At 44.9% G+C, this 260,867-nt stretch overlaps 3 protein-coding genes and 4 long non-coding RNA genes across 17 annotated transcripts; 4 read left to right on the forward strand and 3 right to left on the reverse strand.

The window, feature by feature from the left end:
* Window positions 1-12,916: 12,916 nt before the first annotated feature.
* Window positions 12,917-85,825, reverse strand: TFAP2E (transcription factor AP-2 epsilon). Of its 5 annotated transcripts, none has more exons than XM_083511844.1 (8): window positions 84,632-85,825; window positions 74,534-74,989; window positions 71,146-71,197; window positions 51,452-51,541; window positions 24,239-24,467; window positions 22,069-22,187; window positions 15,477-15,618; window positions 12,917-13,532 (listed from the first exon to the last, which is right to left on the reverse strand). In XM_083511844.1, the coding sequence occupies exons 1-8, from the start codon at window positions 84,677-84,679 to the stop codon at window positions 13,244-13,246; spliced, it is 1,425 nt and encodes a 474-aa protein (XP_083367970.1). In that variant the 5' UTR covers window positions 84,680-85,825; the 3' UTR covers window positions 12,917-13,243. The 5 variants fall into 5 exon arrangements, with proteins under 5 accessions (XP_083367970.1, XP_083367971.1, XP_083367972.1 ...); XM_083511845.1 differs by lacking the exon at window positions 84,632-85,825 and adding an exon at window positions 76,061-76,389; XM_083511846.1 differs by lacking the exon at window positions 51,452-51,541 and having other exon boundaries at window positions 84,632-85,608.
* LOC310710790 lies at window positions 63,151-63,854 on the forward strand. Its single transcript, XR_014528250.1, has 2 exons — window positions 63,151-63,272; window positions 63,780-63,854. It is a non-coding gene; the product is annotated as an uncharacterized lncRNA (long non-coding RNA).
* LOC310710778 lies at window positions 80,665-92,776 on the forward strand. The gene is made up of 2 exons (XR_014528235.1): window positions 80,665-81,873; window positions 92,581-92,776. It is a non-coding gene; the product is annotated as an uncharacterized lncRNA (long non-coding RNA).
* LOC310710785 lies at window positions 82,481-89,559 on the forward strand. Its single transcript, XR_014528244.1, has 2 exons — window positions 82,481-83,001; window positions 89,308-89,559. It is a non-coding gene; the product is annotated as an uncharacterized lncRNA (long non-coding RNA).
* Window positions 92,777-95,460: 2,684 nt separating the features above from the next.
* On the reverse strand, window positions 95,461-111,604 carry NCDN (neurochondrin). 5 transcript variants are annotated; one of them, XM_083511793.1, is made up of 8 exons: window positions 111,497-111,604; window positions 105,487-105,578; window positions 104,801-104,936; window positions 103,424-104,401; window positions 102,590-102,831; window positions 99,506-99,730; window positions 98,887-99,029; window positions 95,461-97,162 (listed from the first exon to the last, which is right to left on the reverse strand). In XM_083511793.1, the coding sequence occupies exons 3-8, from the start codon at window positions 104,924-104,926 to the stop codon at window positions 96,726-96,728; spliced, it is 2,151 nt and encodes a 716-aa protein (XP_083367919.1). In that variant the 5' UTR covers window positions 104,927-104,936; window positions 105,487-105,578; window positions 111,497-111,604; the 3' UTR covers window positions 95,461-96,725. The 5 variants fall into 5 exon arrangements, with proteins under 5 accessions (XP_083367919.1, XP_083367918.1, XP_083367921.1 ...); XM_083511792.1 differs by having other exon boundaries at window positions 111,220-111,501; XM_083511795.1 differs by lacking the exon at window positions 111,497-111,604 and adding an exon at window positions 111,289-111,490.
* Window positions 111,605-111,621: 17 nt separating this feature from the next.
* KIAA0319L (KIAA0319 like) lies at window positions 111,622-168,556 on the forward strand. The gene is made up of 21 exons (XM_083511758.1): window positions 111,622-112,089; window positions 118,153-118,321; window positions 129,128-129,822; window positions 136,111-136,384; window positions 139,169-139,270; window positions 140,885-140,982; window positions 141,509-141,596; window positions 144,398-144,490; window positions 145,443-145,575; window positions 148,869-149,097; window positions 150,782-150,905; window positions 153,231-153,363; window positions 154,326-154,474; window positions 156,220-156,371; window positions 157,289-157,427; window positions 158,955-159,114; window positions 160,878-161,023; window positions 163,092-163,214; window positions 164,848-164,938; window positions 165,095-165,186; window positions 166,558-168,556. The coding sequence occupies exons 2-21, from the start codon at window positions 118,180-118,182 to the stop codon at window positions 166,743-166,745; spliced, it is 3,351 nt and encodes a 1,116-aa protein (XP_083367884.1). The 5' UTR covers window positions 111,622-112,089; window positions 118,153-118,179; the 3' UTR covers window positions 166,746-168,556.
* On the reverse strand, window positions 120,407-183,376 carry LOC310710782. Of its 3 annotated transcripts, none has more exons than XR_014528239.1 (3): window positions 182,584-183,376; window positions 172,867-173,066; window positions 120,407-121,156 (listed from the first exon to the last, which is right to left on the reverse strand). It is a non-coding gene; the product is annotated as an uncharacterized lncRNA (long non-coding RNA). The 3 variants fall into 3 exon arrangements; XR_014528240.1 differs by having other exon boundaries at window positions 172,867-173,052; window positions 182,573-183,376; XR_014528241.1 differs by lacking the exon at window positions 120,407-121,156 and adding an exon at window positions 149,247-149,948 and having other exon boundaries at window positions 172,867-173,052; window positions 182,573-183,376.
* Window positions 183,377-260,867: the final 77,491 nt, after the last annotated feature.

A 260,867-nucleotide genomic window follows, 5' to 3' on the forward strand; every position in this document is an offset into this window, starting at 1 on the left:
GGGGGGGGCAATCTCAAGATGCCAAAGAAAGGAATATTGGGACTTTTTATTAATGCTCAACTAGTTTTGGCCAACACAGGCATTCCTTTTAGGTTTCCTAAAACATCATTTTTGAAAACACTGTAGGCAAAAATGCTCCTCAGTTGCTCCCTTCCAGCAGCCTTCCCCAACCTAGTGCCCTCCATAGGTTTTTGACTACAACTCCCACCAGCCGCAGTCAGCATGCTGAGGTCCCAAACCTCTGGAGGATGCCAGGTTGGGGAAGGCTGGCTTGCAGTGTTTTCAAAATGGATCTTATTGAGAGCTTGGTTCTCCCTTTTTTATCTTCTTTTCCTGTCTTCTAGATGCATATTCAGAGAACAGGAAGAAGAAGAATCTGCCTTGCGCCACATCAGACCATTGATCCATCTAAGTCAGTATTGGACTCAAGTGGTCATGAACTGGCAGGACAATGGGGAGGGGGAAGAGGATCATGGTAGCCAGCACTAGGACACATGGCGGCTAGCTGGGGATGGGGAAGGAGAGGTTGGTGTAGGAAGTTCTCACGGGGGTGGGGTGGAGAATGAAGAGAAAATGGTCAGTGCACAGGACCCAGAGCCAGAGAGGCACCTGTCTCCATGAACACGGTGGGCTTTGAGGTATAGAAAGCAGTTCTCCAGGAGGCTGAGGCAGGCAAGGGCCCACAGCCCAACTCCCTAGCTGGCCAGGTGGGGCTCGCTAGCTCTGGGAGATGGCTGTGATTTCTCAGCTGGAGTAGGAACAAGTGAGGGTCAGCTGCCTCATCAAGCCCAGATGTTACAATCAGCAGGCAAAGTACAAAAGGGAAGCAGAGCTGAGGTGCTATTTCTGCTCAACTGCCCATGTTGATGGATCTTGATTTGGGTGTTCCTGGACCTCTGTGGGACAGTGCTTCAGGTTTGACTGCATCCTGACTGCGGGACTTTGGCCTACTTGGATTGACCCTAAACCTCGTTTCCAGACCTTTGGGCTTGGTGTACTGACTTGCTGCCAGGTAGGCCAGGGTTTCAGGAAACAAACTCCCCTTATCCCTGATGAACTGGCCTGGCTGGGGCTGATAGGAGTTGCAATCCAGAAGTACCTGGAGGGCCACATGTTTCCCACCCCTCCTATATGTAGTATGTACCATCTGGCTTTGTTCTAGATTTTCTGCATGCAGGGATGACTTCATTAGTTTTCTTAGAGGGAGCATTCAAATGTACAGCTCCCCAACCTGAGGTGGTGCTCCTGGAAGACTTTATCACAATGAAGTGTAAAATCTAGGAAGGTGGATGGCAAAGGTGTTGTTTAACCCTTAGCATGCTGGATAACAGCCTAAAAATAATAGAAGCTGCTACACTGGGCTGATCGTGTGTTGTAAGATTTCAGCAGTTACTGGTTTGTTTTATAGATCCACCCCAGTGCTGGTTCAAATTAATGTTGGAAAACCAGGGAAATGTGAAATCTCGAGGTAGGGCGGGTAAGAGCTACATCCAGTCGTTGGAAGCAATACTGGACTGGGTGGGCTGAGATGTCTTAACTCACTAAAAGGCAGCTTCCTAAGATCCCGCTTAGGCTCAAGTTGTTTTACAAAACTTTTCTTCCCATTTTAAAGAATTATTTTATTACAGTTTGTTGGGTTTTTTATTTGTTTGCTTAAATCAGTATAACAAATACAACCTTAGCAATACATAAAATCAGGATGGAGAGGGAAGGGAGAGTGGATTGGGTTAGTTGGGTGTCTTGCCAATTTCATGGAGTGCTGCCCCCTGGAGGCTGACCAAAGCATATTAACAGATCAGCTGCTGGGAGTATTTTAAGTGTTTATTGGGGCAAGCAGGTAGGTAGAATAGACTTTGGTCTGAAAGTGTGGGAAGCTGCTTCCAATCTGAGTGTACAAATACAGGGCTGGATGGACCAGTGGCCTAGTTCCTTATGAATCTGGGGCATATGTTCAATTCGTTTCTTAGGAGTAGCTGCGATGGGTTTTTATGTGGTGCTTGGGTTACATTGAGTTCAGCCAAGTCATCCCACCTCTTGATTGAGAGATGTACCTGTGGCTTCAGTGTTGAGAACTCTCTGCCCATACAGCAGAGGACCAGCATGGCTGATAGAAAGTGACAGGAGCCTTATTAGACACTTGGCCAAAGACAGGGTGGAGCCAACCTGAGAGCTAAGAGCCACATAGGAATTTGAGATGTGTAAACAGAACCCTTTCATTGGAGAAGGGCAAGCAGAAAGTCACAGGCATCTCCAGGTAAGAACTAGTGATGTCTGATATCCTGGTGAGCTGCTGTCAGTCACTACTGACAATCATGGGCTAGATGGATCAATGATCTGACTTGGTATAAGGCTTGATGTGCTTATGAGTAGACAGCAGGCTGCCTGTCTGATCAGAACTGCCTTTCCTTTGTGAAATTCCCTGTAGGATATCTATAGATGAGACCCTGGACTGTGAAGGCGCTGGCTGACGTTGGAACTCTAAGGTATCCTTAACTTCCTTGGGCCACCTACTCACCTGTAAATCTCCCCCATGTTGGGTACCAAGTGAGGGAGATTCTTTAGTACTGCATATGCATTTTGTATTCTTAGTGTCTTGCATAAGAAGGAGCAAACCTGAACAAACCAAAGTCCAACCTGGTCCAGTTTCTCAGAACTTGAGAGTCTCTCTCCATGAATTTGTCTAGTTCTGTTTTAAAGACATCTGAGCTAGTGGTAGCCATCTTTACATCCGCAGGTTAGCTATGAACTGTGTGAAGAGAGATGTCTTTCGCCTGTCTTGAATTTACTGCCTGTCTACCATTGTAAAGTGATGTGTCCTGCCTGAAGACAGGATCAGGCAAGGAAACAGGCAGTGCAAACAGGACAGGGCAGAAAGTGGACACTGGTGGTCCATAACACATGGGACAGGCCTGGCCCTGATCTGCCAACTGCCCATCTCTGCCCTAAAGTCTCAGTTGGTTTCTGGTCAGGACTCCATTCCCAGAGGAGCCCATGTGCTCAAATGGAGCCCTCGTCTTAGGGGAGGACCCAAAGTGTGCTGAAGGTCCCTGGCTCTGTTCCTGCTACGTGCAGCTTGGGGGAGCTGGGCCTTGACCCCAAATTTGATTCCATTTGCATTTAGAAGTGAACCTCCCTAATTCGCACTTTCTGAGACAACACGTGCATCGAAGCACAGTCATCCTTTGAAATTCATACTTCTCTGAATGTTGTGATGCAGTTCTCTAGCCTAGAAATGTGAACAAAATTGTATATACCGGGGTTAAGTGTGCATAAAAATGCATGTTCTGTGAAAACAGAATTCAAAAATGTATTATGTAAGGGGAAATTGCATTGCAAAAATGTGCATAGCATAAGCAAAATTGCATACTAAGAAATCTGCACTAAAATGCTGCTTGATTATTATGAGGACATGTGTTGTTTTTTAAATTGCAAATGTGGAGAACTTAGGAGTTGAAAAAGGAGAAACTGAAATTGACGGTCCCAGTCATCCCTAACACATACATATAAATGAAAACCCTAGGATGGTTTTTACACTGCAAACTATCACCAGCAGAATGGATGTGCGTGGAATACATATATGTTTTTTGATGCTCAGTCCTCCTCCACAGGCAGGTGATAGTTGTATGTTTATTAATGATTCCGCCCCCAAACAGACTGGTTGGAGTTGGGTTAGAAGGGAGCATATGTTCTGCCTCGGGGCACAGGAACAAGCACTGAATCCCCCACTGACAGGGGAGATAGGAGAGGCTGTGTTGGAAGAGGGCAGAGTGGCAGCCTCTGGAATAAAATGAAAAGGGGTCCCACTTTAAGCCACAGAACAAAAGAGTTTGTTGAGGGGGTGGGGTTTTCAAAACAGAGTCATTAGTAGGACACTTTTTCTAGGAGCTTCATCATTTGTTATTTTATATTTATATTTTTAGGAAGAATTCAAATGAAGTACCTGGGTTTTCTCATCTCCCCCCCCCCCCCGACTGATTAGCTTTCAGTGGTGGTGGTGTTTTTATAAACAATAAGTTTATAAACCTAAGGGGGAAGAAAATGAAAAATAAAAAGACCATGCATGGGTTGATTTTAAAGATAAAATAAATGACATGTAAAACAGTCCTGAGGAACCTGCCCCCCCCCCCCACATAATGTTGGACTCCCAACTCCCATCAGCCCCAGCCAGCAGGGCCTTGAGGCCTTTCTAGTGGCCCTCGGCACCATTTTACATCCCTCCCAGCCCTTATCAAAGCCTGGGGTAAATGAGGTGCTCGGCTTTGGGAAGGAGGCGTGAGGGCTCTGACAGGGTCCCAGAGGCTTCCCACCTGTTTCTCAGAGCTTAGTTAGCACTTTCCCCGCTTTGGGAAGGAGGTGGAAGGGCTCCAGGACCCTGCCAGAGCCCTCACGCCTCCTTCCCATAGCCTGATGTGTGTCTCAGCTGGATTTGGGAAGGCAGCACGGAGGGGCATCAAACTTTGGCCTCGCTCCGGGACAAGGCAGTGTGCGGCCTGCAGGTTCCATGTCCAAGTACTCTAGCACAGTGTTTCCCAACCTTTTTTGGGCAAAGGCACACTTGTTTCATGAAAAAAATCTCGAGGCACACCACTATTACAGCCCCGTGACGTCAGCGCGCAGCGTCACGCCGGGAGGGACATGAATTGCTAGCAAATTACATAATCACCTCCTTGAGGGCTGGCTCATCTTCTCCGAAGGCAGAACCCCATTAATTAACAGCACAGACTCACACCATAGCCAAGACGAGGGGGGAAAACCTCAGTCATGCACAGTCATGCACATGTGGGGGCTAAATGAGGACGAAGACCGGGCAGAGAGCAGGGTTCAAATCACCCCACCTGGCCAGGACAATCCCTGGGTGCTCCCTTGGGCCACTCGCCTGACCCACCTCGCAGGGCTGTTGTTGCGAGGATAACATGGGGAGAACCACGTGCGCCCCCGGGAGCTCCTTGGAGGAGAAAGCGGGCGATGAATGCAATGCATGAAATATATGAGAGGCGACCAGGTTTTGCAGGTGAGGGGCCCCCGCCAGCCTCCGCTTCCAACACCCGGCGCAACGATGCCGAAGTTTCCCCCCGGGTTCGGCTCGGGGAGCAGCGCTGCTCCCCCCGGCTCCCCTTCGCCCTCCCGGCTCTCTCTGCCGCCCACTGGGGACCCCCCTCACCTGCCAAGTCCGGAGCGCCGGTGGAAGTTGCATGCATGCAGGGCGCCGCGTTGCCATTGCATTGCACTGCACTCCATGCAACGCCTGCACGCATGCATTGCCTTGCACCCCCCCAAGGGGTCTCCCCGCGGTCCGATGCGTCCCCTCCGGCACGGATGCAGCATTGCAAAAATAACACACACACCCCGACGCAGCCCTACCTGGGGGGCAGCCTCCGCCTCCGCTGCTCCGCCTCCGCGGGGATCCCCGGGCTCCATCCTGCCGCCCGATCTCCGCGGGGGCGCAGGCAGGCTGCGCGGGGTCTGTGCGGAAGAGCCCCTGCCCGCCCGGCCGCCGCCGCTGCGCTCATTCCATGGCCGGGAGAAGAGCGCTTCGAACAAAACGCCCGGCCCGCCAGGCCACGCTGGGAAACGTAGTTCGTGCACCCCGCGCGGGCGCGGAGCCCAAGGGCGAGGGGACTACGGATCCCGGCAGCCCCCGCGCCGGGGGCGGAGGGGGAGAGGCCGGGTGCAGGGATGGAGGGACGGGTGGGCGAGCGAGTGAGTGAGTGGCAGCCGCCAAGCCTTGGCCGAGAGCCAGGAAGGGCCTCCCCGGAGGAGGAGGAGGAGGGAGGCGCAGAGCGGGAGGGAGGGAGGGAACCCCAGGGGTCATCTAGTGACGGCGCCACAATCGAAAATTTGACTTTTAAAAAAAAAATCTTTCGAATTTTTTAATTTTTCCCGCGGCACACCAGGCAACATCTCGCGGCACACTAGTGTGCCGCGGAACAGTGGTTGGGAAACACTGCTCTAGCAACCCACTTTGGATGAAGAGTTGGGCCACCCTGATCTAGACGACCACAGCTTCCCCACTCCTGGTGTATAATTTCAGTATGTAGCATGGCAGCAGTGGAGTCCTGGGACTGAGCCCCAAAGCTATAGCTCAATTCCCTCCTGTCCCCCATGCCCAGATCCTTCCTCTTGTTGAGAAGCTTGAGCATGAGATTTAGTGTTGTGTGCAGCATTCGGCATCTGAAAATCAGCTGTTTTTGTTTTCTAAAAATAGTTTCTAGTCCTTATGCCCATAGGCATGAGCTTGAAAGTGTGTGATGAAAGCTCGGAAGTCAGAGGGGCTGTATATCCCCTCCACTGGCAAGGGGGCTGGGCTTTGTGCCCCAAACATAATTCAAGCAACCACAATATATGGGGCTAGATGATGGGAGCTGCATACCTTAGTGCAAATGGTGGCTCCGTGGCCTACAGCTGTGCTGGCTGAAGCTTATGGGAGTTGTAGTTCAAACCATCTGGAGGTCACTGGACCAGTGGAGGCTGGAGTAGAGCATTTGCATGCTTTCCCTTAAGTTTCCACAAGTAAAAGTCTTAGAAGGATCTTCATCAATGAAACCAGATCTTTCCAGGAGGGGGTCTGATTTCCCCTTGGGGCTTCAAGCCCCCATTAGCCCCCTGTGGCTGCAGCCTTCCTGCCTGGATTTCCATGGGTCAAAAAGGTTTTTGATTTGCATCCTGAACAACGGCCCTGTCTTGTCCAGAGCTCTGTTAAGAAAAGCGGTTTCTTGGGAAGTAGCAAATACCCGCAATTTCAGTATAGGTTTCTGCTTTGTTTTTGTGTTGTTTTTACTCTTTAAAACGAGCAAGGGAAAAAATAAATAAATAAAGCTAGCGCATTCGAGAGTTTCCTCTGCGCCACAGACAGCTGGCTCGAGTTAAGCGACATGAATGCACTTATTGGATAACTACCTAATGGCACATTAGCACCAAACCAAATGCCTTAAAATGTCAGTTCCCATTTTGGAAGACGGCTACATTTGTTTTAATGGTTAACAGTGGTCCAATTGTGTGGGCAGCACTCAGAACCAGGAGCTAGATCTCAATAAATTAAAATAATGGACTGTTCCACTTCATGTTTCAAGCAGAGCATGGGGATGTGAATGAAGCTTGTGTCTTTCAAAGTTGCTTACGAAATACCACATCATTTGCTATTTTGTGCCCTCGTTGAGGTGGGTGCACATGGATTGAGCTTCCATGAGTGCTCTCAGGATTATGATGCTCTGGGCCCAGTGGCGGAGAGCAGGTGGGGGCAGGGCTGGCGTGCGCCCCGGGGGCGTGGAGCCCAGTGCAGTGGGGGGGGTCCACCCACAATGGAACCCCACCGGGATCGCGCTGCTGGGGGCAGTGTGCTCCCCCTGCACTCCTCTTCCTCCACCAGTGTCTGGGCTGTATTAATTATGAAATAATAATTTTGGGGGGAAATAGTAATAAATCCTATGTTAGCTTCAGCTTTGCAAGTAATCTGCTTTACACATACACAAACATTTTTGCAGTAAAATTCCGTAAACCAAAATGTGTCATCACTGACATGGCTGGAACTCAAGTTGCAAATTTTGGCATTGCACGGTGTGCTGCCAAATTTTAGACCCTAAAGTCCGCCACTGAGAAGGCTTAGGCCCCAGGTCCAGTCCTTGGCTTCTTCAAGCAGAGCTGGGCGATTCATCTTGCCTGAAGTCCTGGAGAGCCACTTCTGGTCAGTGCAGGCAATATTGAGCTAGATGGAACAAAGTTACGACTCCGTATACGGCAGCTTCTGATGACTCTGTGTCCTGCCCATTGATTTCAGTAGGTGTACTCTTAGTAAGTTGCAAGAGTCTTGGATGGATGCACCCATCCTTCCCAGAGATACTGAAATGGAACCAGGATTAATTTGCTCTCTTTATTCAGAGGGTGCAGCAAGGATCTTTCTTGTAATACAGTGGTACCTCGCAAGACGAATGCCTCGCAAGACAAAAAACTCGCTAGACGAAAGGTTTTTTCGTTTTCGATTTGCCTCGCAAGACGAATTCCCCTATGGGCTTGCTTCGCAAGACGAAAACATCTCGCGACTTTGTTAAACCGGTAAAACCGTGCTTCACAAGACGAAAAATTCGCTAGATGACAAAACTCGCGGAACGAATTAATTTCGTCTTGCGAGGCACCACTGTAATCTGATAAACCAGATTCCTGTGGCAGCAGCGAAAGACCCGGGCAGATACACTATCTGCAAATGGAATGATATGGTGTGGTACTTGGCTTTGACTAACAAGACTTACAAAAATATACTTTCAGCACTGATTCGTTTGTATTTATTTCCTTTATTAACACTTGCTTGAAGAAACTTGGACCTCCTGTAACTCAGACATATTTTTGGCTTGGTTATTTAATTTAAGATGTTTCTGTGGAGAGGGGGAGTGGCCTGGGGGAGAGGGAGAGAGTTTTGAGGGCTAGATACTGAGGACTTGGGAGCTGCTATCTTTTACGCTGCAGAGGAGTGAATCTCAGCCCTGTGACATCTCCCATTGCGGCTGGGAAAACAAACCCCTCTTCTGCATCAGTCATAAAAACTTTGTAGCAGGGGTGAGAAGTTGGGGCCTGGCCCAGTCTGTGCAACTGAGGCTGCCTGGATTCCTCTCCCTCCTGTTGTGTAAAAGATCCCTTAATAAGGCTCAGTCTGTTTTCCAGACAGGTGCCTCGTACCAGGGGAGAAGCAGGTAAATAAGCCAAGCTAATTGCTAAATAGCTACTTGCCGGCTCTGACAGGAGAGCAACAGCAGGAGCAGCTGAGGTTAAGAACTTACAGGAAGGGGAGGGAAGCCCTCCGATTCTGGCAAACTTAACATAGGCAGACATCTGTAGGTCTTCCCTCCCCATCCATTCACTCGCACACATTTAAATCGTCTCTTCTCCCACACTGGGGCAACGCTCAGGATGCCCAATTGTGAACGTAAACACACAAAAGCAAACACGATGGTGCTGCACACGTAGCTCCCAAAAGCACAAGACTGCTGCTTTTAGGCCCCATATGCTCTACACATTTAAAGCAGTATCACACCACTTTAAACAGTCATGGTTTCTCCCAAAGAATCCTGGAACTGCAGATTGACAGAATCCAACAACAGGCCAGTCACCACAGCTTTAAAGGGCATAACCTGCATTGTGAAGCAATGGTAGAGAAAGCAAATTGGTAGTCGGTGCAAATGTTTCAAAGCAGCGCTGGATGGGAAAATCCACTTGAGCTGCTGAGATAATGTCTAGCTCAGCCCTTAATCATTCTTTATATGCCTCTGAAATAATCCCCCCAAAAAAGTATGACATTTCTGTTTTGACTAAAATGTCTATACCCTTTTCTTACATGATTTTAGACACACTTTTGCCACCACCACTATTTGAGAGGAGGTGGTACAACTGTCTGAAAGGGAAATGGGCAAACCAATTTAGGTTTGGGGTAGCTATTACCCAGTTAAAGAGGGGGACATACATGGTGGAAACAAAAATATTCCTAGTTTATATGGCCATGCATTTGAATTTTTTTGTGGTTACAAATGCCGCAAATTTCTAACAAGGTGTTTAATGTTGCTTTCTAATTAATGAGAGGATTCAGGGGTATTATTGGGGGGGGGAGGATTCTGCTCCCTTAAAGGCCAATTAGACCTGTTTTCTTTATAAAGTACAAAACCTGTTTTTACAGGTGAAAGAAAAATGTATGCCCCCACCTACCCCAGCTTAGATTTTTTGTATTTGAGTATATCTGATATTCCTGCATTTGAGCATTCATATTTACCTCAGTGTTTCTTTTCCAAGCTTTGAGGGAACAGCAGGCAAATTGACCGTGAAAATGTGACTGGGATGAATCACTGAATGGATAAATCCCCCAAATATTTGCTTCAGCTGGCTAAAGATTTGAGGTTAACCACTGCCAATGGTTTTAGTAAGGCAGCTGCCCCCCTAGTCCCCTTCCATATCTCATTTGCTTCCAAAAAATATTAAGGCAATTAAACCAAGAGGTCTTTTATGTGTGGTTTTTTAATAACAAAACAAAACAAAAGGCTGCCAACTTTATGCTCATGATGACCTGGGAAGACAATGATAAGTTGTTCTTTCAAATGTGTTCAACTGATGTCTTCAAGTTCAATCTTGCGGAAACCATAATGAACGAGTCTTGCAAAGCGTGATTACCTAAACACAAGAGCTGTGGTGGTTGTACACATAGATGTAGTGCATGAGAAGATAGCACTCAATGACAGCTTCTGATACAGTTCCCCTTCCCTTAAGTGGTTCCCTCCAGACATATCTGAACTATGGTGAGATCACTTGAGAGCCCACAATAATGGCAGACAAAGGCCCCTCTGGGAGAGAGCCTGCTGTACCCCTGGTGGAGTTTTGGGATGTTAACAATTGAGTCTCCGAAGCAAACCACTGGTTCACCTTTTGGAGCAGGGGGATGTTCTGTACTTGATTATTCCGTTTTTGAAGTGGTATCTTACCTCCTGTTTAGTCTCAGTTACCTAATTACGTATGTTGGCCTATTTATATTGCTTTATACAGTGTTTAGTTTGAGCTGTTAAATTAGGTTAGCTTATTTGTATTGGGAGGGATTCCACACTGCTTTCTTCCAATTGTTTCATCTGTGCAAGCATTTCCGTTTGCCTGGTGGAACAATTTCCCCTCTTGCCCACCCCACATGCTCTGTTGTGGGGGATTATCCAACCCTCATAAGGAACTGGGGGACAGGGGGCACAGGGAAAAGAGAAGGGAGAAAGTCCCATTGCACTAGCAGAACTGGTTGCACTGGTTCATGCTGGTATGGCAACTTGGTTGAATCTGGCCCATTGTTTTCAACTATGTTGTGTGGATTCATATTTTTTTTAGGACTTACTGATATTAGAAACAGTTATAAATAATCATAATATGTTTTGAATTGTTACGCTTACTGTTCATTTCATATGTTGTGAGCCACTTTGGGCATAATTTTCTGGGGGAATGACATACAATTAGATAGATGATGAAGATAGTATCTGTGAAAATGGAAAGGAATAGATTATTTCACAATAAAGGGCTGAAGTTGTTAACGTACCCTTCCACGTTGCTTCTCTATGGTTTTGTAACCATAGCAGTATTTATGCCCATGTTGGTCTATTGGGTGTATTGCTAGTGGGAGATCAACTAAATGGTAGAAATTTTGAATTCAGAAGCAAGATATAGCTCAGAGTTCTAGACCATGCAAACCAGGCAAGGACAGAGTGATAGGATCCCTGATGTCAATTGTGGCTTCTCTGTATCCTATTATTCTAGTCTTAGTCATTTCTTCACATTTCCACAGCAATTTGTAACTATATATATATATATATATATATATATATAATCCTTATGAAAATTTACCAGCATTTTAGTGCGAATTTATCCTAATAAAAACCTTTGTTTTCAGTTCTAATTCACACAATTCCCCCCAAATAATGCATTTTTATGTTTTGCCCAAAATTTTATGCACAAGTTCCCTATTATATGCATCTTTGAACATGCAAGTTGATTAGAGAACTGCATCACAAAATTTGGAGAAATATGAATTTTGAAGGATAGCTATGTTTTTGGTTTGCGAAGTGTGAATTATGTAGTTTCTCATTTAATTGCAGACAAAAATCACATTTCTTGCCCATAGCTGCTGATGTGACAACAGCCCCTTAACACTGCATTGAGAAAGCCTTTTCTTTACTGCTGTTTGTAACAGGATTGGGCTATCCCTCTTTTCCTCCCTTTCCGGTGGGCTCCAATGGAACTGTTCAGCAGAAGGAGGAGGTGGATGGATAACTCAGGTATCGCCATAGAGATTTGGGCCCCGAGAATATAGATATCACCTTTTTCAATAATGATGAAATCAATACAGTAAACATTTTCCCCCAAATATGTCAACTCATCCCAGAGTGCTTGCTTTTGGGCTTTTCATTTTTGTTCTCATAGATCCAACTCTGACTATTCCATCGTCAACTTTACAAACACAGGGATGGAGGGGCTTGTTTCCAAATAAAAAGAGGTTTTATTAAGATAATGACTGACATTTTTTTGTTTGTTGTGGTGGTGGCATTGTACATCTATTGCAGCTTTTTAAGAGAGACAACAGCAAGTACAAAAGAAAAAGAAAAAACCAAACCGGGCTAAATGTCTCTAATCATTAGCGTCACAGGCTATTGTCCATGCTACCAGGTTCTGTATCCAAAACTTCATTCCAGAAAATTCCAAAGACTGACTTAGTTTTCAAAAAAGTTTTTTTTTTTTAAAGAAGTCCCAACTTAATTGGATATAAATAACGCGCACTGGACATTTTAAAACTTTGATTTAATTACACATAAATAAATATATACATATTTCAAAACAGTTCGGTTTGGCCTCCTTCAAGTTCTTCTTGTGCTTTAATTGTTTATTAATTTATTATTATAAGTATAATCATTTATTCATTATTTAATATTACTAAAAATTTTGAAAACTCAAGGAGTGGAGGCTGGTGGTGTAATCTCACTCATCCTGGGTCCAGGTCAGCTGAATGACAACTCGACAGAACAGAGTGTTTGCAGGGAACTCTGTTCCTTTTAGCGGAAAAACTGCTGAAACGTGTGTATTGGTGCGTCTGGTCTAAATCAGACAAAACCCACTGTGATTTCCAATTGGTCAAAATGTGCAAATGAAGTCGCAGAGCTGCTCAGTGGCAGTGGAACAGGTGAGGTTCCTTCTTCCTTGACCCATAAGTCTGCAACGGAGGTGAACATCAGCAGACGCCTTGCTTGCTCTTTCTGCCTCATCTTTCTGGGCCTGTCCCATGAGGCAAATTAAAAACATCCCCCTGCCCTTCTTGAATCCCACTAAGACCTCTTCATTTTACATTGCTCACTTCTCTCTTGGAACAGCTCAACATTGCATGATTACGGGCTTTTCAAAGAAAATGTATTTTTTAAAAAAAGAAAAAGTAATTGCACATGTAACCTGGCTTTTGGTATCCACTACTGAATACCCAAAGTGTCAACGGCAACCACCAACTGCTCTTGATTTTACTTCCATCTCTGTGAGGCCCATGTGGATGTTCCTCCTTCTCCAGTCACATTTTGTTGAGTTGGTTTCAGAGATGCATCTGTCACAGTTCAGAAAACATGGCAAGAGAAAAGGGGGGGGGGTCTTCGCTGTTGCTGCTTTTCTTTTCCCAACATTGATAAGACCCAAGCCTCCTATCTCATGAACTGGGAAAGGGGAAAAACCCTCTGACTGGGCAGGCTGGGGAACTGTGGCGTCATTTCCGATGCTTCACTTCCTTTTCTGATGTTTTGGAGTCGCCCACCGGGTGGCCGTTGCCTGTGCTGTTCATGAACATTTTATCGAGCCCTTTGAGCGACTCCACCAAGTAGTTTTGGAACGCTGTAAGTGCCGCGCAGATTGCCGGCCCCCCAAAACCATGAGTTATTAAGCTGAAGTGGGTCAAGCAACTCTGAACTCCGGGTTCCAGAATGAGGGAAGGGCGGCTGTTTCCAAGTGGAGAGCGATCTTGGGCCATCAAATCAGCAAACTCTTTGCAGATTTGCCTGGAATGAGAGAAGGGGAGACATAACCTTAAACAAAAGAAGACAAAAAATGACACAAGCAGGCGTAGCTTGGCAGCTCCATTGCCATGGGCTGGGGATTGCTTCCCCTCTGTGGCAGGAGGAGGAGCCACCATGTCCCAGGCTCACACGGCAGCAGCACATCTGGCATCGCATCTACACATTGCAACATATTTACATTTTAGCTAACTTGTGCCTTAGAACAGAGATGAGTAGATGGCTCTAGAGATATAAACCGCAAGAGCAGAATATTGCTCTTGTGCTCTGGTCCTGTTTACTGGTTTCCCACAGGTATCTGGTCGGCCACTGTAAAAACAGGAAACTGGACCAGATGGGCCATTGGCCTGACCCAGCCAGACTCTTTCTATGTTCTTAAGGATTGCAGTAAATTAACAAGTGTTTCTGATTCCCAGTGGTTCAAAAAATCCAAAAAGCCCCACTGGAATGAGGCTGCTGAAATCAAGAAACCTTAGGGCAGGGGTGGGGTACCAAAGGCCAAATGTGGCCCTCCAAACATCTCTGTTTGGTCCCTCAAAAGTCTCTCCAATAACTTTTGCCTAGCTGGAATTTGTCCAGCTCTAATAACTCCTTTCCCTTCAGTTGGTGGATGTTGGGGGTACCAGTGAAAAACAAATTAGATCCCACAAGGCTAAAGTCTGCTCTCTCCTGCCTTTGAGAACTAACAGCTTGGACTCTTCACAGAGTATTTTTGTGTGTGTACTTGTAACCAGTATAATTCATAGCTGGTGAATCTGACTTCTTCAATAGGAGAGTCTGCAAATTTATAATTTGCAGCCTACAATTCATTTGGTGATTTTATGAAACAACAATTTTCTGATTGCTTTTGAGAGTTTGGTGGGCAGAGAAATTGCATGGAAACTGTCTTGTGATGGGATCTGTCTTACAGAATTTGGAACACCAAGCTAAACACTGAAATACAGGCCTGCCCAGAAAATTGTTCAGCATATTTGGGGATCGTTCCACCTGGGAATCTGTATACAATGAAGGCAGATAAAGAGGTATGTTTGGTATGTCTGTGTGAGAACTACAAAGCTTCTTCCCCAGGAGACCACCAGATTCTGTCTCAAATTCTTTTTAAGCATTGTAAAATTTTCTTTGAACCAGGCTTGAGCAGTGATCCAACATTTTATTTTATACTTTTACTGGATGTTGGCTTTAGCAGATTGTTAACTTGGAACATCAGGATAATACAAATTACATCAACAACTGCTGGGCTGGGGAATCTTAGGAGCTGTAGGACTCCGGTCCCATCAACCCCAGCCAGCGTAAGCAATGGTGAGGGAAGATGGGAGAGTTGCAGATGAGCAACATCTGGAGAGTCAAAGGTTCCCCAGCCTTCAACTACTAACTAGTTTAACAGTACAATCCTATATATAAATGTCTACTCAGAAGTATGTCCCACTAAGTTCAATAGGGCCTACTCTCAGATGACCGTTTGTAGCTTTGCAGCCTAAATAGTTCACAACCATCATAACAGAACTGCAAGCAAAAATAGAAAGCAGGGAATTGTAAATAATTTTTAAATAAGTAAACATAAGAGCTGCAAAAGATTCCAGGGAGAATTTGGAAGCTGTTTCAAGTATAAAAGTATCAAATGTTCAAAGCTGATGTTTAAAATTATTACCTTAAAATCTCTCTGCATGGCCTAAGATTAACATTATCCTTCACAGAGTTGAATTCCACATTTAAAAATTCTATTTCCAAAAGAAAGTCACGTTTGAATTCTGACATTGTGCCAGGGAAATGTTTGTTTAAGGCAGACTTCACCAACCTTCCAGGTGTCCTAAACTAGAGTTCCCAACAGCCAAAATTAATTCAAAATTAATTTTCACAACTGTGGCTCTCCCTTTTTTGGAGACTCTCCCTTTTAAGGCAAAAGGGGGAAGGGTAATTGTATGGACTCACTTGGTTGCTAATAGCATGTTCTTCCGAGCATGAAGCTCACCAGGGTCGGAGTGCTGGCGGCAGAGGTACTCCGCTGCAGCCTTAGCCGGAAACTCTGTTTCGCACACATAACCGAAATCTCGGGCGAGGTGAACAGCCTCACCTGCAAAAGAAATATATTCATGAGCATGTATGATCTTGTCTGCTACTGATACTCAGCATAATCAACTCTGCATGGGGTGGAGCTCATAGGGATGTCAATTTCAGTTTCTCTCAGTTTCTGAATTTTCTAAGCCAAACTCCCAACTTATCACTATCTCATGGTGAGAAAGTCAAAGTTGCTTGGCAATATCTATCTTTGTGCATTTTGCTTGTGATCAGGAGAGTTCTATATAAAGCAGAGTAGCCTTTGGAGAGGCAGACTCTTAAAAGCATGGGTGAAATATGTTAATTTCAGTTTCTCAGTTTCTTGTTTTTCCACTCTGAAGCTCAGTCCTCCAAATTTTCACATCACTTGGTGGTTGTTTGAAAGAAAGTCCTCATGAAAACACATCAGCAGTTTAGTGCATTTTTATCCTAATATACACGTCTGGATACAATTTTGCCCATTGTACACATCTTTCGCAAAGCAATTCTTCCCTTCATAAATTCGTTTTTTACGTTATGTTCACTAAAACATGCATTTTTATGCACACTTAACAAGAAGATGCATTTTTGCACATATTACTTGGATGGAGAACTGCATTGCAAAATCTGGAGAAGCATGAATTTTGAAGGATGGCTGTGTTTCAGTTCACATCTTGTTTTGGAAAGTGCAAATTGGGTAAATTTGCCTTAAAATGTGAAGTGAATTCAATTTCTGCCCATCCCTATGTGTGGGTCTCTGGACTTTTCAACAGCATGAATAAGCAGGGCTATCAGCTAAGTATAAATCTCCTGCTCTTTGATTGACCTGACTGAGCAAAGCAATTGATGTATTACGAAAGCCTCAACATAGGTGCCAAAATTTAGTAAATAAGGTCACAATTTAGAAAACAAAAGCTGCTGCTTATTGTTAGAAGAAAAGTTATTTGTAATGTTTTAAAAGCAGATATACTAATAGTATATATATTGCTGGTTCTTACATAGTCCAAACAGCAGTATACTGTATACACACAAACACACACACAAAGGATAGGTCAAAGTGCTGGTTTTGACTTATAAAGCCTTAAACGGCCCTTTGTGTGCCTCATCCATTAAAAGTCTGAAAGGTGGCAACACAAAAATGGTCCTTTTCTGCAGTGGCTCCCTGTTTTGGGAATGCTCTCCTCAGGGAGGCTTGCCTGATGCCTTCATTACATATCTTTACATGCCAGGCAAAAACATTTCTCTTTAACCAGATCTTTGGCCGATTAACATTCTATGTCCTTTTAAATGTGCTTGTGGGAAGGGGGTTATTGGTTTGGTTTTTTGTTCTTGTTCATGTTATGTATTTTGTGTTTCTCATTTTGTATTTTTATGTTGTGAACCGCCCTGTGAACTTCAGATGAAGGGCAGTGTACAAATTTATTATATACAAATTAATAATAATAATAATAATGGCGCGCACACATGGGAAGCATCAGCACAGGGGGAGAATCGTAGAATTGGAAGGGACTCCGAGGGTCATCTAGTCCAACCCATAGCTGTCAACCTTCCCTTTTTTTGCGGGAAATTCCCTTATTCCAGCACCGTTTCCCGCTGCTATCCCGGATTGTTAGATATCCCATAGACTGTCCCCAGGACAGGTGAGGCTGCTGATCCCTTATTTTCAAATCTGAAAGTTGACCGCTATGGTCCAACCCCCTGCAACGCAGGAATGTCAACTAGATCATAGTAACAGATGGCCAACCAACTTCTTAAGAACCTCTGAGGAAGGAGAATCCACCACCTTTTGTGGGAGCATGGGGGAATTGTTTTGCTTCTTATTATATTATGTATTTTGTGGTTTTATGCTGTAGAAACACCCTGTGAAATTTTAATAATAATAATAATAATAATAATAATAATAATAATAATAATAATGGAGCTCCAAGGTTTGCAGAAGTACAGAAAATCTACAGGGGCGTGACTGTAAGAAGGCCCAGTGACAACTGAGTATTCTCAGCAGGCATAGGGGAAACCAGGGGGTGTAGAATCGAAAGGAGTGGCTGGAAGCCTGGATACAGCCCCATGGCCACTGCCCCACTGCAGAGAAGGAGCACAGGTCCCAGAACTGATACAGATGGTTCCCTATTTTGTTGCTTGGACACGTCTCCCTATCCCAAGTACAGTGGAGTACATTTTATTTTTTTGAACGTTTATAACCCACTTCTAATCCATAAGAATATCAGAGCAGGGTACAAGGCATAAAATAACTTAACTGAATGATGAAATGATGCAAAATTCCTAAAGCATAGGACAGAACTGCCAAGCGTCCTCTTTTGGTTCAAATGTGTGCACATCCCATGAGAACTAGAAACTTGAGAAAGTTTTTAAGCAACTTAAAAAAGCTGGTTCTGCTTGGGTATCCAAGAGCAGATTCTGCTTAGAACGGCTAAAGAGTAGCCTGGCTTCCCACCACAAGCAGGGTGGAAGCAATGCTCTGGCAACTAGGTTAATGCACTTGGGATGGATGGCATAATCCAGCAATCAGCAGGGGAGCGGAGATGAATTAACTCTGTCTGTCTAACCAGGGTTTCAGAAGCTGAGCATGATCAATTGCCATCAGCTCTGATTACTTCCACAGGGATGCCTGAAGATGGATCAATTTCACCGATGAGAGGGCATTTCCATGGAATGATGGAATACCCCAGCCTGAGCGCCATGCCCTAAGGAAGCCTCAGTGCTCATCGCAGACAATGCAGACAAGGCCATCTCTTTCTCTTACTCCTCTTGCCTTCCATGTGAAAAGCCATCAGATGTGGACCCTCCTACCCAACCCCAGCAAAAAGAAAAACGCACTACTCTATGGTTGATCTGGGGTTGCTACACAGCTGGAAAAGGGGGTGGAGTAGAGCTTTACATGCCACCCAAACAGAGAGAGGATTTGAGGAACCTCTGCATATTATTATTTACAGTGGTGCCCCGCAAGACGAATGCCTCGCAAGACAAAAAACTCGCTAGACGAAAGGTTTTTCCGTTCGCGATTTGCCTCGCAAGACGAATTTCCCCTATGGGCTTGCTTCGCAAGACGAAAACGTCTCGCGACTTTTTTTTCTTTGACTAAAAACAAAGACATGTTTTGTTTATAAAGTTAATTTATTTTCCCTTAAATTTTTGAACTGCTCTTTACAGTATGTGTGACTTTAAAGAGCAGTTAATAAACTGTTGTTGTACCAAATTTGGCTTTGTTTGGACTTTTTTTGACCATAGGAACGCATTAATTGATTTTCAATGCATTCCTATGGGATTTCGTGCTTCGCAAGACGAAAAATTCGCTAAACAACAAAAATTGCGGAACGAATTAATTTCGTCTTGCGGGGCACCACTGTATTGAATTTGTTAGTTGCTTTATCTTCCCAAGGGCAACCCAAAGCAACTTATAACCAACCAACCAAACAGACAGACAAAATCTCCACACAGATACATTAAAACCAAGAGAAAGAAGGAAATGGATTACAAACATACATGCAGGGCTTTTTTAAAAGCCAGAACTCAGTTCCAGCACCTCTCAGGTGGGCACCATTGTCATTATAAAGGAACAAGAGGGGTGTTCACAGTGAGTTCCAGCACCTCTTTTTCTAGAAAAATAGCACTGCATATATATGAGCATGCTAATTTGCATGTATAGCTGCAAACAGAGGTTTATCTGTTCCCCAACCCTGTCCTGCAGGCTCACAGGTCATCATCAGGATGTTTTGTGGGGGGTTTACAAATTTATTTATCATTTAATATAGAAATTCCTAAATTCTGCCTAAGGATCCCCCCTTTAATATGTAGAAAGCTCTTCGTTATTGTTGAGTGGCCCAGCTTGGCTCCCAAACAGCTTTGCTAATTACAGTGGTACCTTGGGTTACAGATGCTTCAGGTTACAGACTCCGCTAACCCAGAAATAGTACCTTGGGTTAAGAACTTTGCTGCAGGATGAGAACAGAAATCGCGCGGCGGCTGCAGGAGGCCCCATTAGCTAAAGTGGTACCTCAGGTTAAGAACGGACCTCCCAAACGAATTAAGTTCTTAACCTGAGGTACCACTGTATCTATAATAATGGTTGGGGAACAGCAACTTTTTTGGCTAAGGATGAGATTCCTATATGAGGGCGACCATTGGGGTCTGGTGTGCATGCCAGCAGTGGGAGAGGCCAAAGCCAGGTGGTTGGAATCAAACAAATATACACATGCTACTCTTATTTAAATCTCACCTCCTCTTCACTTGCCCCCACTGCTTTCTCTCCCTCTTTGGCCAGTCGCAAGTAAGTTTAAAGAAAGGACCCATTTGTGTGAAAGTGGCCTTTTTAGAATGTCAAATTGCCACACAGTGACTGCAATGGAGAGGACGGCAGCATGTGAGCGGTTTGTGCCTTCCTTCCCCAGCTGCCCCCTTTGAAAATCTATCCGCTCTACATGTCAGACATGTCTAGGAGAAATGTCTTACAGTGGTACCTCGGGTTAAGTACTTAATTTGTTCCAGAGGTCCGTTTTTAGCATGAAACTGTTCTTAACCTGAAGCACCACTTTAGCTAATGGGGCTTCCTGCTGCTGCCGCGCCACCGCCATGCGATTTCTGTTCTCATCTTGAAGCAAAGTTCTTAACCCGGGGTACTATTTCTGGGTTAGCGGAGTCTGTAACCTGAAGTGTATGTAACCCGAGGTACCACTGTATATGCATGAATGGGACCTTTTCCTGCTAAGCATGAATGTTGGGTGGGATAGGGGGCAAGGAGGGGAGACCCTGGACTCTGGACCCAAAGGCTCTGTAGGATGCAACTGGCCTGTGAGTCCCACGGTCACCCATACACTGATGTATATTGCTGTTTTAAATAATACTAATCTATCAAAGGAGAAAGTGAGGTATAGTTAGATTTTTTAAATTTTTATTCTACTTGTTTTCTCTCATTTAAAGCTGGGGGGTATCCTTGGCTTTCACAGCCAAAACAGGATTTATTGTTAGTGTGCCATAGTAAGAATGATGCACCCTTAGTGGAGCCCACCTCAACTGGAAGGAGAGGCACCAAAACCAGAAAGATTCATGCAAAAAATCAAAGGACAGACTCTGCACTTTGTAAGTCGCTTTGGGTAAGTTTTTGTGGGGAGGAAAGTGAGTAACAAATGTGAAGTAGTAGTACAGCCAGGACCCTGGGGCTGTCAGGGCTTGGTTGAAATGTAAGGCTAGCCCTTTCGATATGTAGGGCTAGCCTTGTTCCTTGGTCAAACATGCCATCATCTGTAATTTACTCTGACCCCCCTGAACAGCAGCCAGTGACAGCTCCCAGCTGTCTGGGCTGAGTCAAAAATGTGTCTTTCCCTGTCCTCCTTTTCTTCTGATGGTAATCAACCATTCAAAGGAGCCAGGCCCAACTGCCTGGGGAACAACCGCTGCCTCACAGACCTGTTCGTTTCATTTGCTGCCAACAAAAGAGATGGGCTATTCCTCCTTGGCAGCTGCCTTTTGGGCCACAATGGATTTCAGAGCAAAGCAAATGCACAGTCCAAAAGCTCCTGTCACCGTGTGTGTGTGTGTGTGTGTGCGCGCGTGCGCGCGCGCACACACACACACACACACACACAACTTCTCACATCGAGGTTGCTGGGATGACAACCTCTCTCGTTTACCATGAAGGCCAGAGAATAACCCCATCCTGCCTCCTTAGTTCCCTTCAGGTGCCTGTTAGTTAATCTTTTGCCCATATTAATCACAGATTAATCAGGGCCCATTTCTGTGCAGGGTGATGATGCGAAAGGCTTCTCCCCACGCCACCTCTACTTATACAGTGGTACCTCAGGTTACAGACGCTTCAGGTTACGGACTCCACTAACCCAGAAATAGTACCTCGGGTTAAGAACTTTGCTTCAGGATGAGAACAAAAATTGTGTGTTAAATTTTTATTTTGCCAGGTCTTTGACCTTAACTGAGTTTCTCTCCTGCTGTTTGAAGCTTTATCCTCTGTATTTGTTACTTTTGTGGTTTCATTTTTAGAGTTGTCTCCAATGCTATTCTTACTCAGGACAGACCCATTGATCAGCTTAGGTCCATTCATTTCAGTGATCCCACTCTGAGTAGAACTTAGGGAAGCTTTTAATGTTTAAAAGACTATTGTATTTTAATATTCTGCTGGAAGCTGCCCAGAGTGGCTGGGGAAACCCAGCCAGATGGGCGGGATATAAATAGTAAATTATTTATTATTATTATTATTAGGTAGCTACAGCCAATAATATTTACTGCTGGTTTTATATTCGATTTTAAATCTTGTTATAAGCCACCTTGGGGGAGTTTTAATGGCTAAGGCACAACATGTGTTTTAAAGAAGAATATAAATGAAGCACCCCGCAAATCCCACAGACAGGGTATCGAAGACAGATAATATGAAGCCCTCTCGTGTCTAACAGGAGAGGATATTTTGAGCGCTTGCATCCTCCAAGAAATCCACTGAGCTCCCGAACTGAAGGAGCCTTACCTTCCACCAGTGACGTTAGCAAGGTGACATTAGCTGCTTTACGCCTCCCAGCAGGTAGATTTAATCCTATCTTCTCCAACCTTTCCCTTAAACACCTTCCACCATTTTTAGATTTTGCCCTAGAAGAGGAAAGCAGAGAGATAAGACAACTTGAGCGGATGGGTAAGAAAAATAGTGGTGTGGGCATATGGGGAGAAACCATACATTATTATTATTCATTGTTCTTCTACAACCACAGGGCAATTCAGAAGTCTATTTCGAGATGCAAAGACACTAAAAAGCTACACCATACATTTAAAGCACACGCCCTCTCCCAAAGAATTCTGGGAACTATAGTTTTTAAGGGTGCTGGGAACTGTAGCTCTGTGAGAAATACATGACAGCTCCCATGATTCTTTGGTGGAAGCCATGGCTTTAGACATGCCTTAAATGTTCAGTGTAGATGTAAGCTCTGCAGCTGTTCTCACATGCCAAAACCACCACTCATCCTATCCCTACCTTCCCCGGCTTGGTGCCCTCCAGATGTTTTGGATTGCAACTCCTGCTGTGAGAGGGAAGGGGAGAACAAACAATTCCTTGAATTGCCACCCTCCACCTCCCACAGTGGTCCTTCCCTCCTCCAGTTGCCACCACAGGGGAGCCTGAAGACCCACTTGCCCTGAGGGGAGTGAGAAGAAGCAAGCCGTAATAGCTTTTTAAAGCCAACATTTCCATTGTATCTTTAAAAAAGAAATAAAATTGATGCTGATCCTTGTAATAATATTATGTAAACCGCTGTTATAAGCCTTGTGGAGATGCTGTGGAGGGGATGTTCAGATCCTGAGGACTGGGAAGAGATCAGGCCATTGGAGCTTAGATGACTCCTAGCAGTATTGGAGCCCCAATAAATGTCTGAACCAGAGGAGGGGGCCATGATCAAGGGAGTCAGAAGCTGGATCCTGTGGAGAGTCCAAACCCCACTTGGGACTGACAAGTGATATGGGTTGTTTTCCTTCTTACTTCATTAAAATATTTCTCCCCAGGCTTTCCTCACATAGTTCAAGGGGCAGAGACTTACGAAAAGTATTCAAATGCCATCAGAGAGCTGGTTTTCCCACTAAAGGCATTGGGAAGCTTATGGGATATAAGATTTTTCTTAAAATGCCCATAAAAAGGTGATCTAAAAAAAAATCCATGCCAGTAGGTCGGGAAACATTGATGTTAACAGTCAGCAAGATATGGGTGGGGTCTGCTATGGGAATCAACAATACAGTGGTGCCCCGCAAGACGAATGCCTCGCAAGACGAAAAACTCGCTAGACGAAAGGGTTTTCTGTTTTTGAGCTGCTTTGCAAGACAAATTTCCCTATGGGCTTGCTTCGCAAGATGAAAACGTCTTGCAAGTTTGTTTCCTTTTTCTTAACACCGTTAATACAGTTGCGACTTGACTTCGAGGAGCAACTCATAGAATGCAGTGTACATAGTAGCCTTTTTTGAGGTTTTTAAAGACTTTGGTGATTTTTGAAGCTTTTCTAAAACTTCCTTTGCAGCCATTTGGTAAGTTAAGCTTTTAAAACTTTTTTGGGGGGTTTTGGATTTTGGGTTGGGGTGTTTCGAATTCAAGGACTTGGTGTTGGGAAGGGGTTTGCAAGAATCTGGAAGCTTGTGTGGTTTTTTTCTGCATTTTTATGATTTTCTGTGACCATTGCGCCACTCTGCTTTTTTAAAAAAAAATTCTGGATTTGAATTTCTGTGTGCTGGGTGGCTGGGGGAACAGTTGGGGAGGGGTTTGCAAGAATCTGGAAGCTTGTGGTTTTTTTTCTGCATTTTTATGATTTTCTGTGACCATAGGGCCACTCTGCTGTTTTTTTAAAAAAAATTCTGGGTTTGAATTTTGAAATGCTCTTTACAGTATGTGTGACTTTAAAGAGCACTTAATAAACTCTTGTTGTACCAAATTTGGCTTTGTTTGGACTTTTTTTGACCATAGGAACGCATTAATTGATTTTCAATGCATTCCTATGGGAAACCGTGCTTCGCAAGATGAAAAATTCGCTAGACGAAAAAATTCGCAGAACGAATTAATTTCGACTTGCGAGGCACCACTGTAAACAAAAATGAATGGAGTTACAGAAATGAATAAACACGTTCCAGAGCCGTAATGAACTGGATCAGTTTTCTTGGTTTCTCACCTCCGGAGGACTCCGCCAAGAAGAGAAGCGTTCAGACATTCAGGGGGCGAGAGCCGCCTCTGGACCTCACCAACGGTCACTTTGTACTTTGAGGTGGAGCTGAGGAGAGACAGGCGGCCAGGCACAGAGCAGAAGACTTCATTGGGGTTTGTCACCCCTCCAATCAGGGTGTCTTTGTTCATAGAAAGGGCGGAGATGGTGGTGCCATTGGCTTTTGATGGGATTGGCACTAGAAGGAAGGAAGAAAAGCACACTCATGAGAGAGTAAAGAGGCGTGGAGCCACAAAACAGGAATTGTATCTCAAGTATCTGTGAATTTCTGTTTTCTCCAGTTTCCCAATTTCCCAATCTTCACATTGTTCCTCCAAATTTATGAAGCATTTTTATAAAAAAAAATAAGAAAAATCATTTTTGATTAATGTACACATTTTTGAAAACAGCTTCCCCAAATAATGTATTCTATATGCTATTTTCACTAATAATAATAATAAATTATTTATACCCCGCCCACTCTGGGTGGCTTCCAACAAAATATTAAAAATACAGTAAAACATCAGACATCAAAAACTTCCCTAAACAGGGCTGCCTTCAGATGTCTTCTAAAAGTCAGATCTAAAAGTCAGATCATTGTTTATTTCCTTGATGGGAGGGTGTTCCACAGGGAGGGTGTCACTACTGAGAAGGCCCTCCTCTGCCTGGTAATCATTTTATTCTCTCTCTCTCTCTCTCTCTCTCTCTCTCACACACACACACACACACACACACACACACTATAATGTTTGGTTCGAGAACCGCATCACAAAATTTGGATAAGTGCAAACTTCAAAGAACAACTGTGTTTTGGATCTCATATTGTTTTGGAAAGTATGACTCTGATAGATTCACCTTTCAATGCTGACTGAATCAAATTTCTTCCGCATCCCTACTCAAGAATGTCTATTATAAGCTGTGACCAGCTCCAGAGGAGCAGCCATTGGGACCAGTATTAACACCCAGCATCAAGCCTTCCATTTTAATTATCCACAATGCACTGGAGCCACCCTAAGCTGAGGGCATTGTGGGAAGGGAAAATGGTGGGCAACTCACAGCTGCTCACCACATATCACAATGCTGTTGTTTGCTGCTGGTAGCAGCAGTTAAGTCCACCCGGGGGAATTGTGGGAAGAACATTTTGCCAGGGTGGGAGGGTTGCTAAAACCCAGAGTCAACCCTGGTAGCTAAATGAGTGTGCTGCAGCAAAAACAAGAAGTATCAAAGACTAACAAATTTATTGTGAAGGAAACTTTTGTGGGCTAGAGTCTACTTGGTCAGATGCATGATGAAGCCTTGTTTTTGGTTAGCAGATGGGCATAAAGAATTCTAAACCATGGGACCAAAACACCATGAAATGCAAAGGTTTATCTGCCAACTGTGAATGAGACTTCATGCATCTGACACAGTGGGCTCTAGTCCAAAGAAAAGGTTCTGCCAGAAAAATGGTTAGTCTTTAAGATGCCACAAGAAATCTGGTTCTTACAGATGTGGTGACGCTGAAAAATAATCAAGGAGTGTTGGGGAAAGGTGTTTACGATTATCCAAACAAGACATAACATTGACTGAACTTCTAATTAAGCCCACTGAAAGAGAGGTGATGGTGGGGGAAGGGAGACTCAAGAGAGGTTTTATAGAGAAATGTGAGGAGAAACTGTTGGTGGATAAATAGCCTCTAGCATAGCGTCATTTCTAATAGCAAACTCAGGTGGTGTATTCCAGCCAATGGGACTGGAGACAACACTTGGCTAGACAAACATGAGGGAGGTATATCAGCCTGCTTGAGGGAAACTCCAAAAGTTTACTGAAGCACTCGTTTATTAATTTTAAAAACAACAACAACAACAACCCAAACACAGACACAGACACACAAACAGCCTGATGATGACCAAGCATGATCAGTAACCACATAATGCTTGTACTGAATGGCTGAACGCAGTAGAGGTTGATCCATTAGGATGAATGGGGCACTGCCCCACCAACCTCAGTCTGTCCTTAGCCAACCCATATGCCTGTCTTCTTTCTTATGACCCCTTAGCAGGTGGACCTGCCTGTCTTTGGCTTAGCCTCCTCTCCTGTTGGTCTTCTTCCCTCCCAGTTTCACTGGGCACCAGTCACCACTGTCTGGATGCGACATGGGACTGCAACATTTTATTGTGGCATGGCACACTAATACAGTGGTACCTCGGGTTACAGACGCTTCAGGTTACAGACTCTGCTAACCCAGAAATAGTACCTCGGGTTAAGAACTTTGCTTCAGTATGAGAACAGAAATCGGGCGGCGGCAGGGCGGCAGCGGGAGGCCCCATTAGTTAAAGTGGTACCTCAGGTTAAGAACAGTTTCAGGTTAAGAACGGACCTCCAGAACAAATTAAGTTCTTAACCCAAGGTACCACTGTATGCAAAATCACAATGCCTAAACAATTGCAGACGGGCAGAATAATAATTGCTACTATACAATTCAAAACACAGCAACTATGTCCATATCACAATCAAACAGGCACTGACAGTCATGACTTTTCGTCATCGGTTAAAGATTTCTGCAGCTTTCCCGGAGAGAGAAGTCTATTCACTAACAGTATTTGTTGATACTGTTTTATGAGAACTGTATTTTATGCATTTTGTTGTATTTTATTTTAATTTTGTACTGGCTATGGCACTGTATATGCTCAGCAGTCTATAAACGTAAATTAATACTAGAATAGAACCAAGTTGAATTAAATGATACAAACAAAAGTATTCTCAAGTATTCTAACAACAGCAAGAGCAGGTGGGTTTCATCGCTTTCCTAGGCGTTCAAAGAGCACGTGAAGGGGGTTACCATGATGCTTTGTGCAGCAACCATTTGGTCATTATGTGGAGGGATTCAACATACTTATATCAGTACTCTTCTTTTTATCTTATTACACTTACATCCCCTCTTCCCTCCAAGACACTTGATTTTTAGCACTAACAACAATTACACAACTCTTTTCATTTTAGCTTTATCATCTTATCTCGCATTCATCCTAACAAGAACCTTATAAGGTAGGTTGGTTTAATTCCCAATTTACAAATGGAGAAAGGGAGAATGAAATGAAAATCCAGCCCTCCCAGGTGGGCCAAACAGGGTCACGCTGGATCGCTTTTCTTCAACCGCCATTTTAACTTTCTCACACTTCTGTCTTTGACCCTTGTGGTTTTCACTTTTGAGAAACTCCTAAAATCACAAGACTTGCAATTAAATCGAAAGATTTGGCAGCTGAATGTTGCATGTGTGATGACACCAGCTCATTTCTTTCTCCCCTTTTGTGTTTTGTTTTGTTTTTTTAAGCCTTTTCAGGCACTACCAAGAAATGTTAAAGCCAGAATGGAAGATTGATGCCAAGATCTGTTTGGAAATCAGGCCTAATTTCAGTGCAGGTTTTCCAAAGCATCCTTGCTGGCTGTAAACGTACTGTAGCTGCCAGCGGCACAGCAACCGGGTCAGGCCTAACCTGGCAGCCGAGCTGCTGCAGCCGGGCACACTTTGCCACGGCCGAGGAGGGCTGTTCTCTGCCGCCAGTTCAGATGTGCAAAGCTGCACCAGGGACAAGCACCAGCAGTCAAGGTGCAGCTCCTTCTCTGATGAGGGAGCCTGCTGTGGGGGTGCCTGTTTGCACCCCCTCTGCAAGTTGCGCCCACGGCCATGGCCCTCACAGCACCCCAAATGCTATGCCTCTGGTAGCCGCTCCTGGTCATCGAAGCCTTGGCATTCATTCCAGTTTGCTACGTAGCAACTGCTCCAGAACATTGCCAAGCTTAATGGGCAGATCAACCACAATCACCACATTTAATAAGGGAAATGCAAATGCTCAAATTGGAAAGAGTAGCCTCAAAACTCAACTGGAAAAGGCAAAGCAGCGGGAACCCATTAAGGGGGCCATGACAATCGGTACATTGTGAACCAGCAGCTCCCCAACTTGTTAGCAGAACTATAAAAAGCAAGCACATGTTACATAAAAACGGGCAAATGCTTTCGGGGCTAAGAGATGAATGCAAGTCAGCTGAGGGGCAGGGAGCAGTGATGTAACTGGTGATGTCGTCCCACTTCGTTCGTTTTTTGTGCATTGTTGAGCCCACCCCATTTTGCAGCTTGTTCTCTCTTGGCATTTTGAGGCTGTTTCTTAAGATTTCGTGATCGTTTTCAAAAACTTTGCTGTGTGTTTGCAGCATGGATTCCAGCCACATAACCAAGAACAGGTTTTGGTTCGTGTAATTTTTCCACAGACCTGCAATAGATGTGTACGTGGAAGGGAGATGACTTGTGTAAAGTGAAGCTAATGTTAGCAGGGTTTGTTATTATGAAAAAAAGTTTATCAATTTATTTTTTTAATACAGTCTAGGGCATTGTAATCCCACAAACTGTCACAGAATTGTGCTCAACGTCCACTCTTCGATGAGGGCACAACATGGCCAATTATGTGTCATTTCGTACTAAATTTTTAAAAATGCTAACTTTGTTCAGATCCCTAAGTATGGAGTTCTTACTCAGCTTGAGATCTCACCAAAGAGTAGAGCTGGCAGAGTCGTTCAAAAGCAGCTGGTGACCACAGGTCTCGCTTCCAGATTCAAGGACTATGAGGCATACTTTTCTACTGCATCTGGCCAATGGGTGAGAAGAGGGGGAGGGGCCCATAGCTCTGCCCAAAGAATTGGTGTAGCAGGCATTAAACTTGAAAAATGCAGTATGCCCAAAGGTTATGAACATCTAGAAGCCCATGGGGAAATTACATTTCCCAGGTCTACTTTCTAAAGGGGAGAGCAAATGAAGTCCCCTTCCTTCTTTCCTCTCTCACACTTACTTTCTATGGAGCAGCAGAAGGTAACTGGGTGGGAAGGGAGGGAGGTTTTGGGGGCTGGCTGTTTGCCCACTGGAAAGGCTGTATGAATCACACCAGATTGCATGGATCAGAGGAGCAATGGGGTTTGAATTGATTCAGATCAGCTCTGGTTAAGCACCCAAACTGTTTTCTGATGCTAATGATAACTTGAATTAATCCAAGATAATCTGATTTGAGCCACCAAATTGTTATAACAGGTATGTGATCCAATCCAGAAATCACATCCACAGATAGTTGACCCGGAAAGGTCAGGCATTGCTGTAAAGAAGAGTCCAGGGTTGCTGTTATGACTCATTCACTACTACTAATGTAATCAATCTTAATACTGTAGAAAAGAAATGGAAAATGGCATTGTGCAGGCGGGGTCCTCCCTGAATTCTTAATTCATAAATCACTATTCATTAGGTGCTCATGAATTCACAATTGACTACTTTGGTAGCTGCAAATGGGCAATTCCGGTTAGTCACAAACTCATCAGTTGCTGGTTGCTGCCTATGAACTCCTGCGTTATGTAAGTTGTTTTCGTAATGGGTGGTTGGATGCCTGCGCATCACGTGTTGCCAGAGAGCATTGGGAACTACTCTTGTTTCTGCCTTAAGTTGTCTAAGCAAATTAAACGAAGTCCAGGATCAGGAATCACCCTCCTTTTCTATATCAAAAGAAAGAAGGTGCTAAGTTGGATAGGCCCTCTTTCATAATGGCATAGAAGTGAGATGCAAAAAAATGAATGGGCATATGGGGTCTCAAACCACTGAAACGGAAAATATTCTTAATGCAAAGAAGTTACCTGGTGCAAAAGATTGGGCGAAAGATTTCTGCATTGCAGGAGGTTGGACTTGATGAGCCTTGTGGGTGCCTTCCAACTCTATGCTGGGAACTGAACCTGAGAGCATCTGCATGCAAATCAGTGGTACGCCACCACTGAGCTGTCGTCCCTCCCTGTACTTTTTATTGGAAAAGGGAAGAGACTAAAATCTTACTAATGTTCAGTAGATGAGGGCTGCCATTCTAAGGCTGGACTGAACTGAAACAGCTTTTTAAATGGTTGCATATGCCTCTGGACAGCAACTGTTAGCAATGCATAAACTTGAATGTTCACAATTAATATCCCACCCTTCGTTAAAAATCACAGAACACAAAACATACAACTGCATTGACAACATGCAATATACTGAAATACATTTAAAACATAAAACAAAAGAGACCATAACAGCAAAACCATTGTGAGATAACTTCTTTATATTGAACTATTAAAACTTCAAGGGAAACATGGCTGTCTCTTTCATTAAGTAACAGCAGAAGTAAGTTTTAGACTATGCTTAGGCAGAGAGCATTTGGGAACAATAGCTGATAATCAATTATCCATGTGTCCTGTTTGGCTCTGCAGTGCTGTTTATTCCTGTACAGTGACGATTTTGTCTTGTCATGATTTTAATTATATCATTTTGTGCTACTGTTAAGCCACTTTGTAGATGGTAACAAATGGAATGAAAGAGTATGCATGCATGTATGTATGTATGTATGTATAAATATTTATTATAATATACTATTATTATCATATAAATAGATAATGGAGGGGCTGCTGAATAGAGTAGTAACTTGCCTAAGGCCACCTAGTAAACTCATGACAGACATAAGTTTCCCCTATTTGTAACTCATTCTCTTAGCCCTTAGGGTTAGCCCAAAGATGGCTGTTACCAAAGGTACATGGGATGGCTATCTTTTTCTGCTTGCAGAGCCCCCCCCCCCAAAAGGCACAGCACGTTAAGATGTCCAGTCACTTCCTGGAATCAGTTTTGAAAGGGTAGCATTTGGGGAAACATCACAGAACAATAAAGCCAAATGATGCATGGATGGTCCACTTTAAATCCACCACCAATGGCACTTGTATCGCATCAATGACATGTTGCAGAACACACCCACAAAAAAACACCAGTTTGGAGGACCCCAAGGTCCCAGGCAGTTGGGGTGGGAGTCAAAAGGAGTTGCTGTTTTTTTACTGACTATTTTAGATGCAGGAAAGAGAGGCTTGAGAAAGGCAGTCTAGAGTGTTCTGAGGTTGTGGGACTTCAGAATCTGCACCGATTCAGTCCTGACACTAGGAAGCACTGCCTGCATTGGCTTGCATTTTCCTATACTGTACTTAGTGTTATTAAAAATGAACTTTACTAATCTAATCAGCATGTGGGAACACGTTTCATGCCCTTACCCAGCTTACTTAACATGCATATGAAACAGGTCATCCCAATGTCCTAGCCATTTCCTGCATGATCTAAAGCAGTCCAGAGCATGAAACACATTTCACTCAGTGGGTTTCTGAAGCTGTTTATTCCTGAGTCAGACCACTGGCAAGGTATAGTCCAAGGTCTGAAGGAGGGGTCTTTTGCAGTACAGCTAGCTGGAAAGGTGGGGAATTAACATGGAGCCTCTGACATGCAAAGCTATGCTTACTTCTCTGTCGTTGGGGCCCCAGGCTGCAATGGTCATAGTGGTGGCTTCATTTGAAGGATGCAATAGGGGGCTCACCCGCCTCTCTGGTTTTACCATTGTCAGCTTTAAACTCTACCACATCGGTTCTTTATATAACAATGATAGGGAAACTTTGGCTTTCTAGATCCTTGACCCTAACCATTGGTGATGCTGCCTAGATTTGATGCTGCCTAGACTTGGAGGGGCACAGTCTTTCCACCACCGTTATTTATTTTATTTATTACCAGCAGCCTCATACTTGGCATTGCTTGGGAAGTCCAAGGAACCCCCAAATCGCTGCGGTTTCAAAACTGGTGGTTTCAAAAGGTTCAGTCCACCAACATGATTCAAAATGGCATCCATTTGTATACAGACAGAGTAAAAAAAATCTGCTCCTTGGTGTCACGAACCAACATGCTGTAGTTGCTTATGCTGTCTTAAGAGGTGAACAGACAGCTTTCTGAAACATAGAGTAGATTTAACTCGATCCAATTGTACCCTAATCCTATATTTTATGGAATGGAGCTCAAATACAATGCAGAAATGAACAGTTAGGCAAATGTCACGGAAACAGAACAAACTGCTGTGTGAATGCAGTCTTGGTCTGTCTTCCTCTTTCCCAATCTTTCTCCAACTTAATTTTTAAGACCAATGGAAAATAATGATTAAATAATGGCGGCGAGTGGGATTGCTAATGGTGCAATTCTTCTGATGTCAGGACCTACCCTATTTGTGGGCCTTGACTCTCCAATGGAAGACCAACAGGGCTGTTCCATCCAGCCATAGGAGAGCGAATAAGATGGGACTGCAGGGTCTTTCCATCAGCTCTGCTAAAAGACCAGCAATTTTTTGGCTCCATCTCTCCTTGAAATATTTCCATTCCTGCTGACCATGACAAGAAAATGCATAACTAAGAAATAGTGTCTGGGGTTTTCTTTTTTCCTCCTCCCTCCCAGTTACTTTTCCTTTTGTATTGTGACTTTTAGATTGTAAGCCTGAGGGCAGGGACTGTCTTCCCATTGCCATTGGCAAGCTGCTCTGGGGAATAAAAATTTGTTTATTTATTTAGCAATTTTTTAAAGCTACTTGATTGTAAAAACAAAACAACAACCTCTAAGATTACAAGAAATATTAACATTAACAATAAACAACAATTTAGCTCAACAGCTTTCTGTATTGAAAATCCCATTAGTTAACCCCAATTATTTGCAAAATTACTGGTTTTGGATTGAATTTTCTTTCAAAAAACAAACAAACATCTAACGAAACAAACAAACAAACAAACAAACAAACAAACGCCTTACACTCTTCATTTTCAGTCATAGAAAACTTCAGTTTCTTGGAATGTCGGTGCAATCCCCAGAAACCCCTATTTAAAAGTAAATATATATTGTTTCTTTTCTGTCTGCCTTCCTTAAGGTAAAGGTAAAGGGACCCCTGACCATTAGGTCCAATCGCGGACGACTCTGGGGTTGTGGCGCTCATCTCACTTTACTGGCCGAGGGAGCTGGCGTTTGTCCGTGGACAGCTTCCGGGTCATGTGGCCAGCAAGACTAAGCTGCTTCTGGCGAACCAGAGTAGCACACAGAAATGCCGTTTACCTTCCCGCCAGAGCGGTACCTATTTATCTACTTGCACTTTGACGTGCTTTTGAACCGCTAGGTTGGGAGGAGCAGGGACCACCGTAGCAACGGGAGCTCACCCCATCGCGGGGATTCGATTCAATCCACCGTCCTTCTGATTGGCAAGTCCTAAGCTCTGTGGTTTAGACCACAGTGCCACCCGTATCCCATGTCTGCCTTCCTTACCAGTACATAACTGACAGAATTTTGCCACTATGACATCAGTCCTTCACTCGCACAACTGTTCTTGGTGCTAGACATCTTTGTTCACATCCAATTTGCAAATAAGCCCTTGTTTCTTTTAACAAAGACATCCTAAGGGGACTAGTGACATGTCACATGCCAAAACGCCAGAGAGCCTCAGTGCCATTTTACAAAATGAGAAAGTGCTTTGGAAGAGGAGAATCTGGAACACAGAGATTCTGCATGGATGGCAGTAAGTCACCTTTCTCACACCACTTCTCCACTCCAAATCTCCCTCTGGAGCGGCTGTGGCTGTAGCTCAGAAGGCCCCATGTTCAATCCCTGACATCTCCTGGAGGGACCCCTGCCTGAAACCCAGAGAGCCGCAGCCAGTAATTGTAGGCAACACTGAACTAGGTGAACCAGTAGCCTGACTCAATCTAAGGCACATTCCTGTGTTCCTGTATAATAATAGTCCCTTGGTGGGCAACATGGAGTAGGCCAGTGGGCGAGTGTCTCTTTCACTAAGTTGGGGTGGCTGGAGCTTGGAACTGGGATAAGAACTGCTAACTCAGCTGGTCAGACTGGGTACCAACATAGGCTCTGGAGGGTCTAACCCTACCTGGCTGTCAGCCATACATTCTCCCCTCCTTCCCATCTAGCATCATGTGTCACCAGCCAGATACTGTACTTTTACCAGCTATGGCTGGTATGCTGATTACATTCTTGGACAGCGGCAGTCTGGCCCCAATGATTCATGCATCGGTAACCTCAAGGCTCCATAGTTGCAACATTCTCTCTGTGGGGCTAGCTCTGGACCTGGTCCGAAGGCTCCAGCTGGTCCCGCTCCTCTGAGGGAGAGCTCAGTTTTAAGGTCCAGGCAGGGCCAGCACCAGCATATAGTGGTGGTTCCAAGTTTGAGGTGGTCCTTGGCAAAAAGGGAGGCCCCCTCCTACCTTGGGTGAGTCCCGCTGGGTTTATCTGACGTTAGCAAAGAACCACAATGCTCCAGGCAATGTCAGGCAGCTGGGCCTAACTGTGGTTTTTAATTTCCCACAATGCTTCAGGTGGGTATTGTGTAGGGGCCTTGTGGGAAATAAAAAAATGCTGTTAGATCCAGCTGCTTGTCGCCACTCAGAGCTCTAAGTTGGGACAAAATATGTAAAAAGTGGCCCTGTCAGGAAGTTGGCACTCTGGCAGCTGCCCCAAGCTGCCATGTGCCGATTCTGGCCACAAGTGACAGGAAAGTTTTAAGTATTACCTCTCTCACACACAGCCTGGTGCTGCTTCTCAACTCAAAATTTCCTTCTCCCAAAAGAGTTTCTCATTTAAAACCAAAATCCACAGAGTGACTTCCTTTTATGCCATATGTATGTACAGTGGTACCTCAGGTTACATACGCTTCAGGTTACATACGCTTCAGGTTACAGACTCTACTAACCCAGAAATAGTGCTTCAGGTTAAGAGCTTTGCTTCAGGATGAGAACAGAAATCATGCTCCAGCGGTGCGGCGGCAGCAGGAGGCCCCATTAGCTAAAGTGGTACCTCAGGTTAAGAACGGACCTCCGGAACGAATTAAGTACTTAACCCGAGGTACCACTATATAGTTAGCCTCTCAGTCACTAATATTCTGTTCCTGAAAGAAAACGGGCGGGTTGGGAGATTAGCCAGGACCATTACAGAAGTGTTGTAGGAAGGTGCCACGGGTTCCCCACGGGGCATATACTCCTCTCAATAGCTCCAGTAGCTTCTTTTTTCAATCCAAAGGTGCTTCAGAGTTCAAATTGTGATCCACGATAGAAGGTATTTATGGCAGCACCCGCAGAGGAGGTCAGAGCCCTCAGCTATATTTCAAAGGTGTCCTCTGTCATTAGCTTTGTTCCCTGAGGGGATTTCTCAGGTATTCTGTCTTATCTTGAATGCGCAACCTGAGCAAGGCCTTTGTGTCAAAGAGATCTCTCAGGTACCACAAGCCTTTGAAATGGAAGGGGCTGCTTAGATTTTTCCAGAATCTTTAAAATCACCCCACATTCTGCTCTGTCATTCAGGTGTACAGAGGAGGGAAAACAAAATATAAATGTCACCAGGTGAAGGAGGAAGTGTGTGACGCAGCTTGCTTCATGACACGTTACAAAATTCCTCCATAACAATTGCTCCTGAGTAACGAATTAAGTTGTAGCACGCATGCAGGTAATGAAAAGCGGTGACTCCACAGGTGCGCAAATTGTGAGTGTACAAAATGCAGAGAAACTGCAGTTGGTACCCCTGGACTGTTTTCAAAATTCTGTTCCTAAATATCGTGGCTGGCCCAAAGAGAAGGGCAAGATGAGACACCCCCATTCCCTGCCTTCAGATTCCACGTATAGAGGCTGACTGGACCAGCCGTTAAATCTTATTTCAATATGGGTGACTAGAGATTTGCAAATCTGTCATTTCTGGTTCCTCTCAGCTTCTCATTTTTCCAGCTTAAGTACAGTCCTCCACATTAACTTTCAGATTTATTCATTTTACTTCATGAAAATTCATCAACATTTTAGTGGGATTTTTGCCTAGTGTGTTATTTTCACTAATACATGCATATGCACCGAATCCTAGTACAGTATGTCCATTTTTGTATGCCTTGCCTGACTGGAGAACTGTACTGCAAAATTTGAAGAAGTGTGAATTTCAAAGGATGGCTGCGTTTCACTTCACATAATATTTCGGAAAGTGCAAATTACAGAGGTTCCATCCATGTTGGTGAAAGCCACCACACTTGGTATTGTTTTATGTAAAACCACTTTGTTGATTAAGTGGTATATAAATATTGACAAATAAAAATAAAATAAATTTAAAAATCCTGCTAGCTTGGGCAGTTCAGGACAGGCCATGTGACGCACACAAGGCTCCGTCCAACATTTCACTGCTGCTTCCTGCCCCACAGCATCTGCCACCTGAGGCGGCTGCCTCATTCTGCCTATTAGCAGGGCCAGCCCAGGAAATACTGTATATATTATAGGCAGATAGATTTCACACCCTCACCAGTACAAACATCCTCAGAGCAGCTCCCAAATCAACAACATGAGAGTTAAAACAAATAATAAATTAGGATTGCAATCCTATACACATTTGCCTGGTAGTCCCATTGAAATCAGGGGGACTTACTTTTAAGTAGACAGGTATAGGAGTTTGGGTCTTTTCTTTGACACCAGGAATAATCACAACTGGTCTGGACACAAGGTTATCAGATGAAGAAGACTTGGGTAAAAGATCAGGGGGAATTTTCCCTTGCAGAGGGGAGAACCTAGTCAAACAAGTTTTGCTACAATGTTTAGGGCTAGCTGATCACTCTGTTTGGGGTCAAGCTGGAATTTTCCCTGAGGTCAAGCTGGCCATTTATTTACTGAACTATGTTTCCATTCTTGTCTTTCTCCAATGACCTGAGCTCAAGATGAGCTAGCAGTGGTGCTAGGAAGCTGTTTTTTCCTGCCTCTGTAGCACATTTGCTCTGCTGGAGTGTTTAATCTATCTGCTTTTTACTATATAAAAATCCAGGTAAATACTATATATAAAAATCATTTCCTGCTGGATTCTCGTGAAAGGGTGACCCTTTTAGCCGTTGCAGGATTTGCCTTTGCAGCAATTTAAAATTTGGCCCAATTTACCACCTTCTCAGTCATATGATAAATAAAGTTAGACTATATTGCTATTGTGAATATTTCCTTTTGTTGCAATTATGACTACTTTTGTTCTGTGGCTGAAACAAAAATGCTAAATTGACTGACTGACAATTTGGTTGTAATGTTTTTGTAACTCTTTGCTGACTGGGGCTGACAGGAGTTGTCATCCAAACTATCTGGAGGGCACTGGGTTGGGGAAGGTTGACATAGACCTTAGCTGCTGAAGTGATGCACTAGGATCTTTTGAAGGGCCCCACTGCCACACAAGACCCCTCCTCCCTTGTGCCAAATGTAATGCAGGGGAAAATACAGCTTTTTCTTCCATTTCCCCCTAATATTATACAGTGGTACCTTGATTTACGAACTTAATCCGTTCCAGAAGTCCATTTTTAAACCAAAGTGTTCTTAAACCAAGGTGTGCTTTCCCATAGCAGCGGGGGACTCAACAAAACACACTCAACAGAAAGCGGAACATGTTCCTTATTCCAAGGCAAAGTTCACAAACCAAAACTCCTACTTCCGGGTTTGCAGTGTTCTTAATCCAAGTTGTTCCTAAACTAAGCTGTTCTTAAACCAAGGTACCACTGTACATTGATTTTTCTAAAAGTTACATTCATAAACAGTACCAAATGAAAACAAGCCCAAATATATACCGAGAAGATGAGCATAAACCACCCAGACCATAACATTGTATGTACTGTATAAAGGAAACGTCAACCCCCCACTAATCCCATTTCCCAAATGTGTAATATCAAACACAAGTTATAAGAGCTACTTTACAATTTTTTCCACATTATTCACCTCCCCTGCCTCTCTTTGTCCTTCCGTTTTGTGAGTATGTGTAGAAAGCATGCCTATAGATACGGTACTTTTCTTAATTAAGTAGTTATTTAAGCAAAATGTTTTTTGCCACTGTTTATTCGTTTATTTAATTATTAATCATTTAAACATTTATTTACTGTCCTACTTAATTATTCCCTTTACAAATTTACATATCTTTTTGTTTCATTTTTAGATTAGGGCTAAATGTGTGTTTTCATTTTGTATAACAATTTTTTTTTATAAAAACCTACAACCGCAAAGAAAAGGAATATCTATTTCCCATGATCCCCCTTCGCTATACACTCCTGAGGTGACAGGAAAGTGCTACGCAGCCTCGAGGGGGGCTGCTCCATAGCTGTTTTGGAGCCAGTCAGGGCACTTCCAGCCAACCTGTGAACTGAGCATTCACCACAGCTATGGGGAGATGATATGACTGCATCAAAGCAAGGCTGCGCACACACACACCATACATTTAAAGCACATTTACAGCATGTGGCTTCCTCCAAACAATCATGGAAACTGTAGTTGACTCCTCACAAGGCTACAGTTACCAGCCATCGTAACAAATGGTACTTCACAAGATTCCTGTTACTTCCCTTCTTGCTAAAGGTCTGCTCTTAAGGGAAAGTGGGTTTACTACGCAAGACCTCCCAATCAACTATAACAGCAGCATCCGAATTTGCCAGTATGTGGTAGAATGAATCCCACCCGAAAACAGACTGGAAGCCCCCTCAGCCACTCAATCTTCGTTGTTTCAACCCTGAGTCACCCAACACAGAACAAAGCATACAACTCTCAAGCAAAGCTTGTTTCAATTGTGGTTCTTTGCTTTCAAAACAAAGACCTAGCGCTATTCATCGAAAGGCAGGCTAGTGGCACAAGTAATCGATAAAGCCTACAGATTATCAGTTTCAGAGTGGCCCTGTGTCCTACTTTAGACTGGGCAGAATTATAATGATTCAGGTGGTCCTTGAGGTATCCTGCACCCAAATTATTAAGTGCCTTGTAGATTAATGCAAGTACCTTGAACTTGGCTCCGTAGGCTATGGGAGGGCTGTGCAAGCTTTCAAGTGCCAGGGCTATATGCTAGCAACCCCATCAGTGGTTTAGCTGCAGCATTTTGTAATAGCTCGAGACCCAATGGTAGCCCCACACAGAGCATTAAACCTGGCTATAATTTTTACCCTAGTATCAGAGGCAGTGGGACGCGGGTGGTGATGTGAGTTAAACCACAGATCCTAGGGCTTGCCGATCAGAAGGTTGGTGGTTCGAATCCCCGCAACGGGGTGAGCTCCCATTGCTTGGTCCCTGCTCCTGCCAACCTAGCAGTTTGAAAGCACGTCAAAGTGCAAGTAGATAAATAGGTACCGCTCCAGCGGGAAGGTAAACGGCGTTTCCATGCGCTGCTCTGGTTTGCCAGAAGCGGCTTAGTCATGCTGGCCACATGACCCGGAAGCTGTACGCCGGCTCCCTCAGCCGATAAAGCGAGATGAGCGCTGCAACCCCAGAGTCGGTCATGACGGGACCTAATGGTCAGGGCCCCCTTTACCTTTATCAGAGGCAGTATGCCCCTGAATGCTAATTGCTGGGGAATGGGAGCAGAGACTGCTTGTGGGTTTTACAAAGGCACCCATGTTTGGCCACTGGGGGAACAAGGTGCAGGACTAAATGGGCTTCTGGTCTGATCCAGCAGCCAAGCTCTTCCTACATTTCTCTCTGAGAGCTTCCAGTTTGCCTAGCTGAGTCATTCAGTCTTGCAAAAGCGCCAGGTGCCTCTTGGCAAGGTATATAGGAGGACTCTTTATGTGGCTGTTCAACAGTATAATCCATTTTACAAATAGTGTGCTCGAGACATTCTGTTTTCTTTGCAGAAAGGCCTAGATTTGTTCGGCTTTGGGTGTACACGAACCTCGACAGCAGGAAACAAAGTCCCGCTGTTCTTTGGGGGAGGCTGTTTTCTGCACAAGCCATGGTAGTGTCACTCTCCATTTGTTCAAACATATTTTGATTTCTCGGGGCCAAGAGGCCCTACAGCAGAGATTATGCTTGGCAAATAATAACGGCAGCAACCATAACAATACTTTTCTGTGGGCAGAATGCAAAATGCGAATTTCCACCTGCCATTTTGGAAATTCTTGGCTGAAATTAACTCCAGGCTAAAGACCTTGGACAGAAGTTGCAAAACCATCTGAACTGCAATCCATAACTTTCTTTTTGCAGGACTGAACCTTAGTTATCCTAATGCCTTCAGTGCGATTATTCTGGAGGAAGCAGTTTGGGAGGCGTGTAATCCAGAGCCTTGTTTACATCAAAGTTTGTTTTCAAACCACGGATCAAGTTCTGATTAGTAGATCATATGCTGGAGTAAATGTAAATTGAGGCTGCATTTTAAATTGCATTTTAACCTGTATTTTAAATTGGTTCTCCCCCCCCCCCCCGCTATTAAGCTAGGAAAGTTTCAGAAAAGGGCAACCAAAACAATCATGGAACTGGAACAACTCCCGTATGTAAAGCATGAACAAACATGCACAAAGCTAGAAAATGCCAGAAATTGCTTTAACAACAATTTTTCAGAGTCCTGATATTTAAGTCAAAACACCAGCAAAATTTGCTAACTCTGTTAAATAACAAGCAATAAATACTATAAATAGATGGGGTTTTACAACTCTCAGCCTAGCCTACCTCAAAGGGTTGTTGTGAAGATAAAGTGGGGGGAGGGAAAGGCAATGTACACAGCCTTGGAAGGAAAAGCAAGATACAAATGTACAACAGGAAATGTGTACAAGAGATGTAATACCACAAAATGTAATGGTGGTCATCAGCCTGGATGCTTCTCAAAGAGGATTAGATAAATTCACAGAGGATAGCACCATCAATGAATCCTAGTATGGTGGCTGTTACTATCTCCAGTGTCAGTATGTTTCTAAATACAAGTTGCTGGGGAACCTGAGAGGGGAGAATTTCCTTTGCATTCAGGTCCTGCATTTAGTTGGCCACTCTGAGAAAAGGATGCTGGACTAGATGGGCCCCTTTTGGCCTGATCCTGCCCTCCTATAGATGCACGAACAGCACTCAGATTTGCTACTAGGCAGGACTCACAGTCTGGCCCTAGACAAGAGTCTTGCAGCTTCAGGTCTGTGCCTGTGAAATGGGAGCCACCGAGGTGAGGCAGATGCACGGAGACTTGCAAACGCTTGGCAAATTAAAAATGGTAAGCAGTGATATAAACAGTGGCAGGGAGGACTAGTTCAGACAGTCTGACACCAAAGGCAAACAGGTATGTCAAAGGGTATGCAAGGTGGCTTCCAGTAGCTGAAGGGAGTTTCCTGGGATGAAGTGTCTTTCTGGACGAACCTCATTCCTCAGAGCAACGCCAGAGGCCGGGAGCCAGCCATGCCTCCTGCGGCTACGATGAGGGTGCAGATACTTTGTGGGATAGCTGAATTCAATAGGGGATTCGCCCAGTCTGTGAAAAGATGGGTCTGTTACATGGCTAGTAGGCATGATAGATAAACGGAGCCTCCATTTTCAGAAGCCAAATGCCAGATGCTGGGCAGCAACAGTGGGAGAAGGCTTTTGCCATCATACCTCTTGCCTTTTCTTGGTGGAAACAAGATGCAGAGACAGATGGGACTTATATCCTTATGGCTGGTGCTCCTTGGCCCCAAGGTTGCCATGATGACAACAACAACAACAAAAACAGCGAAGTTTTGGAATTCTGCTATTCAAAAGAAGTTGATGTGCTGTGCTCAATGTCGGAAGATAATGGTTCGACAATTTTGTGTTCAGATTTTCACTTTTTGAAATATGGCAACCCTAGGTGAATTATTAACATTCGTTAAATATCAATTAATTGAATTCCTACTCCTCCCTTCCTTCCAGAGGAGCCCATGGTGATAAACACATCAAAGAACAAATTAAAACTTATTTTAAAAACCCAAACATAGCTGATAATGCATTCTCAGAGTCCTGCATTCTCAGTGTCCTGTCTAAACCAGGTTTCTGGCTGCTGCCTGAGCAGGCTTAGCATGCCACAGGTTTGTGTTGTGAGCAGATATAAGCGATGAGGTGAAAATTCAATTCAGTTCACATTTAAAGGCAAACCTACCTAATTTGCAGTTTCCAAAACACACAGCCATCTTTTGAAATTCACACTCCTCCCAATTTTGCAATCTGTTCTCCACCCAAGTAACGTGTAAAAGATGCACATTATTAAGACAGAGTGTGCATAAAAAGATACACATTACTAGGATAATGTGCATAAAAATGGGTTATATTAGGTGAAATCGCTTTGCAAAAATGTGTATGTTAGATGGAATTGTATACGGACTTGTAAAAGAAATTTGCACTGAAATGCTGATGAATTTACTTGAAGACTTAAAAATATAAATCACAAAGTGACGTGGAAATGTGGAGAATTAAGGTTAAGATTGGAAGAATGAGAAACTGAAACCAAGAGATTTGCCCATCCCTAGGCAGGTGTTCTACTAGTATGCCAACTTTGTACACGATTGCAGCAGCCAGCAACTTGGTTTAGATGCGATGCCAGGCACATGTTGCTCTGCACGGATACCTTCTTTTACTGATGCCGCAGGGTCACATTTAAATCAGGGCTCGCATTTAAACCAAGTCCTCCGGCTGTTCTTATCTGCAAAATGGCAACAACAGTCACCTAAATCGTAGGGTTGTTTGGAGGGCAAACGCAATAAAGATTATAACACAGTATGCAAAAGAAAAGCATTGCATTAATGGCAAATGAATACAGTAGAATCAGAAGTGAAACCAGAGGGGGATCTGGATTAGGCCCCTAATAATCCTAAACTGCTATTTTTCTAGAAAAATGGGTGCTGGGGGCAGGGGAGCAGATGAGCAGGATTGGGACAGCACTAGCAGGAGGAAGTTAACTCATACTTTCTGGCAAAAGTATCTGCTCCCCAGCATTGCTGTTAGTCATTAGAACAGCTAAAGGCCCATCTAGTCCGATATTCTATTTTCACAGTGTCCAACCAGATTCCCAATGAGAAGCCCACAAGCAAGATGTGGCTGCCACACCACAACTCCCATAACAGCTGCAATTCCCACCATCCAAGAAGAACAACTTCCAAAGGCTTGACCCTAACTTTTGAGTTCTAAGTAAAATCACGTAGGTTAGAAATTCCTTTAAGTCTGACTTTCAAGTAGGGATGGAGGAGAAATCCAATTCAGTTCACATCCGAAGCCAAATCTATCAAATTTGTACTTTCCCAAACAGTATGCATAACGCAGATGTTTTTCGAAATATGCGTTTATCCGCATTCTGCAATGCCGTTCTCCAACCAACGCTTACAAAAATGCACAGTAGAAGAACGTGTGCATAAAAATGAAGGTATTAGTGAAGCTAACACTCAGAAAATGCATTATGTTAAGGGGAATTGGTTATAAAAATGTGTTTATTAGGAGAAATTCTCACTAAAATGCTGGCGGATTTTCATGGGGATTTAAAACACTTTTTTTCTTTTTTTGCAAATTGTTGCAGAATGTGGAGAACTGTATTTAAGATTGCAAAAACGAGAAACAGAGAACCAAAACATATCCTTCCATTAGGGTACAATGCACACACACACTTGGAGGGGTGTGGGGGTGTTGCAGTGTCCTTTCCCCCCAACCTTTGCACTGGACAATTTGTAGGGAGCTCCTCTGTGACCGCTTAATGGCCTCCCCACAACCACTAACACTCACAGGAACGAACCTGACAAGGGATTCTGACACTGTAACGAATTTGGCCCAAAGTTGTCACGCAAACACACAAGTTCACGGGAGAAATGCAGACGCACACAAGAGGCGAGAACCGAACTGTCGGGATTTTTGCCCCTCACAAAGAAAACATGTTCTGCTCCCCCTGAAGCACCGCAACGCCAGAGACCCCATTTTGCCAAACAGATGAGAATCGCCTGCGTTGCACAAAGGAAAGCAAATGAGAGTCTGCGCCCCAAAAGCAAAACCGTTTTAAAAAATCTGCTGTACCTGCAGCAAAAAAACCCCCCAACCACCCAGATTCATTGACACACACACACCTCTAATTAGGCAAGTCGTAACAAAGAATGTGGAACTTTGCGATAACTAGTGCCTTGCAGGCGTGGCGAGGGCAGAGGAAAAGCTCACAGCCTTCCACATGGCCCAGAGTGCTTTAACACACACACACACACACACACACACACACACACACACACACACACACACCTTGATTCTACACTCTCCTTAATTAAGCATTATAAATATCATTTTAAAGAAAGGGACTGCTGTTGGGGCTTAGCCCTGGGGCAGTAAACTCTCTTTTAAGTTTTTCCTTTGTTTTGCTGATTAGGTAATTTTATACAGAGTTACTGCAGCAAAATATGCATGAGAGGGAGATGAAGAGAGTTGCATTACATATGGAACAGTGCTCAGTTTTGAATGGAAACAGGACAACTCGCAATTAAGCCCTTTAACACCCCTCACCCACATCCCTTCAAGTTGTAGGTGGCTAAATCTTGAGACAGAGGCCCCATCTGCACCATGCATTTAAAGCAGTATCATACCACTTTAAAGAGCCACGGCTTCCACCAAAGAATCATGGGGACTGTGGTTTGTTTGTTAAGGCACTGAAAGTAGGTAGGAGGCCCCGTTCCTCTCACAGAGCTACAATTCTCAGAGTGGTGTAACAATCTTCCCAGGGAACTCTGAGAATTGTAGCTCCGTGGAGGACAAATAATTTGGTGGCAAGTTTGTGTGGTGGTGTGGTGTGGTGCAGTGGTTTGCACATGGTCTGGGTAAGAAAACATAGCTTCAGTTTTCTACTTACTGCCTTGATCATTGTTCTTACATTTCAGTCTCCTTAACTGCAAAATGAGGAAAGAACTGTAACAAATTCATTTGTTGTTTTGAATAAGTAGGGTGGCCATATATATCAGAAAATCCCGGTAATGTCGGGGGGCAGGGAGGCTAAATTGGTGCTCGGTGGGAATTTTCAATTTAATAGAAAATCTCCAGGATTTCGTCTGTTCCCCGGCAGAAGCAGAAGCGCTGTACAGTGGTCGCTCCCTTGTTGCATCCGTAAAGTGCAATATGCAAATGTGACACTAGACGGCGATGGTGAGCTATGACAAATTCAATCTATTTTTTTCGAAACTTTTTTAAAAAGCATTTTCACAGTGTTGTTTTATACATGTGTAGATTCCCCCTTGGTGTCAGATCCTGCAAAAGACTATAGCTCAAGTACAATGGTTTATTATACTATAACTACAAGCATTTTGGATCTCTAAGAAGCCACTTTTTCTCATGTTTCAGCAGTAAATAACCACCACTATATTTTGTGGTGCGGGGAGTTTTAAAGGAACCCAGTATAAGGCACCAGATGGTCATAGTCTCCATTCTGTCTTGGGAAACTCTCAGAGAATTAAACAACCGAGGAATGCGACCTCCAATACCTGACAAATTTAAAGAAGTAGCATTTTCTTTTAGACAAAGGCTGGATTTTAAGCACAAAGAGGGCAAAGGGCTTCCCATTCTATAGCTTACTTCCTGACAGTCTGATGCTCAAATTCCTTAACTCTGAACCAAGGATGGGTGGATCTGATGATTTTGGTGTCTCATTTTTCAGTCTTAAATTCAAGGGAAAATACAGACGGCAAGAAGGAAGTTGTGGGGTGTGATAGTTCCAGCCTTGCAATGAGACCCCCAGCTTCCCTCCACTACCAAGAAGTCCTTGCTTTACCCACAACTATGCCTTGTCTTGTAGTAGCAAGCAAGCTGCACATAGGAACCAGCCTTATAGAGAGTCAGAGCATTGATCCATCTACCTTGGTGTTGCTGACTGGTAGCAGCTGTCCAGGGCTTCAGGCTGGGTTCCCTCCCAACCCTAACTGGAGATGCAGGGATTGAACCTGGGATGTTCTGCATGTTAAGCAGATGCTTTGCCACTGAGCTACGCCTCTTCCGCTCTATTGCTTCACCAAACTCCTGCCAAGGGCGTCTTGTTACAAAGCACAAAACCCATGAAAAAAACCTTCAAAAGGCACCATTTCCCTACCTCCCATAAAACTCAGGGTTTTTGGGAGCAAAGATCTGTGATTTTTTTTCCAAAAGGTGAGGAGTTTTGTCATGGCCACGGGCTAAACGATAAAAGCTAACTGAACAAAAACATGGAAGATTATGAAATCCCATGTCTGAGGTGGGGATGGGATTACAAAATTACAGGTTGCTATGAAAGTGCATTTCAGTTTGGAAAGTCTAGCAGGGTCCAAGTAGGTATTGCTGTAGATTAGAAGATGCTCCAGTATTAGGCACAAGGTCAAGAATGCGCAGGCCAGCAGCCTGTATGAAGAGCTGAGAGAACAGGCACCATAACTAGGAACTGGGGGAAGTTTTGACAGTGATCTACAATAGACTCCGCTGGGCTCACTGCAAGGCCTGGAACTGACTTTTCTGTTACAAGGCCTTTAAGCAAGTCGCTGGCAGCTCCACCTCTCCAGCCTTCCACGGCTGCCTCGCAGTTCAATTACTCCATTGCTAAACAGATTGTGTTAAATACTCACTGACTCAGTGTAAGTATCAATTTGTGCAATGGGAATATGGATCCGCTCCAACCAGATCTATAATTACAGCGCTGTACTAAAGAGATGGGGAATAATATACCCCGGGGACTCGCAGCCAGGCAGGTCTTCTTGTTTACAAGCTTGCTCAGAGGTCAGTAACGGAGAGTTCCCATTCTTCCTAGCTTTGGTCTGCTGTTGCTGCAATAAATGTCTCTCTGGCTTGAAAGGCAGCCATCTTTCAGGCACCTCAGTTACTAGGGAGGCGACAGTTGTAACCTTTTCTTTAAAAAAAAAAAATGCCTCTGGAGTCCGGAGTCAGCAATTCTAATTTGCAAGGCTGGCTTTTTAAAAGAGTACAGGATTGTGACTAAACCAATACAGACCCCCTTTTTCCTTGGTTCCTCTCTCATTTTGGAGACCTGCTCAGGGTGCAGTGCTCTCATGACATCGCCTGCCTCCTCCTGCTTATGCAGAAACAGAATTAATTAATTATACATCATTCATCCCTGGCAGATATTTATCCACCCTTTAAAATAAAAGTCCTCGGCTAGGCTTGCTTGACAAAGGGAGGAAGAGGGATGGGCAGGAAGGGAGATTTCAACCATCAGCAATCGGCAACAGAGAAGATGGAGCTGTAGTGAGGGAGGAAAGATGAACACTTTTCAAAAGTGAATCCAACTGGTTTTGTACATTCTCCACATCTGTACTCGGAATGTCGGGGCTATAAATTGGCTGGGACAGCAAGTTTCAAGCCTCTCTCCTTGCGCACGCACACACTGCAACCTCTTCTGCAGTCATTTATGTATTTATTTTATTGGATTTGTATAGTGTTCTTTGTCAAAAGACCACAGGGCATAGATCTTAAATGCCAATACATAACATAATATCTATACAACATAAAAATCAAAAGTTATAAAAATCCAATTGTAATAATTCACCTGCTGAAATGCTCCTGTGTGGGGACTGCAGAACCCACCTACTTTGCAAATCCTTCATTTTTTAAAACTAGGAAGAGGATTGCACCATGTCTCAATTCCCATCATTGTCAAGGATCAGCTGCTTGCCCTGATGTGGCTGTTAAAATTGGAGAAGATTAAGGATGAGCGGGACGCGGATGGTGCTGTGGGTAAAACCTCAGCGCCTAGGACTTGCCGATCGCATGGTCGGCGGTTCGAATCCCCGCGGCGGGGTGCGCTCCTGTCGTTTGGTCCCAGCGCCTGCCAACCTAGCAGTTCGAAAGCACCCCCGGGTGCAAGTAGATAAATAGGGACCGCTTACTGGCGGGAAGGTAAACGGCGTTTCCGTGTGCTGCGCTGGCTCGCCAGATGCAGCTTGTCATGCTGGCCACGTGACCTGGAAGTGTCTGCGGACAGCACTGGCTCCCGGCCTATAGAGTGAGATGAGCGCACAACCCTAGAGTCTGGCAAGACTGGCCCGTACGGGCAGGGGTACCTTTACCTTTACCTTAAGGATGAGCAAGGTGGAGAATCTCCAGGTGTCGCTGAACTCCCAATGGTCAAGGAGTAAATTTGCAAACTCTTCAGTTTTGCTATCTGTCTTCGAATGTGAGCCAGCCAAGCACAAAAGTCAGTCCACCATCAAGCTTTTCCTCACCTGCGGACACGATCAGCTGCTTGACCCACCAGCACAAAGTGACTGGTTCACTGGAGTCCGATGGGCTGTAGTCATCCTCAGTTAATTTCCCATGTGCCTGCTTCTGACCCCGTTCCCACCCCCAAATCCCTTCAAGAATTGGCTTCCATCTCCTTAGGGAAAGTGTAGCAGCAGCTCTTTTGGACAACGCTTCTAACGTGTAGGTGGAGATGAGCAAGGAAGGGAAGAATGATGCAATCCTACACCAAAATAAACGTGACTGCAAGGGAATTAATTCTGCACACTGCCAATTAAGGCTCCGTCTCTCTGTTCACATTTTCTGGGAGCCTTGGCTGGAAGTACAGCATAAATAGGAATCTCAGCCCTTTTACAGCAGCCTAGGCAAAAGGCATCCCAGATTTGGTCAGAAGTGAGAACCGTGTTTTCTCTTGATATAAATGCTGTGAAACTCAATTGGGACAGATCTCTTTCTACTGCCATGGAATGTGGGAGGGGGGAAAGAGACTTAACAAAAACATAGGAGGATTCCACCATTTTCCATCCACCAAAGTCTCATAGAGGGGTCATGGGAGTGTAATTATATAATACATTTGTTAATCAATACAATATATAAAGCAATATGTATTATATCAGTATAAATTTAATATCCTCTTTGCAGGTTTTCTTTTTACAACTAAGCAGCATATAAATTCTCTGAAATAAATAAAAGATTTATAAACTGCTTGACCAAACTGCTCTCTAAACAGCATACAACAGAAAGTGTAGAAAAAACGCAACTAAAATCCCATTGGGGAAAATTGTACATAAAACTGTTCATGAAAAGAATATATAAAATACATTATATTCATAAAAATCACTTGCAGCACTGTGCACTAAAATTAGGACACATTTCATGAGAATTAAAAAAATAATAATCCCAAAACTGGTGCTGAAAGTTGAAGAACTGAACTTAAGGCTGGAAAAATGAGAAACAAAGAGAAAAAAGAAATTGACAGAATCCCTCCTGTCGAGAACTTACTTAGTCTAAAAATAGTGAATGTTTAAAAACACACAGAAATGGCAGAGAAGCCAAACAGGCACTTATCCCTGTGCTCGCTAAACATACAGTTCTTTAAACAAAGACCGTGCCAAAAAATAAATAAATCCTTGAAACATGTGATAATGGATCATAGCCTCATCTGATGGAATAATAGGCGGGTTGATTTTCTACAAAATTGCAAATTTTGACAAGGATTTGAACCAAAAGACAAACCCCAACATTGTGATTACAGCCAAATTTTCCAGCCTTGTAATAAAAAATAAATATATTGCTGGAGCACATTTTCTACATATTATCTCTTGCTCGCTTGGCACACATGCAGAAACAAGCAAACAGTGGCATGTAATGAATGCACAAAACCCACATTGTGTACCCGGCTGGTAAAGCATTTCTTATTCAGCGGTATTTAATAAAAAGCCTGTTATGTTCTAATTAAAGCAAAAATCATTATGGTTGTTAGCACTCAGCTTGCTCCCCCCCCCCCCTTTCTGGTCTTTTTTTTAATGTAACATAATGATTTCTTTTTAATCTGCAAGAAAAACAATTTCCCTGTGTAACCAGAAAAGGCTGAGCAAAATGACAACAGCAATTTCATCTTATTTCTCTGTGCCTCCAACATCCACCATCATATTTCTACTTCGTTTTTTAAGTGTATAGGGATGGGGTTTTCCCTTCCTGGTGTGAAAATGTCTAAGGTTGGGGGGTGAAGGTGCTGGCTTAAGCAGACTAGAGATCACAGAATCATAGCCTTATCCTCCATGAATTTGTCTGACACGCTTTTGAAGCCATCCAGGCTGTTGACTACCAACAGTGTACTGGAGACAAACAAGGAGGGCATCATCTTCATGTCTTACTAGTGAGCCTCTGGAAAGTGTTTTCTGGACTAAATTGATTTCAGCCTGATCTTTCACAGCAGTTCTCTGGAGTTATGGAAGGCTTGCCTCACGCTAGCTCCTTATGGAGAAGTAGGGAATACCCACTTTTCCTGCAAACATCTGAAGCAGTACAGGGGCAGATCAAGATCAACTGGGTGATCTGCAGCAGAACAGCAGAAGTTTCTGACACACACACAAATACACAACATCTAAGACTGCTTCCAGATGAGCATTCCTCCTGATGTGTTTGCACAAAAATTGCACTGAGGTTATTACACATTGCTGTTTCTTGAGCATCCATTCTGATTTGTTCATAAGAAGGACATATGATGTTGTCATTATCCCACACTTTCCAGGACATTTTCCCATCAATTTTCTTACCACAAAAATGTTGTTTGTTTGTTTGTTTTGGAAGTGGGCTTGTTGTATCAGAACACTAAAATCAACATTAAATTTACTGGCATATGAATTAATCATGCTGTCATACTTGACTGTTGTCAAGTAGTGGCAGTCTTAAAGTGGCGAAAGAAAGATGGTCAGCTCAGCTCTGGGACTAGGAATGGGCAGAGGTCAATTTCGATTTTCATTTTTCCAGTCTTACTTTCTCTTCCACATTTCCACATCAGTTAGCAAATTTCTTCTAATATTTTTGCAAAGCAATTTCCATCTCATATGTTATTTTCACCGATACCCGGAGATACCCTTGTCTCTAAATTCTGAGCTTTCATCAGTTGCCTTTCACTCAAGTCACTGTCCTTGTTTTCAGATGGGATTTAATCACATATCAGGCCAATTCAGGTTGCACAAATAAAATGGGGATTTGGCAGTCTTGCACACCAAAACCACTTCTTTTTCAAAAACTGAAATTTTTGCAATAAGGAAAGTGACAGGGAAATGCACTGGCAAGGTAACACTAGATTGATGCAATGTCGTATAACCTCCCTCCAAATAATAAATAGCAGACATCATCTAACTTCTCCAAAAACTTTTTGTGCAAACAAATCAGGACGATAATGTACAATAAACAGGTCACAGCAACCTCAGTCTTTGTGCAGCTCTACTGGCTAGTTTTAGAGGGTCTCATTTGAATCCCTGACCTCTAGAAACTCACACATTGATGTACATATGCAGGTCACCCCAAGTGCACACCACTTGTGCGGTGCAGAATCTAACTGGCTCTTTCCCATTGAGTCACCATTTTTGTCTGCCTCCCATCAGTGGGTTCTAATAAATACAACAATGGTGAGTTAGAACCTGCTAGCTTGAAGCCAGCCAGGTCCTCATCTAATTATCTGAAGGATTGTTACACAAAAATGACGGAGCAGATTTCTTTTCTGTTGCTCCAGAGGGCAGGAGGACCAGGAAGCAATGGGTTCCTATTACAAGAAAGGGGATTTTGACTAAATGTTAGGAGGAAGAACTTCCTGGTGGCATGACCTGTTTGAGAGTGGAGTAGGCAGCCAGGGAAGGTGGTGGGCTCTCCTACCTTCCTTGGAGGTTTTTAAGCAGAGGCTGGAAGGCCACCTAGCAGGGATGCAACAGCAGCAAGTTTCCTGCATCATCAGCGGGTGTTGGTCTGGAATGATGTTGACACATGAAAAACGATTATAGCATTAAAGAAACAGAGTGAGAGTATGAATTGGCAAGTCTGTGGGGTTTTTTTTCTTTAATAAGGCCAAAGGGAAAGAGGTTAAGAGTCGCTGTGCTGCCAGTGAAGAAACCAATGACATCAGCTAGAATGCGAGGATAATGGACACTGCAGACAAACGGTCCATAGGAGCCAATGGTGATCACAGGGAAACAACTGCGTGTTAAGGTGCAGCCATCTGTGTGATAAACTAACTGTGTGATAAACTGTGTGAGACTAACTCAGTGGATGGGAAGATATTTCCCAACCCAGAAACCTGACCCACAGAAAATCCCAGAATAAAGATTGCTAATAACTTTGGGTCTAGAGAACAACATGACCCATTTGAAGCTGTGAAGAATATCAAAAAAATTCCACTCATCCCAACTAAAGACTAAGAAACTACACTTGGGGCTGCTCCCCACTGCCCAAAAAGCATGCTTGTTAAGTATGAATGCACTACACTTAGAAATATGAACAAAATTAGCCCTGTAAACTTGCCACCCTTTTCTCAATAAACTTGGGACTTTCTGGAACACTCCCTTTACTGCATGGTTCCTCCTCGCAGGTCAATGGATTGATCAGCATTGCTAACAAAGTTTGAGGTGAAATCCCCAGGTGAGACAGCCCTGCTCCACATAACCCCTAGAGGGCTCATGAATTTACTCCAGGTGAGGAACAAGTTTGCACATTGCAGTGCAAGCTAGGAAAAAGGAGTCGGCATGAAGCAGGAAGGGCGCCTTCTTGTGCCACAAAACCCAGACATCAAACCCCTGCACTAAAGTCATGTGGATTCTGCATCAGGAAAGGCTGATGTCTGCATCCTGTCTAAATTATGCAAATTAATCTTATTTGAATGTTGTTATACTGTGATTTTCAAGCTGTGCTCCATGGAATATGCAGCTCTTTGGAAACTTATACATATGGGGGTTCCTCAGGGAGGGACATCAGTTATGGTAAGCCAGCCTGCCCACTATCAGACCAATACTACTTTTTCTTCTCATTCTGAACACTTTTATTTCTAGATACAACATGCAAAACTCTACTAGTCACATCAGATTTATGGTAGATTCTAATCCATGTTCAGTCCAGTACTTTGATTACTGTCTTGTATCCAGAGAGGTTTACTGCCTCCAACAACGAGGTGCAACATGGCCATCCAAGCTAGTAGCCATGGATAGCCTTTTCCTCCACGAAATCCAGTGCATTGCTTGATGCTGCACAGACAGGAGGAGCTGTCGACACCCTGCTCCCAAGGGCCTTGTTCTAGCATCCCCCACCACATTGTTTTGAGGTACTTCAGAGGGCAACTCCAGGCATTGGTGGGGCTGAAAAGGGAATCGGGGAGGAGGAGAATCCCCTCCTCTCCAAGTCCCCCCAGCATACAGAGTGTTGCACTGCTGCCAATCTCTCCTCAGGTTCCTGAAAAAAACCCTCCCAAGTTGTCACTCTTGCACATGCACTTGTGACGTATGACCCGCTCCAGTTCTATTGCCTGGAGGAACATCCAAAGTATTAAACTCATCTTTCTCTCCCTCTGCAAGGATCACAGAACCTGAGCAGCCTCCGCAATGACTCCCCGTCATTCACCACTCTTAGCTTGAGGTCCTTCTGCTATAAAATTCCCCAACCTTCTCTAGGGCGCCTTCCCCACCCCACCTGCCCTGTGGAGAAGGCTGAAGACCTGGGACTCTGGAATCTGAATCAGGATGCAGAATATGCTTGGGATATGCAACTGGTATTCCGAAGCATACATACTGCCTCCAACAGCAGAGGTACAACATAGCCACCATGCTTAGTAGTCATCGATAGCCTCCATGATTTTGTCTAATCTCCATATAAAGACATCTATGGTTGAAAGGGCAATACTTCTGCAGATTAGCATAAACCTAATCATCATAACCAACCATTGGGCATTTTCATTGTGAGTTGGCATAAGAGTAACGAAAACAGAAATTCTTCCTAGAACTATTTCAGACCATAATGCATTAATAATGGAATTGAAAGGGAAAGAAGAGACTATATTTAGGTGGAGGATGAATGATGGATTACTGGACATTCAGCTAATACTGGAAAAGGCACAAAAGACATTGAAGGACTATTTTGAGCTTAATTTGAATAATGAAATGCTTTGTAATGAGAAAATATGGAACCGATTTACATATAAGGAGGTGATTTTAAAATAAGAAGATGATATAAGGTAAAAAAGTGTCTATAGAAATACGAAGAATTTGTTAAAAGATGTTGGGAAGTCAGAAAGAGGGAGGGGGGAGTCAATGCTGTTGTTGGAGCAATGCTTTATGATATAGATCTGTGTAATGAAATGTAATTAAATATGGAAAGCTCAATAAAATTTATTATTAAAAGGGGGGAACCACCTGTTTGATCAGCCTTCCCCTGACCATTATCTCTAACACAATTGCCCTGTATAGGGCTCCTTTAAGAAGAAGAATACAGAACAGTATAAGTTTAATAAATGCAATAATATGAGGGTTCCCCCCCTTTCCCCCTATGAATCAGTTTTGCCATTTTTAATCTTGTAAACCTCTATGAGATGATTCACTAATGCTAAGCAGTATATGAATATTATTACATGAAAATTTTAAAATAAAGCCAACCTCTGGCTATGATAAACAGCCATTTCACTCAGCTTCGGCAAGACTCCCTGTGAGAGATCTTGTGTGTCCACTCTGAGATTGCTAAGTCTTAAGACAAATTGGAAAACGCTCAAAGGAGAATGATTAAAAGGGCTGGAAGATATTGTCCTAGGAGGAAACGTGGAAGAAATCAGTCTGTTCAGCCCGGGGAGAGGGTGGAATTTGGGAAGGGGGCATGTTGATAGCTATGAAATATTTAAAAGAATGTCAGAAAGAAGGAGGAGGGCTATCTTTTACGGTATCCACTGGGGATCGCAGGACACAGAGCCTGGGGTTTAAATGACAAGATGATGTGTTGGGGAGGTTAAGTGTTGGGGAGGTGGAAGCTTCCAAGCTCAAAGCAGTTCAAGAATGGAGCTGGTTGTTGTGGTAAGTCACAGAATTGCTTCTATCATAGACAGGGCCTTGTAGAAGGCCTGTCACTACCTTGCAGGAGGAGGGCGGGAAAAGATGCCCAGGTTTCACCCTTCTGAGAACCTCAGCAATTTTCTTTCTTTCAAAAAGCACAAGTTTCTAGGCTTTAGGGCTGCAAAGGTATCCCTGAAACCTCCAAGGTCAAAGGGGGCATCTGACCATGATATCCAGTAGTCTAAAGAGTGACCTGCATAGCTCCTTGCTCACCTGCTCCCACCCAACTAGCCAAACTGGAACAAATTGTTCAAAATATGATAAACTGTGCAAATAAAATCGATTTTCAAAATCCTGATGGGATTCAGGATTTCTTGGCATGGCATTGTAATTACGGGGTGGGGTTAAGGAGTAGGCACCACCCTGATAGCAGACATTTGCTTGAGACAGCAGACAATTTAGGGGGCAAATATTTTTGCTGCATATGCACTAGTGTTTCAACACAATAAACAGCAGGGGGAAAAGATGCATATCTGTAAGAATACCATGCCAGGCAGCCGTGACTAAGGGTGGCTCCCCTGAGCACACTCTGTACCTGTTCTCTTGAGTTACCACTGTACACACTTCTGCCCCTCACACTTATGCCTTTTACTGGGAGACATGTCACTTACACGCAACAGACACATCTAATGTACAAAGTGTGAACTGGTTAGCCTGTGGGGGCACAAAGTGATCTGTAGGACATTGTTCCCAGTTCTGTGATTTATGCCAGCCTGTGGCTACATATATATATTACCCACATGTATTTATTACAGTAACTAACATAAGAGAGATATAGCAAGTAAAGACATAGAGCAAAACATTTTGTTTTGCTTTAAGACTTTAATATTTCTGTTATGTTAGTCATCGGCATAAATATATGGTTATTATGGTGATTAATGGCATCCTTCTGGGATCTAGCACAAACTTGTCTGAAGTGTTGTTTGAAGCTTTAAGAGTCTAGTGTGTGGGTGTATATCTCACATTTATATCCCATCTTTCCCTCGATGAACTCACAAGTGGCAGACATGGTTCTCCCTCTCTCCATTTCGTCCTCACAGGAACAGTACAAGATTGGGTTAGAAACAGTGACTGGCCCAAGGTTACCCAGGGGGCTTCGTGGTCGAGGGCGGATTTGAACCCTGGTCTCCCAGGCTGGAGTCCAGCCCTCTAACCACTACACCACACTGGCTCCCTGCACATATTTGTGTACAGTGGTACCCCGCAAGACGAATGCCTCGCAAGATGGAAAACCCGCAAGACGAAAGGGTTTTCTGTTTTGGAGGCGCTTCGCAAGACGAATTTCCCTATGGGCTTGCATCGCAAGACGAAAGCCCATAGGGAAATGCTGGCGGTCGGGAGCAAAGACTTTCGCCCACAGCCGGCCTTCAGAAGAGGACCTCTTCTGAAGGCCGGCGGGGGGCAAAAGTCTTGGCCCCCCCCGCCTGCCTTCCCCCCACCTGCCCCGGGTGATCTTAAAATGCTGGGGGTCGGGAGCGAAGCGTTCGCTGCCGACCCCCAGCATTTTAAAATCTCCCCCTGTCCCGGGGAGATTTTAAAATGCTGGGGGTCGGCAGCGAACGCTTCGCTCCCGACCCCCAGCATTTTAAAACGCTGTTCCGAAGCGGGGGGGGGGCGGGGACACCTGCCCCAGCCGCCCCACTTCGGAACGCTGTTCCGAAGCGGGGTGGGGGGGCGGGAACACCTGCCCCAGCCGCCCCACTTCGGAACGCTGCTCCGAAGCGGGGTGGGGGGGGCAGGAACACCTGCCCCAGCCGCCGGGCTTCGTAGCGCTGCTGCGAAGCCGGGCGGGGGGCGGGAACACCTGCCCCAGCCACCCCGCTTCGGAACGCTGCTCCGAAGCGGGGGGGGGGACGGGAACACCTGCCCCAGCCGCCCCACTTCGGAACGCTGTTCCGAAGCGGGGTGGGGGGGCGGGAACACCTGCCCCAGCCGCCCCACTTCGGAACGCTGCTCCGAAGCGGGGTGGGGGGGGCAGGAACACCTGCCCCAGCCGCCGGGCTTCGTAGCGCTGCTGCGAAGCCGGGCGGGGGGCGGGAACACCTGCCCCAGCCACCCCGCTTCGGAACACTGCTCCGAAGCGGGTGGGGGGGCGGGAACACCTTCTGAAGGCGGGCGGGGGGCGAAAGTCTTTGTCCCCCCTGCCTGCCTTCCCAGGGGCTTTTAAATCGCCCCGGACAGCGGAGAAGTCCTCCGCTGTCCCGGGGCGATTTTAAAATGCCGCCCGCCAGCATTTTAAGATTTTCAATGCATTCCTATGGGAAACCGTGCATCGCAAGACGAAAAAACCGCAAGACGAAGAGACTTGCGGAACGAATTAATTTCGTCTTGCGAGGCACCACTGTATTTGCCATCTTCAAAACCATTGATGGGAAACCCAAAGCAGGGCTCAAATATTTCATGCCTGCTATTCTCCTCGTGCTGCAGCATAAACCAATCCTCCCCAACGATGGTTCAATAAAAGTATTTTTTAAGAAATAGGGTAAATATTTTACAGAGAGGTGAGCCACTCCAATGATGGGGCTTGGCAGCGCTTTAAGCAGATTGCTGCAAAACAAGAAGCCGCAGAGAGCAGAGGGTGAATAGGAGCATGCAGCCGTGCCCCAGATGTTCGTCCTGCTTGCTCTGCCTATATAGCCTGTCATCCCTCAGAATTCTTGCACAGCAGCAAATATTTATAACCTGCCCTTAACTAGAAAACGGATATCGCTGTCAGTTTTCCTAAGCTTCTCAGAAAGCAAAATGAGAAAAGCAATGCATGCTGGGTGTACTTGAGATTGTACAGCTACATGCTCATCATTCCCAGTTTTCATTTCATATCAAATATAACTCCTTAAAGGCACTACTGGTGCTCCCCAAATATTTGGGGTTACAGTTCCTGTTGGGCCCTGGCAGCCTGGCCAATGTCTGGAGGCTGATGAGTGTTGCAGCACAAAATCTCTGAAGGGCACCAGGTTGGGGAAGGCTGTACCAGAAAAGCAAGGCAAGACATGGGAAAATACAAGAGACAGATTCCAAAATCTATAAAATCATAGCTAAAGTTATACAACTAAAGTGACACCACTAACAGGGGGCAGCTCCCTACGTCTTCCCCAGCCCTCCTTGGAGATGCTGGCAGGGACCGTCTGCATGTGGAGTACGTGAGATATACACCTGACCTTTCCTAAAAGAAAACCCTTTTCTCAAGCCAAGGATGAATAAGCTGGGTGCCCCCCCCCCCAAGTGATCAGGCTCTGTGCTTTCATCTCCTTGCTCTCTGTGTTTCAATTAGTGGGCTTTATTGATGCCTGGTTTTTGTTTGTTGCCTTTTTTCTTGTGTTTTCACTGCAATGGGATGCTGCCCAGAGGACCTTGGTGCTGGACTGCATCTAAATAACGAAACACACTATCTTTCCATTTCATTTAAGTGAACATTAAGCAGAACTTTTTACGCCGTTAGATACACTCTATTTTAATGTTGCTTGGTCTGCGTCCACACCATACATTTAAAGCACCCACCCACCCAAAATCCTGGTTTACCCCTCGTAGAGCTTTAATTCCCAGCACCCTTAACTAACTATAATTTCCACGATTTGGCGGAGGGGTGCTTTGTGTTTTAAAATCTCTGGTGTGCATGCAGCCTTGGAAATCCACCTCAGTTAGATGCTGAAGCATGACTTCTCTCTCCCCCCCCCGCCCCCCGTTTCCTAATGCTGGTCCAAATGGCCAGAAATATGGAGGGCAGAATCCAACAATGCATGAGCAGAACTTCCAGTCATGCAACTGAACTGTAGCTTCCTCTCCTCTTGGCGCAATTTGTGTGCACCCCCAAAATATGCTCTGGAGGGTTCCCCAGCCTCCTAGAGCAGAGTTTGAGGGTGTGCAGGTGACTGGAGGGGGCAAGAAAGGAAGGCGAATTCTCACTGCATGAGTGGAAATCTCTTCTGCTCATGCAAGAGACACCATGGGATGCATGCAACCCTGTATATGCGATGGTTTATGTGCCTTTGCATTCTGTCTTCTGACACACACATTTGATGTGCACATCTGTATGAGAGGGATGCTTTATTCTTATGGTCCTCCCACACTTTTGGCGTGGGGGGGGGGAGGGAGCTGGGATGACTGTGGGAATCTGGCATGCACAGGTACGGATATTGCACATACACCCAACATGCCAGTTTCATTGTTCTATACAATGGAGATGTTTCACTAGCAGCCTTTGTACATCTTCCAATTGTGTGATGTGAAACAGCTGTTGTTTAATCTGCCTGAAGTAGTAAAAAGGATTGTGCAAACGATTGCAGCCAGGGAGGAGGTGGCCCTGCATAATCAAATGCTATCAACTGCAAATGCACCTGGATTCTCTGGTCTGAAGCACTGGCCACCTGACTGATTACCTTAACTGGGAGAGAAGAGGAGTGCTACCCTACTAATTCTGCTCAACCTCTCAGTAGTGCTCAGTGCTGCTGCCCCAGCGTCACTCTCTGTGGGTTTGAAGGTGCAAGCACTGTGCCCTTTGCATTTGGAGCACGGAGTCTTCAATTTATGCAGGTGGCTCCCACCTCACTCGCTCTCCACTCCACCTGAATCAGGAGAGGATATGTGTATGTGGACCAGTGCCTAGAAGCAGGAATTGTCCAGATGAGAGCCCACATACTGATAACATGAAGGTGCTGTCTAGAGGCAGTTCCCAGGTCTGGGATTTGGGAAGACAAGATAAAGGCTTACAAGTTCAAAGGTGCAATTGAGATAGTGAAGTCACACATTGCCTCTTTTTGATGTGCAGATGAAATGGACAGGTAGCAGGTTTAACTTCAATACAGACAGAAGGCATAGATTAATGAGCTGTGCAATTAAGTCTCTGGAACTTCCTGCCACAAGGCATTGGGATGGCTGCTAGGATAAAGTGCTCTTTTGAAAGGATTAGGGGACTAATAGAGTAGATTGGCATTTTGTTGACAGTTTACCATCTACGTCCCCACACATAAATGTTTCCATATAAAGAATACTGATGTTTTACCTGTCAATAACTCTGTTTTAAAGGCCCAGTTAATGCTGAGTTTTGCTTGTGATGTTTGTGCTTCTGTAGTTAAATCCACTAATATTATGTCCTTGTTAGTTCTCCACCTATTTCAATATTCTGTGTTTGAGCACCTCCACCCACCCAATATTAATAATTCTGAACATTTGTGCTCTTTCAAGTGTTCAAAGATGACATATGCTTTGTCCTGTTTCTCCTGTCATCTTTTAAGACAAGAAAGGTTTAAAGACTTTCTTCATCATGAACACACAGACACACAGACACTGAAAAGCCTATTTTCATTGACCTATTCTGCCCCCTTTCTTTTGCTACAATTTCTAGTTTCATTTATCCCATGGCTAAGATCTGGCGCCCTATTATGTGCACAAGTGCTGTATAGCATGCCTAGGGCTGGATGCCTGACCTTTACACACTTACCTGAGAGTAAGTCTTGTTGAAATCAGGCTATTTACCTCTGGGTAGACATGTATTGCCCAGGGTTCTGGGGCTACATATACATCATACATTTAAAGCACCTGGCTTCCCCCCCCCAAAGAATCCTGGAAACTGTAGTTTACCCCTCACTGATCTAAATTCCCAGCACTCTAAGCAAACTGCAGTTCCCAGGATTCTGTGTGAGAATGGTATATATGCAAAGCCTATATCTGCTAAATTATGCCCCTTAGGCAAGCCTCACCCAGACCAGATTTTTGAAAAGGATATCTGCTAATGAACTGTCGGTGAATAGGGGTATATAAATATTTTTAATGAATAAAAAAACAGTCATTTTCACGTGTCCCACTTGTGTATATTAATGTGGTTAAGGTGGGACTGAAAGTTCATGTTTTTACAGAAATTACTATGCAATGATTCTTGACAACCCAAATTGCAATTCATTTTGCAAACAGGAGAAAACCAAATTCTTCCTGTGTTGCAGGACGTAGGACCCAAACCAATGGATTCAAATTACAAGAAAGGAGATTGTTCTGACTAAACAGAGGGGAGAACTGTCAGATGGTAAGAGCTGTTCAACATGGAACAGACGATGTCAGAACATGGTAGACTCTCCTTCACTGGAGGGTTTTAAACAAAGGTTGGATGGTCATCTGTCAGGGATTTGTTAGCTGTGATTCCTGCGTTGAAAGGGGTTGGGCTAGATGACCCCTGGGAAGCCTTCCCATTCTACAATTCTGATTCTATGTAGTGCCCCCAGTATACAAGGCGCTTTGCAGAATCTCATGAGCAAGAAGAGGGAGCAGCCCGGGCTCTGATGTGCAACAGATGAAATAGCATGAACTTTCTCTCTCTCTCTCCCCCTCCCCCCGCTTTTTGCAAGTTTTATAATCTGGCCGTCCTACAGCATGACTAATTTTTACTGCCCACGTGCAAGTTATTTTTAAAACACAGCACAAATAGACAAATATTGCTTGTGTCCATTAAAAAAAATAATAGTACCACTTAGGCCTGTCGTATGGCAAATGTAGGCACCCTCCGCCTTGGAGATACACCCCTGAATTGCTTCTTTCCAAGAGTCAAGCAACCAGCTGCTTGGAAAAAGCTATTAAACATGAACCTCTTGTGGTTAACCACTGGAGGGTTGCATCCCTTTTAGTCGTCCAGGCCATTTTCAATTAATATTTCCCCAAGATGGGTTTCTTGGTTGCAGGAAGACAGCATCAAACAAGTTAAGAAGAAAAACTTTCTCTCTTTCTCACACACACCTAAATATATATATTTTTAAAATATATTTATGTTACATCTCTCAGCCAAAATTTTGGAGGCAACTCACACGACATAAATTTAAAACAATATTAAGAATCGTAAACTTTTCTGGAAGCTTTTCATCTTCCCACGCATTCCGTCCCATCTCACCCAGTTTATTCACTACCATTTACGGGGGGGCAGGAAGACAGATATTTTATGCCGCACCCAATCTGGGTAGGGCTGTTTTAGGGTGTGTGGCATCTTCTTCTCTTTTTTTGAAAAAGCAAGGATATCGATCCGTATATGATTTGAGACTTCTTTCAACCACCCTGTAGATGAGAGGCCAGGGTAAGAAATGATGAAAGGAAGATTGCAACACAGTTGTCTCTCAATACATCCAGGGATGACATCTGCAATATAATGCTTATTCAAGAAGGGAGGTGGGGCTTGGCTTTGACTGGAGGGTTAGGAAACTAAAGCACAGCTCCCAATCCATGAACAGTTACCTGAGCTATATTCAAAGCATGTTTACTCACAAGCAAGCCTCACTTTCTTCAGTTGAGTTTACCCCCAAACTAATGCAAACTAAGTACTGGAGTCTGAGCTTAACCGCATTTACAGTAAAATCCTATCCACAGATGAGGGCTAGTTGAAGACTCAGATATATGTGTGTATAGAACTGTGAACTTGCTTGGTTTCACTGGGACTTAAATTCCAAGTTAATGTGTCTAGACTTGTAGGCAGTGCAATCATAAAATGGGAATGATCCCTCACTTAAGTCAATGGGACAACTTGCTTTAGAGTAGAGCTGCAGAGAATCAGGATCCATATAATCAATGGGGTTGGTTCCAAGGAGAGTTAATCCTGAGTCCCCCACCCCCACCCCAAATTGGGTATGCAGATTGGAAAAGTGAGAGACTTTGAAAGCATTTGATGCAAAGAAAGAAATACTTCTAAGGCTGGGATTCTGTATCCAATGAAAAAAATAATGAGGCTTATTTCTGAGTACACATGGATAGGGGTTACACACTGTAAGGGTTGCAGCCAATGCAAGACCTACTCAGAGTAGATCCATTGCAATTAACAGTCACGTTTGACTTTGTTCCATTAATTTCGGTGGGCTTACTCTGAGTAAAACTTAGATAAAACCCATTGAAATGAATGGACCTAAGATATCCATTTATCTCAGGGGGCTACTCCGAGTATGACAATGCTGGAAACAACCCCTAGAGGCACGCTTAGAGCCCAATCCTCCTAGTCACGGCTATGAAGAAGTCCCACTGCCTTCCATGGGGCTTCATCCCAGATAAACGGGGCTAAAATAGCAGACTTCCTTGGGAGTAAACCCCGTGGAACTTCGCTCTGAATAAGTAAAAGTGGCTGTTGAGGTGGGGAAATGGCCCTGATCCGACAGAGCAACGGTCTCCCTTGAAAGGTCGGGGACTCTCCTTCCGTGGAGGCTTTTAAAAATAAGTTTGATGACCATCTGCCAGGAATTCTTCGGCTGTGATACCTGTATTGTAAGGGGTTGCAATAGATGACCTTTGGGGGTCCCTTCATGGGCGTAGCTAGGATTTATTACAGCGGGGCAGGCTTTATGTTTGGGGGGAGACAGAACCGAGTTATCTGTGATGCAGTTGGTCAGTTAGTTAAGTATTTGTATTTATTTATTTGATTTAGGGGGGCAGTTGCTGCCACCGCACCCCGCTGGCTACGCACATTGAGTCCCTTCCAGCTCTGCAATTCTATTGCATCTCCGATCAGGCTTCTCCTGGCAGAGAAGAGGCGGAAAAGAGACTCAGCAGCCGCCGCGCGCTCAAAGACGCAGAGCAGCTTCGCTCCGGATACAAGGAGAAGAAACCCGAGGTCGCCCGCTCTGCGCCTCTCGCCGCTACGATTATGAACACTGCTGGTAAATTTCACCCTGTGTTTAAATCCGTTCCACTTCTACCATTTTCTCTGGTTTGTTTGATTCACTTCTAACAGATCCAACAACTCACAGCAGAGAGAGACAGGGAGATTCAGAAGCTGCCTGCCACCCCCTCGACATTCCCCATGGCGAATTCTCCACTGAAATCACTTGTAAGTCGCTGGGCAAGTTGCCCTAGGCGAGATAAAGCGACTGACAAATTTAATAAATAAACCAATACTAATACTTCAAGACCAAATGGGTTGTCAGTCTAGGGGGCAATCGAAAGGTTCAGTTTCTCTATGGAAAATATGTGTGCGTTTTCTCCTTTTTCTTTCGAGATAATTTAATAGTTACCTCGGAACTTTTTATGAATTTTCTATTTTGGTGATCGCATTTCTCAATTTCTGCCTTTCCTTCCTTGTCTTAAGGGTGTCAGCCACCATTAAAGCCCTACTCCGAGTAGACTCGTTGAGATGAGTAAACTAAAAGACACTCATTTGATTGCAGGGCGTCTCCTACTAACCGGTGACTCTTCACTAAGTTTTCTACCGGGGACTCCGAATACTTCTCTAAAGATGTAAATGCTCTATGACACCTTTAACTGTCATCGTTTCAACCATCCTGTGTAAAAAGAAAAGAAGAGAAAACACCCCCTCCAACTATTTCCCTCAGCAAAAAAAAAGAAAAAAAGAAAGAAAGAAAAACAACACCCCAAGCGCGGTGCGAGTTTTCAGCTTAATTCCGTAACATTTTCGAAAGTCGAATCGTTTTGGGCTTCCTGAAAATGCAAGCAAACAGATACAATATAGTATTGAGCTTTTCGCTTCAGATTCTCGCGACTCACACGTGTCAAATTCAATAGAATCTCAGCCTCAGCGCGCAATTCCTACGCATATCTACTCTAAAGCAAGTCCTGACAAGTGCAACAGGTCTTACTCTCAGGTAAGCGTGCCCACGGTTGAAACTTTAAAACTCTCATCCATTAAAATCTTTTAATACAAACATTTTTTTAAAAAAGCAAAAACAAAACCTCACCCATTCAAAACGAATGGCTACGATCCTGGGCACATTTACTCGTGAGTAAGCTTGGGCAGAAGCGAAGGAAAAGAGACCGTTTTGGAGTGTAACTTTTATTTATAGAAGCGAGGGGATCTCCCCCCGCCTTTCCCGGCGCGGTGAAGACGTTTAAAAGGCATTGCCTGTCATCTTTGATTATTATTTTTGAAACCCATCTCCCCTTCGGCTATAAATGCTTGGCGAACACCTGGACGTGCCAAGGAAATTGCTCCACAGATTTTGGGGAGGGGGGAGATGCATTTTTTTCTGGGGCATTTTAGGACTTTGAAAAGCGTGGGGGAGGAGAGCCACAGCAAAAATCTGGGCGGGGGGGGGCGAGGGAGGGAGTCCCACGAGTCGATCCCATCCAAGGAGGCCCTCGCCTGCGATCGAGCAGTTTGCCTGCCTGCCTGCCTGCCTGCCTAGCACAACGAAATGTGAAAAGATGTCCTAGGAGGACAAAGTCTCCTCGTTCCTCTTCTCCCTCGCTGACAAGATGCGGCGCGATCCAGCCAAACGGAGGCAGCAGCATTTGAACCCCGCGCTCTGTTTTAGCTTGTCAAATCTTTGGGAATAGGGACCTGAGGCAGGCTTGTGCTAGAAAGCGCGGCGCTGTAAGGCACCGTGTTCCAGAGATGGTAATCAATATAATCTCAGCTTGATCAGTTCCATCACTCATCGTACCCATTTTACAGAAAGGGAGCTGAACCAAGGGAAAGCCAGGGCAGAGCAAGAAACCTGAAGGCAGATGTCCCAACTCCAAGCTGGGTTTCCTGCTGGAGCCAAGTCACTTCAGGAACCTTTCAGTATGAGGATTCTGCCTGAAGTAATGTCATGATGAGAAGGTGCTTAGCATGTCCCAACTAAATATTCAGCTGTGCTGGCTGGGACTGATGGGAGTTGTAGTGGAAGCCATCTCAAGGGCGCCAGGTTGGAGGAGGCTGGCACAGGCAAAGAGCGCATTTGTCTCTCACCAGCACAATTGGCAGAAGGCAACGGAGGGGAAGAGCTTCACGGTTTCGAATCCCCACTCAGAGATGAAAGTCACTGGGCGGCCTGGGTCTCAGCCTAACCAGGGTTACTGTGAGGATGGGGAGGGAGAGAGCCATGTACGCCACCTTGAAGTCATGAAAGAAAGGTGGGTTATGAATGTGATGGATAAATACTACAGGATTTGGGTGGGCTGCATCACTCGGTGCACCCAGGTTGTATTTGAATTACGTGGCAAAAACACAGTTTAGGCCAAGGTTTTTTTTATCAGTGACAAATTTCTTTGCCTTGGCTCGCTCCAGATCCTCTCCCTCAAGAACCTGCCTGGCTTATGATGGCCCATAGACCCAGATGAGAAAATTTGTTTCATCCCAAGGGCCACACTCCTTTCTGGATAACCTTTTGAGGGCCATGTGTCAGTGATGGGAGGGGCCAGAGGCAGGAGCGGACAGAGCAGGAAATGCCCATTTTAACCTTTCTACAAGAGGCTAGTAGTATCTACACACACACACACAGAGGCCTCACCTACCCATGCTTCTACCAGGCAAGCAAGCAGCATTATTGGAGCGCAAGGACACCTTCCACTAGATCAAAACACCCCAGGGGGTTGCAAAGCAGGGCTGGTCAGGGGTGTGGCTCATCTGTGTAGTGTCTTGAGGGCCAGAGAAGTCTGCATTTGGCCCCCAAACCTGAGATTCCCCCTTCTCTGCCACAGGTTCTCCTTATTCAGGCCTGAAACATATTTTCTCTCCAAAGGGGCGGGAAAACAGTTTCTCCCATGGTTGGAAAAAGGGCGTTGGTTTAGAGCCTGCCTGCCAAAAGCCAAGCTAACTGGAGTTTTCCCAAAGAACCGTTTTAAAGCCAAAATCATTCCATTTCTTGGACTTCAGATCTCTGGTGGGCAATATTCTTCTGAGAACACTTCGTCTGCCTCCCCCTCCCCAAAATATAATTTGCTTCTTGACAATGGATTGCATTTCCCCTTCATTCGGACTGGACTGCGTGTCATTCTTTTGGGAGATGCCTGGCTTCTACTCTTGAATAGCAGAATCGGATTTGGCAGGAAATGGGTTTAATTAGGGCTGCAGCATTGAATCAATTAGATGAACCGATGCAGGGGAAACACTTTCAACCCACTAAAAAAGTACCCTGGTTAATTGAGCTGCAGTTTAATTGTTATTTTAAAATACAACTGCTTCTAAAAGCTGTACATGGCCATCGCAGCCTTCACCTTCCCCCGAGAGGAAATACCTTGTGCATTATCCAAAACAGAAGTAGTATTATTTTATTCTCCAGACTTATTGTATTGACTAGTGTGCAACTTTAGCAAATTGATTAATCAATCAGCAAATATTGGCTTATTTGGGAAACAGACCTAGTTCCAGTTCCCTGCTATTTAATTGGGGGTAGCAGGATGAATGTCTGTGTTTTGCCATCATTCTGGCTTAGGCTGAAAGTTCAGTTTAGGAGTTTAGAAACTAGGTACATTTGGGAGAAAGAAAGACATTGGACTGAAGTATCGATACTTGTACATTCTCATGTATAGGACTAGTTTTCTGCATGGCTTGTATACATTTCTCTCGTATCTCAAGATCTGTTAGATCAGCCTAGGGCCTTTTGGGGGGCAGTGGGGAACATTTCACCACTTAGAACATTTTTAGTTGCTTGGTCATCTACCTTTAAACCCATTGATTAAATGTAAATGAATTTCCCTATCACTAAATACTAAATGTGTGAGAAAGTTAACAAAAACCGCTACACATTGTTGGACAGAAATTCCATTTCTTTTCTTCCCCTCACCCCCATTTCCTTGTACTATGCTACAGTAACGCAAAAACAAATATCTTCAAAGGATGCCTCTCAGCCCCACTTATTCAAATAGGTTCTGACCAATCAATCAACTAACTTTACCAGTTGATTAACGCCCTGCCTTAAATTGTTAAATCTTGCACCATTACTAAAAGTAATGCAATTCACGGGTTGCTGCAATTCGCAACAATAGCTGGACTGGGGAATTCAGCTTTTAAAATGTCTCCCTTCTGCTATCTACACATGCACACACAAGAGCCTTGTGCTGTTTTGTACTTGAACAAAGATAAGAATACATCTATGTAGCATAAACCACATTATGAATGTCATACCTTTCCGCTTTGAAATGCACAGACCTGATTCACAGAGAAAGCTATTAAACTATGGTTTACATTATGTACGAACCCAGCACCCCTCCTTAACCATGGTTTGCCTGACCACTCCACCTGACATACTCACAATACCACAAAGGCACAAGGCTAGAGGAACTGGAAAACGAACAGTCCATGGTTTCTTTGATTATCTGTGGGACAACTTGTGGTTTGTTCAACAAACCATGGCTTAGCCTTAAACAAACCACTGTTTAGTGTTACGTGTGAACCAAACCCTATACAGAATAGGAAATGTATAAGTCCACTTCTTCCATGTATTTTAAAAGAGAAAGCTGGTCTGGAAACACCTCTGCCCTTCATGATTTATGTCACGTGCAGGAATCTTATCCTAGGGTCTTCCTATCAAAATGTGATAATAATTTTAGATAATCATAGAGTGTTCTCCCCCCCCCCATCTCCATGTACATTGAACAAACTGTCTCATCTTTTCCCTGTCCTTCTGCCAATGTATTCAGTGCATCATATGTTGACTTATCCTCATGTTGTCCTCACAACAACCCTATGAGGTAGGTTAGTATGGACGAATGCATACGCTGAGAATTTCACAGGTGAGTGGGGATTTGTATCCAAATGCAGTCCTCTGTACACACCACACCACACTGGTGTCTGTTGGCTGGTATTATTACAGTATTCCAATATTACCAAAGGACAGTTGCCTGTGATTCGTGGCAGACATACAGTATGAACAAGGGATTTCCAGTTAGCTCTCTTAGCCATGATACTGCACCATCAACTGTGCCATCATTTAGATTCTAGAATATTTCCCCCAACCTGGTATTTCCAAATGTTTTCGACTACAGCTCCCAGCTGCCTGGGACTGGTGAGAGTTACAGTCCAACACATCTGGAAAGCACCAACCTAGCAAACCCTGACCTAGGAAGTTTAGAGTGACACCTGCCAAAAGCAAAACTTTTTTTGGGGGGGGGGTTGGCTTATTGACTGTTTGGATCCTTTCAGAGCGTTCAGAAGATGGCAATGACTTTCTCCCTTTGGCTGTAAAGTCAGCTTTAACACCATGTCTCCTTTTGTGATTTGCAACACCACTGTAGTCTGCCAGTTTAATCTTATTTGTTTTACTGCAAAGCTGTGCATTGCTGGCCTTCTTAGCAGCTTGAATTCATAGTGGGGTCAAATGATAAATAAAAAAGCAAGCTAAGGATCAGTGTTATTAAAAGAAGTAACACACAAAAACACACACACTGTTTGGGAGAAGTTTGCAAATAACATTACAACTGTTCACTAATAAAGACAAATATCTGGGTGAGTATGGACCCAGATTCTACCTCCTGAAGGCTCTATTCTGATCTTACAGGTGTTGTTTCTCATACCCACTCACTTTTACTGAAGAGCTGGGCAGAGTTTTTATCGACTCCAGGTCTGCTTTGATGAGATTTCAATTGGAGAATTAACTGATCACTCTGCTGTTGCTCCCACCACACCACTCAAACCACACCATTCCAGGAGGTTGATTACCTTAAGGAACAGCATAGATCACTATGCTTACTAATCATGCTTTCCTAGAACATAAAACGTTCCAGCCTATATAACACACAATGCCTTCTGCCCCTGACATGTGCTAGGAATTCATAGGTAGGAAACAGCAGATCCTTATCTCAGGCCTTCAGAGAAGCACCAGAGCATATTAAACAATGGCTTGATTTAATATTGAGCTTTCTAGTCAACAGAAGCAAGCATTCAAATTCCCCTCACCACCCCAGGGAAAAAACAAACAAACAACACTCAAATTTACTGATGAAAATGTTGAGCCTATCACTCTCTTTCCTCATTCGTTTTGTTGTTTGTGCAGCCTGACGTCAGACATGTTTACTCAAAAGGTCCCACTATTGTCCAATGGGCTTCATCCCGAGGCCGGTGTCACTATGACTGAAATAAATACAAAAGGTTCCATCCTGGGCTCTGTACACACCATAAATTTAAAACACATCCCGCACTCCAAGAATCCTGGAAACTGTAGTTTGTTAAGGGTAGACTATAATTCCCAGAATTCTGGAGGTAGGTGTATGCTTTAAATGTGCTTTAAACACATGGTGTGGACTTAGCCCTGTCACCAAATTTTATCCTCTTGATATTTGGTTTTCACTAGTGCATTACTGAATTTAAGGTGGGTTGTGACAGCAGCATTAACACCATACAAATGTGTGGTAGGAGAAATAAAAATAAATAAATTTAGGAAGTGGGTCTCCAAACGCATGTTTGGGCTAATGGGGGTCCCCCGGTCTGAAAAACATTTAAGACTATTGCATGAGATAGTAAGTGGCATCTGTTCCGACAATCATTTTGACAGTGTACAGGGTGTGCTGTACAAAATGCAATAGCTTTACTTACTTACTTACTTACTTACACACACACACACACACACACACACACACACAATTTCCCACTGGTCTTACAAGTCCTTTCCTCACTTCTCCAAAACCATTTCAGGTCTACAGCTATTTCTGCAATTTGGAGATGAGCAAGCCTTTGCATAAATAAACAAAATCAACAATCTGCTCAGGGAATAATATATTAAATATATCTGAGAGGAGCATTCAGGAAGAGCCAAGGAAACAATCACAGACTAGACTGGAAAGCTCTGCCTCCTTGCATGTTTTCTACTCCAAAATCCAAATGTCTTTGCCTCAGTAACTGTGGCGCATTTAGCTCTGGTGGTGGTGAGTACATTCAGAGAGAGGCCAGCCAAAAATGCCTTGAGGGGGGTAAAGAAACAGAGAGACCCAAGCCTTAAAAGCCACCACCATCACCACAAAGCCCTTATCTCCCACACAGCAGCAGAGATAAGGGTAAATCAATAGCTCTCAGGGTCTGTTCTCTTCTGGAGTGCCCCCAAATCTGAAAACTGGCATTCCCATTAGGAGTGCCTAAACTGGCATTGATATGGCACAGTTGGAAACCTGGGCAGAGGGAAGAGAAAGGGGGGAAAAGATTTTATACACTTTCTCTCACACCCCTATTCTCTCCCCCACTACAAGTCCACACGTTAGTGTTATTTTATATACATCTAGCAGCATTAGAGAATGTATTGGGCCACAGGTCAAGGCTCCCTGAACAAAGTACATATGTTCAGGGGGCGGGGAAGTTGGGGTCCCCCAGGGCCAGGCTGCCCATGAGGCAAGGTGAGACAACTGCCTCAGGTGATAGGATCCACCAGGGCAGCAGATCCCAATGCCAATCTTTCATTCTCCCCCACCCACAACCTTTGCTCCTGGTGTCAATCTTCCTTGACCCTTTTCTTCCTTGGGCGCCATTGTGAAGTTTGCCTCAGGTGCCAAAAAGTATTGAGCTGTCCTAGGGTCCCCCTGTATCCCTCAACAAAAGCAGAGCTTCAGTCAAATCCCAGATCTGAAGAACGGCGGTAAGCCGATGGGCTTACATCTAAGAGCAAAGATGGGGAATGTGAAGAGAAGCTAAAGTCTTAGGGATGGTCTCAGTAGCCTGGATTCTACTACACCCAAACACAAACAAACACAAATTGGCTATGCCAAAGCACCCCCGTCCCGTTCTGAATGTCGATTCCCATTTTCAAGCTTTCCATGCCCACCCCCTTCAAAAATTAAAAACAACAAAACCATGAAACCATCCCCGAATGAGACAAGTTTCCTTACCTTTCTTGATCACAGACTGGTCCAAGAGATTCATGCCAGTTTCATCCACAGCCTGAAAGAACAACGGGCAAAGATTATTTACGTGGCCTCAGCATGCAGAGTTGTTGCGCAAGGATTACTGCAAGTATCCACATGAAGCGTTTTTAACATTCGAGACACTAGATGGGAATGTAAAGTTTAAGCTGTGTGGGGCTCGGTGGGTGGGATAGGGGGAGATTAAGAAGCCAACCCACATCTCCATCAAATATAGGGGTTTCCTAGAGAAATTAAACATGGGTTTAAAAAAAAAATCTGTAAGAGGAAACAAAACTATCTCCTTACAACATCTCTCTCAAACAGGAGTTTTAAAGAGGCATTGGAATCGTTAAAGAACTTTTTCATATTTTGAGAAACTTTATTCCATAATTCAGAGGGAGGGAGAGAGAAGGAAAGAAAAAAAAAAACAAAACCCTGGCAGGCCCTTCCCCTTTTATTACTCAAAAGCAAGCAAAACAAACAAACACACACCAAGAAGGCCATGTTTCTAGAGGGAAAGAAACCTCAAGAGAATCCAGGACTGCTCTTTCAAGATACATGGCATAATTCAGCTAAAGGCAAACACTTCTAAACCCCATTGAGCCCCCATTAAGCCCCTATTGGGAGAGATTTATGCAACTGTTTAGCTCCCGTGGAAACATCTGGGACCCAAGCCTGCGATTCAAGCTTTGGAGCAAGCCCTTATTTGAATAAACTTGAATTCAGGAGTAACTATGAGCATTTGAATTGTATTTGTTTATTTATTTTTTTGCTGGAACCAGGAGCCAAATTACTGTTGTGTTCAGGAGGAAAACAAAAACCCGATTAGGGGCTCCCTCCCCGCATCTTACTTCTAGCTAACTATTACTGAGAGTTCCCTTCCTTGCACTTTCTGAGTATGTTTCAAAACTCAGAAAGTGATTGCTTTGAGACATCAGTACGGCAATTATGGCTTTTGTTTGTTTGGTTTTTAAACCTAAAAGGTTTTTTGTTTGGGTTTACTAAGAAGCCACCCCACAATGTCATTTTCCTATTTTTGGTTCTGGACAAGTTGTTCAAACTGGTTCCTAGCAGAGAAAGTCCTCGACTAAGCCAGCAACTCCACCCCCGCCTGTAGATATGTACCCAAAATGGCCCGGGTCCTCGACTGTCATCTCTCCTTGCAAATAGTTTTGAGAGACTCAGTCGGTAGCCAACAAAAAGATGGCAAAATGCCCCGGGGAGGAAAGATTGTTGAAAGTAAGAATGACAAAAACGACCAAATGATCGGGGAAAGTCCATCATTATTTTTAAGCGTTTCACTTATTTTAAAAAAGTATAAATAAATCAGGGAGCTACGGGTTGTGTACCGCTTTAGAGCCATTGAAATGAATGGGCATGACTAACTTCGCTCCATTGATTTAAATGCGTCTACTCTAGGTATAAGTTAGTCGGAGACAACCAAATTTACCGGCAGCAGCAGCAAAAGACCTCAGGTCCACACACACGAATACGCAGGAATAGCGCGATCCTGCACAGGATTACTCAGAAGCAGGTGCCACCGAGTTCAATAAGATTCCTTCCTTAGTAACTTCTCAGCCTTAAACGTATTTTAAAAATGCAGGGGGCAGATTCTTATTGTTGGGGGTGAGCCATTCGGAATTAAGCGTTTTAAAATCCAGTTGAATTCAACGGGAGAGAGTGAAAAACAAAAGCAAGTTTTTACTTAAACCTCCTATGGAAATCCACGGGATGCAAAACAGCTCCGGCTAGAGATCGAGCCCTTTGTTAGGTCTGAAGGAGCAGCAATGCAAAGTAAGGAAAAACCCTGAGCCTGCAATCCTAACCCCACTTACCTACGAGTAAACCCCACTGAATTCAGCATGACTTCGGAGCAGACATGGTTAGGATCGCAGCCAAAGTCCCTTACTTGGGAGCACACATGGCCAGGCTGGTTGGGGATGGGCAAATATGGGTGGAAAGGACTAAAATAATTCAAGGCACTTCTTGAAGCAGGGATCGTGCGTGATCCAAAACGGGATTCCCCTTTTCTACGCTTCCCTCAGGTCTAATGTGTCCCGTCCAGCCTAATCCGAAACGGTATTTTTTGTTTTGTTTTGTTTTGTTTTGTGTTGTTTTTGCAGCGGTGTGTTCTGCTTGAAACCGGATCAAGACCTTTTGTTTGTTAGCCGTTTCAACGATTCTGGGCCGTTTTAGATCCGAAGGTAGGACGGGCGGAAAGAAAGAAAGAAAATCAGATAAAGCGAGCGAAGGATTCGCGATGGCCAACAAGAGGCTTCTGGGTTTGACTCTAGAAGAGCGAAACCATTTTTCCCAGGGAAGGAGGAGGGTCGAATATTCTGAAAAACTGCCCAGTCGCGCAAAGCTAACAAATCCTGACCATTATCTCATTGGAAGTAAGTCCCACCGATTTCAGTAGAACTTACTCCCCGGTAGAGCTTCAGCATTGGGGAGGCATTTTTTTCCCCTCTGTGTCCCCCCCCCCCCGCCCCCGTGTTTAGTTTTCATCTTCGTCAACTACAGTTACTAGCGCCGTTTTCTTACTGGAAAGTGTTGGAAATATACGTCCCATCACTTCATTTTAAAATAAATGAAACGCATCTGATCAGGTTGTGGGTAAAGACAGGACTGAAGCTTGCATCTTTTAAAAACAGTAACGATTTGGGGTATTTAGTAAAATGGCTTTCAAAGAAAGGAATTGTGAAAGACGCGCAGCCTCTCTTGAAGCAGGCAGTGATTTGGGGAGGAAAAAATGGGCAATGTATTACGATTATTATTTTTAGAGGGGGTGGAGAGAAGAAGGGGATCACCTAGGAGGCAAGTAAAGTTTAAAGCTGACATCAAACCCTCGTTTGATATATTCGCCACCGTTTTACAATTCCCGGCGGTTGGAGAGGGTCGTCTCGGGAAAGTCTCAGCAGAAGAGAGGCGTTTGTTTCTTTTCACTCGAAATAGGTTTCATCGAAATTCGACGTCGATAGGCGCGGGGACGGGACGGCGGGCCTGAACAGTACGAAGAGTGGGAGGCTCCGCTGCTTGTACCCCATCCCTTTCTTCTGCCTTTCTCTCAGGGGGCTTCCCAAATCAGTGACAGGCCAACCACCGACGGAAACAGACACACACGCTAGATTCCCATGGGGCACACACGCTAGATTCCCATTGAACTCGGTGGGACTTTTTTCTGCGTCAACCGACAGGCTCCGAGCAGCCCGCAATATTTGCTGGAGAAGGGGCTTGAAAGCCCCCCCCCCAGGTGGTTGCCACTTTCTCTTTTACTGCGCGCCCCTAGACGAGAGCGCCCGCCACCAGGACCCGAATTTTCCTTCCCTTCCCGGATATTCCCCCTTTGAGGGGGGGCCAGCCGCGTGCCTACCTGGATGTCCTCAATGCTGTGGTGGCCCAGGGCGTGCAGTCCCAGCGGCCCGTCGCTCAGGGCGTGCGCCCCGTCGGCCAGGCCGTGGAGCAAGCGCGGCACGCCGGGGTAGTCCCTGCGCGGGTCCAGGCCGAGCGCGCGGTGCGTCTGCGAGAGGAGGCCGGCGGCCGCTTCCTCTTGGCGCGCCCGCTGGGAGTGCCAGCTGCTCTGCTGGTGCTGGTGGATGGGGTTGATGGCGGTGTAGGGGTCGCCCAGGTGCGGGTAGCCGGTCTCCTGGCTCTGTGAGTAGGGCAGCGGCGGCTGCGGGTAAGGCGGCGGGAAGTAAGGCGGCTGGAAGTCCGAGGCCGGCGTGTGGCACAGAGGGGGAGCCGACGAGTACGCCGCCGCCTGGTTGAGCGACGACAGCTGGGAGAGGCGGCCTCCGGTGGAGCTCCCGTTCAGCCCATCCGAGCGGTCCTAGACACGCGAGCAGAGGAAGGAAGAAGGGAAGAAAGAAAGAAAAAATGGTCACTGGAGAGAGCCAGGCTGCCGGGGACTCTGTTCCTCCTGCCCTCCCTCTTTGCCGGGAGCGCACGGCTCCTCCGGGGACGCAGCGTCGCCAGGGAAGAAGGGCGCGTTACCGGGCCTAAGATCGCAGTTCCCCGAGGGCCCCCTGCCTCAGAAACACCTGAGCCGCAGGCAAGGCGCATCTCCGGCCAGCCGAGCCCTCCTCCTCGCCTTCTCTCCGCAACCCCAGGGCAAGCCGAGCAGCCTCTGCGCCAAAACGACAAAAAGCGCACCGCTTTGGGCATTCGACGGCGATGGGGGGGGGGGGGGAACCACCACTTAACAATCTCCTCTTTGCAGCTGGCCTGACTTTTCCGCTTAGAAACAAACTTAACTTTTTAAACTGTGAGGGGGAAAGCACCCAAGACACAGCAAAAGCACGAGAGTTTGTTGAGGGTGCCCGACTGGGGAGATCGACCTTGCTTTGTTTACTGTAATCTCCCCCCCCCCCAATAGCAACTGAACCCCTTTCCTCCCGCATCTCGTTTTGCTTTCAGCAAGGAGAAAAATACTGAAATCCGAACGGGGAGGGGGAAGAGAACCAACAATGCGCAGCCGTTGCATAAACAATACTAATTTTTAAAAAGCCTTCTCTCCATAGACAGCGGGTCTTTTATTTGCTAGCTGCAAACTACCAGAAGCAGCACGTCGGAAAGGTCTCCTCGGCTTCTCCTCCTCTCTCCCCCTGCTTTTGTAATCGACTCCGCCGCCTCGGTGTGTCCCCCTCCTCCCAATCCTCCAAAGGAAAGAATTAAACCATCAACTGGGGACGCTGCGGAGCCCTGACATCTGGCCAACATTAAAGGGTGAAATCTCTCTTAATTTGGAGGTATAGGGTTCCTTCAATTAACTTTCTCTTCGAATGAGCTTGATAGAGAAAGCGGAAAGCGTATTTTCTTCTCTTTTCCCTCCTTCCCACCGTCCCCCGTCCGGCTCCCCCCCCCCCCGCAAATGCGCGCACACACACAAAGTCCAACTCACCATGGCGGAATATGTGTGAACCAACATCTGGACAGCAGCCAAAAAAGCAACAACGAAAATCTTCTAGGAAAATGCCCCCAAACGGGGGGGGGGGGTGTTTGTTGTTGGAGGTGGATGAGAATAACAACGACGAAAGCAGCCCCCAACCCTGGCGAAAGAATCCGTCAAAATCAAGTGGTGATCTGCGCTGCCATGGATGGCCTTCGCCGCCGGTAGCCCAGCGAGCGGCGCGGTGGGATGGTGGCTGCTTCTTTCCCCGCGAGCCTTTCCCTTTAACAGCCTATGCTCCCGAGTTCTTGCTCCCTCTGAGCCCAATGCAACTCCATGGACTCCAGTTATAGAGGCGGGAGCGCGCCCAGAGCGCCGGGAGCGCGCGTTAAAGAGACAGAGCGCACGGCCGTCGCCTTGGGTGTTTCGAGGATAGATTCGGCTTCCGCAGCGACTTCAAAACGGCGTCTGAACGCGCGGGGTCGCGGAGGAAGAGAGACCCAGCGCATGGCAGCCCAAATGTGGTGACTAGGAAATAAGTAGCAGGGAGCTTGCGGAGGAATAAGCCCCTCTGAACAGAGTGTAGATTTATCTCCGAGGAATCATTTCAGGATCGGGCTGCGATCCTACCCGCACATAGATCCATACTGAATATAGTGGGATTTAATTCAGAGTGTAACAGACATAGGATCGAGGGGCAGGGCTGTATTCCTAGGCATAATTACTCACTAAATCTCACTAAACAGACTTTGATTCAGGACGCATCTTCCGGGCGAGTAGTTTTAGGGTTGCAGCGTATCCCTTAGCAGTAAAGCTAAGTTAATTATCACTTAAGGCAGCAATCCTATGCACAGTCTTCCTTGAGAGCATGTCCCATGGAGCTCAGTGGTGCTTGCTTCCGAGTAGACTTGTATAGGCTTGCCCTGCTAGTAGATCTCTGGGGCACAACTGTTTGCCAGAAATTCAAACTCTGCTTTGATTGTTGTTCTTAACTTTTATTCCCACCTCCGGGGGGGGGGGAGATTTATATTTAATAAAAGGTGAAACTTCAATACCGGTCTGTTCTCGCTACACATCCCTTCCAACCTCACTTCATGCAACCTAAAACATCTGGATGTGTAAAAGTGCCGCTTTCACAAATGGCCAATGTTTCATCCTCGAGGAGAAGGGGCATTTTATATTATTATTGACTTTTTAATGACAATACTGCGGGTTGTATCCTATCCAGAGTGGTCCCATTGAAATCAATGAGCATCACTAAGTTAGGTCCATTAATTTCGGTGGCTGTCCTCTGAGTATATTTGGTTGGCTACAACTTCAAATCCTCTTCTGCGTTTGTAAGGGGGGGGTAGATTTGGTTTTGGCGATTTCTCCTTAAACTTCAAAAGAGCGACTTAAATTTGTGAAAGAGCGGGGTGGATGGGAGAGAAGGACCCGAGCCCCACTAGTGCCTGCTGTGTCCCGGGTGGACCTGGGGAACGCGCAGGACAGAAGAGCGACGTCCCCAAGACTCTCTTTCCTGGCTGTTGGTGGACGGGTGGGGAGAGCGGCGGCTTTATCCGCGCCGCTCTTAGCTTTAATTTTATTAGGCCCAACAAGGTGATAATTCTGCCCCCACCTCCCCGCTCCCTTCCTGCTGCTTCTTCCGTATCAAAGACAGCAAGGAAAGCGAAGGCCCCGCAGCGATGGAAAAACATCGATCCGCCCAGCTAGCTCGCAGAGACTCTCAAGCGAAGCGCGACTTCCGCGGCTGCTGAAATGGACAAGGGCTTTGCTGCGCTTGGAAAAGCGCTCCAGTTTAGGACGCGTAGTAGGAGGGGGGGGGGAGTTGGGGCTTTTATTTATTTATTTATTTAAGGAAGGTTGGCTCCTTCTTAAAAAACGAAGGGCGATGGATAAACGGCATCCCGAGGAGAGAGAAGGGAGCTAGCCTCCACTTTTGATTCATCCTGAAGTTGCTGCTCTTGGGTGGGTGGGTGTGTTTTAATCAGGCCATATTCCCTTTCACAGTAGTCCCCCCGCAGTCAAAAGTTTGAAAAATTAACTCTCGTCGCCGTTTTAATCGCATTGCACGTGGGAGCCAAGGCCACAGTTTTTCACGTGGCGCGTTTTCAGTCCTGGGATTCAGTCCCGCAGACTCAAGCGCGCTATCCGCTGAGTTCAGTGTGATTATTAAGCAAGGGCTGGCGCTGCTGGGGGTATTTAGCATCGGAGCCTTGCAGCAAGTTTCCTCGGAAGTAAATCCCACGGGGTCAGCCCCCGGGGAAACGACCCATACACACGCAACTCAAGGCCCCACTTTGGATATTGAGACGCGCCTGCTATAGGATTGTGATGGGTTTAATCCTAAGGGCGCGCCTCGTCCCCCCGTCCTCTCACTTTCGGAAATGAATTTTAACATAGTTTTTTTATTCAGGTGGGTGCGAAGGAAAGGGGTGAGGGGGAGGATTGGGGTGGGGGGTGGGGGTTGTGGTTTGAAGTGCAGCAATTCGCCCAAAGGCAGATCAGTTATCTAGGTCCTAGCAAGGACTGAGTTAAGGGAACGTCTTTAGGGCTCAGGTCAAATGTGTGCAGGCCTTGTAGTCTCATCGACTTCCAGGGGGCAGTTAAGGGGGGGGGGGGACTGAAGTCTTTGCACATTAATACAAAAAGCGACTGTGACACTTTAAGCGCTGTAGGGTTTGCCTCTGGAATCTGTGCCCGCAGGACGGCACCCTTACAGTGCAACGTCTTCACTCAGAAGGAAGTCCCATTGAATTCAGTGGCACTTGCTCCCCAGTGAGTGTGCGCTGGATTGCAGCCTTAAGAATTCTCTTCATTGAGTCCGGATCTTGTCCCTGTGTTTGTCATATATACAAAGGCAGGTTGTTTTGAAAAGCTGCCCATCCAGAGAGTTAAGAAACGGTGCTTACATTTCTGACCGCAAGAACAAAATCGATGCTAGAATAACATTGGAAGCGCAGTTCCCTGGACGACCTTCGCCAGCCGGGCGCCCTCCAGATGTTGGCTGGGGCTGATGGGCATGGGCGTAGCCAAGGGGGAAAGAGGGGCAGCTACCCCCTCCCCAAATCAAGTAAATCAATAAAAAAATACTTAACTAACTGAGGTTCTGCTCCCCTTAATATGAAGCCTGCCCCACCACACATAAACCCTGCTGGTGTGAATTGTAGTCCAAAATACCTGGAGGCCGCCACGCTGGCGAAGGTCGTCCTTAGTTCCCGAGGCCAAATCTGGGGGAAGGCCACGATTATTATTTCTTAAGGACCAAAAGAAAACAGGAAGGAGTCCCAGTAGATCCCCGCCTTCTGTTGCAGGTGGCATGATTGGCCAGCTCATTTTTCAATCTTGCAAATACCTGGGAAAGGCCAACTAGCAAACAGAGCATTTCCCCGCGCGCTGGTTAAGAGTGTCTGCCTGAAATATCACAAGTACCAAAGAGGTATCGCAGCATGCAGAAATTATCTCCGCACAGAGCAGCTGGGGCCCGAATCCCAGAACCCTTGGGGACATCCCACCCGCTGTAGAATCTATGACGCTTCAGCTAGATACAAACGTGTTTTTGTACGCACACACCCGCACGAGGGACGCTCACGATTAACGTTTTAGGACTGCGCAATCTGTGTACCGGTGCGTTCAAGAAGTGTCATGAACAGTCTGTGTGCCTTATAGCTAAGTGTGCAAATGTACAATTTCACACAAGCGACTGCACACGGGTAGAGACAGCTTGTACCTGTGTTCTGTGTAACGTGCGAACACGCTGCGTATGGAACTGAACGCATGCGTAATTCGCTGGTTAACAGCCGGCCTAATACAGCGTGGCCAAGAGGCGAGCGCCCCAGCTCACACTCGCTCTTGAGTAAAACACCACCGAAGATAGAGGAGCTTACCAATGAGTAAAGGTGAATGGGATCCCTCTTCACATGTACTTCAAAGAGATACAAACGTGTCTCCTCTGTCCGGAAAAACTATGTATGTCTATGTAGGAATGAGCGTGTTATAGGCATTATAGAGGGGCGCGAGGGGGAGAGAGCCAACATTAAGCTATATTCAGCAGGAAACTGAAATATACGAGCAAATATCCAACCCGGCGACCTGGCCCTTCAGAGGCCCCCCTCGCTACGATCTGTCTCCTTTTCCGTGCAACAAGATCCCGTTCTGATGTGCGCAAAATTTGTTTACCTACACATCTATAAGCTGATAGATGTGTCCATCCACCTCGCCCTCCGTTTAGTCTCCCCATCAACACACGCCCTGCTGCCTGGCCGCCCAGGCACCCATAGGTGCCTCCAAGAGGCGCAGAAAGTTAGTCTCCTTCGGCACCAAGTCTTTACATACCTCAACACACGCATTGAAAAGTACGAGCACCCGTGAAAGGCGAACGAGCCTTTCTCCACAAAAGCCACCTTCGCAGGATGAGACCAAAGACCCACTGAGTGGAAAAGCAAGGACGTTACAAGAGCGGCTCGTTCCTGGCACACGCGCACCATACATGTGAAGCACCTCCCTGTCCCCTCACAAAGAATCATGGGAACTATAGTTTGCTCCCCACAGAGCACCCTTAAACTACATTTCCCAGGATAATTTTGAGATGTATGCTTTTAATGTGCGATATGGTGAGTGCACAAAGGAGGTGATGGGAAGTCGTGGCCTTCCTTGTCGTTTTGCCCCAGCAGCCTCCGACATTCAGAGGTATACTGGTCCTGTACCTGCAGGTTCCATTGAGCTATCATAGCTGAACAGTCCTTGGAAGACGTCTGTATAAGTCAGAGCTTCTCAGGTTAAGTATGTGCAGACTACCCTGGGACTAAGCCTCATTGAACATAGCAGGACTTGCTTCTTGGTAAGCACGCTGAAAAGTTGGCGCTGTTGACTCATCCGTTTCTTTCCACTAAACGAAAAAGCTGCAAACGTGACGGTCTGAAACGCAAGTCTTTCCTCGGTGTTCCAGCCCTTTGGACTTTTCTTCCCCACCCCTTTTCTGAAATTTCCCCCAAGATTTACAATATCCTCTCTCTCTCTCTCTCTCTCTCTCTCTCTCTCTCTCTCTCTCTCTCTCTCTCTTGCTTTCTTTCAAAAACGAAGTGAAGAGGACCCCGGGATTTGTGGACAGTTGGAAGCAATCCCAAAAGACCTGAAGTCGACTCCACCCGCCTCCCTTTCAGCTGGAACGGAGAAAGAAGAACCGGGGCATCTAGGGATGGGTTTGCCAAAAGCTCTAAAAAGTCATAATGGACACAATACCTGAAGGCAAGGACTGCCACTGTTTATTTGGAAGTTCAAAAAGGAAAAGAGGAGAGCATAACCAGGCCGTGTGTCGCCCCTTTGGAGGAGGAAGACTGGACTGATACTCGCTTTTTATTCAGGTCTGCGAAGACAAGCTGGGTTGGAAGGATAGCATTTTAGCATCTGTTTTCCGCCACCAGCGTGGACAGAGCAATGACTAGCTCGCCCTAAAGCCGGACAGGGAACAGCAACTTTTCAAAAGGGAAAAGGGAAATGGGGCGCGCAGTTCTCTTTATGTCCCTGCGAAGACTCGCTCGCTCCAAAACTTCTCTGGACACGATCCATCCCAAGGAGACCGCTTTGAAATCTCAACCATTTCGTGGTGGGAGAAGCGGTGGCTGGCGAGACAGGTTTCCTTGGGAGTAAGCCTCCGGTTGAACCCATGCGAAGATTTGCTTCTGACTAGGTAGGGAGAGCCCTGGCCCTGCTCAGGACAGCGCGGGGAAGATTCTGCTGTCCAGGCGAGCGAGTCTTTGCACGTCGAAGGAACTGCAGCAGAGCGAAAGGGGGTCGCCTTGCAGCGCCTGCGCGCTTTCTTGGAAGTAAGTCCTGTGCAAAGGGAAGGAAACTTCCTCCTTGGTTGCTGTTATTTATTTATTTGCAAAGGTGATTAATATATTTATTTGATAAGATTTACTTATATACCGCTTATTTGTGGGGGGAGACCCAAGCGGTTTGCAAAAAATCATCTCTCTCTCTCTCTCTCTCTCTCTCTCTCTCTCTCTCTGTGTGTGTGTGTGTGTGTGAGAGAGAGAGAGAGAGAGAGAGAGAGAGAGAGAATGAATGAATATCCCTGGGGCCGCAGGCGCATAATCTAATATCGACTTCCTGGCAATCATGTACAGGATCGGGCTGAACCCGTGCTTCACTATGGATTGAATTGCGCCCACGCATACTCAGTGGAGAGACCTATTTGTATCTTTAAAAGGGGGGAGGCGGGAAAAAGAAACAGAAAAACACAGCAAGCGGCTCCCGCAGCAGGAACATAATACACACCCTCCCCGCTTCTTCCTCTGCCAGTGCCACTCCCGCCACTTAAAGTGGGCTTCATTCATTTGATGTGGCTTCTGAATCTCTTAGAGACCGTTTCAATAAATCACTGCGAAGCCTTAGGACATGGTCGCGTGGCATTTCTTACAGCTGGTTCCTTTTATTTGGGCTAGGGGGGTAGGCGGGGGAGAGAAAGGGGCAGGTGCAGGGGAAGGGAGGGGGAGACAGGGGGAGAGCCTTCAAGGGGGGAGGGGAGAAGAAATAACCACCACCACCACCGGCTCCAGTCAAATTTAGAGACACTCCTAGCTAAGGTGCAATGCTCAGCAAACTTGCTTAGAAAAGGTGGAAGCCCCCAGGGATTTTCGCTTTGGTGCACGAGGCTAGGATCAGGCACCAGGCCCCATGAATTTCGCCCGGAGAATTTTAAGCACGTGCCTGCAAACCAACGGGGTTCAAAGGCTGCAATTTTAGGCATACTTACCTGGGACTGGGACGCACTCAGCACGGGAGGGAATTATTTCCAAGTAAGCAAAGATAGGATCAGGATGGGGGAAAGGAAGCCGGACTTTGGCTGGATCGTGGCCAATAATGATAAGAAACGGCAATAAACAAACAAAACCATATTTGTTCCAGGAGCCGATGCTGCCTTCGGAGCCTTAAGGAAGCTAAATGCAGAGGTACAACTTTAAATAAACACTAAACTAAAAATAATAAATAAAAATACAATGCATTCTTTTAGGATTTCGATCAGGGTTTTTCAGTATGGGGAATATTTTTCGATTTTTATTTTTTTAAAATTTTATGTGCCGTTTGGCTATTGCTTTAATGGTGATGACTGCCACGACAGAGAATCTATAGTCTTTTTATTATTATTAATGGTTCGCTCTGCCGGCAAATCAGCGTCACGAGGCCACTAAATATCGAGAAGAACAACGACACCCCTCTAGACAACCAGCGGGGGGGGGGAACGTTTTTTGCATAGGAACTCACAATTCGGATGACCAGGGCGTGGGGCGGGGGGTGGGGGGTGGGGAACCGATCTGGATGGTTGTTGGCCGTCAGGAGGCAACGGATCCTGCCCTGATTGAAGTCGGTTGCTTTTAGGTGAAATATCGAAAAGGAAGAGACTTAAGAGGTCTTAAAAGAACCGCCGGAGGCAAAGTAAAGTTCAGGGGTCCTCATCCGGTTCGCTTTCACATCCTTGAACTTGCTCCTAGTTGACGTGCAAGGGATTCCTCTAGAGTAAAAGGCAGGATCCAGACAAGGCACTGGACTTCTGAAGGAGCTCCACTGATCTCACTGGGAGACGTGGGCTCTTCCCTAGATGCCTTCCATTGAGTTCCCTCCGGGGAGCTGGTGCCTAACTTGTGCTGGATTGAGGCCTTGAAAGGGACGCCGTTTTGCGTCTGATAGCTGCAGCATTTCCATGGTTCAGCTCCAGCGTCCCGAATACTTCCTGCGCACCATCTCACCACCTTAGCCCTGCAAATATTATGATGCCCATGTTACAGATGCGGGGCTGAAGCGGAGAGAGTTTGGCCCGGCACCCCTGGGCAACTTACAGCGCCACGCACACCAGCTGCCTTATTAGTTTAATGGAAATACTTTAATTAGGCAAATAAAAATAAAACACTGTTTTAGCAACTTGCATTAATTCCGAATAAATACAATACATTTTTTGTAACTCTATTCAATATCTCCCTCGATGCTTTAGGCTCACTTAAATTTAAGCGCCAGTGACTCTCGAGTAAGTCCATGGCAGGTTACCGGGCCTCCATCCTTCATCTTATGCCCACTTACTTGTGAGAAAGTCCCCTTGAGCTCAGTGGACTTATTTCCGAGGAATCGTGTACAGGATCTGGAGCAGCAACCCGAGCCTGTTTCCTCGGAAGTAAGTCCGTTTGACCTCAAGGGAATTTACTCCCGAGGGATCGTGCCTGCGCGTTGGCATCCTTACGTGGAAATAACCCCCGCAAACATACGCGGAGCTGACTCCCAAGCGAAAACCCAGGGAGGAAAGCGAGCGTTAAATGAGAGCTCCGCTCCAAAAAGAACGAAAACCGCCAGTCTTAACAGCCCCGATCGTCTGCTGCAGGTTTGCACGGATACAAAGCCGACTTGCGTGCAGCGGCGCTTTACTTCCGAGGAAGCACGCGCACCGGATTCTTTGCGCCCCTTATTTTCGAGGAAGTCGCTCACCTCTCGCACCGGCCGCAGGCGCGCTTGCCTGGCGCGTCCAGCTAGCGTGGCTGCTGAGCTAGGCAAGGGGGGCTTTGCACCCAGCCAGGATGCGTCCTGCTTGCTTACCTGCAGGTAGTAGCGCTCCTCTTTGATGTTGCCCGACTTCCAATGCATCCCTGCGGTGCAAAGGTGCGAAGCGGAAAGCGTTGGAGACGGGACACCCCCAAGCCCAGCTCTCCTCTGCCTCCTTCCTTCCGTCTTGCCACTCCTGTGAGATTCAGGCGAGCCTCTCTCTCTCTCTCTCCCTCTCCCCCTCTCTCTCTCTCTGCGTGTGTGTCTGAGTGGCCAGGAAAGTTGCACCTTGGAGGCGATTCGGAGCAGCCCCCCACGAAAGACGCTCAGAGTCCAAGAGGCTGCGCGGAACCCCGAGGGGGCGGCAGCTGCTCTGGCACCTCGGAGGCCTCTTCTTCTTAAGCCCTTCTTCCTGGGTGCTGCGGGGGGATATTTGCTCTTCCAGCCCAGCCAGCCGCCCCCTCCCCAAATTCGGAGCAACACTTGCGAGAGAGATTTCTGGCTGCAAGGAGCAGAGAGACGGGTCGGCCTTGGTGGCGATCGTGCAATGCAGACTTCTCGATCTACTTACACCACCCTTTCTCTTGGGCTGCTGCTGCTGCTGCTGTGGAAGTTGAAAACAAACCCCAACAAAGCCAAGAGGAAGCCAAGAGGCCGGGAGTAGATGTCTGGGGGTGGGGGTGGGCTTAGGTGGGTTTAGGTGCCTTCCAGGGTCCTTGTGCAAAAACGAGCAGAGCAAGACATGCGAGTTCCCTAAGAGTATAAGAAGAGCTGCTGGATCAGGCCTATGGCCCGTCCAATCCAGCGTCCTGTTCTCACAGTGGCTGAACAGTCGCCTGTGGGAACCACTCAAGCAGGATTCGAACACAAGAGCCTCTCTTCCCTTCTGTGGTTTCCAGCAACTGGTATTCTGAACCATTGCTGTGGAGGTAGAGCAGAGTCCCTATGCATGGCTGGTAGCCGTTGAAAGCCCCATGGGCGTAGCCAAGGGGGGCAGCTGTCCTTCCTAAATCAAGTAAATAAATAAAAATAACTAACTGAGGTTTTGTTCCTCCCCACCCACCGAACATAAAGCCTCCCCCTCTGCTCCTTTCATGTTTGTATAGAAGGCTGGTTATGTTCACACTCCAGGGGTAAATGCGCAAGAAGTATCACACGCTCCAAGGACACATTGCAGCAAGGAATCAAGGAGCGTGCAAGGCAGGACTGGGGAGGGATGTAGTTCTGTAGCTGGTGTGGCCTCCGCAGAGTCCTGAAAGTTAGAGAGGCTTGGCTCTCCGCTCCCTGCCTGTGGCTTCCCCATCTCTGCTATAGTGGTTGCTTAGAGAACAGCCCTCAATAGGGAATGGACCGGAAGACACACCCACTAACTTCTTAGCCCCGCCTACAAATTCCAGACACAGAATCATAAATGGTAGAGTTGGAAGGGACCACGCAAGGATCATCTAGTCCAACCCCCTGCAATGTAAGGAATCTTTTGCCCAGTGTTGCATCCCTAAAAATGTAGGGCTCAAACCCACGACCTCATGATTAAGAGTCTCACACTCTACAAACTGAGCTACCTGTGGATGACTCAGGCTATGTGCACACCACCAGCAGTTCAACTTGCATTTTCAATTGACTGTAAACACCAGAGAGGGAGCAGAGACTGTCTTCATCTGATGTGCACCACCAGGGCTGGCCCCCTCAAGTATTTTATGGTGAGGGGGCTGAAGTGACCTCAGACCCTAGGAGTTGGCTCCTATACACACTACAATGGTACATCGGGTTACAGACGCTTCAGGTTACAGACTCCGCTAACCCAGAAATAGTACCTTGGGTTAAGAACTTTGCTTCAGGATGAGAACAGAAATCGCACGGCGGCAGCGGGAGGCCCCATTAGCTAAAGTGGTACCTCAGGTTAAGAACAGTTTCAGGTTAAGAACGGACCTCTGAAATGAATTAAGTTCTTAACCAGAGGTACCACTGTACTGTACTTGCTTTGTTTTCCTGCACCAAATTTCTGTTCAGTGAAGCTGTGATCTGCGCATGTGCAACAGCTGCCAGAAATGTACACACCTCATCTTAACTGTGCCAGAAGCTGGTCTGAGGGGCTATTGTATATGATCCATCAGCAGCAATCGTCAAGAAACTACAAGAATACTTAGGGATGGTAGCTGGCAATCAAACAGAGCACTGGCAGTGGAATAAATGGTAAATGTGTGCAGAGCCTCAGTGGCAGGTACTGTGAGTATGCTCAGAAGCACTCTTGTCTCTTCCAGAGATGTAGGCAATGCTAGTCTGTTGCAGCACTGTTCTGACACTCTAATAACTGCGCCACACCGTTTCTCTCTCTCTCTATGACCTAAATTAGATAAGATGGGTTGCTAAACTTCAATATCATTGATTGGAAGAAGCTGGGAGTGGGGCTAGATCAAACATTTGCTCCCCCTTATGACCAGCTAAATGCTGGCTGTTACAGTGCCCAGGCAGCTCAATGGACCAGACTAGGAATAGCAAATGCAGGCAGCTACTAGGATTGTATGCTACCCCCCCCCACAAGCTATATTGGCACAATAATATAAATATAATACTAGTAATAATAAGTATTTGTTAGATTCCCAGCTCCATCACAATGTTTGCATGCCATCTTTACCAGGTGTTTCCCATTGGTCATCATTCTCACCTGTTCCCTTTCCTCCCACCTTATCATCTTGCGCCTGTGCTTCGGTGGTAGTGGTACAGTAGTAGTGGTATCCATGGGATACAGACTCCAATGGAAGTGGCAAAATTCCCTGCGCTTGTGGATGAAAACTGTGTTATTGGAGGAGATTAAGCAAACCACAAACCTCACTCCCCATCCTAATTTTCAGACCAAAAGGCTCTGGCGTGCCAAAGTGTTTGGGGAGCAACGGGAAGATGTTGGAAGCCTATTAAGGAAAGTATAACCAAAAGGATTTTCTAAGGATTTTCAAGAGGAGTCCACTTTAAGATTTGCATGGCTCTTATAAGATTACCTCTACAAGTCTACATGTACTCTGATTGGGATTAAAAATAATAATAATCTGCAGCAAGAAAAACTGAATTCTGCAACCTTATGCAAATTAGATAAATCTGTATAACCATAGTTCGCATTATTTATTCTGTTTCTGCTCGTTACAGGAAGGGAGATGGAACTACAGAGGCCACTTGCTGACCACCGGAAAATTAATCAACTCTGTGGTTTTTGAGATTTAGCCAGGCATTGTCCATACACTCTCAAGCATATTATTGCAACCATGAGAACTAGATGGTTTTAAAAAGAAAAGAGCAAAAGCAGAGATTCTCAGGAATTTCATACTGAATATGGAACCTGGTTGTTTTCTATGCTTGTGTGGAATGGGAACATACACACATTCTACCCAAAAGCACCCTTCCCCTGAAATTCTGATAAGTTCAGCTTTCAATAGATGTTTTGGTTCTCGTATTGTTTTGGAAAGTGCAGATTTGATACATTCCACTTAGAATATGAATAAAAATTTTCCACCATCCCTAGTGGCGGGAGTTGGAATCCAGCAGCATCAGAATCCACCATGTTTTGTGGACTTCTCTTTACACTACAGCAGATGTGGGGAGAATCTTTGGCCCTCCAGTTGTTGCTGGACTCCAACTCCCATCAGCCAGCGTGGCTGGTGGCCATGGATGATGGGAGTTGTAGTCTAAGTCTAATAGCATCTGGAGGACCAAAGGTTCTCCAGCTCTGGTTTGTAACAACGGTATGTCAAACTGAGCTGATCAGAAATACTGATGCTTTTGAGGAATAATTGCAAGTGGTCTGAAACACTAGGAGTAGGGAGCCTTCCTCAAACAGTGCCTCTTGCTACACAACCAAGGTCCATTAAAAATTACTCAGGTGTGGTCAAGAGATCAGCCCTCTCTTTCTGGGCCTCTCTGACTTCTGTTTTTGGGCAGGAGCTGCTGTTATAGTAGCCTGTCCACTTCATTCCAGAAATCTGCTTGCTTGAAAAATGGGAGGGGGGATCATTTGCGTGTGAAGAGGGTTAGGAGCAGGGAAACACTTTAGCTTAAACTGTAATACACTATGATGTGTGATAGACATTAACAAACAGAATCCCACATTAAATTTAATTTCATTCCACTCTTCCTGCCCGGAGCGATTGTTCCCTTCATTTTCATTTTTCCCCTGAATTCCCACAACTCAGGCCTCTTTGAATTCCAGGTTTAATTAACAATGCTCATTAAATGAATTTTTATTCCTTTCTTTTAATATTACTCTGCCACCTGTCTTTAGACATTGAGGGCTGACTGTTTATTCTAATTTATTTCTATTAAATATGGCATTAAAAGGAGCAATGAAAGCAGGGCGGGGGAGAGGCAGGGAAGGGGGGGGCGAAGGTAGAAGTGAAACCAGAGGAGCTATTCCTCCCTCCCTCCCTCCCTCCCCAGTTCCTGCTCTGTCTCTAACAAAGACAACCCAAAATGAATTTCAAGGACACAGTGCCGAAAGTTCTGTGGGATTGCATTTGTTTTCCACCAGATCTGTTTCATTTGCTAAAATTGGATCAGACATGCTATATTTTGTAGGGATTTTCCACCTAATTCTTAAAGCCCATTGCTCATCTAGTAGTCTGTGTATGATTCCAATTCTCTTTTTACAGGGAAAGAGTCAGAACAATGCGGGGGGGGGGGCAACTCTGTGGGGAAAGAAAGGCTGCAGAGATGCAGCGATGTGGTTTGTTTTGTTTAAAAAGGCAGAGGTGGACCATGAGAAGGAACAAAAGCTAATACCGTTCTCTGCTCATCCTGATTTGTCACAACTGCCCCCACTTGCAATGGATCTTCCATATACAGGGGGAGGATATCGCTGAACTGGGATGAACAACAGGAGGAAGTCGTCGTCGTCATCATCATCATCATCATTTATTATTTATACTCTGCCCATCTGGCTGGGTTTCCTCAGCCACTCTGGGAGGCTTCCAATAAAATGTTAAAAATACAATAAATCATCAAACATAAAAAACTTCCCTAAACAGGGCTGCCTTCAAATGTCTTCCAAAAGTCAGAAAGTTGCTTATTTCCTTGACATCTGATGGGAGGGCGTTCCACAGAGTGGGTGCCACTACCGAGAAGGCCCTCTGCCTGGTTCCCTGTAACTTTGCTTCTCGCAGTGAGGGAACCGCCAGAAGGCCCTCAAAGCTGGACCTCAGTGTCTGGGCAGAATGATGGGGGTGGAGACGCTCGACTTCATGTCCTACTTGTAAGTTGACAGAGACTGCTTGCTGACAGGAACTCAGTATTGGACTAGAAGGATCTTTGGTCTGCACCAGCAAAGCAATTGTTGTGTTCCATCTGAATACAGTATTACAAAACATATTAGCAGGTTAGCAAGCTTAAGCAGTGGAAAAGATGAGAAGCAGGATGATCCCAACCTGAAACTGTTCTTAACCTGAAGCACCACTTTATTTAGCTAATGCTGCTGCGCCACCGGAGCATGATTTCTGTTCTCATCCTGAAGCAAAGTTCTTAACCTGAGGTAATATTTCTGGGTTAGCGGAGTCTGTAACCTGAAGCATATGTAACCTGAAGCGTATGTAACCCGAGGTACCACTGTAATTGCATGCAAGCCATTCTTGGAGCCTTTTGGCCTAAGGAGTAAGAGTAAATATACTCTTAACAAACATTCTTGGGGATGGCCCAGTCATATATTTCTAATAGGAGACAGGACTGGGTATTTGTTGTGTATGCTTATACAGTGGTACCTTGGGTTAAGTACTTAATTTGTTCTGGAGGTCCGTTCTTACCCTGAAACTGTTCTTAACCTAAAGCACCACTTTAGCTAATGGGGCCTTCCACTGCTGCCGTGCTGCCGCCACACGATTTCTGTTCTCACCCTGAAGTAAAGTTCTTAACCCAAGGTACTATTTCTGGGTTAGCGGAGTCTGTAACCTGAAGCGTATGTAACCTGAAGCATATGTAACCTGAGGTACCACTGTATAGCACATCTTCCAAATGCCCAACACTGAGCAAATCCTTCCCATGTAGTCTGTGCAGAGGCGGAGCTAGCTGCTGCGGCACCTGAAGCGGCACACATGCTGTGCACCCGGAGGCGGGGCTAGCCACTTGTGGGGGCTGGGCTAGCATCCCAGGGGGCCAGGGGGCCGATGTCAACCCCCCCCCCCGATGACACCTGGGGCAGACCGCACCAACCGCACCCGCTTCCTCTGCCAATGAGTCTGTGACAACCCACAGTGCATCTGCCATAGCAACTGTGTCCATGGCAGTCTTGTGTTAAAAGGGGTTAATGCTTTGCCACCTCAGCCATGATGTCCACCCCCCTTCTCCTGGCTGTGTTCATAAATGTAGCTGGGTGGCTGGGAAGGCTTGTGCAGTTTCCCATGTGAAAACCATACCAGTTTTTATTATGGCATGTGTCCATGTAAACATGTAAGCTGCTTTACAGAGAATCAGACAGCAGCCTCAGGTGGACCGTTGCTTTGAATCACTGAATCATAGAGTTGGGAAGGAGCAGCCCGAGTCCAACTGCCTGCAGTGCAGGAATCTTTTACCCAACGTGGGGCTCAAACCCACAACCCTGAGATTAAGAGCATCAGGCTCCACCGACTGAGCTATAAGAAGCTTCAGGCAGAAGCTCTGCACAGCCTGTCCGGAATGGAATTGGAGGTACTGATTTTGGTGAAACGTGTCAGCTTTCTATAACATCATCATCATCATCATCATCATCATTATTATTATTATTATTATTATTATTATTATTATTATTATTATTATTATTCAGCTCTCTATATTAGACAAACAGGCCAAATCCTATGCCGAAGGATAAATGGACATAAATCTGACCTCAGGAATCATAAGACAGAGAAGCCAGCAGGAGAACACTTCGGTCTCCCAGGACATTCAGTACAGGATCTCAAAGCAGCTGTCTTATTTCAAAAGAATTTCAGAAATAGACTTGAAAGAGAAGTTGCTGAATTACAACTTATTACTAAACTGAAAACTATGGAGAGACTTGGTCTGAATAGAGATATTGGATTCTTGTCTCATTACACATGCTAAAGCTATTTTTGGTCATCTGCATAATATACCTTGCTTTTTCCTGTAGGACTAATTGCAGTCGTTAACAGTCGTCTACAGGTTTACCATACTCATTGAGTCAACCACCCATCTCCTACTACCCTTCTGGGGGGAAAACCCACCCCACCCTCCCACTATATATAAGGGTCTGGTTACTTCTGTTTCAGTGTATCTGAAGAAGCCAAGGTGCTACTGGACATTTTAAATTTTTTTTTAATGTAATTCAATTTATTATTAGTAGTAGTATACCAACCTTTATCCATAGATCCCAGCTTGAGTATATGAGCAGCCAGGTTGCCCATTTACATCATGTACAGCTGGGTAAGAAAAATCTCAGGAGTGACTCTAGGGACTCAAGCAGAACTTGAGAGGAAAAATTCCTGTTTCCTCAGGGAGGGCAAGCCCTTTTTTAACATAAGAGTGACCCCTAGTGGCACACCCTAAGAAGTACCCTGTGTTTTCTTTCTCTATTTACTGCCCATCAGCACAATGCAACAACTATTCAGAGTAAAGCTTTTCTCTCTCTCTCTCTCTCTCTCTCTCTCTTTTCCCCCCCCCCCTCTCTCTCTTTCTCTCCCCCTCCCCCTTACCTGGGACTAAGCACCACAGAATTCAACAAGACTTACTTCCAAATAGGGGGTATGGGGGAAATTCGATTCAGTTCACAGTTAAAGGCAAACATATCAAATTTGCACTTTCCAAAAACAATTTCCTTTGAAATTGGCACTTTGCTTGACTGGAGAGCTGTGTTTCCAAATTTTGCAATGTGTGCAAAAATGCATACATTAGGGTAAAGTGTGGATATAAATGCATTACGGTATATTAGCAGGCATGGCTTACAAAAATGTGTGTATTTGTCAAAATACAAAAATGTGCTTATTAGAAGAAATGCACACAAATTGTAAAAAGGTTTTTTCCCCTTCTTAATGCAGATTGCTGCAGAAATGTGGAAAAATGAATTTAAGACTGGAGAAATGAGAGAACCACAGACTGACAGATTCATCTATCCCTGCTTCTGAGCAGACCTGGTTTGGATTTCACTGTTAAGTTTCCTTAATCTACTTGCTCTCACTCTGCTCTTTCTATTCCTCCTCATTATTAAAGTACTGTCCTACTCATGTGAAAATACTTCATGTGAAATACTCATCTCTGATAATAGCACCAGGGTGACTTGCCCAAGAGAACAAGAAAATAAGATGCAGAAGAATTATACTGTCAATGAGAAATGCCTTTAGTCCCAGAAATGTCTATAGCCACAAAGTTGACTGATATTGTGGCGGTGAGATGGACACATAGTGGGGGGCAAAAGAAGACAGTCCGAGACAGGAAAAATGTAAAGCAGGGATGTGGAACTTGTGCGCCCACTGGGATCCCCAGGCTTCTCACCCCTGTTCTGGACAGTAAAGGGTTACCAAGTAGTGGAATGACTCCATCACCCAAGCTTGCCATAGTTGTCCTTTAAAGGATGGCCAAGGCTTCCTGTAGGGCTGGGAATTTGCCTGGGCAATAGCAGCCTTTGTTGCCTCTTGAATTGTTTTCCAGTTCTGCCCCCAGGGCGATACACCGCCTTACACATTAAACTGATTCAGAGGTTGTTCCTTCCCATAAATGAAATTACATTGCATGCCTAGAAAAGAAGGCAGCCTAAAAAGGTTATTATAGGCATGACTGTGTGCAGCACTGTTCTCATGAGCAGGAAGTGATATGGGAACAGGTATGTAGTAAAGATACACCTTGAGCTGGTTATTCATGTATAATCTTCTTTAGGAACAAAATAAAAGCTGCTTTATAAAGCCATTCCGCTGGTCCGCCCAGCTGCATTGTCTATTCTGACAGGCAGAAGCTCTCCTAGCGAAGGTGATCCCATCCTTTAAAGCCGGATCTCAAACCTGGGATGTTCCAAATGCAAAGCAGGTGCTTAATCCCTGAGCTATGGCTCTTCTCCTCCAGGCAAAGATTATGGAACAAGGATGCTCTTTGCCAGGTTGTACCAGTGCACCTGGCACTGTGATACTGCATCCACCAGCTTGAGGAAGAGCTTAAAGGCAGAGAAGTCAACTGAACCATTTGTTGGAATCCATCTGTCTCAAGAGACAATAGAGTGCGCCTCCAGGGGTAGTCAAACCGCTGTCCTAGCAGCACTGAAGTGACCAAGCCTGGGAAGTGTGTATGGAGGTCCTGGGCTGCCCAGATAACAAGACCACCACCCCTCAGCCTCACTGATGTGGTCTAAAGCAGCCTTTCTCAACCTGTGGGTCCCCAGATGTTGTTGGACTACAACTCCCATCACCCCTAGCAAAGCCAGAGCTCAGGGAACTATCTTCCCAGGCTGAGTCTAATCTGCCCCTTAGTTCCCTCTACAGCACATGAAGAAACTGCCTCCTTGACCATTGACTCACTTGACTATTGGTCTTGTCCACTCTATCTGCTGGTGTCTGTCTTTGTTTGCAGGGGAAGTCCCTAACTTACAATGGGTTTGAGACCCACTGGCTACCCTTACCTGCTTTAGCCGACCAGTCAAATCCGTTCCCAGGCTGTGGATGCTGTTACATTTGACACCTGCTAGGAGCTACAGGTGAGAGCTGAGAGCACGGTGAGGACCAATGGTGGCCAAACTACCCCTGGAGTATGACGTGTCCCCCACCAGAGCTACTACCCCTCACCTAACATCCCATGAACCCGTCAGCTGAACCACAACTCCCACATCACAATGCCTACCCAGGGCTCTGAACACATTGCATCCCCATAGGTGCTTCTTGGTACTGAGGCGGAATATTTTAACTGAGAAATAAAGGACCTTGCTTGAACTTCCCTCAATCGGGGGGGGGGGCAGAAAAGAGGCAGCACAGTGCTTCCTGCACTCACAAGTACACACAGGTCTGTGATTAGGAGCAAGAGCAGCGCTATTTAAAAGGTTTTATAGGCTTGGATGGGAGATGGCTGCCTTCATCTGCCGCTGAGAACCTGCACGTCATCTCGGTGAGTCCAAGAGTGTCAATGGCCCTTTTGTCCCACTTCATACCACCAGTGCATAAATGAGAAAGAAATAGTCTGTGACCAGAACGCTGAGAAGACTGTACCTGCTTTGTAAAAGGACTTTTCTTCCCATAAAGTTGAATTTTGCTTGAAGAACCAACCGGCACCAGCCTCATAAAGCTGCCCAACTGGCGTAAAGACAACGGCCAGATAGGCCATACTTTTCTCCATTAATTGCTGAGTGAATGCCAACCACTCTGCCCTCACTTTGTAGGTTCGCAGTAGGGAGCTGCTACCCAACAGATCAGATGGATCTGGATCAGGGCTTGTGGCCATCCATGGACTGGCTGGACTCTAACTCCCATCAACAAGCATGGCCAAGGGGTTAGGGATGATGGGAATTGTAATCCAAGCCAACCCTGGAGGCTCTCCAGCCACCCGACCCAGAGACACACCACAGAAAATTCCTTATCAAAGCAAATTTCAAGGCAGACTAAAGATCAGTAACTAATATGTATTGCTTTGGGAGAGGCCCATCAATGGCTACTAGCCATGTCCAGAATCACTGGGACGTCGAATATTTGCTGCTATGGATGAACTGCAAAGGGTTGAGACCTCCATGCCCTGCTTGTGAACTCTTCGTAGGACATCTGGTTGGCCACTGCTGGAGACAAATACTGAACTAGAGGAACCTTTGATTTGACACAGTAGGGCTCTCCCTCCCTCTCCCTTCTGCTTCACAGGGATTACAGGAGGGAATGAGAGGAAAGGCGATGCTTGCTTCCAGCAGACACCCATTTGGTGAACAAGACCCACATGTCAGTAAGAACCAGGCATTTATTACAAGACAAAGCACTTTTATTTACTGAACTGTAAACACCAAGATATTAAGCCAAGGCCACAGCTTCAGGGGCTAATCCAGCCTCCAACTCATGAACATAATATTTACTGGCTGCATGCAAGAGCCTACATGCGGAGTAATACAGAGAAGCGAAAAACAAGCAAACATTTAACACTCCGGAGAGTACAGATCCCAATACTATATATTTGGCCCCGGAAATCCCTCTTCCTTGAAATGCAGTTGATTCAAAAGGGAGTCAATTCTTTTTAACAGCAAAATAGCTTGCACCCTCCCCCTCCTTGCCTGCCCCATCTCCCCGCACAGGGCCATCTAATGCCAGCAGCCACGTGGGAGCAGGCAGGCAAGCAAAGGAGACCTTGGTCATGCTCCAACTGGGGGTGTCATCACTCCAGTTAACAGAGTAAACTTCCTCCCCAGTTGTTTTAATCACATTTAAACTGTCCCTGCTTTTTTTAAAAAAATTGTAAGCCACCTTGGTGTTTTGTTTTGTTTTGTTTTGTCCAGAAAGGCAGGTACAAATTTATTAAATAAAGACATCAGCTACCATGTGGGAAGGATCCCAAAGGCTTGTATGTTGTTCAATACTGTTTCACTGTGATTTTATCAATGTACTTCAATGTTACGTGTAAGCTGCCTAGGAAGAATTTGTATCCTTAAAAATTGAATATTCAAATAAATAAATAAATAGGTAAATAAATAGTATCCTCAAGAAAAGAGCTCCAACAATGGCACAGTCCTGAGGTAATCAATAATTAGATGGCCAGAAGTCTATCCAGTATGCCCTTCATAAGTGCATTACTTAAGTCTACCCTGAAGCCTGATTAAGGTAGCAAAAGGACACCTTGGAAACAATCACTATACATAGTTAAAAACATTCCTTCCCTTCCACGCTAGAATGCCGCCAAAGTTCCTTTAGCATTTGTTTACTCTCCCCTCTAGAGGAAAACTAGCTTTTTCCACAGTGCATTAGAGTCAACTGAACAGCACTAACGTGCACTGGCATACATTTGTGCAATTGTTTCATGTTACTCTACGATATCACAGAGAGCTAGGACACATGCTTTATGAGACATCATATTTTGTTTTAAAACTTTGTGCAGCCATCTGGGAAGAGGTGCCCGACACATCCCATGCCCTACTGATTAAGAAGATCATCCATCTGCATGAAACAGGATGATAAAAAACTGCTTCAGGGAAAACATTTCCCCCCACCCGACCACAACGTGTTCTGAGCACTGCTCACTGCTCAGAGAGACATTGTTCCAAGGCAGCCATGCCATACAGGCTGGCCATTTCCAAACCCCGGTGCTGTTGGATCATCTCCAAACACGGCTGGCTAGCTCGGGCCAGCTCCACCAGGATGCCTTGGAAAGCACGGACAACTTCCAAGTCTACGGACGACGGCGCCACGCGGCCCAGCAAGGCCAGCAGCTCCTGAAGCCAGCCGGAGCGCAGGACGTCCTGCGGCAGCCACAGGAAGAGGGGCACGCAGCTAGCGAAAGCCTGCATGCCCAGAAACCACAACTCACGGATGGCTGGCCAGGCCGCCTTATAGGTTGGAGAAACGCTCATGGTCACCTTCTCCCCGTCGAGGTCAGTCTGGGCCACGTGGGCTTCTGCCAGGAAGCGGATGGCAGCATCAAAGAAGCCCTCAGATTCTGGAGTCCCCTGCAGACCTGAGTGAAAAAGAAAGGAGGAGAAAGGGAGGAAAAAAGAGAGATAGAGAGAGGTAATGTGGGCATTCACCAACAACATATGCTTCCTTGCAAGGTCTGGGAAGGTACAGGAAGCAGTGATGGTCACTGACTTGGATGGCTTCCGAAGAGGATTAGGCAAATTCATGGAGGAGAGTGCTATCAATGGATACCAGCCAGGATGGCTATACTCTGCTTCTACAGCTGGAGGCAGAAAATGGTTCTGAATACCAGCTGATGGAAGCTGCAGGAAGGGAGAGGGCTCTTGTGCTCGAATTCTGCTTGCTGGTTTCCCACAGGTGCCTGGTCGGCCTCTGTGTGGCTTGGATGCTGGACTACTGGCCAGATCCATCAGTCTCTTCTTAGGTTCTTATGGCATTGCCTTCCTACTACTTCCTCAGGTTGAAACCCCTCTAGGAATATTTTAACTTGAGCCAGGCCAGTACAAAGAAGAGACCTGAGTTTCCCCCCATGACCCCTTCCTTGGTCAGTTTTCAAAACTGTTTCCTGAATAGGCCCAGAAGTGGTACGCCACCCCCTCCCTTTTCAGGTGACACTAATCAGAACTGATTGCAGGAGTACATTCAGTGTCATAACAGGGTTCACCATTGTAAGATGCAGTCCCAGCCTTTTGCCTGGGAGGCCTGGGGCCAGACTCAGCCATGACTCTCACTGGCTGACCTCAGGACTAGCCAGTGACGCCGGGTATAGGAGGAGGAGGCTTCAGCTCCCCCAATATTGAGGGGGCCATCACCCCCTGACACTGCTGCGCACTCTCTGCACACCTCAGCCTCTGCCTAGCAGCCAGGCCAGGGGGGGGGATGAGCAAGCGCAGAGATAGCCCTCCGCACGTCCCGCCCCCACCCAGTACCCGCCGGGCAGCATCACCCCTGGGACAAGCTGCTCTTTTCCATCTTAATTTACCTCACAGTGCTGCTGCAAGGACAGAATGGGCTAGCACCTCCATGTGCATTATGCCTAGTTTTTCGGAGGAGGGAAAGATACAAACTTAATACTTAAAATAAGTACATTTTAATTAGCCCAACTGGGATGGCTGTGTGGGCTTTGGGCCACTTGCTGTGCTGAGTGATCAGCAGCTTATTCTGAGGGAACTGCCTCTGTGAGGCTTCTCTTGCTTGCACCCTCTCATCCCAGCTCTTTTCCTTCTCATTTGACTCCCCATATAATTAGAGCGCACTGTTTGTCAATTCCCAACTCGGGAGGGTAGTGGAGGAGGAAAAAGAGTGTCTCATGTTGGGCAACTCAAGAAAGAAAACGATACTATACGGAGTTGCCATGGAGATGGATGGTAATGAACCACTTGTCTGCCCACACAGGCCTAGCTTTCACTGAGCTAATAAGCCTGTGCCTGGGCTATACCACTTCAGGCTACTGCGGGGGTGCTCGCATGCTGTTCTATGCAAAAACAAAAAACCCAAAATAATCCCCACACAGTGAAAAACTAGTGCATCAGGGAGGAGGTTTGGCTAGAACCCTTCTCTTATGATGTGCTGGTTTTCTACATGAAAGGGTTTTGGCCTTTTGTTTTGTAAGGACAGCATTCAGGTCATGTGGGCACACACCTGCACTCTGAAGAGGTACAGCCTAGCAACAGATTTGCCGCTGAAGAAAAACTAGGGCATGGTTACATTTTGTTGACTTCCTACTCAGTTTTGGCAGTGGAAGCTGACAGCGCTATTTCTTGCCTGGGTAAGCAAACAGCCTCTTGGACATCATGAGTCCCAGTGTTGCCACATTGGCTGTCAGGCCGAGATGTTCTCTCTGTGGCAGCAGAGAAGGAAGGGACTTCAGCAATGTGTCCATCAAGGTCGCAAAGCAATCTTCTCGGCTGCAGGTGAGAGAGAAAGCAAAACACAAGATGCTTTTGGAGTTAATCATATCTGCAGTCCACCCTTCACCCATAGTACTCAAGGTTATGTGCATAAACTTATCTATTTTTGGTCCCACACCAGCTTGAGGGGTTTGGCTAGGACCCTATGAGCTTCATAACTTAGTGGGGATTTAAACCCTGGGTGAAGAATTAAACCATGATTTCCTCAGTCATGTGTGAATTCATTTGTTACATTTTTAGGTGTACATCTCTTACTAAAGAAATTCATTGAGCAAGAACTTGATGAATATTTAAAGTATTATATTCCATGCTCTTCATTTTGTATTGTATTACAAACATTATTATACATATTAAAATAATAACATATTTTTTAAAAATATGTGAATAAGAAGTCTGCATTTGGAAACAGAGGTTTGCCTCTGTAACATGTTAAGGTGTCGTTAACTCACTTGCATTCCTCCTCTACCCATTACCTGATTAAATCTGGAGCAGTCACAACCAAATTAAGGAAAATTTCACAACACGTCTGAAGGCTGGTTTCCACAGTAGTCGATGTAGTCAGGGCATCTGTATTTGAAACAAATATCTCCCACCGGTACAAGAAATATTGGCACAGGAGTACCGGCGCCCCCTCTGAAATGAGGATTCCACGGGGTCGATCCTCTGCAGTCAAGTGGCTTAAGCCAGGTAAGAGGAATCTGAAAGGGGACATGGAAGTGTTGGAACTAAGTTAAAGGCAGAGGGGTTTTTTTCCATTTATTTAACGCATTTATATACCCAAGCTCTTAAGACAAAAAAAGTCCCTCGAGCAGCTTACAAAAACCACTAACTAGATAGTCCATGGCCTCAAGCTTCTGACAGCAAAGTTTAACAAGGAAGTTGTTACGACCATGGTGAAATTAAAATGCATTTCAACCTGGAATATGGATTTTCTATAGTAAAAAACCCAAGCCAGTTACAAAAGATTTGCTACTGAAGAGCTGCCACCTTAGGTCAGCTCAACAGCAAGCCCAATGCCATACCCTAGCACTGGCTACTGCTGAATATATTCAAAAAAAGGCCCAACAATTTTTGCACAAAGTAATGAGACCCTGCTGCACCTTCTGCCAATCTGACCAATAACGGAGCCTCTCCCATTATATTTGCAAAACATGACTAGGGGTGGGAAATTAAATATCAAAGTAAGATCTGAAATGTTCAGACTGCTTATTATAATGGGGTCTGGGCATTTTGTCTTGTTTATCCCATAAAGTTTGTTTCTTGAAAGCATTTGTACCCAATCTTTCCTAAGTCTTTCTTTTCTTTTCCGGGCAGCCCACAATGATTAACACATAATAACAGACCGCAGGAGGACAGGTTTATAAAGTTAGCCTTAGATACCCCTGGCTCCTTTCTTACACTAGTCAAAGTCCTGATTATTTTTTTAAGGAGGAAATTATGTAAGTCCTAACACAATGAAGGGAGAAGTAGTTGCATAGAACTGGGACAACTACCAGAGGCACCGCTCCATACCCCTGCCTTGCCACCTAAGCAGATGGCAGGTAGGTGTACTGTAGCTCGTGACACTGCAGCAGCTAGGCAGTATTACACTACACATTATATCCTTATTGTAAAATGCAGGAGAGCGAACCGGCTCCAAACAATTCAAACATTCTTAGAAGAGTACAGCCATACAAGGGAGCTCAGGAACCTGGTTAAAGGTTGTAGGTCACCCAGGATGGAGGCCAATTTTGGAGGAGGGGACTGGGTATGCAGTGACTGTTGGGAATCACATACACTCCAGCAAGACCTGTTTTAACAGTCTGGGAACATGACAAGGCTGCACATGGTTGGGTCTTCTCTCCCCTCCTTTGATGCTAATTGGTAGGGACTCCGTGCCCAATCCTTAACAGAGCCAGGACAACATCCTACCTTTGGTTCTCAAGTGACACAGCTGACCGCAGCTGAAGGGCTGGTTTCAACTCAAGAAGCTTATTGGTGGTCTGGCCTTCCCACAGCTTTTATTACTGGTCCCACTAGAGTGGGAGTTGGTGATCATTGGGACTGATAGGATAGAAGGGAGGATAATCAACAGCAGGTGAGGCCAGAGCCAACTAATTCCAGGTTTGCCCCCTGCTGAAGTATATATGGCGTGACAGCACTGAGGCTAAGAAGGAGGAAGCCGACAACCAGTGCTGTTAAGTAAGAAGGCAGGCAGGCAGGACTGGCTATGGGGCAGGCTGAAGTTGGTGGGGCAGTGCCCCATTTGCCTTAATGAACCAGCCTTTGTTGCTTAAAAGATGGGAACAAAGGAACTTGATGGAACTTTGCATATTTAAAATCAAGGTGGATTTGCATCCTGGAAGCTGTTCCTACATGGCTCCTGATCCTACATATCCAACAAAACCAACCTCAGAGCTGAGAGACTGGTGAAAAGAGGAAGAAAGAAAAGGAAAGGAAAGGAAAGAAAAGAAAAGAAGAAAAGCAAGCAGAGAGAGTGAACTCAAAGTAAACTGAATCACAGGAGTCAATATTGATGGGTTGATTTTTCCAGACCCAAGCTTGTAATGCCATTCCACATCAGGAAGGTTGCAAAGAGTTCTCCAGGGAACACAGATGACTCACTTGGGAACCTTTGTGCTATAGTCAGGCGCCCACGAACAAATGCTGCTCCCACATGGTCTCAGGATTAGAAACCATCAGTAAGAGCTGTTGCATAAGCCTTTCTAGTGTTCATCATGCCATTGCTGATGGGTGGCCAGAAGCTGCCTTAGATAGACAAGAATGCTTGGCAAGTAAGCAGCTTACCCTCAACAGCATCCTGGTCCAGGGTAGAGGGGAAGGGGGCAGCACTACTGAAGGAGTCCTGCTAACTGCTAAGTTTTATACACGCTAATTGCAACAACAATAAATCTACTGCTATCAAATACTTGGGCTTCCAATTACCATCACTTCTGTCTTGCCTGGAATTCAGCCTCAGTTTCCCTGCTTGTATCCAACTGATCACAGCCACTGCTGTTGCTCTTGGTTGCCTAGCTAAAATATGCAGCACTGGGAGTCACCAACACTCTCCCCCACAGTTTCATGTAAATGTTTAAAAAAGAGCCCTGGTGGCAATATAAGACCCCTGTAAAAACTCTACACCTCTTATCTCCGGAGGAGAGTAAGCTGCCACCCCAAGATGGAATCTAGCCCAAGTCATTTCCACACTGATAACTAAGATGACAAAAGAAAAGCTTCATATTATGCTTTAGTTGAGATTCTTGCATTGCAGGCGGTTGGACCAGATGACTCTTATGGTCCCTTCCAAGTCTACAATTCTATTCTGTGAAGAACGTTTCCAAAAATGTAGCAGCGCAGAATTTTATCAGTGTATCAGCGAGGCAGAGGTTTGCCTAAGGCCCCTCAAGGACTTTAATGTCCAAGCTGAAACTCCAGCCAGAATGTTCCTGATCCTCAGCTCATCATTAGAAGTGTTTAAGCAGAATAAACCTAAAGTGGTTCTGATTCCCAAACTGGAATCTAGAAGGCATAAAGCAGCAAAACAACATATTTCAACACTCAACGCTGTAATTTACCTTATAGCATCTCCTTGCCAAACAGGAGGCTGGATGCTGCTTTGCCCAGCCTGCTCTGCCTCCTGCTGCAAACTACTTCTGACTCTCTTCTCCTCCTCAAACCGCATCTTGGCATAGTAGATGAGGAAAGGCAGAAGGTCACAGATCTCTTGCTTGAGGGAAGATGTCTCTTCAGCCAGCCAGGCCCCAAGGATTCGAACAGAGGCAAAGATGAAAGGGTCGTCCAGCTTCTTTCGCCCTACCTGTGGGACAGAGAAAGCAGTCACAAACATGTTGTAAATCAGTGAGGCTGGGATGAGTGACATTGTGAGCCAGACAAAGGAAAGTGAGCATGTACCATCTGTTAAATCCAAGCTGATAAGCCGCAGAGCCTGCAGGACCACAAGCACTTCAGCTACTTGGCCAAAACAGCAATCTGGGGAAACAGTAGATTCTTTCCACCTTTTCTACCATCCTTGATGGATTTCAAAGGCCTTGATTGGCTCCCAGTTCAGTCTTCCCTACATAAACAAAAGTTAAGGCAGCCCCCATTTCAGAGCTCTATGCCCTGCTGTGTTATTCAGAACTTCCACATTTTCATTTAGTCCAGGGATGCCATTTCTATCTCCCCCTTTCCTCCTCTGCTCCTTGTCCTGTACTATGGTTCATTTCCCTCAATACTAGTTTGGGCTTCCTACCCACAAGAATTGCCTCACTTGGACACCAGATGACTCCTACCAACCTGGCACAGTTGACAGCCTCGGACCCTCATAAAGGTAAGACTGTTAACTGCTTCCCGAACTCCTGAGAGAGGCAGCCTTATAAGATTGGAAGATTTTGGGAGTCTTACTATACCTGTCTCAAGTAGTGTATGACAGCCCCGAAGGCTTCCTCCAGGATCCCCACCAACTGCACTTTCTGCGCCTCCAGCAGCAAAGAACCTTTCTCTTTTGTGCACTCCACAATTGCCGTCTCCATCAGAACGTAGCAAGCAGCCATCAGCTCCTGCTTCTTGTCCACCTCTGCCAGATCCAGCTCCTCCAGAGTCAGGCGGACTTCGACACATGCCAGGTTGGACAGCAAGGCAAAGAACTTGCTGCCAGCACCCCCTCCTTGGATCCACTCTGAGCCACAGGCTTGTGACAGGCAGGCTGCCAGCTTCAAGGCAGGGTCCCGCTGGGAAGTGCTCAGCTTGCTGGTCAGGATGCTAGCCAGGCCTCGGTAGAGGGGCAGGAGGCATTCGGTGTTGGGCGAGAGAAGGGGAGGGATGAAGCGGGGCAGCACTTCACACAGCTGGAATTTGGTCATGTCTTCAGCCTTCTGGAATTCTAGACTAAGTACGTTCAGCACCCCCATGAGGTCAACAGTGGCTCTCTGCCAGCACTTTGCTTCAGCTGCGATCAGAAGCCCCACAAGCAGCTTAAAGGCCTGATCAAAGCCATAGCCATGCTTCACATAAGCCCTGCACAGTGCTGGGACAGTGCCCCTGTTCACCAACTCTCTGGGACCCTTTGGAGTGGCCATGATAGCCCTGAGGCACTGATAAGCATCATCAATCATGGCATTGCAAGAAGCATCTCCTGGCTTGCAAGTTGAAATCACATCATTGAAAACCGGGATTTTGTTAAGGACCTGGGGATGCCGAGCCAAATCTGGATCGGTGCAGAAGCAGGCCAACAGGGTGAGGCCCAGGGCTTGGAATGTGTGCTGTGTGCAGCCCTCAGGGGCATCCTTAGACGTCAGAAGCCTGTTTGGGAATGTGAAACCAACCGCGTCAAAGATCCTCCGGCGGGTTTTGGAATTGATTTCTCCAGCTTTTGCTGCTTTGGTCACCTGAAGGATAAAATCAGGAGGCATCAGAAGCGTGCAGTTTTGTGACATGGCTTGACTGAGCTAGCCATTTCCCTTCCTCAGCTATAATTGCTTACTAGGCCTCCCCCTCCCTAAGTTCCTCTTGCATGCCACAGACATGGAAGGCTTTGCTCTTTCCTTGTTACAAGGATCTGTGTCCACCTTTAGTCTACAGGACAAGAGTGGATGCTATTATCTAACCCAAGTCCTTATCTTAAGCAATTACTAGTAATTATGACTCCCATTTTACAGGTAGAAAACTACTGATCACCCAGCCAGCCAGCCAGCTACCATGAATAGCTGGATTCAAAAAGCTTATCTTCATTCCCAAATTTGCTTCCAAAGCAGTCTATTCCTGCCAGTGCAAGGCCATATTCTTACCAGAAGCAGAGCAGCAAACTGTTCACTATCGTTGCTTGCATCTCTAAGCACATTGAGGCATCTCTCCAGTGTAGGATTCTTGCTGCTCTCACCATCATCAGGGACAATTCCCGAATTTGAAGCCATGATATCAGCTCTGTACGTAAAGACCACCATTGTTTTCATACAACAGGATAGACAAAAGATCACCTATCACAGTGACACTGGATAGACCAAGTTCCCCTACAGCAGTGGCTGCTGGCAAAGACACATTGCTCATGCCTAGAACTAATTGGCTAACAACAGGGAAGAACCCAAAACTACTGAGCTTTCAGGATTACCAAGTTTTAAGGCAGCTAACGGTAGTACAGTGTAGTAGTTAAGAAAGACTGAGCTATGAAGCTTGATGCTTACTGGGATACTGCAGTAAGATCAGTAAAAGTGATGGGCAAGCTTCCTGAAAAAGCGTCTTGCCTTGATGCTTTTGCAGCAATAGGCAGCTGTGGTAACGTGCACATTCTTAGCAGGCAATGATATCTAATAGGCCTAACTAGCACTCCAAATGAAGTCACTTTAGATCTGGGGTTGCCAGCATGCATGCAATGGAACCCTTGAGGCCATCGCTTTCACATCGCATTCACAAAAAATCCAAGACCCCACCCTCTCGCACTGCAACCTTTGTCCCAAGACAGAGTATGGGCAATTACCTTTTCCTCTTAGAAAGGTAGAGTTGAATGAAGAATCGAGACAAAGTGATGCTCTTTCACCTCTATATGATTCTTAAGGTTCAGAACAGCACCTGGCCAGGTGAACAGAAAGCAGAGTGATGAAAATGGGGGGGGGGCAGAGTCAAGGGAAGAAGGGGGAGTGCTGCAGGAGTCAGGTAGGGTGGGGATATAGAGCAGGCACCTGTTTTTGTGGTGCTTGCAAGCACCAGATCTGTGGTTTCTACTGTGCCAATGCAAACTTTAACTTGATGGTGGTTGGGGGGACTCTGAGCAAAGCAATGCAAATTCAAGATATGTTGCAGTTTTGCCTGATTTGACTTTACCCACACCCTATGTAAAAACAAATAACCTGTGTGCACGCTTGCTCTCTTTTATGTAGGGACCTCCAGGGGAGGGGAGAAAGAATGCAACTAGAAGAGGTGGTATCCATTCAAAATTGCAAATGTGCCGGTGGGCTCAAAAAGGTAGGCAATGTCAGCTTTAGACCATGCCCAAAATAGCGACGAGGAACCTATGGTCTGTCACATGTTGCTGGGACTCCAACGCTCACCATCTTCAAGTGCCAGTAAAGGCAAACAGGGAGGACACCCATCTTTGGGTTAGGACAGTCAGCTTTCCATAGTTATCTACTCTTGCCAAGTGCCAGGGTAGATTCTCTCAGAGGGTTTTTTAAAATGGCAATTGCTCTGAAATATTCATCTTCTCTCTCATGTGCGTGTAGGTTTAAGAAGGCAGTTTAAAAACCCTAAAGTACTCAAAAAGCAAGGCTGTGGTATTTGGAAAGAGACACCAGAAACTCTAACTGTAAACAGATGAGTAACTGATTGACCTAAGAGGTGAATTTAAATGCCTAGAAATTCAGAATTCAGTTTAATGATACATTTTCTTGGGAAATCTGTAGAGAGGTTTCAGCTTCTACAACTTTGGACACCATATTAAACTGTTGTATAGAAAGGGGTGTTCTAATAGACCCTGCTTTAAAGTGGTTTCAAAACAAGGTAATGACTCAGAATTTTTTATAGGGCTGATTTTGTATAGGGCTGAAGTATCTATTGTCGACTGAAGAGTGGCTCCCTGCAAGGATTAATGAAAGGCAATTTCTGTGTTGCTAGGAAATGTGTGCACTTTAATTTTTAACCTCTATAAAAAATGTTATGCTCTTTATTTGTTAGTACTGCTATGGAAAGGGTGCTGGTTATATCATTGCTAATAATTGATTGCATTGGAAATGTTTATCCAAGCTGGTTCTGGCTGATATAGTTCAGCTCACTGATGTTAACTGATACATGTGTTTGATCATTTATTTTATAATTAGTTTAGAATGTTATAATATCCACATCATCAGAAGTGATCTATTTATTTGGATTGGCATATTCTGTTTTGAAATGAGTTAGCAGTTAGACTGTTATAGTAATGATGCATTGTTCTGTGTTTTTTGCTGTCACATTGGGAGCTGCTTTGGGCAAATGTGTGCAGAAGCAACATACACAATGGAATAATAAATAAAGTACGGGACTGGGATGTTTCCCAAATGTTGAAGCTGGAATCTTTACAGAACAGTTTCTTGAAGAAATTGTTGGCTCTGCCCTACTACTCCTAATTCATTCAGAAACACAACTTTCTTCAATCTCATCCAGTAACCATAACGCTATAATTTATTGTTATAATTATGGACAATTCTTCAGATAGATTTAACAGGCTTTTAGTGTCGGCAGCTTCAGCTCTCTGGAACCGATGACCAGCTGAAATCACACAGATGAAGTCATACAGATGCCTAGCATGGGGCTGTGTAGGTGCCTTCTGAAGACATTTTTGTTTAGGAAGGCTTTCCCCAAGGTGTAACCCAGTCATTTATGAAAGATAAATTTTATACCTGGTAAAAGGTTTCTGCTGTTTTTAAGTTTATGTTTCTGTGTTTCGTTCTGTTTTTACGCTTTATGTCATGACACAGTCTATAAATTTGTTTACTAAAAATAAAATCTGTCTAAATTGATACTGAATTGCAAGGACTGGGTTTCCAGATATCAGAAGATACTCAGATTTTAATGTTTCTGCATACACTTTAGTCACCTCAACAGAGATGTCAATCTCATCTGATAAAATTAATGCTCTAAGGTAATGAATGACCATGGTAGAGTAAAAAAATGACCATGGTAGAGTTGCCAGTTTAGTTAAGTCTTACGTCTGCTAAACTCAGGCAAAGCTTTTCTGGCTCAGTGTAGATGCTTTCATGCAATCACTACTTTTAATTCTGTTCTTTATGCCTGGAATCCTGTTTTAAGGTTTCTAGATACTATTTTATTGGGATTACACACAAACAAAACCATCCTAGAAAACATTGTCTATTGCCAGATATCATCATCATTAATTACTTGCTTTCACTAGAAAGTCCAAGGCAGGGTTCCACTAATGTAAAGTGCAACATTAAAAGAGTTTATAACAATTTACTATCATAACTAGAGCAGGCCCTAGAAATATAGGGATGTGGTCAACTAAGTCCTGCTCAAAGTAGATCCAGTGAAATTAAATTAGCCATTTCTATTAACTTCAATAGGTCTGTTCTGAGTAGTAAAAGACTGAATACGACACATTTTGTTGTTGTAGTTTTTGGACAACAACAACAACAATAGTTTATTCTAGAGAATATTTGGAGAATATTCTCAAGAATATTCTCAATTAATGAGGTTTGCACATTTAAAGCAGCTGTGTAGACACAGAATTTACAGTTTTTGGAGAATATTCTCCGGAGAATATTCTCATCTCACATCACTATGGACAAGGATAACTTACATTTGTTGATTTCAATGGGTCTACTCTGAGTAGGACTCTGCCAACTAGAATGTCAAAGGCCAGGGTAAAGAGCTATATCGTCAGCATTCCAAGATTTATATTGTGTCTTTTTTATGTTTGGATCTTTGCAGCAGTGAGTGCAAATAGTGCTTTCAGAGATAGCTATAAATTGTCATGATAATGCCACGATTTGATGATAGTTTTATTATTTTACTGCATTTTCATCCCTTGTTTTTACTGTTTGTTTTTCTTGCTTTTTAAATAATTGATTCTGGCTCTCATTAAATATTTTTAGTACCTGCATTGGCAAACATGATTTACTGTTCACTCTTCAGCCTGTCTGAATTTCTGCAAAGGCCTTTGGTGATAAGCAATAAAAGTTTAATTTGGCTGACTCTCATCAGCCCTGGTCAGTCATAAAGAATGATGGAAATTTTACTCCAGCAACATCTGCAGAGCCAAAGGTACCACATCTCTACCCTGATACACACACACACACACACACACACACACACATAAAGATTCTGCAGTAGATTATATGGCAAACAAGTCAATTTTTGTAAACACCTTTGAGTTTATTTGGTTGGTCCCCCCACCAAGTGGTTTATTTATTTTTGTTTAATAAAATTCATATATGTGGCAATAAGGCACTATATAAACCACAAAGTTACATAAAATAGACAAAGATTAGGTATTTAGACCATGAATGTTTCAAAACTACACACCACCAAAACCCCACCCAAATTTAAAACAAATTTCACGTGGGGGCAGTTTTTTGCTTGCAATCCAGATTTCCTGGTTATTTTTGAAGACTTGGCTGTACCTCGGTGAAGAAAAGAGAACAAAAAGTCTTGTGACACTTTAACATACCAACAGATTGTTTAAGTGGTAATAGTGACATCTGCTCATCAGTAACAATGTAGCACAAGACTTGGCGGTCACATTATGTCTGCCCCCAGTCCTGCTCCCTAAAAGACAGAAATGAATGCATGCGTCTTCTTGTGTGAAAAATAAATGAATTTTTCATTAGCTGCCCTGCAGACATTAACTGCAGTGGGCTACAAATGATAAAATTTACAATATTATTTTTCCCATCCCACAGATGGGGTGTGTATACATATCCTGTAAGCCAAAATACTCATTCAGGGCTGGAAGTGGGGGGTGTAAGAAGGAAAACCAATGACAAATCTGTAACATTGTCCACTGTTAGTATACCCAAATTGCAGATTGGGATGGGTGGGGAGGCAGGAAAATGGCTTACAACGATCCATTACTGTGATCTATGATTAGACCAATATACCAAGGATTCTGAGGCAGGGACCCCTGTCCTAATAACACCGCACTCCTACTATTCTAACATCTGTGGAGATTCATTACATTTATATCCCTTCTTTTCTCCAGGGTGACATGGTTTTTCCCACCCTCCCATTTCATCCTCACAACAATCTTGTAATTAACATATTTCTATTCGCCCTTGCAGAACAAGTCCTCAGAAAGCCTAAAAATAAAAAATGTTTTTAAAAAAACAACTTGTCAAACACAGGCAGCAATAAGATTTATAAAAAGCTTGGAAAAATAAGGGGACTACTTAAAAGCCACAATAGATTGGGGAAGGGGGGGGAGGCAATTTCACAAATACAGTGCCACCACTGAAAAGGCATTCTCCCTGATACAGACATCAGGCTACTGGCCTGTTTGACCATAGTGATTGACCAGAATGCAGGACAGCTCTTAGCATCTGAGCAGGTTCATATAGGAGTACTTGGTCTGTCAAATGCAATCCTTATCTGGATTTATGCCCCGGAGAAATCAACAGGGCATACTTCTAGGAAGGTGTACATACATACAACTATGTGCAAGTTGAACCTTGAACAAGTAACCATCTGTCTGCATTATCTGCAATTGTTTTGTGAATTACCATTGCCAATTATGTAATTATCAGCATATCTGTACTTTCTGCATTTCATTTCTCTCCGATCACACTGTGCACAATTCCTTCCTTAAACCATGTGGATATATACCTGAATTTCAGATATGCATCTAATAAAGTAGTCTTGCATCTAATAAAGTAGACTGCAGTCCACAAACACTTACGCCATAAGTGTTAGTCTTTGCCACAAGGTGTCACAAGACTCTGCTATTTTTACTGCAACAGACTAACATGGCTAACCGTCTGGAAACGGGTAACCAACGCAACCGGTGAAAAATCGGCGAGATAAGATAAAACTACCTAGCCCCTACAAGCATTCTGCTTCAGCTGAACTTTCTGGACAAAAAGCCCTCAGGAATTAACATGAAATAGCCTAGTCTCAGAGGAGCTAGCTAAAAAGCTTTCACTAGGCCAGTCGCTGAGTGGGGATTTGCACCTGGGTCCAAAAATATTTCACCACTTACCCTGGGTGCAGGTCCAAAAATATTTCACCACTTACCCTTCCAAGGTTGCTCACAACATATTAAAGCAATAAAATGTTTGCAAGCATAAAACATTTTCTGCAAACGCATCTAAAAAAATACTAAGAGCAGCCGCTGCAGAAGCAGCACCACCAGAATAAAACAGATGGATGCTGCATTCCTAACCCCGCTTACTTTAGCGACAGCCGCACAGAATTCAGTGGGACTTACCGCCAAGCAAATCCCGCTAGGATCGCAGCTCTAGGCTCGTGCAAAAGCTGACCGGAAGTCTTCCCCAGGACACCAAACGGGAGATGCGAAATGCCACTAAAGGAAGAGCCTGCGCGCGTGGCGCATGCTAGAACGCGCAGGCTCTGCCAGAGGTGCATTTGCTCCCTCCTTAATAGCGCACCCACAGACACCCACCCAAGCCCTCAGCCTCCGCATACGTGACGCACTTCGCTTTTGCTCTCGTTAGAGAGCACCCCCCTCATCTCCACCCCCCTCATCTCCGCAAACACCGACACTCACCTTTTCCTCCAAGCAGGATCCGTCACTGGCGCAAGAAAAACACTATATTACATCCCCTTCCCTTCTTACCTCCGTCTCACCTCCTCTCAGCCCCCGCACTCACTAGCCTCACCAGCCCACGCACGCGCTCCTTAACCAATCAACCTCCCCCTTACTACCCCTTTCGCCAATAGCGCTTCGAGTTCATAAGACGTGCCCTAAGAAGCCACCGCCTCCATGTCAGATATGGGCATTTTCCACCTCCTCCACAAACCCCCTCTCTTTAAAAAAAACAAACCGTGGTGGTTGGGGGGCCGAAACACATTGTCCCTCGCGAAAACCTCGCAATCGTAGCAACGGCGCGCGGTCTTTTTCCGTTTCCGGCCAACCCAGCCCTGATTGGCTGGCCGGCCTGGCCTGCAAGGCGTACCTTTTTGTATTTCCGGGAGAGAGAGAGAGAGAGAGAGAGAGAGAGAGAGAGAGAGAGATGGGGGCGGGGCTAGGCAGAGTCGAGTGAGGTGCTGCTGCTGCTCTAGGAATGTCGCGCTGACGTGTAAGCGTCTGTAGGCGCGTGCTGAATAGCCTCCGACACTGAGGTGTGTTGTGGTGTGTTTTTTTTGGCGGGGGGGGCTGCTGCTGGTGAGGGAGCCTGAGGCCTACGTGGTTACCATGGTGAACGCGAGGCCTGCCGCCCAGACCTCCACCCTGAGGGGGGATGCTGACAGGGTGACGCCCCCTCCCCTTACCTGAGCCTGTCAAGACTACGACGCCCCCGCTCCGCTGCCCCTCACAACCTCCCCTCCATTCCCAGTCGCGCGGCCTGCGGACCCTTCGCCACCCTCAGCGGGCAACTGAAGAGGACTCTCTCTCCGCGTCCGCCATGCACCTCTGGTAAGTGCCGCTCTTAACTGCGTTTCCTGAAAGTAGGGCGGGTGGAGAACGGCGGAGACCGAGGTGGGGCCTCCCGCCTTGTCCGTCCTTTCCTGTGACAGGCATGGTCAGCGCGGAGGGAAGGGGTCCTGGCTGCCTGGACGGCGCCGAGTGCGCTGCAGTGGGGGGTGGAAGCGACGCAAGGGAGATCCTGTAACTAGATGACGCTGGAGGCTTTTGGAGCAGCTGGGCTCCACTCAAGAGTGGCGGTTTCCGTCCTGAACAGCGAAATCAAACTTTTGTTGGGGCTGTAGGAAGTGCAGCTTCGGTTTAAATCCTTTAAGCAGAGAGAGAGGGGGGGACCTGCAACCTTACCAGTGCAAAGCAGGTACTCTTGAATTAAAGCCTCTTCCTGCAAATAGAAATAAAAGTGGCACGGGGAGGGATTTGTGGCCTGAAGATGGACAAAATAGTGCCAATAAGTGGACGAAACAATGCTCAGGCGTTGGCAAACCGTAGCTTATTTTTGTAGCAAGCCTTTGTAGGTGTGCCAGTGAGTGTGGCAATCTAGTTTTAAGGACCCTCTCCTAGCCCAAACCCTCAGATAACCCCAGGATGAGCAGCTTGAAGTGAAAAGGACTTGATTCTAGGCTTGGGCAAAGATTTGGTTTGTTGGTCCTCTCCGTACAAAAGTATCAAATTGTCTTCCTGCAAGTTGTTTGCATTAGGTATTATCTTCCTGCTGAGTTCTCTGGCAGGGTGTGTGTTTTAAATAAATTCTGTAATCTTTTGTTCTTGTATTTTAAAAACTTCCATGATTCTCCAGAGGAGGAGGAAATCAACCTGATTTATTCTTATTTGTGAGCCTGCTCATGCCCCATAAAATTTTTGGGGGTAGAGATTAGTAACCCTATGGGTATCAGTGGGATGCATTTTATTTATGTATGTCTTGAGGATGCATACTCTTCATGCTAGTTTGGAAGCTTTTGTGTATATAAATGCTAAGGAATCCTCCAGTGCTAATTTTGTACCAGTTAATTCTACTTTGAATCTCTTTTCTCTTAGCCCAGTAGTTCCTATACTGTTTACTGGGATTGGTGTGAACCTAAAGTAGCCACCCAGAAAGGAGATTGTCCATTATATCTCTGCATTTTACTGGTGCTTTGATTTTGCCTCCTTCCAATCAGCTTCAGTTGGAGACAGGTATTTCTTCATGTTGAGAAAGGATGGGATCATTTCTCATGTAAACACATATCAAAATGACCCACCAAAGCTGTCTGTTGTGTGACTATATGGGTTATTACTCTGGTCTTGCCATTTTCCCATCTGGAGGCTCATGCAGAACTCTGACTTGCAGACACATAGGAGATGGACATCTAAAGGATGGTAATTTTCATTCTAACTGTGAAAGTAGAAATTTTGAGATAAAAATGTGGCTCCAGTTTTAATTCTGAGGAAAAAGTCAACCTCAGGTGGCAAAAATTTGGAAAATACTATCTTAGCCTATAAATAAATAAATAAAGTTAGGAAGAATTGAGGAACCTGGTTAGCCACAGAAATCTTGTTTTTGTTTTGAAAACACCTCGTGAATTCAAATGTTTCTTCTAATGCTGTTAAGTACTGTATCTTATCTTTTGCAGCTCTAGTTAATCTGCTTGATCAAGAACATTGTTGCAAAATAGAATATTTAGCTATACAAAGTAGCAAATATATCCAGATTGAGTCAAGTGATCTACAGTGTGTCTAGTAGACTTTTAGACATTGAGTGAAAGTTTTAAAAGCATGCATATAGTGGGAAGAACAGCTTTTAATACATGCACTTAAGTTGAATGGTTGAAATCTTATTTGTGTTGGAGAATGGAGAATGAAAGTACCTTAAAAAGTATAAAGAAAGTATTACCGGTATATTCTACTGAATATGAATAAGTTGTAAATTCTGTAGGAATGCATTAGATTTTGAAAGCTCACTGAGAAGAAATACCTTGTTAATAAGCTGTTTGAAATGCCATTCAGTAAGTGCATTTAATAGCCTCTTTGATTTAGCACTGAGTATAGTGGTTTGTGTCAAGGAACCCTTGGGGAGCACATAGTGATATAGAAGGCTGTGCTTAATTTGCACTTTTTAGGGGCAGCTAATTAATGTGTGTGTCATTTGTAAATCAGATGGAGGCAAAGCTGTAGCTACTAGGATCCTCATATAATCTTGGAGCCAAACTATACAATGTGTTAAATGTGTGAAAGCATTTAATGTACGGTACTTGTTTCTTTCCCCCTTTTTTATGCATCGCTGTTAGGGCTTACATGACAAGCTACAACTGTCAAAATTCTCTCTTCTACACAACTATTAAAGTTGGAGGAGCCCTGTCCACTTTTTCATCTTGCCACTCCAGTCATGGTCCCAATGAACTTAAGCTGCTATTTGCTCCAGAAGTGAAGCTGCTTTGGTGTCAATGTCAGCTTTCCTTTGGGGGCAACTTTAATTGAGAAAACAGTGCAGAGTGAAAGGGCTAAATTCATGAAGGCATTTAACATACAGTATTGTCTAGTTTGGCACTTTGAAGTGCCAACAGGAAAATGTTTCTTTGGGTTCTTTTTGCAGTTTTATTCCTCTTTGGCACATTTTTTACCATCACATTACACCCTTTTCTCCATTGTATTGAGAACCAGACACGGAAATAAAATAAACCTAGCTGGATGACTTAGTTAGTCATAGCAGAAGCTGGTGTTTAAACTTTCATTCAATGCTCAAAGTTCCTTGGACATTTGTTCACAATTCATAATTGCTATTGCCTACTTCGTCCAATTTTTTTTGTAAGAACTCCTTATTATAGCAGTTGAATAACCTGCTTCACAGCTTCTTGATTAGAAAGCTATTCATTGTTCTGTGGAAATGGACTTTCAGGCCTGTAGCTGACAGAATTGAACTTTGAGCTGTTCCTGACTCCTCAAATGGTGTTGTTAAAGACTTGCACAACAGCAGGAATTTAATTTAATTTGTCATCCTGCATAGGTGTTCAGAGCAAAACATGAGATTAGATGCTACTAATAGGCTGATCTCAGCATCAGCCCAGTGGTACAGAGTGACTGGGCAGGTGGCTGACACAATTTAATTGGTGCTAGCCATGCTGGTCCTGCCCACCTAACAGTTCGAAGGCACGCAGTACAAGTAGATAAATAGGTACCGCACCGGCGGAAAGGTAAATGGCATTTCCGTGTGCTGCTCTGGTTCGCCAGAAGCGGCTTAGTCATGTTGGCCACATGACCCGGAAGCTGTCTGCGGACAAACGCCGGCTCCCTTGGCCTATAGAGCAAGATGAGTTCGCAACCCCAGAGTCGTCCGCGACTGGACCTTAATGGTCAGGGGTACCTTTACCTTTACCTTAGCCATGCTGGATGTAGTGTAAGTCAGGCTGTCATGCTTCTTCCAGAGTTGCTGGCCCCCAATATAACCTGGAAATATGCCCTTAGAATCCTCTGCAACGTTATGAAGGGGTTTTTAGGCGTATCTTCTGTTTTTATACAGCATTGCAGAAGGTTGGGCTTTTGCATTGCTTCCTGCATGGCCAATTCCTTCCTTGTGCAATCTGAGGATATCCCTAAGATCCTCTTTGATGGAGTTATGTAACATATTTTAGGTCATATGGGAACACCTTCATCTCTCCCTTCCTAGGATGATGCATGGTACTGAGGGAGTCCTAACCCCAGCAGTCACTTGAATCTGTTGCTCTGTAGAGTCTTCAGGGCCCACTAGGAGCACAGAAATGTATAGTTTGATATCTGCTGGCCTATTAGTGTTGGTACTGGTGGCATGGTCCAAATGATGAAGTGTCTTGAGATTGTAATTGCTCCTCCAGGTAATTTGCACAGCTTTTGTTCACATACTGGCTCCCTTGCTTCCCTTTTAGTTCCAGTTCTTGGATGCATACTGGAGTGGTCTGTGCTAATTAGAATATAGATAAGTAGACGTTGCTATGAGGAATGGGCATTGCTTTGGGGAAGGGATAGATTCAGGTTACATGAAGAGGTTCTAGTTCCACTGCAGTTCAATTGGCAACTGAACAGTTATCAAATTGAGTGCTCCTGCCCTGGTGGTGACAATTGCCAGGCAAATAGGCTTGCACCATAGAGGAGAGTACCGTATTTTTCGCACCATAGGGCGCACCCAGTTTTTAGGGGGGGAAATCAAGAAAAAAATATTTCCCCCCCCAGCCCCAAAGAGCAGCGTACAGGCTGCACACAACCTCTCCCTGCCAGAGGGGTTGCGCGCAGCTATGGAAGAAGGCAAGGCAGCGAGCGGGATGGATCCCGCTCGCTGTTTTGGCTTCCCCTTTAGCCCCATGCAGCCTCTACCTCCTGGGAGAGGCTGCATGGGGCTAAAGAATCCATAGCCCTGTGCAGCCTCTCCTTGCCGGAGGGGTTGCGCGCAGCTATGGAAGAAGGCAAGGCAGAGAGCGGGATCCATCCCGCTCGCTGTTTTGGCTTCCCCTTTAGCCTCGTGCAGCCTCTACCTCCCGGGAGAGGCTGCGTGGGGCTAAAGAATCCATAGCCCCGTGTAGCCTCTCCTTGCCGGAGGGGTTGCGCACAGCTATGGAAGAAGGCAAGGCAGCGAGTGGGATGGATCCCGCTCACTGTTTTGGCTTCCCCTTTAGCCCCGTGCAGCCTCTCCTTGCCAGGAGATGCTGCGCAGGGCTAAAGAAGCCATAGCCCCGTGCAGCCTCTCTCTGCCGGAGGGGTTGCGCGCGGCTATGGCACAAGCCTGCATTCGCGCCATAGGATGCACACACATTTCCCCTCAATTTTTGGAGGGGAAAAACTGTGTCCAATAGAGTGAAAAATACGGTATGTGCATGTCTTGGGGGGTAGAACAACTCTCACCCTTTGTCATGGTCTGTCTACTTTCAGTTTGTTACCTGAAATTCAGAGCTCTGGCCTTTTCTTCACTAGGTGTTATGCAAACTCTCTAGAGGTATGAAAAACATAGCCACTTGAGATTTTTATGGGCTTTGTTCTGTTCATGTGTCTCAGAACCCTTGAGAAGACACAATAAGGAAGGCAAAAAAACCTAACGTATTTGTTGGAGATGATTTTTACACTACACAGAGAATCAGTTCTGTTCAAATTAAGTGAACCAGTCTAAAGTCACTGGACTTAAAAGGCTGTGATCCTGTCCTCACTTACGTGGAAATAAATCCTGTTGAATTTTTGAGTAAAGAAGTATAGACCTATTCTGTTAGTTACCTGGTCCTGTACACATTTACTTGGAATTAAATGTCAGTGTGCTCAGTTGGACTTACTCCAAGGTAAGTCCCCATCGGATTGCAGCTTTAAATTTATTCTCTATCTGAACATTTGTTTTCTTTCTCTTGGCAGAGCAAAACAGCTCAACAGCTTGTTACACCAATAACACTGGCTATGTGTCTATCAGAGCAAAGTGAATGGCAGCATGAGAAGCTTCTCATTGGCTGTTTGTGTGGGCTGTGCAGCTCCTGTTCCCCTTTTGTTTTCTTACTGGTGCCAGGCAGTGCAAATAAGCAATTGCTGATATTAGGTCCACCTGCTCAGCAGCTGGGCTGTATTTATTGGTATTTAACACACCCTAGGTAGAAGTGACTGCCACCTCTGCACTGGAGACTTTCAAACAGAGTGTCCAAAAGATCCACCTGTTTAAAATTCATCAGCTCAGCACTGTTTGCTTGGAGTTTGGTTCATTTTGAATTGAATCCTGGAAGCTGCTACAAATGTGAGCTTGCTTCTGAGCTGTCTGTTCTAATGTGTGAAAGCAGCTGGCCAACAGTAGACAAGTGCCAAGAAGGCAGCTTTTCAGGTTTGTGTGGGCAACTGCTGTGGATAAATGAGGTTTGCTCTCATCTCATTGTGTTCAAAGGCTAAGGTACAGTTGGGAGAATTTTGTGATAATTCAGTAACAAACTTTGAGGCTTAATGGTAAACTGTGGCAACTATTTGCTTCTGCTCTGTGTGCTTTATTTTACGTACCCGCATGAGAGATATAATTGCTTTGCATAAAGTGGTCTCAATTCATCTTTCCTGAAGGTGAACTGTGTCTCTTGTGTATTTTATATTTAGAGAGTTCTGGGTCTTCCCACAAAGGCCATGGAGAAAAGGTTGGAAGACAATTTCAGCACCAGCTCTGTGAACATATTGGGATACTTATTTAGAAAAGCTGCCAAGTGCCTGGGCCATCTCCATCTTCTCTACATGTGTGCCTGCCTCAATGCCGCCTGTTCATATGCAGGTAATAGTTCACAATTCTCTTTCTGATAATTTTTTTAAAGATTGTGATGGTTGGGGTTACCATCAGAGAAGCTTTAGCAGCAAGATTCCTGCACTGAAGAGGGACTAGACTAGAACATGGTGCTTGCGGGGTGTTGCTCAGTCCTATGGAGTCTCTAATGTGGGGTTCCTGGGTTCAGTATTATCCCACATGCTTTTAAACATCAGCATTATTATTTCTTTTATGAATTGCTTCCTATGAAGCATCTCAAGGCAATTTTACAATAAAATAAAGATGTGTAAAACAATTTTACATATAAAATACTTATAAGAATTATATAAAAAAACCAGTTTCTGATACAGCCTGGCATACACCAACCAATGGCTGGTGCCATCCAGAGTTTTGATGTGTGTTGTCATCTGTATGCTGATGTCACACAACGTTTATATCTCAAGTGGGTGTGGTGGTGCATATGCTGGATCAGTGCCTAGTCTTTGTAATGGACTGGATGAGAACCAACAAACTGAAGCTTAATCCAGATAAAACACAGGCACTATTGGTACTATTATTTGGACAGATGGAATGCATCCTGTTCTAGATGGGGTCACACTTCCCTTGAGGAGCTGGTTCACAGCCTGAGGTACTCCTGGATCCAACATTGTTACTGTTGTCACAACTAGTAACAGTGACAAGTGCTGATTTTGATCTTGTACTTCTCGAGACCTCTATACTTAAAGGACCATCTCTCCACATATGAACCCTGAGATGAAGCCCTTCTTTGTGTGCTTTCCTCCAAGGGAGGTCCAGAGAGTGGTGATGAGAGAATGGACCTGTTCTGTAATAGCTTCCCACTTATGGAATTCTCCTACTAGGGAGGCAACCTGGTACCAAATTTGTCTAATTTCAGTGGCAGTCAAATCTGTTTTCATTTTCCTGTGCCTTTGGACAGCAGCAGCAATTGAATGTGGTTTTTTTTTTATTCTGGCTACACTTTTATTTTATTTTATTTCAAAAAAAAAAAATTGATTTTCCAGAAATGTTTAAACAAACAAAAAAATAAACATAAATGATAACCTTATTTAAACCGATCTTATTGACATTGTTAATTATGTTTATTACTACATTTTGTATTTTGCTCTAAATTACATTGGGACTTTGTGAGAAGCAATTCATAGATGTAATAAACTAAACTAAAATAACTAAGAACATTTGAAACAGATGAAAGCAGGAAAGTGTAGTGGAGTAGTTTAAGGCCTCTCAAAGAGTAACTTATTTCACAGATTTCTTCTATCTTACAGTAATTCCCCACTGCCTCTTGCCGCTTGAAAAGTTCTTTAAAAATAAGCCTTCCAGCTGGCAAACTTGTAACATTTACTCTTTTTTCAGAGAATAGAGGGATCACTTATACTGACTCAGTTGCATTTGATCTCAGTGGGTTAGTACTATAGTTAGCAAAATCTCTGCCTTCTGGACAGGGCTGCTGCTGTAATCTCCATAATTATCCTATGCTTTCTCTGACGTTCGGCAATTGGGAAATTTGATTAAGCTGATGTGCAGTAAGTGAACCATTAATCTCCAGCTTGTCACACAAAGTTGATTTAAAATTCATGGTTTATTATCTTTTTAGTTGTAGAGAGTAAGTAGTAATCATTACATGTTTTAAGTTAGAATGGATCTGCTTCTTTTTTCTTTTTTCTTCTTTTGAGATTAGTTTCCTGTTTCCTGAGCCTACTGGAGTCGTGTTTCAAAAACCACTGGCTTTTTTTGTCTTTTTAACCATAGCTATGATAATTTGTGTTGGTGGGTGGGGGCACTTTGAGGCTTCTATGGTGGAAGGTCTTGTGGCCTTGTTTGAATGTAATTCTTTACAAACCTACATTTTGCCATTGAAATGCCTACTTCAGTGCATTCTGTTCCCACTTTTATACACACAACAAAATGAGTCCCAAAGGTTTAGTAGTAGGATGATTTGGACATTTTTAAAATAACTTACGGAATTGCTTTATTAGAATTTAGAATTATTGTTCCAGCGTACTAAACTGTCACAGTCTGTCTCTTCTTAACTCCCACCTTCATAATGAATATTCACATACTTGAAGAATGAAATTCTTCTTTGTTCCATACAGCTTTCTATTCAGTAGAAAGTGGATATTGTCTAGCTGTTACAATGCTATTTTTAAAAAGCCACCATTGTTTTCAAACAACAATGTAATTGCAAATTGTTGCAGTGAAATTTTCTTTCTTTCTTTCTTTCTTTCTTTCTTTCTTTCTTTCTTTCTTTCTTTCTCCCTGTCAGAGTTAGTTACAATCTCTTGAGAGAGAAAGATTCATGAATGTGGCAAAACTGCATTTTCTTGATTGATTGATTTTATTCTAAACTGGAGGCAACATAAGGCTAATATAACGTGCTGTGGTAAATCTGAAGTCAGCAACTGGTTCACTTCTGAGAGCTACATGTGAACATCAAAGATCTGTAACTGACTTCATTATTTTAAGCCTGTAATAAACGTAAGGTCAATAGTGTAGGCTACAATCTGTGTTGCTGTTGTTGTTGTTTAGTCGTTTAGTCATGTCCGACTCTTCGTGATCCCATGGACCAGAGCACACCAGGCACTCCTGTCTTCCACTGCCTCCCACAGTTTGGTCAGACTCATGTTCGAGAACACTGTCCAACCATCTCATCCTCTGTCGTCCCCTTCTCCTTGTGCCCTCCATCTTTCCCAACATCAGGGTCTTTTCCAGGGAGTCTTCTCATGAGGTGGCCAAAGTATTGGAGCCTCAGATTCAGGATCTGTCCTTCCAGTGAGCACTCAGGGCTAATTTCCTTAAGAAGGATAGGTTTGATCTTCTTGCAGTCTGTGTTATTACATGTAATAAAAATAATGCTTAAACAGCATTTTTATGTGCTCAAAGTACTGCTTATGGTCATATTTGCAGCAACCTGATAAGGTTAGCCTAGTATTGTATTACTCTAATACAATAGGTTTCCTCAACTCGGCCCTCCAAATGTTTTTGGCCTACAACTCCCATGATCCCTAGCTAGCAGGACCAGTGGTCAGGGATGATGGGGATTGTAGTCTCAAAACATCTGGAGGGCCGAGTTTGAGGAAGCCTGCTCTAATCTTACTAATGAGAGGACAACCAGAGAGTTTAAAATGAAGACATCTCAGCCCATGTTCTTAGCTATTATGCTGATAAAAACCTATGGTCAATTACAATATCTTGGAATTGCTCTCATTGTATACTGACATTATTTTAGAAATTTCAGAAACCACCTGGGGCATTTTTTGGCTGGGAGAAGCTCCCATTATCCTCAGTGGTATGTTGTCTTCCTGTTCTGAATTGGGACAGCAGTAGGGGGCAAAGAGTTAAAGCCATACACCAGAGCCTCAATCTGGATCCCCACTCCACAACTGCTGTTTGTGAAAGTAAAAATCTTGCATTAGTGCTGCTCCATCATAAACATCCAAGCAACTTTGACTTTTCTTTGTGTAGAGAAGGCCTGTTTGATGACACTGATATGGGTCCTTAGCAGAGCATGCTTTCCCCCTACGCAGTTGCTGTTTAAGCAGTTCAGCTGGCTGTCATGCGGTCACAGTGCTTGTGCAAGAAAACTGCCTGAGCCACTTGTAAGGGTTACGAAACCTTTAATGAGTGTGTGTATTTGGATAAGAAAATAAATACTTTGCAGTTCTTGAGCTGGTGAATTGTTTGCTCTGCTGTTTTAATAGCAGTCATCAGGTTTCTCTGGAAGGACCCACCCTGCAAACTTTTGAGGAAGTAACTCAGGCACAACTGGGGCATGCCATGCCATTGGTTGATTCTACAGTATTTGTGTTCTACCTTTTTCAAAGCAGTGGTTGTTTCTCTCAGAGTCTAGCATACCCTCTCCATGTTAAAGAAAATTCTTCCTGTTGACTCAACAGTGTTGAGAATTCTCAAGGCTTTCCACAAAAAGGCCCCCCCCCCCGAGAAATACAAATCCCCCTTCCTCTTGTGGTGAAGCAACTCCTGGCTGCCATTCCCCATCTTTTGTTTATCTCCCTTACTCCCTTTGTGCTTATTTTCCTTGGGAATTGAGAGAGGAAGAAGCTGGGTAAATTAGCTATTAAGACAAGTGTCCACATGTCAGACATTCCCAGTTCAAGCTCCAGAGTTCCTTACACTTTGGATGCTATGTTTGTTCAAAAAATTTAAATGGCAACCTCAAGGGGTAGAAAGGGAACCAGATTAGAATCAGAAGCATGATATGTGGTGACAGTAGCTAATCCTTCATTCCTCCTTCACTATAGTACCAGTGACATCTCCCTCAAAGCTTCAGTTCATGTCAGGAGGGATACTTCTGTTAGCCCCAATGGAGACCTCTTCTAGGGACTTTAGCAGCTTCAGGGAAGCAATTTTCATTAGGGACCATGGCATAGGACAGAAGGTTTAACAACCCAGTGGAAAATTCCAGTGGAAGTGGAAGTGAAAATAACGAACGTTTGTTAATTTGTCTCATGTTCAGAATAGAAATGAGTTTGGCAAATATTATCAGTATTCACTGTTGTTTCCAGTCCGCAAACAATACATGATTGATGACATTTTGCCCCCTCTCATTTGCATTGAACTGATTGGCATTTGCATTGAGTTGAATTGTGTGGAAAAGCATAATAACATAATTTCGTAAAATTCAGTTACATCAGTCAGCGATACGAATAACGTTTTTGTCGGAGGCTGAACTGCAGCAGAACAGAAATAGTGCAGCATGCAGAAAACATAGGTTGGAATAGAAATCAGTGCCTCACCCCTAGGCATGGCCTCAATCTCTCACCCCCAACATGGTTTCTATTTGATATGTAAATACCAGATACATGAAAGGCATTACATATCTTGTGTATGACCTAACTTGGCCCCTTGTTCTCTCTGAGACGGCTTCTTCCCCAGTGTCCCTTAAATCCTTCAGCTCTATAAAAAGCTTAATGATGCTACCCTTGCTGCAAGCATGCGCAAGGCAATTTCTGCTCCTTAATTATGTGGTTTCTTTCCCTTATATGTTTGCCAAAGCTTGGGCATTTTTAAGAAGCACAATGAGATGTCTGCTTTGGCTGACATTTGGTGACTAGGCAAAGCATTTAGAGGATTTATTTAATATATATGATGAGGAGGGAGACAAATGCAAATAAACAAAATGTAAGTACAGCTTGAATGTTTAATGGAAGGCAGCTGGCAAGAAAACATAATTAGGAATATTCAGCTTTGCCCATCTGTTTTCAGGATTCAAAGACTTTTCCCACCATTTCCTCCCTCCCATTCCATCTCAAAGCTGGCAGGAATACTGTGTCACCTATTTTAATTATGCTGCAGTGAATTTTTATGGTGCTTGACAGATTAATCAGCACACCAGACCAATACCAAACTCAGTAAGAATCTAAACTGTGATTTGCTTCAAATTAAATGTTAAAAACACACACACATGCTTGAGAACCTGTCTAAGAGATCTCCAGGGATCTGTTGAAATAAACCCAATAAAGTTGGCCGCCAGCCCCCTTGATCCTGTTTATTTTTGTTGTCTTTTAGGTGAACTTTGAGGAAAGCCTCAGTTGTTAAATCCACATTTTGTAAGACCAATCCAAACATAATTTTAATTTTTCTTTAAGGCTGCCAGTACTTCCAATTTGCTATGGAAAATGTATCACAGAAACATTTGCTTTATGGACCTCATGCCCTTGTTATTATGACACCTGTCCTTTCTCAGCCAGTGGTATTGGGTGCTCAGCCCCTTTGTTCCAAAATGAAGTCCAGCTGTGTGCTAAACACAGAATGAATTTTGGAACACAAGACTTTGCAATGCAGGATGTAATGAGGAACAAAATATTTAAAACACCCATGCTTTTCACCCCAAACCTCATACTATTCTCAGGATTCATTCATGCCAGTATACACAAAGATGCCAGACTGTTCAGTGACCGGTTGTGGTGTTAGTAGCAAGCATCTTAATTGCTGAGAACTCTTCTGATGGCAGATTTTCTTATAGGTCCAGTAATAATAATGTGTAATATTTTTGGAGCATATTAGTATATTCAGAATGCTTTACCTGCAGTGGCCCATTTCACACGTAATGATGAGCCATGTTTTAGTGCTACATGGGTGACCATTAGAACAACAACTGAAAAAAGGCAGAACATGCAGAAAACGCTTGAATCACCATCTGATTTTCCTGATGTGAGCAAAGAAAGGATAGCCATTTTTAGTTTGGAAGCATTTGATATTTTAAATAGGATGAAAGGCTGACCATTGAGACCATTACTGGGCAAGAAACCAGGTAGGAGATTGGAATGTCAGATAAAGGCTGCACAGTATTTGTAACTAACTTGAACAGATATGAAATTTACAAAGTACCCACTGAAGAACCACAAACGTGACATCCAACTGGCTAGTAGATTTTTCCTGCTTTGCATCTGAGTACAGACATCTAGAGTGAGATGAGCGCACAACCCTAGAGTCTGTCAAGACTGGCCCGTACGGGCAGGGGGTACAGACACTGTGGCTGTGTTATAGAAAGAAGAAATGAAATCCAGAGTTGATATACAGATATTGTAAATCTGCCATACAGTTTGATGAAGAATATTAGGATAGGAAAGAGCTACATCAGGAACATGCAAGGAAAAAAGAAAGAGGTAAAATGAGGGTCAAAACATTTTAAAATAAGAGGAAGTGTATATGAAAGCCTAACCCAATTCTGTGGCCATTGAACTCCTAGGGAAATATAAAACCATTAGGGTTTCAAACAAAAGCACAATAAGCACATCTCAGATTTAGAGGGAATTATCAGTGTTTATTTAGAAAGAAAAAAATATAACATGAAAAGATCATGGGAGAAAAATAGTCGTCTTTGATGTGCAATAATTAATTCCTTAACTGATGTGATAGCTTTATTGTGTTCTTTACCTTCTCCCTATTGTTGAGTTTAAGCTTAATTCACTTAAGTAAATTGATAACCTTTCGTTTAATGGCACAGTAGCAGCTAAGAACATAGCATGTGAATCAAGGAGTTGCTTTAAGGGTCAGGGCAATATGACCTGGTTATAAATTAATCTTGCAGAGGCCTATTTTCCCAGTCTAGTCATCTCACAGAGGCTAGCTGTCTATTTTAAAGTGTCCTTAATCCCTGGAACTTTATATATAAGGCTCTGATCAATGGAGTGAAAACAGGTGACAATTGTATTAAAATGAAATCCATGAGCATGGTACAGTGGTACCTCTGGTTACGTACTTAATTTGTTCCGGAGGTCCATTCTTAACCTGAAACTGTTCTTAACCTGAAGCACCACTTTAGCTAACGGGGCCTCCCACTGCTGTCGCGCCGCTGTCACACAATTTCTGTTCTCATCCTGAAGCAAAGTTCTTAACCCGAGGTACTATTTCTGGGTTAGCAAAGTCTGTAACCTGAAGTATATGTAACCCGAGGTACCACTGTAATAATAAGAAGCATTTCTGGACTACTTTTTTTTAATGAGATTGCACTAAACACAAGAAATGTTTGGTACATCAGTTACAGAATTAATAAGATCAATCAACTTCAGGGCTGGGATACCATCCACAGTTTTATCCTATTGCAATGTAAATTATCCCTTTTCCTTCTCCACCTAAAGTTATGTCTGCCTTAAACATTGTGACAAGAGCTGCCCAAAGTGGTTACAAAAAAACCTCAGCAGTTAGAAAATCTTGAAATCAGATTTTCTATTGCCTGGTATCCAAAAAACTCACCTATCGAACAGTGTCAGGTAGGAGCAGCCAGGCTGGTTCATTTTGCAGAAGAGTACCTGCACATTTTGCTTCATAACTTCCTTTCTAGGAGGGCTAGACAGTTGAGTTTTTAAAAAAGTCAGTCTGGGGCTCTTGCCCAGGCCTTGGAGGTTGCCTCGGTATGTGTATCCACTTAAAAGTACCTGTAAAACACTTATATGTAGAAGCTTTACATTTTCAATTTTTCAGCAGTATCCTGCCCCCATTCTCCCTCTGAAAACTGCCTTCAAAGGTTGAGCTCCAAAGTGATACTTCATGAGACATTCAGAGTTGCCATTGGAAAAGGAAACTGCAGACATACTCTTGTAGAAATATTTTTTTCCACACACACATGCATGTACAGTGGTACCTCGGGTTACATACGCTTCAGGTTACAGATGCTTCAGGTTACAGACTCCGCTAACCGAGAAATGGTACCTCGGGTTAAGAACTTTGCTTCAGGATGAGAACAGAAATTGTGCTGTGGCAGTGGGAGGCCCCATTAGCGAAAGTGGTGCCTCAGATTAAGAACAGTTTCAGGTTAAGAACAGACCTCCAGAACGAATTAAGTTCTTAACCCGAGGTACCACTGTACTGGCCTCCAGATATTATGCTTTGAGTTGGGATAGCTCAGAACTTCAAGAATACTTTGAAAAGGGCTTTGGCACTTTAAAAATTATTATACCCCCCCCCCAAAAAAAAACCCTATTGCAACATCTTGAAAATGAGAGTGGGTGTGGGTATGGCTATTTAAAAGTTAGGATAGAATCTCAACCAATAATCTACTCCAGTGCCATGGGAGTAAAGCACACCTTATGTAGTTTCATAACTGCCCTTGGGTGGTGCTGTGTAGTTTTGGGCTCTTCAGGCCTGAACAGATGGTAGTGTTATGAGCACATCATTACCAGTGGTGTTAGATGTTTGCTCTGTTGTGTTTCCATTCAAAAACTCCTCTGTAAAAGTCAGTCATTAAAAAGCACTTTAGGCTAAAATTTGATAGGCAGGCACCTTGTGGTATTAGCCATTTTTTCCACCCATTGGGGAAATCTTGTAATCGTTTGAGCAGACTTTACTGTGGATGGTATTTGTATTGGAAATAGTCCTTTTCTGCTATATGTTCTTGCAGGAGATCTTTGACCTTGGAGCTGTTAATACACAGGCACAGACTACAGGCCCCCAGCCATAGTCATTTGGTTTTCAAGGTAGCTGTGTTTTTTTGCCAGACTCTGCACCTACCAAGGGAAGGGGGTAAGGTCCTGGAATCCAGGCAAGGCTGGGTGCAGTGAGGCAGAGGCAAAGAAGAAGCAAGACAGATCTGTGGCAAGGAGCAGCGGAAGAGTTCTTTCATTGTCTGGAGCACAGGTGGGAACCTTACTCAGCCCAAGGACTTCATTCCCACATGGGCAACCTTCCAAAGGAGGCCACATGCCTGTATTGTCCAGGGCAAAAGTGGGCAGAGCAATGGATGTGACTCTTTCCTTTGTACAGTAGGCTACATTCTAGCCATGCAAAAGCCAGGGGTTTATATGCACTCACATAAACACTTCTCCATTAAGGCAGGCAAGAGATGTTTCAGTCAGGCAAAAGCACTCGAGGGCATGGAGCAGGACTGGTAAGGGGTGGGACATAGCCAGGGGAGAGTCACAAGGGCTACATTGACCCCTGGGCCCAACCTTCCTCATCCCTGGTCTGACCTGGACAAGGTAGGCATAGCAGATCTGTTCTCCTGATAACAGATTTATTTGAGTGAAATTGTTACTTTAACCAACATCCATTGGGGAGGTTGCAACAAACAACTTGTTTCCTAAGTTATTTGTAACTTCTCATTGTTTTGCACTTCATAGTTATAGAAGGCAACTCTGGTTCAGAACTGTGTGCACTGTTGACTGCATGCTTCTGTTTTATAGGGCAAGGGACCCTTCTCAGATTATAACAATGTAGAAAGAGAGAATCTTACAAACAATTGTGTGTGAATGAGTTGTTTGCCAGTACAGTGGTACCTTGGGATGTGAATGGGATCTGTTCCGGAACCCCGTTCGCATCCTGAATGGAACGTAAGATGCGATGGCGCGTCTGCGCGGGTCGCATTCTGTGCATGCACGTGACGTCATTTTGAGCGTCTGCGCATGCGCGAGCGGCGAAACCCGGAAGTAACGCGCTCCGTTACTTCCGGGTTGCCATGAAACGCAACCTGAAAGCGCTTAACCTGAAGCACATTCAACCCGAGGTATGACTGTACTCCTTTGCTTGTACTTCTGACCTAGCCAAGATGATCTTTTAGTCTTTGGCAACAAATGGTAATCGTTTGAAGATAAGACACTTCTGATTAAACAGATTAGTATTTAAGGCAGCCATTTAAAGCAGCCATTAGTATTTAAAGCAGTATTTAAAGTACTTCCCATGATTCCTGTTTGTAGGGTGTTTAGTCTTCTATTTTTAGATCATAATCATCTAACAATTTAGATTTGGGTGGGTTGGCAACTTCATGCTTGAAGGAAACAGAGTTCTGTACCCATTTCATTCCAGCTTCAGGCCTGGATATTTGGATGGAAACTGCATTGATCACCCTGAGCAGTGACCTGTTTGGGGAGAAGGACAGGAGGAGTGTGACTCTGTTAATTCTCCTTGACTGCAGCACAGCTTTTGATACCATTGACCATGGTATCCTTGTGGACTATCACATGATTTTGGGAGTTAGAGATAGCGCATTGCTATGGTTCTTCTTTATTGAAGTCTGGCTCCAGAGACTATAATTGGGTTGCTACTGCTTGGCCCCATAGGAATTATTTTGTGGGATTCTGCAGGCTCCAGTCTTGTAACCCATTTTGTTTAATACCTTTTGAAGTTATTGGGAGCTGTCATTGGGGGATTTGGAGTGAAGTGCCATCAATATGCTGATGACACCCACCCCTGATAAGTTATGTTTATTACTAGAGAGTAGAAATGAAGTAGGGTTTTTTAAAAAAACAACAATCACCCAGATATAATTATTTCCTGGATTACATCTATGCTGTTGGATTCTTATTTAAAATTGTTATAATTTTATTTCTCTTTGCTCAGATGCAAGCTGGACTAGAGGCACTTGCCAGCCAGGGAAGGCTCTCCAGGGAGGCCATTTGAGGTCACTGGATGGTGTTCACCTCCAGCTGCTGGAAGGATTTCACTCTGTCCAATCTTGTCAAGCTACTTGCTGTCAGAGCCCTACCTGTGATGCCTTTTGGCTCAAGGGAAAGATGTGCATCCAGGTGATCTGTATCAAGCCTCATTGGTGTCAGGCAATCTGGACCAACACCACTGACTCGATCTTGGTGTTTGTAAAGAGATCTGAGCATACGATAAATGCCCAACCTGCAGCAGAGAGGAGAGGTTATCTTCCTAAGTGGCTGGACTGGAGGGAAGGACATCAAAGTAAAACAAGGATGAGAAGGTCCTTCAAAGAGTTGCTGGCTTACAGAGCACACTTGGCAGACATCAGGGGACGCTCTCTTAAGAGGGACACAGGCTCCAACAGCGGAGGTCCTGTAGCCCATCCTGCTCCATCTCAGCCCTTGGATAGTAAATCCACCCATAATGATCTGACGGAAGCTCCTTCTTCACATCAAGAAACAAACCTTCCCAGAAACCACATTGATCCAGAAAAAAACCTGCTGCCAAACAGTGAAGACTTGAGAACAACCAAATTCAAAAGCTCCTCTCCCCCCAGCAGCAATAATGTGAACAGACCAAGTGACCTTGCTGGGAGTGGCCTCATGAGGGTAAGTGCAAGATAATATTGTTAATGTCAACACTAATCCAAATTCTGTTGTATAAATGCTTTATAATCCTTTTTTATTGCACAATAGCAGCAACATACTGGACATTGTTTGGAAATTCTAAGAAATAAAAAAAATCAAAATAGTTTTGAAAACGGTGGTTAGAATCAGTGCAGTTTTAAAAGGTTCAGTCCACTGCCTTGATGAGAAATGGTACCCAAAGGTTCACTCTTGCATTTGTGGATTAATGAACTGATAGGTCTGACTTGCTTGAAAGCCCACTACTGATGAGGAACCTCAAGCCCAGAGACTGAATGCAGCCTTCCAGGCCTCTCTGTACAGCCCTTGGGACTCTCCTCAAGTCACACTCCTCACTGGCTTTGCTCCATGCTCTTCTCAGACAATTTTGTCTGGCTGAAATATGTCCATGAATTGTGATGATGGAGAGATATGTCTGTCAAGTAAAAAAATGAAGTTGGAAGATGCCCCCCACCCAGCTTTTTCTTTAAGAAAGTCTGGAAGGGAAGAGAGCTTGTCAGCTGGGATGCCTCTGCTTGAAGGTACCTCAGACAGAGGGAAAGTCTGGCAGAGGAGGTCCACTGCCTTGGACACTCCTGATTGAAGGTAACTCACGTGCCTTTTCAAAGAGGAGTGCTGGGGGGGGGGAGGACCATTACAGTTTAGACACAACTGCTGAAAGTCTAACCTCCCACACACTGGGTTTTCTGGTGGAGAGCATTCCAGCTTGGGCACCATTAGGCAAAGCTGCTTGGATCACTTTTTCCTAGAGATCACCCCTCTGCCTGCACTGACCTTTCCTGTTCTGGAGCACAAAAGGCTACTAGTGCTGATTTAGCCTTGCATAGCCCAGGCTTTCCAGGCACCTTGGCCACAGAGCTGCCAAACATCTCCCAGTCTTCCCCATTCATAGTTAGAAATAAAACTGGTTGCTTATAACTTCATGGCAAGTGCAACAAACAGAATGGTTGAACTCAGCATATGTGTGGGGTGTGTACCAAGTGTACTTTTTTACTCGCATCCAGGTAAGGGTGCAACAGAGAGTCTACCACAGCAGACAACTCAGTGACATAACTCTTATCAGTGGCGTCTATCTCATTTTTAGAAATCTCTTGCTCAACTTAGTATGTTTTCAGTAGATTGTGGTTCTTAAAAGCTGTTATTCTCATGTACCTGGTTGCAGATTTTGCAGTCCCAGGTTACATTGCAGCTGTGATATGAGAACTGCCAACCTGGTGGAACAGGATTTGGCTCAGAGCCAAAGGACACGCCTAGGAAACCTGGAGCTATCCTAGTTAGCATGCAAAACAACCGCATGGTTTAACTTTGCCTTGCTGACTCAGCTGTCCCTCAGCCCTTGACTTCTTAACAGTCACTTAGGAACTGCTGTTTGGCTCCTCTGTCTCAGCAATACATCAATAATGATGCTTCCCTAAAACCGTAACCATCTGGCCTTTCACAAGAGACTGTCACTCAGGAAGTGATCCAGTGTGGTAGAGACTGCACAGCAATCCCTCTGCTAAGATTGATTCTTGCTTGCCCTAAGTGATAAATAGTAATGTGTCCCTAATTTCCCTGCTGATTTCAACAACAGGGTGTTGAGCTCTGAGCTATCAGATTCTCTTCTAATGCTCCAGCTGAGCAGAGAATGTAAAATTAAAGCTGTAAAAATAAATTCTCTGAAATCTGATGTTTTGCTGCAATTCCAGGCCACTTCCCTAGGGTTACCCATTTGTGATTTCTCTCATGGTGAACTTAAATTTTTTGATTTCCAAGTTGTGGAAAGCAGGTTTTGCAATAACTGAAGGTCCCCACAGGACAAAAATTTTCATAAGAAAAAAGAGAACATAATTTGCACAACAGCCATCTTAAAATCACAGCCCCGAGTAGTCCTACAACCCACGTCCTCCTACAAGATCTAAGTGTAGTTATGTACATTTAAAGATTGATGCACGCTGCCTATTTTGCTTCTTATAGTAATTTAAAAGGGGGACTTGCCAGGCAGTGTTGCTGTGTATCTCCACCCTCTCAGGCATACTCCTGTTCAGGGCTCCAGTCAACCAGAAGCAGGAGCCTTGCAGTGCTTTTCAGGGTTGCAGGGAGATATTCAGGAGTGGGAAAGGGATAGGATACACACACTGCTGCCCAGCAACCTCCTGCATTGCTATAGAACTCCTAGTCCCAACCTGTCGTTCTCCCTTGGAAGTGGCATTTTTAAAGAACATTTTGCTTCTTATAGCAGTATTGTAGTTGATTGATAAATAGTGGATTTAAGACATATTCTCATAGGATCAAATAATGTTCTGAGGGAAATGAAGTGAGAAAATGTTAACTTGAATATGGCGTACCCTGGCTGTTGTCTAAGGCAAGCAAGGGGAAAATACCACATCTTATTCTTAGCACTACATTGCATTAAACATAAACTGTATCAGTGTACCTCCACATAATGAGACTGGGGCTGTGGAAGAAAGGGAAGTCATGCTGTGTGTGAGATGCAATAATGATAGGGCAGGAATTATTAATTACTGGGGATGTCTAACGATGCCAGAGAATTCCAAAGAAAGCAGAAAAAGGAGCAGGAATTATCAGCATTCACTTTTTTGTCCCATGTCTGGGACAAAATTATATGATTATAATTGGTATTCACTGTTGTTTTCAGTCGGCAACAGATACATAACTGATTATGCTCCTGCCACCCAGTTTGCATTGTGTTCCCTTTGCATTTAAATGAATGGGATGGAATAATATAATGGCAACCTAAATTATGTAATTATTTAAATACTTTACATAAGTTATGTCATTTCACCTCAGTGAAAGACAAATAATGAAATTTTTGGTGGAAGACAAACTGCAGCAGAATAAAAACAGTACTGTATGCAACAAATACAGGGCAGAACAGAAACCAGTGTCACGTAATGTCCATAATGATGTTGCACACACTTGTCTGTGGACCTGTCTGTGACATTCATGTATCTATTATCCAAACTGTTGTAACAAACACACTTGGTGAGGGAGAAGGTATTTCATTTTGCCAATACCAACACACTGCATTTTCCCTACAACAGAAGCATTATGTTGGGGGAAGATAGTCTCACATTTACTGCTCATATTAAAAATGTTTGAAAACCCCTCAGGAAGACAAATTGGCATATGCTCATGAGAGTGAGTGAGAGTCTGTCACGTGCCAAGTTGCAGCCTGGCTCCATTGCCTAATTAGTGCCTTTGTCTTCAAGCGCAATGCTGTGTATTTGAGTCAGACAACAGTGATTGACTAGTCAAGAGAAGTATTCAAGTACAGCACTGTCGATTAAGGGGTCTGCTGCTGCATCACTGTGGTATGCTTGCAGAAGCAACCCCTATAAATAATGCGCTTTTTTCAAATGAAACTCTTACAAGGTTAGTGTTTCTTGACTTCCACTTCGACTGTGGTGTAGCTGAAGTGTCTTTATCCTTGGCCAGTGTTTGCTTGCCTTGGTCACTGATCATATTCGCTGCACTTGCAAATTTAGGTCCTGTGACTTCTGCAGAGTGATCAGAGTTCAACATTGTTCTAAATATATTAGAATGTGACCCCCTGCCCCTAAACACATAGGGATTGACACAGAAGGCTGTTCATCAGCAGAATATGTGGAGGAACCAAGAGGGAAGAAACCAGAATTTGCTAGAAACAAACCTTTGAATTTTGAGAACTGTTTCATAACAGTTACTTATGAAAAGGTTGCACATATTAAAAATGTATGTGCCTGTGTCTATTTCTAGACTATTGATGGGCAAACTGCGCTCCCTGTCTTGAATTGGCTCAGTGCAAGCTTTCTTGGTGATTGTCCTGAAACAGATGTCTGTTTTAAGAGAGTTCCAGATAGTTAGCACATGTGCAGTGATGGTGCTGTGCAATGTGCACACAGTTGTATATTACATCCTGAGAAATGTAGTTTGATCTCTCTTGCTGTGAACTCCAGCCCATTGAACACCAGCTATTGTGGAAAGGCTTCTCAATCTCCCACTAAAAACAAACAAACAACCATGCAGGAGACGAGAGGGTCTGAATGAGGAGGCAACCACCACATAAAATCTTTGCAAGAAATAATTGAGATAATTGATTTACACAATTGGAGAAGTTGCTTGCCAACATGAGCCTGCTTGTTGATTTGATGATTTGATCACATAGTTCACAACAGTAAATGAGAGTTCATTGCATATGAGGCTGCAGTGTTGAAAGAACTTCTTTTCATATGCCTTCAACGCAACTGGCTTTGTAGTTTTGCAACAATCAACAAGAGTTTCATTGAGAGTCATGGGTTAACATTAAATTAAGTTTGTGTACTTTGTGGTTTGGGGCACTTGGCCTCCGGGCTGTACACCTTCAGAATCTCATTTAACATTCCATACCAGAGAATAGCTTCTTGAGGAAACAAGGCTTGTTCCAAAATGATATGAACATTACCAGCCTATCAAATTCATATACTAAACCAGATAACTAGTGCTGTCACCAACATTTCATAATCCAGATTGACTCAGTCCAATAGTCTCCAGTGGTCTCTCTCTCCATCTATGAATTGAATGTGTGTTTTGATCATCCCTTTAAATTCAGCTGGTACCACATCTTGAACAGAACAGCACCGCAACCCAAAATTATTTCATAACTGGGGCCCTGAGCCCAGAGTTCAAATCCAGAGCTTTATGTGCTGATACTCACCTTCCCAAATTACATAACGTGCATGATAACAGAAGTCATGAATTTCTCGCCCTTAGCTTGACCTTTTAAGTATTGCCATTTGACTGCGCCACAAGAAAGAGTGCTGTGATATTTTTGTTTGTTATGAAAATCAAGTCCAGGTTGTTGATATTTCTGTGTGCTGTGATTTAAATGTTCATCTTATGCTATACAAAGATCAACTCAGGAAAATATGTAGCATATACAGATAAGCCCAGTTAAAGCTGAAATGTCTGGTTCTGGCTGCCTCAGGCTACCCACCGGAATGAGGAGGGCCTGGGGAAGGAATTTTCTTATGAAAGAAAGGAAATTGTTTTCGTCTGTTCCCTTGTCTTGTTTACACTGGTCTGATTAGTCTCTCACGGCACTCAAAAGTGGGAGAATTTTATAAGTGAGCAAAATGGGCTTGTCACCCAAGTTCTTGACCATAAAGCCAGAAATTCTGTTTGCACAATGTGCTCCTTTTGAACAGCATCTGAAATCCAGTTCTCTCATGTTGCAGAGGCTGTTACATCTGCATAATCCCATCTTTTTTTGCTATTCACGTCTATTATTGTTATGTGCACCCTTCACCAGCAAGTCCCAAGGCAGGTTACAACAATTTAAAACACACCTCTCAGGCACACAAAGGGCCAGGATAAAGCGTTAGCTGAAATCTGTATAGTGAAGGTGTGACATGCACCTCTGCAGGGAAGGAATTTTACAATTTAGAGCAGGGGTCAGCAACCTTTTTCAGCCGTGGGCTGGTCCACCGTCCCTCAGACCATGTGGTGGGCCTGACTATATTTGGGGGGGGGGGGGAAGTGAGCGAGTTCCCATGCCCCACAAGTAACACAGAAGATGCATTTTAAATAAAAGGACACTTTCTACTCATGCAAAAACATGCTGATTCCCAGACCTTCCACGGGCCGGATTCAGAAGGCGATTGGGCTACATCCAGCCCACGGGCCTTAGGTTGCCTACCCCTGATTTAGAGGAATGTAAACTGAGTGGTTAATGTGCATAACAAGCCACTGTGCATATTCAAGTATATATAATCATTCCATGAAGAAGGAATTATGCACATTTCCCAGTCAAGATACATAATCTGCAATAGGCCTTGGGAAATGTGCATATATTGACAGAATTTTATACGTTCTCTAGTCAGGATACCTAACCTTCAACAGGCCCCTGGGAGTGTGCATATCTCAATTGCATTTTGCACATTTTCCAGGCAGTATGCACTTTCTCCAGTCAGCATGCAGTCTCCAGAAACTTGATTCTCCCCCTCTTTCTTGTCCAGAAATGTGCAATTTGTGCACGTGTGTGCACCCCCAGCTGTTTCTAGCCAAACATGTTTTTCTCAAGTGATATGACACATACATTAATAATGAATATTACTACTACTACTACATCATTTTCCCTACTCTTCCTCTGAATGGGGCCTTGAATGGGGTGAAATTTCTGACAGAGTTGGGGAAATGTTCATGACTGGTGATGATAAGAGTTAGGTTATAAATGCCATTTTGGATGTTGTGGTCAGTAAATGCTTTCTCGTGTTCCTTTCTTGCTTTCACTAGGCCCCTTCTGGAGCTTCCACTTCAGAGCCCTCTCTGGCAGCTGCATTCCCCAGTCCTGTTGCAAATGCTGAGAAAGTCGAGCCATCCAACAACACTTCTACCCAGCCTTTCTCGTTGGAGGATGCCATTCCAACTTCTAGCAGTCTTCATGGGAAGGGTATGGGGGAAACGCAGCTGGTTACTTCTGTTCCAACTGGCGCCCCCACCAATGATAGTAATCCTGTAGTCCCAACAAACGCTGCTGTGCAACCCAGCACTGCTGCCCCAACACCAGGTAAGAGCAACTGTCGGCTGAGGAGATGTTGTAAGCCTGCCTTTAAATGCTACTGGCATAGTTCCACAATCTCAGCTCTTAATCTGACTGTTCATTTGCCAAATGTTTTGACAGAAGTTTTTTTCTAGTGCTTGTTTAAAGCATCACATCTTGCTATCTTAGTTCGGAAGAGGGTAAAAAACCTTTTGGTGATATTGTACAAGATCTAGGAACGTATCATTCTGGTTTTGCACTTTACCACAGCTACTCTTTTGTGTTGTGCATCGCTTGATTAAGTGAAATAAATGTTTTACAGTGTTTGGCCTCGGATGAGAAATAATTACAAAAAACTATGTACAGCTGCCTTTTCTGGGACCCTCCTCTAACTTCAACCTTCAGTTTGAGATCTGCTTTTAATTTTTACATTTTACATCTCTGTTTTCTACGTTCCCATTCCAACTTTGTCATTCTCCTTCTCTGGCAGCCTGGCTGGGACTTTCATACCAACAGCTGATGGCTAAGCCCCCAGAAGCATCAATTTCAGATTTCTCCCTTCTGCACACCTGTGCTGTCCCTGGTTCTCCTCTTTTGCACCCAGTTTCTGTCAATCAGCAGCAAACAAAATAAAGCTCATTTTTTAAAAGAAAAGAAAAGAAAAGAAAATGGTGGCTGCTGGTACCACTCAACTGTGCTCATCATTATAATAATTAGCGTTTATATAACACATTTCAAGTATTCAAAGAACTTCACACTCTTTTATCTCATGAACCTTTGTAACAGTCCTGTAAAGGAGGCCAGTCCTCTTCTCCTCAGGTGGAGTGTGTGTGACTGTGTGGCTTGCTTAAAGTCACCTAGTGGGTTTGTGGTTGAGGTGAGGTTATTTTGCAACTCTCAGTCTTGGCCTCCATGCTATACCTCTTCTCCAAGTGTATTTTGAGGGAAGGGCTCATGCTTTGTATACAGAAGGCTCCAGGTTCCATCCCTTGTATCTCCAGGTAGGACTGGGGAAAAGCTCTTGTCTAAACGCTAGAGAGCCACTGCCATGCAGTGTAGACCAGTGGTGGGGAACTGGTGGCCCTCCAGATGTCATTGCACACCTGTTATTGGTCATGCTGGCAGGACTGATGGGAGCTGCAGTCCAACGTCTGAAGGGCCACAGAATCCCTAGCACTAGTTTGGGTAATACTGAGTTTGAGGGACTAGTGTTCTAACTCTATATATGGTCTATGGTCATATATGTTTTTCTCCCCTCTCTGTTTTTTAAATAGATACTTCTGAAGGTGTTCTACTGTTCTATATCCTCCCCGCCCCCCTTATTCTGAAGCTAAAGTGCCATTTCATTTTTGTTGTATGTTTGTTGCAAGGGGGCAATGAAGGGCTGGTCTGTTTGAGAAGAACTGGAGTGCTTTTAAAATTGAAACAAAGCAGAAAGATCAATTTCAGTGATACCACCCCATATGCAAAGGTACAACAAGTACCAGAGAGTTAAATTTTATGGGATCTGCATACTTACTTGGACCTTAAAATGCTTCTCAGTTTCCAGCTCAGAATAGAGCAAATTCTTGCTATGTTTGCAAAAGGCTAAGCTTACAGTTGAATAAATAGAGGCTCTTGTCCCTCTCAGTTTGAGAAAGAGCAGCTAGATTGTCTCCTGAAACATATCTGATTCAGCTCTTCTCATCTCTACTGCACCTTGCTGACATCTCCCTTCAGTACAGAGCACAAAGTGCATGTTGAATTTTCCAGAAAGATAGCAAAGAGTTTAATTTCTGTATGATTCTGTTGGTTTGTATTCACTTTCAGTTTAAAATCTCAAATGACATCTAAGTTTAAAGAATGGGATGTTATAGTTTAATAATTTGTAGCTTGTTATTTCTAAAGCTTTGCAACTAAGGGCTTGTGGTGCACTTTAATTTTGAGACGTGGGATGATTTCTGCAAGCAATTTCTGTGCCCGGGGTTATTACGCACAGCTTGCTTCTCATCAAAAACATGCATTTTCGTATTCCAGGCTCCAGAATATTGAAAACTGCTGTAGTTAATTGAGAAGCATATGACTCATTCACACAATGGCCCCTTTTGGATGTAACAGGTTTAAAACTGTTGGTTAGCATGGCATGCACGACAAGCAGTAGCAGCAACCCTTAAACTTAGTGTGGGTGAGGGAAGATTGGAAGCTTTCACTTCTGGTTTAAAACAAACCAGAGTTTCTCATTGTATCCAAATGGGTTGGGGTGGAGGACTCTAGTTTGTTCAAACATGTCAGGATCAAGCCATACTTTAAACAAACCAGTTTAGACATAATTTTCTGGGGGGACACAGGGGGATGCATACCCCTAAACATTTTGTGAATCTAAGTTTGGCTTCATTGAGGGGCAGTATTTCAATATGAGTAGGAAAATGAGAGTGCCCCTAACCTTTTTTTTTTTAAAGAAAAAAGCACTGGACATGATGAGAATCTCTGGTTAGTTCAGAATGGAAAGTGGATGCTTTTGATCTCCTCCTTACAGTCGTGCCTTGCTGCATCTCGGTGCTTTTTAAAATGAATACATACTTCTCAACGTGTTCTACTCTCTCATGCTTTCCCCTTCTTTTTGAAGTGACAATGTCATATCCTTTTTGTACAACAAAATGGCTGTTGCAAGGAGGAAATGAAGGGCTGGCCTGCATGCAAAGTTCAACCATGAGTTACCATCACATCCAAACTGAGCCAATACTACTTCCACAAGCATCTGGGTATATGAATGGAAAATGTAACATGTGAAATGGTCTTGTCTTTTAATTTTTAATTCTCTCTCTCTTACAGTTATTAAGAAACTGGCAGTTTCTGCTGGAGACAGTGTTGAAGTGACACTGCCAAAGAATGAAGTGGAGCTGAATGCATACGTCTTGCCTCCACCACCTAAAGGTAGATCCCAGGGGGCTATGGCACATAGTACATGGTAGCAAACCTGAATTTGCCACCTTGTTAGTTTTGCTGGGAGAGATGCGTGCTCCTTTAATGTCAGCTCAAGATAGGCGATGAAGCTGGAAACGCTCAGTCAAACCTGCTTGGTAATCAACAGGTAAAGCCTGTCCACATGAGCATGGCAGGAAGAAGTTCATCTGGGCTAACTCCAAGATACACTGGCCAGTTCTGAGCCAGTTGTGTGTACACAGCCTCCACACACTGAATTCCGCTTTGAACAGCTTTTGATATACCCTGAGAGTGGAAATATTTACAAGAGTCCAGGGGAGACTCTTTCCTGAGCAGAGATGGTTGCTTAGATGGGCATAGAACTGACTCAACTGTATATATTTTGGGTGCCAACTGTTACCATTTTGTGAGAGGGATTAAAGCACATGCCAAATTAAGTTTGCACAATTAAGGTGGAATAAGTGCTCTGTTGCTCTAACATAACAAATCCACTTTTAAAAAAAGTTTTGCAGTTAAGTAAGTGCAAAATGGGATGCGGGTGGTGCTGTGGGTTAAACCACAGAGCCTAGGACTTGCCAATCAGAAGGTCGGCAGTTCGAATCCCCGAGACAGGGTGAGCTCCCGTTGCTCGGTCCCTGCTCCTGCCAACCTAGCAGTTCGAAAGCACGTCAAAGTGCAAGTAGATAAATAGGTACCGCTCTGGCGGGAAGGTAAACGGCGTTTCCGTGCACTGCTCTGGTTCTACAGAAGTGGCTTAGTCATGCTGGCCACATGACCCGGAAGCTGTATGCCAGCTCCCTCGGCCAATATAGCGAGATGAGCGCCGCAACCCCAGAGTCGGTCACGACTGGACCTAATGGTCAGGGGTCCCTTTACCTTTACCTTTAAGTGCAAAATACACTGAAAAGTGTGGGATGAATTAATTATTAATGGGAAGATGTGTAAACTCCCTAAAAGCAAATCAGAATGAATACAGGATGAATGGTCATTTTCATATAACTATCCTGTAAACAAATCAGAGTACATGCTCAACAGTCATAGTCTAACTACCATGTTATCTTTGTAGAAGTAAATCAGGAATAATGTTACATAAACAGGTCACTCTGCCAGTGGAAGTGTGCTTTTTATTTTGCAGTATTCAATACATGGCTTACACTGCAAGGTTTTTTTGTATGGGATGTTTTAAGTGTATAGTCTCCCTTCTTTAATTCTGGTGCAGTTAATTAGATTTCATATAGCAAGATATTCTTATATTTTACTTTCCCACTCTGCAGGGATGGGAATGGACATTCTTTCCCAAGATTTAGTATGACATATTCTGGCCATAATCAGTATGAAAAGATTAATTTTTTTGTTTTTCAGATCTCAGCTTATATGAGTATTCCTTTCTATTGCATCAGTTTCACTCCCAATATGTGCTGGACCACCACATGTTGATATAACACAATTTAGTATTCTGAAGTGACATTAGTTTGAATCTTCAATATAAGGCTTAAGCTTCTGAGCTGCTTTGATCTTCTCATTCAGTTTCTTTTGATAGTGGGCTCTTCTAACCTCTGGTTTGTTTGTTTGTTTGTTTGTTTGTTTGTTTGTTTGTTTGTTTAGGGACTAGCTACTCCTATGACTGGAGGCTGATCACACACCCCACCGACTATAGTGGAGAGATGGAAGGACAGCACTCACAGATTCTCAAATTATCCAAGGTGAATCTCTTGCTTTTTGGCAACTCTTAAATCTAAAATCTCAGTTGTAGGCTTTTGCACTGTCGTGCTGCAAGGTTAGGGGAAGCAAATGTTACAGTGTGTAACATATATATGTACTGAAGCTGCTTTATGCTGTCAGACCATTGGCCCATCTAACTACATATTGTCTGACTCTGAGTGGTTCTCTGGGGTGTCAGGTGCAATGAAACTGTTAGAGGCTTTGAGTTCACATCCTCTCCTTGCTTTTGTCGCGTTGCTGAGTCCACAGTAGATGAGAAAAATAAAATATCCCCACTTCCACCTGAGCACAAGGCCCAGGTAATGCAGGATGTTAGGGTCCAAATAGAGAAGGGGTTTATTCTCTTCTGAGCAGATGGCCTCAATGGCTCATGTCTCTCATAATTCAGTATATGTCAGTTGCTTTTTGTGAGGTACTAACATCATTGTGGTGGTCTAATTTAGGGGTGGGAACAGGTAGACACAGCCTTGCCCATGTCTAATGTGCCGTGTTCATTTTCTTTGCTAGCTCACAGTTGGCCTGTACGAATTCAATGTGATAGTAGATGGTGATAATGCTCACGGAGAAGGAATGGTGAATGTGACAGTTAAACCAGGTATGCTTAGCAGGTACATTTATCAGCTTGTAGGTTATATATTTCCTTTTAAAAAAAGCAATCTCCACAAAAGCTTGAGATGCAAGACAGCTGGTGTGTGTGTGTGTTAATGAAAATGACTGCAAGTTCTCCAGGGAGAAATTTTGGCTTAATTTGCAGTGGGAGGGGAGGTGTTGGGTGAAACAGAATGCGAAAAACCATTCGCTTACTTTTGCCTTCTTCTTTGCCTTGTTTTATGGTGGGTGGCAGCATCAGGAGTGCTCTTCTTAGTGGCTGCCATTTTCTTTCCTGCTTGGCATAGCTTTGTGATTAGGCACACCTAACTAATCCACACTTCCCAAAACAAATTGTGAGCCAAAATGAGGCCAAATTGTGAGCCAGAATTTGCTCCAAATTTGGTTGCTACTACCAAGGCTGGACATAGTTAATATTTTTTGGAAGGTCATAGGATAGAAGCATTGTTCATTTGCCCTTATGTACCCATTTGGTCCTATCCCCTCCCCCCACTGTACTGTTATCTCTGGCTATACAGGTTTTTCTTCTATTTCAGTGCACTTAAGACTGTAAAACCAGGGAACTGAGAGAGCAGGATGTTTGTGCACAGGAGTCCACAAATGTTTGACTCGGTGGAGGCTAGTCCATTAGGGCAAGTGTGGCACTGTCCCACCAACCTCTGCCTGGTTCAGTCCAGGGCCACCATGTCTGCTTCTTATTTACAACCAGTCCTAGTGGCAGCAGTGGCAGTCAGCTTCCTTCTCCTTAGTCTCAATGTTTATTTTCATTTTATTTACTTATTGTGTTTATTTGTTTATTTTTCAAAAAATGAAACAAAGCACTCAAAGCGATGCAAAAGGGTAAAACATCTTAAAATACACAAGTTACACCCACCCACCCCACTGAAAGATAAGTAGAAAGTTAATATCTAAGGGCCAGGGTGAATAAAAATGCTTTCGCTTGGTGCCTAAAATAGCTAGAGGTGGTGCCAGGAGTGGGTGGTTGAAACGTTGGGTACAACAGGTGTGTGGGTGTGTACTGTCGGTGTTTGTCACTTGGCCATTTTCCCATTAATGCCAGGGTTGCCTCTCTGCCTGCCAGTTTGCAATTTCCACCAGACAATGAAGTCGCTGCTCACCACTGCCTCTGCTATCAGTGCTTACCTGATATGTTAGAGGAGCTGCTTGAATTTACGCAAAAGCCAGGCTTTTCTCTATGGTAACCAAATTCACTATAACAGCAATAATATTGACCTGCAGTTTTGGGATTGGTAGGGGAGGGCACCTAGATTTCTCCCCCTCTATCCCAAGTAATGGTTTGTGTTGCAAACACTGCTGGGTGGGCAACCTGTTCCTTTCCAGTTATTGTTAGACTACAATCCCCATCACTCCAGACCATTGGCCTTGCTGGCTGGGACTGCTAGGAGCTGGAGTTGAACGATGTCAGGAGAAATGCAGGTTAGCCTCCCCTGCTGTGTGTACTGTCTTAGAGGGAGTTTGACTGAATTCAGTCTGGGTGCTTTCCCCTCCCAACAGATGAACAGTGCTATGATAGCATAGCCCAAGCCAGATGCTGCAAACATAGCAGGAGGCCTTGATTGTTAAGAACCATTGATCTAGCACACTGGTCTTCAATTGGTGGATCGGGACCCATTAGTTAGTTGTGGCCTGATCCAAGGTGGGTCACAACAAGAGCACTACCACCATGCAAATGAAAGATTAAAAATGGGTTTTCCAATGCATGTTTGAGTTAAAAGCAGGTCCTGTGTCTGAAATGGTTGGAGATATTTGATCTAGTAGAATAGTAGATCAAATAGGATTGGAAGGATTAGCAGCCAGGTGCTGCTGCTCCCCTCCCCTTCCAGGGAGTGGTAGGAATACCTTTACCAACACTGTTTCCTTCAGAATGTCACAATGGCATATAAACAAAGATAATTGATGAGAATGGCCATGTAAAAGAGCCTGTATTTCACCAGCCATAGATCTCCTCTTGGATCTCCTTTGTCCGTGAAAAGGGAGGAAGTAGGCCCAATGGCTTCTAATAGCCAGTGATTGACTTCTAGAATGGAAAGTACCAAGAGTCAGGTCTCTGCTGACTAAGAAACCTTTTCTCCCTCATTCTGGTTGTGTGAGAGCTGGTTTTGATTCCTCAGTGGCAAGAAAGGCAAACTATGTATTACTAAGTAATTCTTGGCATAGTTATTCCTCCAAATACCACTAGGTGCTGCTAGCAGGGCTTAATATGTTCCAAGATTCCTCAGAGCTCTGTACTGTAGCAGTAGAAGGAAGGCAGTGACTTCTATTGATTGTGTGGAAAGTGCCACTTCCTGTAAGCACTCAAAGCTCTTCACCAGCTATATATCTGTGATCCTTACAGTAATCCTGTAAAATAGGTTAGTGGTATTATTTCCATATTGCAAACAGGAAGGTTGAGGCTCAGTGAGCTCGCTTGCCTAAAGTCACCTAGGGAGCCCCATTTCTAAGGCAAGTTTTAACTGCAAGTTCAATAATACATTAATATGTACAATTTAATATGTACAATTTATGTAGCTGTTTGCAAGCGTTCAAAGTTCTTCTTGTTTATTGTTTTATCGTCCTTATCCCATGTTGCAAATTGAAAAGACGGGGGGTAGTTGCTGAGGTTGGGAGAGACCATCTTTCCTTAAGACCATTTAGTGAGTTCATGGCAGAGGTGAGGTTTGAGCCCTAGACTTCTGATTCACAGCTCCATCTCTTCGCTACAATGCTGCAGTTGACTAGGATGTTAACTTTCTATGGTGGCTGTAATAGTTCTGTTTTTCATCGCAGAGCCTCGAGTGAATCAGCCCCCTGTGGCCATTGTGTTACCCCAGTTCCTGGAGATCTCACTACCAACTACCTCAACAGTCATTGATGGCAGCCGTAAGTACCTACTAAAACTAGTGCAATCTATTCCTGCAAGCCTCAGATAAAAGTCATGGAGGAGATTGAGCAAGACTGTCTATTAAGGAACGGGATTCTAGAGGAATGTGGCTTATGTATCATTAGGATCAGTTCAAATCATGCACTGACTGTTGATCAATTTGTGGGCACATGTAGATTTGTAGCTACTGGTCTTCACTGCCAAATGCATTAGTTAAACTAGGGAAGCCCCAACTCAGTACAAGGAAAACATCTGCTCACTGGACTTGTTTAAACATATGAAGCTGCTCTACACAGAATCAGCCTTCTGGTCCCTTTAGCTCAGGGCTGGGGTATCTTTTTCAGCTCAAGATCTGCATTCCCTTCTGATAACCTTCTGGGGGTCACATGCCAGGGGTGGGCAGAGCAATAGATGTGTGTTTTTCCTTTGTACAGTTGGCTAGTTTTTTACACACACCTCTCTCCAGGCCAGGAAGAGTGCAAAGCCGCTCTAGTGAGGGGGTGGCAGAGAGGCTTGGAAGGCCACGTCCCCCCCCCCCCAGCATGAGGTTTCCCATTCCTGCTTTGGCTTATTATTGTATTACTGATAGTGGCTCCCCAGAATCTCAGCCAAGGATCTTTCCCAGCCCTTTTACCTGGGATGTTATTTGCTGAAGTGATGTGGGATAGAGTCTGGGACCTTTACATTAATGGTGCATGAATTCTACCAGTGTGTTCATTCCTATTTTCATTCAGCAATCCCATTTCTGGGGACTATCATTCATATTTTAAATACTCTTTCTTTTATCACATGGCACATTAAGCATAGCTTCACAGTTTAAAAATAAAATTAACTCTTGTCCCTTGTGAAAGTTGCTATATTGATAGTATGGCCTTAAGCTACTTTGTAAATAGATTTAAATTCCTCCTGAACTTGCTGGAAATGTGGCTTTATCTGTTTCCATTGAATCAGACAGTACTGATGATGACAAAATAGTCAGTTACCACTGGGAAGAACTGAAGGGGCCTCTACGGGAGGAGAAGGTATCGGCAGACACTGCAATTCTGAAACTGACCAATCTGGTGCCAGGAAATTACACTTTCAGGTAAGACAAAGAACCTGGGATTGTACCTCTGGTTTGGATTTTCTAGATCTAAATCATAAGATAGATGACACAAACCAATTAATGAAATCAGCCCTTGGTATGTTAAACAGCTAGATAACCATTTGTTCACATGAACCAAGGAAAACAATGTATCAGCTAACAGTTTACAAAACAAACCAGCAACAACTTTTTGCTACCTAGTCACATTTTATAGTTTCCCTGACCGTGGAGGTTGAGGTTATTGCTATATTCATAAAATTGTAATCTCCCAATTTAAACTGTTATATGTGACTAGACAGCTAATGTGAATTGGGGGGGGGGGGATAGTGGAAGGAATGCATGTGCCATAGAGCAGAGCTTATTTTGCCCCTAGCTCTAAACCATTTTTTTCACCCTCTCTCATTATAAAAATAGGATTTGGCATATAACTATTGAATATGTCACTGTGATTTTTAGTCGGGGATAAAAGGTTCAGGAATAAATTGATTATTCTACGGCCCATCTGAAAATGAATATATTGGGTAAGGATATCTTTAGATGAGTTTCCTTTATAAAAGGTTCAAGGTAGCTCAAGAAGAGTTCTCCTGTAATAATTCAATTTTCTTCTGGTTTAGTGTAGCCGACCTCAGCTTTATAGTTATGGAATGAGGGTGATTCTGTGTGTGTTTGCCATTTGCTTCATTGTTGAAATATTCAGTAGGTTGAAAAATGAAATTGTATTTGCTAAGCCTAGCAAAAAATGTTTTTTAGTATCCTCCATGGTTAAACTGTGTGTCTCAGCTTTGTGTTCTCTCCCTGGGAATTGGGGAGCTAGTAAAGTGCTTCATCCTCATTCACACAAGTTCTTTGGGTACCCAGAGAGTAAATTGTGGTTGAGTTGGTCCTCGCCAATCCCCCTGCTGCCACACTAGCCAGAACTAAGCTGTGGTTTGGCTTAGTGTTATGTGTGAATCTGAGCTTGTGTTTTGTCTTCTCAAAACAAATCACAAGTGGTCAGCCTTGGTTACTGCTTGTGTTTTGGTTGGGAGCAAGACAAAGCAAGAGCTCAGGTGTGCATGTAATGCTCATCCAAACCATGGCTTAACCCTGGGTTGTGCAGCAGCAGGAAGACCTGGAGAAGGGAAAAGCAGCTGCGAGTTTCCTTCTGGGTATCCACACACCTGTTTGTTCTTGCTAAGTCAGTGTGGCTTAGCATTATGTGTGAACTGGGTTCTTTCCACCTCTAAAGGTCTGTTTCCTTGTTGCTTTACCAATGATTTTAAATAATTAATGACTTGCACAGCCCCTATTACAAGCCTGTTTTTAGAAGGGGAAGAAGTTGGGAGTGTGCTGTACAGCAAATGATCCAAATTCTGGTTGTAAAGATTTTTGTGTTTTTACTTGTGAAGTCTGCACATGCATTTGATTATCTCAGTTGCTAAGCTCTCTGTCTCTCTCTCTCTTAATCCTTAGGAAGAGAGTTTTGTTAATGCATTTTGAAAGTCTTTTAAACAGATATTTTGGCTTCAACAGTGCATACCAGCTTTTAAATTGTTTTAATTGCAAGCAGGACTGTGGGTAGCCTCATTCTATTATTTTTTATGTTTTTCCAGCTTGCAGGTCCTGTATGGGTGACATTTGATGAGAGCAATTACAGAACCCACTAGCATATAATATGAAATTGTTTGAACTGTAAATTATGTGGTTCCCTCCTGACCACACACCCCCAGCAAATTATGACAGGCTATTCATGCATATTGACCTTATCAGCAGTAATGAGGCCAGGAGAGATACACATATGAAGTTGTCAGACTGTTGGTCCATCTAGCGCTGCACTGCATACTTTGACCTGAGATCCTTTTAACTGCAGAGCTTGATGCTCATCCTGATTGGGACCCACTAGACACAAAGCATGGGCTCTGCTACTAACCTATGGCCCTTCCTTATAAAAAGAGCTTCTGAATGAGGGGCTTTAGTGTTACCATTGCTGCTTCAGTTCCAAGCCTTTTCCTTGCCATGTGGCTCCAACCTCCCCTTTCCCCCATCTGTAAATGGAAATAAATGACAGAGGGGCTCTGTGGAAATGTTCATCACACAGTTGGCTAATTAACAGTGCTTTCCCAAGGAGCACTTAATACTTTATTGTAGGGCCACTTCACATGCAGTATGTTAGAGGTAAACAAAAGGAAGTACAAAGAAAACAACTTGGCCTGTGTAACTCATTGCCACAGGATGTTGTGATGATATCTATTAGCATACATGGTTTTTTAAAAAAGAATTCAGTTGATTCATTAAATGTGAGTGGCAGAAGACTGACATGACGTTTCAGAGGCAGAATACTTCCAACAGTCAGACTTCAGCAATAATGAGATAGATACAGCCATTCTTTGTTTTTGTGAACTTGCCTAAAGCACACAAGGCAGACAAAATGCAGTTTATTGGTCTGAATGAGTTCTCCTATTTGTTTAGCCATTGCCTAAGAGAGAGCTGGTTACACTCATCACTTGATCCCTGGCACATGTGAATGGGTTGCCTCTGATAGAAACCACATATATAACTTTCAGTTCACCGACTTTTCAATGGAATGAATTCATAATTTCAGCCACTAGTTATCCTGTGTAGAGAAATTTTATTATGTCATGTGTGATTTTGCCTGAATAATTTCTCCGTGTGAAAACAGGCTCTTCAGAAAAGCCAAAAAATGATATGTGTAATCATTTTTTAAAAATACAGTATTTTTTTTTAAAAAGTACATTATTCTTACATGTGTAAAACCAGTGCTCTGTCAAAAATAGGTTACTATTGGTGAATGAATTCTCAACTCATCAAGAGTGAGAGAACAAGATTTTTAAAAATAGACTTTTTGGGTCTGTTTGACACAGCTTTGAGTTTATTTATTAAAGGTAATTTCTATACCACTTTATAAAATAATATTTTAAGGTATATGGCAAAATAAAATACACAAACATTACAAAAATCTACAATAAAACCATTATTATTTGTGAATAGACTTTGAGTCTGTAAATGTGTATCTGGCATTTTGATTTCTTTTTTTTCTTGTTATAAATACGGACATGTTTGAATATAGCTTTAGTTGCATGTTGTACATTTGTTTAAAATAGCATCACATTTTCAAATTTGCATGTTTCCCTCCTACTTGTTCCAGGCACCCGTCTTTGCCCCCCCACCCCAAGTTTATACATATTCAGCTTAAACCATTAATTTTCTTCCCTTTCATTTGGGGCCGTTGGCTCCCTTTGAGCTTTTCCCTTTCTGTCCTGATCTTTGAATTCTCTTCCTTCCTCCTTCTTCAGCCTCACCGTGGTGGACTCGGATGGTGCCAGCAACTCCACCACTGCCAGCCTGACTGTGAACAAAGCAGTAGATTACCCACCCGTAGCGAATGCAGGCCCTAACCAAGTTATCACTCTGCCCCAAAACTCCATCACCCTCTATGGGAACCAGAGCACAGATGACCACGGCATTGTCAGCTATGAATGGTCCCTCAGCCCCAGCAGCAAAGGGAAAGTGGTAGAGATGCAGGTAAGATCTTGGGGCTCTGTCTTGAGAGGAGTCAACACACTTCAATAAACATTTCCTATTATGTTTAAGTTCATGTAAATCAATTTGTTCAATCACTGTAAACACCTCTGACCCAACAATTACTTATCTAATCAACATTTAAAAATTTTGTTGCTGAGCTTAATTTACTGTATGAGCTTTGGGTACATGCTCTTTCTATGTGTCATTTATTAAGTTCTGTTGGATTTCTAGTATTATCCTTCCAGCCCACAGCAGTCAGCCTGATGTGTATCAAAAAGCCCACACACAGGACATGAGGGCAGTAGCACTCTCCCAGTGCTACTGTGTCCCCCATATCTGATATTCAGGAGCATGCTGCCTTTGATCCTGGAGGTGTTACATAGACATCATGACTAGTAGTTCTTAGCATTTTTCTCGGTCAGTTTGTCTAATCCCCCTTTTCCAACCTGGCAGCCACCACTTGTGGCAGTGATTTCCCTATCTGCTGTGTAAAAATAAATAAATGCATTTATATAAAGTTGCTTATATCACACTCTTCAAAGTCGCTTACAGTAAAACAATATTTCTGATTCCTGCATTGCAGGGGGTTTGACTAGTTGTCCGTCGGGGTCCCTTCCAGCTCTACAATTCTATGAAGATCCAGTTTGGTGTAGTGGTTTGCATGTTAGTCCAACATGCAAACCACTACACCAAACTGGCTCTTCATCATAGAAGAACCTAGGGTTCAAATCCCCATTTGGCCAGCGTCACCTTGGGCCCGTCACTGCCTCTCAGCCTAACTTACCTCACAGGGTTGTTGTGGGGATTAAACGGGGGGGGGGGGAGGAACCACGTACACCACCTGCAGCTCCCTGGAGAAGAAGGTAGAGGAGAATTGCAACAAAATAAATAAATAAATAGTGTGATTAAAAGTTGTCACTGCTTTTCTAAACCCAAGCAGTGAAGAAGCAATGCCAGTGTCCTGGCCTGGCATTCCAGAGGCAAGAGGCTGCCGCAGAAAACGCTGTTTTGCATATTAGCACCTTAATAGCTGAGGGGGCAGTGAAGAGCTCAATTCTTAGACAGAATTGTATGGTGGATAGCAGTCCTTCATTAGATGATCCTGGGCTCCAGTATTACAAAAAAAGGGAGGAAAAACTCCCTGTTCCAGGCATAGTAGCCAGCATGGTGCCTTCCAGATGTCGGTGGGCTATAACTCTCACTGGCCATGCTGACTAGGACTCCGGGGAGTTGTAGTTCAGCATCATCGGGGGAGGGGGGAAGCCATGCTGGCTATCTATGCCCCTATATTGACTTTCTCCTGGTTCTGCATGACCTACACATCTCTTTCTTGTCCCATCTTCTGTTTTTTCAAAACCAAAAAAGCCACAAGCATCTCAAGGTGGATAAATTACTGGATGGATCCAAGGCATGATTGGAGGGCACATATTGCAGCAACCTTGTGGAAACCAACCACATCTGGGGCTGGTCAGTAGCTAGATAGGAGACCACAAGCACATGCCCCATGTATCCTCTAAATAATTTTATTTATTCCACAAAATGTATAAACCACTTGATTGTTTAAAAAACTCCACCTGAAACTGGTTTATATAACTTTGCAATGAGTGGTGCATTTCTTAAGCCTCGTTTTATTTTCTTTCTTTGTGGATGGGGACTTAAATTCTTGGTATTTGTTGTTTCCAAGGGAGTGAGGACTTCAACTCTGCAGCTCTCTGCAATGCGTGAAGGTGACTACACCTACCTGCTAACGGTGACAGATTCTGCTGGCCACCAGTCCACTGCTGAGGTCACAGTGATTGTGCAACCTGGTACGCTTAATAAGGGTTTTTGTGTGTAAAACTCCCCCCATTATATATGAGAAGCCTGTATTTGACATTAATATATGTGGGACCAGGGTTAAGGGGGATGAAGAGATAGTGACTTCATACACAGACATTTAAAGCACATGACTCCCCCCCCCCAAAAAAAAAATTATCCTGAGAATTGTAGTTTAGCCATCAAATAGATATAGTTTCCAGACCCCTTAAGAAAACCCTTAACAAAGTTCCCAGGATTATTTGGGAGAAGTTTAAATATGGTGTATGTGCAGCCAGTGTGTGGGGCTGGTTGAGAGCAGCTGGTTTTCTCTTGAACCTAGATAAATGTCTGGTAGCTAATCATGCCCAACACTGGGACAATCTGAAAATAAGCTCTTCTAGACAGGCAGTGATCCAGACAAAGGAACATATTTATAGGTACCATTGATTTCAACCATTGAGACCAATGGGTACGCCAAAGCACGTAACTTTGGATCATTCCCTTTATTATTATTTTTGTAAAGCCTATTTTCCCCAAATAGCAGTGCCACCCACTCCCTTCAATTTCAAACACAGCTTGCTGTACAGCACAGATAATTGCTATTCAGGAAAAAGCAAAAAGTCAAAGGCTCTGCTGGACCAAGCAGAAAGCTAGTCTTGCAGTTTTCTGGATTGTATGCCCTTTGATTTGTGTGGTGCTATGAAAATGTCAGCCTGATTTCTGAGTCATGTGAGCTTCCATTTTGTGAAGAGACACAAACCTATTGTCAAACTGATCCAGAATGGAAGACACTGCAGTTTTTAAGCTGGGGGGGAATCTCTTGTGGTTAAGATCTCCACCGCCACATGTCTTAACTAGATTTCCTGCTTAATCAGATTTCTTAAACACCGTTTGAATCTGGCAGAGAGCATATAATTCTGTGGCCCACTCACATTCTTTTAATCATTGACTATGCTGTTGCATATGCATTGGCCCTTAGTGTGAGGAGTGTTAGGATGCTTCCAAGCAAGTAGTTGCTAGTACTACCTAATGCAGGTATGGGGAACCTTTGACCTTCCAGCTGCTCCTCAGCAGCAACTCCCATCAGCCCCAGCAAGCATGCCCAGTGGCTAGGGTTGACAGGAGATTCCCCATGCCTGGCTTAATAATTGCTCTTCTATTGTAAGCTTTATATTTGACTTTCTATAGTAATGTTTTATTTTGAAATCTTAAAGATAATGTTTTATCTTCAACCACTTTGATATTTTTTTCTTAAAAATATAAAGCAGTCTAGAAAGGAAATGAGGGAATAGATAAATAAGCTGCAAACACAATTGTAATTGAATTCCTATAGTTTGTGAGCTGTGCATCTCCCATACTACTTGGTGTGATAAAGCCGTGTAGCTGGAGAAAGGACTGTTTAGTTGAGCATGCAGGGTTGTTGTGTTGTGTGGTTGGTTGTTGTTTTTTTTCATTTTTCTGCTAAGCCTTTCTTATTTAGGCTCTACTATGTCATTACTTTAATATTTTTAAGGCTAAAAATTATCTTAATGCTAATTAAATGCGTTGGAGCAGGAACACTGCTAAAACGATGCTGACCACAATATTTTGAAGTTAATCTTGCACTAACATTCTTTTTTGTTAATGTGGATATAGATTGTTTTAGTGCAACTTAAAAAATAAACATGCTGATAAAATGACACTAACTGAAAAGCTAATAGTGAAGATTTAACAAAGTATGAACGTATGGCAATAGGTTTTCCAGCCTAATATGTTATTGCCAAAGTCAAAACCACACCCCTTTAAAAAAAAAACCCTGAAGGGTTTCACGTAGGCAGTCTATGCCTGTAGGGATTTTGGTGCTGTTGTAATCTTGGTGCACACACTGATTAGATTTCCTGAAGTCTGAAAAAAAGATAGGAAAAGTACGGGGGAAACACAGGACAATAACAATATAATGACTATATCGTATATATGCCTCATAGAAAATGAGTGAACAAAGCATGGCATTTCCAAAGTACCCTTCCAGTGTGGGAACGTCCTTGGTTTTGTTTTACTGAGGGTTTATGAAGGGTTTGTTGCTCAGAGGTTAACACATGCTTGCATGTACAAGGTCCCAGGTTTAGTTCCCAATCTCTGTGATTAAAGGCTCTCAGGTAGAAGCTGGAGAATGCCCCTGCCTGACATCCTGCAGAGCTGTTTCCGATCAGCAGAGGTAACACTGGGCTAGGTGGACTTGCTTCAAGGCTGCTTTGTATATTCATGTGAACTATGCTTGTCTGTCACCTTCCACATAAGCATCCAGTTCATTTCAAGAGTGCCTTCATATCTCTCTCATTTTGTGAACTTTTGCTCAGAAAACAATAAGCCTCCCAAGGCAGATGCTGGTCCAGACAAAGAACTAACTCTGCCTGTGGACAGCACCACTCTGGATGGCAGCAAGAGCTCAGATGATCAGAAGATTGCATCCTTCCTTTGGGAAAAAACACGGTACATTTCTCTGTCTCCCTCTTGCATACACATGACCTTGCACATGATAATGCAGAACTATGCTGTATCGTACCCTAACATGCACAGTGTATGTAGAATCTTAAAAAACAAACAAAACCACTATTATCCAGACCAGCCTAAGCCAGCAGGCAGTAGTTGTGCCTCCTTAGGATGGGAGAATTGCAAGGGTTCCCAACTAATCAAATTGGGGCGGGTGGGGGAATGGTGCCTCCGCCTAGTTTTCCTGATTACACCTCATTTCCCCTGTATTCCATACAAGTGAATAGGGGGAAAGCTTTTTCATTCCGTTCACTTTTATGGAATAGAGAAGAGGGGCTATGATCAGGAACAGGAATGGAATAATCTCTCAATTTCAGTTTGCTCGTTTTCCCACATTTCTTCAGTAAATTGTGAAATTTTGTTTAAAAAAAATCCTCATGAAACTAAAGCTAAATCCTCAGTATTTTAGCATGAATTTCCCCCTTAAAAATCACATTTTTGCATGCAGTTTTGCATTTTTGTATGTTACTTTCACTAATATATTGATTTTTATGCATATTGTCCTTTAATATTTGCATTTTTGTGAACATTCTTTGGTTTGAGAACTAGGTTGCAAAATTTGAATGTCTGCGGATTTTGATGGATGTCTGTGTTTCAGTTCTCATATTGTTTTGGAAAGCATGAATTGGACATATTTGGCATTACATGAGAACTGAATCAAATTTCTACTCCAATCCTAGTCAGGAAAACCCCTGAAGAGAAAGCAGCACCCTATCCCTGTAATATACAGCAAGATGCAGGGAAGAATAAAAAAATGCTTTGCCTACAGCACAAATTATCTTGGCCTAGCCCAGTGCACCTGGGAGACTAGCATCTTGGCTGAGTGTTCAAAGAATATTCCTCTTCTTTTCTGTGCAAAAGTTTGACATCTGCATGCTGATTCTTTTGGGGCTTTTTGCCAGGGGCCCAGATGGTGTGAAACTGGAAAATGCCAACAGCAGCATCGCCACAGTCACTGGGCTTGAGGTCGGGACGTACGAATTCACGCTGACTGTCAAGGATGAGCGGAACTTGCAGAGCCAGAGCTCCGTTAACGTCATTGTCAAGGAAGGTGGGTAGCTGGAGGGAACACAGCCTTTGGCTAAGAAGGCTCCATGTAAGGAAGCTCTTCTATGATAAGCAGTGGTGGAGTAGGACAAGGGAGACATGGGCTGAAATTCCTTCTTGGGCCAGAAAGCTTACAGGGTGGTGATGGGTCAGTAACAATATCTCAGCCTTCCCCAACCTGTTACAACCCCCATCAGCCCCAAACAGCATGGCTCTGCTGGCTGAAGTGATGGGTTACAGTCCAAAACATCTTGAGAGCAACATGTTGGCCAAGGCAGGACTAGCTTAACCTCACTGGATTGTTGTGAGGTTGTTGTGTGATAGCCCTTGTTTAGCCCCCTGAGCAAGTTGACAAACAGACAGGAGAACATTACTCTTGTTTTCCCTCTTCCGTCAGTCTTGGATTCCATCACTGCCCAAACCATGTGCCTCTGTTTCTCCAAACGGCCAGATGATCCCATTTTTTTTCTGTGGCTTTCTGTGAGAGAATGAAATCCAAGCACTAATGCCTGTTAAAATGCTTCTACTGTTCACTTGCAAAATCAAGCTTTTGAAAAGAGAAATAAAAGAGCTCTACCTGAAGGCTTCAGGAAGTTGATCATAATTGCCCGTCATTATTACTCATTGCTCCTTCACTACATTTCAGTGTATTAAAATCTGGTTTTTATCTTGGTTATTCCCATGACAACCCTGTGAGGTATGGTACAAATCTCCAGCCTGAAGCACACTTGGTTCTGTCATGCCTACATCCACTTCTCCCAGCACTTAAGCGGCAGGAAGCCTGAATCACTGAGCCATGTGATGCATTTGAACTTCCCTGCTATGCAGGTGAAGGCGGGCAGTCAGATGAATGTAAGAAGAATCTTGCTGGATCAGACGGAAGGCCCACCTAGTCCTGCTCTCTTGTCACACAGTGGCCAGCTTGATGCCTGTGGGAAGCCCACAAGCAGTACATGAGCATCATAGCACTTTCCCATTCATGTTCACCAGCAAATGGTATCCAGAGGCATGCTGCCTCTAATCCTGCAGGTACCATATAGTAATAATGACTGGTAGCCATTGATTGCCTTATCCTCCAGGAATTTGTCTGATCCCCTTTTGAAGTCACCCAAGCTAGTGGCTGTCGCTCAGTCTTGTAGCAAGTTCTGTCTTTTAACCATACATTGTGCAAAGTTCTTCCTTTTGTCTGTCCTGATCTCCTACCTTGCAGTTTCCTTGGATGTGTGTGGGGTGTGTGATATAAGTATCTTCATTTCAAGGTTCAGGGTATCCTGAGGAAGGCCTCAGATGTGGGACAGGGGCCTGTAGTGTGAGTGGAACTCTGGAGAAAATAGACAGGTGGCTTGCATAAGCAGAACTCAACTCATATGCAAGCTACCTCCACCTAATTTCAGCCAACTCTCGGTGTAGATCCCTGCCTTGCATGCTGAGCCTTTCAGAGGGCACTGCCATACCTCAGCAGAGGGCAGGAAAGGGAGGAGAGCAGGAGGAGATGGAGAATTGCCCCTATGCAATAAACCCATACAGTCCATTGCACTTTGCCAAAGACAACCCAGTGGGCTACACAGCAGGACTTCTGACCTGGATTTCCCAACCAGGTCACCTGGTAGTATTATATTCTTCATCAAACATAACTAAGTGATTAGAATTGCTAAAGAAGAATTAGTCAACTTTTCCTTAGTTATGGATGGGTTACAGTTTGCTGAAGCTCCTTTGTATTCTGATCCTTTGTCCTTATTTCATACTCAGAGATCAATAAGCCACCCACAGCAAAGATAGCTGGGAACGTTGTCATCACCCTTCCTACCAACACAGCAGAGCTTGATGGCTCCAGATCCACAGATGACAAAGGAATTGTCGCCTTCCTTTGGACTCGGGATGACGTCAGCCCTGCGGCTGGGGTGAGTAATGCTGCTATCTATTCTGCAGTGTTTACTTGTGTGCAAGTGACTCATCGAATTTTAGTGAAGCTTGGAAAGTGCTTCATGAGTTACTGCTCTCAGCCAAGAAAAGAGAGACCGTCCAATGTACTGAATTTTCTTTTTCTTCAGGGCCTGCTTAAATCTTTCTAAGACCAGTTACACAGAGGTGCTTTTTGGAGCAAAATGCCACAGGGGGAAGCATGTTAGTTTATTATAGCAAATGCAAAGAAAGGGTTGGTATAATGGGAGCTATGCCTCTGAAGTGCACTCAGTTTTGACTTAATTTTTAAACATCTTCTTCTGACTCATGAACCTTTGAAATGTCCGATTTTTTCACTATACCAGCAAGTGTGTCTTGTGACTAGGACTGCATGTATTTCTTCTTCAAAATTCTGAATTTTGCTGCATGTTCTTAGAGTTCAGATGTTGAAAGTCAAGATAGTCTCAGTGCTCCAAAGGCTAGTGATTCCTTCAAAGTCCTGGTTACAAAAGGGCATCTGGAAGAAGATGGCTTTTCTCTTAAGCTGTTCGCTAAAAAAAACAGCCTAGCTTGCTTCTAACTCTCCTCTGCCTAGGGGAATCTGGTACTTGTTACAGTGAGGGAGGGTGTGAAATGTTTCAGGAAAATGCTCTAGAAGAAGAGCTCCAGAAGAGGTCACCCTAGACCAGAAGTGGGAACCTGTGGCCCTCCAGATGTTGGTAGACCCCAAGTCACATCAGCCCCAGCCAGCATGGTCAAGGAAGATGGGAGTTGGAGTCCAGTAACATATAGGAGGCTATAGGTTTCATACTCCTCCCCTAGGTCTCCCTGGGATCCTGCACTTCTGATACATTCCCTTGTATTTCACAGGATTGCAAGGTGCATCATCACCATTGTATGTTTTTGTTAAATGCAGGAGGTGTTAAATAACTCAGACCACCATGCGGTGCTGTTCCTCTCCAACCTGGTGGAGGGGACATATTCATTCCATCTCAAAGTGACTGACGCCAAAGGGGAGAGTGATATGGACAGAGCCACAGTGGAAGTAAAACCTGGTGAGCTACACATACACAAGCACACACACTCACATGTACTTGATCTTCTGGAAGAGAAACTATTGCTAATTAATCATAATAATTAGCATTTATATGCACACTTTTAAAAGTATTCATTTATTGATTTTAATACTGTAATATATGCACATTCCTTGCGTGTTCAGAACACTTCACAAACAGTACCTTAGTAATAATGGCCTACATATTGTAAAGATTACTAACTCCCTATTGTAGATGTGGAGATAGAGAAGGGGGGCATCCATAAGCCCTGCTTAATGGGTGAGGTGAGATTTGGACTGAGCACTTCCTGGTAGGGATGCGGGAGGTGGGGGTTGGTTTGGATGCGAAACTACCTTACTCTCACTCTCATTTCTTGAAACAGTATGTGATTGTGAACCAAAATGCAACTATCCTTCAAAATGCACACTTCTCCATATTTTGTGAATTTTGTACAAAAAAAATCACATGGTTGGGGATATTGCTTGCAAATATGTGTGTATTAGGAGAAATGCACACTAAAATGCTGACACATATTTGGGATGACTTCTTAAGAAAACAAACAGGGTAAATTGACTGGTCCTCCCATCCCTACTTCCCAGCTCACACTCTTAGACCTTACTTTACACCAGCTCTCGGGACTAAGGCCCTGTATCAGTCTGATTACAGAAGAAGTATGATTGATCTTCTACACATTTACTCAGAAGTAAATCCTGTTGTTAGGCATGCAGTATACTGGTTAAACAATACCAGATCCCTCTATAGCTTCATATATGGCTCTCTTTATTTACATCTGTTCATATCTTTTTAATAATCTTTTTTATTGATTTTTGAAAATATAAACATACAACATAAAACAATACAAAATCCAAATTCTGAGATTACTCTGAATCTCCTGACTTTCCCCCATCCCTTCCATGGGTCTTTTTGATTCTATTTTCAACTACATATCAGTACTTCTCCAATTTTCCATCTTCCTAAGTTTACATCTGTTGATATCTTGACACAGTTGTAAGAACTGGAATCCCATTTGTAATTGGATGCAGTAATAATTGTTGCAGTACATGCATGGGAAAGGTTTTGTGACTGCCTAACACTGAGAAAATGGGTGTAGTATCTGTGATACTTTTTTTTTCCCGATAGCCAGAGGGGGGTGTTAACAAAGATCTTTTTTGAGATTTGGAGGGCAGGTGTTAAGCAGAATCCAATGGGGACTATCAGGAAATGGAAGAATTTGAAGGAAGGGGCAAGAGGTCAGGAGTTGGTTCAGCATCTGATTATAAAACAGCCTAGTTGCTAGAAGCCATGCTCTTCTCTTGGAGTTTTTCCAAAGGCTGAATCTCTTGGATGCTCTGCACAACCTGTCTATTTGGGTTGGCTTCTGTGCCAAGCTGGGGATGCAAGGATTCACACAGCATGTACATTTGCTCATATTTCTATTTGAATAAATGTAGTTGGGAATGGGGCAAGCCAAAATTTTCAAATCAGCTGGAATTCATCAGTGAGATGGTACTTATGCATTCTTTTCAGATCCAAGGAAGAACAACCTTGTGGAGATGATACTAGATGTGAATGTCAGCCAGCTGACAGAACGGCAGAAGGGCATGTTTATCCGTCAGATAGCGGTTTTGCTGGGAGTCCTGGATTCAGACATCATCGTACAAAAGATTCAGCCTTACACAGAGGAGAGGTAGGAGTCCGTGGAGAGGATCTTAACCGAGACAACCTAGTTGCACCCTAGAAGGCACCACTTGCAATTTGCTCATTTAAAAACAGACATAGGAAAGTGATAAAACACAGCACTCCCTTTTTGAGCTGAGTGCTGGCGGTTGATTTTCAAGACTGAAATATTTTGTGGATAAGTTTGTGTGCACTTGTATTCATATGTTTACTTGAAAAATATTCATTCATAATGAGAATTTCATGGTGTGTACAGACATAGATAGAATGCACTCACTGTATGTCTCGTGTACACTTATCCACAGTATCAAGCTCAGAGGAAACCTGCTTTTCCCCAGGTTTGTAGCAGAAGCTGGGTTTGAACAGTGCTAGTTCTCTGGCCTTTGTATCTGCCATGAAGCCCACTCCTCTCTCCCCATCCTCCCCCACTTTCTTAGAACAGTAAAACAGTAAAAACCTGAAGAGAAAGTGCCAGGCATTTGAGCCACTGACCATGCAGTTGTTTGGAAACCAAAGCTAAGGGTGATAGCCCCCATGGAGGAGGAGGAGCACCCCACATTCATTTCAGAGCCAGATGCATGTATCCATTGAAGACAAAGGGTGGGGGAAGGGGCGCTTAACTACAGCCACGCACAGAAAAAGGCTGCACATAAAACTGGTTTCAGCCTTAAAGTGCAAGTTCAAGCAGCCTGTGTGTGGATATATTTTCATAAGTTTATGTTGTCAACCTTGCTTCACTGCAAACCAAACCTCTTCAGAGAATAAGGACTTAGGTTTTGGGGCAGGAGGACAAACCCAGGCTTGGAGCCCTGGATTGCATTGTGGATCCTCATGCCCTAGGTTCTCATGTGCCAGGAATCGCAACAGCACAGAGCTCTTGCCTAAGCTAGTGCTTGATTAACCCTGGTGCATTATCCAGTTCTTTCAGAAATCTGGGCGTCTGAACTTCCTGCCAAGTTTATCCAGACTGAATCTTCTGGTACATAAGTGAAATGTTCACTTTTCGTTAACCTTGAAAAAATTCTTTTGCTTAATGACATGAGCCAAGAAACAGAGGTGCTTTGGGCTTTCAGTTCTAACCCCGTTCCCCCCTCCTCCTCCACCTCACATCATCCCAGTCGCAGACCAGTCATTTACCGTTCTTCCTTCTAGCAGAAGAGGAAGAGGTTTGCATCTGATCAATATATATTTGGCTGCAGTTAAGAAAGCATTAAGTAAATGGAATATGGATGCATTTTCTTTTCCTTTCTTTTCTTTTTTGTGCTCCTCTCTTTCTCTGTGTCTGTCTGTCTCTCTCTTTTTAAGGAGCACTTTTATCTGTGCCAGGTGGACAGGATGGGGTTTTGCATGGCTCGATTCTGGTGCTGCTGCTTTGATTTGCTGTTAAGAGAGGGTTCCAGGGGGGCTGTTTCACATTTTGTCCTTTTTGATCAGAGCTATGCATATTTTGCTCTGGGGGAAAAAATCTGAAGTCTGCAATGGCAATAAATCATGCAAACAAAGCAGATATATGTGTGTCTGGTTCCTTGGTTTTGCATAATTATTTTGCTTCCAAGAACTGACTTCTCAAAATACATAGATTCACTTCCAAAGAAACGTGAGGAATTAATGGAAAGGAAGGCTTGTAGGGGCGAGACCTGCTAAAGATTTTGTATTATGGAAATCTTTCTTTGTGTTCTTCCCATTCACCCATCCCAACCCCCAGTAGTTGCGGTTTTCTAGAGAGAAACCTTCTATTTATGCTTGTATCCCCAATTTTCTTGTTAATTGCAGCACAAAGATGGTGTTCTACGTTTGGAATCAGCCTCCTCATCAGATCTTCAAAGGGCATGACATTGCTTGGTCACTCAAGAACGAGCTGCGGAAGCAGCAGCAGTCAGGTTTCCTCATCTTCCGAGTGCTGGAGATCAATACAGTCAGTAAGTCAGAGGAACAGCTGATGTGGCTGCTGACCATTTCTTGTCACCTTGCACCACCTCCTTCCAGTGAGAAGTTTCACTTTCCCTGTGTCCAACTTTCCCTAAGGCCATTGCATCTGTAAGTGTACCATATCTGGGGTGGGGTTGAGGATCACAGTAAAAAATAACTTGCTTCTGACAATGGCACCTTATATGGAGCCTATCTCAATCAGATTTGTCAACACTGAATGACAGTGGCTCTCCAGGGTTTCAGACTGGGAACGTTCCCAGTTCTACCTGGAGATGCCAGGGATTGAATCTAGGGCATTCTGCCTGCAAGACAGATGCTCTGCCACTGAACTATGACCAGCGTAGTGGACCCCAATTTCTCCACTTAGATAAATTCCAGAGAGACTGAATGCTATGTTCCATCAACAAGCATCCTAGCAATAATGTTTCAGCTAGAAACCGACAGTGATGGTTCTTTTTCCTACCAAGCTGAAGAATGGGAGAAGATATAGTTGCTTATAGCAGCCTTCACTAACCTGGCACCCCTCAAATGTTCTGGACTACCACTCCCTCAACCTCAGCCACTTCATGTACGTTATCTCAGGAATCACTGCAAATAGGAGCCCAGTAAATTAAACCAGAGTTATTCTCATTTATTGCAGGTTGCAGGGTGGGGGTGGGATTACAAATCTGCCTAAAGCCACATAATTTGAATCTGTCCCTGGGCATTACCTCATTAGGGTGTTGTTGTTTTTAACGGATATGATGGCTTCTTACCTCCTTGAAATGTATATGATGTCTGCCCCCAGTTGTATTGATACCACTATTGCTGATCCTTTCTTCTGGGAGTTCTTAGACTAGTTTTATGCCAAGTTTTCTGAGCTATTGCATTTTACTACCATGGTTCATGCCATATGAACCAGCAGCACAGTGCTATGACTGTTTTGATAGGAGGGGCTTCAGTCCTGCATATCCACTTTAGCACCCTTTTCCTCTCCTTCCTTCTCCAGCCTATCTTTGACCTTGCAGTTGATCTATGGGAAGAAAGAAGGTTTTATCCTCCATTCTATTCCCATTGTCAGTCTTTTTTTTCTTTTTCTTTTTTGGAAGCTACTTCCCATTGTGCACTTCTAAATCTTCACGGTTCCAAGTATAAGTTTTCAATTAATAATGCTGCTATCTGTGCTGCTTTCTTGAACTGAGGCAGGGTGCATGCTGAACTGCTCCCACTTCTGGGGATGGCACAAGAAAGAGGGAATTAGGCCTAAACGTGAGAAGCAAAGCGGCAAGAGCAGACAACTGGCAATGTAACACACAGTGGGAAGTGGAGGAGGAGCTATAGCAGGGGATATGCAGAGCTCTGTTTTTGTGAAGGAGAAGCCAATAGCCTCTTGACAGCTGGCTGCCTCTGCCTTTGTCATTGTGACACAGACACCCACACACCATCCTGCTAACTCTCAGTTGCATTGTGGGATTTATGTTCTGCAGGGAGTTCACATTATGCACATTGGCTGGGGTTTGGCATCTCCCTCAGGGGCCATTGAGGCTGAAACCAGAAGTTGACTGGGTGCTACTCATGGACCAAGAACAAACAGTGATGTTGTAGAAGGAAAAGGCAGCCCTACTGACCATTATTATAGAGCTGGCACTCAAGCTTGCATTCAGCAAAAGAGACCACAAATGTATTTTTGAAACTTGGAAAGTGAGAGAAAATGGCATTGGGGGCAGGGGAAACCCCCAGTGTTTGCACATAATTTTCTGCACCAGTGTGTATATGTGCGTGCATAGATCTAAGGTTTTTTGGGGGGAGGGGGACATTCAAATATCACTAGATGTTTTAATTGCACTTCTCAATGGCATGTAGCACAGAATTGCCTTATGAAATAGGGCCTGCTTGCATGTTATCGATCAGTGTCCCTCACAAGCATATCCAGTATATCCTATAGATAAGATAAGGAACAAAATGGATCTCTGAACCTGGCTGTCTTGAGAATCTAGGGGAAAATGTTTGACTCCTCATCCCTTCAAGTTTGACTGTGAAACTTAATTGTGGTGTCTGACTGGGCTCTCCCTCCTCCAGCCTGCCAGTTGAACTGTTCAGAACATGGGCACTGCAACTCCTTCACCAAGCGCTGTGTTTGTGACCCTTTCTGGATGGAGAACTTCATCAAAGTGCAACTAGGTGATGGCGAAAGCAACTGTGGTAGGTACCACTCTCTCTTTCCTTTCATGGTTAATAAGGCAACAGCTTCTGCAAGAGGCTCAGTGCCTAAATGCAGAAAGTTTCTGTTTGTTTCTGTGTCATGCCCCACTGTGGAGAAGGAGCCCTCAAAGGGAAAGAAGAACAGGCAAAGGGTATTGGGTGCTGGTTTGGTATAGCCAAGGAACCCTATATGTTTGAGGGAAGGGATTAATGGCCTGATCACATGGAATCTCTGCAGAAATCAGCAGCTGTACTATATCTAGTGTCTTAAATATTGAGCAGCTTCTGGCCTCATATTAGGTGATTGGTAGGACAGGGCTTAGTGAAGGGATGTCACCACCCCACTCCGACATTAGTGGCCAGTTGAGACATCAAGAGTTGTATCTCAGCCAACTCTCCCACTTTGCTTATAGTCCCAGCAGAGGTACCTGAGCCAGCCTGGTGCAACATGCAAATATAGAACTGTAGAGCCACTTCTTGAGGGACTCCTTAGCATCGGCGCCAACTATAGGGGCCCTGGGGGCCCAGGCACCCACAGTACGGGCACCAATGTGACTTCCAGTTTCTACCAAAAGTTGTATCACAGGCCCATTGCAACCCCCAAGGCGATGTTGGAGACCCTGCCAGGCCTCTGACCTCTGACGCGACTTGTGGTACAAACCAGAAGTCATGTCAGAGGTCTCATATGTGATCTCCAAGGCCACACAAGGTCTTAGAGATCTCCTCTGAGGTCCTGCCAGGCCTCAGAAGCGCCACTGCAGTGCATTGATGTAACGTGACATCACGACATCACATTATGGCACGGAAGCCATTGGGCATCCCTAACCTGGAGCCCAAGTTGGCACCCCTGCTCCTTAGCAAGTCCCTCGGGGGTCTGTGCCTGCCCTGCCCTGTCCTCAGTTCAGCCAGTTAATTGATCTGTTATTTGCACCCTACTCTTCTACACATGCACTCAGAGAAGCTGCCCCTATTTGGATTCCACCTCTGTCTCCTATGAGGGCATCGGGAGCATAATTCAGCCTGCTGTTATTCTAAATGTCCCAGTTCAGGCAATCATCATGGTCAAATTGATCCAGGTTTGTTTTAACTAATTAGAATAAACCACAGTTCCCTCAATTGATTCACAATAAGAAACTGTGGTTTGTTCTAAAATGAAAGAGAAACTTTAATTTTCAAGTGTGTGCGTCAATCATTAATAGTAATCTAAACTTTGGTTTCAGTGATTGTCTAAACTGGGCCAGTGTCAGCCAAGTCAGCCAAGTTATACCCCTAGGCAGACCTGAACTGTGAGGTCTACAACCCATAGTCCCTGAGATCAAGTTCTGAGAGCTGGAGACAGATCCGGGGCCTATATTTCAGCTAGAACCTGAAGTGTAGCAGGCGGAATGTGCCGATCTGTTCTTGGCCAGGCAAGGCAGAAGACCAGGTTTCAACGCTTGGCCAATCCAGGCACTTTATATTTCCTGCCAGTCACGGGGACCAATGCCACATATATCTATTCCTCTTTCTGTGCCTGATGAAGGCACTGGCCACAGCTCCTATAAGCTGGATCCGAGTCCCAGCCCCAACAATGAGGCTCCTAGTTCAAGCTCCAGAGTCTGATGCTGAGATTCTATCTCTGTCCTTCTTACAGAATGGAGCGTGCTCTACGTTGTCATTGCATCGTTTGTTATCGTGGTCTCCTTGGGGATCTTTTCTTGGGTGGTGGTCTGCTGCTGCAAAAAGTGAGTAAGGCCCTGAGGCCTTTCCGACCTCTCTTCCCTTAACAGTTAAGTTCACTGCTCTTACTTTTGGGTTAGGTGCTCGTTCTCTGTGAGGGCCTCCCACTCCATCTAAGCTTCAATCTGTTTCTTTCTCCCCCACCCCCATTTTTTCTTAAGACGTAAGGGAAAACCCAAAAGGAAGAGCAAATACAAGATCTTGGATGCCACAGATCAAGAGAGCCTGGAGTTAAAACCAAATCCCAAAGCAGGTAAGACATCAGAAAAGAGGTTAGCACTCACAGAATGCTGAGACAGGCTGGTTTCTATTCTCAAGGGTTTTGAAATCACTGCATGACATAGGGGAAGCTTGTAGCTCTGTGGGTGTTTGCTTGAAAGCCGAGTTTTCAGTGATTCAGTTGTGTCTGTTCCCCTCAGAGTTCTGTCCAACAAGGCATGTCAAGATGCTTGCCACAAAGGCAGCAAAATGGGGGTCACCTTTTCCCCATGTGCTAGGAGCACTTTTGGCAATAGAGGGTTTCCGAGAGGAATTCAGAATAACTTCTACATTATATCTGTCATTTAGTTTTGCTTTTTAAAGTGCTCATTAGTTTTGTGTGATCTTCACAATAGGGCCGTGACTATTGTCTTATGGTAAGCATGAGTTTGTCAAGGCTGGTTGTCTCCATAATTCTGTTTTATGTCATGCTAGCATGCAAGCCATTTTGGGTTAAGTCACAACCCCAACACTTCCCCAGAATTCAAAATTTGCCCACTGGTCTAAAAAGGTTGACAACCCCTGATCCATTCTTTCCTGTTTACCTCAATGGAGGTGGGACTTAGCCTCTTTTTCCAGGTGGATTTTAACTGAAAATCCTTAAAGATATTTCTGGAAACACACATTGAAAAAACACAGTTTAAAAAAGTACTAACAAGGCTATCAGAGGGTTGCATGCTGCCTTTTTTTCCTGCCCCCTGATTGCTTTCCTGCCCCCTGATTGCTCCCAAGAGCTTGCTCTTATGTTCGTTCAAGGCACATCATGGCAGATAGCTTTGCTCAGGCTGTAGGCAGCTAGGAAATATATTTAAAGGGTTTTTAGGGGTTTTTTTAGACCAGGACAGAGCAAAACCCACCCACTGACTATATGTGTTATGAAAGCAGCAGGAAACACACCTATTGCAAACAAAGCAGTATGACCACCCCAAAACGTTTGCAAGCACAAATGGTATTGGAAGCAAGATTGTGTATAACCATCCAGATGCTCTCAAGTGTGGCTGATAAGCAGGCTTAAAGTTGCTGCCTTTCAGCCTTTGGATTTGGCTGTGTGGTCAAGTCCCCCATGGGGAACCCAGATGCACAGTCAATCCAGCTGCATCTCTACCTGCCCCACACTTGACATCATTTGCAAAGTCAGGTGTGGGGCAGATGGGTGTGGTTTGGGGAAAATGACCTTGCAGGCCAAATTGGGACCAGAATGGGACTGCCTGTGGACTGGAGGTGCTCCACTCCTGATTCTGAGCTAGGTGGACCAGCTTCTTATGCTGATATAAAATATGCAGCAGGAGTCTCTCTCACACACACTCAGAGAGAGAGATTCTTACTGAATGGGTTATCTTACTTTTTTGTGTGTTTATATTTGAAGGCAGTAAACAGAAAGCCCAGGCCCAGAACACCAGCCTGATGCATTCAGAATCTGAGCTAGACAGCGATGAAGCTATCTTTACATGGCCAGATCGGGAGAAGGGAAAGCTGCTGCACAACCAGAATGGTTTCCTGCGCAATGGGCAGGTGACGCCGAAGCCGAAGAACCAGAGGGAGGAAATCCTATAGCCATGGACTGGCACTCGCAAAGGGACAGCAAATGACTCGGAAGCCTGTTCTGCTCCTCAGTTGCACAAGGAGCCTCCAGAAACCTGCTGTGTTGTGGATAGCACTGCTAATGTATTACATGGACACTTTTGTTTACTGCAGATCTTTCTTTTCTTAAAAAAAAATTGAACTGCCTGTACTTGAATCTGGACTTCAAGGGAAATTTGGCAAAAGAAGCTGTGAAACAAAAGACTGTGAAGGGTAGGTGCTGGTTCCGAAATGCTGCAGGATTTAAAACCACTCCTGTGAAACTGTGAAAAGCGCCATCTTGCCCAGGACTGCAATACACACCCTGTGCTACCTGCCCCAAAATCTGCTTGCCTGGGGGTGGGGGTGGCCATCTTCTTCACATGCTCCCTCTTGTGGAGGGAGACAGTTCTGACTGCAGAAACCACAGCTTTGCTCTAGCCAGGATGCCTTGGACTGTGTTCTTTTCTAAAGCACTTCAGCTGCAGAAAAGGACTGTTGGGTCCCTCTCCCCATCTCTCACGGACTGTACTTTCTTTCCAAAAAGGAATAGGAGGCCGAGCTTGCAGAATGTGAAGCACTGCTGTCTCCAGGGCATGGGAAGAATTTACCCCATGGGTCACATTTACAATTGTAAAGTGTCCCCCTCCCCGTTTTGTGTGTGTGTTTAAATTATTGTTAGTCTTGCCACTGGTGGAAACAGAAGTGATACCTCCACGTCTATGACTCCCCTTATCCCCCTGCATTGTTCAAGAGCACTCTACACATATACTGGAAGCCTTCCCTTTGTGTAGTCAGGAACACTGTAAGACAGCAAGTTTCTCTTCCACTTGAAAAAAAAATACCTTTGATATGCTGTCTATCTTACAAATAATATTTGCACAGTTTGAAAGCGGGGTATCGGAAACAAAGGCAGGGGTATCAAATTGATGATTCCCTCTGATCCCCAATTGATGAATGCCTCTTCTCACTCCCAATTCCCCTTCCCTTTATTTGTTGTTTGTTACATGTTCATTGTGTGTTTCTCACAAGAAACACCGATTGTCCAGTCACCAAGGAGGTTCAAAAACTTCCTGTTTATTGAAAGCAACTGCAGGAGTCTCCCTTGAGCACCTCGTTTGATATAGAGATTGAGAGTTTCCACACTGTACAATCCAGCTCCCCACTCCCCTTTTTTAAAGTCAATGGAAGATGCATACTCATATGATGGTGATGTTTGTGATTTACTTTCATTTGTCACCTGCATTGTTTTCTTCACCAACACTGTTAACCAGCTTCATACTTGGCAAACCTTGTCTCTCCCCAAAGGTGAATACACCTTTGACAGACACTCCACCCCCCACCTCCGCTGCTACCATCATCTAATACTGAAGGGCAACTCCTCAAGACTCTTGAGCTTTGATGATGAGGGTTTCGTTTTAATTTCCAAACTGGAATTCCAGGCTCTCTCTCTAAGTCAGGAGTGGCCAGCTGGCAACCCAGAGACCAGATCCAGCCCCTGGTTGGCAAACCAAAGTCAAATAGCTTGCAATACTAATTGTGGTCCTTTATTATTGTAATTGGAGTGAGGGTAGCCAGATGAGAATGCTACACACTTAAGAGGTCACAAGCCACTCTTTAAGGTGGGTTGGTGGTGGCTACAATGGCCACATAGAATGTAGAAGTTGGCCATCCTTGATTCAAGTGCGTAACAAGTTTTCAAGTTCTCCTGAATTCTGTTTACATTGCTGCACTACTGATTTGTTGAAGGTGATGATTAAATATGCTGCTCAGCTTGTGGGGGCATCTCTCCCCCTTGAATTGTTGTTGATAGTACTGTTGTCGTCTTTTTTCACCCCTTCCCCTTCTGTCCAGCTGAATGACAGAAGTTGGGTGCTGGCTGCTTATTGCTTAAATTGCAACCAGGGACTGAGTTGTCCCCCATCTCTTAGTGAAGCAACATGCCCAAACGAGCCCCTTGGAAGCAGGCCCAGAGGTGTAGGCTTGGGTCCTCAAGCCTTCCCAGCACTGTCATTGCAGTGCTGTCATGTGACTGCAACAACAGCACTGGTGGAAGTAGGGCTCCAATTCCCAACATCCCTGGTTGGTGGCCATGCTTTTGGGGGCTGATGGAGGGCTAAAGGTTCCAAATCTGTGCTACTGAATCAGAGCCCATGCTCTTCATAATCCCAGTGGGCACAAGAAGCCACAAACTATGGTCACATCCACACCATACATTTAAAACACATTTTTATCACTGAACTTTCCCCAAAGAATCCTGGGAATAGTAGTGCCCCCCCCCAGAACTACAATTCCTGGCACCCTTTACACACTACAGTTCCCAGAAATCTATGGCACGTTTCTGGAGGGATGGGGAGTTTGTGTGTCTGAGGGAGAGAGCAGGCCTATCACCAGCATGCAGCAACACACGGGGTCACTTTACCATAGAACTTGCCCCAATCAGAAACCTATTGCTTCTGTGACTACCCTGACATTTGCTTGCCCATGACAGCAGGTGGTGGGGACTGGGGTAGGGGCATTGATTGGAGCTTGAGGCTGCACAGCCAGTCTTGCCAACCCCACATCAGTCTGTGTATGTTCAGATCAGGCCAGCAGAATTAAAATGGGCTCACTGAGTTTGTGTGTGTGGCCCAGAGCTCAGATTGGTGTCACTGCCAAACCGCAACTAGACAGAAAGATTGACTGTCTCCTTCCGGGCAGTTGCGACAGAGTGGGTAGCCTGATTGTGGCACTGATTGTCAGAGCTCTAGGTCACACACCTAAACTCCCTGGGGCCACCAACTTATTTATGCTGTGCTCCCTTGGGGGTGCAGCCTGTGTAATTCAGAAAGCAGGGCTGGCAAGTTGTGGGAAGCAGCTTAGAGCTACCACCATTACAGGAGGAGCCCATCCACAAGATAGCTGGGGGGCAGGCACTAAGGGAGCCTCTGTTACCTGAAGCCAGGCTTGTGCAGCTAGTTAACTGTTCCCTCAAGTCTTAAACAGGACTTGGAGAGGAAGGCTGTCAATGGCTAATCTAGGGATGAGGGAGAAACTCAGTTTTGTTTGCATTTAAATGTGAACCTGCCTAACCCACCCTTCCCAACGTAATACACAAAGTGAGACACATGCACCCTTCAAAATCCACCCTTCAGATCTTTGCAATGCAGTTTTCCAGCCAAGTAATGGGTACAAAATTCATATTCTAGGATAACATGTACAAATATTAATGAAAGCAACATACAAAATGCATTCTGCTAACGGAAACTGCATGCAAAATGTGTAGATTAGGACAAACACATACTAAAACGCTGATGAATTTTCAAGTGGAGTATTTCATTTTTAAAAATGCATACACGTGAAAATATGGAGAACTGAGCTGACCTGAAAAATGAGAAACTGAAACTGACAAATGCATCCATCTGTAGTGGCTACTAGTCATGATACCTGTGTACCACTGCCAGTGTCAGAGATGGTATTCCTATGAGTACCAGATGCTGGAAACTGCAGGAGGAGAGAGTGCTGTTGTGCTTAGGTCCTGCTTGCAGGCTTTCTATAGGCACCTGGTTTTCAACTCTTGAGAACAATAAGCTGAACTAGATGGGCCTTTGGTCTGATGCATAGCGGCTCCTCTTGTGTTCCTTTCACAATGGATTTTTTTTTTCTTGCTAGGATGTGCTGTGCTGTAACAAGGACTTTCCAATTCTTAATGCAATAGTTTACAAAACAAGAATTGTAATCCCCAAATGTTCCACTAGGGTCCGAACTAGTAGTTCAGCAGCTACAGTACCTGATCCTGAGCCTAATTCAGAATATATAGCAGCCTTGCAAATAAGCCTCCAGAGGTTACTGGCCTGGGAAGAGGTTACTAGTAGCCTTGTTTCCATACGGTATATAAAGAAACAAAAAGAGCCACTTGCTCATCTAGTCTAGCATCCTGTCCTCACAGTGGCCACCTGGATGCCCCGATGGGAAGCCCACAAGCAGGACATCATGAGCACAACAGCAAGAGGCAAGAGAAAAACCCTTCACTGCAACAAGCATGGAATCTGCATAGTAATTTTTAAAATAAGTAAAAGCTCCATCCTTTTGTGATGGAGGAAAAATCTGACTACAAGGTAGGTTAAATAAAAGGCTGGTATATAGAGCCTTTTACAACTTCAAAGAGGGATATTTCTTATACTGTAACAAAGAGGACTGATACCTGACCATTCTTGCACACTTCCACTACAAATATTTTTCAGGAGGTCCATGAACACAAAAAGTATGTTCGCTTTTAAGATGCTATTAAACTCTCCCCCCCCCCCCCGCAAGCAATATAAACACCTTATGGTTACCAAAAGCAATAATACAGGGGTGGAAGACCTGTGGCCTCCCAGATTTTGCTGGACTCCAACTCCCCTCACCACTGGCCAGGCTGGCTGGGGATGCTTGGAGTTGGGTGTCCAACATCTGGAAGGCTGCAGGTTCCTCTTCCCTGCATTAGTGTTAGGTCTGCCAGTCGCCGCCGCCGCCTCCTCCCTCATAGACTTTTGTATCCTTATTCCTTTGCTATGCAAGCACCTTGAGCCTCTCTTGACCTTGAGTCCTGTTCTGCATGGCTATGCATTGTGATTTCCCAATTAGAGACTCTGTGGTTGCAATTTCCCCATGTGTGGAAACTAAAACGTAAGAGACAACTGCTTTGGTAAGCTGTGCCATCCTGGGTCAGAAATCATGTTCTCTTTTGCTTCGCAACAGTTCCCAGAGTTCGCTTGTTCTTAAGCCACTCGGAGAATTGTAGCTCAGGGGGGTGGAGGAATAGGGGTCTCCTAACAATTCTTGGCACCCTTAATCGGCTACATTTCCTGTGATTCATTGAGGGAAGCCATGACAGTCTGAAGTGATATGATACTGCTTCAAAGGCGTAATGCAGATGGGGCCTGAGACATATGGGCACGCAAGCATTGGCAAAGGGCTTTGTGTGAGGCGTGGGCAGGGGTGGAGCAAGGTGGGTGCGGTGAGTGCAGTCTGCCCTGGGTGTCACCTCTGATGGGGGTGACTAAATGCTGTGTGGCACTAAACACCTGTGAGAGACGCTGTGGCTCTGGTGCGCGCAGGCTTCCCGCTGCCAAAATGGTCCTCCTCAGTGACAGTCAGACTCCCCGTTGCAAGGCACGTGGTCTCTGCCAAAAAAGCAGCTCAACAACTTTGGCTTCCCCAAAAAAGCTCAACAACTCTGGCTCCCCCTAAAAATATGAAATAAAGTCAAACCATTTTTGCAGGCAAAAAAATAAATAAATTTCAATGGGGGGTGAGACAATATGGAGGAGGAGAGCCATGTCTGCCACCTGAAGCTCCGTGGAGGAAAGGTGGGGTATAAAAAGCAAAGCCGAATAAATAAATTGAATGCAAACCCATTGAATTCATACTTCCCGAAAATGAAGTTATCCTTTGCAAAATTTGGAGAGATACAAATTTTGGTGCAGTTCTCCAACCCAACCACATTTACCAAGAGTGAATATGAGGGTGAATTGTGAATACAAATACACAGAGTAGTGAAAATAACATTAAGAATGCATTGTATTAGGGGAAATTGTTTGCAAAAATGTGTACATTAGTCAATGCTGAATACAAAAATGGTCTTCACACATTAGCCCCAATGATGAAAGTAGGGGTGTGTGTGTGTGTGTGTGTGTGTGTGTGTGTGTGTGTGTTTTCCTCCACCTGCCAGAACTATCACATCTGCAGACAGAGTATTTGGCCAGAATTCCTTAAGAATTAATATGGGAACTCTTCCCTCTCTCCATTCATATATGCTAACATCACACCTTAACATGCAAATAGCACCAAAGGAAGGGAACTGATGTACCATGCTCATAGGGGGCTCAGCACATCTTTTTGACTGACCAACTGTTTTAAATTATATATAGATAACTACAGTGCTGTTTTCTGGGGGTACACAGGGGTACACATACCCCTAAACATTTTGTGAATCTAAGTTTGGCCTCATTGAGGGGCAGTATTTCAATATGAGTAGTAAAATGAGAGTACCCCTAAACATTTTTTTTTTTGGGGGAAGCACTGGATAACTACAACTCCCCAAACATCTGGAGGGCATCACGTTGGGGCAAAGAAAGATATAGCTATGTCCTACCTTATCCCCATAGCCTTGGGCTAGGCAGTTAAGCCTTTCCAGCAGAATGGAACGAAATGTACCAAGTTCAGTGTCTGGTTTCTAACTTGAGTCATCAACCCCAGTGTTCAGGTGGGACTCACAGAAGATGTGAAAGAGTCTTGGGACTGGACTTTGGTGTCTCCAGGAGAGGCTTCTCTGCTTGCTCTTGTCCAAGCCCGCTGAGAGACAGTATCATTAAGAGTGTAGCCCTGGTGAACCTTTAAGACTCCAAAGTGGGCAGAAGCGAAAGAGGCATTCTCTGCAGTATGTTCAGCCTAACCAGTTTAGAAATGGAGATTCGCCTGGGCCATCGTGCGGACTAGATCAGAGAGAGAAGCAGTGCAGGCGTTGTGTAGGTTGCAGAGTTAAAGGTATGCTGCATATCCAGGGGGCATGCCCAGATTCTGCCATCTGAGGCCTTCCTCGTGTGCCCCTTCCATGGCAGGTCCAGAGGGTGGCAACGTAAGAACAGACCTTTTCAGTGGTGACTTGCAGCTTGCAAAATGCTTTCCCTAGGGAGGCTTGCCTGACACCACCATTACGAATCTTTAGGTGCCAGGCAAAAACATTCCTTTTTAACCACACCTTTGGCTTTTAACTATGTATGGTCTTTTCGCATGGGTGGGATGCTTTAATGTAGAGGGTTTTTTTTAATTTATTTAATGCTGGCTTTCATGTGTGCATGTGTTTTCTTTTTGCTTAAAATATTGCAAGTCACTTTGAGTTGCTGTGGCAAAAAAAGGAATTAATACATTTAAATGATAATAACAGTCATACCTCGGGTTGCAAACGCTGCGGGTTGCGCGTTTTTGGGTTGCGGACCGCACCAAACCCGGAAGTACCGAAAAGGGTTACTTCCAGGTTTTGGTGCTCATGCATGCGCAGAAACACAAAATGATGTCACACGCATGCACAGAAGTACCGAATCGCATCACGCGCGTGCACAGCCACGGCATTGCGGGTTGCGAATGTGTCTCCTGCATGGATCACGTTTGCAACCCGAGGTATGACTGTAACTGTAATTAATAATACGAGCCCTGCGGCAGGGGTGGGGAGCCTATGGCCTTCCAGGTGGCTCTTGGACTCCCAACTCCGGTCATGCCTCTTAGTTTTTGCCCCCTTACAATCTCAAAGATTGATCCAGCTACACTCCTAACCATACCATCTGCGCCTGCCCCATGGTGTAGCCCTGCACTCTATTTACGTGGGGCTACCCTTGAGCTTGGCTCAGAAACTGCAGCTAGTGCAGAATGCCGCAGTCCGGCTTTGGGCCAGAGCAGTTCCACATCAGCATATTACACCAGTGCTGAAAGTTCTGCATTGGCTGCCAGGACATTACCAAGCTAACATCAAGGTATTACTGTGGGCGGGTGAAGCCCTGCATGGCCTAGGACCAGGTTACCCTTATACACCGGCCAGATCATCTGCAGAGGTCCTGCTGACTTTCCCAGTTATCTTATAGTAATTTGGTTTCAACACAAACAAACAAAATATTAGTGTAGGAACCACTAAGGAACACTGATCCCGTGGAAATCAGGCAGGCACCTAAAACACTGAATTTTTTTTCGCCTGCTGAAAAGGTTTTAGGATGCATATATACTGTACCTTTAGAGCACATTCTTTCCTTCAAAGAATTTTGGGCGCTCTAGTTTAGCCCTCACAGAGTTACAATTCCCAGCAGCCCTTAGCAAACTACAGTGCCCAGAATTCTTTGAGAGGGAAATGTGCTTTGAATGTAAAGAGACAGTGTCTGTACAGTGTTTGCTCTGCCAAGAATTTTCAGATGTGGTTCAGTGTTGGTCATTTGTTCTGTGCGTTCATGGGTTTTCTAATCATTTCATTACAGAGTCGTACCTTGGTTTGCGAATGCCTTGCGACTCGAACATTTTGGCTCCCGAACACTGCAAACCCGGAAGTGAGTGTTCCAGTTTGCAAACGTTCTTTGGAACCCAAACATCCAAAATGGCTTCCAATTGAGTGCAGGAAGCTCCTGCAGCCAATCGGAAGCCGTGCATTGGTTTATGAATGTTTTCAGAAGTCGAATAGACTTCTGGAATGGATTCTGTTTGAGAACCAAGGTACATCTGTACACTATTATGACTTACGGTACTTATTTTGTAATGAGTTGGTGGTTTATAAATAAAATGTTACACTCTGGAAGAATGGCAGATGAAGGTGATGGACTACATGGAATTGGCGGAAATGACTGGCAGAATCCGAGACCAGGGAGAAGAGTCGGTGGAAGAAGATTGGAATAAATTTAAAGACTATTTACAGAAATATTGCAAAATTAATGAATGTTAGAATGATGTCAGAATGAAGTTAAGTGGTTTAAGCAGCAATGTTATAAAGGTGTATGTAAAAATGGATTGTTAACAGGTGAGAATCCAAAGTTATAATATATTATGTTAAAGGACTAAGATAAAAACAAAGAGGGAAAGAAATTGCTGAATTAACTAACTGAATTGGAATACAAAAAAGGGAGGCGTGAGGAGGTCAGGGAAACAAGGAAATGAATGTAAGATATGGAAAGACTGATGTTTTTTTTAAGTGTTTTTTATCTTTTTTGTATTTTGTATTTTTTCTTTTATTTTTACTTTTGTCTTTCTTTTTCTTCTTTTTTAATTCATGTAATTCTTTTCTTTGAAACCTTAATAAATATCATTAAATATATATATAAATAAATAAAATGTTAATCTGTGACTGATGAGAGCTCTAAGCCTGATGAGGAATGGTTGAGGGAGTTTATAGATTCATAGAACAGTTCACAGATTCATAGAATCATAGAGTTGGAAGGGACCCTGAGGATTATCTAGTCCAAACCAAATATGCAGCTGTCCCTTAGTGGGTTTGAACTTGCAACCTTGGCGGTATAAGCACCACACACTAACCAGCTGAGCTATCCAGGCTGAGGTGTGTTTAGCCTGAAGAAGAGGAGACTGAGCGGTGATATGATAGCCACCTTCAAATATCCGAGGGGCTGTCGCATGGAAGATGGAGCAAGCTTGTTTTCTGCTGCTCCAGAGGGTGGGACGTGGACCAATGGATTCAAATGACAAGAAAGGAGATTTTTAGTTACAATTAGGAGGAACTTTCTGACCATAAGAGCTATTTGACAGTGAAACGGACTCCCTCAGGACTCTCCACTGGATGTTTTTAAACAGAGATTGGATGGCCATCTGTTAGGGATGCTGTAGGTGCGATTCCTTCATTGCAGGGGGCTGGACTAGATGACCCTTGGGGTACTTTCCACAGTATTATGATTCTATGGAAACATCTAGAAGGCCACAGGTTTCCTGCTTCTGCCCTATGTCCAGAGTTGCAGCCTGTGGCATCCTGGGCCATGGGCAGAAGGGGCTGCCACTCATCTCTTTTGCCAAAACCTCTCTTCTAAGCAATTAAGATCTCTGGGCAGAAATAGGGGTGGGGGGGGGGGAAACAGCAGCCGCCATAGATTCTGCTTCGGTCTGTTTGTAAAGAAGGCAGCTGAGATGCAGATGAAAGCTATTGATTTCACCAGGAGGAAGCAAAAAATGCTGAAGCTTCAGGGATCAACCTTCAGCAAACTGCATAAGCGCGCAGGATGTCACCGCCTCTAAATGAAGCTGAAAAACCTTGATTAATTAGTGGAGTCCTTGAAGAAAATTAACGAAGGCTGCCCAGTCTGCCGGTTAAGCAAAGGCATTTTTCAGCACTGCAGTACCCAAGGAAAGGGGCAAAAAATCAGACGAAGGGTTGAGTTGTGGTTGGGAGAGGTATATAATTCAGCGTTTTATGTAGGAACCCTTTTTGCTTCACATCTCAATAAACTTTGCACAAGCCCAGGATGGCAGGCTCATATCCTTACTACCGATAAAATGCCCATTGTTAATGGGCGGAACTCATGTGAGGAAAGGGCTGCCTTGTTACAAGGATCCAGGAGGTGCCAAGAATCTCCCTGCAGAGACCTACTGCACCCTTGCAAGAAAGCATTCCTACTGTTCATGTGTACATTCCATTTTCACCATGGCCTTCAACAGGCAAAAAGGGTTTTTTTTTTGGTGATCTAACTTATACTTCAGGGGTGGGGGATGTTTCTGTCCCCCAGCCCTGCAGGCCAACTTTGACAGGTGGGTGGGACAACCCACCTGCCAAACACCCAGCATCATTATAACATCAGATGACTGACAATTGGTCAACCTATCAAAGTTCATTGTGCAACAGTTCCAAAGTGAGAGCCAGTGTGGTGTAGTGGTTAAGAGCGGTAGACTCGTAAGCTGGTGAATCGGGTTCGCTTCCCTGCTCCTCCACATGCAGCTGCTGGGTGACCTTGGGCCAGTCACACTTCTCTGAAGTCTCTCAGCCCAACTCACCTCACAGAGTCTTTGTTGTGGGGGAGGAAGGGAAAGGAGAACGTTAGCCACTTTGAGACTCCTTCGGGTAGTGATAAAGCGGGATATCAGATCCAAACTCTTCTTCTTCTTCAAGTGCCGAACATCCAGCTGGCTGTCAGGCACCAGGGAACCGCAGCACAAGGGGCTCCCGCAAGTAGCCAGCGTAAGCCTGGCAAATCTGCTGTCAGCAAGGCTTGGCTTGGTAGTGGCTCCCACCCTGAGGAACGCCCTCCCACCAGATGTCAAAGAGAACAACTACCACCAGACTTTTAGAAGACATCTGAAGGCAGCCCTGTTTAGAGAAGCTTTTAATGTTTGATGTATTACAGTATTTTAATATTTATTTGGAAGCCGCCCAGAGTGGCTGGGGAAGCCCAGCCAGATGTGTGGGGTATAAATAATAAATTATTATTATTATTATTATTATTATTATTATTATTATTAGCTGCATGACCGAGTTCCCCACACAGAACTCAGTCACGCAGCCGATCCCTGCAGAAATCAGGCTTGAACTCAATTCCCGCCAGCTGACCAGCCCTGCCTTTTGCAAGGAGTGGCTGTGCAATGGATTTCTCCATGGGGAAACTTGGCACGCAGCTGGTCCGGCCTTGTCTATCCCTGCCCCACACCTGACATCATATACGGCACTAGGTGGATGTGGTCAGCAGACAGCAGCCTAATGCAGCAAACTGGGACCTGTGCTGGTCCAAATGTGGTTTTCCACACTTGTTATACTTCTGAATTAATATGATTTTTCAATGGTGTGTGTGCTGTTTTTATTTCGTTTTAAATTGCATTAAATGTATTCTTTGTTTAGGATGACAAAAAGTTATGGCTTATCAATAATTAATATAATATAATATTACTTATCTTGTTTTAACCCACTCTGAGACCTTGTGATAAAGGTTGAGTAATAAATCTAATAAATCATGATATCTGGAGGGCCACAGGTTCCCCATCTGTGGTTGGAATGCTTGCCTTAAAATACAAAACAAACGGGTCTCCCACTCCAATTCACAGCATCATATTTTCTCCCTTACGCCTTCCAGTTTCCAAGATAGAGTGGCAAAACTACATTTGACGCTGCTGCCAATTAGCAAAGGCAATAATGGTCACAATTTGTCGTTAATAATTTTCAACAAAATGCATTTGTTGTCCTCATTGCCACCATCGTAAAAAACTGTTGGTGCTCTGGAAACACCATGACCCTTCTTTATTACACAAACATTATTGTGACCAAATGTAAATAAATCAAAGGGTTTCAAGGTTGCAAAGCTTGCTTTTGCTCTTGTCTGTGTCTTTCTTTATCCTTGGGCCCTTATGAGACTGTTTTTGCTAACGAGTTTGCACCAGTCCTGTTGATGTTAATGGCCTGCTCATTAGCAAGTGGAGATGCCTTTGAAAGGAAATGTATAATATGCTTCAGGAGCTGCAGTGTCTGAAGTGCAGGAGGTCATCGCGAGAGCCCCCACTGTCACACCCACAAGGAGACCCCCAAAACGCAGGCAGCCGTGTCAATCCGTTCCTTATTATGGCGGATATATCAAAGAGTTATAGTACAATGCACAGGTTTTTTTAGTATCATCTGACAGTCATAGAATAAGAAGGTCACAAACGGTATGGTGCAATAGCAAGGATCATTCAGTGTGGGACTTAAGGGTTAATTCTGTGGTTTATAAGGCAACTAACCAAGGGGCTGTGACAGTGGAGGTGTTGTTTGGCAAGCAGAAAGGAATGATTCTCACTGAGGTCACACACACTCTGATTAGCTGAGTAGTTCTGAGGAAGTTTTCCTCTGTTTGTATAGTTGAATATCTCCCTGCTACACGCAAGGCCTGGAATAAGAAAGTCAAAACCCCTTCGTTCTTTTATCCTCAAATTATACATTTGTTTTTATTCAGATTCCTCAGTAAAGTGTTAGTAGGGTTTTTATTCTCTCTGAACTCTGCATTATTTAAGTGACTTTGCCAACAGTACAGTAACTTGGCTCCCTTCGTCCCTGAACATTGCCTGTGCTGGCAGGGACCGTTGGGAGTTGTAGTCTAAGAGACCACAGATTTCTCCTCTCTGCTCTAACCACTACATCAAATTGGCGCTTGTAGCAAAAGAACCCACAAGCTGGTGGTGTTTAATTTTATAATAAGAAGTTGTTCTTTTTGTTTTTTTTTAATTAGTATATTTGCATCAAATAAATATAAATGATAATAATGGTTGGAATCCAATGTAATACTAAGTGAAAATTCTGTCTGTGAAAGGATTTATGCTTACCCAAAACGGGTGTGTGGGTGTGTAAAAAGGCCACAATCTGCTCCACGTACATCAGCAGAGGGCAAGTTATTAAAAGAAGAGGGATGCCACTGGATGCAGCAGAACTATCAGCAATGGGGTAGGGTTGCGAGTTCAGGAGCATCCAAGATGCTGAGATTTCAGGACCCATTTGTGAAACCTAGGTGCAGCCTCTGGTGATGATAATGAAGGGCAACCCTTGGTGAAGTTACCCTGGTGATGCCATTAAGCATGGCACTGGAAGCATGGACCACAGAGCATGCCATTCAATTTTTTTAAAAAAGCCAAAGTTCAACAATGAGCAGATAGGTCATTGCTGGAAATTAAGACAGAAACCTTAGCTAAAGTGGGTGTTCCCATCTTTCAGTTGAATATTTTTTTAAGGCACTCTCAGCCACTTGGGAGATTCAAGTTGTTCACCTGCCACCTAGAGGAAGTCAGACAAACCTGGAGATTCCAGGCCATCTCTGGAGGTCTGGCAACTCTGCTGTTCCAGCATCCTAGAGAGGCCAACTGGATGCCTGCAGGGAAACGCACAAGCAAGACTTGAGCACAAGAGCTATAGCCATTGTGGCTTGTAGCCATTGATAACCTCCTTGAAATTGTCCAGTCCTCTTATAAAGCCATTCAAGTTCTCACTGCCTCATGTGGAAGTGAGTTCCATAGTTTAACAATCGACTACAATACTTTTTAAAAAATCTGTCTGGAGGGGTGGATCACACGTTTAGACTGCAATCCTTAGCGTGTGGTGAAGAAGGATGTCACAGGCATGCAGGACAGCAGTTTCCCTCTTTGCAGCTGTGAGATGTTGGGACCGTCCCTTTTCCATCTGCACAGCGAGTGCCAGAAGTGGCAGAAGGCTGAAGGCCCTTGGATGACACACAGTTGGCTGCACGTTAAGAATTGTCTCTCTCTTATACACACTGTACGTGCGCAAAGGGGCCTATCTCTGAATTGTCCTGACACAATCTCTTTTCCACATGCTGTGCCAAAAGCGTGGCTCCCCCCCCTTCTCCCCCCCACCCCTTGCAAGCTTCCAGTATATTTAGCAGTGGTGGAACCTTCTACCTTTCCTTATATAGCAGAGGCCAAAAGGATTTCTCACTCTCCTTATTAATAGGCGGAGCAGAGTTTTGAGGAACCTGCCAAAAATAGCAAGCAAACATTGTATGGTGTGGGGAGTGAGGGGAGGGGGGTGGGGTTGGGGAGAGCAAAGAGGCAGAGAAAGGTATGTCCCAGTCTTGCTCTGCTTAAGCGAAGTGTTTTATCCATCCCAGAACACAGCCTTGAAAGGGCCTTCAGATTTGAGTTGTGTGTTTAATATTTTGGACTCTGTGGAAGAAGAACAGCCAGCTTCAGCTCCCACATCGTGCTGTCTGTGGGGGGGCCGTGTGGAAAGGATAACAAACTCGAAGGTAGGAATCGGGATTTTGTAACTTCAGAAGCTATCTCCTTTCCAAAGGTAGTTCTTTCCAGCCTTTCCCTGCAGTGATCCTGTCAGGTTAGGACATTTTCAAACTGCTGCTCTCTTTGGGGTGGGATTCAATCACATACCGGCAAATTCAGGTTGCACAACCAAAGTTGTTTGGGAGGTCCTATGCAATTAACCCACTTCCTCAAAAGATCACACTTTTTTGCGATAAGCAAAGTGAGCAGGAAACACACAGGAAAGTGTATGTGAGGGTAATGCTTGTTTTGAAACGTCATATAAATTCCACACAAATGCTTCAGGACGAATGCTCAATAAATAGGCCATCCAGCATCACACTTAGTTACTACTGCATTTTACAAATTGGGCAACTCAGGCTATACCCACATAAAATATATTTTAAAACACACACACACACACACACACACACACACAGAGAGAGAGAGAGAGAGAGAGAGAGAGAGAGAGAGAGAGATCAAGAATCATGGGAAATGTGGTTCGTTAAGGGTTCTGGGAATTGCTGCTCAGTGAGGCATAAACTACAGGAGTCTTGGGGAGGGGCATGTGCTTTAAATGTATGGTGTGTTCACAGCCTGAGGGTGAGAGATAGACAGCTTGACTGAGGCCACTGGTCACCAGCAGAGATTTGAAACCCACCTTCCTTTCCCGAGGTGAAGGACAAGACCTCCCCCACATTCACACACATGCACACAGCCCATGTGTACTTCCAGCTGAATCTTATTTTGGCATTTGCAGCAGGGCAGCTTTCTGTACCACACCCAAGGGCAACAGGATGTAGGGGGTGTGGCATGGCACATATCTCCAGTGCCTCTCTGCTGCCTGAGGTGGTTGCTTCTCTCTCCCTAATGGTAGAACCGGGACTGACTGCAGCCAAGCTGGATAGTTACATGGGGTAAAAAGATGATGGGGGGGGGAGGGAATGGGAAGCAGATGGTGGAGGCGGAGAAGGGGTGCTTCTTCTCAACTTGATTGTGGTCCTTTTCTCTAACTGGCTTCCATGATGTGGGCAATTCAATATTAATTTTAATAGGAAATAGATCTCAGGTCTAGTTTATACTTTGGGGAGTGAGGAGACCACGAACAAGGACACCCAAACCCTCTAACTATGTTGGTTTGTTGACAACGGAAGAGGGCGCCTTCAGGGGTGAAGTCTAACAGCTGGAGAGTTACAGCGCCTGCTGTGGCTGTGTAGGGATGGAGAAAGTGTGGTGCAAAGAGTGCAGACACACACCCCGGGGCTGCAATGTTCTCAAGTGCATTTTCCTGGGTGCAAGACATGCGTGTGAGAAGGTCAATGTGGTATAGTGGTTAGAGTATCAGATTAGGACGAGGGGAATCTAGCTTCAAATCCCTGCTGAGCTATGAAGCTCAGTGTTGACGTAAGATTCAACTGGAGAAGGGCCACATAGCCCAGTGGTAGGCCAACTTTGTACACAGCTTTGTATGTAGAAGGTGCCAGGTTCAGTTCCTGGCATCTTCTGGTAGGGCTGGGGGAGACCCCTGTCTGAAATCCTGGTGAGTATAGGAGATACTGAGCTAAGCAGGTGAATGGTCTGCCTCAGTAACTGCCCTGAACCCCTGGCCTACCTGGCAGCAAGTCAGTATGCCAAGTCCAAACTTCAAAGTCCGAGGGTTGATCCACACAAGCGAAATCCAAAGACCGAAGCTCAGGAAACGAGGTTCAGCGGTGATCCAAGTAGCCAAGTCCAAAGTCCTGCAGTCAAGATACAGTCCAGGGTCAAACCCAAAACACAGTCCCACGGAGGTCCAGGAGCACCCAAGTCCAGGTCCATCAACATGGGCAGTTAAGCAGACCCAGCACCTCAGCTCTGCTGCCCTTGTATACTTTGCCTGCTGACTGCAGCACCTGACCTTGATGAGGCATATGAGCCTCACCTGTTCCTAGCCTACTCCAGCTGAGGAATCACACCCCTTCTTTCAGAGCTAGTTTGCTGGGCTGTGGGCTCTTGCCTGCCTTGGCCTTCTGGAGTTCCCCTCCTGCTGTTCCCTATGCTTCAGAGCCCACTGTGTTCATGGGGACAGGGCCCCCTCTGGATCCGGTGATGGGTCCTGCTGCTCTGGTTCCTGTGCATTGTCCTCTGTCACCCCGTGATTACTTCCTACAACAACTTCTCCTTCCACATCCCCTGCTTGCCTCGACGTGTCCCAGTCCCGGCTACACCCCTTGCTGGCATCCTCTTCCTCCTCCCCATTGCCCTGCCAGTTCACGACAGTAGTGGCAGATTGCTTCTGGAAGGGATGTAGCTCAGTGGCAGAGCATCTGCTTTAGATGCAGAAAGTCCCAGGTTCAATCTTCATCATTTCTGGGTAGGGCTGGGAGAGGAACTCTCTGCTTGAAGTCCTGGACAGCCACTGTCAGTTAGCATAGACAATACTGAGCTAGGTGGGTCAATGGCCTGACTCTATATGGCAGTTTCCTATGTTCCTGTCAGTCTGGACAGCTTTTGTACATGGAGTGAGAGAGGCACCATCTTGTCCTTTGCCTCAGGCAGCAAAATGTCTTTGGCTGACAAAAACTACCTGTTGTCTATATGGGGGGGGGGGGTTAAGCGACTTTTCCTGATTTGGGGAATTCTCCTTCTGAATAAGTTTGTTCCCGGACAGACTGGTACTCTTTTATCCTCCAGCAGACCAGTTAACCTTTTCTTTGTTGTTTCAGGAAGGTTTATGTTCTAATGCCAATTTAGCTGCAGAATCTTGAAATCTGATTTTATGTTTACTTACTTAGCTCATTTGTTAGACTATGTTCGTGTTAACAGTGTCAGTGTTGCTAAAAATCAGATATTTTACTTGCCCATTCAGTTTTGCAGCCTCAAATTCAGTTTTGGGGATTTCGCTGAATGAAAAGCCAAGGCAAGTGTTAATTTTCCACTCCTTTTCATCCCCTGTCTGATTTTGCAACTCTTGCTGCATCAAAAGCCATCAAGCCCCTCTCATGTTCTCAACCCCCCCCCCAAAAAAAAGCCCAGGCTCCACCTCCAGAGGTGACCAAATGATCCAGGCCCCGTCCCTCACCTGCCAAATCCCTACTAGGTTTCACTCCTTACCACTCGAAATCCACTGATAGCATTAGTTACAGATAGGTAGCCGTGTTGGTCTGCCATAGTCAAAATAAAAAAATTCCTTCCAGTAGCACCTTAAAGACCAACTAAGTTAGTTCTTGGTATGAGCTTTCGTGTATCTGAAGAAGTGTGCATGCACACGAAAGCTCATACCAAGAACTAACTTAGTTGGTTTTTAAGGTGCTACTGGAAGGATTTTTTTTATTTTGACTGATAGCATTGTTGTTGTTGTTTTAAATTTGTTAGTCATTTTATCTTGCTCAAGGCAACCCAAAGCAACTTACAAGAAACAACTAAAAAAACACAAAAAACTCCTCTACACAGATACAGTAAAACCAAGGACAGAGCATTAAAAACATCCCATCCACTTCTAAAAGTCCACAGATTGTTAAAGGCCAAGTGCCTGGTTATAGAGGAAAGTTTGTGCCTGGCCTCTTATCCTCCAACTGAAGCACTATGGTTAGATTCTTACAACGTTTTGTGGACTCTGTGGGTAATTCAACTTATTGCTGTTATATTTTTACTCTCAGGGAGCTGTGTTTGTGGCCTTTTCTGCCTCAGACGCCAAAATACCTCGACCAAACTTGGATACAAACTCTTTAGTTATTTATGGTATTTACATACTGCTTAGTCATTAGCATTTATAAGTGACGTGAATAAAAATGAACCACATAAGAGAATAAAACAATAAAAAGGCATCATAAAACCAAACACTGCCTTCAAATGCCTGCTGGAACAAGAAAGTCTTTGTCATGTGACTAAGATTAGACCAGCACCCTCCACAAGACCTCAGTGATCAGACTGGGATATAAGGGATCAAGTGGTCCTTGAGAAAGCCTGAGCCCGAGTTGTTGAGGGCCTTGTAAATGAATGCACCTTGACTTGGGGAGGGGAGCACCATTTGCTGTTCTGCCTGGGACAACAAAACACCTTGGGGCAGCCTTGGTGGCTTTTTATTGTTTGAGCGGGAAGGCAGAGGTGCAGTGCCTCCTTCAGAGCTTCACTGACTATGTGAACAAAATGGCTGCCGCCCTCATCACAACATCTGTGTATTCTTCTTGACAAAGTAGTATAGCAGCTACCTCATGGGAAGAAACTCTGCTTTCTCACATAACAGGGCAGCATGTTTTAGGGGTGGAAGGTGTGCCGTTAGGTTTTCTTAAAAGACGCATCGTTGCTATTTTCAAGTATTAAAAATTTGGGACATTTCCCTTTACTTGATGTTATTCAGGCCACAATAGCTATTTTTCTGGATTATCTTGACACAACCAGGACAGCTGGCAATTTTCTTTGAAAGGGCTGGGCACATGTCTGGGTCACTGCAGGGTTCAAAGAAATAATAATAATTCTGGCAGCTGAACGATGACAAGCTGGAATTCAGTAAGTGAAGTTTTCCCTATCACTGCACCTCCCTGCCAGGAACGGCTGCACCGGATGCATTTCTGTTTGTGGTGCAGCTGTTAAAGACACAGTTAGTCTGCCAGAAAATGAGACAATTTGTTGGAGATCTGGCTCATCCCCTCTTGCCCGGTAACCACTGCCTGCTGGCTCCACCACTATGACATTCCTTTCTCCTCCACCCGTTCACTGCCTTTTAAAATATTGTGTACATCAAAAGCATCACTGTAAATAAACAAAGAAGACTGTGTTTTCCATTTGTGTACAGTTAGACTCATCAGCCATACCCACCCACCTGTGTATTTAATAATATTACCGGTAAATACAGTGGTGCCTCGCAAGACGAAATTAATCCGTTCCGCGAGTCTCTTCGTCTAGCAGTTTTTTCGTCTTGCGAAGCAACCCTATTAGCGGCTTAGCGGATTAGCGCTATTAGCGGTTTAGCGGCTATTAGCGGTTTAGCAGCTATTAAAGGCTTAGCGGATTAGCGGCTAAAAGGCTATTAGCGGCTTAGCGGCTTAGAAAAAGGAGGGGAAAGCGGAAAAAAATCGGAACACTCGCAAGACGTTTTCGTCTTGCAAAGCAAACCCATAGGGAAAATCGTCTTGCGAAGCAGCTCAAAAACGGAAAACCCTTTCGTCTAGCGGGTTTTCCGTCTTGCGAGGCATTCGTCTTGCGGGGCACCACTGTAATATGTTTGTGGGAGGGGGATTATGGTTTGCTTGGTTTTTTCTGTTTTAGTTATGTGTTTTGAGTTCTCATTTTGTGTTTTCCTGTTATGGATCTTTGGATGGGGGGTGGTATACAAATTTAATTTATTATTATTATTATTATTATTATTATTATTATTATTATTATTGTCATTATTATTGTCATTGTTGTTGTTGTTGTTATTCCAACAATTACTGCTTAATGACATAGTTTCTAAGTGGTGTACAATAAGGCTACAAAAAAGCTACAACAGTGATAAGATCTGTTAAGATTAACCATAACATTAAATTAAAATGGCTGCTGAAATAAGGTCTTCACCAATTACAAGAAATTCAACAAGGAAGGGGCTGAATTCCACAGAAGTCTGAATGCAGTTGAGTGTTTGGGCCATGGGCTCTGTAATGGGGAAAGCAGCCCTAGGCCAAATTCTCCTATGTAACTTTGAAAGTCGTAGGGCTCCTCTCAGGGTTCGGACCTAGCACCTGACCCACACAAGTGCTTTGTACTTATCTTTGGCACCCAGGCAGCCTGGGGAGAGCAGCAGAGGCATGCTGAGATCTGAGCATGTAGTGGTCATTATGGGGTGGAACACAGTTGTGTAATGGGTAAGATCAGTTTAGCTCTGAGCTAGGCCAAATCAAGCCTCTGATCAAAACCGCCTCCCAAAGATTTGTTATATTGGTGCCACATGCTTCCGCAGGGCAGTTCCATATAGTGGATGAGGTCCATTTGATCTTCAGGGACACCAATTTCCATTAAAAAATGTCCACATGCTAATTCACATGCATAGGTGCAAATTTAGAGATTAATTTAAACAGAAATGCAATATGACTCACTAGAGTGGGGAAACTGTTACCAGGTGACCTGTTGGCCTGCCTAGTCAGTGGTCCAGGTGCTGCTCACTGGTGATGGGCAACTTCGAAGGCCCCTCCTGCTTTTCCTTCCAGTGGTTCTTTTTTTACTTTAAACTGGACTTGGGCCAGACACAGCTTTTCAAATAGAGGACTGCCCTCCATAAAACAAGGACCATGATTACCCTCACCATAATCTTGAAAGGAAGGGTAAATCGAGAGATAGTGAGTGGGTCCACTAAGCCCCTGCATGGCCGAACTAAAATTTGAACCCAGGACTATATGGAATTGGCGGAAATGACTGGCAGAATCCGAGACCAGGGAGACGAGTCTGTGGAGGAAGATTGGAAGAAATTTAAAGACTATTTACAGAAATATTGTAAAATTAATGAATGTTAGAATGATGTTGGATAGAAACTAAGTGGTTTTTAGCTGCAATACTATAAGGGAATATGAAAAATGGATTACTGATAGGTAAAGATTTAATGTTACAATATTTTAAGATTAAAGATTAGGATAAACAAAGAGGGGAAGGATTTGCTGAACCAACAAACTAAATTGGAATACAAAAAAGGGAGGCGTGAGGAGGTCCAGGAAACAAGCTAATGAAAAATAAGTAATGGAAAGATTGAGTTGTTTTTAATTACTTTTATTTTGTATTTTTCTTTTTTCTATTTTTCTTTTTTCTATTTTTCTTTTGTAATATTTTGAAAATCTTAATAAACATCTTATAAAAAAATAGAAATAAAATTTGAACCCAGAATGCTGGACTAGGTGGGCTGCTGACTTGATCCAGCAGTAAGGCTCTTATGTTCTTCCTGAACTACAGACCTTCCCCAAGGAAAAGAATGAGGTTGCTACAATCAGCAGCTGAGCCCCTTAACAAGGTTTGGGCCCTGGCAGTTGCCCTGTTTTGTTGCCCTCTGTGGCACTGGCCATGCCCAAAGCCTTGCTATCTGCTGAATGTGTGCGTGTTAATAAAAGCTGCTTTTAACATTTCACTTAATGAGGCAAAATCCTTCTTACCTGCCTTGGGGGCCAAAAAGGCAAGCAAGCTCTGGAGAGCTATTCACATATTTGCATCTGCTGGTGAAATCTGGAAAGCAGAGAGCCCCTCTCCGCAGTTTGCCCGTGACAATATTTGCTGGTTAATAAAGACACCAAGGATTTCATTAGCATAAGTCTGCTCAAAGTTCCATTGGTTGACAGCTGGAAAGTGTGTGTGTGTGTGTGTGTGTGTGTGTGTGTGTGTGTACTTGCACAAGCATGCGGGAAAGAGGAGGTTGGTGGCACTAATTATTATTTTGGTTTTGTGGGGCAGGAACTGAAGAGGGGACACCCAGCCCCCTGCCAAGTGTGCAGAAAGAAGCTCTTTTATGGATGAGGAGCGAGGCAGAGTAGGGGAGAGCCACCTCACCTCCTTTGCACCTGGAAACCCCTGCAAAGCTCAGCTTGCCTTCTGTGCCGTTTTTTAAATCCCTCCCCTTCTTTGCAAGGAAGGAACTTCTCAAGCTGAACTGTGAGAGGGTTTGCTGCTGCTGCTGCTGCTGCTGCCGCTGCTGCCGCTACCGGCTTCCAGGGAACAGAATGCAGAAGGCGAGAGAGAGATGTGCAGGGAGTTTTTTTTTTTTCCTGTGGCAAAGTCAAGAGGAGCATCAGAGCACCGGTGAAAGGGGGGAAGAAGAGAGAGAAAGAGATCTTGGCAGGCTGCGGGGCACCATCCCAAAGGCCCATGATGACCCCCCCACCGGAAAGGATGGGAAATCACCTCCAGGACTGTAAGTGATGCTGAAGCGGGAGAGGAGCAGAGGGAAAGAGATGGGGGGAAATTGCTGGGCACTGCAGAAGAGTTGGGCGTGTTTAACCTTCACCAGTACAGAGCTGGTGTTGCAAAGCTTGGGCACCCAGAGGGAGGCACCTTTTGGGGGTTCTTGCAAATGGAGGATGGGATGGGATGAGCTGGGACACCCTCCCCCCCCCTTTGACATTTTGGAAGCAGCACCATTTGCCAGTTTTGCAAGGGTGTGTGTATTTGTGTTTTGGGCAGGGGGGAGTTCCTTTGGGGAGGCTGGGGAAATCTTTCAAAAGCCCTAGGTGGAAAAGAAGCGGCTTCTGCTGAGAGCTGCAATTTTCTCCTTTCTGGGTGGTCCAGAGAACAGAGACCCTCTCTAGGGGATTTGGGAAGAATTAGGGTCAGCAGAGAGAGTTTGTCAGAATGCTGAGGAAAAGGGAGAGGGTGGTAAAAAAAAAAAATCATCCTAGCAGGGTTGCCCCTTCTTTCTCCCCCTCTGCAATGGGGTGCATGATCAAGTTTTGCAGAGGAAAAGTGTCACCAAGTAAAGCACACAGATCAGGTGTCCAGTCACATTCAGGTCTGTAACTTTTGGGGACTTATTGTGTCAAATTCAATTTGGAAAGCAGAATTCATAAGACGACTTAGTGGCTTTGAGGGCAGCGCCATTCTCTCTTCCCCCATGCAGATGGGCTAGAAGAATGAACGACCCTCGTGAAGCAGACTAATACAATCCTGACCCCCATCAATGCTGCCCAGAAGTGCAGAATCTCCCTATCTTGGTCAAGCGTGTATATTAAGTTACTTCTGGAGCCCCAGGCCTAAAATCCTGGACAGTTGGTGGAGGCTAGTCTTGTATACGTGTCCAATGACAAAAACTTGTAAAATGAGTAAGACAGATAGATAGATAGATAGATAGATCTCAAGAGTGCACTTAATGTGCTGCTGTGTTGTTTTAATTAGGGTGTACAAAAAGATGTAGATAAAGCCTAATATTTACTGTGGGATTCTCTCTCTCTTAATCCAAAAATGCAAATGGAATACTAGGCCTTGTGGTAGGGAGGCATTGTGTTGAACTGGGCTCCTGAACACTTCATGCTGGTTGCTAGACTTTAAATACATATATGTTCTTTTCTAGTCTGGTTTGACACTCATGGGCAAAATGTAGATTCTCTGAAGCTGGAAGGGAAATGACAGAAGTCTGTTGAGTGGTTGAATGTTGGTGTCGCATTATTGCTACTTTGACTCCAGTTGGAAAGATTATCTCTTTTGCTGGACCAGCTGTAATTGATCCAAGTGAAATTAATTTTGGTGGGTTTAAGCGGACAGACAGGTTAGGGTTTTTTCACTTCCTAACTGGCGGAGCTTGTTGATTTAGAGTAGGGTGTGGATTTGAAGAAGTTCCAGACTTATTTTCTTGAAACCTCTCTGCTCCTTTTTTTTTAATGTGTTCATCTGATAAAGTGGCTAATGCAGTCACTTTATAATGGGATCGATGGAGCTGGCAGAGGAGCAGGGCTGGCGGGTGGGTGGGGGGACGAGTAGAAACAGGAACTGGGCCAAGCAATGGCAATGAGTAGTGAAACTTGGAACATCTCTGTTAAGTGAGTGGCTGCAGAAACCCAGGGTTGGAGCTGGAAGGAGAAGATGGGATTAAAAAGCAAGAGACTTCCTTTTATAGCAAATGCTGGGCAGCAAAAGGAGTGTGTGTGTGTGTGTGTGTTTCTCTTCATCCAATCTGCCTTTGGCAGGTTCCCCAAGAAACTTCATCAGTGCCTTGGCTTGGCTGGAATCCCTATTGCTTCACACGCGACTGAACCCCAGTCTCAACATTCTTCCGCCGATTCCTGAGCCCGGCAGAATCAACAAAATGTCCCTTCTCACAACCATCCCAAACTGGTTCTAGGCTGTGTGGATGACCCTCACCCCCCCACTCCCCCTCCTCATTCCGCTCAAAAATATGAACTACAGTGTCAGCGTTGGGCAACAGGCAGTTTTGAAAGGGCAGACCTTGAAATGTGGCCTTTTCCTACGTGCATCTTTCGTACATCTGTGTCACTTGATTTCTCTGCAGTTCATTAGTGTATCCTTGATGACTGGCAGCTGAATGCATTGTTAAGAGCTCTCTTGTTCTCCCAAATGATTAGAAGCTCAGGGCTAATATCTATCTATCTATATCTAATCTATATATCTATCATCTATCTATCTATCTATCTATGTATCATCTATCAATGCTTTCGTACGCCATTTATTGTGCACCGAGTGTTGCTCATCCCTGCAAATTCGTCGCAGCGTCCACTTGGCATTGCTCTTGTCAAAATCCCATCCCACCAACTCTGAGTTTAACCCAGATTTACCATGATTTATTTTTTTTAATTAATCAGATTTTCTGAAGACATGGTGAATCCAGTGTAAATGGGAAAATAATACAGGGCAACATTTTGATGAGGATGGTGTTTGTGTGGATGATGGTGCAGGACTTGCAGGTACGGGGAGCAATGAATCCACCATAGATCATGGTGTGGAAATGCCCTACCTAGCGCACCATGGATGTGCCTGGTACTTTACCAGGCACATAACAGCTCCCTGCCCATAAAATCAATTCTGGGGAGGAGGAAGAGGGAACAGAGGCAAGGCTAAATGCAAACTGCTCTGTTTCAGATGAACTTATTTAGGCTTGCTTACAGGAGTGCAGGGGGCATTAGACTTTTGGGAGCCTGTGAGCCACGTTTGCAAGGTGGAGAAACTGTCAGGGTAACACACACCCACACACACCACAACCTATTCTATTGACTACAACAGACAGCTGCTTTCAAGGCTAATTTCAGCAAGGAGAGGGGATCCTGCAAGCACCAGGGAAGATTTCGGCAGGTGCATGGATGTCTGTGGGCACCAAGCTGGCAACTGTCTATGGGCAATTGAAGTCCCAAGGACGTTGAGACCGGGGGCAAGATGGGGTGGGAGCAGGAACGAGAGTCCAAAAGCCAAGGGTCCAAGGGTCGAGAAGCAAGGAGTCAAGAAGCCGAGGTCTGAGGATCAGGAAGCAAGAAGCTAAACGCAGCGAGGCAGGAAACGTGTTGCTGTGGCAAAGAGCCGAAGGGAAATGCTGACCTTATATCCCTTCCGGGTCTAGTCACCAGGTGCAATGAGTTACCAAGCGGTCTCACCTGTGCCTTGCCTCTCCAGAATGAACTTAGGAAGGCCCAGTCCTGCGAAGACCTACTGGTCACAGGGCCCAGCTCCTGCACGCACTCCTGACAACAACCCCTGCAGTAGTATATGGGAAACTAGAGGGTTGTGCCACAGAATTCATGGAATAAGTGGCCTCTGAAGAGGAATTGTAAGTAAGTAAGTGGTAACCTCATGCAGTGTTCTGCACAGCGGTTCCACACATCTGGGCAGCAAAGAAGGATGATGTCTTCTGAAAGAGCAGGAGAGTTTTGGGTGGCTGCAGGTGGTGGAGCTGGAGACGTGAAAGTCATGAGCCAGGGTTTATCGCAGGGGTGGGGAGCCTGTGACCCTCCAGATGCTGTTAAACTCACAAGTCCCATCAGCCTCAGCCAGCATGGCCTATCAGGGATGATGGGAATTTTGGTCCAGCAACAGGAGGAGGGCACTAGGTTCCTCATCCTTTGTTTATCAAACTAGAAGAGCAGAGAGATGAGGAGGAGGAGGCATGGCCAAGGACAGCAAAATGAAGAAGGCAGCTGGGCTGGATCCACCAAGAACAGACAGGAAGGCAGGGGGGGGGGATTTTTGAAGGCACTGCACATTGTCAAAGGGGAAAGGTAAACGGTTTGGGCAGCCAAGAGCTGGCTATAGGCTAGGGAACAAGGGACACTTCCAGGTCTTCCTCCTGATTTGTTTGCAGAGAGAAGAGAGAATAGATGGCGCTGCATCAAAGCAAGTGTTATTCCCAAACTTTCCAGTTATTCCCATCACTTTCCTTATTGCAAAAAGTCTGATATTTTGGGGAAGCAGGGTTGTTGCACAAGCCCTCCAAAACAACTATAATTGTGCAACCTGAATTTCTCATTATGTGATTCCACCCAACTATAGTGACCCCCTGGATGAGCCCAAGGTGAGACAAGAGAAAAGCAGAAAGGATATGATTGCAGTAGTCTAGCTAAGACATGATTAGGGGGGTTACATGTCTTCTATTTCCCTTGGAAAAAAGAACACTGGAGGCTTCGAATGTCTTTGTCATCTCTGTTTTATTTACAAACATGCAAGCAAGTGAAAGCAAAGAGACTCCTGCAGCAGGCAGGAAAACTACTGCTGATCCTGCATCAGATTCCCAAAGAGAGCAGCTGCTCCCTCCCCACCAGCTACTTCCAACTAAGCTTGAGCACAAAATCGACCAGCTCTCTGCCTGGCTCCATTTGCCTCCCAGCCCCAACTGAAAGATCTCAAGAACAGCCCCTGAGCCTGAGTTCTTACTAGCTGAAGGGTTTCACCTTCCAAAGGCAGGGAGAAAGATTCACTCCAGAAAGAAAGCCACTCCAGGCTTGGAAACAGATTACCTGAGAGAGAACCTTCTCAAATATCAACCTACCCAAACCTTAAATTCATAGGATTGTAGAATTGTTGGAAGCACAAGGGTCATATAGCCTAACCCCCTGCAATGCAGGAATCTTTTGCCCACCATGGGGCGAGCATTGTTTGGTGTTGCATTCACTGAACGTACATGTGTGAAGCAAGTTTTTATGACTGACAGCTGTGCATGTGTAAACTGATTCCACTGAAGAGCCTTTGTGGCTAAGGTGTCATGGAAGTTCTGTCTGTGGGAATTGCAGCGGCCTGGTCATGCATGCGATCCATCATGTCAGATTGCAACAAACCAATTAGGAACACAGGAGGCTGCCTTATACTGAGTCAGACCATTGGTCCACCTTGCTCAGAATTGTCTACACTGACTGGTAGCAGCTCTCCAGGGTTTCAGGAAGGAGTCTCCCCCAGGCCTACCAGGAGATGCTGAGGATTAAACCCAGGACCTCCAGATGCTCGACCAGCGAGCCACGGCTCCTCCCCATGCACATGTGAACCAGTCTGGTGGCAAATGAGCAAGCTGAATATACTGCCCTGGTAATGTACCAAGTGCTTTGAAGATGCTTCTGAGAGGACCTTTGTCCTATACCTGAATGGTCCCAAGCCATTCTTGGTCATGCAAACACTTGCAATCATTCACAAAAGTCAGTGAAATGCAGCCAGAAGCACATTTTGTGATTTGAGACAGCATTGCAGTTATTATGGGAACTGATACTGGCTGTATCTGTGCTTCCCCGGTTATAATAATCGCCACCACTTGTAGCATCTACATTTTTCTAAGCTTGGTACCAAGTAGCCTCCCAAAGTGAGCCCAAACTGCAAGAGTGGGTTGAAGCGGGAATCACAAGGCCCCAAGTTCCCTGAGATTTCTGAGAAGATCTAAAGAAAATAACAAACACAGAGAGGAGGCAATGGGATAGGAGAGAGGAGATAGGAAGGGTAAACTACCTGAGCAATCTGCCTAGGAGTATCCCTTTGAAAGGGCACCCTAGTGCAGCACTAAAACTGCTAGCATGTTTGCAAAACTAAACAGGGTCCAATATGGTTTCAAATTAGATGGGGAAACACGTTGAGATTTCTGCATTGCAGGGGATTGGACTAGATGGCTCTCAAGGTTCCTTCCAAGTGTACAATTCTATGAATGAGATGGTGCAGTGGGGGCAAGGATATGAAGTTCCCAGTGGTGGTTGATGAGTATTAGAGCTGGTAGGTTGCAAAGCAGGGGGGCCAACAGTAGGTGGAGCCACAGCAAATGATAGGCAGAGACAGGCAAAGCCAGAGCCCATGACAGGCAGGGCCAACTCATTCTACTGTTGTCCCCATCTTCCTCTCTGTTGAATTCTACAGGTACTGAGGAGGAGGAAGCTGATAATCAGTGCCACCCCCTGGGCCAGATATAACCAGGCAGGTGGGGGCTGGTTGAAGGCAGACTGTGGTTGGTGGGCTCAAATAAGTCTTCCTCCAGTGAAAGTTTCTATCTAGAATAAAGGGGAGCAATGCCAATAATCTGGATGGAGAAGGGCTGGTGGTATTCCAGAAGAAAGGCTGAGCACCACAAGCAATTGCAGATAGAGTACTTTTAAAGTTTCCCACCACAGTGCATGTGGGGGAATATTTGCAGGAGGAAAGTGAGCTCCATGTGCAAAATTGAATAGGGAGCCCATAGCAAGGCTGTACTTGACCGTGTGCAAAAAGGGTTCGACATGCAAAAGCGAAGCGGTGGATCCTAACCTCCTCAAGAACTGCAAATGGCTGTTGATTAGTTTACCTGGAGGGACAGTGGGCGCTTGCAGACTGTCAGGTTTTCAGGTGATTCAATTACATACTGACAGATTCACACCACGCAATTAGAGTTGACTGGGAGGTATTGCTGGACAAACCCACTTCCCACTTTTTGAAGAAAGGAAATGCACTAGAAAGTGTGGAATAACACTTGTTTCCACCTGACCTCTCTGCAAACATCATCAGGATGAATGCCCAATGAACTGGTCACCTAGAAGTTTCTAGGGCTTATTTGTTCTTACCAGAAGCTGCTGAATGACAGAGGCAGCACATGCCTGTGTTGGCTGTGTGCAGTTGAATCAGGTGCTGCATCAGGTACTTGCATCCCTCTGGGATCCTTGCTCCTCACAGGCAATGAGGACAAGTTTAAGCCCTGCTAGAGAGGGTAGCTAGTACACACCAAGGTTAGCTTTCCTCTGCTGTGCTTTGCACAGTCACTGGTAGAGCAAAGCTGAATGAGCCAGGGAGTTAAGGGTCTGCCCTGAAGGACAGTGAGAAGAAGCACCCACACCTTTGAGCAAAGGTTGCCAGGTGGGTGGGATGATTTCGGGGGATGGGGGTGAGGATAGCGGTGGAAGGACATGAGTGCTGCATCCTTCTCTTAACAAATGTATAGAACAGAGCAACCAAAATGGCCAAGGGGCTGGAGCATCTCTGTTATGGAGAAAGGTTGCAATGTCAGGGACTGTTTAGTTGAGAGGGGAAAGGCAAATAATGGGGAGCATGGTTAGGGATGGGGAGAAATCAATTCAGTTCACAAATTTACCTAATTTGCACTTTCTGAAACAACATGCGAACCGAGACAGCTATTCTTTGAAATTTGCACTTTTGCCAATGTTGCAATGCAGTTCCCCAGCCGAGTGCGGTGCATAAAAATGCACAGGCCAGAGTAAAGTGCACATAAAAATGTGCATGTTAGTGCAAAGAGCATACACAAATGCATTGTAGTAGGGAACACTGCTTTGCAAAAATATGTATAATAGGAAAGATTGCACGCAAACATGTATATTGATGAGAAAGTAACGCCTAAAGGCTGGGGAAATTTCTTGAGGACTTAAAAAAAAATCACCAATGGATCATAGCGGCCAACTTTTCCCTTTTTTAAAGGGAAATTCCCTTATTCTGAATAGGATTCCTTGCAAGAAAAGGGAAAAGTTTACAGCTATGCAATGGATGTGAAAATGGTGAGAACTGAATTTAGGACCAGAAAAGCAAGAGTCCGATAAAAACCAAAATGGACTGATTTCCCAATCCCAAGACATGATTGAGTTGTATAATATTAAGCATGGTATGGTGCAGAGAGAAGTTTTTCTCCTCCTCTCATAATAATGGAACCTGAGTGTCAGAGCTGCCCGAGGTCCCAGCTCACAAAGGACCAACGCCGGTTCGTTGTTATATACAAAAGTCTTTATTGAAGTTCAGTTCCGCTTTCACAGCCGCAGCGCGCAGCTCTACGTCTGAAACTCTAGACCGCTGAAGCTCCGTCTGAATCTCCTCCCCCCAGACACCAGTTTAAGACTCTGGCCTTGCTCCACCTCTTCCTTTGCTCTTTCCACCTCTGGTTCCGCCTGTCCGCTGGGGCCTCGCCCTTCCTAGACTCTTCTGACGCTGAGTCCCCTGAGTCTTCCCCCTGCCTCCGGCGGGCTTTAGGACCTGGTTCCCAATCCGGGTTTTCTGCTGTCCCACGCGCCTGTACATTCGAACTTGGCGCGCGCCCAGCCTGCAACCTTCCTCCTGACCGTTACACTGCTCCTGTCACTGCTTCCCCCTTTGGGGAGGCTAGCTGGACCTGACCTCCCCTCCGTTCCCCCACTCTCCGATAGAGGCGTGGTCAGCCCTGACTCATCTTCTCTCCCTGCTGGAGGAGACGCTGGCCCTGACACATGGGACTCTTCCCCCCCACTACGCTCTGGTGGGGAAGCTGGTCCTGATCTCCCGCTGCTGCTTTGGGAGTCCCCGCTGGCCCCTTGTTTCTGGTGCGTCCCCCCTGGGACCCCCCTTGCCCTGACCATCGGCGCCTCCTTCTGGGAATCTTCCGATTCGCTGGAGAAGCTCATGGAATCTCTCGGGTCACTGTCATACTCCCCTACGCTGCCCTCAGATTCTTCCCCTTCGCTCTCGATTTCCTCCCTCCCCTGTGCCTCTGTTCCTGAGCCCCTGACACTGACATTATCCAATGATGCTTTAAAAGGGGATTAGACAAATTCATGACCGATCAGGCTGTGAATGGCTACTTGTCACAATACGCCTCTGAGCATCAGTTGCTGGGGAGCATGAATGAGGGCATGCTCTTGGGCTGATGTCCTACTTGTGGGCTTCCCAGAGGCATCTGGTGGGCCACTGACAAAAGAGGATGCTGAACTGGACGGGCCTCTGGCCTGATCCTGCAGGGATCTTTTTATGCTCTTTCCCTATTGCTATACCCCTTTGCAGCCTTTGCCCCTAAGCCAGGGCCGAGGAACCTCAGGATCAGGGGCCAAATGTGGCCCTGCAGACCTCTCTGTCTGGCCCTCAGAACTCTCCCCAAGTCACTGGCCTTGCTTGGAACCCCCTTTGAGTGTTTTTGCCTGGTCGGAAAGGATGCTTGCTTGGGTGGAGGAGAGCGAAGGGTGTGTGAATGTTGTGTTGGAACTGTACAAAGATAACATTCACATTTGTTACTCTATGCACCGCTGGCATTTGGCCTTCAGAAGGTTGCCCAGAAGGGAATGTGTCCCTCAAAACGGGTCTCTTCCCCCCTGCTCTAAGTCATTTCCTTCTCACCATTTCCTCTCCCCAAGCCAAGCTTATTTCTGGTCTTCAGTGGCCAGTTGATGTGAATGTGGCCAGGGAGAGGGATGAAACAGATGGGGGCAAGAGTTCAGCATCGTCTCCCATCTGACACTGCCCACCCTATTCTACTGCTGTACCGTTATGCAGCAGCAACCCCTTGTTTTAATGCAGGCGTCTGTTCCAGCCTCATTCCTCAAGGGGGAAACTAGTCAGTGGAAGAAGTTCTTCCCTGGCCCTGCATAAAAGGATGGCTGGCGGGGCCTTCACTACCATTGGGCAGAGTGAGGCGGCTGTCTGAGGTGAGAGTGGCAGGGTGTGTTGGCAAGGTGTTGGGGGGGGACAGGGTTGTGTGTGCCACATGGCTGATATGTTGAAGGATGCCAGCGTTGAAGTGCAGCTCAGCTGCCACCTCACAGAGCCACCTTGGCCAAGAGTTGTCAGCCTCTGCAAGGTTATGGGGCAAACTGGTTTTCCAATCCACGCTGGCAAGGGTTCAGCAGATTTGTCAGCCTTCAGAGCAGAGCTGGGAATGGAAATGCAGAGTCACACACACACACACACACACACACACACACACAGACACACACATCTTTCCCCCCACAAGTACATTGTGCTCCAGTTGGTTCACCGAAAATAAGACAGCTGCAGGGATAGCAAAATGGAATCATAGAATTGTAGGGTTGGAAGGGATCTCAAGAGTTATCTAGTCCAACCCCTTGCAGTGCAGGAATCACAGCTCAAGAATTCCTCACAGATGGCCGTCCAACCTCTGTTTAATATGCTCCCAAGAAAGAGAGTCCAGCACTTTTTGAGGTAGCCTGTTTCACTGTCAAGCAGCTCTTACTGTCAGAAAGTTCTTCCTAATGTTTGGCTGCAGTCTCCTTTCATTTTACAGTGGTGCCTCGCAAGACGAAATTAATTGGTTCCGCAAGTTTTTTCTTCTTGCGAGTTTTTCGTCTTGCGAAGCACGGTTTCCCATAGGAATGCATTGAAAATCAATTAATGCGTTCCTAGGGAAACCGCTTGCCAGGCTGGCGGTGCGGAGAAGGGCTTTTCTCCCCACCGGACAGGTACGGGAACAGAGGGGAAGGCGCGCAGCGCTTTCCCTCTGTTCCCGGGGCTTGCGTGGGAGGAGGGTTTTTCCTCCGCACCGCCAACATTCAGAACAGCATTCTGAATGTTGGCGGTGGGAAGGAAAACCCTCCTCCCACCCCAAGTCTTCAGGAAAGCCATCCGAAGCTGGGCGGCGGGAGGAGGCGTTCCCCCCCCCCCGCCCGGCATCGGAGCTTCGTTCCGATGCCGCGCAGCGGGAGGAGGCGTTCCCCCCCGCCCGGCATCGGAGCTTCGTTCCGATGCCGCGCAGCGGGAGGAGGCGTCCCCCCCCCCCCGCCCGGCATCGGAGCTTTGTTCCGATGCCGGGCGGGGGGAGGAGGCGTTCCCCCCCCCCGCCCAGCATCGGAGCTTCGTTCCGATGCTGGGCGGGGGGAGGAGGTGTTCCCCCCCCCCCGCCCGGCATCAGAGCTTCGTTCCGATGCCGGGCGGGGGGAGGAGGTCCGAGGATAGTGGGGAAGACGCGCTGCGCTTCCCCGCTGTCCCGGAGATTTCCCTATGGGCTGTCGTCTTGCGAAGCAAGCCCATAGGGAAATTCGTTTTGCGAAGCGCCTCCAAAACGGAAAACCCTTTCGTCTAGCGGGTTTTCCGTCTTGCGAGGCGTTCGTCTTGCGGGGTACCACTGTAATTTGAATCCATTGGTTTGAGTCCTGCCCTCTGGAGCAGCTGCTTGCTCCATCTTCCAAGAGAGAGCCCTTGAGACTGCATGATTCTTTGCATCACCGTGCGCCTCAGAAGAGGGTTACAGGGGAGGGGCATTTCTGTGGCCTGGGCAGACTTTTTAAACATCACCACTAAAGCTTTCTTCTTTGTCTTCTTCTTCAAGCAAAGAATCTGTGACCAGTTTAGGGCATGCACTCAAATTATGGATCATGCATATGAAATTCAAGGCATTTTGAGCAACAACCCCCTCACCACCAGTTATTTAAAACCATAAAGCTTCCCTTTCTTAACAATGGGTGCTTCCAGACAGTTACTATTTTGCAGGTGGCCACTCTGGGCAGCTTATAGCACATATTAAAAATTGTAAAACGTCAGACATGAAAAGTTTTCCGATACAGGACTGCCTTCAGATGTTTTCTAATAGTCAGATAGTTGTTTATTTCCTTGACATCTGGTGGGAAGGCGTTCCACAGGGTGGGCGCCACTACCGAGAAGGCCCTCTGCCTGGTTACCTGTAACCTCACTTCTCGCAGTGAGGGAACCGCCTGAAGACCCTCAGAGCTGGACCTCGATGTCCTGGCTGAACGATGGGGGTGGATATGCTCCATACTGGGCCGAGGCTGTTTAGGGCTTTAAAGGTCAGCACCAACACTTTGAATTGTACTCGGAAGCCTGCTGGGAGCCAATGTAGGCTTTCAGGACCGGTGTTATATGGTCTCGGCAGCCATTCCCAGACACCAGTCTAACTGCTGCATTCTGGATTAGTTAATTAACATTTATTAGTCCTCACCAGGCCCCAATGGTGGAGGTGGTTCCGTTAGATTGTGAACCACCTGAAAAGAGTCTCCTGCTGCTGTTTTCATCGCCCTCAGCTCTGGGGGAAACCATGGGGCTCTCCAGGCTCCATGCAATTGGAGAGGGTGCTTCGGAGCCAGTCGATAGTCCTGGTTAACTCTGCATTCCAGCGGACCACCAGGGAATCAGCTAAGAGGGTATCAACATGGGATAAAACACCTCCTACTACTCTTTGGAAACCATTTGGATCCATTAAGTGGTGGGGGTGGACCATGTTAAAGGTGTCCTCTTTTCTGTCTCACCATCCTACTTCAAAAAACGAGGTCTGCAGCTGCATGGGGAGTTTAGGGAAAGTGCATCTCCTAGGCCACTGCTCCTGAAAGTATCAGGTGGGCACACCTGAAACACAACAGGGCCTGTCTCCTGTCCTTAGGTGCTTCCCAGTGCATCCCCACTACTTCCTCCTTTCTGCAGCCCAGTGAGTATAAGGAATGTCCTGCCTGGATCAGACAAAAGACTCTTAGTTGAGAAGAAAGGTGCCTAGGGCAATATGGCACTTGTAGGCCACCACCCTAGATGGACAAGCCAGTTCCACAGTTCCCTGTCTCTACAGGTGAGGCCACCTTGCCCATCACAAAAGAAAGGCATTCTACAGGCGCTCAGGAACACTTACTTCCCCTTTGGAAAAAGCAAGAAGGGTAGCAGTGACAAGTCGTTTTCCCCATTATGCTCAAACTCAGTCCCTATTACATTTGCTCCTCTATCTTCCCCCAGCCTAAGTCCTTCTCACAATGCTGCAACACCCTCCCTTTCTCGGTGGACCTAATGTATTCTGGAAGCAGAAGAGAATTTCACAACAGTGGCAGCAGGAAATGGGGTTACAGGAAGCTACTTTAGACCAACAGACCATCTAGCTTATTATCGGCAACTTTCCCAGTCCTCCCTGCAGATTAGGAGGGGCGAGATTGAAAAAGAGGTCAGGGCTCCTGCACCTTTAATTGTTATGAAGAAGGAATTTCAGCCAGTGTAGCCAGTTTTCACATAAGGCACACCTGCTGAGATTCCTCTTCTACAATTAAAGGTACATGAACACTAGCCTCTTCATCCATCTGACTACCCTACTGAAGGTGCCCGGGATTGAACCTGGGACCTTCTGCAGGCAGAGCATGCACTCTGCCACTGAGCTTCAGCTCTCACTCCTACTCTTCCTTCTTATGTGTGTTCTAGCAACCTCATACCCAGTGTTGGTCAGGAATTCTAAGAAACCAAAAAGCCTCATATAACCAACATGCTCAAGTCTAATTAATGCATGAAGGGGTTAATGCCATAGAGCAAGCTTAGCTCACCTTGGGAGGGACTAGATAATCAAGGCTTGTTCCCCTCCACTTGGCCTAAGAAGCTCAGCAATGTGAGGAGGTCTGAGCTGGTTGCTGCTCCTATACCAACAACTTAATAATTTAATCACTGCAACTAAGTCAAGTTTTACTGCCTGTGCAACTTTTTCTGAATGCTGTATGGAAAAGTACATGAATCTGACCTTTGGAGAGTTTGAAAGTAAGCTACGGTATTTTTAACTTACCAGACATGTGGCATTTTCTATGCTGGGGAAGAGGGAAACTGGAAGGAACTTGGAAGGGCATTTTTTCAAGGTCTGTATTTCCATGCTTTACTTTGCTGTGTATTTTGTGATTTAAAATCTCTGCTGGGGTTCTCTCACCAAAGAGTACTTGCCCCAAACCTGGATATTTGCATCCACAAATTCTTATTTTAGACCTATTTTATTTTGCCACCAACAAAAACCAGTGGTTAAAACCAGTGCAAAGGTTCAGTCCACCATATTGATTCAAAATGGCATCTAGTTGTATCCAAACATGCAGAAACCTGTTCCTTCATCTCAGGAGCTAGCATGCAAAATTTGGCTGCAATATCTTAAAGAGGGGTCCAAATGCACAGTGAACAGGTTTCCAAAGTACGTAGTAGTTAAAGCGCCACAGCAGTTGAATCAAGATCCAGTTGTCAGTATGAAGGATGGGGCTCATCCCAGTTTGTGTGTCCAGATTGCAAATGAAACTGGGGATGCTTGCTGGAGCTGATTTCTCTCTTGCCAGGGGCAGCTTATTTGATAGTCCTGTAAACCTGCTGTGGTTCAGGAGAAGCCTTCAGCACCAGCCTTCAACCACAAAGACCTTGCTATAATTGCTTTCTGGATTTGCTTTGCCATTACTGGCCTGACCTCAGTGGTGTCCCCCACTCCACCCCCCAAGACCCTCAGCAATTAAAATTCTCAGATGCAGCACCCCAAACATGCCTCCAAGACTGTATCTAGGACAGGGCTGACCTGGCGCAGCTGCCATGGGTCTTTGGTGGTTGTCCAGAAGTAGGCAAGGAAGAAAATCTGGTGCTTTTGACAATCTCTGAAGGGACCTGGCCACACCCCATTAAATGCTGCACAGGGAACAGACCCTTCCAGCCTTTCCTCTATCTAGTTCTTTGTGGTGATGGCATTACTATATCAGCCTCAGGATAACAACCTGAAGGCCTTTTTAGTTTAGAAAGAAAGATAACTTTGGATGCGTACATAATACACATTTAAAGCACATTCAAAATACATTTTTCTCCCCTCCAAAATCTTGGGAGCCATGGTCTATTGAAGGTGCTGGGAATTGTAGCTCCATGAGGGGGAAACTACCTTTCCTAGGATTCTGGGGTTGGGTGTATGTGCTTTAAATGTCTGGTGTGTAAGCAGTCTACAAAGAGGGAGGGCAAGATAGAGGTGTATTAAACTGTTCTTGGTGTAGAGAAAACGCACAAAAATAGGTTCTTCCTCACTGGGACAATTCAGTGAAACCAGATAAGAGGAGATTCAGAGAAAGAGGAGGCCTTCTTTACACAATACACAGTTGGCTTGCAGAAATCCAAGATTATATATCGTTTAATCAAAATAATATCTCTAAGTAGTTTGTGTAAAAAGTTTTTAAAAATCATTAAAATAGCAGTAAAAACAGGTTTGATACATGTAATAAAATTGTCGAAATAATGAAAAACCAACAGATTTTAAATGCAAACATACACAATAGCGTTATATGTCCAAGTAGGCTTGCCTAAACACAAAAGGGTTTCAGCAGGCACCAAAAGCAAAGGGATCTGTCTAATTTCAATAGGCAGCGAGTTCCAGAGTATAAGTTTGATTAAATGTGCTGAACAAGCATTATGTGGCACTAGTAGAAGTGCCAGTTCCTGAAACCGCAGCAGTCAAGTGAGTAGATATGGGGTGAGGTGATTGTTCCCAAGCTATTATGGGCTTTATATATTGATAGGAACCCATTCAATCTAGCCTGGTAACAAATCAACAGCCAGTGCAGATCTCCGAGCAGGGGTGCAATATGCTGATAGGATCTTACTCCTGTTGGCGGTCATGCTGCAGCTTTGTGCAATAACTGCAATTTCTGGACCAAGAGCAAAGGAGGCCCCACATAGAGTGCAATGCAGTTATGCTGCCGCTGCTGCCCACCTTAGGTCAGGCTGAAACCCTGTACATAGTGGCTCTTGACCTGCCATGGGCCTAATCCAGCATGGGTGAGAGGTGCTGTGGCTGAGGAGGAGGTGTTGCCTGGAAAGCATCCCAAGGGTCAGATAGACAGGAGTGGAAGGCCATATTTGGTCCCTATGTCTGAGATCCCGCACCCTGTTTTCCGGTTTGGATTCAAGAGCTAGTGGGGACTCATTTAGGCTGTTGTAGGGCTTGTGCATACTTGTCTTAATCATTTCCAGTCATTTCCAATCACCCTTAATCATTTCCAAGCCAATACACAAAGTGAAAAGCAGCTATCCTTTGAAACTCACGCAGCTACAAATTCTGCAATGCAGTTCTCCAACCCCCCCCCCCAAAAAAAAGTATAGCAAAATGCATGTAAGTTAGTGAAAACAATGTGCAGGAATGCATTCTATCAGGGGAAATTGATTGCAGAAATGTGTGCAAAGTTGCATAGAATAATTCATATATTGGGAGAAATGAACAGGAAGGTGCATAGGAATTTTTCCGTGATTTTAAAAAAATGCAAACTGATGTGGAAATGGTGTGAACTGGACTTTAAATGGGAAAAAGGAGGAACTGAAAAGAACCAAAACTGACAGATTGGTCTGCCCCTAGGTTCTGCACCCAAGGAACAAATCACAGTGTAGGGAGGGGATTTTGACCCAGTTCCTGCTATGTTTGTGGGAGGGTTCATATGATCCCAGAGGCAGAGGCAGTAGAGTGGGCCAGCATCTCAGGAATGCAGCCAACAACATCTCATAAAAATAATCTCGCTGGGAGAAACCCACAGCCCTCTTATCTGACAACAAAGAGCCAGGCACCTTTGGAAAGCGCCAAAGCAGGGTGCAGAAGGTTGTCCCCAGCACCTGATACTCAGGAATAGACCTCTTTTGTCCATGAAGGCTCTGCTTAGCTGCCACGATGAAAAGCCTCTGAGAGATCAGCCTTCTGCAGATTTGTCTAAACCCAATCCAGCTTCCATTCTGGATTCTCTGGGACTTCTGAGTAATAAGTTTATTTCTACCTAGCAGTGCTGCGTGCGCCAGAAGCAGTTCAGTCATGCCAGCCACATAACCCAGAAAGCTGTCTGCAGACAAATGCCGGCTCCTTCGGCCTGAAGGTAGACGTGAGTGCCGCACTCCATAGTCGACTGGACTTAACCATCCAGGGGTCCTTTACCTTAAATAGGCAGTCTGGATCCCAACCCTCCAAAATCACAACGTGAAAAATGACAAACTCTCAGCTCACCCCCCTTGAGAGTGTGAGGCTGGCAAGAGCACCTTCTCTGCAGGCAAGTGGGAAGATGAGGGCAGCTTTTTGGAGCTGCTGCAAAGCTAGACTCCAGAGCTCCTTTGTGTTTGCTAGGTTTGGGCAAACCTAACTGGCACTTTCCGAAACAATATGCAAACCAAAACACATCCACCCTTTGAAATTAACACTTCCTTGAATTTTCCAGTGCAGTTCTCCAGCGAAGTAACGTGTCGTAAAATGCATATACTAGAGGGACGTGTGTATTAAAATGCATACAAAAGTGCAAATAGCATACATATGGGGGAATTGTTTTGCAAGACCGTGTATAAAAGGCAAAACTGCAAATAAAAATGTGTATATTAAAGAGTAAATTGCACTCATCCACATGCTTGAGATCAACCCTGGTGTGCTAGCTTTTTTCTGGTACATGGGACAGCAGTACAAGCATCCCTCTCCACCACTTCTGCATCCTACCACTTTATGCCGCTGTGTGTAGATCAGGCCTGTCTCTCAGTCTCACCTACCTCACAGGGTTGTTATGATGATAAAATTGGATGCCCCAAGAAGCTCGTGAGGGGGGCACAAATAGGAAGACCATCTCCTCTTGTTTGCATGCAGCATTTGGCAAACAGAGAGGCATACTGCCTTTGACCAGGAGGTTTTTTAAAGCCAACTTTGCCAATGGATGTTGGTAAAACACCCCACGGAGGCTGGTCCCTTTGGGTGGATGGGGCACTGTGTCACCACCCTAGTCTACCCTAAGCCAGCCTCCACTTGCCTGCCTTCTTTCTTATAAGCAGTCCAGAGGGTGGCCTTGGCTGCCAGCTTCTTCCTCCTCCTTAATCTCGGTGTTGCCCTTGTAGAACTCAGCTCTGCCTGTCACTGTCTCTGGCTCCCCCTGCTGCTGGTCTCCGCACCTTACGCCCTACCAGTCCCAACACAAACCAGCCACCACTCTTATGTGCTAGGCTGGCGTAAGACATTTTGCTGCCTGAAGTTGCATCCAGACTGTGTCAGTATTTTGCAGGAGGGATTCAATTCTGATTCCTGGAGATGTAGCTTCATGCAATTAAAAGTGGATTAAAGCACTCTGGTGCAACAAATCCACTTAAAAATAAACAGCAGGCCTTTTGTGGTTAGGAAAGTCACAGGGAAGTGCATTTTTAAGTGTGGGATAGATGATTGATTAACAGGAAGATGTATAAAAGGCGCAGAAGCAAATCAGGATGAAATCAGGATAAATGCTTGTGGTTGTACACAAGCAAATAAGAATGAATGGGCTCCTTTAGTAGGTGGGATGTGTTAGGCCACCTTTTAGGTAGGGGTGTGTGCGTGCGTGTAGGTTTAATTTTGTATTAGTTTTATTATTTTTTATTATATTGCGAGTCACTCTGAGCTTACATTTTGTTTTTTAAAAAAAATTTATAAAAACAGACACCATAAAGTCTCTGCATAACTTTTGTGTGATCAAATCAGGATGAATGCTCAACAAACAGGTCATCTGGAGGCAAAATACAAGATGGGCCCCCTACATTCCACACACAGAAACCAACCAGATTGGCCCTCCAGCACTGGCAACAGCACAGCATCTTCCACAGCACCTGAGAGCCATAGGCTAGCTTAGGGGGCCAGGCTTGCATTGTCCTCCCACAGCTTGCCACAACTTTCTACCTCCATAGCGGTGGATGCTGAAGGCAGCTGCCTCACTCTGCCCAATGTAAGGGCTGGCCACGCCCATGAGTTTCTCTGACCTCCACTAACATGTTTTTCTTATTTTTCAGGGATCTTGCTGGGTTCCTCTGTGTGGCACAAGGCAGGAGATGAAGCTGCCCGCTCCCTCTTTTGCTCCCTCCTGAGCCTACATACTTCTTCATATGCCCATATGGAGTCGGCTGGCATTATGGAATGTTAAGAAGTATGTATCATTGGGATGGGATCCCTGCCTGGAATGACCTCTCCTCATCGGCTCTCGGCCTGCAATTTCCCGGAAGCAGCAAACAACTCTGAATACGCCACACAGAGCAGCTGCTAGAGAAGGGAAGGGAGTGAGTGCTTGCCTGTATGCTTTTGTGCCCCTGGCGCTGGTAAAAAGGAACCAGATCGACTGGCAAATGGATTTGGTCCCCTTCAACCAGCTGTAGTGGTGCATGCAACCTCTGGAACGCCTGTCTGTATTTAACCGTGACCCTAAGAACATATCTTTGTATGCCACCATCCCATGAAGGGCAGAAAAATGGCAGAGTTTGGGCTGCAGAATCAAAGTTTCCATTATATTCTCTCTCTCTCTCTCTCTCTCTCTCTCTCTCTCTCTCTCTCTCTCCCCCCCCCCCCCCCGCTTCCTCCTTTCATTTCCAGCATCGTGTTGTAAACATAGCTTGGAAATAGTTTGGCAACATTTGCTGAAATCTCAAAAGCCAGGAAACAGTTGTGGAAGGTGTTCAGTGATTTATGTGTATTTAAAGAATTTTTATCCACAAAATGAGCCAAGTAAATTAATGAATCCCAAGTATCAATACAAACAAGACTGTTCTTTCCCATAGACTGAAGGGTTGTCCACACTTCTGCTTCCCCTGTGCCTAGAAAGCACAGGTCTGAGCAGTTTTGCTTTTGTTGTCCTCCTTTCCCCTGGAAACCTGTTCTTTAGTGCTAAATTTGAAACAAACATCAGTCTGGAGAAAACCCAATTGATGTTTGCACCAATACAGCGGGTTATGCCGGGAGAAAGTGATGGGGTAAGTGGAAGTGTGGATGAGCCCTGACAGTCTAAAAGATATGGCACAAAAGGGAAAGAAATGGGGAGGGAGGAAATCTAGTCAAGAGGCAGGGGTTTCAGTAACCTGTAGAACTCTTTGCCCCTCCTGGGACTGGCAGAAGCAGAACAAATTGTGCAAAACAGTAAAAATTCTAAATAAATGGTTCAACACGTGTCCTGCTGGACAAGGCCAAAGGTCCATCTAGTTCAGCGTTTCCAGTGGTGGCCCATAGAGCACAGAAACAGCAAAAAACCCCACCTCTGGCCACGGTTTCCATTTCAGCAACATAATTAACTTGTGGAACTTACTAACACATGATATGAAGTGTCCAGTGGCAATAGGGAGTGGGGATTCCTGTACTATTCACATTTGCATAGAAGAGGGAATGTTGAAGGGGTATCTTTTCTCACCCTGCAGGTCTCTGGAATGACAAATAGCACTTGCCAAAATCTTTTTTATTCAAGACCATCACTGTATAGCTCTACCCTACATGGTTGGTCTCTAGAAGGCCCCACGTCAGTCCCCAGATATAAAGGGATGTTGGGCTTCAGAGCTTGGAAACGCCTTCCTTGTGGGCCTTGGGGAGCTGTTGCTCATCAGAGTCAAGAGTGCTGCCCTGAATGAGCCAGCAGTGTGACTCAGAATAAGGCACACAGGTGTTCGCAGGTGTCTTCTGCTTCTGGTCACTGGGGAGGCAACCTGGGGGAATCAAGGTTTTAATTGCCCCTGAGCCTGGATACCTCAGGCTCCCCACTGCCGCATTCTGCATTTAGGGAGATAACACTGAATTCAACCAGGGCTTGCTGGTTACATGCTGACTTTAGCATTATGGTCTGTGGAGCTTCAGGGTTCACTTTGTGGACTCAGGTGCCAAAAGATCAAGCGGAAGGTCTACCAAAAGCAGGCTAGGGGACCCCCCCACACACCCATACTTAGTTGTGAACCACAGATCACTCAGTATATATGTGGTTCCCCATCTCTGCTCCTTCACACCCTGTTTCTATGAGTTGATGGCAGTTGGATTTTTAATTTGTTTTTTAATTAATAGATCATAGTTAACCTGAGCTGGCCATTTCAATCCTTCAGAAATTTAATCCTCAAAGATGTGATGGGCTTATTAGTGGACATTAAATCATATCTTCTGGCTATGCAAAGCATCCCTTGCATGAACATTAAATAACATGATGGATTTTGGCCCCCGCCCACCAGCCCATTGCTTTTGCTAACCATGCAAAGAGGCAAAGAGTGCTGCAGGAGGACACGGAAGCACTGTGAAATATACTCAGAGTCGAGAGTGGATTTCATGCTCTTTATTCAGCTCATAGTGGTGAGGAGGGAATGAAAGTCCCTTCAAAGTATCTGCTTTATATACATTATTTACACAACGGGCTGCACGTGATTGACTAATTCCGGAATTCTCCTGTAGGCCAATCAGGTTGTGGATTCACTTCTATCTGGAGCTGGATTGGGTGGCTCCTGCCAACCAATCATACTGCTGCATTGTTCTAGGACCAATCAGACTGCTGCATTTTGGATCCTATTGTTCTAGGACCAATCAGACTGCTGCAGTTTGGATCCTATTCAACTCAGTACATAACACCCTGCCTGCTAGATCAGGAGGCAAGTGAAACAACATCCATGAAAATCCTTAGAAACACATGGGGGGGGGGGATTCACTAGGAGAGAAGTTTAGTTTATAAAAGCTTTATTGCTTAAAGGGTTTACATGGGTGCCATAGAGCAATCCATTGCTGCAGGGAAGGCAAACAATCCATATTGCTTAAGCCAAGTGCGAAGATGGTAAGATTCCTTTCCAGCCCCATCAACCAGCAATATCAATCTATACAGTAGTGCCATGTTGGGGGGGGCAGACACCCACAAATTTTTTGGTTGTGGGTGCCCAGCCCCCACATCCCACCCACACTGTGTGCCACTGCCACTCCCCTGCCACATGCCACGCACCCCCCACCTGTGCATCCCCGGGGGTTGGGCTTCCACCGTGGGGCCTCTGAGGCCCCTTGGCAGATGCAGTTTCATGTTAAGGCAGTGGGGGCCCCAGGGAAAATGTGCCATGAAAGAAACTAGGCCTGTGCAGGCCCAATTTCTTTTATGGCACACACGCGCCACAACAAAATGGCGTCTCATCATGCTGTTGCGGCAAGCGTGCTGGGCACCCACAGTTGGGGAGCCAAGTTGGCACCCCTGCATCTATATAGTCCTTGGGCCAGACCAGAAATCCGCATCGTGTAAGGTGACAAAACTTCATTGTTTTCTAAAGGTGTTTCTGGATTGCATTCTCAGATGACAACCAATTCTGACTGGGGTTTTCTAAGCTTTTTATGTCACCAAGACTGCTAAAGCTTTTTTTTTTTTTTTTAAGCTACAATGTGTGAACAAATTGTCCAATTTTAAATTTTAAAACTGTGTTGGAAAGCTGATGGATTTCTTAGAAATAACTACAATGGTATCTCGGGTTACATACGCTTCAGGTTACAGACTCTTCAGGTTACAGACTCCGCTAACTCAGAAATAGTACCTCGGGTTAAGAACTTTGCTTCAGGATGAGAACAGAAATCGTGCTCCAGCGGTGCGGCAGCAGCAGGAGGCCCCATTAGCTAAAGTGGTGCTTCAGGTTAAGAACAGACCTCCAGAACAAATTAAGTACTTAACCCGAGGTACCACTGCAATTGTAATAATGTCATATATATATATATATATATATATATATATATATATATATATATTTGCTTTCGTAGATTTTCACGGGTACAGGAATGCAGGTTTTGGTGTCTTCGGGTGTCTTCCCGTGTAAGAGTTGGGGTGTCTAGGCTTTCGGCTTCTTGTTACTGGAACAGAGCAGGATCTCAGTGTTTGAGTTCCTATAAATACTGTTGAGGGGGTGTATGTTGGCTCAGATATGTTGACGACACCTTTGTAATTTGGCCACACGGAAAAGAAAAACTAGATAGCTTCCTCACACATCTCAACAGCCTACACCCCAAAATACAATTCACTATGGAAATAGAAGCCAACAACCAACTTCCCTTCCTTGACGTCCTAATCTACAAAAAACCTGATGGCTCCCTAGGACACACTATCTACCGGAAAAAAACACACACCAACCGCTACTTACATGCACAATCACACCACCACCCTGCACAAATAAACTCCGTAGCCAAGACTCTCATCTCCAGAACCAAACGCCTGGCTGACAAAGACCACTTGACAACTGAGTTACAGAATCTCTCAAATGTGTTAATCGCCAATGGATACCAGCAAAACAGGGTTACGAAGCTAATCCAAAAAGAAACACCCCCCAAAAACCAAGACACAGAAGAAAACAATGGCATGGCCCTCCTTCCTTATATCAAGGGCACTACAGATAAAATTAGCAAAATCCTCCATAAACACAATATCAAAACAGCCTTTTGCACCAACCAAAAAATAGCCAATATCCTCAGAAACCCCAAAGATAAAATCCAGTTGGAAAACCAAGGGGTCTATGAAATACCCTGCAAAGTCTGCCCAGCCACGTACATTGGACAAACAAACAGACGAATAAATGCACGTATCGCAGAACACAAGAATGCCGTCAAAAAAGAAGAAAAAACTTCCTCTCTTTTCCAACACATGAAAGAAACAGGACACGAAATTAATTTTGCAGATTCCAAATTGCTCTTTAACATGGAACATCACCACAAGAGAATAATCATGGAAGCCATCGAGATAGAGAAACACCCTCACAACATGAACAAGCGTGACGACACGTCCCGCCTGCCAGACATCTGGAAATTAGCCCTCCCCACAAAAACCGACACCAGAACCAGAGGCACACAGAACGCCATCACCAATCAACCACACCAGACCCAAACCCAGACCCTCTCCACAGATAAATTACAGACACCATCCAGTAGCCAAACCATAGTGGCACCTCCGGATGCTGCACCCCCCTGCAATCCCTACACAGATCTGGCTGGCACAGGGCACAAAACCACAGCTCGCCCCTATACACGAAGCCAAGCCAGAGCACAACTAAGTGCAGTACAGCCATCTTCTCAGAAAAACTCTTCACAAGCTCAAGAGGTCAAGACACGAAAGCTTTAGCAACTAATCCACACTTAATGACCCACCTAAGTGGTACTCAGAATATCACTCAAGAAATCACTCAAGATATCCCTCAAGTAATTAAGGAACAAAAGAAGAAAAGGCACACTAACCTGGGAACTTCCTCTCTGCCCAGAACGTTGGAGGCTATACACCACACCTCCTCAACAGTATTTATAGGAACTCAAACACTGAGATCCTGCTCTGTTCCAGTAACAAGAAGCCGAAAGCCTAGACACCCCAACTCTTACACGGGAAGACACCCGAAGACACCAAAACCTGCATATATATATATATATATATAGGCATATATCAAGAAAAGGGGACATGGATGTGATTCTCATGACAAGCTGTTCTTCCTCTTCTTTTTCTTTAAACATTCCGTCTCCATTATTCCAATGTCAGCTAGGATCCCAGTGTACCTGAATGAATCAGTGAACAGTGTCAGCATAGTTGCTGTTGCTCCCACTTTCCACCGCAGTTCCAAACTTCACTCCCAGCTGAGTTCACTGCAGGGTCCAGGTCACTGAGATGCCTGCCAGATTTCAAAAGCCACCTGCAAGTGGTCTGTTTGGTCTAACAGCAAGAGTGATATTTCCCTCCCCTTTATGGGATCCCTAAGGAATTTTACTTTAGCTCTCTCCGGGCGAAACCATTTCCCTATCTCCCCATCCCTTGCGCCCTTGCCAAAGAGATGTCCTTTTGCCCCCACCCCAATCTCCAGGAAAAAACACCATGATGTAATTCAGCAATTGCAAATGACACTTAAACTGAGCGTTTAACAGCACAACCTTATGTCTACTGAAAAGTAAATCCCACTGAGTTCAATGGGGCTTGCTCCCAGGAAAGTGGGTACACAGAACTGCAGCCTAAATCTGCCATGCTAGAGGCAGGAACCTCTGACAATACCTCATTTGCCTTTTCATTACTTCCAACAAGGTGCTGGCAGAAAAGTTGTGCTTTACTTGGAAGTAAGCCTTGCTTAAGTCAATGGTCCTTGCTCTTTGGGGTAAATATGGAGTAAACCTCTGGGGTAAATATGCAGCAGCGTGTGCTAGAAATTGGTCAAGGTGGGAAAGAAACCAAGGAAAAGTGACTCGGCTGTGGTAAATTAAGAGTGTTGCCTGCAGGAGGACAAGGAGAAGTGACCATGCTAGGAGGACACAGGGCCAAGCAGCAGTGTCCTCACAGGGAGCACTGCTGCCGGCAGACTGGGAAGGGGGCTTCGCAGGGCTGCTGTGATGGCCAGCACCAGCGCCTGGATTCCTCTGGTGTGGCACTGAGAGGTGCAATTTTTGCCCCCTCTCCCCGCCTGCACCTTTGGCAGGGGCCAATCTGATCAACCCATAGGTACACTTCTGCCTGCAATTACAGTGGTACCTTGGGTTAAGAACTTAATTCATTCTGGAGGTCCGTTCTTAACCTGAAACTCTTCTTAACCTGAAGCACCACTTTAGCTAATGGGGCCTCCCGCTACCGCCGCACGATTTCTGTTCTCATTCTGAAGCAAAGTTCTTAAACCGAGGTACTATTTCTGGATTAGCAGAGTCTGTAACCTGAAGTTTCTGTAACCTGAAGCATCTGTACCACTGTATACATCTTCAGGACAAACCATGAAGCTACGAAGGGAGATCTTGCCTGTTGGCTATCCACTGTGGGGAACCCAAAAGTTCAGTTAGCGACGAGCATGGCAGTAGCACTCCTCACCAAAGCCTGCCTGCTGTGGAAGTGGGAAAGGACATCATAAGCAAAGGCGTCCAACCCCCTCGCTGAGCTCTGGTGCCTAATCAAAGATAACAGACAAAGTTAAATGCCATGTACAGGTGCCTCCAGGATGCCATTAGAGGGCCTTTGCAAGATGCTGCAAGCTGTTCTTGGCTGCCTGCAAAAGAGGAGGGCAAAATACATTGAATGCCCTTGGCAGAAAAAGGACTTCCCAGCACGTCCCTGAAGAACGAGGGCCACTTGTGCCCCTCTCTCTAGCGGCATCTGGATGATTGCAGCTGTTTCCCTGCAGAAGAGTCAAGGCCAGCATTTTCCAGACCAGAGAGTCTCACATAAGTGTCCCAGCTCATGACCTTCCCTTCCTACACCATCTGTTGTTGATGCTGCCATCGGTCCAACCAAAAGGCTACAGCATGGTCAGAGGTTGCAGCAGGCAATGAGGAGGCTTTGGCACTAAAGGGCACCTGAAAGTGTTCTAAGACACAGGTTGTTATTTTTTTACTAATGCTACTCTAGTTTTTCACTCTTGTACTCTTCCATTCAATCCTGTTAAATATTTATATCAAGGTTCTCACCCTTTGAAACAAGGAATGGAAGTGTTTGTTTGGTGTAGCCTCCTTCTCACCCCCACCCTTCAGCCACTACTATCCTGCACTCTTCAAGGTCACATTTTAGTCCTATTTCAAAGCATCAAAATGAAAAAGCACCAAAATCAAACACTGCTTGTCTACCAAGGGACAATGCCATGCCCAAAATGCATCACAGGGGGTTGGACTAGATGACCCTCAGAGTCCCTTCCAAATCTACAATTCTGTAAGGCTCATGGTTAGCCAGCGAAGCATTTAGGGATGCCTAATCTTCCTGCCACACGTGGAGCCTGAGCATATCTGTGAAGCTCAGGAGCTCCCACATGATATTCCAAAGTTGAGGAGCTGAATGATGCAATTAAATCCTGGCCCTCATCATCCTTTTGTTTGCTCTTGAAATTATCTCAACTTTTTCTACATCACGTCCCTTGTTGTTACCCTTCCTGGGTCCTGTGCTGCTCTATTAATGTCTTCCTGTGGCTCCAGGGCAATGAGATGAAAATTAATGCATGCAACTGACTGCTACACAGTATGGGATGACCAGCAGCAACAGAGGAAGCTAGACTCAAACAGTAGCATTCTTTAAACTGCCAGAAAATTGAGCGCAGTGGTCTACCCCAGTGGCAGCTGGTGCCCAATAGATCTAGTGTGACTGCCAGGAAGTCTCAGTGGGGTGGTGGCCAAGCTGTTCTAGTTTTCTCCCCATCCTCCTCCCTATAATGGACACTGGAGCATCACAGTTTTACTTAAGTAAACTGAAAAGCATCTTACTTTGATTCAGAAAGGACGCCTGTTGTTGCAGTTGCTTCTCTGCTGGGAGAAAATTTGTGTAGATCCCACCAGCTCTGGTTTTCTTCCTGTCCTCTTCCTTGGTGGTGGGGGGAGGGAGTTGGGCCTTAAACACTGCGGTTTTATTAAAAATTTAGCACTTAAATATCTTCTTACCATGTTTCAGAAGGGGGCCCTACTGTCACAATTTCTAGTGTGAGTTCATGCCAAATAAACTAAGTAATCTCCACTGAATCCCTTGGGGATTGCTCCCTGATAGGTATGTACAGGATTGAATGGATAAGTCTTAAAGGTGCTGCACAGGACTGTTAACATAGAACAACAGAAGTTACCAGACCTGTAGGAGAAGATGGTTCTCCTCTCTCAGCTTATTCACTTCTACATCTTTTTTTTCCAGATTGTGGAATAAGGTACAGTGGTACCTCGGGTTACAGACGCTTCAGGTTACAGACTCTGCTAACCCAGAAATAGTACCTCGGGTTAAGAACTTTGCTTCAGGATGAGAACAGAAATCGTGCTCCGGCGGCGCGGCGGAAGCAGGAGACCCCATTAGCTAAAGTGGTCCTTCAGGTTAAGAACAGTTTCAGGTTAAGAACAGACCTCCAGAACGAATTAAGTACTTAACCCGAGGTACCACTGTAAAGGGAAAGGGAAAGGGACCCCTGACCATTAGGTCCAGTCGTGACCTACTCTGGGGTTGCGGCACTCATCTCGCTTTATTGGCCAAGGGAGCCGGCGTACAGCTTCCGGGTCATGTGGCCAGCATGACTAAGCCGCTTCTGGCAAACCAGAGCAGCGCACGGAAACGCCGTTTACCTTCCCGCCAGAGTAGTACCTATTTATCTACTTGCACTTTGATGTGCGTTCAAACTGCTAGGTTGGCAGGAGCAGGGACCGAGCAACAGGAGCTCACCCCGTTGCAGGGATTCGAACTGCCGACCTTCTGATCAGCAAGTCCTAGGTTCTGTGGTTTAACCCATGGAATAAGGTAGAGGAATATTAAACAGACTAGGACCTGGGAGACCTGGGTTAAAATCAGCCGGGAAGCTCACTGTGTGACCTTAGGCCACTCACTCAGCCTAACCTACCTCAAAGGTGAGGATAGTGTGGGGGAAAGTAAACCAATGAGTGCCACCTTCAGAGCCTTGGAGGGAAGGTTGGATATAAACTTAATACTGATAAATAAGGAATAAACAAAATAAACATCTTTCTCTAGCCTACTTGCTCCCAGTTTTGAATCAGGGGAGAGGAGACAAGTTTGGAATCATGAAAAAAGGCTTACATCAAAAAAGGGAGGGCAATAAGAATCTCCATCCCAATTTCCCTCATACCAGGGATTCAGGAAGACAGTCCAGGTGACTTACACAGAACACTGCAGAGACAGCTTGCAGAGGGAGTCACCAGCCTGGCATTCCTTGTGTCGCAGCACCACCCTTATAACGGCCAGGGAATGTACTGCAGTTTATAAAGATAGCTGGGCCAGATTTGAGAGACGGTTGGGAATTGGTTGACTCTGTTTTAACTATTGCTTCAGGCTTTGCTGCCGAAGGCCCAATTACACACAATGCATATTTACCAGGTGCCAAAGAGGTCAAAGGAAGCAGGAGTGACTAGGCAAGGACTCTAGGAAACACAGAGGTTCCCCATCTGTGTTTTAGAGGCCCAGGGGCAAATCTATACTGGGTAAGGAAGGGGATGGGCTGAGCAACAGCAAGTAGGGTTGCTATCCTATTTCTAGCCCTGCCCCTATGCCTTTAATGCCAGCGCTTTAATGCATGAAGAGAACCATGGAGAATATGCAAGATGCAGTATTTCCCACAATACTGCTGAATAACCCTAGTCAGCCCTTGCATAATTATTTTTAAGAATTATATTTATATTCTTCCAGGAAGAGGCAGACAAGGAGGAAAGCAAGGGAGGAGAGGAAGGGATGAAATACGGTAATTTTAGTCTAAAACATGTGTTCCCACCCTTTAAAATCCAGTCCTGATTCCCACCCAGCAGCTATTCATCAATAAGCCTGCAATCCTAGCCTCGCTTACCTGGGACTGAGTAAGCCCCACTGAACTCAATAGGACTTACTTCTGAATGGACATTGGTTAGACTTTCCACTGTAAAGCACAGTCACCCTTTGTTTGCCACAACTAGGAATGGCACCCTTGTCCCCCCACCCTAGTTTCTTTCTCCCTTTCAATAACAGCAGGCCAGGTCACCTCCATGAAGAAGAGGCCAGGGGCACGTGCCATCCGTCTCCCCATTCCCATGACCTAAAAATGGGGGCAGGGATTTAACACTAAAAAAATCCAGGGCCCCAACCAGGGCAGGAGCAGCAGAACAAAGAAGAGAAAGCCAGGCAAGTTGGCCCCTCCATTTCCCCACCTCCCCCTTCTCCAAAGGGGGGGGGGAATTATGCTTAAAATCCAAGGAATTGCTTTAAAGTCACCCTGTCAACTAGGGCTCACCCACAGTCCACACATTCCCTATGATGATGGCGACTGTTCTCAGAAACAAGCCAGGGCGATGCTACTGGCAGCCCTGCAGGCTGCTCTGAGGGCAGCAACAAGGGTGCCTGCCTCCTCCTGATGAGAACTTGCTGCTCAGGTAAGAAGCGGCACTGCACGTGCAAACAGCCTGCGTTGCGATTGGCTATGGGCGACCATAGCCCCGCCCCCACATGCTTCGTTCCTCTCACACGCTAGGTAAATTCTCCTGCCTCGACTGGCAGGAATGGAGGTGGTGGGAGGGGGGCAGGGGAGGCAAAAGGGGCACCTCAGAGGGACAAGCCGCCCCAGCCAAAGGCTCAATGGCCACCTGCCTGTGCTCCTGCCTGTGTTTCGTTTCTGCCCTGGAGACTCTTGGCTGGGAGTTCAAAAGGGTAGACTGGCTGGTTTCAGATGGTGAAGAGAAGCAAGTCTGGGGAGAGTGCAATTTCCAGTCCCTGGAAATGGAAATGGGAAGGCAGAATGAAGTTAAGGCCCAGCAGGAGAGCGGACACAGAACACCTTCCACGGCAGGGTCCTGAAGGACCAGCCGCCTCTGGAAGATAACGCCGATAAAAGTGTTACATTTGAGGAGATTGTTTTGCAGAAATGTATACATCAGGCAAAATTGCAAACAAAAACGTGTCATTGAAACAACTTTGCACTCGAGTGCTGGTGAATTTTCATCAGGACTTTTATGATTGCACAATGGTGCAGACATGTGAAGAACTGAAGTTAAGGCTGGAAAAACGAGAAACCGAGAAACAGAAGTTGACATACTTGCTCACCCCTAGGTGGAGCCAGAGCCAAAGGCAGGCAGAGTCAGCTGAGTCTCGGTTTTTTTTGTTGGGTGTTTTTTTTTTGGTCCCTGTCCTCCTCCCTGCTGAGTTTTACAAAGGGGGCACCGAGGCTGAGGCGGAGCAGGAAGCTGACTGGCAGGGAAACCCCCTGGATAGGATGGAAGTTGGAAGGCAGATAGGTTGCGGTTGGCTGGCTGAGGGCAGACTGAGCTTGGTGGGGCAGATTTGCCTGTGGTGGTGAACTCCCCATATCACTGCTGTTGCTGCTCCCCTTGCCAACCTTACAAAGTACTGCACAGCCTTCCACTCCTCCATTAAAAATTTGCTGGTCAGCTGAGGCTGAACAGGTCTTTTCAAGCATTAAAAGGCTGCTTATGTCAAGCGATTGTGGTTCAGGCTGAGGGCTTTGCTTGTTTGTTCTTCATACAACCTGAGCAAGAGGAAGGCTTTGCTTTCAGGCATTAAATGGGCCATCCTTTCTTTAAAAAGGCTGTTCCGAGTTTACTCAAGGGATCACATTACCCTGTATGTGCCAATTCAATCACTTCAATCTGTGGAGTTTGAACTTTGACAAGTGCCACGCCATGTCTATTCCACATCTGTAAGGAATCATTTCTTAAATAATTTTTTATTTATACCGCGCCCTTCCCGGTTCAGAAAACCGGGCTCAGGGTGGCTAACAACAAATTTAAAACACTTAATTGATGCAACAAAAAACAGCAGTGTGGCAGCACCTGTGCTTAGGAACTCCTTGCCTATTGATGTTAGCCAGGTACCATCACTGTATTCTTTTAGACACCAGCTGTAAGCCTTTCCGTTTCTGTTGGCCTATCCAGACACATGAGATGGTTACATCTGTTCTTAAACTTATTTTAGATGTTTTGCTGTGTTTTGTTGTTTTTAAATAAAGTTAAATGTTTAAACTTTATCTTAAACTGTATTTTTTAAAAAGGTGTTTTCTGCTTTGGGATCACCTTGGAGAGAAAAGGGGAGGATATAAATTTAATAAATAAATTAATAAGTAAATAATAAGGCAAAGAAACCTGTGTCCCTTGAGACATTGCTAGCCAGCATGGCCTAAGGTCATTTAGAACCCAAAGGGTGCTTTGCATGTCCTCAAAAGTGGAATAGAATAAATAAAAGTATATTTTTCCTTATTACACATTCCAGGGCTGAGCCTTTACAACGAAAAGATGTTTCACATTCAAACTTAGCCTCACATCTTGGCCTTAAAGAGCTGATGTTCACCCAAGCAACGCAGCTGCCGCAACCTCAAACAGACATGTCCAAATATAGAAGAGCTGCGGCTTCTAGCTTCCTTCCTCAGCTCTATTTAACTGGCATTGTTGTGACATCTTTTTCTTTTCTTTTTTGGGGGGAGGGATGACTCCAAAAGTAGAGTCTCATCTGACACCCAAGAAATGGGAATACTGAAGCAGAGGAAGTCACCGCATTTTAAAGAATACTGTTATGGGTTTGCAGGGGGCAAGGATCACCTAAAAATCCTGGATCCCAGATTCTCACCCACCCAATAATTTCTAAAGTTAGTTAATGTAGGAGATCACTGAATGCTTGAAGTCTTCACCCAGTTGCAAGACAGCTTAGCAGAGTGAAAATGCAGGCTGAATCTGTTTCTTGGTCATAGTCACTTTATATATGGCCTTCCCTACAAATACATTGTGTGCAAAGTGGCTCGCTGAAAATTGACGACAGATAGCAAATCATAGAATTGTAGAGTTGGAATGCACCCCAGGGGTCATCTAGTCCAACCCTGCAATGCAGGAATCACAGACAAATATTCCTTGACATATGGCTATCCAACCTTTGTTTAGAAACCTCCAATGAAGGAATTCCTAGCCAGGAACTGCCTGGGGAGAAGAACCATCATGCAGTAAGAGAGAAATCAACGGGCCACTGACACAAACAGTTACCTTGTGCCAGCAGAGAAGTGTGAGCCCCTCCCATGCGGGGATGGTAAGCAGAGACAAAGGCCAGGTTTAGGATTTCAGTGCTGGATTATGTAAAATGGGAGTGGGAATGTTGCCAGGACAACAGGGAGCATGATGTCACCACAGGAAGAGTGCCCTTTTAGACTGAGGATTTTTTTCCCCTACCAGTGCTGCTGGGAAGAAGGAGGAGGAAATGAGCAGAACTCCATGTGGGGAACTGAAGGGTAGCAGCCCAGCTGGCTGATTTGGATGACATGCTAAGCTAGTTCATGCCCTAGCGTGAATGTGTGGCTCAATGTGCAGCCTGTTGCGCAGCACTGATCATAATCTACGGGGTGTGGTTTAGCTCTCTCAGATAAACCATGAGCTATAAAAAGAGATGAGGATTTAAATTCACTTCCTCTTTATTAAATTTGCACTTTTTGAAACAATACAAGCACCAAAACACAGCCATCTTGCAAAATTTGCACTTATCCAAATTTTGCAAGGGAATTCTCCAAGCAAGCTACATTTACAAGAATGCATATTATCATCATTCTTATTCATACGCCACTTTTAAATATACAGTTCCCTTCAAGCAAACAAATGAGTGAAATCAATATGATTAAGTGCAATACCTCTTGATACCTGTTTGTTCAATTAGATTTCCACCCCGCTTTCCTCACCAGGCACTCAAGGTGGCTAACACCAGGACATCTCAATACAATAGAAGACAACTGTCAGAAGCCAGTGAAAGTACAATTCAAACATCAACTTAAATATTAAATATAGCAGTAAATAAAAAGGTAAAGGGACCCCTGACCATTAGGTCCAGTCGTGACCAACTCTGGGGTTGCAACACTCATCTCACTTTATTGGCCGAGGGAGCCGGCCTACAGCTTCCGGGTCATGTGGCCAGCATGACTAAGCCGCTTCTGGTGAACCAGAGCAGCTCACGGAAATGCCGTTTACCTTCCCACCGGAGTGGTACCTATTTATCTACTTGCACTGGCATGCTTTTGAACTGCTAGGTTGGCAGGAGCAAGAACCGAGCAACGGGAGCTCACCCCGTCAGGGGATTCGAACTGCCAACCTTCCGATCGGCAAGTCCTAGGCTCTGTGGTTTAACCCACAGCGCCACCGAGCAGTAAATACACCCCTGTAAAAAGACAACAGCGGTCAACCTAGCAGGTAGGTCTGTTTAAACAAAGTCTTCACTTCCCAGGGTGTGCCCCTGCAGGGAGGGAGTAAAAAACTTGGGCACATGGAAAAAGCCCACTGGCTCATTGCTGCCAAGCGCAGGACTCAGAGAATCATGGATTTTTGGCTTTTAGAGCAGTCAGGACTACTTTAAGTAATGGACCAGGTGTGCTATGTGGGAATTCTTGCTGGACTCCAACTCCCAGCATCCCTGACCTCTGGCCCTGCAGGCAGAGGTTGATGGGAGTTGGAGTCCAATGCCATCTGAGTGGCCAAAGGTTCCCCATCCTTGTGTGAAAGGGACAAGAAGGCCTATATGTGTTCAATAAATAGGTTACCTTGAATCAACTTGTGTTGCAACTCAGCAGGTGATCAGATGCAAAGTTGCAACACAAGTTGATTCAAGGTAACCTATTTATTGAACACTCATCCTGATATGTTGGCACAGAGTTTGCAGAGAGGTTAGGCAGTGCCTGCTGCTTATTCAGCATTCATTCTGATTCACCTGCAGGGAAACATCTTGCCAAGTAATTGTCACCCCACACTTTCCACTGCATTTCTTCGTCACTTTCCTTATCACATCTGGAAGCACTGATAGAATGCGGTTCAGGATGCAGAGTTTCATTATGGCCAGCAGAGGGCACATCAGACTGTGTGTTGCCTAACAAGGACCTTTTCAACAGTGAGTGAGTGAGTGAGTGAGAGAGAGAGAGAGAGAGAGAGAGAGAGAGAGAGAGAGAGAGAGATGAACAGGCTGGGTGAAAAGACTTTGGAGAGAGAAGCAGATTCTTTAACAGGCAGGGGCGGAGGAAGGCGTCATGACACCTGGGGTGGGTGACACGACATAGGGTGCATGTGTGGTGTCACTATGTATGACACATGCGCCGTGCAAAGTGACGCCACACATGTGCTGTATAGCGGTTTGCCACCAGCACCACTCCAGCGCCGTATGGATGGTGCCGGCATCCCTCCGTCACCGCTGCAGCCACGAACACTGTGACTGCTTGCGCTGCCGCGAGCCCCCTGGGGTGACTTCTTGTCACCCCCACAGGCATGGAACCCAGGGCGTACCGCCCCCCCCCCCCGGTTGTGACGCCAGTGTTAACAGGGAGTATTAGATAAGGGTGGGGGAGAAATTCAGTTAAGTTTGCATTTTAAGCCAAATTCATCAAATTCACACTTTCTGAAACACCAGTGTTTATAATCGTAAATGCATATAGTAGGGGGAAATGTGCCTTAAAATAATTGCCACACACAGGAAGAACAAGGATATAGTTTTGAGTTCCTCACCTGTAGTTTTATAAAACATTTCATGTGTCAACACGAATAGAAGTTAGTAATATTGCAGTTGTAGAAGGGATTATTATTATGATCAGAATGTAATGGAAATCAATAAGTTTTGGAACGCAGAAATAAAGAAAATAATCAAATCATCAGATCTAGCACATGGGGGGACTTTATCTAAATTATATATCTTGGTATTTGGACAATTGGTATTAATATTTGTATTATAAATTGATGTTGTTATAATGAGGCTGATACTGGACTGCAATTGAAAACACACACACACACACACACACACACACACACACACATATATATATATATATATATATATATATATATATATATATATGCTTTCGTAGATTTTCACGGGTACAGGAATGCAGGTTTTGGTGTCTTCGGGTGTCTTCCCGTGTAAGAGTTGGGGTGTCTAGGCGACGTTTCGACGAGGTCTCACTCGTCATCTTAGATGATGACGAGTGAGACCTCGTCGAAACGTCGCCTAGACACCCCAACTCTTACACGGGAAGACACCCGAAGACACCAAAACCTGCATATATATATATATATATATATATATATATATATATATATATAATTATCAGGATGAATGAATGATCAATAAACTTGTTTTCTGGGAGTGCCCCAAATACCTGCTTGCTTACTACCTTATGATTGTGCCCCAAGAGTCGTTTGTTACAGTGTGCATTAAAATATATGGGCACCAGCCCAGAGCTTTGTTCAGGCTTTGCCTCTAGACTGTTAAGACAAGAATTGCTTCCAGAGAATGTATTTGTTGAGCATTCATAAGAACAATGGAAGCTGCCTTAGACCTGCATATCTACTGTATCTCTGTATTATCTACACCAGAGGCAGTGAACCTCGGGTCCAGAGGTCAAACTTGCCTCTTTCAGGCATCCCTTTTTGGCTCTCAGGACTCTTTGCCAGCCTAGCGCACTCCTGATGTTGTGGACTACAATTCCCATCAGTCCCATCCAGCAAAAAGTAAGTGGGGAGGGTGGACCTGTGGAGCATGCATCAAACAGCAGCTCCCTTTCAAAATTTCCCATGGTCCAAGCAGTTGGTTGCGAAGGAGGACTGAGGTGTGCGCATGTGAGAGAAAGAGAAGGAGGTTTAACTTGCTTGCTTGTTCTCTCTAACCATATGTGCCTGCAGAGCCACAGATGTGGTATGGGAAAAGCATGCATGCAGTGCCCTATCATGCGCAGGTGTGGGAAAATCTGCTTCCATGTTCATCGCACACGTGGCTGGATTAAGGCAAGAGTCTACTAAGCTGTCCTTTTAGGCTGCCTTGTGGTGATACCTATAATTATGATCTTTGTGAAGCTACTTAGTGGAAAGTGATCTAACACGGGTAATCTGTTTTCATCCTGGCAGTGCACTCTGTCCTGGGCAGCCTTATTGACTGATGGGTAAAGGCAGCCCTTTACAATCCTCTTATGCCTGAGAGTCATCGTAGCAGCTGGGAAAGGGCCCTTGAGAGGCCATTCCTAGCAAAGGACCTCCTAAGCACCACTGGTTGCCCAAGTGTCCTCAGCAAGTGAGTGTTCCCAAACAATCTTGATGAAAGGGCCATAGCTTTGCATGCAGGAGGTCCCAGAATCGACCCCTGGTGTATTCAGGTACGGCTGGGAAAAGACTCTTGCCTGAAACCCTGGCGAGCTGCTGCCAGCCAGTGTAGACAATACTCAGTATAAGGCACCTTGCCAAAAATGTATTAAGAGATTACAGAATTGTAGAGTTGGAAGGGACCACAAGCATCAACTAGTCCAAATCCTTGCACTGCACGAATCTCAACATGTGGTCCCTCATCCAGTTTGAAACTTCCTGTTCTCCTCTTGATAAGAGACACTGTGTTTTGTGGTCACCCCAATTTTGCCGCTGACACTTCCACGTGGCATTTGGGAATGGGGAAGGAGCGGTGCCACCTGGGCAGGGCTTTGGGGCAAACGTCCAAGACCTCTCTGAGCAGAATGAGCAAGAATCCCACCCACCCACCAAACCAAGGCAGCAGGCCTGGCTTGCTCCATGGTCAAGTAAAGCACATGACAACTGGATGCAGTGGCAGAAAAAGAGGGGAGGATAGGATACAGGGTCCATAACATTTGAATATGTTATAGATATGGATGCAAGGCTGGAAAACATCAACGTTGTTTAAATCAAAATGCAGCACATCACACCATAGTGGGGAAGACTGTGGCCTACAGGTGAACTGTGTGTGCATCTTCTCCTTCTGCTGCTCAGGTGCCAACAAGTTATGGATGTCATCTTCAAGGGCCCTCCTGCTCTCCCTTCCTAGACTCTTTGTCTTTGAACCAAACCAGGAAGGCTTTCAAGTAGTGGACTTCAAATTGAGGGCTGTCCTCTGTAATGCAGAACACAGGGACACCCTGTACTGCTATCTAAACAGCAGCCACTCCCAAACACCACTGCAGGGGTTGAGCATGTGTAAAATTGCTACCCCACAATCCCAGAAGCTGTATTTTTTGGGTCAGGCTATGTGCCATGTGCTTCTCTCCCTCTGGCTCTGAGCAGGGTCCGAGGAGCCCGGTTCCCTTGGCTGACAGGAAGAAGGGTTAAGCACTGACGGGAGCAACTGAATAAGCTGGAGCATAACCTTTGGAATGCCAGGTTGTGACGCGTCTCAGAGATAAGGGATGGCAACACAACAAAAGATCATGTGACTGGAGAGAGAGAAAGGGGGGTTGTGTCACATCTGCACCATGCATCTAAAGGGAATTTAAAGCACATACCTTCCCCCAAAGAATCTTGGGAACTGTACTTCCCCCTACCAAGCTACAATTCCCAGCACCCTTAACAAATTAGTTTCCTGGATTCTTTGGTCATGTGCTTTAAATGTACACTGGGTGTGCTTGAAATGCATGGTGTGGCAAAGGGAACAAGAGGGAAAAGCAGAGGGAGAATGAGCAAATGAGAAAGAGAAAATGAGAAGGGGAAGAAGAGAGGGGGAACTAGAGAACAAGAGAGTGATTGAGAGACAGAACAAGGAGAATGAGAGAAAGAGAGAGAGAGAAGATTGTACCCAGGTTCAAGTATATTCTATTTTGAGGCTCTGCCCATAAAGTATCTTAGACCTGCACAGTTCCAGCTATGTCGGATATGACTATGGTATTCTTGTTCCCTTTATTTCTGGATACATAGAGTTCTGAAACCTTCCACAGCACATTCTGCTGAGTGACACCACTAGGAGCCAAAATGACAGAGCAGACGGTGAAATCAGATGGTGTGATATAACCCTTGCTTCTGAACACAGAGCTCAGTTTGAATACCCCAAGTAAAAAACACACAAAAACACCTCACTGCAGGTAGAAAACTACCACAAGAGAAAGAGGGCTGGGCTAGAAGATTGCCTTCCTTGATGTTCTAGCTTTCTACTTGCCTTGTTGTTTTAATGTGGGGGAATAATACCTTTGTTCCATGCTCCCCTGTCTTCAGTCAAATGTGGAAGCTGAGCTGTTTTGACGCTGTGCTGCATTATGCAGTCATCCAGGTGGGGAGGTTCTGTGCTTCAACCTCTGAAAGGACTCTGATGAGGATGCAAAGCCTGATCTATATGTGCCACTTTCTCAATATCACAACAAAGTGTTGGCAAGAGAATAATCCAGGCCTCCTCCTAGCAGATAAGCCGATACTGTATGTGATCCCATTCTTCCCCAGCCATTACAGTGGGCGCTCGGGTTGCAAACGTGATCCATGCGGGATGCACGTTCGCAACCCGTAGCGTTCACTACCCGTGTCTGCACATCTGCGCACACACGGGTTGCGATTCGACACTTCTGCACATGCACAAAGTGTGATTTAGTGCTTCTGCGCATGCACAGCTGCCGAAACCTGGAAGTAACCTGGAAGTACTTCCGGGTTTCGGCGGTCCGCGACCCAAAAAAACGCAACCTGAAGCGGCTGTATTCTGAGGTATGACTGTACTGGGAAGGCTTTGGTTCAGGGACTTATCTCCATCTTTCCTGCTTTAAGATCAAAGACTGCACTGCAGGGAATATCTTGGTACTAATTGGTATTACCAAACATGCTAGTAATAAGAATAAGAATAATTTCATTATTTATACCCCACCCATCTGGCTGGGTTTCCACAGCCACTTTGGGCAGCTTACAGCACATAAAAAAGGGTAAAACATTAGACATTAAAGATTTCCCAATACAGGGTTGCAATCAGATGTCTTCTAAAAGTCAGGTAGTTATTTATTACCCTGACATCTGACGGGAGGGCGTTCCACAGGGAAGGTACCACTACCGAGAAGGCCCTCTGCCTGGTTCCCTGTAACCTCACTTCTTGCAGTGAGGGAACTGCCAGAAGGCCCTCGGAGCTAGACCTCAGTGTCTGGGCAGAACGATGGGGGTGGAGACGCTCTTTCAGGTATACTGGGCCGAGGCCATTTAGGGCTTTAAAGGTCAGCACCAACACTTTGAATTGTGCTCGGAAACCTACTGGGAGCCAATGTAGGTCTTTCAGGACCAATGTTATGTGGTCTTGGCGGCCACTCCCATTTACCAGTCTACCTGCCGCATTCTGGATTCGTTACCGGTAATTAACTTTTATTTCCTCACTGTGCTTTCCCAAGCAAGATTATCTCTAAGGGAAAACTTAACATTGCTGAAGGAGCTAGATCAAAGGAAAGGACATTCACAAGAACGGCTTTATTAGGCTGGGTCAACAGAATGTGGTGGGAGAGTGGAATGTGCCACTTCAGACTACCAGTGGAGGATGCACATTACCAGTCTTTTCCCCTCCCACCCACTAATTACTTTATTATCCAAAATTACATCAATACATCAAAGACATATCATCCTTTGTTGTTGTTGTTTAGTCGTTTAGTCATGTCCGACACTTAATGACCCCATGGACCAGAGCACGCCAGGCACTCCTGTCTTCCACTGCCTCCCACAGTTTGGTCAAACTCATGCTGGTAGCTTCGAGAACACTGTCCAACTATCTCATCCTCTGTCGTCCCCTTCTCCTTGTGCCCTCCATCTTGGAGCCTCAGCTTCACAATCTGTCTTGGAGCCTCAGCTTCACAATCTGTCTTTCCAGTGAGCACTCAGGGCTGATTTCCTTAAGAATGGATAGGTTTGATCTTCTTGCAGTCCATGGGACTCTCAAGAGTCTCCTCCAGCACCATAATTCAAAAGCATCAATTCTTTGGCAATCAGCCTTCTATATGGTCCAGCTCTCACTTCCATACACCACTACTGGGAAAAATAGCTTTAACTATATGGACCTTTGTTGGCAAGGTGATGTCTCTGCTTTTTAAGATGCTGTCTAGGTTTGTCATTGCTTTTCTCCCAAGAAGCAGGTGCCTTTTAATTTCGTGACTGCTGTCACCATCTGCAGTGATCATGGAGCCCAAGAAAGTAAAATCTCTCACTGCCTCCATCTCTTCCCCTTCTATTTGCCAGAAGGTGATGGGACCAGTGGCCATGATCTTCGTTTTTTTGATGTTGAGCTTCAGACCATATTTTGCGCTCTCCTCTTTCACCCTCATTAAAAGGTTCTTTAATTCCTCCTCGCTTTCTGCCATCAAGGTTGTGCCATCTGCATATCTGAGGTTGTTAATATTTCTTCCGGCAATCTTAATTCCGGCTAGGGATTCATCCAGCCCAGCCTTTCGCATGATGAATTCTGCATATGAGTTAAATAAGCAGGGAGACAATATACAGCCCTGTCGTACGCCTTTCCCAATTTTGAACCAATCAGTTGTTCCATATCCAGTTCTAACTGTAGCTTCTTGTCCCACATAGAGATTTCTCAGGAGACAGATGAGGTGATCAGGCACTCCCATTTCTTTAAGAACTTGCCATAGTTTGCTGTGCTCAACACAGTCAAAGGCTTTTGCATAGTCAATGAAGCAGAAGTAGATGTCTTTCTGGAACTCTCTAGCTTTCTCCATAATCCAGTGCATGTTTGCAATTTGGTCTCTGGTTCCTCTGCCTCTTCGAAATCCAGCTTGCACTTCTGGGAGTTCTCGGCCTACATGCTGCTTAAGCCTACCTTGTAGAATTTTAAGCATAACCTTGCTAGCGTCTGAAATGAGTGCAATTGTGCAGTAATTGGAGCGTTCCTTGGCACTGCCCTTCTTTGGGATTGGGATGTAGACTAATATTCTCCAATCCTCTGGCCACTGCTGAGTTTTCCAAACTTGCCGGCATATTGAGTGTAGCACCTTAACAGCACCATCTTTTAAAATTTTAAATAGTTCAGCTGGAATATCATCACTTCCACTGGCCTTGTTATTAGCAGTGCTTTCTAAGGCCCATTTGACTTCACTCTCCAGGATGTCTGGCTCAAGGTCAGCAACTACACTACCTGGGGTGTGTGAGACATCCATATCTTTCTGGTATAATTCCTCTGTGTATTCTTGCCACCTCTTCTTGATGTCTTCTGCTTCTGTTAGGTCCTTACCACTTTTGTCCTTTATTATGGTAATCTTTGTACGAAATGTTCCTTTCATATCTCCAATTTTCTTGAACAGATCTCTGGTTTTTCCCTTTCTATTGTTTTCCTCTGTTTCTATGCATTGCTCGTTTAAGAAGGCCTTCTTGTCTCTCCTTGCTATTTTTTGGAAATCTGCATTCAGTTTCCTGTATCTTTCAGTATCTACCTCACTTTTGCTTGCCTTCTCTCTCCCTCTGTTTGTAAGGCCTCGTTGGACAGCCACTTTGCTTTCTTGCATTTCCTTTTAATTGGGATGGTTTTCGTTGCTGCCTCCTGTATAATGTTGCGAGCCTCCATCCATAGTTCTTCAGGCACTCTGTCCACCAAATCTAAATCCTTAAAACTGTTCCTCACTTCCACTGTGTATTCATAAGGGATTGGATTTAGATTGTATCTTACCGGCCCAGTGGTTTTTCCTACTTTCTTCAGTTTAAGGTGGAATTTTGCTATAAGAAGCTGATGATCTGAGCCACAGTCAGCTCCAGGTCTTGTTTTTGCTGACCGTATAGAGCTTCTCCATCTTTGGCTGCAGAGAATATAATCAATCTGATTTCAATGCTGTCCATCTGGTAATGTCCATGTGTAGAGTTGTCTCTTGTGTTGTTGGAAAAGAGTGTTTGTGATGACCAGCTTGTTCTCTTGGCAGAACTCTATTAGCCTTTGCCCCGCTTCGTTTTGAACTCCAAAGCCAAACTTGCCAGTTGCTCCTTTTATCTCTTGATTCCCTACTTTAGCATTCCAATCCCCTATAATGAGAAGAACATCCTTCTTTGGTGTCATTTCTAGAAGGTGTTGTAAGTCTTCATAGAATTGGTCAATTTCAGTTACTTCAGCACCAGTAGTTGGTGCATAAACTTGGATTACTGTGATGTTAAAAGGTTTGTCTTGTATTCGTATTGAGATCATTCTATTATTTTTGAGATTGCATCCCAGTACAGCTCTCGCCACTCTTTTGTTGACTATGAGGGCCACTCCATTTCTTTTATGGGATTCTTGCCCACAGTAGTAGATATGATGGTCATCCGAACTGAATTCACCCATTCCCGTCCATTTTAGTTCACTGATGCCCAGGATGTCAATATTTATTCTTGCCATCTCATTTTTGACCACATCCAACTTACCCAGGTTCATGGTTCTTAAATTCCAGGTTCCTATGCAATATTTTTCTTTACAGCATTGGACTTTCCTTTCGCTTCCAGGCATATCAGCAACTGAGCAACCTTTCAGCTTTGGCCCAGCCGCTTCATCAGCTCTGAATCTACTTGTACTTGTCCTCCGCTCTTCCTCAGTAGCATGTTGGACGCCTTCCAACCTGAGGGGCTCACCTTCCAGCGTCATAACTTTTATATGCCTGGTGTCTTTGTCCATGGAGTTTTCTTGGCAGGGATACTGGAGTGGCTTGCCGGTTCCTGCTCCAGGTGGATCACATTTGGTCAAAACTCTCCACTATGACCTGTCCATCTTGGTGGCCCTACTCATAGCTTCTCCGAGTTATTCAAGCCCCTTCACCATGGCAAGGCAGTGATCCATGAAGGGGGATGCCCAGGTATTTTGCTTTGCTGCAGATTTTCAACCCAAATGTTTCCTCTAAATCTTCCCTTTCTTGGATTGGTACATTTTTTGTCAATAATTTCATCTCTGACATGTTCAATTTAAAACCTGCCACCTTGCTGAAGTTTTCTATTATCCTAATAATGCTTCAGGGGCACAACAAAGTCCTCTTGTTGCCTCCTGCGCAACACATGCAAGGAGGCTAGGGAGCGAAACCTTGCCCGGGGCACTGGCAACACATGCTATGCTACTGTGTTGGTCTACATGTTGGTCTCACTAGGGAGAGGGCTACATTAAATATTTCTTTCTGTTGCACTAGCCTTTTTCAAGCTGATGATTTTTCTACTTGAGGAAATTACAAACTGATTGTTGCCTGCAGTCTAAAGCATCACAGTTCTGATGTTTACCAGCTCTTTCTGTGCAACATGTAGGTGTATAATTTTATTAATTATACAAAATTCTCTCCCTCCCTTGGGGCCTTGCAAAACCTCAGCTTTTACAATTCTTTGTAAAACTGCCAGCTTCTTTGCAATAAACCTTGGCAAAACCTGAGCTGCCTGAAACGTACAGTTACATGTCACCTCCAATTTCCCCATCATTGCGAGATTCCAGGGGTTCCAGGTGTGCTTAGCCAGGGACCATTTTTCCTTCTGGAAATGAGGCACAGCAGAGACTGTGGTGTCTTTATGATACAGTGGTACCTTGGGTTACAGACGCTTCAGGTTACAGACTCCGCTAATCCAGAAATAGTACCTTGGGTTAAGAACTTTACTTCAGGATGAGAACAGAAATTGTGCGGCGGCAGCGTGGCAGCAGCAGGAGGCCCCATTAGCTAAAGTGGTACCTCAGTTTAAGAACAGTTTCAGGTTAAGAACGGACCTCCAGAACGAATTAAGTTCTTAACCCGAGGTACCACTGTATATGCTTTATTTACACATATATACAACCTGAATCTACAATGGAGGGATTCACAGCATTAACACCCCAAGAGGTTCTGGGCTTCTCAAGTCCAAGACAGCCTTGGACTTAAGCTGACCCCAAACTAATTCTCAGTTAAGTGAGGGAGCCCACTAATTTCCAGATGAGATCTGCCCTTGATACTTTGTGTTGCTTTATTGGCTCATCCCCAGGCTATCACATGAAAGGAATTTAGCCTGACTTAATTACAGTAGTTTTTAAAAAAAAAATCTTGTTGATTTCCTAGGATTAAAGAGGCACTGGACATACAGCTTAATACACACGGGTCTTGATTAGATTCTAACACGTGAGAGTCTGACACACAGTTTTAACACATAAGCCTTAATTACATTCTAACACTAGACTGATCTGGAATTCAGGGTGTCTTGTACCCACCAACTGATATCAATACTTTGTACCTATTACAGATTTATCATGAATTTTCCATTACCTTGCTTTTGAGCCCACCACCACATTTTATTAAGCCCCATCTACACGACACATTTAAAGCCATTTCATCACACTTTAAACAGTTGTGGCTTCTTCCAACGAATCCTGGAAACTACGGCTTTTTAAGGGTGAGCTGTGGTTCCAAGAGTTCCCTGGGAAGAGGGAACAACTGTTAAACTACTCTGTACTATACTATAGCTCTGTGAGTGAAACAGTGGTCTCCTAATAACTCTCAGCACCCTTAACAAACTACAATTCCCAGAATTCTTTGGAGAAAGCTATGACTGTGTAAAGTGGTTTTATACTACTTTACATTCAGTGCAGATGGGGGCCTTAGTCTTTCGAAAGCTATCTCCTATGCAAGCAGGGGACTAGTTTGGCCCTTGAGTGGTGTGTGTGTGTGTGTGTGTGTGTGTGAGAGAGAGAGAGAGAGAGAGAGAGAGAGAGAGAGAGAGAGACCCCATCTCTCTTGGCTGGGGACTTAACTACAGTGGTGCCCCGCAAGACGAATGCCTCGCAAGACGGAAAACCCGCTAGACGAAAGGGTTTTCCGTTTTTGAGCTGCTTCGCAAGACGAATTTCCCTATGGGCTTGCTTCGCAAGACGAAAATGATTTTTTTTCGCTTTCACCCCCCCTTTTTCTAAGCCGCTAAGCCGCTAATAGCCTTTTAGCCGCTAAGCTGCTAAGCCTTTAATAGCCGCTAATCTGCTAAACCGCTAATAGCGCTAATCCGCTAAGACGCTAATAGGGTTGCTTCGCAAGACGAGAAAACCGCTAGACGAAGAGACTCGCGGAATGGATTATTTTCGTCTTGTGAGGCACCACTGTATACAACATGACTATCCAAGGTCTGGTTTTTGAAGGGTTTTCAATCAAGGCTCTCAGGGACACCTTGCAAACATTTCCCATGGGAGCACCCAGAGTTATAATGACCACAAGTCCTTTGAACATAGTGCTTGGCAGGTTTAAAGGTTGAGTAAACATTCATTCCCTCTTGCTCTCTGAATAGGATAGAAGCCAGCTGTGCCCTAGAAGAGAGGCCAGGTGTTCCAGCACGCTCTGGTCCTCTTCACCACCCTCTCCTGCTTTTTGAGAGCACCTGTCTTTCATTGGCTCCTAGGAAGTCAGAACACAATCCTGAGAGATGATTGGCTGGCTCAAGCGTGCAGACGCTCTTGGCCACCCACGGCCTGTGTTGGCAGCAACAAAGGAAGAACAACGTGGTTCCTTTCAACTAGCCTCTGCTATGATGCTCAGTGGCAAGTCAGCCAGGACAGGCAAATCCTGGACAAGCTGGTGGAGAGTCGGGAGAACTGATTGCGGTCACCCCATGCCATACATTTAAAGCACTCTTGTACAACTTCAAACGTTTGTTAAGGGTGCTGACAGTTGCTGGGAGACCCGTGCAAAGAGCTACAATTCCTAGCACCCTTAACAAACAGCAGGAATGCCAGGAATCTTTGCGGGGAGCTATGGCTGTTAAAATGATACAAGAGTACTTGAAATAGTGCAGCTGTAACCTTAGTGAGCCAATAGTGGTTAAAGTGTTGGACTAAGAAGACCTGGGAGACAGGGGTTCAGCGCCAGATTAAGACCTTTACAGACCCTGAGCACTAAAAAGATTATGGTGCCCCTCATGTGTAATTCAAACAAACAAACCAGACCCTTCAAGTGTGCCTATTTTCCAGGTACGTCCCTGATTTAAAGAAGCCATCCCGGTTTCTGATTTGATCCCAGGATGTTACGCTTTTCCTTAGGACATCTCTGTTATCATCGGAGATATGTTGGAGGGTATGAAATACTAAAATGCAAAACAGCATTATGTTTTACAAAATGGCACGAAACTTAGAGCAGGGCCAGTGAAGGATCTGGAGTGAGTCACAAGCACCAGAGAGTGGCACCTGCCAGAGAGGGGTCACATTTAGCTTCTGGACTTGAGGTTCTCCGCCCCCACAATAAGCTTATTATTGCATGCAAACAAGGTCAGTGACTGGCCTCAGATCACTCAAAGAGCCTCCTGGTTGAGTCAGAACTAAAGCAGGGGTCTCACCAGTCCTAGACTGACCTACTCTAACCACTACACCTACTTAGGCTGGGTACAGAGCCTAGGGCTTGCTGATCAGAAGGTCAGCGGTTCGAATCCCCATGACAGGGTGAGCTCCTGTTGCTCGGTCCCTGCTCCTGCCAACCTAGCAGTTCGAAAGTATGTCAAAGTGCAAGTAGATAAATAGGTACTGCTCCGGCGGGAAGGTAAACGCCGTTTCCGTGTGCTGCTCTGGTTCACCAGAAGTGGCTTAGTCATGCTGGCCACATGACCTGGAAGCTGTATGCAGGCTCCCTCGGCCAATAAAGCGAGATGAGCGCCGCAACCCCAGAGTCGGCCACAACTGGACCTAATGGTCAGGGGTCCTTTTACCTTAAACAGTGGTGTAGCGTGGGGAGGCCACAGGGGCAGTTGCCCCAGGTGCAAAAATTATTAGGGGAGCAACACATAGTATACCATTGGACCACAGCAATTCCAAAGGTGCTGCGAGACTGGGAGGGAGGTGGCTCATTTTCAGGGCCCAGCAATGTGAGGAGCGCTTGTTCCGATTCAGCAGTAAACAGCAGGGAAAATGGAAGGACAAAAAAAACCAACAAAAAAAAAAACCATCACCACCAAACCTCTTGGACCTGTAACTTGAACTCATAGGACAAACCTAAGTGTGGGTAAGCCCTAAGACTCATTTGCTGAGCTCTTTTCTGACGACCTCCTTCATCAGAAGTGAGGAACCAGAAAAGGCTTCACCAGAATATTGTGCGGACGGAGGAGTTGATGCAACATGTCGTTGAATGCAATAATGAGTGGTGGATTTATACTGGAGCAAGGGACCATCCTCACATCTTTAGTTGTTCTGCAATACTTCCCCAATATTGCCTCATTAAGCAATTTTTTTTAAAAAAAAACACACACTGAAGGAAGGTGAGGACAGGTGACCTCACCTAGGCCCGAAGTCACCCCCCCCCCCAAAGCAGGCTCAAAGCTTCTCAAAGCTTTTCAAAATCATTTTCTCAGCAGCTAAGCATCAGAAACATTCCGCTTGATGTAACTAAAAAGATTGCAACAAGGTAGAGAACAGAGCCCATTGTCTTCTCAGGCCTTTCTCAGAACCACATTGCAACTTGCTTTCTCTCCGGGAACCATGCCAAAGCACAAGAATGAAACAACGGGAACACTCTGAAAACCCCCTCACCCCCTTTCCTGCCAAGAGTCCACAATAGTTCCAAGACAGCTTTCTGTACATGCTCAGGAACCTCAACATGGGGCAGGACTCCTGAGGGAGGAGAAAGGAGGAGAGAACTGGAAAGGGGTATATATGCTTGTGCACAGGACTGTGAATTTCGTGCATGCTTTTTGTGACTTATCACACTTGCTCCTTCTACCAGTTCATGGATGGTAGAAATAAAAGCCTTTTCTCCGAAACTATTCCTTGAGTGTCTGTTGACTCCCACTTCCCTTTCCCAGGTGCAATATTTTTCCCACCCGAGGGCAAAGCCTCATAAGGCTACAACACCACAAAAACAACCAGAACATTTGTAATATAAAAAGTTACAGGATTTCAGCAGAAAACAATGGGACATGTGCTGGTTGGAAACAAAGCTGAATGTCCAACCTGAAACATTTGCCTGCACAAACAGTATAGAAAGCAGGATCACATTTATCTGCCTCAATACTATCATGAGCACAAATCATTATGAAGGCACGATAAGACGGGCGCCTGGAGGGACCCAGGCTATTCCCTTGCCACCTCATCTGTAGTGAATTAGAATTGGCTTCCAAGGATTCTTCCCCAGGCCAGGAAACCTCTGTGAACTGCTTGACAACCAGGCCATTCCTCAGGCTAACATTGTCATTTGTAGATAAGTAATGTTTGTGGACTTATTTGCAAGGTTTTGCTGCATTTTCCCGTGCTGTGATATTTCTCTGCAATTGCTGGACAGCCAGGTAGGAAAATACAGCAGGACCCAGGCACCTTTAATAGTTGTGTAGAAGAGGGGATTTCAGTAAGTGTGGCTTGCGTGACAAACTTCATTAAGGGTGCAGGGGTCCTGTTCCCTTTTGTCACCCTGTTCTGTTGCGGGGCAGCAGATTGCTTTTCCTTTGCCCCCAAGGTCAGGCCTTTGGGGCAAGGCTTCAGGTCAACATTTGCATGAGGTTTCTAGGCAGAGGCGCACATGTCAGCCGTTCTCTTGTTACACATTTAGGCCAAGGTTTGAAGTAGCATTGAGGAGCCTGCCTACTCTAGGTCATAGCACTATGGTCTAGTTACGACCCAACCGTGCCGATCTGTTGGACGCAAATTGCAGAAAGACGTGGATGCTATATCTGCAGAGCCATAACTCACAGAGGTTGCCAAAAGTTCCCTGTGGCCTTTGGAATGCAGTTTGACAACATGGATGGACTTTGAAGTCCTGGTTCGATACAGCTCTCTCACACAGCAGCCCCTGTCCATTCATCTATCATCCTGACCACACTTTGTTCTGCCACCACCATTCTTTACTCTCTCCGGCATAACTGAGGAATCTGGTTTCATTTGTGAGACATCCTGGCTCCCCATCAGAGACCCCAAGGGAACCTGCATATCAGATGTCTCACAAATGAAAACAGATTCTTCTGCCTTCTTGTAACACACCTAGACTCACACAAAGGGCTGTTGCCCTCCCACTATTAAACTTTCTGTGAGATAGGTTAATTAAGAAAAAGTGACTGTCTTTCAGCAGGGGTGAGGAACCTTTTTCAACCCAATGGCCATATCGCCTTCAATGCAACCTTTGGAGGGAGACTTTGTCAAATTGCTCCCTGATGGCCCGCATCCTCAGTCAGTGGGCTCTGAGGGGACATACCTGGCTGTGGTGGAAGTGCTCCAATCGGCCTTGGGAGGCGAGGTCTCAGCACCCTTTTCAGTTCCTGCATTAGGAAACCTCAGTAGATGTTTTCTCCCCCCCCCCTTTTAAACTAACATTTCATGAAACCAGCACTCATGATTTCAGAGAAAGCTCTGAAAATAAGTTGGCCATTCTTCTGCTAAAGGTTTAGGAAGGCAGAGAAGATCTTTGAACTTTTTCTTTTTTTAACATGTTTTCTCATAGCCATGATCCCACCCCTTGGTCTTGCACTCCTGTTCTCTGCACCCTATCCCAGTCAAATAGAGCACAATGTTAGATTCCACCCACCCACACAAAGGAAGGGGGAAATTTGCAATGTGAAATGCACTTAGGGTTGGGGAAAGCATTTATTTGCTTAATTCACACTTCCAGAAACAATACGAGAACTGACATGCAACCATCCTTCAAAATCTGCACCTTCTCCAAATATTGCCATACAACTCCCCAGCCTGAATATGCATACAAAAATGGATATAGTGGGTGAAATTTGGGGGGGCATATATTTATGAAATCAATGTACAACAATCCATTCTATTTTCTGCAATTGCTTGCAAAAAATGTGTGTACAGCACTAGGCAAAACTGAACAAGAAAATGCACATTATAATTACAGACCTTTTAAAATAAAAAATCACAAACTGATGCAGCAATGGTGTGTGTTTAAAGCTGGGGGGTGGGGGGAAAGAAACAGAGAAACTAAAGTGGGAGATTCGTCCATCCCTAACACACTTTCAAAAAATGTAAGGATTCCACAGTGAAACTGTCAAAAAGTCCTGTGGCATCTTAAAGACTAACTATTATATTGTGAAATAAGCTCTTGTCCATGTATGCATTTATCGCCACTGCAGGATGCGTTCTTCTCGTGGCATCAGCCATCCTATGCACAATATTTGGATGTCTGCAATATCACTACCAGTTATATTTCCATCCTGGATCACGGAATACTTCTATTTGCAGCTCTCCATGCTAAAACCTGAAGCCCAACTGGGAAGAAAGATGGGACATAAATATATCAAATAAATAAATAAGCTTGCTGAGAGGAAATTGTGATGGCGGAGGGAGGGAGGGAGGGATGTCTCTCAGATAACACAGCATAACCCCACACCCCACCCTCACATCCCATCAGCCAAAATCCACAACCTGGTGTGTGATGATTTAATCTTATCAGAGCTGACTGTTCTGACCTGACCTGGCGCAGAAGACAAACAAATTATGTCCAACCTGGCAGGATTACTAAGAATTCAGGAGGTGAACCTGGAAGCCTGAAGAGAAGGAAGCCCAGTGGGCTCTTACCTGACACCTTGGAAGCAAACATCTGACAGCAAGAGGAAGGGCCTCAGAGTCCTCCCTCTTTTGGAGAAACTCACTGCACAGTTTGAGGGAATATGTTTACACACTCCACCTTTCTCAAAGCGATGTACATAGTTGTCATCGTCCCCATTTTATCCTCAAAACAACCCTGAGAGGTAGGTTGCATTGAGAGACAATGGGTTATATCCCATGTGAGTCATACTCAGAATTGGCCCATTGGAATTAATGGACACGACTAAGGCCCCAAGCTGCACTATATATTTAAAGCAGTTCTGTATCATACTACTTTAGACAGGCATGGCTTCCCCCAAAGAATCCTGGGAAGTGTAATTTGTTAAGGGCGCTGAGTGCTGTTAAGACTTAAGAGGCCTCTGTTTCCCCTCACAGAGCTACAATTCTGAGTGGTTTAACAGTCTTTTCCCCTCCCTCCAATTTTATTTATAATTTTTAGCTTTATACTTTTCAATAATTTTACAGTCATTTTAACATTTCAAAACTTGACTTCCTACCCCCTCTTTCTACGATTCCTTAAATTTATTTTTAATACAGTGGTACCTCGGATTAAGTACTTAATTCGTTCCGGAGGTCCGTTCTTAACCTGAAGCACCACTTTAGATAATGGGGCCTCTCGCTGCCGCTGCGCCGCCGGAGCACGATTTCTGTTCTCATCCTGAAGCAAAGTTCTTAACCTGAAGCATTATTTCTGGGTTAGCAGAGTCTGTAACCTGAAGCGTATGTAACCTGAGGTACCACCTTCTACATATCCAAATTAACTTAATTTGTTCATTTATTCATCTACAGTCATACCTCGAGTTGCGCTTGCTTCACGTTGCACTTTTTCAGGTTACAAACGTGGCAACCCCGGAAGTGTTCACTTCCAGGTTTGCCGCTTCACGCATGTGCATGAGCGATCTGTGCACTTTGCGAATGCGCAGGAGGGCTCCATCACGTCACACACACGTGCAGAAGCGGCGCTCTTCTTATGGACTTTTTGAGGTCCGAACAGCACCATGGAACGGATCGCGTCCATAAGTAGAGGTACCACTGTACTTTAAATATATACTCTTATGAAACTGCAGGTTATTATTATAATCCTGCCAATGTTCTCATCTGTTTACAATTTATTTGTAAATATTTAATAAACCATTTCCATTTTTATATAAAAAGTTTGTTATCTTGATTTCTTATTTTTCCGGTAAGTTTCACCATTTCTGCATATTCCGTAAGTTTTTGTACCCATTCTTCCTTTGCTGGGACTTCTACTTCTTTCCATTTTGGGGCAAGTAACATTCTTGCTGCAGTAGTAGCATACAGGAATAAGTTTCTGTACAGTTTGGGTAATTCCGTCCCTATACAGTGGTACCTCGGGTTAAGTACTTAATTCGTTCCGGAGGTCTGTTCTTAACCGGAAACTGTTCTTTTTATATATATATATATAAATATTTTTATTCAGTTTTCAGACATAAAATAAAAAATCATTTAACAGTTACATAAAAACCCTTCACCAAAGAAATAACAAACAAAAAAAACATACAATTACACCAACAAATAATATAACAAAGCAAAAAGAAAGAAATAGAAAAAGCACAACTGTTCATAGCCCTTTTTTCTGTATAACTAATTGGACTTCCTCACATCTCCCTACCTACCGTGCGTTCTTTGTATTAAAAATGCCAGCAAATTATTACCTTGTTTCATTACTTAATTTATACCTTTCAAATGTTATAATTCTAGACTTCAAGTTGTTTTTATCAAATAGTTGTAACTTAAATTTAAACATACTATTACTTTAAGTTTCGAACTTTTCTTATATATCACTTAAATTTCTATATCTTTCAATCAAGTTACTGGAACCTTAGTTTTCTAAATCGTGCAATTTCTTAGCATTCATACAATTTGTAGTGTTTTTGTAGATAGTCCTTAAACTTTTTCCAATCCTCTTCCATTGTTTCTTCTCCCAAATCTCGGATTCTGCCAGTCATTTCGGCCAGTTCCATATAGTCCATCAATTGCGTCTGCCACTCTTCCAGTGTGGGCAAATCTTGTGTCTTCCAATGCTTTGCAATAAGTATTCTTGCTGCTGTAGTCGCATACATGAAAAAAGTTCTGTCCTTCTTTAACACTTTCTGGCCGACAATGCCCAAGAGGAAGGCTTCTGGTTTCTTAGTAAAGGTATATTTAAATACCTTTTTTAACTCATTATAAATCATTTCCCAAAAGGCCTTCACTCTTGGACAAGTCCACCAGAGGTGAAAGAATGTCCCTTCAGCCTCCTTACATTTCCAGCATTTATTATCAGACAGGTGATATATTTTTGCAAGCTTGACTGGGGTCATGTACCACCTATATATCATTTTCATAATATTTTCCTTCAAAGCATTACATGCCGTGAACTTCATTCCGGTGGTCCATAACCTTTCCCAGTCCTCAAACATGATGTTATACCCAATGTCCTGAGCCCATTTTATCATGGCTGATTTAACTGTCTCATCCTGAGTGTTCCATTTAAGCAGCAAGTTATACATTCTTGAAAGTACCTTAGTCTTTGGTTCTAACAATTCTGTCTCTAACTTCAATTTTTCCACCTGGAATCCTATCTTTTTGTCCAATTTAAAAACCTCTTGGATTTGAGCGTAATGTAACCAATCTCGCACCTTATTCTTTAATTTCTCCAAGCTCTGCAACCTCCAATTGTCTCCGATTTTTTCTATTATTTCCCAATATTTCGGCCAACCGGCCTCCATATTGAGTCTTTTTCGGGCCTTAGCCTCCATTGGTGATAACCATCTTGGGGTCTTATTTTCTAATAAGTCTTTGTATTTTGTCCAGACAGTAAATATTGATTTCCTGACAATATGGTTTTTGAACCCTTTATGAACCTTTACCTTGTCGTACCACAAATATGCATGCCACCCAAAAGCATTATTAAACCCTTCCAGATCTAGGACATCCGTGTTCTCTAACAGTAACCAATCTTTCATCCAGCAGAAAGCCGCAGCTTCATAATATAACCTTAAGTCCGGCAGGGCAAATCCCCCTCTTTCCTTTGCATCAGTTAGAATTTTAAATTTTATTCTGGGCTTTTTGCCCTGCCAGACAAACTTAGAAACATCCTTCTGCCACTTTCCAAAACATTCCACTCTGTCCACAATCTGTAGGGTTTGAAACAAAAACAACATCTTTGGCAATACATTCATCTTTATAGCTGCAATTCGACCCAACAAGGAAAGTTTCAATCTTGACCAAGTTTCTAGGTCCTTTTTAATTTCTGACCAACATTTTTCATAATTATCTTTAAATAGATTCAAGTTTTTAGCAGTCAAATTAATCCCTAGGTATTTCACTTTTTTAACCACATTTAACTCTGTCTCTTTCTGAAACCTTTCTGATTCCAAAGGTGTCAAATTTTTCTCCAAAACCTTAGTTTTTTGCTTGTTCAATTTAAATCCCGCCACCCGACCAAACTCATTAATTAATTCTAACACTCTTTTCGTACTAGATTCTGGCTCCTGTAGTGTTATAACCAAGTCATCTGCAAAAGCTTTAAGTTTGTACTGTTTCACTCCGACCTGTATTCCTTGCACCAACCGGTCCTCCCTGATCATATTCAAGAGCACCTCCAGGACTGAAATAAATAACAGAGGGGATATAGGGCAACCTTGTCGTGTTCCTTTTTCAATTTAACTCTTCTGTCACCACATTGTTAACTATCAATTTAGCTTTTTGCTCTGAATAAATTGCCTCTATTCCATTTTCAAACCCCCGTCCCACTCCCATCCCTTCCAAGTTTTTCTTCATAAACTTCCAAGAGATGTTGTCGAAGGCCTTCTCCGCGTCAATAAAAATTAACACTGCTTTTGTATTGATATTAGTTTGCAAAAGTTCCAAAATGTCAATAATATTCCTAGTATTATCAAACAAATGTCTGCCTGGGAGAAAGCCTGCCTGATCTTTATGAATTACTTCATTTAGTACTTTTTTAAGTCTACTTGCCAAAATATCTGCAAAAATTTTATAATCCACGTTTAGGAGTGAGATGGGACGGTAGTTCTTAAGTTGAGTCTTTTCAGTTTCCAATTTAGGTATCAATGTGATGAAAGCTTCTTTCCACGATTCCGGTGCCTTCTTCCCCTCCATAATCTGGTTACACACCTCCATTAGTGGTTGTATCAAAAAGTCTTTCAATGTCTTATAGTACTTGGAGGTTAGTCCATCTGGCCCTGGAGATTTGCCTAGTTGCATATTCTGAATGGCACCCTCAATTTCTTGTTGTGTTATTTTATAGTTCAGGATTGTTCTCTTTTCCTGGGATAATTTTGGTAGTCCATTAATTTTTAAAAATTGGTCTATCTCAGTCTCTTTCTGCGGCCCTTGCGTATAAAGTTTTTTAAAGTATCTCTGGAAGCATTTTCTAATTTCCTCAGGTTTCTGGATGTTTCTCCCTTCTATCTCTAAATTTGTAACCGCATTCAGTTTTTGTCTTTTTTTCAACTGCCATGCAAGCAGTTTCCCACACTTGTTTGCTGATTCAAATGATCTTTGTTTCATTAATTTAATTTTCCATTCAACTTCTTGGTTTATCAATCTAGCGTATTCTGCTTGATGGAATTTGATTTCTCTCAGAATCTCCTGTGATTTGGGTGTTGATCTTAATTTTTTCTTACCGTCTCTTATCTTCTCTAAAATCTTATCCTTTTTTTCATTCCAAAGTCTTTTCTTTATCGTGTTTTGTTGTATCAGAAACCCTCTCATAACAGCTTTACTTGCGTCCCAGATTACTCTTTTTTCCACTGTAGTATTCAAATTTATTTCAAAATAGTCTTTTAAAGTCCTTTGGGCCTTCTTCACAATCTCCTGATTTCTTAACAAGGTGTCATTCATTTTCCATCTGAAGGAACCGATTGGAGTTAATCTCATTTCCACTTTCATAGCGTTATGGTCGGAGCAGGTTTTTGAGCAGATTTCCACTTTTCTAGTCTTAGGTGCCAGTCCTCTAGTTATCCATATTTGGTCGATTCTTGTCCATGACAGATGGGCTTCAGAAAAGAATGTTCCTTCTTTTCCTAGGGGGTTCTTTGTCCTCCAGATGTCAACCAAGTCCATATTGTCAGTTAGTTCAAAAAAAGTTTTAGGTAGTCTGCCGTCTTTTGTTAAATTTTGATTTTGTGACTTGTCCATGTTTGTGGAGACCACCCCTCGGGTTAAGTACTTAATTCGTTCCAGAGGTCCATTCTTAACCTGAAACTGTTCTTAACCTGAAGCACCACTTTAGCTAATCAGGCCTCCTGCTGCTGCTGTGCCGCCGGAGCACGATTTCTGCTCTCATCCTGAAGCAAAGTTCTTAACCCGAGGTAATATTTCTGGGTTAGCGGAGTCGGTAACCTGAAGCGTATGTAACCTGAAGCGTATGTAACCCGAGGTACTGTGAGAGCTGGAACTTAACGAGTTAAGTGTTTCCCATGATGCTACACCATTCTGACGTCAGCTTTAGAAGCTGGGAGGAGTTTTTGGGAGGAGTTTGTCAGTCCCACGATGTGAGCTGTGGGGAAAAGACGCTGAGATGGCTGCTACTAGCCCTGGAAATTCCTGAGAAATGTTGGAAATAAATGCTGTATAGAGACAAACGGGACTCTGTGTGTTTGTCTGGGAGCTGAATCCAACAGGTGACAGTTTACAACGCTGTGCGAAGCTCTGCTGAACCGTGACGGAAAAGAGCTGGAGTGGAAGCGTGCCGGGCAGCAATAAACCGCTAATCGAGGTTTGTAAATCAATTAGCGGGGGTCACGGCTAATAAAACAGCACAGGTACTACTGTAATTCCCAAGAGTGGTTTAACAGTCAATCCTTCTTCCAAGGGAACTGTGGATAACCAGTCTGCCCGCAGCCAGCCCCCACCTGCCTGTCTTCTTACTTGCAACCTGTGTGGTGTAGATGGTTAGTACATTGGACTAGGACAGGGGGCGGCCCATAGGGGTCGTTAAACTGGCCCATGGACCCCCGCCGCCCGCTCAGTTGGCTCCTGTGCGCTGCGCTAAACCGCTGCAGAGTGGGGACCGCCTTCTGCAATGCTGGCCGGCTTCCCATTGGCTGCAGGAAGCTCCTGCGCACACCTCCGCGCTGGAAGGAGCGCCGAAAATAGCATTTGCACATGTATGCATGTGCACACTCCGGCTCACCCCATCTGCGGGACCGTGAACCAGCTCAAGCCACAAAAACTTTGCTGACCCCTGGACTAGGACCTGGGAGGCCGGTGCTCAAATCTTCATTCAGTCATGAAGCTCACCTTGGGCTTCAGTCACTGCCTGACAGCCTAACCTGCCTCACAGGGTTGTTGTGGGGATTAAATGGGGAGGAGGGAAACCATGTAAGCCACCTCAAGCTCCCTGGAGAAGAGGTGGGATAGAAATGCAATAAATAGAACTAGATAAATAAATAACCATTCTGGGGCAATGGCTATTAATTTCTTCCTCTGTAGTGTCTCAGTATTGCCTCTGTTGAACTCAGAGAAAGATGGGGGCAAAACTGGAAATAGTTGGCTGCCCCTGTCCTTGGCTCTGCCTCCGTCAGCTCTTGGTCGCCCTGCCTTCTCCCTACCAGTCCCAATGGCCATCAGTCACTCAGTGTGCCCTGGAAGTGAATCCATTGGACTGCAGATTTTGAAATGGACCATTGAGCCAATCTGGGTCATGATGGATTAGATCAGTTGTGCCTGGTTTGGAATCTGAGTAAGGAGAATTCCTCCTCCATCCCTAGCTGCATTGAATAATAACTTCATCTAGAGCCAGTGAATAAATTGGAAATGACTCCAGATAAGAAAGCAACAAATCATCCCTATTCCAGATATTGTTCATTTCACATCTGGTTTTGCCTGGGAGACATGAGGCAGCCGCTCACCTTTTCCCTGGGTTTTTCAGGCTGCACAACACAGGAATGCTAAGAATATCAAGAATATGCTAAGAATATGCTAAGAATATGCTAAGAATTTCCACCAAGCAAGATCCCAAGAGGCTTCTTGCCTCATCATCAGGAAAATGCTCTGCAACCAACACTTTAAATAGGCCACTGGGAATCCTCCCAGGCCAGCACACTCCACATATCCTGTTGTTTTCCCCACCCCAGGCCTTCTTTTCACTGTCTCCAAAATCCTTCTGCCTGCCCCCATTCACACACAGTCTTCCCTGAAGGGCTGTGGCTGTAGATCTCCTGCCTGCTTTCACTCACAGTCTCTCCCACACAACCAGTGGCGTAGCGTGGGGGGTGCAGGGGGGGGGCCGGTGGCACCAGGCGCAACATCTGGGGGTTAGGGTTAGGTGGCGCAAATCCACGGGTTAGGGGGCGCAAATTACTTGCCTTGCCCCGGGTGCTGACAACCCACGCTACGCCACTGCACACAGCTGTCTTTTTTCTGCTTTCAGGTTAGGCCAGCACCCTCAGCTTTCATGAGGAGGCCAAGGAAAGACCAAGTTTGCCAGATTGAAACTCCAAAGGCTCAAGAGGTCTCCTTGAGCTGCAAGACAGGAGTTCTATGGAGCTGGAGAGTCAAGGCTGTTGCCCCACACTTCTGGGCTTTGCAAGCCCCCTGTCCGTCACCATTGTGGTAGGAGGGATTCAAGTGCATAACAGAAATGTAGTCTATTTATTTATTTAGAAATAAATAAACTGGTTGTCCAGCAGAGTGCTTATGTCAGGGGTAGGGATCCTGCAGGCCAGAAGCCTCATTAGGCCTCTCAGGTCTCCTCATTTGGCCAAACCATGCCCACCTGTCAATCACCTGACATCATATATGGCATCAGGTGTGGGCAGGTTAAAGGCAGCTAGGCTTGGCTAAAAGGGCTTCTGAAGTGCTGCCAATCAGCTGATCGGCAGCACTTCAGAAGTACTGCATGCTGGGCTTCTGCAACACCAACAATCAGCTGATTGTCGGGGCTGTGATGAAGGAGGGACACCCAAAATAAGCCTCTCGCACCCTCTTCATTGCCCAACTGCAACACAACAGCCCTGCAGTGTTGTTAGTGGGTCTTACTCTCCAGTATTTGTTGCCCCCACCCTCACACTCCTGAAGCCCAGATGGCAGGGGACCTGGGATGCACTAAATAAATTATTATTCAAGCTTCCATTATGCGTTACACAGAGTGTAAAGGCAGCCCAACCACTTTCTGGGTCTCTCCCAGACTTCAGAAGAGCGTGCTGGTCATTTACCATTCCAGTCCTAAATCTCCAGTAGCAGACATTTCAAACGTCTAGGCACATATGGATTTCGAAAACCCTGAGGCTGGCACAAATTAAGAAACTTTATTGGGAATAAAAAGCAGGAGGAAGGTTGAAACAGAATACAAAATAAACCACCGTATGGTCGCTCTAAAACTGGACTAATCCTAGCCTACTCTCTAGAGTAGTTGTTCTTCACTGAAAGTTTGATGTTGAGAAAGAACCTGGATCCCTTTTGCAGGAAAGGGAACTTGGATCCCTGGTGGTAGAAAAGGGAACCCTAGATCCCAGGAGGAAACAGATGCAAGGGCAGCTCAACTTTTAAAAGTTTTTCTCCCCACTCATGGGAGGAATGACCCTTGGTTCTTCCTGACCAATAAGCAGTCAGAGTTAATTACTCATAATTACCCTTTTTGCATTGAAAGGGAGTTGCAGGAGGTACATGACAAACTGGCTTAGAGGTAAGGCAGATCAGGGCCTTTCTTCACAGGGGCTTCACGTACCCTGACATCACTGTGATGTCAACTGATGGACAGGTGTGCGGTCCTACCCACCACATCAAATTTGGCATACAGGGGTAGGGGGTATAAGGTAGGGCTGGTTCACAAGCACGCATACATCACAAGTTATGAGAGGGTTCCCAGGAGCACACACTTGATTTCACAAACGATGATTACAGCACTCTTGATGATTTGTACCGGAATGAAAAGAAACATGATTGAAATGTAACCCGGCTGCCCTGAAGGTGTTGCAAAATTTCTGCATAAAGTATCTGTCTAGTCTGTGAAGACTGATTCACATTTGCAAATTGCCGCTTGATGCTATAGTCATCAAATAATAATAATTATAATAAGCATGCATGAACAATCCCAACATCTGAACAGACAGATTGAGGCGTTTTCACTATGATTCTAATCAGCAACTACTCTGGCCACTTGGCTACACTATGCATAATAATAGCCCTGTAATGATAAACCCAAACTGAAACCACAGTTTCCTCCCCATGTAGTTCACTGGCTAATCCCATTTCCTTCGTCCAGCCTTCTGCTTTAAGCCCGGCTTGCTACCTGGTAGGGCCAGGCAGCTTTTCTCACTGGGCAAAAATAGTCTCAGAGGCTAAAAGTTGCTGATCTCTATCAGTTGTTTGTTTGTTTGCAGATTAATAGACCATCTCATATCAAAACATCACCAAAGTGGTATACAATAAAATAATGCAAGATAAAATTTAAAATACTAAAGGTTACACACACCACAAACTAAAGGCAATAAAACTATTTCTGCAACTATACAGTTGTTATTCCAAAAAAATGGATGGTTCACACTTCAAGGAAAACCTTGCCTAACTCTGAAAATGCTAGGCACTTGTCATTTAGCATTTGTGGAGTTTGTTTTAGGGTTGGAACTTTTTCTTTATTCATGCTTCTCTAACAAGAATGCAACATCAATTCTGGCTAGAATGTGCATTCCATTTATAAAATTTCTCTCTCCTAACTTCTATTCAGATTTTCAACAACTGAAAACCCCACTGCACAAAGACGAGTAATATGCTAGGAAAGATCAAGCTAGATCTCACCACGCCAAGCAAGTCTTCTCTATGCAGGGATCTTTCTTCCACGTGGGACAGTGGCGTAGCGTGGGTTGTCAGCACCCGGGGCAAGGCAAGTAATTTGCGCCCCCTAACCCGTGGATTTGCGCCCCCTAACCCTAACCCCCAGATGTTGCGCCCGGTGCGGCCGGCCCCCCCTGCACCCCCCACGCTACGCCACTGACGTGGGAGAATTCAGACCTGCTATTTACCCATGTGTAGTTTGGAGCAGTCCTGTCAGTGTGTGTGTGTATTTGTGGGGGGCAGGGGCGGGGAGACTACTGATTGTGTAACTTGATCCCTGTGGATGCTATCTTTGAAGGCTTAAGCATAAACTGAAGGTCCCCCATTGTCTTTGTTTTCTTCTGCAGCGCTGTATTTGCAACACTTAGTTGGGCCTTAACATAATGCACTTTGAGTCATTAACTGAATTGCAGGAGAGAAAAGCTCTTTCAAACAGGTCTTATCTTGAGTGTCATTAATGCTGCTTAAGAAATATCAGTAAAGTAAAAGCAAACCACAAGAGCTTGATAAGATCCAGAAGTGTGTGTTGTGTGTGTGTGTGTGTAAAATTAGTGAACCTCACCAGTGGAGCATGCAAAATCATAGAATTGTAGAGTTGGAAGGGACCATTGACAGACAGAATGTTATGTGGTTCATAATGTTCATGTTCAGACATTCAGACATTGGCGTGTGGCACAGGCAGGAAGTATCAGATACACACAAAGAGACCCTTTCCTCCCACAAATATTTCGGTTAAAGAGAGATGTATTTTTCTCTCTCCAGCAGGAGGATACTGCACCCTGAAGAACTTGCCAACATTTCAGAAGCAAAAACAGGGACATGATTGTAACATCTTAATTTCCACACCGAGGGTTATTGCGCAAGGGCTCTCCTGCTTTCTCTCCCTCCCTCTCTCCCACACTGACAAATACACTATTACACATGTAGCTTGTAAGGGTGCTGGGAGTTGTAGCTCTGTGAGGGGTAAACTAGAGTTCCCAGCCTTATTTGGGGGAAGCTGTGCGTTGCAAATGTATGTTGTGCATGCAGCCCTTGTCTACTTTGTCTACTGTTATGTAATGTTGCATCGCTTGCTCTGCCTCCCATTGTTTTATATGCCACGAGGGTGCTTGCTCCCACTTTTGGTTAAATACATAACTGCAAAACATGGTCGTCCTACAAGTGTTAAGGAAAAGTTCAGAAATTTACTTCAGCAGCTGTAGTGTGTGAAATGTGAATGTTTGTGTATCGGACAGCACATTTTAAGATCATTCACGGGAGATGTTGCAGCTGTTATCTGCTCCTAGACCCTGCGGAAGGTGGAGAACCCTGAAAAACTCTAGGTGTTCTCCCTAAAACAATTTAACAAGGCATCCTCATCAGGCAAAAACAGACATCAATTTTACCAGCTACTTAGCAGAAAATAGGATAAATAAGGACAGTTGGCGTATATGGTAGAAAGACACCTCTAGTGTGACAATTTGCTGAAGGGTCACTGTATTGCTCTGTTGAAGGAAAATCAGGAAAGAGTTTTGTGACATCATAAAGACTGACAAATTCATTATGGCATAGGCTTTCATAGACCACAGCCCATTAGATGTGCGAAGCGCAATCTTCAAATGAAAAGCATATATACACATGAAATGAAATAAATAAATAAATAAATGGAAATTACCCGAAAACAAAAAAGTTACATGGAAGTTGTTGTGGTGAGGGAAGTCCCTCAAGAGTCCTGGCCAGAGAGATGGAGGGGGGGTGTCAGTGGGTAGCATCTTGAATAGGGAACCAAAAATGTGACAAGGAAGTGAGGAGGGTGAGGAAGACCTGCAGCCTGCTCTGGAGGGGTGCGTAGTGGGGTGGGGCTGTAGCCCTTTCTGGTGCCATTTTACTAACATGTAGAGCGCCCACTGAATCACGGACTTCGCATACCCTCCAACATTCCACAGGTGAAAATGTCCCTATTTTCCTCTGAGGAATGTTGGAGGGTATGTGCTCAAGACCTGAATGTGTGCCTCCTACACTCATACCATATTTCCCCAATCCCCAGAGAATCATGAGATCATCTTTAAATGTGCTGGGAATTGTTGTCAGTGACGGTAGGGATGTGCTTTAAATGTATGGTGTGTACATAGTGTGGCTGTGTTGATATATGTTTCTGCTTCGCTCTGTTATGAGTGACATCTGCCATCTTCTATCTTTCCTTAACCATTGTGCAGTAAACCTGTGTCTGGATTCACACAATAGAATGTTTTCCCACATTAAAATGAGGAGGGCATCCCTGCACCCAGAAAACCAGCATGTCAGGAGAAAGGCCCTGCTTCCCTGTACTGTACACTAGATTTTCTATGTGCAGGGATTCCCCTCCCCTCCATATGGAGAAGTTTTCTCACGTGTGAGCCTCCAGCTGTGTCTATGATATGACGTGGTAAAGCCCAAACACAAGTTTTCCCACCTCAGTGAGTACTGTGCTGTAGAGTTGAAGCAGTTATTTTTAGGCACACAATGGTGGAGGGTGTGTGAGGTTTCATGGGTGCTTCTGACAGTAACAAATGGGGCAATTCAAAGCTTTCAAATGGAGCAAGAGGCAGCTGATCTTGTTCCACTGGTTTACATCCAGATTTTGAATGCAGAGCTGTCTTCACTTTGGCCTCCATCATTCCCCGGAGGAAGTTTCTCTGACGCCGGGAGAGGAGCGTCATGCTGTGCTGGGGGCACCAGTGTGCAGGCGCCTACTTTGTGCCACCTTGAAAACCCACACCTGGGTCCACGGCCCTCTGGCACACACCCCCCATGCTACGCCCCTGGAGGAACCCTCAAACTATGGGATAAACACAGCCCTCCAAGCCCTTTTGTCTAGCCCTTGAGACTCTCCCAAGGTCCCAAAACTGTCATTCACATTTTCAGATTCTTTTGATCCTCCTCAGTTTTTTTTTTGTTTTTGTTTTTTTTTTTTTGCAAACTTGAACCATCACCCCAGGGGAAAAACTTCAGTTGAGACAGGAAATGGTGCGTTGTGATTGCAACACGTTTTGGAGTCCCCAAATGTGCTGTTCACCATGATTTCATCACAAATCTGCTCACTTAAATGTGGATATTTGATTCATCTATAGGGTGCATTGAGTCATAGTTTCCCCCCTTCAGCTCTGCAGAATTAATACGTCCAATTACTATGCAGTTTCCTCCAAGTTAACACAACTGATTTCCGTTTGATCCATATGCTGTTAAAATTGCTCCTAATATATTTCCATTCGTTGGATGTATTGGATAATTCTCCCAGACATGGCTGAGCTAAGCTGTCACCTGGCAGTTACCTTTCTGACATTTACATTGATGCCTAGGTGGCACTGTGGGTTAAACCACAGAGCCTAGGACTTGCCGATCAGAAGGTCAGCGGTTCGAATCCGCACAACGAGGTGAGCTCCCGTTGTTCGGTCCCTGCTCCTGCCAACCTAGCAGTTTGAAAGCATGTCAAAGTGCAAGATAAATAGGTACTGCTCTGGTGGGAAGGTAAATGGCGTTTCCATGCGCTGCTCTGGTTCACCAGAAGCGGCTTAGTCATGCTGGCCACATGACCCGGAAGCTGTACGCCAGCTCCCTCGGCCAATAAAGCGAGATGAGCGCTGCAACCCCAGAGTCGGTCACGACTGGACCTAATGGTCAGGGGCCTCTTTACCTTTTAAGCTGCAAGGTGTCAAGGGCCAACCAACATGAGCTGGAGTAGACTGACCATAGAGCACACCTCAGTGCCCCCCAAGGAACATGAATTCTCCTAAGTGACATCCACGAAAGGCAAAAACAGAGATAGCAATTTGACAAAGAGCAGGACATAGGGACCATCCCTAATGAATAGGGGATGCAATTGCTCCACTATTGGGAGAGGTCACTGGTATGTTCCTTTTCTTTCTTACTTGACAGTACATTGGCTGCTTTCACTGGAGCTGTGACAGGGCTGTTGGTGGAGAAGGGCACTGTCATCATGATCAGGGCCTAATCTGAGCTTGGGCGCTTCTCCCAGGGTCCCCCTTTTGTCGGCACTTGTGGAGTGGCAGGAAGCATTTGGAGGAGCTCTCAAAGGCACTGGGCAGCACTTTAAAAAAACAAAACATTTCTTGGAGATCACAATTGGGAGTGAGGCGGATGGGGAGAGCGGCAATGCAGACTTTGGCCTCCTACAGCAAAATTTATAGACCCAGCACTGGTGCCACTTGATACCCAAGTCCTACTAATTATATTTACTGTTTTCAAATGCTGCTGCAATCTTTCTCAATGCTTTATGATGGACAGCCACGCTGGGTGTTTGGTTTCCACCTCTGCCCAGAAGCTTCACGTGCCAGAACCTTTGGACCTTCTGCAGGTGGTCTGAGCAGAGCAGAGGTTGCATCGCTGTGGCTATTAACGTTTCCCCTTCCCGCAGAAGGAAAGACACAGCAGTGCTCTCTGATAAAAACACACACAGGCCTTTGATCTCAGGTGCTTCTAGAAAACGAGCCCTAGTCCAGTATTTCCTAAGATAAAAACCGGACCACTCACTTGTACACATCTTCACCTTTATCAAGCATTAGGACAAAGGGCAGACAACTGTTTTGATGACAGAAAAGACAGACAGGATAAGAGACGGGACTGATTGCCCCTTTGATGGGCATCAAACTATGCACTACATCACCCTAGGTTCTCCAAACAATGTCCACCTGGGGTTGCAAATACTTATCACAGCAAGTGCATGAGGAAACCCCGACAGTAACTTCTTTCATTTTGTTTTTATCCGACCCTGCTTCCAATATATTCAGGGCCTCTTGCTTTATCCTCACTATATGCCTGCATGGTAGATGCGGGAGGGAGGTGTCTGTTTCTGGGTTACCCAGTTAGCATCATTTGAACCTGGGTCTCTGGAGTCAAGATCTGGTAACCTAATCTGAGGGTGGGGAACATTGGGTCTCTGGGCCAAATCCAGCCCCCCAGGGCAGCCTGTCTGGTCCTTGGAGCTCTCCCTAGGCCACATCCTCTCACCTGCCCACAGCCCTCCCAGGCTGAGGACAGCAGTCTAGGCAGTGTGACACACACAACTCTGCTCCAGCACTTCACTGCCGTTGCCTGACACCACCATCACAAGCAATCTGCCGCCCAAAACACCTGCCTCACCCTGCCTAATGGCAGAGCAGGCTCTGTGTGAGCTGAGAAGTCACCAAATTTTGCCTTAGCCTTTAACTTACTAGGTAGCCTCAGACCCAATAAAACAGTTTGCTACTTCTTATAGAGAGAGCTCCCCAATTACAAACAACCCACAGAGTTTATGAACGGGAGCAACCCTAATTCGAGATAATTGCATAGTGAGTTTGGACATCTGATTACTGTGAGTGAGGCTGTTAAGTATATCAGAATCCCACAGAGATTATGAACAGGAGCAAGCCTAACCTGAGAGAATTGCATTGTGTGTTTGGACATCTGATTACTGCGAATGAGATTATTATGTGATTGTGTACACCAGGGGTAGTTTACCTGCTTGGGTCCAAGGGCCACATGCCAGTAGTGGGTGTGGTCGCTATCCTTTCTCTCTCATGCGCACAAATTCACAGCTCCCCCCCCTCAAATAATCCATGCAGATGATCAGTCTGATAAGCAGGGAGAAAGGGGGAGAATTGCATCGTCATCAAGAGCTGGGCAATGTAGTCCATTCATCCCAGTGCCATCTCAACTTTTAAGAGAAGGGCACCAAAAATGGAGATTGGATGGAGACAGATCACACCACACACATGGAGTCTGCCATCCCAAGTACTGGTTATTTCACATTGCTTCATGCTGGCCCTGAAGTTTGTTGGGTGAGGCAGACCTGAGTGGCTTTGTGCAATCTTCCAGTGATCAGGAGGTGTTGTAGGTGTGTTGCAGAACTGTGTAATGATGTGTGATCACAAGTGATAGTAAAGGTTGTGGAGCAGGTTAAGTTTGTGTTACCTATGTAGTGTGCCGGAGGGCAGGCATGTACATTTTAGGGGAAATGACAGGATGCTGAGAGCCATTAACCCATAACAGTGTTACAGGTCAGGCAAAGTGACAGGATGGTTTTTCACCACTGACACCACCTTCATGCCTTTTGATTTCTCAGTAGCTAAAGGATGCATCTTCACTATCAGGAGCTAGAAGATGATGATTTCAGTGAGCACTTCTCTGAATTTAGCAATAGGGTCCTCTGGCCATGTAATGTGTACAAATATGTATATATACTGGCATAAAGTGTGCATAAAATTGCATATCTTAGTGAAACAAAATTGCATTGTTTTAGGGAACATTTGCAAGAGTGTTTATTTTAGAAGAAATTTGCACTAAAATGCTGACGAATTTCCATGTGAACTTTTTCTATTAAAACATTTGCAAACAGTGATCTCTGGGCCGGAAAAGTATTGTTCTGCTGTCAAATGTCTGCATAAACAAAAATGTTTTCAAATTTATCCTGAAAGTTAATAATGATGGAGACAGGCACTAGAGAGGGCATTCCACAACTGGGGAACTACCACTGAAAAGGCCCTGTGATGGGTCAGCACAAGCCAGGCAGCTGATGGGAGAGGTCTGTGACTTAAGGGTGATCAGGGTGCATGCTATGTCTGCTGTCGAGGTGCAAACCAACTGTGGATGCGCAACTTCAAAGCCCTTCCTTCTCTCCCTTCTTGGGGTTCTTTATCTCTAAACTGGGCTTAGAGCAGACAGAGGGCTGTCCTCTGCAAAGTAGGACATCTGGCCTCCCTGAACACCTCCCAGCAATCTTGGGACATGAAACAAGGTTGCGCAGCCCTTACAGAAACAAAGGCTTACTGTGTGCCAGAGGAATTTCCTTTCTACATTGTTCCTGTCAGCTGATCTTGGGAATCCAGTCATCCTTCCTTGGAAGAGTTATGGATGTTATGATTGGCCTACAAATCCTCAGCTGTTCCTCCTCTCCTTAGCACCAGGAGAGAGGTTTGCCTGACGCCAGCTTCCTCTAAAATTACTGGCAAGAGTCAACACACTTTGAGGGAGATATATCTTAGGTTAATAAACCCTGTGATTAAAGCAGTGGTTCTGAAATGGAGAAATGGTTCTGAAATGGAGCTTTGCCTGACTCCAGTATTATACAGTATATAAAAAGTATGCAAATATTAAAAAGATGATTAGCTGTTCCCCCAATTTCCCCCCTCTGTGGGTAGATAAATTGGTTGGGTTGAGGGATTTTTGAGCAGATAGCAGGGAGGGAAAGAGTTAAGCAACTTACCGGTTTTCTGTCTTCTTACTACCCTAAAAGGGACCCGGGTGGCGCTGTGGGTAAAACCTCAGCGCCTAGGGCTTGCCAATCGCATGGTCGGCGGTTCGAATCCCCGCAGCAGGGTGAGCTCCCGTCTTTCGGTCCCAGCTCCTGCCCACCTAGCAGTTCGAAAGCACCCCTAAGTGCAAGTAGATAAATAGGTACCGCTTTATAGCGGGAAGGTAAATAGCGTTTCCATGTGCTGCGCTGGTCCTGGCTCGCCAGAGCAGCTTCGTCACGTGGCCAGTGTCTCCGGACAGCGCTGGCCCCCGGCCTCTTAAGTGAGATGGGCGCACAACCCTAGAGTCGGACACGACTGGCCCGTACGGGCAGGGGTACCTTTACCTTTACCTTACTACCCTATATCTGCTCCTGATTTCATTCTTCCCTACTGTCAGTTGCTTTTAGTTTTAAAGTGTTTAGTTAGAGTGTATCAGATTAGGACTTGAGTTCCAATCCCTACCAGGCCATGAAGCTCACTTGGGTGACCTCGAGTCAGTCACAGCCTGAGCTGGACCTACCTCAAAGGGTTGTTGTGAGGATAATATGAAGGGGAAAGAACTTAGAGCTTCTTGAATGCAAGGTGCATCCTGTTTTGCTGCCTGAGGTGTAACAGGAAGGTATTGGTCCACACACGCGATCAAAGACTTCCTTGTGTGGGTTGTGTGGGTGGCACCCACAAAGCAGCAACGTTGATGGGTTCCAACGAGATCTCACAAAATCTTGTGGAGTATGCAAGATCTCGTGAGATTTCTGCAAGATGTTATGAGATCTCACTGGAAGCCGCTGCCACTGCTGCCCCACTTCTCCACCAGCAGCAGCAGAGGTGGTGGGGCAGGCAGGCTGCTTGCAGGTGCTGCCTCTTGCAGTTCTGCTGCCTAAGGCAATGCCTCAGCCTGCCTCATGCACAGGCCGGCCCTGTATAAATGTAGTAATAAATGCAATGAATAAAAGCTCACAGAAATATGTAAGACTTAAGTATAAAAATGGGGTGGTTATGTTAACTGGACATTAAGTAGCAATCGACATGGAAACCTTTGCGTGTGTCTGCGCACGTGTATGCGTTTTCCTTTAAAATAAATATTTGCCACAAATGCACTGTTATTTCCTGCATTGCCAAAACTGACCCCAGCTTATGTAATCCTAAAGCATTTTCTTATCAACCCTCACCACGCATGATGTCTGAAGTCATCATCTGGTGACCAGGAAATGACAGGAAGATTCCACATCGCAAAGGAAGAGAATAGTGATTTAAATCTACACACATTCCTTCCCCGTCCTTCCATTGACTGGTCTAGCAATGAATCCAGGTTTCTGTACTGAAAGTCTTCTCTCAAAGAGACCGGCCTTCATAACTTTGCTTTGCGGAGACTGTGAGTGACTTTTGTGTGGAGGAACGTTTAGATCAGTCTTATGGCAGATGGAATCAATCTGGTCAGCTGATGGAACATCTGCTAAATGAGGAAAAGAGGTTTGGTGCTAGATGACAGCAATGCCCAATGGCAACTCACCCCCTCCCCCCGTAAAGGACTTGATATGACCAAATGCTAGAAATAATTTCCCCTCTAAGCCCAGACAGGTGCAAGGAGCAGATAAATGTGATCAACAGGTTCCCAAGGGCTCATGCGCAAAGATAACCCAGAGTCATTTTCTTCCCAAGACGTCCTCTGCCGAATTCCTGCACTCTGATCCAGCTGTCAGAGATATTCGAGAACAAGAAGTTCTGATGCTCAGCTAGCTTTTGTTCAGAGTGTTACATTTTTGTAGATTAAGAAAATGCTTGGATAAGTGCACTGGTCCCAGTACAAAGAAGATGCATATGTCATAGGAGTGGCAGCAGTAAATCTGATGTGCACCTGTAAGTCATCAACATGAGATGGATGCACATGCAGGTAGGTATCTTAATGCACATTCCTATCAGCATTTGGATGGAGATGTGGCTGAATTAATTAAATAGTTAATATTTAAATTTATTAGTCTTTTCTTTACCACTGAAACGCGAAGTATACAATATTTTAAGCAACAAACAAAGACATATAGTTACAGAAAGCAGCAAAAAACCCCACAAATCTACGGTATATTAAAACATCCCACCCTTTTCTTGAAGAAGGAATGTTTTTGCCAGGTGCCTAAAGATATGTAATGAAGGTACCAGGCGAGCCTCCCTGGGGTGAGCATTCCACAAGCAGGGAGCCACCACTGAAAAGACCTGTTCTTGTGTTGCCACCCACCAGACATCCCATGGAGGGGGCCTCAGATGACAATCGCTGGTTTATATGGAGAGAGGTGGTTCTTGAGTTATCGGGGTCCTGAGCCTCATAAGTCTTTAAAACAGGAGTTTGAATTGGACCTGGATTTATTATTCATTTTACATTTCAGTCCCATTGTTCTGCTGTCATGGAATTCAAGGAAGTGGACATGTGGTTCCCAGGGGGTCACCCATCCAGACCAGATTTGGGCCTACTTAAAACTAATGAGATGCTCGTAGGTAATGTGTGCATTCCATTGCGCCTATGGACGCACTGTACATGTGACCTACACACCCAATGGTGCAGCGTGGGTTGCCAGCAACCAGGGCCACGCAGAGGGGGTAGGTGGGATGGAGGGAAATGGACAGAGTATGCATGTGCATTCAGCTGCCTAATGGCATCCTCGTCACCTAGGAGATCGCAGCCACAGAGATACGAAAAGTAGAGTTGTTTTGTTGCCTGGAGAGGTCACTTCCTGGTTTGCATGGAGAAGCCGTTTTCAACAGAGCCCAGTAATAGACACACACAACTGTATTGAGGCAGCACAGGATGTTGAAATTTTCATGCCTAACGATTTTGCCCCTGGGGCAGCCACCCCTGTGCCACCACCTCCACCTTTACACCACTGTACACACCTGAAGTGCGTCTGGAGGAACTTGCCTTGAACAGGGTGTCCACATTTAGTGGGGAAGTTTCATTTAGCAGTCATGGCAGGCTGCTGGTGTTTTGGACTTGTGTTCTGAGCATGACAGAATCAGCCAATTAAAGAAATGTTTTTAATTCAGTGTAAATTAATCAGGGGGGCAATGTGGTTAGCAACAGATGGGATGGCTCCGCGTAGCCTTGATATCACCAGTGCCCTGGCCTGACCCCACTCTGCCCTGGCTGGTGGTGGTGGGTGTGTCAAGAGCATGGCTCCGCAGAAGAGCTGCCACTCCTGTAATTAATCATTTAATTAATCATTTAATAACAACCAAACTTGTGATTTCCCAGAGGGAGGGTAGCTCATTGGGCCAGGCCAACCTCAGCTGTGGAGAACTATGAATTTAGAGTTTTCTCCATCGAGGGTGAAATGCACTCTGTGCTTGCTTAGAATCATTTTGCCTTAAGGACTTTAAAAAAGACTGCTCAGAGCAATGGCACATGCTGCTTAAGACAACCAGTATAAAAAAGCACATAAACGTGGCAACTCTAGGAAGAAACAACAGAATGAGGCCCGCTCAACTCCTTCTCATGGTGCTTCTGTTCAGAGGCACCCACCTTCAGACTAGTAAGAGTATTAGCACTCTGTGGCTAATTGCAGTCTTCTGGCATGTGAACACACAGAGGGGGAAATGGCGCATAAAGTGCAGCCATTACATGATGTAATCTACCCAGCATTTAATGTTTCCTTGTGGCTCAGTGATGGAGCATAGGCTTGGCATGCAGAAGGTCCTAAACTCAATCCATCTCCAAATTCATCTGGAAAGAAGACCGAGAGAAACCCCGGAGAGCTGCTGCCAGTCAGTGTACACATTAGTGGGCTAAATGAGCCAACGTTTTGTCTTGGAATTGTTAGGAAATTCATTTAAACAATGCAGATGGATTCCAGAAAGAAATCTTGACAACGCTTTAATGAGGAAACTCCACAAAGCAGTGTAATCTGGGAAGAAATTAACAGACAGGCTTTGACTTTCTTAGTTCAGGCCTTTTTCAGGGCAGAGGGACAGTTAACCAAAGATATTTGGTGAGGAGAGAAACCCTCAAAACTGCACAGCCAATCAGAGCAAATGCCAGTCTGCCTAGTTGCTAAGCAACAGCTCCACTCATCTCCCTCTTGGCTTTAACACTAACAGAAGGAACCCCTTCCAACAGGAATTAGTTAGCTCCCTGTGTTGTTAGGCTATTGTGTAGTGAATGCATCATGTTTGAAGCAGACTTGATGCTGTCAACAGTAGGGAAGAAGATGTTTAGCGTAAACACACACATTGTATACACATAACACAGTAGTAAGATGGTCAGGCCTAACCACCTGTGCCACGCTGAGTGGGCGGGTGGGGGAAGGGAAGCAAACTTCTCTCAAGTTTTCAGCAGAACACCTTCCGTTGAAATTCTCCTTTGGAGCTGCTACATGTTTTTGTGGTCCATAAGATCTGGAAGGCAGCAGGCTAAGAATGGCTGCCTTGAAAGCATCTAAAGGCCACATCCCTGACTCCTTCCAATTTTAACCAAATCATGCCCTGCTGCCCTAATGGAGCCAGCACAAACAGTGGCTCCACACACAAACACACCTCACTCCACTTATAATCCAGGGGTGCCAACTCGCCCTCAGGATTGTGGGTGCCTGCCGCCGCAACACGGACATGTGATGTCACAAACACACGCCTGCACATAGTGATGTCACACGCACTACGTACAGGAGTGTGCGTGTGATGTCATATGTCTGCATTGCTGCGGCTAGCAGCAGCTCCTCTTCCTCCTCCTCCACTCCACAGCCAGCAAAGCACCCTTTTCCACGGGCTCGGAGGCAGAGAGACTCGGCCTCCACATCTGAGTCCCTCACCCCCCCCCCCAGAAAGGGTGCCTCGCTGGCTGACTGAGGAGGTTGGAGCTGAGCTGCCATCTGCCAGCTTTTCTCATTGACTTTATGGGTGCCCCGCCCCCAGAATTATATTATTGTGGGTGCCCAAGCACCCACTGCCCCCTGGAGTTGGCTCCTATGTCCTAATCAGTGCGCTAGAAACAAGGTCTATTTTCAGAGTGCCTAAGGAAGATGCGGTTTCGCTCCAACTCTCACCAACCTCCTCAGTTGATGAGTCCAGTTGATGGGGAGTTGTGGTCCAGCAATGTCTGCAGCCCCATTCCTGGCCTATATAAACGAATATTTGGGGATGGGGAGGATACGAATAGGACGTGCCTCTTTTCTTTATTTCAGGAAGCAGTTTGCACCTCC

Source organism: Podarcis liolepis, assembly GCF_965112155.1.
Source record: "Podarcis liolepis genome assembly, chromosome: 7".
NCBI classification, from domain to species: Eukaryota; Metazoa; Chordata; class Lepidosauria; order Squamata; family Lacertidae; genus Podarcis; species Podarcis liolepis.

Coding starts and splice junctions, on each gene's coding strand:
- NCDN (XM_083511793.1), bottom strand. CDS start 104,926: ATGGCTTCAAATTCGGGAATTGTCCCTGATGATGGTGAGAGCAGCAAG. Junction 104,402..104,800: donor AGTTTGCTGCTCTGCTTCTG/GTAAGAATATGG, acceptor TTTATCCTTCAG/GTGACCAAAGCAGCAAAAGC. Junction 99,030..99,505: donor ACTGCTCCAGATTTAATCAG/GTAATGGGTAGA, acceptor TCTCACCTGCAG/CCGAGAAGATTGCTTTGCGA.
- KIAA0319L (XM_083511758.1), top strand. CDS start 118,180: ATGGAGAAAAGGTTGGAAGACAATTTCAGCACCAGCTCTGTGAACATA. Junction 150,906..153,230: donor CACAGTGATTGTGCAACCTG/GTACGCTTAATA, acceptor ACTTTTGCTCAG/AAAACAATAAGCCTCCCAAG. Junction 163,215..164,847: donor TGATGGCGAAAGCAACTGTG/GTAGGTACCACT, acceptor TCCTTCTTACAG/AATGGAGCGTGCTCTACGTT.
- TFAP2E (XM_083511843.1), bottom strand. CDS start 80,539: ATGTATGGTGCGCGTGTGCCAGGAACGAGCCGCTCTTGTAACGTCCTT. Junction 24,468..71,145: donor CCAGTCTGTGATCAAGAAAG/GTAAGGAAACTT, acceptor CCTTCCTTCTAG/TGCCAATCCCATCAAAAGCC. Junction 22,188..24,238: donor CTTGGCGGAGTCCTCCGGAG/GTGAGAAACCAA, acceptor TTCCTCTTCTAG/GGCAAAATCTAAAAATGGTG.